Source organism: Peromyscus californicus, unplaced genomic scaffold (genome assembly GCF_007827085.1).
Source record: "Peromyscus californicus insignis strain IS unplaced genomic scaffold, ASM782708v3 Scaffold_18__1_contigs__length_77618521, whole genome shotgun sequence".
NCBI lineage: Eukaryota > Metazoa > Chordata > Mammalia > Rodentia > Cricetidae > Peromyscus > Peromyscus californicus.
Genome location: NW_026294480.1, coordinates 60,573,966 through 60,847,916, shown reverse-complemented (window position 1 = coordinate 60,847,916; position 273,951 = coordinate 60,573,966). Strand labels below are relative to the sequence as shown.

The window sequence follows — 273,951 nt, the reverse complement described above, 5'->3', positions numbered from 1 at the left end:
AAGACTCTAGGGGAACTGTTTCAGGTTGGGGCAATGTTTCTGACTCAGCGTGGCGATGACTTGGAACAGAGTGAGAGATGTGGGCTCAGAGGGATCTGGAGGGAACTTGCGCTCTAGTCCTGTACTGCCCTTTAGTGAATATGGGCCCAAAAGACACAATGAATGTGAAAACGGTTTGGCTGTTTCTCCAAGTCACTCCAAACAGACTGTCTTGCTGTCGTTCATGGGTGACAGGTTTGAGGGTGAAGGAGCTATGGGGACAAGTGAGTGAAGATACAGATGTCAAGACTCCCCAAGATGTGGGGGAGGCTGTGTTTTGGAAAGTGGAGGTTCAGAGAAGGCAGTTAGTCAAAGCAGATCAGACCTATCTAATGAGTAGGGAGAGCATTTAAACCCAGGAGCCGTATTCACATGACTTCTCATCGAGTGTGCAAAGAGCACCTTGGATTGCCAGACTCTGAAATGACCGGTCAGTTCCAGCTCATACTCTTGACTGGGAAAAATGTAGGCAGCTTTGTGGTTTGAAGCAGAATGTCCTAACAAAATCTGTCGATCCACTCAGGATGCTTAGAACCACGGCCCTCAAGATGTCTAAAATGCCGAGGCCAAGTTGGCCAAGGCCCTAGGAAACATTACATGTGGCTGAGAACAATGCGTGTTGGCAGGGGCTCTGTGTTCTGTGTGTACAGCCCAGTTCAGCCTCTGAGAACCACAGACAAGCTGGGGCCTCTGTCTGGGGATGAGGGAAGAACCAGAAGTACCTAGGGACAAATGTGTCATCCTGAATCCCTGAAGTTTCATTCATTCATATCGGACTGAATACCAACATCAAAGAACCCAAAAAGACCTGGGTTCAAGGCCAGACTCACCAAGTCAGCGCATGGCCTTGAGTTGTTTGCTGAACTATGACCTTTTCATCTGTAAGAGGATCTTGGGAACCTTTTTCACTCTGCTTGTTATGACGATTACAGGTATCACTTACCAAAGAGTCCAATCAGACACACAGGCATTCAACCAACGTACAACTATTATTACAATCACTAGTGTTATATTAGCATTATCATTGTTAGCAGACAATGTAAATTGGACTTGGCTTTGACATTTATTCTTTTGTCTTTGCCAGATTATTTAGCCTCTCTGGACCTCATTTTCCTTATATTGAAACTGGAGAAAATATTATTTAATCTGGCATGGTATTATACAAATCAGAGTTAATCTAAGAAAGTGCCTAATTAAGTGCCTGGATCAAAGTGGAACTCACTCAGTAAATATTATCAGGATCAGTTTTCATAGACCAAAGCAAGAATGAAAAAGTATTGATGTTGCTTCCTATAAATCCATAATGTCTAAACATCACAAGTCCTTTGAATTATTTGGTGGGAAATAAATTCTCTTGTAAATCTGCTTGCTTTATTCTGGAGGAGCCTGTGGGCCACAGAAGCTGAGGCTGGCTCCTCTGTGCTCCTCTTCCCCGAGATCCTCCTCCTCTGTGCATGTTCCAGGGAGACATTTCCCAGCCAGCCTCAGGTCCCCTGAGGAGAGCTGGGGCAAAAGGCCACCATTCTTTAAGCTGCTGCTGAATTTTCAGACCATGAGACTCCTGTCTCTCCTCACTCGGGCCTGGCCCATCCCCAAGAAGAAAGCAAGCCAGGAGGTGGAGGAGGTTAGGAAACCATTTTGTATCCCTCCTGTTTTTAATTGATTTCACAGCAGGGGAAGAAAAATCGGAATCTTTCCCTTGTAACCTTTCCATGAGGGAGGCCTTCTCTGGTCAGGAAACCCAGCTGGGGAGAGTTGGGCTCCATCTGCGTGCTCTCCGCTTTCCTCCCTAGTCTGTGAACCCCTCTTTTCCAGTGCCATGCCGCATGCCAGTGGTCTCTAAGGGTCCCCTGGGGAACCCCTTCGCACATTAGCTCCTGGCAGAGGAAGCCCTGCCTGTCTCCAGCGGCCCTGGTCCCCACCTGAGCCTATCTGGTCTCCATCTGACGATTATGCCACAGATCTGCTGGGGCTTCCAGGGCCTTAGATCTGGATCCTGCTCCTTTTGGCTCAATCCCACAATGAGTGCCCTGTCGGAACCCAAAGTCTCTGGAGATATTTGTGGATTTCAGGGTGGGGGCAGGGATCGGTTAACATTGTATAATTACCTTTGGCCTCAAATTTTCTGCATCTTGAGGCAGGAACTTGGCCCTCAAAATGGTGTGTGGAGACTTTTATGTGGAGTAAGTGGTTGGAAAGAGTTGTCACATCACTCACCACAGAGAAAACAATGGAAACACACATGCTTGGTTCTGTTCTTAAAAGATGGTTCAACCATTCAGCTGTGAGGGAGGGAGTGGATGGGTTCTCTGCTAAATATGCATTAATATCAAGATTACCTCTAGAGAAAGAATTGGGTGATTGAGGACCCAGGACACACAGACTCTGTGTATCATCTAACCCTCTTGAATTTTGTTTTGTTTTTATACATATAATTTTGTTACACATATGTCCAACATATTACCATGTCCCATATGTTTTCTCTCCTAATTTATCTAAATTGTCTTCTAGAACCTTCTTTTTACTGAGTCAATCCTTTAAGGGCTGATTTCAAAAAGTCTTAGCTGCTTGGGAGGCTAGGAGACAGGCACCCTTCTCACGTGAGCCCGGTAGATTTAGGCCAGTGTTCCCACCACAGCACAGATTCTGTCTCTAGATATAATAATAAAATAATAATAATAATAATAATAATAATAATAATAATAAACCATTATCATTATTTTGTCTTCTTTTCCTAATTCCTCAAGCCTCTAAGTCCCCCTTTCCCTCTGTGAGCTCTGACAGGATCTCCACTCAGTCTTGCTAAGGTTGGGCCCCCTCACACTAAAGTGTCTCCCTACAGCTGTTTGCTGAATGTAGCAATGGTCACTTCCTCATGGATGAAGACCCACATCCCACGGCCAAACCAGAGGATGAGTGATAAGGGCCTATGAGACAAGTCTAGGGTGAGGCACAGCTGACCCCAAATGTCCTTTTGAACCGAGTCAAGGCCCCCTTCCTTCTCTTTGTTCCCATGACCAATGGGAATCCCAGCTGTCAGTGATCCCATTACTGTGTTGGTTTTTTTTTTTTTTCCTGGAGATGCATTTTGGACCATCAAAATTGGTAAGAACTTAAAAACTTAAATCTCTGTGGACCACTGTGAGCTGGGTGTCTAAGACCAAAACTTGAACAGCTCATTTTCTTCACTTAAAACATGTCGGGGGCGGGGGGGGGGGAAGAAAGAAAGAAAAACAAAGGCAAACAGAACACCAAGTGTACATTCTTGTCCAAACTTTCCTCTGAAGACGTTATCCACTACCCTCCCAACCCCCCCCCCCCCCCCCATACTCACAAAGCCTCATCTGGTGGCACTCTGGAGAGACAATTGGGTCACAAGGTCATTAACTCATCAGCGGACGAGCCCCCTAAAGCTCACAGTTGAATGAGCTATTCGAAGGAGGGTGTGCCATTGAAGGGTCTCTCTTTTCCTTGGATAGACCTTCCTCTCTCTCTGCCTCCCGTCCACCATGGAGTGAGCCACTGCCCTTCACCCCATGTTCCCGGCCATGATGTTCCGTCTCACTTCAGGCCCTGCAGCACCAGAGTCAAATGACCATGGACGACACCCTGAAACCAAGAGACAAAATAAATCTTTCCTCCCTTTGTGTTGTTTCCATGATGTGTTTGCCGCAATGGCCAAAAGCTGACTGCCGTGACCTCCTCCAACCCGTCAGCCCAGAGGGCAGGAAGCACCATGCCTTCTCTTGACCTAATATATGTGTTCAGGCTGCCGCAGCCCACCTGGCTCCGGAACTTCCGTTTCTTCCAGGACTGACCATGAGCGAAGGAGAGCACCTGGCATCGCTCTCTGCAGAGTGGCAGGCAATGGAATCCTGTGTCACTTGTCCCTGGTTTTTGTAACGGGGTCTTGCTATGCAGCCCCAGGCTGGCCTGGAACTCCTGGACCTCCAGCCATCACCTTCCAAGTGCCGGGACTACAGGTGTGAGTGACTGTCCTGAGTTCCTTTTTCCTCTCTTGCTTTGGAGGTTTGAGACAGGGTTTCATTACCCAACTCAAGCAGCTCCACATCTCAACATCATCCCATCTTAGTCCTCAGCTTCCTGTGCGGTGGGATGGGAAGCATGTCACCATGCCCAGAATCTGTAGAAGTAGAGGTCAGAGGCAAAATAAAGGCTCAGCAAAGGGCATGCGACGATGGAAGATGGGTCAGGGAGATGCTACACTGCTAGCTTTGAAGAGGCCACAGGCCAGGGAGTTTGAGTAGCCTTAGAGGTTGGAGGAAAGAGTCTTTAGCATACCTTGACTGTAACCTAGTGAGAACCACATCAGACTTCTGAACAACAGTGCTAAGGGAATAAACTCATGCTTCAATCCAGCAAGTTCATGGTAATTTGTTGCAGCAGCAAACAGGTAACTAATACCCAAGACCAATAGGCCAGTGTAAGTCCTCACTTGGGGAAACGGTCTTCTTGTCTCACCCTGCAGCTACCACATTCAGGTGCGTGACATCATCATTTTGTTCCAAGAACAAGTTTCTTTATTTTGGTGTAATCATATTGTTTATCCTGGTGACTTATGAGCAGACAAGACTGTCTGTCCACAAAGGAAAGTGTCCATCTCCAGAAACCCAAATGACAGTTCTTCTTGCCAACAACCCCAACTGCAGCTTTACCTCCCTTGGCTAAAATAACTCTTACTTGGTGTCTCTCTCAAACACCCTGATAGGCCCGTCAGTCATGGATGCTCCTCTACGTGGTCTGCTCTTTATGCCCACTTGCTCAGCTAATATTCTATTGTATCACCCCATCCCAACCAAGGTCATATGTTGAAATCCTAATACCCAGTCTATGGAGATAGGACCTCCATCAGGAGCGTTCTGAATCATCAGGAGTACACGAGTCCAGTGCAATCATAGGGAGTCTTAAAAGTAGGAGAGAAAGACAGATGTAATTAGTTAGATGATGTCATTCTGGAGAAGGGTAGGCTACTAATCCAATATGACTGACGTCCTTATAAAAGAGAAATCTGGCCACAGGCACGCACACACCAGGAGTATGCCACATGCAGACTGAGTTTATGGCACACAAGCCAAGAACTAGCGGAGCTAGGAGAGGGGCCAGGTGTGCGTGCACGCGCGCGCACACACACACACACACACACACACACACACACACACACACAAACACACCCCATACTCCAGAGGGAGTGTGCAGCAGCAAACCCCAGTCTCAGAACTGCAAGGCAGTATGTTTCTGCTGCACTAAGGTGCTTGATTACTGGCCTGTTGTTATAGCAACATGAGTAAACAAACAGAGGCCTCACTGCTTTCTCACTGACTTCAGTTTCTCCACTTTTCGATACTGGGGGAAGCACAGAGTTCTAGGTGTGTAAATGTATATATCAAAGTGTCGATCTGTGTGAGCATCTGTCCGTAAAAGTTATCGAGTGACAAATGATAGTACCAAAGCTAAGAACTCATTCAGAAGGACACATGTGTGCCCCACGGGCTGGCTCTGTTATCCTCCCCTCAGACATAATGGCAAAAGGCTCAATAACTCAATGTTCTTCAAACTTTAAACTTGCCAATGAGAACAAAGCACAGCTTTAATCTCTTTGCTCCTATATCTTTCTTCCATCATTTACCCAAGCTTCGTGATCTTTTAATTAAAGCCAAAGTGGACTGGACTCCTTGCAACCAGTTAAAGAGGGGTGAAGTCAGCTTGGCACACAATGCTCGTTTGAGGAAAGAGTTTTGTGGGGACTGAAGCCATCGTCACTCACCCCTTCCTAACCACGAGAACAATCTCCGGCTGGGGAGGCAGCAGACTCACCCTCAGTTGAGTTTTCAGGCCTTTCCCTGAGAAGAGAAAGTCCCTGGATTTAGGAGCTCCACTTGGTTGGGCAAGGCTGCAGGACAGAGACCACTCAGGGGCTAGCACCAGGCTTGAGTCCGGAGTCCCAGACCCTGAGGGCAAGCTACAGGCCCAGTGACACTGTGTGTATGTGGGGGGGGCCTTTGTGTGAAGACCCAGAGGAGATGGAGAGGAAGTTGGAGTCAAGAGAACTAAAAGGAACTGGAAGAGACCAGAAAGGAGGGGAATGTGACCAAGGAAGGAAAATATCACCAGCTTCCAGATCCTGTGTCCTCTGCTCAGGCAGGAGGGACCGTCTTTAGGATCCTCAGGGTCGCCCCATGGAAGGACCAAGAAGTACCATATAAGGGATGGGGTGATGGCTAATCCGCTCTTGAATAGCTTAGGCAGGCTCTTCAGAGAGCTACTGTTTTAATCTGTGCAATAGTGTGGAGAAATGCATGCCGTGATATTGTTATCTCTATCTTTCAGAAGGGGAAACTGAGGCACGGAGCCACCAGCTCATCTGTCCACTGTCCTAAAGCTGGTAGATGGGAGAGAAAGAATTTGAACCCAGCCTGGCTGACTCAGAGTCCACAGTTTTCCACTGCACTGCTCCAATTTCTGAAATGAAAACCAGTGCAGGGCGCATTTGCCACCACGGCCGTCTGAGCCATGAGAGGCTCTCTAATTGGGGTTTTTCGGCTGAGAGTTTGTTTTGAAGATAATTAATGAGAAACATTCAGACCCTTGGCCTCTGAGCATCTCCCGACATCCTCCAACTGGGCTTACTAACAATTACTGTTGGCACACTGTGCCTTCCCCCACCCCACACACACCCCTGAGGTGGCATGCAAGTCAATAAGGTAGAGTCTGCAGACCTTGGAATTCAGCCTCATTACTTTGTAAGAGAAGCTGTCGAAGCCGACCCTTAACCGCTTGTGCGGCTCATCAACTACCATGATTTACCTTGGGAAGCTGAACCACAACATTATAGGACAGGAGATCTAGTCTGCTTGTCATTTGAATTTGTGGACCCCTTTCTCTCAGGAAAATACTATCTACGTTTCTAAAAAAAAAAACAGTGAGATTACGTAATGATATTAGTAACAAAAACAAGCACAGCAACTGTTACAAAAGCGCCCAGTCCTCTCTCAGGCCATTGTTATGGATTGGAGTCAGAGACTACCTCTGCAAATTGCCTCCCTCCTGTTATGTTGAGGACATCAGGGCACACGAGGGATAAGGGTCGCACTGCTATTGCAAAGTCAAAATGTCTTTGCCGCTATGGCTGCTAGTATCATCTCATAGCCAAACTCAACAAGCAAGGAAAATTCCCAAATGCCCAGAAGACAATAGGAAATCAAACCTATACCATTGAGCAGATGCTAAAAACAAATGGTTCCTAGGGCTGTGGCACCTAGGTGCAGGGTCTTAAGAGCCACAGGAGCCAAGAGCTGAACCTTGAGCTGCAAGTGACAGGAGACAGAAGTGGTCTTGGTGACTAGAGCTAAAAGCCAGGTGGGGCTGTTTCCTCCATATAAGGACTAGAAAAGTCTGTCCACTGGTGGAAGGCTGTGGCAGGAAGTTGACTGTCTGCCTGACGTTGTGGGTGGTAGAAGAGGAGACCTCCAGAAATCAAGCTTCCAAAACTGTGCCATGTGTGGGTGTTTTTCAGAGTTTCTCCTAACCATAACTGAAGGAAGTTATAGTCAAAAAATAAACATAAAAATTATCTAAGAGCAGAGCCAGCAAAGGGAATGTGAACCAAGTCACGCAGATGCCTGCGCAGACAGGCCCGTGGGACTCCACAGGAAGTGGTTCCTACTGCAGATGCGCTCAAGGCAAAATCCATCTAACCATGTGGAAAAGGAGCTACCTTGAAATACAGTCCAAAGATGACAAATCGGTAACGTGTACACTCCATAAACTATACATAATGCAACAGGATGAAAAGGGTTTAAATGAAGACTAAAGCATCCAGAACCGGAGGGGAAGAAGAAAGGCACTATCAGGACAGTATAAAAAGACATTCAGGTGCTGCAGATGCTGTGAATGTGTTGCTCTTTAGAGGTAGGTTTATTGGCCAGGCGTGGTGGGGCACGCCTTTAATCCCAGCACTCCGGAGGCAGAGGCAGGCGGATCTCTGTGAGTTCGAGGCCAGCCTGGGCTACCAAGTGAGTTCCAGGAAAGGCGCAGAGCTACACAGAGAAACCCTGTCTCGGAAAAAAAAAAAAAAAAAAAAAAAAAAAAGATTTGCTTTATGCAGGCTGATTGGAAGGTGTCGGAAACAGTCTCAAATGCTGCCTGTGAGATGCTTAGCGTTTTCTGGTATTATGCACTTCCACATAAATGTTCCTGCTGTGTGGATAGAGACTTCTCATAGTCTGATCCATCCTGGTAGTTATATGATGTCAGAGGCCTGCATGGGTCAGGCTGGCCTTCTCCAGTGAAGGGTTATGGTGTTTGGAGCTACCGGGATCATTCTGCATGGACACATACATCAGACCTGATGTGCTCTGGTGAGATGGGCCCTTTCCTGTTGGTTCTGGGTACTTGTTTCCTTATTTCTCTGCCTTAGTCACATCTTACAGGGGTATGTATTATCCAGGCTGGTGCTGTAAGTCAGGCTGTAAAGCCCTCTAAGCAAGTCTCCCTCTGCTGGGGATGCCATTAGTGCACCACTCAGCATCCCTGCTGCTCAGGCAGGTCCAGCAGAGATTGCTGCCCCCCATGGGGGCCAGACCCAGTGGAAACTGTTGTTCAAGTTCACTAACTTTTGTATTCATGACTATAGAATTGGTAACAAAAGTATGTATTGTAGACTTCAATGTTTACATAACTCTTTCCCCAAAGCTTTATTTTCTTGGGTCACAGGTCAGAATTTAAGGAAACAAGATATTGTGTGAATGAATTAAATGAAATATCATTATAATTCATAAGGTGGTAAATTTTAATCAAATTGCAATTTGTTTGTAATTAATTGTGAATTTGCTTGTACTTAATGGTTATTAATCTTTTCATTGGATATCTTTTTTGAGTAAAAACAACAAACAATGTATGCATTAAAAAAAGTAGGTTTATTAATCTACCCTTTCATCCTATATATCTATACTATCCCCTTTCCTTCTTTAGAAAGAGATTGTATTTATAATCAACCTGCTTTAAATAAAAATAATGGTTTTTCTCTGTCCCACACCAGAGGGCTCTTCTGATATAAGACAAAAGAATCTCTCAAAAAATTTTTTTATAGCAAATATGCTTGGGTTTAGAGAAGGAGTGAGCCAATTCCATCTCCAAAGCCAGCTTGGTATATTTGGGAATTTGGGTGTAGCTTCTCATACTACTTCCTGCTGGATGAGGGCGCTGTATTCTTATGGGAACAGAAAGAAAATTTTAGGATTATGAGGTAGTCTGTGAGGCTGTATTTTCTGAGCCAGTTGCCTTGAAACCATTCTGGATGTTGGATCATCTGGGCCATGGTGTCACTGGAGACCTTTCAGGGCGTCAAACCTGATGTATCTTAATCTGGAACAAACCCATAGCCTCTTGCTTTCTGTGGAAACAAAAGCAGAGCCTCCTTTCCAAAGCAACATATCCTTACACAATTTTGAAGTCAAGGTACCTTTAAAATATACATATTGGTTTAACTGAGCAGTCTTTACAATCAAATGTCTTTCTGCAGTTAAAAATCACAAAGACAATACAATCCAGATTCTCTGTGTGATATCCATCTTACCTGGCTTTTTTTTTTATATCACTTTTACTTTATCTTTAAAGACTTTATTTTTTTTAAAACTATTTTTTCTGTAACTGCATATATTACTTTTTTCTCTCTTCAAAGCCTATGTACATTTTTACACACATTGTAAACTATTTTATCTGAATCTGTCTTATTGTAACTCTATTGCTTTAAATGCAGCATTTCTGCTCACCTCAGTTTCCCAAGATGGCAGATGTAAGAATGCACAACCATTGCAATGCACACTGGAAAAGTCACCAGCAAATGAATGGGGAATGTGAGTGAGTATGGTGAGATGGTTGGGACAAGACTAGTGGAGAAGAACAGGCTCCCTACACAAAGGCTGCTTAGAGCAAATAACAAGACTTCATCACCTACAGGACCAATCACAAAAATATGAAAGGCCTCCAAACATAGTAAGAAATATTGAAGACCTATTTGAGGAAAATTTCTTGGATGCTATTTAGAAATGCAAATGAACACTTGGAAAAAGGTAAAAAGACAAACTTGTCTCATACACAGGAAGGTATAGGATCAGAAAAGCGTTAATTACTCCCAAGATAACCTACACATGAAATTTTTAAAAGTATCAACAGAAAGTTCTTTTAGTCAGACAAGATGGCTTTAAACTTCCTGTGGGAAAAATAATTAGAGAGAAAAACAAAAGAATTGAGGAGGAACTCACCCTACTAAATATTAATATACAATAAGTCACAATAATAATAGAAGTTATTAAAGGAAAAAAACTAATAATCTAGAATCTGCATCCAGCAAAAATATTTTCAAAAATAAAGGCAGCAAATAAAGCATTTTTAGGCAGCTGAAGCTGGGTAGTTATCGCTAGGAAGATTATCAGGGAAAGAAATTAAAGGAGATAATTTTTAAACAGAAGCAAGCAATACCAGATAGGAATGTGGATCTGTACACAGCAATAAAGGAAGCTGGGCAGTAAATATGTATGAAATACAGAATCTGTAATTTAAGCCTTTAAGAAAAAAAAAAGATGTTTTTACTATGTAAACTTCCTGGTAACAATGCATGCAGGGTTTACATGCATGGAACACGTATGAGAAGGGTAACGCAAGGGGTGGAAGAAAGGAGCAGAAATATAGAGCTATGAAGGGCAACATTCTCTCAGAAGAGAGTTTGTGACAAGTTAAAAATTCATATTGTAGCAATCACTGCAAAAATAGGTTTAAAAAGGAAAAAGTTATAACCAATAAGCTAACAGTGGAGAAACAGTAGAGTATGGTTTTTTCTTTCTAAAGTCAATGAATCCAAAATCAAAGAAAGAACAAAGACCAGTTGAGGCAATTAGAAAGCGAACAGCAAGTTATTGTAGTTTAACCCGATTATGTAATAACCGCATTAACTATAAATGACCAAACTCTGGAAAGGCAGACCCTATCAAATGAGGAAAAACAGCAAGCTCACAAATGTTCCCTACAGAAGACCACATTTCTCACTTTAAATAAAAAAAAACAAAAAACAAAAAAAAAAACTCAGAGAAGTTCAAGGCTGGAGAGAAGAGAGATGTGCCAGCAAAGAAGTAATTGTAAGAAAACTGTATTTATATCATCGTCAGGTGGAAGGGTTTTAAGATGATGCTTGTCCTCAAAGACAAAAGAAACATTTCAAAACGTAGTTGAAGAAGAGAAGATCCTGCCAGGGTACATGGTAGCCTGGGGGTGTCTGTGGGGTTGGCTCCGCATCCCCCCGGGGCCCCTGAGTCTGTGGCTGCTCAAGCCCCCGTATAACATGAACTATGCGTAGGGCCCGTGGGCCTTAGGTCACCTCTAGATTTATTGCAATTGCCAATAATGCCTCAATTAGGATGATTTCCAACAATTACAAGGAAAACAGTCTTGAGTGTTCAGTGCAGATGCAGTGCAGATTTCAGATATTTTTGATTTGCGGTTGGGTAAATCTACAGATGCATAAGCCCTGTATTCGGAGGGCCAACTGTTTACTCAAATTCAGAACTTTACAGAAAGATCAACCGGGAGCTGAGGATCTGACTCAGTGGTAGAGCACTTCTGGCATGTGTGAGGCCCTGTGTGAATCTCCAGGGGAGAGTAAAGCAAAAACTAATAAAGGGAGAGAAGTGCAGGACCATGACATTTGCCTAGCAGTTTACAGAAAAAATAGAAAATTAGAGGCGTATAGAGGTGCTGACCACTAAGTTGACTAAGTTAACTCTTGTAAATCATCATCCCAAAATCATGACTGACTGCTTCGTGAATGTCACAACGATATTCAGTAGGATGACAATTGTATTGGTCATAAAAACAAGCCTAATATGCTTGATATAGTTAACAGAAACAGTTCTTACTGTGTTTCATTAACTCGTCAGGATTAAATTAGAATTCAAGAGTCAAAACACCATATCTGGAGAAGATATTTAGATATCAGGGGGCTAGAGAGACGGCCCTGTGGTTAAGACCACTGGAGGCTCATTCAGAAGATCCAGATTAGACTCCAGCACCTGTGTGCATGGCTCACAACCATCTGTAACTCCAGTACCAGGAAATTCAATGTTCTCTTCTGGCCTCCCTGGGCACCAAGCATGCATATGGTGGATAACATATGTGTAGCCCAAACACTCCTACATATGAATAAAAATAAACCTTTAAACAAATAAATAAATGTTTGGAAATTAAACAGAGCGCTTTAGCTAATCCATGGTTCAAACAAGAACAAGGAAATTAATGAATATTTTGAGCTGAAAAATATTATGAATATACTATATCAAAATGTATGAGACATAACTAAAACAGTACTCAGAGGAAAATTTATAGTTTTAAATGTTTATCTGAGAAAAGAAAAGGGAAAAAAACCTTCAAATCTATAACCCAACTTCTGTAATAAAAAGTTAGGGCAAGGGAGGCAGGGGGTGATTAAACCCAACACAGATGAGACAAACTTGAATCAAAATAGAGTAAGTCAATTACAATCTGTTATATTGATTATAATTAAAATCACTGGACATGAGAAAAAGACAAAAGGTCTAAAAGATCTGCAGAGATGAATCTCTGTGGTGGTCTCCCCATTTTTTAAGGAATATTTCTATTCATTGATAACTTTCATACATCTATGCAGTGTACCTTGATTGTATCCACCCTAATCCTCAGGACACACCCCAACCCACCCACTCCCGACTTCATACACTCTTCTTTTATGTGACTGAGTCCATTTAGTGGTACCTGCACGTGAGTGGGGGTGGGGCCATGCACTGGAGTCTGGTAAATCTACCAGTAGCCACATTCTGGAAGAAAACCATCTTCCACACCTCTAGAAGCCCTCAACTACCAATAGCTCCACAGTCAGGGGTGAGGCCTTCTGAGTGCCTCTCAAATCCATACTAAAATGTTGACCAGCTTGGCTGTATGTTGGCCTTGTGCAGGTGACTAGCCATAGCCCCTGAGAGCTCTTGAGTGCAATGGTCACATCATGTCCAGGAGACAGGTTTCACAGCTCTGCTCCTCACCTTCTGGCTTTTCCACTCTTCACCCTCTTCTGCAATGTTTCCCGAGTCGTCAGGGTTTGATAGAGATGTCCCATTTAGGGCAGAGCTTCAATCTTCATGGATTCGTCGTAGGACTTGACCTGCTGTGGGTCTCTGCATTAACTGTTGTTAACTGTTTTTAAAGCTTCTCTGGGACTGAAGAGATGGCTTAGTGTTTCAGAGCACTTGTTCTTGTAGATTCAATTCCCAGCACACACACGGTGGCTCACACTTGTCTGTAATTCCAGTTCTAGAAGGTCTGGCACCCTCTTCTGACAATCTCAGGTACCAGGCACACACATGTGGTATACATAACATACAAGCAGGCAAAAGACTCATCTGAGTAAAATAAATCTTAAAAAATAAAAATAGGCAAATAAATCTTTTTAAAAAAGATTCTCTGACCAAGCTGACAACAGTACTAATTTATAGGAATTACTACTCACATATATAAAAGGCAGTTAGTTTGACAACATATCCATTTAATAAAATAATAGTAATAGGTTTTCTGTTTAGGTCCTGTGACCCTCCCAGCTATGGGCTATGAACATATTTACAGTGCAGGCATGAATGTTCTGCAGTGGAATAGGCCTAAAATACATTTTTAAAAGGACTGTTGGTTCCCCAATAACAGTCATGCCACTATTGCCTGGTATGTGCATCTTGACCAGAAGGTCAGTATTGTAGTACGCAGAGTCCAGTGCTGGCTGAGACCATTTGTGACCTTTTCCTGGATGGCACTTTTTTTTTTAACCCACTATGAAAGCTAGTCAACAGGAAGGAAGTCTACAGCTTGATTTCCATTTTCTACAACGGAAGTGTACGGTGTCATCAGAAATAGGGTTTTACCATCTAGTTATACTGAGCAATATAGAAAATGACAATAGTCTGTTGCTGTGGGGGTCTCTGGGGCCTCCTTGACCAATAACTCATAAGGAGGTATCCCATGCCTGGCCCTGGGATTTTCATCTAGTAACCTTTGTCTTCTGGGGAAAGGCACATCAATTCAGGGCACCTCCTTTCAAAATCTTCCTTTTAAAAAGTATACTTTAAAATTAATTTGCCAAGTAGGGAATTTATTGGCCTTTTCATTTTTGCTCTTTTGACCCAAAAGGAGGGTCTAACCGTAGTCATTGTGGTGTCCTATGCCATGAAGAAAACAAAGGAATTTATGGCCAACAGACCTACCCAGAAAGAATTGCTGGTGATGATCTTTGGGCTGAAGAGAGATGACATTAGAAGGAGGCTTGGGATGTAAGGAGCAACCTAAGAAAAAAGATGCAGCATATATCTATGTTAGTGAAAACAGCTCTTCTCTCATCAGAGGTTAAAGCATGTTACGGCTATTGAAAGAGAAAAAACCCTAAGCTGTATAGAATATATTTCACTGTCTGTAGACATAAGAAGGAAGGAAAAAGGACGGATAGACTCTGAAAGGGCCTGTATTTCATCTGAAATGATGAAATGGCACCTGTTGGTGGAGTGTGGTGGTTTAGGGGTGCATATTGCAACCCCTGAAGTACCAAAAACCAATAGGTAAATTGAAATGGAACACTAATTATCCAAACACAGTTAATCAACTACAGTACTGGATATTCAAATAATCTAAAATAAAGTAGAAAATAGAGGAATAAAAATTGGAATGAAGAACAGAATTCAAGAGATCTACTTTCAACATAAAGAAATGGCCATGCTGTCATCAAAGTGGAATTCAGAGCAGGGAATATTTCAGAGATAATGAGGAACATTTCATAATAACAGGGGTTCAATTCAACAAGAAGACACAGCATAATAAAAACAGATTGTTAAAATGTGTGAAATTGGAAATGAAGGAACCTAAAGAAGAAATAGACGAGTCTATGACTGTAGTGGAGATTGCAACGACCTTTGTCTGGCTGTTCAAAGAACACGTAGAGGGGCTGGAGAGATGGCCCCATGATTAAGAGCACTGGCTCCTCTTCCACAGGACTCAGGTTCAATTCCCAGCACCTGCTGGTGGCTCACAACCTTCTGTGACTCCAGTAACTCCAGTTTTAGGGGATCTGACACCCTCTTCTGGCCTCAGCAGGCACCAGGCACACACATGGTGCACATGGAGACAAAATACTCATACATAAGAGTAGCAATATGTAACTGTAGATGTAAACAACCTTCTTATTAAATAAGAAACACAGAACCAATGCAAAGAAGAAAGTCAAGAGGTCAGAGCTAAGAGCTAAAACCTTACCCTTCCTCCTGCGGTGGTCCTACCTCTCCGAACCAGAGCTACCCCTGTGTTAAAGTCTTTATATAGAGTTCCTGTCCTGCCTTCTCATTGGTTGTAAACCCAACCACATGACCGCCTCCTCACAGCCTGTCTGTATAGGCCTCCAGGTTTTCCATGATTGGTATTGAGATTAAAGGCATGTGTATCCAATAATGGCTGTATCCCTGAACACACAGAGACTTACCCAGCTCTGCCTACCAAGTGCTGGGATTACAAGTGTACGCCACCACTGCCCTGCTTTCCTATGGCTTGCTAATAGCTCTGACCCCCGGGCAACTTTATTTATTAACATACAAATAACATTTTAATACAAATAAAATATCACCATACGTAACTTAAAAGAAAAAAAAAAAGCAGGCAGAAAATCAGCAAAGACGTGGAAGACCTGAACTCTGCCAGCCACCTTGACTTGAGTGTTTATCTAGAACACATTCCCCAGTAACAGCACAATGGGCATTCTTGGCGAGCAGACACAGAACAGTTACCACGATAGTCCACAGCGAGATGTACTACCACCAAAACCTAGCAATGGTAACATCATTGGAAAGCTTTTCAGGAACCTTTCTAGAAGGCCAAACTCATGCCCTGGGCCTAACAGATCAACCAATACAGACTCCAAGAACAGAAACTGAGCCTTGGCTGGACACAGGAGACCATGTAGCCAGCTCTTAATGAAGCTGTGACCATTGACAGGTTGATTGATGAGGCTGTAATCAATTAAGTTGTTTTCTGTTTCTTACCTTTGTTTTTTTTCTAGTAAATATTGCTTGGTCAGGTTGCTGGCGGGAGTTCTCAGAACTGTTCTGGACGGGGAGAGGGGCTGTTAAGATAGGAGCAAGAGCCGGGCGGTGGTGGCGCACGCCTTTAATCCCAGCACTCGGGAGGCAGAGCCAGGCGGATCTCTGTGAGTTCGAGGCCAGCCTCATCTCCAAAGCGAGTTCCAGGAAAGGCACAAAGCTACACAGAGAAACCCTGTCTCGAAAAACCAAAAAAAAAAAAAAAAAAAAGATAGGCGCAAGAAATTGTGCCTCTCTGTTACACAGAGTGGTGACTGCCGGTAACAGCAAGGTACTGTGTGCTCAAAAAGCTAGAAATGAGGATAATTGAGGACAGGTATGTTTAATATAAAATATTATACAATGTATACATATATGGAAATATCATATGGTACCCTTTAGTATATTTTTATGTGTCGGTTAAAAATAAAGATTTGAAAAGCATCCCCCTAGTCCCCCTACACACACGCACACACACACCAAAACAACCTTCTTTGGTTCTGGGAGCTGCCTAATTAGTAAATCCTTCTTGTTTTGTTTGCTCTGCTCAGAGACATTCCATGGAACTTAATTAGTCTAGAAATGTTCCTTTCAGCAAGCTGATGCATAATCTCCAAACATCATGGGATTCGTTTGGAAATCAATACTATAAGGGCGTTTAGAAAAGGCAACTATTTTAAGTTTGTTGTCAAGTGTCTACCTGTTTCTGTGCCACTTTTCTTTTGGGTAGGAACATTTCACAATGAAAATGAAACTTGAAATATTTTAAACTAACCCCAAAGGAAAGCTTTGTGATCATATAATAATGACAGCCCTTCTCAGTGATAAGGACCCTGATAAAAGTGGGGGCAGGAAAATGGGAAAGCAAATTAGGACCTCCCGAAACCTCCCAGAAGGACAAACCTGTAACAACCAACTCCAGGAATGAAAGAAACTCTCCGTGCGTGTCATCACACTGGGGGACATGGGTCAGGGCTCTGTGTGCTCTGTGGCATTTGATCATAACCAAGGGTTCAATTCCACAGGAGGATGTAGAAATATTAAAAGGAGATGAGAAAAACCTTTAAGAACCTTATTTTCTCTCCAACAGCCTTTACTTCGCATTCGTCTTTGTCATTACCTTATTTCTCAACCCTGCCCACCCCCTCAATTTTAGAATCTCTGATGGAGACCAGATCAAAAGTCTTCAGATACAATGAACAATGTTGACCTGGGCCATGGTGCTGTGGGGACCTGCCTCTCCTCACAGCCCTGCTGTTGGGGAATATTATTCTAAGCTGTGTTACTTTTGTTTGTGTTGCATTTGTTTAACTCTGTGAAGCAGTGTTACTGTGCCTGTCTAAAACACCTGATGGTCTAATAAAGAACTGAACAGCCAATAGCAAGACAGGAGAAAGGATAGTCGGAGCGGGCAGACAGAACATTTAGAAGGAGAAATCTAGGAGGAGAGAGAAGAAGCAGCCAGAGAAGGAGGAGGACATCAGGGGCCAGCCACCCAGCTACACATCAAGCCATGGAGTAAAAAATAATGAAAGGTATGTAGAAATAGAGAAAGGTAAAAGCACAGAGAAAAAAGCTAGTCAGAATAAGTTAAGTAAAGCTGGCAAGAAACAAGCCAAGCTAAGGCCGGACATTTATAATTGAGAATAAGTCTCTGTGTGTGATTTATTTAGGGGCTGGGTGGCAGGTCTCCCCAAAGAGCAAAAACAATACCACCCTGCCTAGTCCTCTCTTTACCTAGCCTCTGGTCAAGTTTCACCTCAGCTTAGCAGCTTCCATTACATGGGCAGAATAAATCACTTGACCCAGCTGTGAGAATATGGGCAAAAAACCTAAGTGTCGGCTTTAGTTTCCTAACTTGTGAAATACAGGCAACAAACTGCTTCACAGGGATCGTGAGGTTTAAATAAGATGGCAGATATAGAAGTCCTTCATCAGCAGGAAAAACATCTCACAGGTGATTTAAGGCTAAAGACCCCTGGGGTAGCTATCAGAGGAGAATGGGGAACCATTTTATACTAGGAGGGATGGTTGAGATAGACAGATGGCCATCAGAATCTCTGCCCTCCTCCACCTTCCAGAGTGTGGAGTTAGTACTTGTACTCTAAGCACTGAGGAGGTGGAAACGGGTGGTCCCCTGGGGCTTCTGGCCAGCCCGCAACTTAATTGTCAGGCTCCAAGCCAGTGAGAGAACCCATCTAAAAAGTATTAAGGCTGCAAGGTGGTGGTGCACACCTTTAATCCCAGCACTCCAGAGGCAGAGGCAGGTGGATCTCTGTGAGTTCCAGGACAGTCTGGTCTACAGAGTGAGTTCCAGGACAGCCAAGGCAGTTACACAGAGAAACCCTGCCTCAGAAAACAATAACAACAAAAAAGTATTAAGAAGGTGGACTGTGCCTAAGGAATAACACATTCTCTCTCTCTCTCTCTCTCTCTCTCTCTCTCTCTCTCTCTCTCTCTCTCTCTCTCTCTCTCTCTCTCTCTCTCTCTCTCTCTCTCTCTCTCTCTCTCATCCACTTGCACACATATATAAAAATTAATGTAGTGTATAAAAGGTACCAATAACTATACATGTTCAATCCATGTTGCTCATTATTGTTAACATTATGGAATTATCAGACATTATTTGGAAATTAGTTAATTCTAGGAAATTATTCTACTTTCATAGCCCATCTCCAAGTGACTATGACCTTTATATGTACATCGAAATGCTAAAAACAAACAAACGCTTTTTCAAGCCCTTAAGGTTTTTCATAGAGCGCTTGTCTTATTAGAACAGTCAACTAGAAAGTTTAAAAACCCAAGCTGCGGAATCAGTTTCTAAGAGCAGGATGTGTGGATTTAATGATGGCATGTTACTCAACTTACAATGATTCAAAAGCCCAAATCACCTGTGCTCTCAATAGTCCGGTCAAGATGGCAGATGCCACTGCCATTCAGCTGCAGATCTAGCTGTGGCCAGCAGAGGGCAGTGCTGCACACAAACTTTGCCACTTAGGCAGCTGCGGGGGGCATCTCTCCATTGTCCATAGTTTGGGGGTCTCCTTCCCCTTATTTTTAATTGCTTGTCTCTGAAAGAAAAGCCACGAAGTTTCAGAAATGACTACTTTTCCCCCACAGTGCTCCCCTTTTATCTGCCTGTGATGCATGCATTTTGTTACCCCGCCTGTTTCTGCAGGCTGCAACAGCCTCAGAGGACGCGTGGAAGCATTGTAGGCTGAGAGGGTGGGGATAGGCCCTGCAAGAGGTGTACCGTGGAAAGTGGGGAGCTTCCAACCCCCCGCCTCTTCCTCGAGTCTGCCGGTGCAGCCACCTACTCTCCTCGTCTTTTCTTGGGTCACTTTTTCACCAGCCTTGTTTCTGCCGCCGACTCCACCCACTTTTCTGGCACACCATAGCAAACCTGGGACTCCAGTGATCTCCGGTAATGTCTAACTGTGAGAGTGCCTATGACCATTCTCTGAAGCCCCTGTCTGAGACTTCGGGACACACTGCTGAGCCCTGTGAGGAATGTGTGGTTCTTTGTCTGTCACTCCTCTCTTCATATCGCTCCAGCTCAGCTCCGGCATCACCCTCCCTGCAAAGCCTCTCTGCCCCCTGGACTGATGCCATCACCCCCTCCGTGATGAATGTGACTTAATGTCAGCTCCTCACTGGAGCCTGGGAGTCGGGGACTGTTTCTTTGGATTTGCCGTTCTTCCTCCACGGCAAGCTTGGAGGACCTCGAGGACAGAAAGTGAGAGTGCTCCGGGGTGAGGTACCCGAACCCACCCAGGGACTAGGGGGCTGAATTGGGGTCCAGAAGTTGTTCCTTCCTTCCCTGAGGACTTCTGTAGACAGCAGCCCCCAGCCTCCGTCTCTGAAACTCCCACTCCCCCTCGCAGGGCCAGCATCTGTCCCCTCCCGGATTTCTGACCTTCCAGAGAAGAGATGACTCAGCCACCTGTCTGGAGTCTGCAGTCGTTCACTTTGTCTTCAGCCTCTCCAGACACACGCACTGGGGACTGCATCTAACCTTCTCTGCAGTCGTTCACTTTGTCTTCAGCCTCTCCAGACACACGCACTGGGGACTGCATCTAACCTTCTCTTTGAACCTCCTGCCTTGCTGTCTCCAGTAATCGCCTCCTGCCTGGGCTTCTGCCCCACTCTCCCCTCGGGGCAGCATGTGGTCCCCCTGCAGGCAGCCCCCCTGTCCCCAGGCCTTCTGCAGCCAGCCCAGACTGTCCTGTTTTCAGCCCTTGTGACTGACGTGTTGCTGTTTTTCTACTTGTGACCCAAGATGAGTGTGGACTTAGCTCTAACCATCAGAGTCCAACGCCGTCTTGGTTGGTCACAGAGGCTGGCTTAGAGGTGGGCAGTAAGAGCGGCTGTACAGCCGTCCGCTGACAGCAGAGATGAGCAGTGGGAAAGAATAGAAGGACAAGAGTGGAAGGCATGAGTCTGGACTTCCTTGGACTTTTTTGTTTTGTTTTGTTTTTTGAGACAGGGTTTCTCTGTGTAGCTTTGGAGCTTGTCTTGGAACTCCCTCTGTAGACCAGGCTGGCCCCGAACTCACAGAGATCCGTCTGGCTCTGCCTCCTGAGTGCTGGGATTAAAGGCATGTACCACCACCACCCAGCTTCATGACTACTTTTTTTTAAAATTTATTTATTTATTATGTATACAGTGCACATATCCCTGCAGGCCAGAAGAGGGCGCCAGATCTCATTACAGATGGTTGTGAGCCACCATATGGTTGCTGGGAATTGAACTCAGGACCTTTGGAAGAGCAAACAGTGCTCTTAACCTCTGAGCCATCGCTCCGGCGCCCCCTTGGACTTTTCAATTATATGAATTTATATATTCTCTTTTTATTGAACCAACTGGAGCCCGCACCCAGACCTGTTCCCTGTTCAGCGCAGGTGTATGAGCCAGATTGTCAGTTTTGTGTCTCTTGTAAGCAAGATCAGTTGTGATCACTGTTGACCCATGGATCTTTGTCACTGTTCTTAACAATGCCAGCTCAATGGAGCCAAGGCAGCTGGTTAAGAATGGTCACAAAACTCTGGTTGGGCTCCCTGACCTCTCCTCTGGAACACACTGTCCCCTTCCCACCTCGGCAAATTCAGAGCATCTCGCCAGAGCCCCTGTGCCAAAGCTTCTCAGGCTGTCTCCCACCGCCACGATTAGAGCGGGACCGCTCTCAGGAAGTGTTCGTTGTGGGGTTTTCATTTTAGCTCAGTCAGTGTCTGTGGGAAGGAGGGGAGGGAGGAGAGCAGAAAACACCAGGACACAGAAGTCAAGAAAACTGCTTTCCTCTGGGTACATGCCTGCCGATACGAGCATTCAGAAGGCTGAGGCAGGAGGATCTGGAGTTTGAGGCCAACTTTGTGAGACCAGTGCGGGCCTTCGCTATACAGTGAGACCCTGTCTCCAGAAAGCTTCAGGCCAGAGAGAGAACGTCAAGGTGGGCACTAGCCTGGTATACACAAGGCTCCGAGTTTGGTCCCTAGCACACAAAAAAAAGCAAACACTCCCTTTTCATTTAATTGTGAGACTCCCCGTGTTCTCTCAAATTCTGAATAACTTCTCTTTTTTGTGCTCTATTTTTAAAACCCAAATGACCTCAGACTATAAAAACATGAACTCTATATGGCCCATAGTGCTGTTAGCAGCAAGGCTCCCACGGGAAGTCTTCATTCTGAACCCGGGTTTCTCCCTCTTCTGACTTGTTTATCTCACTGTTCTTTTGTTCTTTGTGTGTTGTGTTTTGTTTTTGGAGGGGTTGTTTCATTTGTTTCTTTGATAAACATTTTTAAACTGAGTGTTCAGACTACAGGCGCTTGGCTCTCAATGGTATATTGGGGGATAATTGCGGAGGATCCTCCTAGAATATTTAGACAAGTAGTACCATGGTCTACCCTTCCTAGAGAAAAGCAGATGCGAAGTCTCAGTGACTAAGAGAACTGTCCCCAACAAATGACAGGAGCCAATGGCCTGCCTCAGAGAAGGCTTCTGGCTTTATCAGACGATCTACCAAAATACAGAAACCACCACCAAAAATCCCCACCGGACACCTGCCTTCACTGTCTGAGAGGGTTTTTTTTTTTTTTCTGTCTAGACTTGCCTTAAGCAACTAGAAGAGTAATCACAGGTCCAGCTGGCCCAGATTTTTCTTAGAAGCCCTCTGCATTACAACATATTTAAAGTAGTAGTTTCTGCCTCCAGGGGATAGGCGGTCTGAGGAATGATGCTGTTTATCCGTGTATCAAGTACTCATACTTGACAGTTACTCAGACCCCACTTTCTGTTAAACCATAGGAAAAAATGCCAAGGTGTGAAGTGCCATCCCGGGAGTTCACACCCTGTGGAGAGAGATGGGACATGTGCCCACACAAACAACCACTGTCCCAGGAGTTCACACACTATGGAGAGAGGTGAGACACGTGCCCACATATACAATCGTTCTCTCAGCTGGAAGCCTCAGACGGGGGTTCTCACACATGACCACATGTTAACACCCAGAGGGACAGAACCAATATCAATACCCGAGCCTCGCCCCAGGCAACTGAAGGAGAAATGACTGGTTGAGTCCCAGCACTCCTAGTTCTAATCACTGCTTATGCTGCAATTGCAAGGTGTCGTCTGAGCTCAGAAACATTGGCCTAAATCCAACCTTTCCTTCAGAGATCAATTTGCCTTCCTTGATTTCCCCAGCCAGAAGTAACTAATGCTGTTAATTGATCTTCAAGTTCCTCCTGCTTCCATCAAAGAATTGACGGTAAACCTCAGACCAAGCCATATGTCTGAGTGTATGAGGAAGAGGAGAGAATGTATGGGACAGTCAGCCCCCTGCAGCACCCCTCCACACCCAGCAGGCTTCTTCACTCAAATGGAGGACCAGGAGCCTTTGGTGAGGCCCTAGAGATGGGAGAATGTTTTGAAAGCCATGATCAGTCCAACTACAGCTCAACCCCGGGACTAACCATGTAGTTCTTGGCGGTAACTTGAAAGTATCTATCTTCATGAACTCAGAGTTCAGTACTAATCTGCATTCAAATGATAAGTGTTGCCTTTTGTCAGGGAAGTGGAAGAGTCAGGACTGGAGGGCGTGGTTACTGGGAGAGTGCTTGCTTCCCATGTACGGAGCTCTGGGTTCAATTCCCCTCACCTCACAATAAAAAACAGCCTCACAGCTGAAATCTTTGGGAAGCAACAAGAATGATCTAGATTGTCCTCCCTGACCTGAATCATTTGGGCACACTGCTGTCCGGTGCAGGTGCAGGGTCCCCACTCACGAGGCAAGCTGGACCATGGCGGCCCAGAGCAGACATTCTTAGGCATTGACATTGCTGCCTTGGCTGGGAAATGAGGCTTAGTCTTGATTAAAGTTGTCTTTTAATTCCCTTTGTCTGACTGGGTTAGTTCAGCCAACACTAATTCATTGTCCAAAGGATCCTTGCCGGATCGCCAGCACTCTCGGCCAAAGCCTCTAATGTCCTGACCCTCCTCTCTAATTGTCCTGACCAATATATCTGCCTCCTCTTGCTGACAGTTGGGGCTGGCCAGGCTCCAAGCTCCCTCCCCACCTTCTGTCCCCTGCCCTGAATGTGATTCATTGTGAACATCAGGGGAGGTGCCGACTGGAAACTTTTTATACGTTAGCAATAGAAAAGGCACGGCCCTGACGGAAGGAGTTGCAAGCGGCCAAGTCACTGTTCCTAAGTGTCTGGATGGACATTTGTTCAGAGGTGGCAAGCCTTCCAGAATGTCAGATGAGCTCCAAAGGCTTACTCAGGACCTACTGCTTCAGAAAACATGAATTCTCTCATCAGTTAAGAAAAAAATCCAATCTCAGGCCCATTTTGAGAGAGACAGGCCTTCCAGAACAGACCTCAGCATTGCAGATCTTTCCCCTGGACTTCAAGTAAAGTTTTTTGAGCATCAGTGACATGAGGTACTGACTGAGTTTCCCCAGGCTGAGTGGTAAGCTCAGACCATGTGACCATCTCTGTTCTCAGGTCTCCTGTCCTGTATCCCTAAAGGTTTTCATTTCAAATGGCACTTCCAGAACCTTCTGGATTCTGCTACCAATCAAACCCATATTTTCCTTTCTCCACGCAGACCTGATGTGTACTTACCGAAAACACCAGGCCTCTGCGGGCCTGTACACAGGCTGTGGTTGGGTGGGTCACCTTAGGGGACATTTGAGACCAGCATTTCCAAAGGATGATCAGGTCTCTAACCTCCTGCTGTCCCACACCCTAGGCACCTGTCAGGTATTTGTGGTAAGTTCCAGGCTACAGTAGCCAGGGTCTTTGTTGATCTAGTCATGTTGTCTGTTAGCACTAAAGCTGAAGAAGGACAATGTGACCAAGATCTGTGCTGGGTCAATTGTAAGTGTTCCGGGTACCAGAGACTCACATCTTGAGGAAGTGGAGTTTGACCTAGTTTAATACGGCTTAACTTGAAGATATAGTGGCTGGTAATCTCCAACTACATTCCAACCTTTTGTTCTTAAGCCCCCAGATAAGTGTAGCCTTCACCTTTCAACAAGGAAACTTCTCTATGAGATAGAGACCATTACAGAAAGCCATTGCTCCAGTCAAAACGTGGTGTCTTGGAGCCCAGTCCCAGCGGACACATCTACAAAATAACTCCCGCATCTAAGACTCAGGCCGGGAATACTGCAGAAAGACTGCAAGGGTCTGAGATCAGGGAGTTTGCTGTGGGATTGTGTCTGCTGAAAATGTCAGCACCTACAAGCATCAAGACTCACCAACAAGACTACCTAAACATGGGCTGAGCAACAATAGAGATGCCAACATGGACAGGGAAAGACCAGGAGGCCTCAACTATACACCAAGAACTACAGGCAACTAAGGAGTCAGGAGCTGGAGAAATAGTCTTCCTCAGGGAAGAACATACCAGTTGGTTGTCTAACACCAAATGGTCAGCCCTGAAAATATATATACAAGTAACATTACACAAACTGAGCAGATTGTATTTATGTATTTAGGAAAATGTATGCATGAATGTATATTGTTACATATTGAATGAAAAATGAGGCCATGAATTTGAAAGAGAACAAGAGGAGGTATGTGGGAGGGTTTCAAAGAAGGAATGGGAAGTGGGAAATGATGTAATTATATTAATCTTAGGAAGAGGAGGAGAAGAAGAGCAAGAAAAAGGAGGAGGAGGAGGAGAAGAGGAAGAGGAAGAAGAGGAAGAGGAAGAAGAAGAGGAAGAAGAAGAGGAAGAAGAAGAGGAAGAAGAGGAAGAAGAAGAGGAAGAAGAAGAGGAAGAAGAAGAGGAAGAAGAGGAAGAAGAAGAGGAAGAGGAAGAAGAAGAAGAAGAAGAAGAAGAAGAAGAAGAAGAAGAAGAAGAAGAAGAAGAAGAAGAAGAAGAAGGAGAAGAAGGAGAAGAAGAACAAGAAGTTGTTACATTGGCTAAGAGCTCATTCCAGTGGCTATAGGGTCAGATACAGCCCAGGTCATAGCCCTGGACCCAGAGAGAGCCCGGCTCTCCTGTAGGCTTCAACAGTGCTGGCTCGTCCTCACTTATGGTCTCTAATAAATCTTCCTTGCTGTTCATTATGGCTTAATCTGAAATGTTCCTGCACAGGCTCAATTCTTAAACTGTTAGTCTCCAGCTTGAGGAACTGTTTGGGGAGATTCTGAAAACTTTGGGAAGTAAGGCCTGGCCGGCAGAAGTGAGTCACTAGAGGAGAGCCTCTGAATGTCAAAGCCAGCCTCTGGTCCTGATCAACCAGAATGTGAACAGCCTCAGTTATGCGATATGCTCCGTTATCAAGAACTGAGATGTTCTACTGTGTCCTCCACACCCTGATGGACTGAGGTAGAAGCCATGAGCCAGTGGAAACAGCCCCTCCAGTTGTTGCTATGAAATCCTGTGGTCGGGGATTCAAATGTAAATACCTATCACAAGAACTCAGTTGGTCAGTTTTACTCTTCCTTGACTCCATTCTTATTGAGGTTGGGAGGAAAGGAGAGATGCCTCCTTGGAGCCTGTACTTAAGGAGATCATCCACCTACACTGTCATAGCAGGAGGTAGGAAATACTTTTCTAGGGGACATGGAGTTCAGCCTTCCAAGGGACACCAGCTACACTCATTCCACACTCTTAGGTTTCCTCCACACTTTAGGGGAATTTTTTTTTTTTTTTTTTTTTTTTGGTTTTTCGAGACAGGGTTTCTCTGTGTAGCTTTGCGCCTTTCCTGGAACTCACTTGGTAGTCCAGGCTGGCCTCGAACTCACAGAGATCCGCCTGGCTCTGCCTCCCGAGTGCTGGGATTAAAGGCGTGCGCCACCACCGCCCGGCAAGGGGAATTTTTTATGTGTGTATAGACACTTAAATAATTATAATTTTTTGAAATGTATTTTGTATCTATTGACTCGTCTGTTTGATAAGACATTTTTATATCTTCATTTGCTTTCTTAAAATATGTATTAGTCACAAAATAATCTTTGTAGTAAGATTTTCGCACATGTGCCTCACAGCTCAGATGTTACTACAGGAGATGCCTGACTGTACTCTCAGGGAGGCAGAGTTGAATAAGCACAGCTTTACGACCTTCAGTTCAGCTACACTAACAGACTGTGGGAAGGTCAGGATGCCAATGACTCCTGGCCTGGCGTCAAGACCAGATACTGACATCCATCAACATTGATCTAAACAAACACAAAGCTTCATTCAGATCAGTTACAAAAGAAAACAAAATTCCTCCTCTAGATTCAGCCTCAGAATAAGTATGGAAGTGATTTGGTTTTAATTCTCATCACACAATATATCAGAGGGTGGTCCCTCCAGGGCCCCTTGCCACCAACTTTCTTTAGTCTTGGGGCTGTGTTCGCACAGCCACACTACTTTCCATAAGAGAAGGGCAGGATGAGGGGTCCTGCATAAACATGTTCTGTCGTGAGAATCCTTCCCTCCCAGCTGCTCTAGGGTGGGGTGATGTCAAAACTAGACCAAATGGGACTGAATACCCTTCCTCTAGCTTCCCAAATGTTTCATTAGAAAATAAAGTTGGTTAAAGCAAAAGGGCAGAACAGCTAGGGGAGGGGGCTTTGGTGTGGGGATGCTTGTCTAGCATGTACAAGGGCCTGGGTTTGAGTTCCCCAAACAACCACACACACAAAAGAACTCATCCAAAACATTAAATCATACGTTGTGGCACACACCTGAGGGGAAAGAGAAATATCATGAGTTCGAGGCCAGCCTGGACTGTATATGGGAGCCTGTCTCAGGAACAAAAGGAACACAAACAGCAGTACTGTGTTCTTATACTCGTGTTTCCAGTAAAGTCCCTTGACACACACCCCCACACAGAAATGCAACCAGACCAACTTTGACCACCATAGCTGGTCATGCTACAGCCCGGCTTCAGCATTTGTTCAATGCACCTTCTCTTCCTCAGTCTTTTTGGACAAAACTCTTAAAATGAGTCTTTGACCTGGATTGTCCACAACCAAAAAAAACTTCAATTATATAAAAACCAACTGCCGTAATTTTTCATGTTTACTTAATATGATTTTTGACACTCTTGTTCTTCTAAAGGTATGTTTCTTTGAAAGAAAAAGAAAATGTATTGTTACTTAGGTGCCCTGTCTCCAGACAGCAAAGGCAGGGTAAGGTGAGAGGACAGTGACTCAGAGACCTGGGCCTCATAATCACTCGATAATCAGGTGCCTGTGACAAAAATCACTGATGTCCCCCTATAGCAGGCTTTCTATTGGGCCACCAACCAGCTCCCAAATCCTGACATGGAGATTTCTTATTAGTTATGAATTCTCGGCCTTAGCTTATGCTTGTTTCTTGCTAGCTCTTATAACTTATTTTCACCTATTTCTCTTTATCTACCTTTTGCCTCAGTGCTTTTAACCTTTCTTTCTTTCTGTAGGTCCTACTTCCACTGTTTCCTCCAAGTCTGACCGCCTGGCTGGCCCCAGGGATCTCCCTCTCTTTCTCCCTCATTCTCTCTCCCCCTCATCTCTCTCTCTCTCTCTCTCTCTCTCTCTCTCTCTCTCTCTCTCTCTCTCTCTCTTTCTCTCTGTCTGTCTGTCTCTCGTCTTGAACCTAGGTTCCTCCTCCTACTTATTCTCGCTGCCCACCAACCCTGCCTATCTCTCTGCTGCCTAGCTATTGGATGTTCAGCTTTTTGTTAAACCAATCAGGTGTTTTAGGCAGGCAAGGTGAAACAGCAACGCATCTTTATGTAGTTAATCAAATGCAGCATAAACAAATGTAACACACCTTTACATACTTAAAGTAACCTTCCACAACATCCCCCTTTCCATTCTCTCGGTTATGGAATGGAAGATGGCATTTGCAAAGTGTTTCATGTTTGGATCCATGACCTAGATCCAAGGGTTATTGTGAAAATTTAATAACTCAGTGTTTGTGTCTGTAGCCGGGGTTATGTGTTGATTTTTTTTGTTTGTTTTCTTTTGTCTTTTTGTTCTTTGTTTTTTGTTTTTTGAGGCGGGGTTTCTCTGTGTAGCTTTGGAGCCTATCCTGGAACTTGCTCTGTAGACCAGGCTGGCCTTGAACTCACAGAGATCTGCCTACCTCTGCCTCCCGAGTGCTGGGATTAAAGGCGTGTGCCACCACCGCCCGTCTTGTATATGTTTTAATCAGGTGAGTCTCCATGAAAAAGAAAAACATCTCCCTTGTTCTCTCAGCTATCACTTGGATTGCTTTAGAAAGCCTACATGTATTCATGTGGCCGGAGCTCTTGCTGGCCTACTGGAAGTTTTTCTCTTTCTGAGAAGGATGTTGTGCAGTTCTGGGACTGCTTCTGGAAGTTCCATTTCAGGAGGAAACCTGGTGAGCTTCCATCTCAACATCTGCAAATCGCATCCACAGGGAAAAAGTGACTCACCCAAATTACTGTGTCAAGTGTTCATGGATATTATTCAGAGAGTGGGTGTTGTCTCAGCGCCAAATCACTTGAAATCAGAATGACATCAGCCCTGTTGCTAAAAAACTGACTATATGCCCACAGGAAGCAGGGAGGTGGTAGGTGAGGGACTCCCATAAAAAGGCCACTGTCCTGGCCATCTGGAGGACTAGAGTTAATGTCATCAAAGAATGAGGCAAAGTGCTCAGCATGGGGCAAAGAGAGCCACAGAAGGTAGACCAGCAGGCCCGCACAGTGCTTTTATAAATAATCAGACCCAAAATATAAGTTATATGACTCCAGGTGTTTAGAGGGAAGAGATATACAAACAAACTGTAGTTTAAGCTGCATGGATGGGAAGGACATGACATATCTGCTCCCTTCTCCTCAATAGGATGCATCTGACACCACTAACTGATCATTGCATGGTTTGCAGATGACATTAGATGCATCTCAGATTCTTCTTGAAGCTTAAGCAGCTGCTATCAACCAGCCCAAGATACCAATGCTCAAGAAGCTGTCAGACATGCCCAGTCTAAACCAGTAACCCAGCAGGTCCATGCATGGCGCTTGGTCATTCAAACTACACCATTACAGCTAGAGTATTTTCCCTCCTCAGCCTTGTCTTCATAACGAATGTCACTGTATATGTCCTCATCACACAAACTGGAGGTATTTTTACTGAAAGACACTGTAATTTTGATGTAGAACTCTGCCGGGACTGAAGAACCCTTTCATCCTCTACGTTTGGGCTTCGCTTTCAGTGGCTAAGTCTGTTTCCTAATAACTTCAGCATAACCCTTTCCTTTACTGTCCCCTAATTCCACTCAAAATCCAACATGTTTCAACAGAAAGAAAGAAAACAGAGAGAAGAAGGGAGAGAAGCTCTGCCCATTGTCTCTTTTAGTCCAGGGTTCTCTCTCATGATGGCGCTATGATACCGTAAACCTACATTTTAATTTTTTTTTTTTTTTTTTTTTTTTTTTTTGGTTTTTCGAGACAGGGTTTCTCTGTGTAGCTTTGCGCCTTTCCTGGGACTCACTTGGTAGCCCAGGCTGGCCTCGAACTCACAGAGATCCGCCTGGCTCTGCCTCCCGAGTGCTGGGATTAAAGGCGTGCGCCACCACCGCCCGGCTTAATTTTAATGCTTTTGTGAATCCATAAGAATGGGTAAGGCGAAAGTAGACTCTAGGAATACCCAGTAGAAGTTCTGTAATAAATGACAAAGGAACTCAGCCAAAGAGAAGAGTCAAGGGAAGCCTCTTGCAGGGAGGAGAGCATTCCACAGCAAGGCTGAGGATGTTCAACAGTGAAGTTCAACACCATCTGGCTTCTCTTGGGCCTTTTGGTGAAGTTATTTGAAAGAGGCAGCTGCTATGTGTGCAGATGAGTAGCCTGCTAAGGGGCTTCCTGGCCCTTGAGAAAACAGGGACCCCAGCCCTAGTTCCTGTAGCTCTGGGCTCTTCTAAGGCGGCTGAGCAGGTCCAAGGCATGCAACCAACAAGGTTGTAGGACCAGAAACACGGTCACCTGACTTCTGAAAGATGCTTCGTGGAACTTTATCTCCATGGCAGACGAAGACATTCATCTGTTCACAGGAAGCCTTCTCCAGTGTGAAAATCAGATGAGAATATGTTTACATGTAGGTATAAGGTAAGTAAATGTAGGGCCAGGAAAAACTTAAAACTTAATGAATAGAACAAGAATTCTAAGTTGAATAATTCTAAGTCGAATAAATGAAGAGGATATACTTCATGAGATAGATTATGAGTCATCACTTCCTGCTGCCTCTGAACTCAGTGCTACAAAGAAAGAAGGGGCCAGTGAAGGAGAGGAACACAAAGTCCTTGATCCACCAGGCCACGGAGACTACTACCTAGATATGAGCAAGCTTGCCAGAGAGCATTTCATCTAGTTCCCATCACACAGCCATGCTGATGTGGAACTCAGCCACGAGGAGTACACGTGCTATTGATGTGTGTGTGTGTGTGTGTGTGTGTGTGTGTGTGTGTGTGTGTGTGTGTCCACGGCAGGCAACTTAGTCCAACCTAAATCTGAAGGAGCATCACAAGACACAAACAGCAACAACAACAACAAAGACAAACAAACAAAAAAACCACAAAGGCCAGGGTTTTTCCCAATTCCCAACTTCAAGAGTATCGTGGGGGGAAAAAAAAAAACACCCAAAGAACAAACTATGGGCAGGACCCCAGCTCTCAAGACTTGCCTGAATGGTAGCAAGGAGCTCAGAGCTGGAAATTCCAAGTCCAAGAAAATCACTGCCTCCCAACCCCAGCTTCTACAGGCCCGGTGTTCTTGAACTGGGGAAATCAGAACTTGAAGGAAAAGTGAAAGTGGGCAACTGATGTGATCTGTCATGTGACCTGGCCAAGATCCTTACTTCCATTTATATGTTGGACGCAGCGGACAGGGCCACATCGACGACAAGGGTGAAAACGCAATGGTGGCTTCCTTCCATCTGAGTAGAGGCAGTTTGGGTCTGCATTGGCCTTGCTTCCTGGGGCTAGCCCAGTCAACGCATCCTGCCAGAGAATGTTCTCTCCCCAGCACTGACACTGCAGTATGTCACCTTCCACAAACCTCTGACTCCTGGAGAATGCTAGAGCACTCCAGGTAAGGAGATCCCTAAGGTCTCCCCATACCTTACGAAAGCATTTGTCTTAGTTTCCTGGAACAGGTCTGGGTGGGTTAGGTGAAACTGGACAGATCTTCTGATTCTAAAGATCTTAGAATGTCACTTCCAGAAGGAAGACTTCTAACTGGACTTCTCTTCCCTTCCCTCCCCTTCCCCTCTCCTCCCCTCCCCTCCCCTCCCCTCTCCTCCCTTCCCTCCCCTTCCCCCTCCTCTCCTCTCTTCTCTTCCCTTCTTCCCTCCCATTCCTCCTCCCTCTCCCCTCCCTCTCTCCCTCCCTCCCTCCCTCTCTCCCTCCCTCCCTCCCTCCCTCCCTCCCTCCCTCCCTCCCTCCCTCCCTCCCTCTCTCTCTCCCTCCCTCTCATCTTCCAGTTGAGATGTGTGCCTTTCAGGCTACTCCACAATAGCTTCTCCACTGCAAAGTCATCGTTCGAGGTGAGATTGCTAAGTTGAAGCTTGCTCCTGAGATCTTCCCAAGGTCTAGTTCAGTGCAAAGCTCATGCCATGGTTCATCAAATGTTTCTGGATAGGAAAGAGGTGTGGAGCGGGAAGTTCATTCATATTTGCTCAGGATTTCTCTGGTGTGTCCTGGGATTGAAGAAACCAAGACAATCAACCATCTTAACAAGGAGGGAGAGCGAAGGAGGAAAGAAGGGAGATGGATTGGGAAGACAGAGGAGGAAGTGAATTAAATGAAATTCAGATGGGTCTGGAGCGGAAGCCCCTATGCTCTGACATGGTACCATGAGGAGTCCTTTTCTTATTAAAAAGATGGAAGCTGAGTGACAGGTGAGTTCCTGGGACCACGGGGAAATGTGATGAGCTCATCCCTATGAAGGAGCAAAGGGGCATTGGGCAGACTGTATCCAGTCATCATTGAAGCGTGAAAACAGATGTATGCTATTCATCTGGAAAGCATCTTTGGAGAAGGAACCTTTGTCAGGTTCTATGCTAGATACTGGGAGTGTAGAAGAAATAAGAACAGACCCTGCCTCCTAGGAGACCAGAGGAAGCACGCCAAGGAAATGTGCCACATGCTGCCTGTGGTGTACCTGTGGCTGAAAGCCTGCACCCAGTAGGTACACATTGCAGGCAGTTGGTCCCTGGGATTGACACACTCACTACCCTGGGAATCCTGAAGAACAGTGTTTTGCCGTTCATGACAAGCTGTCTGCAGGCGTCCCTGCGTGTGAGTAAGAGACCCATTGCCTTGTGTGTTTCAAAGGAGCACATAGGCTTTGGCTTAAATTAGACCTGATGTCATGGACAGGTGGACACGCAGACACTGGTGGGAGGCCCAGGGAAGAGGAGGCCGTGAGAAGTTTCTACTAAGCTCAGGGCAGATGGAGCAGATATCCCCCAGATGACAACCTGTCTGCCCTTTCCTGGGCCTCCCATTTTCTAATGCTCCCTGGGCCAGTGGCCAGGCAGCTGTCCCCTAGCCCACAGACATGGCCCAACAGGCCTGAGAAGCAGGTCACAGCCCAGTAAAAATGGATTTGATAACTTTCTGTCATAGGCCACCAATTAGAGACCCGGCAAATGGAGTGGACTAGCCCACAGATTTCTTGGTTGGTTTTGAATTCCCTTAAAGTCCGACTTGCATAAGTCTGACACCACATTTATTGAGTTTTATTCACTATTGACAAGTTTTCTTTCCTAAAGCTTGATGGCTTCCCGTCCTCTAGAGTATTTGTAGGGAATGTGTTACCTTATGGAATCAAATATGTTTATGAGTGGTTTCTGAACAACAAAAACATTGTAGGAAGCTCTTTCCTCCAGGGTCAGAGGGAAGCAGATAGGAACTGTCTTCTCAATTAAATCAGCAAGCCTGAATTAAGCATCCTTTTTATCTACGTCTCTTTTCCTTCCCGACCTTGTTTCTGGTTGGGGGCGGGTATGACAGTGAAGCAGGACTTGTTTTCTTGCTTTCAAGAATCCTCAAGTAATTGGGGTTGATTCTTGTCACGGGGAAGAGCTTTGGAGCTCAGCTTAACAAGCACACTCATGAACGCAGCCTTCCCGAGACCATCTGCCTGCTGTATGCCATGATAACAAATTACTTAAACATAGCAGCCTAAGTAGGGAGGGAAACGGGTATGAGGAGGGAGGAGTCAGGGAGGCTTCACAGAGAGGGGGCTTCAAGTTGAGACTTGAAGGATGTATACGAGTGTGCTGCACACTTAACACTAGCATCCATGAGTCGGATGAGACAGCCTATGAAAAAACAAACAAACCAATAAAACCCCAAGTTTGTACGGGGATTGCCCTTTGAGGACAAGCAGACTGTCCTAAGAGGAGACTGGGAGTCTATTTCAGCCAGGTGAGATTTCCTTCCAGAGTGTAATTAGGATTCATGTTCCAGTCACTGCCCTTGAAGGTGCCAAGAAGTCCCATGTTCACCATTAGTAATAGAGGTTTTTTTTTTTTTTTTTTTAAGGTGAGCTAAAGGCTTGCGGAAAGCTTTTTATAAACTTGAGGTTAAAAACAAAGAGGCTGCGGCTCTGTTCACAGTTAACTAGAAATTTCTTCACCAGTGTTCACTCCCCAGGCTGGCTTGAGTTTGGGGTTCCCTACACCTGGTTTTCTTTCTTGTTTTGTCCATCCTCCTGTCTGCTCCAAAGCCCCTCTTCCCCTCTGGGCTGCTGGGCTCCTGCCTCTGCAGCAGCAGGCATTTTCTTGCCCACTTCTCTCCCTCGCCGCCGCCTTCTCAGCTGTCAGAACCTGACTCAGCCGGAGCTGTGTGGGAACCGGCATGCGGTGAATCACCGAGAGGAGTTTCTGGAGGGGACCGACCGGCCGGTCACCTGGCTACCCCCTCGTCCATCAAGCACATCTTGTTCCTGCCTCGCTGTCCGTTTTCACAGAAGCTATTTTTGTGAGTGAGGCCATACCCCTGGACTCCAGGCAGAGTCTGAAAAGCAGAGAGGACACGGTGTGGTCGGTCAGAATCATGTTTCCCGGGGCACTGACTGGGATTTTGACAAGACACAGCTGGCTGAGGGAGTATGCTGGAAAGCTCAGCCCTGGGGTGAGGAAGAGGAGGAGGAGGGGCCCTTTAAATAGCAGGCGGCCTCACTGTTTCTATAAATGAAAACGGTACGTTTCCACTGAGCGCCGATTACAAAGACGGGCTTTTATTAGACAGCTGGACCAACCCATAGGCCAGCCCTTGAGGCTCTATCAGGGAAAATTTCCCTGCGGCTCATAAACATGGTTGGCTGCACCTCTCTGTTTAGTGCCAAGGCTGTTTGTTACTGATTTCTGCCTGTGGATTCTGCGCACGCCATAAATGAGTGGCCTTTCAGGGATACATGTAGTGTCATGGGCCAGAGCCTCGTTCAAACGCTGCCAGACTTAATCATCCCTTCCATTTGTGTGTTTACCTGAGCGCTGTTCACCCTCCTCTTGCAGAGACTGAAAAGAAACACAGGTGCTCCGGCCTGAGGGGTAGGAGGAGAAGAGAGATGGAGAGGGTGGGAAAGACCTCCAAAGCCCTGCACCTCTCTCCATGGAGGAATGTTGACTGTACCTTTAATCAGCTCAGAAATCCCTCTTGAAAATGCAGGATGAGGTGGGTGGGAATGTGAGACAAGCTGCAACTCTTCCTAAACCACCTGCCTCGCAGCCACCTCGCTCTTAAGAAGCCGAGCTTCATGGCTCATGGTAGCTTAAAGTGACCCAACTCATTGGACAATGTCCCTGAAAATATGGTGGCCCACGTGGTTGAGAAGTCAAGCTGGGTAAGTCAAAACCTCGCTGGCCAGGTCTCCACCCCACTCCACTGTTGTCTCTTAATTAGGCATAAATATTAACAGCTAATATTTACCAAGAGTCTAAGCTATATCAGGCAACCCACTGAGTGTTTCATATTGTCCAACTCCATACATTTTAAAGCTTTATTTTACATCTTCCAAATGTAGGATGAAACAGAGTATGCGTACAGTCCTAAGTTCAACCCCCATGGATGCAAAAATAAAAATAAAATAAACTTTGTTTAATTCACAATTAGTATCGTTATCATGGGGGAGGCATATGCATGCCATAGTGCGAGTGTAGAAATCAGAGGCTAAATTTGTGGAGTTGGTTTTCTCCTTCTGTCTTTACACGTGTTCAGGGATTGAACTCAGGTTATCAGTCTCGAGAAGCAAGCACCTTTAACCAATAAAACATCTTGCTGGCCCTAATCCTAACAACTCCATGAAATACTTTGTATTTTCAGATCAAGCCACCAAAAAAACACTCACAGCATCACTACTGGAAAGTGGTATGGCCAGGAATTAAAAAATAAAAAAAGTGGGTTGAGGTCCACAGTCATGACCACCATCTCCTGGTACCTCTGTCCCCTCTATGCTAGTTCCTTCTATATATGCCTATTCCTCATGCTTCATTTCACCTACCCATCTGTCTTCCAAGACTTTGCCACAAAAGTGTGGGGTTGTTGTATTATTATTCTTGCAAATGGCAGATTTTGTTGGTTTGGATGGTTAGTGTGAGATTTTCTGCTAAAATATCTAGAGACGTAGGAACCATGAAAATGCATAGAGAAGGTCTCCCCAGTCTGTCTGCCATGAAGGGAGAAGGGGCTCTCTGGAGGGACTGCCTTCTTTGGAAACCCAAGAGGACCCAGAGGCCCTCAAAGTATCCACACCTCCCTTCTTTATTCTAAGCCCCTCTATGAGAGAACAGTGCGGTGGCCACCACTCAAGCAGTACCCACGAAATAAAGGACTCTCCCAAACACACTAAGCCAATCCAGTTCTTAGCTCTCAAGTAGCCCTGGGGGGAAAAATACTGGGTCTAGAACACTCAAGCAAATAAATCAGCTAGATTCTCCAAGTAGAATCCTCAATTATAAAACGTCCCTCCTCCTCGGAGGACAGTAGGTTGGCAGAAACCCACATGTTCCAAAAGCAGGAGTCCCAGGCATCTTGTGGGATGTCCACCCCCCAGTGGGAACAGAAGGCAAGCACATCCACTTCCCAGATGGCTAGTGTTGGAAGACAGGGGACTGGCTGGACCCCAAGCCCTTTCCTGACCTGCTCTTGGATTGGGGTACTGGGGTGGAGGCTGCTCCTCTGAGAAATGCATTTGCCCTCTGCTTGCAAAACATCTTTGAGTGATTGATGAACTTGTCCCAGGGCAGAAAGGCATGGCACCGGCATCTGAAATATAGCCGCTTTAAAAGAAAATATTTCACTGTTTCAGGAAGCCTCAGCTACCTGGACATATAACAGGATCAAAAGGGATCAGATTCCAATGGCTGTGGTAGGGACGCCACAGCCCTGTGAGATGAGTCATTGCCGTGGCCGGTCATTTGTAACAAGATGAGAAATGCATTTACTAAAAGCTGTAACCTCTGCTTTCTTCATTGGCTAAGTGTCCCTGGAAGCGGGTCCAGCTCCCAGTAGGAGCCATAACTCTTTCTCAATAGATTATGTCTGCCTTGGGAAATGGGTTGGAGGCCTCCAGTCTGCAGGTGGGAAGGTCACAGACCACATTGACCCAGGGCACATGGTGGCTCAGGACAGTGCCCACCTCAGAATCATCAAGAAGCTGATGTTAACCTCTATCCTTTGACCTGGTGTCCACAATTATTTCATCCACAATTAGCTGGGCCTTTAATTCTTCTTATATAAAAGGTAGATATGAGTAAGACTTTTATTGGCAGTGGTATTGTGTAGACTAAATCCTGTAAGCACCCAATAACAGCACACATAAAGCGGAGCTTCCTCAAGGTTGAATAACACCATAATAAGGGATTTTTATGAGTTATGTTCCTGCTCTGCCACTTATAAGTTGTGTGACCTTGGAGAAGAATCATAGTGATACCTACTTCATAGAGTTATTGTAAAGATCGATGAGATCATTCATGGAGAGTGTTTCATATAAAAGGGTTCAGTAGCATTTGCTACCACCCATTTAGCTATTATATACCCATATTCCATCTCTTTGTCTCAGTTAGGGGCAGGGTGTGCCTCCAAATGACCCCTGTGGTCTCAAAGTTGCCTGGAACAGACAGGCAGCAACAAGACCCGTGCCCCACCTCTTAGGGGCCTGCCTAGCCAGTTGGGACTCCTCAGACTCACCCTCTGCTGACCTCCCAGACTTACCCTCTGTCTTCTCAGCTGCTGGGATCTCAGGATCCCAGAAGTGAGATCTCTGCTTCACCCTCCTCCCCATCCCTTGGCCTGTCTGTTCTATTACTGCCGGTATCCTGGTGGGACAATTTCACGGGGAGGTGGAATCAGGCATTAGAGTAAGAAATCTAAAGAGATACCATTTTCTGCCTAATCTGTTTTCTCCCCAAGGGTCAATTTGACTGCACTTTTACTTTGAAATAAAAAGAACCTAGAAACCAATGAGCAAACACCTTATTATTGAGAACCATCTGCAGGAAATTCCATGCAGTGTCTCCAAGGTCAAAGCTTTCTGTTCTGCCTCATGCACAGAACAGCAGACAGGCAGTCCGGATAGGAACTCACAGGATCACGAGGAGGCTGGGCAGGAGCAAGCAACATCTTTCCAACTGAATCTAACAGTTCCCTCGGCAACCCAGCTCTTCAAGTTCACATGTGCCTTTAACAGAAACATCTATGATCTCTTGAAGGAAGCTGAGGGGACAGGAAAAAATTGACAGCAACCTTGAGCCTGTTCTTGGCTCTTCCCTTCTCTCTGATCCCAGATTCTCATTTTTTAAAGAGTGCCATCTGTTCTTCTTGTAACTTTCTTGTGGAAGGAAATAATTTTGATTTTTGAAACTGATGGGTTCTCTCTTCCACGCTCCTAGTCCAGTTCTTCTGACTGCATGGGTGGGGAAGGGAGTTTAGAGGCCAGTTTCTGCTGTTCCATCAAAGAGACTGACTCCCACCAGGTAAGGCTGAGCCCTAGGTTGCTGGGCTATTGTACAGAATTAGAGGATGGCAGTGGAGTTTTCTTTTGAGGGCTGGGAGACCTAGCCAAGGTGACGGAAGTGTTCTGTCTATGGTGTGAACACAACAGTCAGATGTGGTTACTGAAGTGGAGAAATACACTTTAAATTTTAATTCATTTCAATTAGCCTACCTCCTACTCTAAATGTAAATACACAGACATTTAAATAGGTGGTACTCTTAGGGGTCTATGTATGGGCGGGGCTTCCGGGAGTTGAGAAGAGCTGAGTTCCAACTGCAGCAGGCTCAGGCCCACTCCCCCCTTTTTCTGGCCCTTTCCTGGTAGATGATCTTTCTATAAACCACTACCAACTAACCGAACATTTCATTAAGCAGTTTCCTCTAGCATATGGCCACATCAACTTTAAAAAAATGATTATAGCTTCAAACTATTATTGCTGTATGGGCTTTGCTGATCTAACTACACTCTTCAAATATTCTAGAACAATAAGGATAACAGAATAATAATAAAAATAGTTAAATCTGACTGTTTCATTTAAATGTTAATGCCAATGCAAACCTTAAAGCATTTTATTGAGAAGGAATGTGAGTCCAGCCTCAGGTCAGAGAGAAAAGGTGCTGCAATCCATTAGCAATGTCTGCTGAGGTTGGAGCCATGGGTGAAATGCTAATATTGGTTCTCATATTGGCCAATATGGTCATCATTGGTCTTTGTAGCTTTGCTTCAAGAACTATTGAACTAGATTATGCCACTTATCCAATCTGTCAAATACAGGTGCCTATACAAAGTCTATGCTTACAAATTTCTTTTACAGCAGCTGCCTCGTGTTTTCTTTCTCTTTCCCCAATATCTTTAATGTACTAAGTCTCTTGACAAGATAAAACTAAAATATATATATATATATATATATATATATATATGTATATATTACATATATAGTTTACAGATACTTTTATGTTTTGTTGGATGAAGGCTAAGATCGGCCAGTGAGATTTTATTAAGAAAAGAGAATCCAGCCTTCCCACAAATTTACCGCTGGGTTGATAGACAACAAAAGCAATCGGCTCCCATTTTTCTCCAGCTCTGTTGTGGGAGAGGCTTTTACACTCTTAAAGAGAGGTTGGTCATCATTTGCTCACTTGAGTGTTGTAAGTTGACATGAAAAGGGCAGGTCACATGATGAAGAGAAAGGCGCTCAGAATGGACAGATGCCTTACAGATGGTCACAGGGCTCGTTTTCTGCTTCGTGCAGGATTGATTCCAAGGTTGGAACTAAGATCAGATCCAGCAATGAGATTACATCTGACCTGTGGTTTTACCTTTCGGCACAGTGGCTGCACCCTAATCGACTGCTATTTTAGCCAGCAATTGCAACTTCCCAGTTCTCTAGCGGCAGCCTGGCCACTCAGGCCGCTGTTCCCACAGGCACTGGCTCTGTCGCTGCCACTGAAGGTAGCTTTAACTAAATCTCCCTCATTCTATTTATAAATAAGACTCAAAATTCAAGGACTGGGGTGAAAACCTGCGAGCTCAGGGAGGCTGAGTTGCAAATCGCTAACTGTCTCCCCTTGCTGGTGTCTCTGAAAGACCTGTGCTTCCACTCTGCCAAACCAGAAAAGGCTTGGCCACTCCAAACCCCTTCCTCCTACTTCCTGTGTCTCTCCGTCTCTCCCGGATGCCCTCTGAGGCTCTATGATTACTTTCTGTCAACTAATTGCTAACTCAGCCTCCTGACTCAAGGTCAATTTTATTTAATCAACACAAATGCAAACTTGGGACTCACAATGTGATCGAATATCCCCCAACACTGACCAGCAGAGAGGGGGTGTATGGCAGGATGACTGGGATACCTCCTCTACCAGTCTGTTGAAGGCTCAGGGATGAGGTGTAGACTGCTCCCATGCTCCCCAGCTCCCCAGCTCCCACTTGTCACTGACATGGGGCCCCTAAGTGACGTGGCACTCAGGTCTTACAAGCAGGGAGATGGGGCACAGAGGGGACCACAGGACTTCAATGACATGGTCTGAGATGCCACAGACAGTGCCCCAAATCACAGAAAGTGCTTGGCCGTCTGTTGGGGTGGGAGACAGGTGGTGATGCTTGGGCTGTTTTTGTTCCTGCAGCTTTTCTGTTACCAATAAGCTAATGAGACTTGTGGAAGCTGAGTCACTCGGAGCTACGGTCTGAATGTTGTGTTCCATCGGTGTTTCTGTGTTGAAATGTTGAAGCCTAACCTTCAGATAGTAATGGTATTAGCAAATAAAATCTCTGGGGGATGATTAGGTCATGAGAACCCACCCTCACCAGGAATCAGGACATTTCTGAGAACTTGGCTTCTTTGCCCTACGAGGACTAAGCCAGAAAGCACAAGAGAGCAAGCCCTTATCGGGTGTAGAACTTCCTGACCTCTTGATCTTGCATTCCCCAGCCTCCAAAGCTTTACATCATCAATTCCTGTTGTTTATACAGTGCCCAGACTAAGATATTTTGTTATAGCAGCAGGAACAGACAAGATACAAGGCAATAAGCAGAAAAACCCAGGTCTGCATGAATGTCAAATGTCATCCTGGCTCTTGGCAGTGTGGTCTACCTGCTGTTGCTTAGACTGTACAGTCAGGTCTGCCATGCTGTCTGAAGCAGAGATGGATGGTGAGTGAAGGAGGGAGAGAGATAGCCCAACACTCCTGTAAAATGCCCACTGGGAAAATAAGCAACCATGGACCTAAGAGAGCCCCAAAGGAACAAATGCCCCCCAAACACATTGTCAGAATGACAACCAACAGGCCCCTGTAATGAGTATTGGCCTTGATTCAGCTTCATGGCTGTCTAGTGGCAACCCAGGCCAGGATGTCTGTTCTAGTTGCTTCCAGGGAAGCTTGCCAGGCCCCCAACATGGGATACTCAGCAAATACTTGTTCGCTGATTATCTAATTTTAAATTCTCACGCATTTACTTTTTTTTTTCCCAAGGAAATTTGGCAAAGGAAACCAAAGAACTATTCCTGGCTTCTCTTTGGGTTACACTTTCTTCTGTTCAATTTTGAGCCAATACAGTAAGAATGTAAAATTCCATATGGGGTAGCTTTAGCGACTCCGTGTGGGATGAACTTCCTTGCCTCTGGCATTTGAGTTCTGTGGCAGACACGGGAGAAGGGGATGCTACTGGAAGGTTCCATTTCTAGACCCCTTACCCTCGAGCCCTATTGGCTCATTGCTTCACCCTCCATGTCTTCTCTTCCTTCTCTGGGGTCTGACCATCTGGAACTGGAGTTACAGACAGTTATGAGCCACCGTGGGGGTGCTAACAGTTGAAGCCAGGTCCTCTGGAAAAGCAGCCAGTGCTCTTAACCACTGAGCCATCTCTCTAGTACCCCCGCAACACACACACACACACACACACACACACACACACACACACACACACACTTTTATTTAGTTGCTAGAGTTTGGATCTCAAATGCCCCCCAAAGACTCACTTGTCAGCTTGCTCCTTAGCTGTTCGGGAAGGAATGGGAACTTTAAACAGTGAGGCATCATGAGAGGTCTTTAGGTCACTGGGAGTGTGCCCTGGACGGCAGGGGATAGATCATGGGATGGCAGACACTTCCTCTCTCTCTCTCACTTCCTGGTTAGTGGTTTGCTCACTCCTGTTGTGCCTTGCTCCCTCCACAAAGCAATGGGACCTTAATCACGGATTTGAACCTCTGAACGGTGAACCAAAATGAACTGTTTCTCTGCGCAAGTGCATTATCTCAGGACACACTCACATGTGTGAGTCCCCTGCTGTTGTTAGCACGACTGACACTTTTTAGGACCTACCTCACAGATCTTGGCTTTTATTTCAATCATGTGTAGCATAAATTTTTAGGTTTCAGTCTCTGCTGGAGTTCTTCCATTTATGTTATTTTAAATCTCTTCTAGTCGTATCTTGTTTTTTTTTTTTTTAAAGTATACTCTGAGCACTCTTTAATTAGAATTCTAACTTTTCTGTTAACTTCCTATGCACAAAATGTCTGATGTTTCAGTTTTTCAATTTGAAGTCTTTAATTTCTCCCATTTTTCAGCCTCGTGTATTTGAATTATTTTACCTTTATACTGAAATGTTAAATGAAGTTTTTGGTGGTTTGTTTGCTTTGCCCATCTTAACCTTTGCAGCTTCTTTCAGTGTTGGACTAAAATTCTCTGAATTACCATCCAGTTCACCTTAGATCTCTTTGTCTTTCCAATGGGGGTGGAGAGAATGATTCCGGAAGCCCCAATATGAGAAGGCTCAACCCCAGCCGGACTAGAGGTCCCCTTCTCTCCAGCTGCCCCTGCGGACACCTTTGGTCCTCTCCTGGAGAAGCCATCTCAGGTAAGGGTTGTCTGGAGAAGGCTTCCCCCACCCCCTTACCCCCCAACCCCCCTCCCTCAGCCTGAGAGAGCTGGAGAGAGCCTGGGACTGTTCCAAAGCAGTAGATCTCACCCTGCAGAGAATTCAAGAAAACAACCTCCAGGCCTTCTTTCCATGTCTCTGAAGCACAGAGGGTCTTTAAGGCCTGGGATTGTGTCTGAATCTCCTTTTCTGAAATGTGCTTGTTCTTCTTGGGGAGAATGCCATGACCCCCAGGGGAGAAAGGGGTTTGGAGGACACCTGAACCAACTCTCAGAACCTTACTGGGTGGATGAGGTGCCATTTCTAGACAATTCAACTCTAAAATTCCTTTGGAAGAAGCCCCAGGGCAGGCTGTCTTTCTCCAGGGGCATACATCCCACTAATACATAGCTCAGCACTCTGAAGCCCCACCCTATTTGGAAAAAAAAAAGATGTCTTCTTGGACCTTTCCTTGCCAAGAGACTGTATGTTCAGACTACCCTAGTCTCACCCCAAACCCATTATCCATGGTGGTGAGCCTGGAGAATTCTTTGGCTCTCTCACATAGAGCTTTCTCCTAGTGCAGCCTGGTTCAGAAATCTTATGTGCCCCTCAATTTTAGAAATATTTAAACATAAGCTGGTATAGCTTGAAAGAGCTTACCCCAAGAAGTCTTTTGACCATCTTACTGGGAAAAGATGAACCAAAATCCAATCTAAAACCTTTGCCTAAATCCCCCAGATATCTGAGTCTCCAGATAATCTGTACTCCAGCAAAGAACCAAAGCTTTGAACATATTTAGCCTCTGGAATCTTCTTGTTATCCTAGGCAGGAACCACCCTGATAAGCAATGTCCACAAGACTAATTTTACTAGGGCATGTTATTCTTTGGTAGAGCCAAGAGCTGAGAACATTCTCTTTTTCCCTGGTAAATATAATAGGTTTGCATGTGTCACAATCCAAGCCTGCATCTGCCTGTGGTTCTGAGGAGCAGGTCATGGGGCTCCTCGAGGAAGTCTTCATCCTCTAATAAGAGGCCAGAAAATGGGTTGGAAGGAGGTGGGATCCAGAGAACTGGGGCCATACACATCTCTCAACAGCTAGGAAATTTCATCTTTCATACAACACTGACTTACCCGTTCCTCCCACAACAGATGTGTCTTACAGTGTCTAATGCCTCACGTTTTTAGAGCCCTGAGGCATCTGCTCTCCAGATCCTTGGGGGGTTAACTTCAGTGGAGCAAGTTGGTCATGTGAACCCAAGAGCTTTGGAAAAGTAAGTGTTCTAAATTAAAAGATCAATTTTTTACTTTATTTTTAATTTCTAAAATTATTATTATTATTATTAGTAGTAGCAGTAGTAGTGTGTGTGTGTGTGTGTGTGTGTGTGTGTGTGTGTGTGTGTGTGTGTGTGAGATGTGTGAGTGTAAGCACCTGCACCATGGTGTGAGTGTGGAGATCAGAGGACAGCTTTGTGGAGTGGCTCTCTCGGGGGAGTAAGCACCTTTACCCCCCCTGAGCCATCTCATTGGCTCAAAGACTAAGTTTTAAAGGGAAAAACTATTGGGGGCAAATGAGGGACAAGGAAGTTCATCACAACATTATCTGTAATATAGGCTAAAACAGCAGAAAAGGCCAAAGGAAGTACCAGGAGGCAGGGTTTATTGAGTTCACTCTTGTACCCGCAGAAGATGGACTGTCCCATAGTCACCCAGCATCGGGTTTTCTCTATCAACACAGAAAGATGCTCTAATACAACAGATAAATTAAAAATCTAAACCAATCATGCTTCTCAGTTTCTGAGCTACAAAATTGAAAGAACCAGAGGCTTAACATCAAAATGTTTATGAAGAAATAATAGCGCGTTAATTATAAAATGAAATGTAAAATTCCATCTCAAGAAACACTGAAAGGTAAGAAATGGCTGTCTTAGAAGAGAAGTAACAGCTCTCGGATTCCTTGTCACTTTTCCATTGTTCTTTGGCTCTTTCGCGTTTTCCAGATCTTCATTAGAAGATCTGACTGGGCTGGGGAGTGCCTGGATCCTGATCGTACCGAGGTTCCTCATGGTCCCCACCTCACTCTACCCAGGGTTGCTGAAAGAGTTTCTAGACTGGTTTAAAAGAACCTGGAAGTTTCTAGCCCCTGTTCTTCCCCGTTCTCTACCGACTCACCCTACCAGCCAGAAGCTACTCCTTCAAAGTACCCGAGCTCACTCCAGCTCCGAAGATTGGAAGCAGGAAGGATGTGAGACCCACAGACCAGAGGTTAAGTTCGGCTCTGGAGCTCAGAGTTTGGGAGCCAACTTGCAGTCCTAAGTGCGGTTCTATGGTATCAGTCTTACCGGGAACAGTAAATAAACCACAGAAGACAAGTGCTATTTATTGGACCCCTTCAAAACTTCAACAAATTGGTTGACTTTCATAGTTGAACATAACGGTTACACAAAGAAGAAATGTAATAAAACACAATCAGTGTCAGTGAGGGGATACGCTCCTTGTATGGCAAGCTCTTCGTGGGCTCTGGGGATGGGAAATGACCCGGGCATGCAGGATTGGACTTTTGGGGAACTGATGAACAAGCAGTAACCCAAGCAGGACTGCCCCTCTTGCAGCCCTGCTCCTCAGCAGCTCAGTCCCGAGATGCTGCTGGGAGAAGCATCTGCTTCGTCTCCTCCTTGCAGCGACTCTTGGTTGCTAAGCAGATCCCTTGGGTAACTATGTGGGCATAAAACCTTTGCAGAACTGCCAGATATCTGCTTCACCCAATTGTCAGAGTGAAAAAATGAAATCATTCCTCTCACCTGTCACTACTTGGCACAAAGCTTCCATTATTGAATGGTGATGGCCCAGAATGTATTCTCACCTACTTGCGGGAATATAAATGAGTTTTGCATATTCTACCTCCAAGAGAGTGGGAAGGGAGAGAGGAGGTGTTGGGATCTCTGGAGTTGATACGCTGGGGAGTCAGTGGTTGAGGAGAAGTGGGTAGAACCGACCAGCTCGCTCTCCACCGTTGGCAAATGGGTGCCTGGAACAAGCGAAGACTTCCCTGCTTTCGGATAAGCGCTCCTTAAGCTCAGCGGAGCCTGGGGACCCCTCTGACACGCGGCTATTGAATTGGTGTCTTTGGGGGTGAGGCCAAGGCACTCTGCTTTCTGAAGAGATTTCTTAGATGAATCTTGTAAGCACTGTTGAGGTTTGAAAACCACTAACACATGTGTACACGGATCGATGCAACAAGACATTACAGGTATTCAAATAAATGTCATGAAGGAGTGAGATGCTATCGGCGGAGTGTTAATTTTGACAGAGTATGGCTCCTCTGAGCCTTGGACGAATCTCTTTAGAAAGCAGAGTGATTTGGCCTCACCCTGGAGATACTGATTCAGTAGCTCAGCATCAGAGGAGTCCCTAGGCACCACTGAACCTAAGGAAGACTTATCTGAAAACAGTGAAGTCTTCACTTGTTCCATCAGATGGGACAGATTCATCTCTGGGTAGGGAAGGAGGGAAGGAGGGACAGAAGCACTCACAGCTCAGAGGGATAGTAAACTGGCCCGATAGGCCAGGAATAAAAGATGAGGAGCAGAACTTAAGTGGAGAGTGAGAGCACAGGAGAGGATCTGGGTGGAAAGTAGTGTCGGACGTGGACTGTGGTTAGGAAGAGAGAGCTATGACCAGATAGGCATTCAAGAAAGGTAGCTGTGGTCTGTGTGGTGGTGCATGCCTGTAATCCCAGCACTTGGGAGGTAGAGGCAGGAGGATCAGGAGTTTAAGGCTAGCCTCGGCTACATAGTGAGTTCTGGACCTGCCTGGGCTTGAGAGATGCCACCTCAAAGAAAAACCAAACAAACAAAAACAAGAACAAACAACAACAACAAAAAAAAACCCAGAAACTAACAGGAAAAACAAAAGAGAGAAAGATGATGAAGGGTAATGCAGAAGGTGGGCTGGAAGAAGACAGGAAGAGTCCACTCTTCTTCCAGCTCCAGAGAGGCCCAGGCTGGGGAGGGGGTCAGAAGCCACGAGCTCTTTCTTGGTCTTATCCTCGCTGCCTCTGGTACACAATATTGAACTTGTATGCCACGACATTGTTCAAATAGTGTGCCTGTTCATTTTCTTTTTTTTTTTAATCAAGGTATATGGAACTTTCGATGTAGCACCAAATATGTGGATGATATTTATTTTAAAGAATTTTAAAACAGCATTTAAATTAATCTCACAAAATAAACTTCAGTTCTCAGGGAAGTTAACGAACTTGCTGCTTTTCAAAGAGGGATGTGAAGGAACTGAGAGTTACATGCAACTAAGACATTTTAAAAGGTAGCGTGGGGGGCTGGAGAGATGGCTCAGAGGTTAAGAGCACTGTTTGTTCTTCTAAAGGTCCTGAGTTCAATTCCCAGCAACCACATGGTGGCTGAAAACCATCTGTAATGAGATCTGGTGCCCTCTTCTGGCCTGCAGGAATATGTGCAGGCAGAATACTGTACACATAATAGATAAATAAATCTTAAAAAAAAAAAAGTAAAAACACAAAACAAAAACAAATTGCATAAAAAAAGAAAGTAAAAACACAAAACAAAAACAACTTGCATTAAAAAAAAAAAAGGTAGCGTGGACTGGGGATGTACCTCAGTTGGGATAGTGTTTGCCTGCCAGGCACAAAGCCCCCGCTGTTGTGGAATATTATTTTAAAATGTGTTACCTTTTTTTATGCTCTGGGATATTTGTTTAATAATGTAAAGGTGTGTTGTATTCCTTTATGTTGCATTTTTTTAACTCTGTAAAGCTGTGTTACTTTGCCTGTCTAAAACATCTGATTGGTCTAATAAAGAGCTGAACAGCCAATAGCAAGGCAGGAGAAAGGGTAGGCAGGGCTGGCAAGCAGAGGAGAAAGGAGCAAGAGAGATCAAGAAGCAAGAAAAAAAGAGGTCAGCCACCTAGCCACACAGTCAGACATGGAATAAGAAGGAAAGAAAAGCATACAGAAATAGAGAAAGGTAAAAGCCAGGAGGCAAAAGGTAGGCACGATCATTTAAGTTACGAAAAGCTGGCTAGAAACAAGCCAAGCTAAGGCCAGGCATTCTGGCTGATTTATTTGGGAACTGGGTGGTGGGCCCCCAAAAGAGTAAAAGAGCAAAGAGTGAAAAAACAACCAACTACACCCAGCATTACCTAAACCAAGTGTGGTAGCAAACAACCGCTGGCCCAAAACTGGGGATATGGAGGCAGGAAGATCAGAAATTCAAGGTCATCCTTCGTTACACACCAAGTTTGAGGCCAGCATGGGCTACATGAGACTATATTAAAAAAAAAAAAAAGAAAGAAAGAAAGAAAAGAAAAGAAAAAAGAAAAAACAGCAGCAACAACAAAAACAGTAACAAAACTCTGAGTCTTCTACAAGTCTGCAGTTGCTCTAAAGATTAGGAAAATTGTTTCTCTTTTAAAACATGCAAGCATATTATACCGTGTGGACCGGCTTGGGCAGATGGCTCATTCCTTCTGGCTGTTGGCCCAGCAGGAAAATGCAAGGGTTGGATGCTGTGTGATCTCTCAGGAACTCTTAGAACCCCAACCTGCGATGCCTTTGATTCCTAGCTAGTTAATAGCCTCATCTTTTCTCTCTAGATTTTACAGAAAGGCCATGACTTTCTATTTCTGTAAGGTCACCCTCGTTAATTCATATTTCCACTCTTGGCAGTTTTTCACTCTGCTCTCAGATCCTCGTCCGCCCAGGGTGGGGCCCCTCAGCCTCTGGCCTGCACTTCTTGCTCAGCCAGCAGTTTCTCCTGATTTCCCCATCTATCTTCTCAAGGGCTCATCATTCTCCTCACCCTGATTTAGCCCTTCGCTCCTGAGACGGAAGCTATCCACCCTTCAGTTGACTTTTCCCTCAGTTACTGCTGGTTTGACATCTTTCCCCCTCCGTACTGAGCAGTCCCCCCCCCACCCTGAACTCTCTCACTCAGAATTTGAATTATTTTGCATTCAATGACTTTTCAGCTTTTGATTTAACATTTAACAGTGTTGCCTGTCAGCCTCCCCTCCCCTCCTTCCCTTCCAAATGCTGTAAGAGAACTCTCGGGTGCTTTCCCCCACTGAAAGTCATTAACACTGCTCAGAGTGGAGTTTTGCTGAATCTGAACACAAAATTGACTGGTTTCATCAAGCAAGGGGGTAGAGACAGAACCCTGGTGGTTAAAGCTCATTATTTGTCCTTTCCCAAGTCTTTGACATGAACACACACACACACACACACACACACACACACACACACACACACATACACACACACACACGCACATGCACACCATTTCTTAAAACTTTACTTTTGGGAACTGTGTGTCAGAGATTGTCAAGCTTTGTCCTGCACAGAATACTGATATACGGCAGAACCCCAATGATGGGAACATATTAATCTCTCAGTGGAGAAGAAACCACAGCAGGGTCTCTCTCAGGATTGTTGCAGGACAACTCTTATTTAAACTGTGGAGGAGGAGGAGGAGGAGGAGGAGAAGGAGGAGGAGGAAGAGGAGGAGGAGGAGGAGGAAGAGAAGAAGGAGAAAATTAAATCCAGGGGAGAAAGCACTCCATGAAATCTTGCTTTCAGAAATCTATTTGGGTAATAACATGCTAATTTGATCAGGAAAAAACACAGAATGGTCTCATGGATAGGTGACTGCAAGATCCTTGAAAAAGGATCAGTGTGAGAAGGTTCTGTTATGAATCTAGGAAGAAAGCATTTAAATTGTACTCAGATGGCAATAACAGCAGAGTTTTCTATCAAGTCTCAGGAAGCACACAGTGCTCTTCCGATCAACACCATGAATCAACAGGGAAATGCAAATTCAAACCACAAGGAGCCGCTTCAGTGTGTCTACTGCAATTCCCAATCTGGAACCCAGGCATCATCACAAACTGATGGAGGGAGTTCAGCTGGGTCAGTAAGTGGGGCAAAGCTAGAGGGAATGGTGTGCATATGTTGGGTGCACAATGGAAGCAAAGTGTGTTTGCCTTCATGATGAGAACAATGATAAGGAGGACTCTCTACCCCACCTACTCTATGGTACCTATTTTGTGTCAAGCACTGGGCATTTATATTTGCATATGTAAATGATTTTTATCTATTAGATAGATAGATAGATAGATAGATAGAGTGTGTGTGTGTGTGTGTGTGTGTGTGTGTGTGTGTGTAAAATCAACACCCAAGGAAATCAATCACAGGAATAGAAGCAGTGGGATGAAGAGCCACTGTAATAGGTTTTATCACATTTCAGGACACAGACAAAGAACACACAAAGACTTTTTTATCTGTAGAGACACAGCTATGCTAGAAGGATTTTTACTATGTTTGCAAAAATTCTTAAGAGTTTGGTCATTATCATATCAAAGGTAATTAGACCAACTGATTTGAAAATATTAAAAGGTAATGATGTAAAAACATATATGAAGTAAAAAGTAACTATGGGACTGGAGAGATGGCTCAGTGGTTAAGAGCACTGGCTGCTCTTCCAGAGGTCCTAAGTTCAATTCCCGGCAACCACATGATGGCTCACAACCATCTGTAACAAGATCTGGCGCCCTCTTCTGGCCTGCAGGCATACATGCAGACAGAACACTGTATACATAATAAATAAATAAATCTTTAAAAAAAAAAAAGTAACTATGATAATGAGGTACTGGTGTAATGGTAGATATCGATTGGTAGAACAGAATGGGGAATACACACTCTTGGTCAACTGACTTTTGATAAAGATGCTAAGGCGCTCCAGCACAGGCAGGTGATTTCTCAGTGAACAATGCCAAAACAACTAGACAGTTCTGTGCAAACAAACAAAAACAAAAGCAAGCAAGCAAACAAATCAGGTCAACCCAAGTTAGAGTTACTATTGCTAAGACGAGACACCATGACCAAGGCAACTTTTAAAAGAAAGCGCTTAATTGCTGGCTTGCTTATGGTTTCAGAGGGTGAGTAGCACCATTACAACAGGGAGCCTCACAGCAGGCAGGCAGGCATGGTGCTGGGGCAGCAGCTGAGGGCTTCCATCCTGATCTGCAGACAGTGGGCAGAGAGAGAGACTGGGCCTGGCAATCTTTTTTGAACTTTTTGAAAGTTCAAAAGCCCACCTTCAGTGACACACCTCCTCAAACAGTTCCATCATCTGGGGACCAAGCACTCCAACATCTGAGCCTATAGGGACCATTCTCATTCAAACCACCACATTCCATTCTCTGGCCCCCATCGGCTTGTAGCCATATGGTAATGTAAAATGCATTCAGCCCAATTTCAAACATCCCATAGTCTTTCACCTTCTGAAGACTACTTCAAAGTCCAAACTTTCTTCTGAGACTCAGCAATCTCTTGGCTGTAACCCCATGTAAAAGCAAAATCAAAAAACAGATCACATACTCCCAACATAGAATGGCACAGAATTTACTTTATCATTCCAAAAGGGGGGGAAAAAAAAAGTAGTGTAGTGGGCCAAGGCAAGAATGAAACCCAGCAGGGCAAACTCCAAATTCTGCGTGTGCATGTCTGATAGTAGAGGGTTTATTAGATGAATTCTCATATCTCCTGCTCTTTCCAGCTTTCCTGACTGCAACACACTTCTCTCTCTTGGGCAGTTTCCACTCCCTGTCTGCAGCTCCCTTTGGCTGGTATCCCAAGACTCTCGCACCTTCAACATCTTGTGGTCTCCAAAGTAATCCAGGCTTCAGCTTCACAGCTTCAGGCAACGGCCTCTCTGGGCCTCCATACAGGGATTCCCAGTCACAAAAGTTTCCACAACCCTTTTACTTCTGCATCCTTCTCGATAAAACCAGAACCACATGGCTGAAGCTGCCAAGCTTTGCTGCCTGCTCAGGCTGAAACCTGGCCCACTCTGTGACTTACATTTGCATAAGCTTTGACTTGATGCTTTTTAAGCAGAGAAAATCGCTCAGGCTTATTCCCTTCATGGGGTTGCAAGATTAGCTGGGTGGGGTCTTGCCTGAGGATACCACTCCCTTTATTCCATTCAGGACCAGGCCTTTCTTTAAACTTCTCATCTCCTTAAGCACCAGTGTTGGCTCCCACATTAAACTTGTTGGTGCTCTTTTTCTCCTCAAACTGTACATTTTGTATTTCTCTTTGCCCCACTTGCTCTATAACCAGGTGACATAGTCAATACCAGGTTGTCTTGAAATTTCTCTGCTAACAAATTAGTCCAAAACTTCAGCCTCTGGCAGATCTTTTAGGGCAAGGGCAGAAAGAAGTCAAAATATCTCAAGAATGGTCTCTAGTGTTATTACCCTCTAAAATCTCTTAGGCTGGATCTCCACATTGCTCTCAGAACTACTGTCTTCCAGTCTCCTACTAAGATGGCCCATTAATCCTGCTTGAAGTGATCAACTACTTTTTTAATCCAAAGTAACAGTCTTCCATGTTTCTTCAACAAACAGCATGGTCAGGCCTGTCACAGCTATACCCCAGGCCTTGGTACCAACTTCTGTCTTGATTACTGTTCTGTTGCTGTGAAGAGATATCATGACCAACGCAACTTATAAAAGAAAGCATTTTAGTTCGGAGCTTGCTTGTGATTTCAGAGGATGAGCCCATGACTATCATGGTAGGAAGCAGACAGCAAGCAGACAGGCTTGGTGCTGGAGCAGTAGATGAGGGCTGCATCCTGATCTGCAGGCAGCAGGCAGAAAGAGAGAGACTGGGACTGGCATGGGCTTTTAAACTTTCAAAATCCCACTTCCAGTGGCACACCTCCTCCAACAGGTCACATCTCCTAATTCTTCCCAAACAGTTCCACTAACTAGAAACAAAACTTTCGAATATATGAACCTATGAGGGCCATTTTCATCCATACTACTGTATTAATAAGGCTTCTCTAGAGTAACAGAACTTATAGAATGAACCTCTCTCTTTCTTTCTGTCCTCTGTCTCTGTCTCTCTGATTCTCTCCCCACTGCCCTCACGTTATGAGGGGGCTATGAGAATGATTTGCGGGCTGTGGTCCAGCTGTTCTAACAGTGGCTGCCTATTAACAGAAGTATTAAGAATCCAGTAGTTGTTGAATCCACAAGGCTGGACGTCTCAACGGGTCTTCAGTATACACTGGAATCCTGAGGAAGTTGACTCTGATGCCAGTGAAGGAATGGACTTGCTGTGGAGGGAAGAGCAAGCAGGCAAAGGGTGAAGCTTCCTTCCTCCTTGTCCTTATATAGGCGTCCAACAGAAGGTGTGCCCCAGATTAGAGGTAGATCGTCCCACTTCAAATCAGGCAAAATTCCATCATAGTTGTGCCCCTCCATTTGGGAGTTTTTAGTTAATTCCAGAGGTAGACAAGTTCACAACCAAGAATAGCCATCACAACCACCACATAAAGTTGTACAGCTCTGGGAGAAAAATCTTGGTAATTTTGAATTATTAAGTGGGGACTGTGAAAGACAAAGTTGGTAAACTAGTTTCATTAAAATAAAATAAAAACTTTCGTTCATTAAACGACAACACTGTGAAGATCCAGGGAGCAGGGCCCAGGTTGGGCGGCCAATATTAAGGGAGGAAAAGGGAACTTCACACAAATACAACTAGGGAAAGCATGTGGGGGGAAAAGGTCATCTTTGTCTGGGAGCTGTGAACTGAAACTACAGAGAGATGCTACCACGAGTCCATCAGAGCGACCCGGATGAAAGAGCTGGAAAGACAGATTGTCGCCAGGTCATGAAGCTCCAATGGTTGAACTTCTCTGACAAGCCAGCACTTCTCTTAAAAGTGTAGATACAGGGCTGGAGAGATGGCTCAGAGGTTAAGAACACTGCTTGCACTTCCAAAGGTCCTGAGTTCAATTCCCAGCAACCACATGGTGGCTCACAACCATCTGTAATGAGATCTGGTGCCCTCTTCTGGCCTGCAGGGATATGTGCAGACAGAACACTGTATACATAATAAATAAATAAAATCTTTAAAAAAAAAAAAAAAAAAAAGTGTAGATACAAATGACCTCACGATCCAGACATTCTAATCCTAGGAATTTACCCAGGGGAAATAAAAGCATTTATTGTACACAGACCTCTACATGACTGTTTGTAGCAACTGTATTTTTTTTTCTTTTTTTTAATTAAGAAAAATTTTTTATTCATTTTATATACCAAAGATCTCCCTCTTCCCTCCTCCTGCCCCTCCAGCCTCCCTCTCCCAACCCACCCCCCATTCCCTCCTACAAAAAGGTAAAGCCTCGAGCCGGGCGGTGGTGGCGCACGCCTTTAATCCCAGCACTCGGGAGGCAGAGCCAGGCGGATCTCTGTGAGTTCGAGGCCAGCCTGGGCTACCAAGTGAGTTCCAGGAAAGGCACAAAGCTACACAGAGAAACCCTGTCTCGAAAAACCAAAAAAAATAAAAAGTTTTAGTTTTATTTTATTTTATTCTTTTTAGTTTTTATTTTTTTTTAAGAAAAACACTTTACTGTCTAGGTTCTTTATTTCTTTTCATACAGTAAGCCACGCATTCATAGGGAGTAGGCACCAGCAGCTCAGACTTTCTTCCATTGGTCCTTACAAAGTGTACTTTGTGGGTAGAGAAACCTGGCACTTAGTTGAACTCAGGGGACTTTCTCTTTGGGGTCCTTTCTTTTTTTCTTTTTCTCTTTCTTTTCTTTTTTTTTTTTTTTACTGTTTTTCTTCACCTTTTTCAGGAAGCCATCTCAGCTCTTAAACAGTGCTCAATCCGCTCAATCCACACATGAATTCTCTTGGTAAGAATCTTGCCCGTGACTTGCTTGTTTACAGTGATGCCCACAGCATGAGTGATGTAGACACTTCCAGTTTTGCCATGGTAACACTTACTGGGCATCCCTTTTTGAACAGTGTCCGTTCCCTTGGTGTCTACAATAGCACCCTTGCTGTAGCTGTACACGGCCAAAGGAACAACTCCATGTTTCCTACAAGGCCCAGGGAACAGACCATGTGCGCCCCTGCTCTCTCCCTTTGTGTTTATCATTTTGATGAGTGACTGGATGATGGCCGCCACAGCTGAAAGGAATAAGTGCAGTTTGCTATGTAACAATTATATCTCTTAACATTAACAAGTAAAAAACAGGGGACGTTTGAAGTTTGTACTAAGTTTTTGCACAAACGAATCTATTTTACACATTACATGGCTGACGGTAAACTATGAGAATTCTTTACACCTATGCTAAAGCTATGAATGCTTCCCAGACCTGCACTAGTACATGGTAGCCTCTTAGCTATTGGGTGCCTGGGGCCTTTGGTCTCCCATCTGTACCCTCATCCCCACTGAGGCCATGAAGGACAAGAATGCTCATTTTAACTGTGGCTGGGGAGGACATCGGTGAGATGGACAGAGCTGTACACAGAAACATGGTGGTCATTCTGTGGACTTCTTAGCTCATCATGACAGATGAAATCTCTTGCATAAGGCATGGCACTCTGTAAATCATAACCCAGTGTATAACGGATCAGGAGCGACACCTGACTTGTATTGAATCGCTGCTCAGAGCCCTGCAATCTGCTGTGTGCTCGCAAAAGGGCAGCTCCCTGAATCTTGTTCTACATGTAAGACTCAACAGTGTCAATGCAGTCAGCATTTTCCAGGCTCTCTCTTAACGTTCACTGAAGACAGAGGTGACAGAGAAAGCAGATGCCCTGGGAGAAAGTGGGCAGGCTCAGAGTCCAGCCTCGGCTTCTCGGACCCATGAGTACAGGACAGAACTCAGCCATCAATTCAGGGATGGTCTCTCATCACTCAGAATGTGGGAGGGAGGTGAGTTCTCAGAGACCGAACTCTAGAGAATAAAGGTCAGACCCAAGTCAACAGAACTTGGTATCATTATTCTCCACAAAAGAACATTTAATTTTTGTTTTGAGTTTTAGAGAATTTACTACAGGATTCATAGGTAGGGGCTTAAGAGGCGGGAGAAAGGGCTGTGTCGTCTAGTTAGACGTGGAAGTCAGCCAGATGGTGGACAACTCTATCGTGGGAAGGGGAGCTTTGAGAACGAGTGAAAAAACAAACAAACAAACAAAAAACCCAAGCATCCGGAGCATGGGGAGACAGACGACAAGAAAAATGCCAAGTTATGCCTTCCTGAGTCCTCAAGGAGGCTTGTGGGGATGTGCTGGGTGCAGGAATTCTGGGAAAGTACAGTATGTCATTAAAGAGCTAAGCATTCCTCCTATCTCTTTAGTGCGGCTTAAGGTAAAGCTGCCTGCCCAAAGAGAAGTGGTCCTTTTGCCAGGTGACTGGCTGGCCCAACTGGATTAACTCAATTATGGGATGGCAGAATGGCATGCCTCCACCCATATAGAGTCCATTCTTTTGGCCAGGAGGCAGCATCTTCTCTCCAGTGCTCCTGTAACATTCCCCTCCTCTGAAGAGGTGACTCTAAAATCGTTTAGGAACCAGGGTCAGAGTTCCTGAACACTTCTGGCATTTCAGCCTCCAGTCAGGGCAGAACCAGGACATTTTCAGCTTATAGACGAGGACATAAATTGCGGTCCCTGCCCCTAATCTGTGTGCCTCATTTCTGTCTCCTGTCCTCTGGAAAAGCAACACCAACTGCTGTGTAGGGAATTGGGGTGATGGCTGAATCTGGCTTCCTCTTGCTGGGAGAAGTCACCGGTGTGGCAATTGGGGTACCCCTTCCAATAGGCCTACCTAAGGAACCTTGAAATTGGTCTCATGTAGGCCAGGCTGGCCTCAAGCTCGCTCTGTATCCAAGAATGACCTTGAACCTCTTATCCTCCTGCCTCCACCTCCCAAGCTCTGGGATGATGGGCATGTACCACCATCTTCCGTTTTTATGGTTCTGGGGTGAAACCTGGGGCTTCAGGTCTGTCAGGCAAGCACTGTACCAAATGAGCTACATCCCCAGGCCCAGTAGAATGTGTCTGAAGCCTCTTACTAGTCTGCAGCTTGAGAGGTGACTCAATTGGTGTAGTGCTTGCCTCAAAAGGCACCAAGAATTGAGTTCAGTCTCTAGAGCCCATATCACAAACCTGGGTGTGGTGTGGCATAGTGGCACCCACTTGCAGTCTGAGGAAGCAGAGGCAGGAGGATCCTTGGGGTTCGCTGACCAGCCTAGCCTAATTGACAAGGTCCAGGCCAATAGAAGATGAATTGACGAGGTCCGGGGCAATGAAAGATCCTGCCTCAAATAAGCATGAGTGGCTCTGGCTTCTGAGTAACATTGTCCAGGATGTCCTCTAGCCTCTAGGTGTGTGTGTGTGTGTGTGTGTGTGTGTGTGTGTGTGTGTGTGTGTGTGTGTGTGTGTGTACGTACACACACATGCACAACCCAGCACCACACACACACACACACACACACACACACACACACACACACAAGTACAAGGCTGAAGCAACAGATAGGCCCAAAGACTGCAAGGAGCCAATCAAAGCAAATGTTTAGTCTAAACTCACCGAAAATGCTGTGTCTGGCCTGGGCAGTGGGCACGAGAATCTGAAGCATCATTGAAAGTTTCCTTCTGGTTTCCAGAGGCTAAAGACCGGAAGAAACTTCCCTGTGCCTGCTTTTGTCAGCAGAACAAGGTAGTGAAATAGCACTCCAAACAAGAGCAGCTTTATGGATTATGTAGAAGACATGAAGGAAACAGCTAGAGGCCTCATGACCCCCCCTCCTAATCACACCCCCATCCCCACAGAGCCCTCTGTGGCCAGTTCCCTCCATCCTGCCCAGAGCACATGCCCCTCTGCTTCAGACACATGCATATCTCTAAAATACATGGTCTTGCGTTTGCTTTTTATGGGGTTGGGGTTCAAAACCAGGCCTTGCCCCTGTTAAGTACTCTGCTACTGAGTTGCAGCCCTCGACCTTGTACACTTGTTTAAGCATCACAAAAACCGAATAATTTAGTGTGTGTTCTTTGATTTTCTTTTTTTGCCTGACACTTTTTTTTCTCTTCTGAGGGCCAGCCACTCTGATCAACTATCAGCTTGCCATCTCCTTTTTCGTGCTGTATAATAGTCCACTCTGTTCCAGCCCATAATTTTATCACATTATCTTATTGATACTGGTTGTTTCCTGTGATTATTCTTATACATGTATTCTTTGTATTCATACACTGGTTTCTCTAGAGCTATACAGAGGTGAGGAATTACTGGTTAAAATGTGAACATTTTCAAACTTTCTCGAGATTTCCCAAATTGCTCTCTAAAATTAGTCTAACTCATATCTCATCAACAGTCTAAAATAGTTCCTGTTACTCTGATCCAAGGTTACCTCTACACCCTCCCCCGCCCGGGACTAAGTGCATTTTGTTATTTTTCACAAATACTCCAGAATGGTCCCCTCCCCCATGGCTTCCTTTCTGATTCATCAGGCACATGACTTAGACCAACTGAATCTTAGCAGAAAAGTCCTGTGTCGCCTCCAAGCAGAAGGTATAAGAACCACAAGGGATTCTCTGTCTCGCCCCACCCTACCTCACCCTCACATGCAGGATGCAGCAGTGTTCTATTACTGCTCTGTCAGTCAGATCTTAGAACAAAGATGGCATGCAATACAGCACTACCAACCCACCGTGGACACAGCTAAAGCTATCTTCAAGCGATTGAGTCTCCGGGGGCTCTGTGGTTAAAGTGTTATCTGAGAGATAAAACTCCTCCCCTCAGTCTCCTTGAAATGGAACCACTCAACCCTTGTGTGCCTTACCAGAGTCAGATGCAGGCAAGCCTGACCCAACAGAGCACATACGTCCTGTGTAGCAAGGTACTTGGCCTAAGACTGCCTTTAGGCCTCTGTGAAAGTGTGGGGCCCCACTCCATCATGGTCCCAGGATTATCAGTAATCTCTATGTCACAAATATGGCCACATCCAGAAGGCAAACCCCAAAGGACAGAGTAGTAATGTGTTTCACCTGTGAGATCTTCTCCTACAGGCTTCTGCCTTAACTTCTTGTGCACTAGGGTTGTCTGTGTGGGGTAACCACACCCTCACTCTGCCCTGTATTTTCTATATCAGCCTATCCCAGGTTGCCCATAACAACACTAGACCAATGCCTGAAGGAACAGTTCCTCTAGGAATCCTGTCTGCATCCACCGTGAATGTTCCTCATTCTGGAAAGCATCAAAGACGGAGTGAGAGCCATTGACTTCCCTACCCCACTGTCCACCCTGCCCCCAGCACCTATCACAACAGCAAGAACAGCCTGCAGCTTCTCTATGTTTCCATCCTAGCACTGACTGACCAAAGCCAATGTGGCATAAAATTTCAAATGAAGCATAGCATTAGCATCAAGATTTGCTGCTAAGTGATGCCAGTGTGACTCCCAAACCCAAATGTTCTTGTTAACTTCCTTTCACTAAATTCAGACTTTACCATGATGATGGAGAGCCACTTGCCAAGACACAGAATTCTCAGGAGGGAGTGAAGGGGAAGATTAAGTGCACCATCTTCTGGTCCCCACATCACAAAGAGCCCACAGCAAAACTGATCTGTTCAGCACCTCCAAATTGTGTGGGAGGCCGACTCCCACTTTTTCCCAGGGTACTCTTAAGGAGAGAGGGAGAAGAAATATTAGATAGAAAGTTAGTGTGGAGAAGACAGACAAAAACACAGGATAGCTTTGGGAGGACCTGGATCAATATCCACCAACCCCTTCTGTCTCCTCAAAGGAACTTTTATAGGAATGCCAAGGGGCAGGGCAAAAGACCTCCCACTAGCACAGCCAAGTGCAGACTCTTCCAAACACCTGGTAACCGTGCACATGGTCAAGCCATCCCCTAATGCAGCCCTGCTGGGTAAAGCAAGCTCAGATCTCAGTAGGAAACCTCTGTGGGCCCCACAGCTCCCCATCCTTTACATAATAAAGGACCCCTCAGGCCCTTAAGATAGATTGTGCCTGTCTTAGGTCTTTCATCTTTACTAATCTTTCTTACCTATTGTGGAGATACACTTTCCATCAAGCATACTCTGGTTTAGGTTGGAAGCTAGCAAGAAGAAAGTTGCCCATCTTTGACTACCAGCCTCTGACAAGAGGGGGGACAGAGTCTAATTCAGCTCTGACTCAGGTCCCTACTAAGAGCTTGCAAGTAGTTGTAACATCCACAGTGATATCTGAGCTGCTACACCCCCCAGTAAAGGAGTAGAGGATAATAAAGATGGAACGTTCTTTTTGAATGGGTCTGTCTATAACAGCCTTAGCTGTGCCAAGCCCTTTTCCAAATCAAAACTCTCGATGCAAATGCATCAAATAAACTGCATCAAACTTAAAGATTCCCTTAGTTTCACCAAACCATGGTTCATTAATAAATTAACCTAATTCTAGTATGAACATTACTATACATATTTACAACTAGCATGAATATCATTATACATATTTACACTTTTTACAAACTCATTTAAAAGCAAACTCTATAGAACTACCTTACAAACCTTAGCAAACATCTAGAAAAGATCTCTTAACAGAACTATTTGCATTATCACTATACATATTTATGCTTTTTACAAACTTACATTCAAAAGCAAACTCTATAGGACTACTTTACAAACCTTAGCAAACATCTAGAAAAGATCTCCTAACAGAACTATTTACATTTTCTTTCAACAAGACAGAGAGTATGCAAATCATGAGTTACCACAGTTAAAATTGTAAGTGAACTCATTCCTGTAGTTCAGAGTTCACAGTCAGCTTTAATATCATTCTGAAAGTTTTCCTGACAGTTTGAAGTCAGACCCTAATTCATCAATGGCTCTAGAGTCTTTGTATCCAGATCCCTAGACCCTGGAATTCAGTGAGTGTCATTACTAGGAGGCTGTAACACTTGCTGCTGGGGGGCTGTAACACTTAGGATGACACCATTCCCCAAAGCCACCTTTCCCACCAGACCCTCACAGTCATTCTAGAACTGGCAAAAGTGCACCCAGCACCAGAGAGTCACTAGTCAGGGGGGCTGTCCCTTTACTTATTGCAGCTCCCCTGAGTGCCACAATTCAAACAAACGTTGCTGACACTTCACTCAGTTACAGTAACACTTTCGGTTAGCTTTGCCAAGAAGCCTGCCTCAGGGCAAGAATAGTTGCCATAGTAACTGAGCCACTTTTCTGTTCAGCTGGTAAGACTCAAACTGTTTCTTAAAGGAGCCATGCATTAATTTGCTGCTAAAAGTGGTGTGGCTCCAGGTTCCATCTCATTCCAGTTTTTTCTAAATAGTGACAAAACCTTTTGCCCCAAACTTCTTAGCAATCTGGGAACCCCTTATTCTCCTACTTTCCCCAGACTACAGAAAAGGTGCAGTCCTTATGAAACAGTGTAGATTCAGGTGCAGTCATTACAGAAACAGCAGTGGATTCAGGTGCAGTCCTTAGGAAACAGCTGTGGATTCATGTGCAGTCACCATGCTGACAATAAAACCACAGATTCCCCAGAAGCAGGCTTTGCTTTTCCTGCTGAGTGGCCGCTTGCAGGTCCAGGTTACTGAGCAGGGCAAGGGACCAAAAGCCGTATGTAGCTTCTCATATAGCTGTTCTCCAAGGTCTCAGCTGGCTAGGAACCCTATGCCAAAATTTGTTGGTGTAAATCCCTCACTCTCCTGCAGACTCTGGCTACATCCGGTTTTCTGACGTTCTCCACATGACCCTCAAGGAACGAAAATGCAGACTTCAGGCAAGTTTGGGGCAAAGTACCCCAAAGGACCATTTTCCTCAATAGGAAAATCAGTTAAATTTTCAGAGTCAATTTATGACTTGCTTTGTACATTGGTTCCACTACTCTTATTCCAGCTCTTCTGAAGGAACATCATTGGAGCTGACATTCCTCTGTTCCACACACCTCACCAAATGCTCAGGCAGCCATTGAGCTCCATTTTCATCTTACATCAAACATACCCTCGTCCCCATATTAAAACAGGGTGGAGACCTTTCCATAATCCTGAGCAAGGATCTTTCCATTTTACCTAAGCAAAAGTCACTTTGAAAGCCATCATGCCAAAAATATATCCACAGCAGATTGCTCAGAGACATCCACATTCAAAAAAATTCAGAATGAAAAGAGCATGATTCAATGCATTATGTGCTGACTGAGGGTAAAACTCCCCCCTCTTAATTTTCTTGAAGCTGCATTTTAAGACTACCATGGGCTCTTTCCACTATGCCTTGTCCTTGAGGATTATAAGGAATGCCTGTTTTATGCTCAATTTGCCACTGGGAACAAAATTTCTAAAATGCTTTGCTACTGTATCCAGAACTATTATTGGTTTTAATAATTTTTGGTATTCCCATATAGGAAACACATTTCAAGCAATGAGCAATTGCATGTTTTGTAGCTTCTCCAGATTGTGCACCAGCCATTAAAAATCCTGAATAGCCGGGCGGTGGTGGCGCACGCCTTTAATCCCAGCACTCGGGAGGCAGAGCCAGGCGGATCTCTGTGAGTTCGAGGCCAGCCTGGGCTACCAAGTGAGTTCCAGGAGAGGCGCAAAGCTACACAGAGAAACCCTGTCTCGAAAAACCAAAAAAAAAAAAAAAAAAAAAAAAAAAAAAAAAAATCCTGAATAAGTGTCAATAGTTACATGTACATATTTTAATTTGCCAAATTCCACAATATGAATGACATCCATTTGCCATAGGTAATTAGGAAGAAGATCTCAAGGGTTTATCCCCAAGTGAAAGACAGGGAAATATTTTGGACATACTCCACATTTTTTAACTATTTGTCAAGCAGCTTCCTTGGTAAGATGGTTTCCTTAGACTTTTGCTATTTTGATAATGAAAAGTATGTGATCACTGAGCCAGTTCTACTTGGGATAAGGCAGTCATCCATGTTAACTTGTCAACTGTTGCATTACCATCAGCTAGAGGACCAGGAAGATTGGAATGAGCTCTAATATGACCCACAAAGCATGGTAGCTTTCTTTGGTGAATAGCATATTGAATTTGTTGAAACAACATTCTAATTTCACTGTTGCTAGTCCCAATGCATGGAACAGTTTCTATAACTTGAAGAACTCTATAAATATATTGACTATCTGTATATAAATTAAATTAAATGTCTATGAGAAACTGAAAAACCATATTCATTGCCTGTAATTCCACTATCTGTGCTGAAGCTGGGGTTGTTTGCACTACATAACTTCTTCCATTGATAACATAAGCAGCCCTTCCATTACAAGAACCATCAGTAAAAACTAGCATAGCATATCTTATGAGCTCTTTCATCACAATCTTAGGAAATACAAATGAATATATTTGAGCGAATTGTAACAATTGATCAGCTAGAAACTGATTATCAATTTGACCCAAAAACTGAGAAAAGGCAATTGCCCAAGAATCATTTAGAAAAAGCCAATCAATTTGCTGTTTTGTAAAAGGAACACTGATCACACTTGGTTCTTTGCCAAAAAGAACGTCTAGATTCAATCCTGCTTTTCTGTACCAGACAAGATATAGCTTCATAATATGGATTTAATGCCTTAGCTGGTGAAACAGGAAGATGTAACCATAAAAGAGGATTGTTTTGCCATCATACTGCTGCAGGAGTATGTCTATGGGTAGAACATATGCATGTCAAGGTAGATCATAATTAATATAATGTACTTGCTAATATTGAATAGCATTCTCCACTTGTACAAGAACCTGTTTTCCCTTTTCAGTTAATTGTCTTGGCAAATTAGGATCACTATCTCCTTTTAAAATATCACTTAAAAGTTCCAAATCACCGGTAGATAATTTTAAATGAGGTCATAACCATTGAATGTCCCCCCCAATAACTTTTGAAAATCATTTAAAGTTTTTAACCCATCTTTTCTTATTTCCAATATTTGAGGCTTTAGTTCCTTAGGGTATAATATATGCCCTAGATACTGAAAAGGTGGCTGTCTTTGTACTTTCTCTGGGGTGATGATTAACTCTGGGCAAGTAAGACAGTGCTGAAGCTGTCCAAAAGTGGTAAGCAAAATTTCCTCGTCTTTATGGGCAAGCAAAATATCACCTATATAATGAATGATATAAGCCTGCTGAAATTGCTCTCTAACTTTTTGGATAGCTTGAGCTACAAATTTCTGACACAGTGTTGGGCTATTGACCATTCCCTGGGGCAAAATCTTCTCATGGAATCTTTTCATGGGGCTCTTTAAAGTTAACTGAGGGAACACTAAATGCAAATCTTTGACAGTCTTGGGGAGCCAAAAGAATGGTATTAAAACAATCCTTTAAATTTAAAATAATTTTATAAGTATTTTCTGGTATGGTGGTAGGAATAGGTAATCCAAACTGTGAAGCTCCCATTGGCTGTATGATTTCATTAATTTTCCGTAAATCCTGCAATAATCTCCATTTCCCTGACTTCTTTTTTATTGGGAAAGTAGGAGAATTAGAAGGTTCGATATGGCCACCATCCAACTGTTCCTGTTGGACAGCTCGTATTTTTCTGCTGTTAGCAGCCATTGATCTATCCACACAGGATGGTCAGATTCCCAAGTTATAGGATCTTCCTGGAGTACAGGCTGCTCAATGACCCTTGCTAAAAATACTCTAGTCCATCCCTATTAGCTCTTTCTTTAGGGGGTGAAGATGATATTTCTACTAACTCCTGGTCAGGAACTTCTTGCTTAGTGATGATTGTGTTGGGGCTATATAAATATACTCCCATACAGCTCGTAACATCTCAACCCCACAAATTTACAGGTAAATGAGGGACAATGTATGGCCAAAAAGACCTTCTTCATCTTTCCAAAGAGTTCATTGCTGCTCTGCTCAGGATACTGAGTTTGACCAATTCCTTTCAACTGTGTAATAGTTCCATTTTTGGCCACATAGAAGGCCATTGACTAGCAGTTATAACAAATAAATCTGCACCTTTATCTAAAAGACCCAAGAAACTTTTTCCATTATAGCCAAAGTGAGTTCTGGGTACTGTGGACCTATCTATGGCTTGCAGCCAATTGGTATCTGATGAACCAAATCCTGCTTCTCCTCTTTTATCTCTTTTGACTGAATTTTTTTGTTTGTATCTGAGGAAATAAAATTAACTGTGCAAGTCTCTGGCCAGGCTTTATTACAGAAATTTCTTTGGGTGAATGAGTCATCACCTTAATTTTCCCCACATACTCAGTGTCAATTAGTCCAGGAGCAACAAAGACCCCCTGCATGGTGGCACTACTTCTTCCCAGCAGTAACCCTACAATACCTTTTTGTAAAAGTCCATAAACACCCATAGGGAGGGCCTGCACCTCCATTTCAAGAGTCACATAGATGGAAGAGCTGAGATCTAATCCAGCACTACCTGGGGTTGCTCTATAGAGGTCATGAATATATTTATTTGCTGGGAGGTCAACAGCAGAGGCACCCCCAAAGATCTATTTTGTTGGAGCCTGGGGCTGGCCCTTCCATTCACTTCCCTGAAACAGATTCCCCTGGGTATCCATCCTTGATAGACATTTATTAGTCCAATGTTTCCCTCTCTTGCATATCAGGCATAACCCAGGTTCTCTATTTGCCCGTAAACAATTTATCCTTTCAGGACACCTCTTAAGATGGTGTCCCATCTGGCCACACCCGAAGCAACTTTCCGGGAATCTGACCCCTCTCCCTTGTCTCCAGCCAGGATGTCTTTATTGGTACAGAACATCCTTGACTGTTTTTCCCTGTAATGCTGCAGCCGTGACTATCCCATGATTGTATGATATCCCTACATCTGAGCAGAGCTGGATATAGTCAGAGATGTTTCCTTTCTTTCTAGAAGGGCAAATTGCAGCCTGGCATGCTGCATTGGCATTCTCATAGGTGAGCTGTTTAACAAGCAGAAGTCCAGCTTCTGAATGTCCAATTAACCTGCTGCTGTTTGCATTAGCCTGGAAATGAAATCCTGAAACAATTCATCAGGCCCTTGCCTTATCTTGGATAAATCCTCAGTCTGTCTTCCAGATGATGGAAGTTTATTCCAGGCCTTTTTGGCAGTTGCATTTACCTGAGCACACACTGGCACATCAAAACTTAACTGTTGACCTGTCTCCCGATAAGGGCCTTCTCTAGCAAGCATATCAAAAGTGATGGGAATCTGCTGGGTCCAGTTTATTTCAGCTGTGGCCTGACATTGCTCTACAAACTTGCTTTTCCCATAGCAAATAATCCCCACCTGACAGGCAGGCTTTGGCTATTTTTTTCCAGTCCCCTGGAGGCAGGGCCTCTAAAGAAAGGCTTTGTAACAATGTTGCTGTGAAAGAAGTGGTCGGGCCATATTGATTACACGCTGTTTTTAGCTCCTTAAGTTGTTTAAAAGGGATTGGAACATGCATTTGCATGATATTTCCCTGGGTGTCTTGCTGCTCTATTATGGGGAACATTTGAAAGCCTTGCATTTCTTCTCCCCTGCTAGCTGCTTCCCGAATGCTGGCTTGAAGAGGAGATGCAGCACTAACAGCAAGGGTTTGCAATACTGTAGGGGGTTTTTGAGCTAAGGCAGTTGTGGGCGACCTTCCCATTCTAACAGACACCCCCCCCCCCACCATGAGTCTAATCCTGTCCCTACAGAAGAAAGATGAGCACCCTTCTGAGAGGGAGAGACCTGAAGAGTTTCCAGTTTCTGAATAAGAGAAATTACTAAACGTTTTTTTTTTTTTTTTTTTTCCGAGACAGGGTTTCTCTTTGTACCTTTAGAACCTGTCCTGGATCTTGCTCTATAGACCAGGCTGGCCTTGAACTCACAGAGATCTGCCTGGCTCTGCCTCCTGAGTATTGGGATTAAAGGCATGTGCCACCACCACCTGGCAAGAAATTACTAAACTTTTTAAGCTCTTCAGCTCCTCTCTTGTCTCATCCCAAGATTCTCTGTTCCCTTAAATCGGCTGCATGGCGAAGCGGGAACTGACTCTGACTATAAGATGTTGTAAAAGCACTTTCAGGCACTGCCCGCAGAGGGTTTTGTTTCATTTGTATCCGCCTCTGGGAAAATTCCCCTCTGCATCTCAGGTCTTGGATCTAAGCTGTCTTGAGTTAATGTCCACAAACTGAAAGCTTCCGCAGGAATCTTTTCTGGCCCATTTCTTCATAGTATTTTTTCATTTCTGCTCTGATTCTCCTCCAGGAGTCTGTGTTCAGATTCCCATAGTCAGAGAACCAAGGACACAGTTCCTCCATGAACTTCAAAAATCTCCATACTTGCGATTCTGCCTTAACCCCTCTAGTTTCTTAAGCTTTCTACAAGTGAATCTTTGAAGATCTGCTCACTATTTTCCTGCCCCATTTCAGCACTAGGGAAATTCTACTCTTATCCTAAGTTTCTTCTTACCCAATATTTCTATACCTAATCCTATATTTTTACTTAATTTTAATAGATAGAAATTAAGAGAGAGAAACCTAGACCTAGACAGAGAGAGATACTCGCTGCAGCCTAATTTCTCACATCAGGTTTTCCTTCAGCTGCTTTACTTTATCTATATACAATTTTACTCCTGAAAATAGAATACCATCACCTTTACTTTTAATTCATTACTGAGCATGCTCCCCCCCCCCCCACTCCCATGATGCCCCCTACTCTTCTTTTGCCAAGTCCCTAGTTATATCCCTCTTTGGGCACCATCTGTGGGAGGCCTGCTCCCACTTTTCCCCAGGGTACTCTTGAGAAGAGAGGGATAAGAAATATTTAGATAGAAAAATAGTGTGGAGAAGACAGACAGAAATACAGGATAGCTTTGGGAGGACCTGGATCAATATTCACCAGCCCTTTCTGTATCTTCAAAAGGGCTTTTTTTTTTTTTTTTTTTTTTGGTTTTTCGAGACAGGGTTTCTCTGTGTAGCTTTGCGCCTTTCCTGGAAATCGCTTTGGAGACCAGGCTGGCCTCGAACTCACAGAGATCCGCCTGGCTCTGCCTCCCGAGTGCTGGGATTAAAGGCGTGCGCCACCACCGCCCGGCTCAAAAGGGCTTTTTATAGGAATGCCCAGGGGCAGGGCAAAAGACTTCCCCCAGCACAGCCAAGTGCAGACCCTTCTAAACACCTGGTAACCATGCATACGGTCAAGCCATCCCCTAAAGCAGTCCTGCTGGGTAAAGAAAGCTCAGACCTCAGTAGGAAACCTCTGTGGCCCCCACAAAACTGCATATTTAAATGTACAGGAACATGACTTAGATGGTGAGACTGACTTTCCCTGATTTGTTTTTAACCACAATTTTAAAAACAGTCACGTCCAACTAGAGCCATAGCGTGCTTTGTCAGGTGACTCGGGTCTGTTGTGCTGGCGGAGGTGGAGGGAGCTGGGATTCAACGGGCAAAGGCCTGTTTAGTGGATAGCCATTCCAGCTTTGACCTGGAAGAAGTTCCAACCCACTACAGGCCTGCTGTCTTTGCTACATGCATACACTTCCTTTGGGCCCCCACCTGGGACCCCATGGAGAGTTTTGGGGCCCATAACCCATGCTTTGATTTCCTGGAGTTACTAGAACATATAACCGTCTGCTGAATGATTTACACAACAGGCAAGTGTCCTTTTCCAGCTCTGGAGGTCAGAAGTCTACAATATAGATGCATGCAGAACTGAGTGCCCTCCAGACACTCTAAGGGAGCCCCCCCACACCTCTCTTTAGCTTCTTGGGTTGGCAATTCTTGTCATCTCTTGGCAGCAGATGCACCAACTTTTGCTTCTGTCTTCAAATGAAATTCTCTGCTGTGTTGCCTGTGTCCCCAAATCTCTGCCTCCTTAGACCAATCCTGTGACAGCAAGGACCCTTCTCAATCTCTTGATAACAACTACAAAGACTCTAATCCCAAATAAGATGGTGTTTGTGGGTATGGGGGTGGGGTGGGGTGAGATGGGGTGCTTGGGTATGGTGACATATTGTGCCCCCCAAAATATTGTGAACCCTAGTAAAGCTTCTACCACAGGAATTTTAATGCAGAGGGAAGATATTATATTGGAATGGATATTTTTACCAAAATAAATGGAGTAAAAAATTAAAAGCATATGTGGAAAAGATCTCTGACTTGATTTTTAAAAGAAAAATTGAGACTTCATCAATTAGCAGGAATAGACCCAGCAGAAATTGTAGAACCTTTAACTAAGAATGATATTGACAAATTATGGGCAGAAAGTGAACCTTGGCAAAGAGCTTGCAGTAATTTTTTCGGAGAGATTAACAGCAAATATCCCAAAAGCGATAGAATTCAACTTATAAAGAGAGCTGAATGGATCCTGCCTCACATTGTACAGGAAACACAAATATCTGGAGCCCCTACATTTTATACAGATGAAAACAAACAAGGAAAGGCAGGTTACAAATCAGAAAATTTAAGTAAAGTGGTTCAAAGTCCTTATAATTTGGTTCAAAAGTCAGAATTATATGCTACTCTGATAGTATTAATGGATTTTTTGGAAATTCTTAACATAGTTACTAACTCTTAGTATGCTGAAAGAGTCTTACATATTGAGACTGCAGAATTTATCCCTGATGAGTCAGAATTAACTTTGTTATTTATTCAGTTACAGATATAATCAGGAATAGGAATCATCCCTTACATATAATTCACATCCGGTCCCATATGGGTTTGCCAGGACCTCTAGCACAAGGTAATGATGAGATCAATAAACTATTGATAGGAAATGTGCTGAAGGCCTCAGAATTTCATAAAAAACATCATGTCAATAGTAAGGGTTTAAAAAAGGATTTTTCCATAACCTGGCAACAAGCCAAGGAAATTATAAGGAAATGTCCTACTTGTTCTTTTTACAATCAGACTCCACTACCAGCAGGATGTAACCCAAAGGGTACTCAGAGGAATGAAATCTGGCAGATGGATGTGTTTCACTTTGCAGAATTTGGAAAATTAAACTATGTACACCACACCATTGATACCTATTCAGGATTTCAATGGACAATGGCTTTGAGTTCAGAAAAAGCTGAGTCTTTAATCATGCATTTGCTAGAAGTTATGGCCATCAGGATTATACCTGCACAAATTAAAACTGACAATGCTCCAGTGTATGTCTCTGGTAAAATGAAACAGTTTTTTGTTTATTAAAATATAAAGCATATTACAGGCATACCACACAATCCTACAGGCCAAGCAGTCATAGAAAGATCAAATCAAACTCTAAAGGATATGCTAAATAAACAGAAAGGGGTAACAAAAACCCCCAGAAATAGATTACATAATGTTCTATTAACTTTGAATTTTCTCAATGCTAATGAGAAAGGAACAATAGCTGCTGAGAGACATTGGATAATAGAAAAAACTACAGAATTAAATCAGCCTATATACTTTAAAGATGTGCTGACCTCAGAATGGAAACCAGGATATGTGTTGCATTGGGGACAAGGTTTTGCTTTTGTTTCTACAGAAGAAGAAAAGTTATGGATACCATCAAAATTGATAAAGGTTCAATTTGAACAAGAGAGACCTCTTAATTAGAAGAGGTGATGATAGTTCATCAACCAGCATGACCATCCAATTTAAATTAACTTATACCACTAGTAAATGCTTTTCATTTGGTCAGATATAACTTTTCAAAAGGGAATCTTCCCAAAGGTAGAGTTGGGACAGAAGAAAAACCAAAATTAAGGGACTATTATATTGACACTAATCTCACAATTCTTTGGTTCTATTTTGATTCTTTAAAAATTTTCTTAAGGTATGAATTTTATATTAAAATTAATAAGATTTACATATATATTTTAAACTTTTGTTATGATATTAATGGTCACATAGAGAACTAACTAATTCTAGAAAACAGGCTTCATCTAGCTGCCTGTACATGTTTTTGTGTTGGAGTCTCTATCAGTTTTCTGTAGTGAACCATGACCAGGCCTAACAGCAACTTTGAAGTCTCCAAAAAGATGATGGGGCCCCCGCAACAATGATTCTACATGGACAATAATAATACCACTAAGCTGACAAACACCACCCAAAGATCAACTTTGGACTACAAACTGCTCAGGACAATTTTGAGATGGCTAGCTGAGATGATCCAGCCTCACAGACTACTCGAGCAGGGACTTGAGAGAAGCCCTGCACTTTTGCATTATGCAGAGACTGGACAACAAATGATATAGCTACCTCTCCCAGGACTTGACAATTAACTCAAAATTTTCAGGATCCCCTAAAGATGCCTTTGCCCCCAGACAGCAGGAAGTAATTTTAAGAACACAACGCTCATATTCCCAAGAGGTGGGGTGGGTGAATTTTGGTCTTTCAATGGGTTTTAGATAATTGTCATTGTTTAGAATGGTTGGTTACAAATTGTTATTGTTAATGGTCAGGAAAAAGGCTAAACAAAGGAGATTAGACTTAAGGTTCTTGTTTGAAAAAAAAAAGAGGATATAGATAAGAGGTAGATTATTGAATCTATTCTGAAAAAAAAAGATAGAAATGATAGAATAAAGGGTAGATTATTGAATCTACTCTGAAAAGAAAAAAAGAGAGGATATAGATATGATATAGATAAAAGGTAGATTATTGAATCTACTTTTAAAAAGCAACTACTAGTTATAAATATTTGACATTGGATTAGATTTTTGTATATCGGATACAATTATGTATATTGCTATAAATTTGAGATTGATTTATATAGATATGATAAGATAAAAAGGTAGATTATTGAATAGCAACTACTAGTTTTAAATATTTTACATTGAATTGGATTTTTGTATATTGTATGACAAATTATGTATATTGATACAAAAAAAAACAAATGAGATTGATTTTGTTAGAAAATCCTGTACATATATTTCTAATCTTGTTCAAGGTATTGTACCTATACACTTCATTTAACAATGTAATGCAATTTGCTAATCCTTGAAAGTTATTATTGTCAACTATTAGGATATAGAGAAATGAGAATTAGTAGTTAGTCATTACAATCGAACTTGTAGTCACAGTAGGTGTTTTCAAGGTTAAGCAGAGATATATTTTAGATAGACAGGTCGTCTTCAAATACTTTAGAGATCTGCAGAATATGGCATTTAAGATGTTTTAATAATATAGATTTTTTTTTCTCTTTTTATGACAATGAGACATGTCTGCTCCTGGCAGCCCCAATCTACTTCAGAGAAAATGATGGGCATCGAAGAAACTCTACATGGAGTTTACTTTCACTGTGGCAAAAGTTAGCCACTGGGCAACAAAGTGCCCTCACATTGACCGCTGACAGTATGCTGTCCAAAATGGACAAGCAGGACACAAAACAAAGGACTGCTGATCCTTGCCAAGACAAGGTAGGAAGGCTCTTTAGAAAATCCTGCTTCACAAAGGAGTCTGTCAGACTGAAGGCTGAAGATGATGCTAAGCCTATAGGCTGAAGATGATGCCCCAATGTTGCAGAGAAACCTCGGGTGACTGTCTAGGCAGCCAGCTGTTTCTGTCATAACTCACATTTTTGGGAAGTCACTTGTTTGCACTTCCTGTTTACTAGGTAATATTATTTCCTTCTTGGGTCTCTGAGGGAGTTGAAGATTAGATAGTTATAGTTTTCCTTGTTAACCAATTCAGAAAAGAAACTCACTAAAGAGATGCTAAGTATATAGGTTTGAAAGACATCAAAAGATAGTTTTGGTTATACAAATTAGGATAGAAGATAAATTAGGTACAATCCTTTGGATTCACAAAAATAGGATAATGGAATATTTTATCTGAATTTGTCAAATGCAAATGGACTAGACATTGTTGATGTATTTATTGCTTGTATATATTATATATGGTTATTGTACTTATTGTATACAGTTTTTCTTATATTGGTTATAATTTTTTATTTTAGACAGAAAAGGGGAAATGTGGTGATATAGTGTGTCCCCCAAAATATTGTGTACCCTAATAAAGCTTATCTGAAGATCAGAGGACAGAGCCAGCCACTATATTAAACATAGAAGTCAGGCAATGGTAGCACACGCCTTTAACTCTAGCGTTCAGGAGGCAGAGATCCATCCAGATCTCTGTGAGTTAAGGTCACACTGGGAACAGAGCCAGGCATGGTGCCACATTCCAACACTAGTTAACCATAACCATAACCAACACTAGTCTGGAGGTCTGTACAGACAGACAGGAAGTGACAGAGCTGGGTAGGAAGAGGAAGTGATGTAGCTGGGCAGAGAGAGGAAGTGAGATTTCAGGGACAGACAGGCACATAGGCGTGGGTATACAGGAAGTAGGTCTCTTTGGAGACTGAGGTGTTGGTAAGGTGAGGTTGGCTGTGGCTTGTCCTATTCCTCTGATCTCTCAGTTTTAACCCCAATATCTGGCTCCGGGTTTTTATTAATAAGACAGTTTAGTAACTTGACTTACACTTGGGCTTAGTCTGAGCTACAGTCCAACCTGTCACAGGGGTTAGGCTGGAGGGGTGGACTAACCTCAAGGAGGTGGGGTGGGGGAGGTAGCAGAAGATTTAAAGGAATTTTATGAATATTCACAAGATAATTCACATATTCATGAAGTGAAGTGAACCTTTCTCCCCTCCCAGATTGTAGTGGGCTGGGGTATTTCTTCCCACCATCTTGAAAAGTTCACAAGGTGTGTAGGGCAGGGGGAGGTGGGGGAGCAAGGGACAAAATAATGCAAGTGGTTATGACATTAAATGAAACCAGGGTCTTCTGAGTACAAACGGGATGCTTCATTAGTGCTTCTGTGAGGCAAATAGGGAAATCCCAGCAATTCTCATTCTGATACCGCAAGAAGAACTTGACTGCAGCTTTGAGGATGTTCAGCCACCAAAGGGGCATTGTGACCATCGGGAGATGGTGTCCTTGGCTCCCCACGTCTACATGGAGACCCAGCTGGCAATGCTCAACTGCAGCCTTCCTCAGGTCCCTCCTGTCTGACTCCTTGACTACCTGGTCTCACCCCTGCAGTAGTCACAGACTTTTTTCTTTTCTTTTGTGAGTGTGTAGATGTTTCAATGTGTATGCATGTGCACCTGTGTATGTAGATGCAGGATCCGGAGGTCACCCTCAGGTGTTGTTCCTTTGGAGACATCCATCTTGTCTTTTGAGGTTCAGTCTGTCACTGGACCTGCGACTCACTGATTAGAGCGGGCTGGCTGGCCCCCAGGGATCCACTCATCTCCCCTTCCCTGGGCTGGGGTGGCAAGCACACAGAATCACTTCATTGGCTGATCTTTCCCCAGCCCCTCAGACATTTTCTCTTGCAAATTTGTTTGACCAAGACAAAAATGGGAAGCTTTTCAAAGTGATGTTACAAGAAAAGTAAAAGCTAATAAGGAACAAGGGCAGCACACTCAAATATACATACACATACAACCAGACACACATAAACACATACAACACAAATACACATACATACACACCTATGAATACACATGCATATACACACATGCATATACACATGCATGCACATACAAACACAAATACACTCACATATACACATATACACAACCTACATGCATGCATACATACACATATACACACATACATATAGACACATACACACATGCATATACATATATGCATGCACACAATATACATACACATGCATACACACGTACACTCACCTACACACAAACACATACATACCCCCCCACACACATGCCTATACACATATTCACACATATTTATGCACACACATGCATGTATACACATACACACATACTCACACATGTACACAGATATAACATATACATACACACACACAATAAAACAAAACCATAAGAACAGAGATGTTCATTTAATGATGGCCTTCATCCATCTTGCTTGCTCAGGAAGGCTCCCATTAGAGCTGTAGTGTCAGACAGGCGTCCCAGAGGGATGTACACCTGTATGCTTGTGCACGGGGTCACTGGCTGCTCCATCGCCTTCCACACTGAGAAAGGAAGGTGCATGCCCCTAAACCATGTGCTTGTGTTTCAGACCCTCACCAGCCCAGGCGGCAGGGCAGACCAGCAAGCCGAGGGAGGCAGGTGCAATGCTGTCACTGTGACCCTGGAAAGCGTGTCAAAACACAAAGGCTCCCTCCCCTGAATCCTGAGGGATGTAATCCTGACTTTGCTCTGAAGAATAAATCTTTGTAAAGATAAGTGGGCACCTTCCCATGAAGCCCTCCGTCACCATGGCAACCAAGAGAGTCCCATTCTCTGACTCAGAAGGAACGGCCGGCATGGGTCCTCTGCCTCGGAGTCCAGCCTGGCAAGGTGACCACAGTGATTCACAGTCTTCCCTATAAGACAGGGGCCCTTGAGAGACGGTTCCCGTCCTCACACCCTGCCTCTCCTCTTTCCTCTCCTCTTTCTTTTTAATTAAGCTAAAGTGTGGAGCAGCAAGCTCTGTGGAGTGTTAACCGGCCCTCTCCGTTCTCTACACCCCAGGAGACCCCGAGAGGCCTTCCTCCTCAAGAACTCATCCCTCGCAAGCCCTGCGGTGTTTCCATTTCACTCTCGGCCCCTGCATGAGCCTGGAAATCAAGGAAGATGGTGACAGGCGACAGGAAGGGGAGGAGCCCATGAACCGGAAGAACATCGAGCGCGCACTGAGTGCGGGCGCTGCCTTCCTCGCTGTTACCTGAATTTTGAGGCCGCAAATACAAGACAGTCTTGTATGCTGCATTACTTTGTATTTGTTTTTTAATACTTTATATTTTGATCATGTTTTCCCCTCCTCCAATTGCTCCCAGATGCTCCCCACCTCCCTACCTACCCAACTTGGTGTTCTCTCTCTTTCAAAAACAAAACAAGAAACACAAAAACAAAAACACAAACAAGCAAGAGACCAGTAAGATTAAAATGCCAGAACAAAGCAAAACACAAAAAGTCCACAAAAATGTTGGGTTTCTTGTTTAGATTTATTTTATGTGTGTGAGTGTTTTGCCTGCATGTATGTATGTATGTGTACCGCATGCATGCCTGGTGCCTCCAAAGGCCAGAAGAGGGTGTCATAACCTCTGGAACCAGAGTTACAGATGGTTATAAGCCATCATGTGGGTGCTGGGAACCGAACCTGGGTCCTCCATAAAAGCAACAAGTACTCTTAACTGCTGAACCGTCTCTCCAGCTCCTGGAAGTTTTTAATTGTCTCTCAGAACAGCTAACCTCACATTTAGATTGAGTAATTTCAAATCTGTGGAATGCCTGTGTAAATATTAGAAAAATCCAGTAGTTTGTTGGAAGAAAAGTTAAATAAATATATTTGTGTTTGAAAAGTGAGCATGTTGACTTCTCAGCTGCAGAATAAGAGATTTCAAACATGTGTTTACCACATGTACCTTCGGTTGGGGTTTAACTCTGTTCTAGTTTATTACTTAAAATATTATCAAAATTTTTAAAAATTCTCTGTGTGTGTGTGTGTGTGTGTGTGTGTGTGTGTGTTATGTGTGGTATATGTGTGATATATGCACATGTGTGTGTGGGTACATGCACAGAGGTGGGGGGCGGGGCATTGGGTGCCTGGCTCTGTCTTTCTTTGCTTTATTCCATTGAGACAGGGTTTCTCACTGAACGTGGAGCTATGCTGGTGGCCCAGCAACCCTAGCCATCTGCCTGTCTCCACCTCCCTCTCTTCAAACTCCGCCTTACTGGGGTTCTGGGCACGTATGTGGCCAAGCCTACCTTTTGACACAGATGCTGTGTTCTGAACCAGACTGGTTGTATGCTTACACAGCAAGCATTCTTACCAGTTGAGCCAGCTCCCCATCCCAGATTCTGTGCGTTTCTAGGAGCTCACTTACAGGAAGTAATGGAATGTGCATGCAAATATTTATTAAAAGGGATAGCACCTTTGAATCATCTATTATGAATAGAAGTTAGAGGACACATATCTCTATCCAGGGAATGATTGCATAGATTGGTGGTAGACTATTAGACACATATTTAAAACTGTATTCTTGGGACTACTTAAAGCTATGGAGGAAAATATAAAGATATATAAACTCATACTCTATACCAATGTTAGTCTCTGGCTTCTACCAGCAGGAAATAACTCGTGATGGATGTATATAGTTCAGTGGTTGAGCACTTGCCTAGCACACAGGAAGCCCTGGACTCAGCCCCAGAACTGCCTATAAATAAAGTTAGAACAGATCAAGTGTCTTACGTACTTGAGATAAAAGTAACACACAGTGCATTCAGAAAGCAGCAGTTATGGCTGGAGAGATGGCTTAGTGGTTAAAAGCACTGGCTGCTCTTCTAGAGGGCCTGAACTTGATTCTCAGCACCCACACGGTGACTCACAACCATCTGTTACTCCAATTCCAGAAGATCCATAGCCCTCTTCTGACCTCTGTGGGTATCAGGCACACACATGGTGCACAGACATTCATGCAGGTAAAACATTCATACACATTAAATAAATAAATATAAACAAGGGCTGGGTCTTTCCTACCCATAATTAAAAAGTCCATTTTGACCTTTGCCTCACACCATATGCAAAAATATAACATGAGCCTAATATACATGAGAAAAATAAATACACACACACACACACATACACACACACACACACATATCCTAAATGTGAAAACTAAAACAACTTTAAAAAGGAAATACATGTTAATATCCCCATGGTCATACAATAGGCAGAACTTTCTTAAATATAAGAACATCTAATCATAAAGGAAAAAAAAGATAAATTAAATTTTGCCAAGATACAAAAACATCCGTTTATTATAAAACATCATTAGGAAGCTGGAAATTGAAATGAGGAAAATGCTCACAAGCACATATGAAGGAGAAGACTCACACTGAGAATATAAACTGAAATTCCACTAAAAAGAGGAGTGACAGAAAATGAGCAAACAGGTTGGGCAAGAACGCTTCTTAAAAGGCAAATGCTGAATACATCCGTGTGGAGGTGCTCAGTTTACAGAACTATAAGGAAGATGTAAATCTGAGCGATGACAGTGTGGTCCCCTCCATATCCATCCATTTAAGATAAGATCGACCAAGTGACAGTGAGAATGTGAGGTGTGAAGCAACTGGAACGCCCACACTCCTCTGCTTGGGACAGAGTCCGGTGCGACTTTGGAGGCTCCTTGGCAGGATCCCCTGAGGCTGAACGGAGACTCGGCACAGCCCCCAGTCCCGCCCCCAGTGACTGCCCGAGAGAAAGTGTGTGCATCTCACAAAACGTTCATGTGCAAAAGTGCTCGTAACAGTAATCCTTGCAGAGTCAAGAGCTGATGTACTTTCCTGACCATAGAATTTTAAAAGGAAGCTATTGTGATGACCTCAAATTCATTTAACTTGTGGGAAAATAAAAATCAAATCATTAGAAGATTGGGGGATCCCAGAATGCTAGTCCAAAAGGACACCGGAGACTGGACTTCAGTCATGACTCCCCACATACATGAGTTTGTACCACACACGGCTTCTTGCAGTTCTGCTGTGGGGGATGGTTTCCGGTAAAGCAGAACATCGTATTCTTGAATAATTGTATGTTCAGAGAAGCGCATCACAACTTAGAGCATAACAAAGTCGTCATAGCTAATATGTGGGTAAACACTTTTCAAAACAAGGGGAAACCATCAGCGTTACCAATCAGAGGCTCCAGTCGCCCTCCGAGACTACTTAGAGTCCAAAGTAACCATAGATTCGCTTCATCTGTTCTTGAACTGTATCTGAAGAGAATCACACAGTATGGTTTTTGCTTTTCAATTTTTTTTTTCTCAGTGACACCAGGGTCCCCCACCTACTCCTGTTCCTTTCCCCTCAATGTCTTTGTTCTTGCCCCTTTCCCTCCATCTCTGAATACTGCATCATCTGTATCCTGTCCAATCCCTCTTCACACAATGCCTAGCTGATCACCTCTGCACCAGTCTGAATTGATACAACCACCTCCCCACTTGTGGTTTTTCCCTTTAAAATTTGGTAGAACCTGTAAGGCACAGCTCAATTCCCCAATCTCAATCTCTCTCTCTCTCTCTCTCTCTCTCTCTCTCTCTCTCTCTCTCTCTCTCTCGCTCTCGCTCTCTCACTCTCTCGCTCGCTCGCTCGCTCTCTCTCAGTCCCTCTTTCTCTCTCTCCTGAGTGGCAGCTCACATCAGCCTGCACCAGTCAATTTTTCCCAACCCTAAGTCAAGATACAACTTAAGGGAAGATCTACCTATCTACCTATCATCTATCTATCATCTGTCTATCATCTATCTATCTATCATCTATCTATCTATCTATCTATCTATCTATCTATCTATCTATCTATCTATCTACCATCTATCTATTGACTCATGCTTTCAGGATCTATCTATCATCTATCTATCTGTCTATTTACCTATCTGTTTGTCTATCTATATATCATCTATCTACCTGTCTGTCTGTCTATCTATCATCTACCTATCTATCATCTATCTATGTATCTGTCTATCATCTGTCTATCTATCATCTATATTTATTATCTATATATGTATCTATGTATCATCTGTCTGTCTATCATCTACCTATCTCTATCATCTATCTATTTATTATCTATCTATCTATCTATCTATCTATCTATCTATCTATCTATCTATTGACTCATGCTTTCAGGATCTACTATCATCTATCTGTCTATCTATCTGTTTGTCTATCATCTATTTGTCTATCTATCTATCATCATCTATCTATCTATCTATCTATTTATCTATCTATGGGCTCATGCTTTCAGGGTATTTCAACCCATCAGGGCTGGGAAGGAATGATGGCTGGAGCGCTTCATTTTAAGGCAGCTGGTCACATCATGGCAGTCAACCACAAAGCAGATTATGGGCAGAAGCAAGGCTGGACTGTAACCCCCAAAGGCAGTTTTTCAGTTGACCCTCCACCTGTCAGGCCCCATCTCCCAGAACAGCATATCCTAGCTGAAACTGTGTCCAGTCACATGACCCCATGGAGGATATTTCAATTCAAATCATAACAGCACAAATAAATTCCATCATAATTTGTTCCTCTGTTTCTCTCAGACAACAGGAAGTTTAGACACATGCAGTGGACAACCAGAGTTGTCTCCATAATATCATTTAGAAGCCTTCGTGCTCCCTCACAGTCAGTGTGTGAACTTTATCTTCAGGGTGCCAAGATGTCTGTGACAATGGGAGGCCTTGCATCTGTATTGTGGGAAGGGACAGGCAAAAAACCAAACACCTTCAAAGAATATGCCACTAGTCTATGTCTGTGGCATAGAGGTCACTTGTCACGTTGGTCATTGAAATTCTTTGCTGTTTCCTAGGGTCCCACAGTGATATGTACTAATGCTATTATAAAAGAAATTTTTGCTAATTAGATGATAAGGAAGCAAACTCCTCCAAGCTTGAAGTCCTGTGGAAATGATGCGTTGGGTTTCCTGTTGGGATGAATAATCAGAGAATCCTTCGGATTCCTCTAGGGCCAGAAAAATAGTCCTGGTCCTGCTCTTGAGGGGATGCAGAACCATGGACTGCTCCGTGACTCTCCTGAAATGCATAGAGAGGCCTGGGGAGTGGGGGGGTCTCTAAATGGCACTCTCTGGGAGCAGAGGTGTTTCTGACCTGAGATGACTTGCGAGAGAGGCAGCAACCCACACAGCCAGGTTTGCCGTGGGGGTGTCTGTCACTGCGCCACACTCAAACGCATGTTTTATCCATTTTCTGGAGCTCTGCGGGGGAGAGCTTAGCTCAGAATAATTAAGGAAAAAATGCAAACCAAGAAATAAGCTTGGTTAGAGTTTAATTCACTAAAAGAAGACGAAGTAATAGACGCTGTAAATTGTATTTCAAGACAGAATTGATTTCCAGAAAGGTAGCATTGATCAACACTTCTGAAGAAAGCCACTCGGGAAATAGCAGGTGTTTTGAGCAGACTTAAGGCTATCCCCCTCGCTGAATGAGAATGCTTGACCCCAGGCCTTCGATCCTTCCCCATTAATCATTCCATCTGAGAAGACATGGTTTTCAGCAAGCAAATTCCAGTGGAGTTTCCGCTCTCAGAGCAAAAGGACACATTTACCTCCCCCTGACCTGTAACCCAAGAACTGTTTTAAGGGAACCCTAGAATTTTCCAGAGGCTAAAAGCAGGAAGTTGGTATGCGGTAGCTTTAAGTTATGAGAGACAGAGAAATGGTGTTCAAAAAGAAACAGTAATCTTTTCAGAATTCACTGTCAATGGTATGTTTTTCCTGCTCACTTGGTGGGAGGGGCCACTTCCAAAACCTGACCTGTGCAGAGAAACTATCACTCACTACAGGGACCTTCACAGCTACCCCACACAGCTGTTCCCTTCACAGTCCCTTCCCAGATATCTCCACAGACATCCCAAAGGTCACTGGATTCGTCAGACGCTTGATTGCTGTGAGAAAATATCAACAACAACAAAAAGCAATGTGAGGGGCAAAGGTTTATGTGGGCTCACAATCTCAGAGATTTCCATTCGTCAGGGTGGGAAGAGGCCTGGTGGAACTGAGCAGCCCACATCTTGAAGCCAGGAAACAGGGAAGGGAGAGTCTGCACTCACTGCCTCCTTCCTCCCTTTAATTACAACTGGGTCCTCAGGAAAAGAAAAGGAGCCACCCACACCCCTTAGTTAATCCTGTCAGGAAAGTCCTCCCAGGCACACCCAGAAGTGTGCTCCACTAGTCCCTAGGCATTTCCCAATCCAGTCAAGTGGCTAATCAAAGCTAACTATCACAGTTACCTCCCACCGGGACCTCCACAGACGGCCCCCACCCAGACATGCTGCCACTTACTGTCAGGGACAGTTTTGTCCACTCTGACTGGTCAGCCTCTAGTCAGCCATTGGGCCTCTGTTTAGACATTTCTTCTAGAAAGATCACAGAAATTCTCTGAGCTCTGCTGCCTATATTCTCACTTAGAACTTCTCCCCTGAATAAATTTTAAAAGAACACAAAGAGACAGAAAATAATTTGTCTCTTATGATGATTTTGTAGGAATCTTGTCACTCAGCATGCTGACAGAAGCTAAGATTTCCTGAGTACTTGTTATGTACCAGACACTGTTCTAAGTGCATAGTGCATATTAAGTGCTGCCCCTCACCACAGCTCAAGGAGTAGGATGAGTAGATCTATTAGTGTCACCGTTTTGCAGAAGAAGCTCAAGGATGAAAAGGTTGAATTACATCATGCCAACTGCACAGTGCTGGATGAGGTATTTAGTACAGATCCAGAATATGTTCTGGCCTTGAGCTTGCCCATGAGCCTGGCTTTGACAGACAAGTGGATTGTACTCATCCCAAACTCAGTATGTCTCCAGCTGAACCAATCTCTCTCCCCACAATGCAGTCCTTTGCTCTCAGTTCAGGAGACTTCTGAGAATCCAAATTCAAAGGCTGTGTGGTCTGGGCCTCTGCTCTTGCCTCCCCCTGGCAACCTATAGATCCCATATCACAATGGTCTGAAGTCTGTTCACTGGCTTCCCTTCTCCTCACTGGTATTCTACTTTAGAATGTCATCACTGCATGTCTGTGAGGCTTCCTAGCAGCCTACATCCGTAATGACTCATTCTGCATCCACTCCATTCACACACCAGAGGTCTTTCTTTAACCCTGCTGGAATCCTGAACCAAGCACAAACACATTTGGGCTCAAAGTACCCTTTAGGGCTGTTGTCCTATGTCCTTATGTGTTCCCTGTGCAGAGGAGGATAGTTCCCCCAAACATCAGTCACACTTGTTTCTCTCACATGATTGTCCTATTGAGACCTTCTTGACTCTTGACTGGGAGGTAGGTCAGTGGTAGGGTCCTAGTCTAGCACACATGAGACACCAATGCCACAAATAGACTTTTTTCATGTCTTGTTCTCCTCACCACTGGTCTTAATCACACATAGGACACCCCAAATGCTCTACCCCATGCCCATCTTTCAACAGCTGTGCCAACAGGGTCTTACCATTCTGAATCTCCCTATTCTAATCTACATCCTGTGTTGCAGATACTTGTGTGCCTACCGTGAACTCCTTGAGGGCAAGGACCACGTCTTACTCTTCTTCATTCTTGTCCTGACTAGTTTATGTCAACTTGACACAAGTTAGAGTCTTTTTGGAAGAGGGAATCTCAGTTGAGAAAATGTTCCCACCCACCAGATTACCCTGCGGGAAAGCCTGTGGTGCGTTTTCTTGATTGATGACTCGTGTGGGGACACCCAACTCATTGTGTGCTACCCCTGGGTTGGTGGTCCTCAGTTTTATAGGAAAGCAGGCAATTTATGAGGAGCCAGCCCAGTGCCCTCTGCATCAGCTCTTACCTCCAGGTTCCTGCCCTGTCTTCCCTCAGTGATGGACCATGATATGAAAGTGTAAGCCAAAGAAACCCATTCCTCCCCAGGTCACTTTTGGTCATGCTGTTTCATCACAGCAATAGAAACCCTAATTAAGACGACCTAACAGAAACCAATGTGGTATCCTGACATGATAGATGTAAAATACATCATTTAAGTTGAAAGTTGAATTCAATCACATTGAATAGACTGTAAATAAAAGTTGCCATGGAACTATCCCATGAGAGCATTTTACTCATTCTTCCCAGATGTGCCTATAAAAAGCAATTAAAATTCATGTAAATATAGAAACAATATATACTTTCCCATGACAAATCCAATGCATACTCAGGCCAAACAATGGGGTAGGCGCCTTTAACAGAAAAGAATTCTCTAGAAATGAAACTTGGGATGGAAATGATGTGTAGCATGAAGAACTAATTGAGTAATTTGAGATGGAATCTTCTCAATGGACTGCATCTAAGCGATGAAACAGACCTGTGAACCCATGGCTGCCGTGAGAGGTTCATGACAGAGGGAAAAGTGATATACATGAATTTATTAGCCTTTTCAAAAGTGTGTCCAAAAGAAGAGAAGAGCCCAGGATAATACTTGCCAAATACAAACACTGGTTGTCTCTGAGTGATGAAATTAAGGATAATTTATATTCTGTTCAAAATAGTTTCCTAGATTCCTGTAACTAGTAGAACCAGGAAAATACTACATTTTCTTTGGGATTACAGTGATCATGAATAGTATGATTAATTACATGCCACAGTGTGAAGACATTGTGGTATTCTGAGGGGTCCACTATACTCTGTAATTGCAGCTATATCAAGAACAGCTGTATTTTTTTTATGCCAGACACTCTAGTAAGTGTACATATGCATGTATATAAAATGTGTATATCCATTTTCCATTTGTCATAACAATACTTCTATCTTTTATTTTTCATTATAGCATATATCACTTTCTGATATTATATGGATTATTTACTTATCTCCTTTACTGTCTGTATTAGTTATTTTCTGTTGCTGTGTCAAACACCACAACCGAGGCAATTTATAGGGTTTATTCGAGCTTACAGTTCCAGAAGGAGAGTCCATAACGGTGGGAGAGGCATAGTGCCTGTGGCTGAAGTAGAAGCTGAGAGATCACATCCTCAACCGAGAACAGGATGCAGAGAGAGGGGTGAAAGTGGAGTGAGCTATGACCTCCCAAAGTCCACCCCCAGTGATATACTTCCTTAATCAAGGATTCACTTGGTCCCCAAGCAGTGCCACCAACTGGGGACCATGTGCCTAAATACCCGAGTCTATAGGGACTGTTTCTTATTCAAACCACCACACTGTCTATCCCTCCTCTCTGGAACATGGGCTAGACTCCTAGGAATAAGAATATCTATCTATTTGATCACTTCTATGGCCCTAGGTGCCTGGCTCCTTGCACTTGGTAAATGTTTGTTATATGCATGCATGAACAACTTTATGACATGATACCTATGATTAATCCTGTATTTTTACAGTGAGGTCTGTGAGAGGCTAAAGTTTGCCCAAAGCCACAGAGTTAAGAAGCAAAGCCATAACCCCAGATCTCTGGAGACGACAGGAGCTGAGCTCTGAGCTGCTCTCGCATCCATTACAACCCACCTGTAGTCAATCTAAGTGAGAGACAGTGAGATGGGACATGACATCTCGCAGGGACGGCTCCCTCTGACTAATAAGCTAGGAAGATCTGCACATAATACACTGTGTTCTCTCTTCTGCAATAGTCACGGAGACAGACATGAGGTTGTTCACATCAAAAGCAGGAGGCAGGGAGTCCAAAACTCATCTCAAGCATTCACTGAGTGAAGAAGAAATAGCAGTCTTAGACATGGTCTCATTTCATCTTCTTTTTTTAGTGCAGGCTATTGGACCGGGGGGGGGGGGGGGGGGGGCTTTGCATGAGAGGCAAATGCTCAGCCACCAAGTTTCATACACAACCTGGGGTCTCCATTTTTTAAGAAACAGATCACTGTGGATGCGAGAATTTGGGCAGAAGAGATAGGGATGCCCCCAAACATGAGTTTTTCAGGGGATCCCAGCACCAATACAGGAAGAACAAACAGAGACAAGGAAACCCAAATGTACCTGGGCCTGTGGCCACGTGGCTCTCAGTAACACTGGCTGTGAAGATCATCCAGTTAACATGCCTGGACCACCAAACAACCATCAGGCATGGGGCTTCCAGTGTGAGCATAAGCCAGTTGTCCAGGGTCCGTGGAAGTCGAGAGGAAGGCAATCTGAGGCAGTGTGCAGCCCAGCACCAAACCAGGTTGGGAGACTACAGGCAATGGAGCCCGGGTGGGGGGGGGGGGCCCTCAAGAGTCAATCCTTTGACCAGCAGGTACATGTTCTGCAGCCACCTTGGACATTTGATTTTATACAAGTCACACAATTGACATTCTGATTTATTAAGCTTTCATGGGTTGGTTAATGTGGGTGAGACTCATGGACCATGACAATTTGGGGAACACTAACAAATCCAGCTTCTGGATCTTCAGTGGGAAAACCTACCTGCACTATAGTGATAATTCTGACCCTGTACTCTCCTAACCCCAGTGAGCACACACACTTCATACATGCACATACATTGAACAGTCAGACATATTTACACATGAGAAATGGACACACATTTGCATACATGTGTGAAGACCTCTGAGGTCCAGCGTGGCCAGCCACCTCCCTGGATGACAATGTCATCTTGCTTTCCCTGGAACTACAATATGGTGCAGTTGAAATGATGGGGACCCTTTGTGCCTATGTTTCTCCGTCTTTGGTGTTCCTGCCTTGTCAGGGAGGGCGAGCAGGCTGTTCAGCACAAAATCAGCCTGGATACAATGGTGTGGCTTCCCCAGGAGTTCTAAAGCAGCCAGGCGAGTGGGGAGGCTGCTCCTTTTGAAGCAGGAAGTGAACAGGGCCACAGGGTTCCTGGACAGAGCTGAGAGGGAGACAATATGTGCCTTTTCATCTCTCAGCTTACAGGAGGCCTTTCTGGACCTTTCTTTGCAGGGGCTGAGACCTGGCAAAGGCCAGCCCAGGGGGCCTTTAGGAAACTCCTGTTTCATGTTGAGAAGCACAGCACACAAACACCTGAAAAGCTACATCTCTGATGTAACAATTCCCATTCCCCCGCCCCCACACCACCACAATAAGCACCAATAAATGTTCTGAATGAACTGACTATGGCTTTCCTTTCCCATTTCCTCCCTCCTTCCCCCACCCCTTTTGTAGTTATTTCACATACTTCCCCGAAAGTTTTTAAATAACATGTTGGCTCTTGTGGGGTGTGAGGGAAGCCTTGAGTGAACGTGTAAGGAACAAATGAAATTCTGCGTGAATGTGTTTTGTTGACATGAACACGGCTATGTCAAGGACCCCATGGCTTCAGATTGTAGGAGTGGAAAAGCCTTTCCTGTGTGCATATGGAAACTAGCAGCCTGTCTCCTCCAGGGGACTGTTCCCCCTGCAGAGACTTCCTACAGAAATCAGCTAAACCTGCGTCGTCAGTCAACCATATACAATAAACCCGCCTCCTCAATGCTGGTGTATTAAATAAATGGGCCAAGGTTCCAGGTTGATGTTGTAGTTGGTGCCCTCCACCAGAACAAGCACAGTCCTCCAGACACAAGCTTGGTTGTGTGTGTCAGTGTGTCTGTCCCTTCTCCATTGCCTCACCTCCTCCTCACCCAGTGATGGCAATCCCTGAATCCACACAGAGCAACGCAGGCTGTCACTTCTCTTTGACGTCTTCCAAGGAGTGAAGTCCTTCACGGTATCGGGGCAACTCAATGCAACCTAGGAGGTCCACTTGGGCTGAGAACAGATTTTTTTCAGTCAATCACTGGCTCAGTGAAAACCACCAAAGCAGGGTGTGAAGGGGATTCTAAACCATCCGAAGAGCTAACGGCCAAATCCATCTTGGGGAGAGGAGTGTCCTTGAGTATGAGGAATAGCTCTAATTCACCTCTTAGTTCTGAGAGGCCCCGGACTTGGGCAAGATGAAAGAGGCAGAGAGAAGGAAGGCATATTTTGCTCTCAGGCTCTTATAAAAGATGTCTATTCTAGTGAGAGGTGTGTACATTTTGATGTTTCCTAGTTCCACTGTCTGCCCTAAAAAGGAAACCCAAGTGAGCAGAAGCTAGAAGTGTAAAGACCCAAAGGGAACCGGAGGGGGCTGAGTCTGCTTGCTGCAGCAGGAAGGCTGGGCTGGAGAGAAGATCAGAAGGGACCTGGAACAAAGATGTTGCTACACAGTCAGCCGGTTGTTTTGTGTTCTTTGAAAATGTCCCCTACTGGTCCCAAGTCCCCCCCACCCCCGGGTCTCTCTGGCTGTCCCGGAACTCACTATGTAGATCACATTGGCCTTGGATTATGGAATTCCACCTGCCTCTGGCTCCTGAGTACTGGGATTAAAGGTGTGAGGCAGGATGCCCAGCTATACCCCCTAAATCTTAACCTAAGCTATGTCAATCACAGCTTTGTGATAGTGTCCTGTGAGATACCCAAAGGCACCATGTCCATGTTTAGGAACAATGCTGACCTAAGGGGCCTGGGAAAAATGAAGTAGTGATGAAATGGCCAGAGGCGAGGAAGGAGAAATCTGGAAGCAGAGGAAGAATCGGAAGAATGTGAATCATGAGCAGGAAATCTAGAAATCTGGGCTAGGAGGCACAACATCCTATGGATAGTGTTCTATGCTAATTTGGATAGAAAGGGATGGATTCTCTAAAGAATGGGAGAATAAAGCCTCCTGGGTCACCCTGGGTCACAGCATTCAGAGCATTCCATTTTAGACTTCATTTAACCATAGAATTCCTCTTATCAAATGCATTAACCCAATGTATTCAAATATAACAAGTGAGCTGAGAAATGAGAGGGGGCTTGAATTTATGCCCCCTTGGCTTTCCCACTGGATGCTATGCTGGGCTCCAAGCATCTGTGTGGAATGACATCCCACACTCAGGAGCAGTTTCCATCATGGATCTAGAACCCAAAGCAAGAGTCTGTTGAGTTTGTTGTTGTTCGGTTGGCTTTTGTTTTTTTCTAGTACGTGCACACGCATGTGCACTAGAGGGTGTATAGGGGAGGGATGTGTCTGTGTGAGTACAGGCACATCACACCTGCCACACGTTTGGAGACCAGAGGACAACTTGTTTAAGTTGGTTTTTATTGGTCCTCTCCTCTCACCATGTGGATTCTGGGGAACAAACTCAAGACATCCGACTCAGCAGTGAGCACACTAACCGCTGTGCCCTCATGTTGGTCTTACTTATGGCATTTATTAAAGAACTCCAGCAGCCGGACTCAGGACTACAGCACCATATATTACCAGCCAAAGTTCAGCCACTCTTAATTAAACACATACATCTCTGCAGAGCTACTGACATTTGGGCAATGCCATGGACCCTACCTAACATCTGAAAACAAGTGACATTCTACAATCTTGTAACCATGGGTCATTTCAGAGCGCAGTGTGACTGAGTCATAATCACTGGATATATAAATTTCACTTGGTTTTGGTAGAGCATGGGAGGGTCAGGGAGCTGAGGTTCAAAGGTTAGGGCTAGGTGCATAGCTAGAATCTCACCACAAACCGTCATCGCTACCACAAACAAGATTTGAGCTTCCTGGTCCCAAGGTCTCAAGCACATAGTGGTGATGAGTTAAGCCTGGAGACAATGTGAAAACCACATGACCCAACAGTGGGGGGGATAAATATGCTTATACCTAAGCTGTCAGGACCGCTGTATGCCCAGCTTTCCTCTCTATGGTCGTAATATATACACCTCTACCAGGAACAAAGCTGTCCCATGAGCAAGAACAGTTGGGGCCTCAAGGGTTCTTTCAGAAACTGGACACGTGTTGGTTCATGGGTAGTAAATGCAGTGGGCTGAGAAGGGATTTCAGAAGCCTGTGAGCGCTAAAGAATGCTGCCCATTTAAAAGTGATGGTGTCTGGTCTTTAAAGCATTGTATTGGTTTGTGGACTTAGGGCTGTCAACCCTAGGTTTGTCAACCTAGGGCTGACACTATGTCGGCTCTGCTGGGTTTTAGGAAAGTGACCCCAGAAAAACAAATAGGAACATGTTCTATTTTTCTCTAGTTTTGATGAAGAGTATGCCCCCTCAATGTTGCTAAGTGTACACACACACACACACACACACACACACACACACACACACAGAGAGAGAGAGAGAGAGAGAGAGAGAGAGAGAGAGAGAGAGAGAGAGAATAACTACAGCATTATTCCTTCCTTCCCTTTTCGCACAAACTCCTTTACTAATTATATTTTTGCTATAATGAACTGTCATGCATGCCAGGAGCAGCATGTGTTTTCATGGACGAAGTGCCCTTCAGGAAACTCCCACCCACCGAAGTTTGTTACATGCCCACTGCCATGTTCCATGTGGCTTCTAGAGGGACTTCCAACTCAAGTGACCCTGATCACTGCCCATCAGAGCTTCCATCTCCCTCTCCCCAACTCCTTGACTGCCCTTCCTGGAATCACCTGCTATGTGGACAGGTAATGCTAAGTATTAGGTCTACATCTGGAGAAATACAAACAGACAAATTCTGAAGTCCATGTGATTGCTTATACTGGTATTGTCTCGGAGCTACTTTATGTCCTCATTGAAAAAAAAGTAAAAAATAGCATGGTGGCTCATCAGTCAGAACCCAAGGCAAACACTTTTGAGCCTTGAAAAGGTGAGGATGACGTTCACCACAGGCAGCAGGCTATTCCTCCAATTTCACCAGGGACCATCTTGCCAACAGTTGCTCTAATTTGAAAATGAGGTGACGAAGGCTTTTGAGGGGATCTACAGTGCAGGTCCAGGTCCAGACTAGACTCTCTAGCTATTAAGAACATAGTTTAGGATGTATCAGGAAAACAAGGTAAAATGTTATTTCTCAAATCAAGAAAATAACTGAACTGCCAAGCATGGAGGCACACGCTTCTAATCCCAGCACTCATGAGGCAGAGGCAGGCAGAGCTCTGAAGCTAGCCTGGTCTCCATAGTGAGTTCCAAGCTAGCCAGGACTAGATCCTATTTTTTAAAAAAAGGAAGAAGGAAGCATGGAAGGAAGACAGGGGGAGGAGAAGGAAGGAAGGGAGAGAGAAAGGAAGGGAGAGAGGGAGGGAAGGAGCGAGGGAGGGAGGAAGGGAGGGAGGAAGGAAGGGAGGAAGGAAGGGAGGAAGGGAGGGAGACAGGAATGAAGGGAGGGAGGGAGCAAAATAACTGAGTATATAATATTAAAAGAAAACCTTAAATATAATTAAAACATTCCCATCATGGAAAGCAAGACCAATCAGCTCTGTGTGCCTCCCAGGTCCAGCCATTCTACACACAGACTTTAGGAAGATTTTGAGGACTTTCAGTATATTATCTAAAAAATAAATAAGCATATATTTTTCATGAAAAGAGACACACGACTCCTGATGGCTGACTCTGTGAACAACTGTTCAGGCTCTATGGACTGAGAGCATTTTTATTTTAAAAAAAGTCTCTGTGCAAAACTGTCTAATGAGAATCAATATTAGCGCTACCCCCTTGCTTGCTTGTGACGGGCATCTTCTCTCCACTGCGTCCTGGTCCAGAAAGGCTGGGCTAAGTTACGTGCAATAAGTTCATGCAATAGGTTTTATTTTATAAGATTCTAGACATTTATTTAACAAAATGGAAAGCTCTAATATCTAGTATTTTTCTACATTTGAATTTTCAGAGAAGTTGGGCTTATATTCTACAGCATACATGATCATAAAAGAATTAATTGTAAATTTAGATCAGCTAAAACATTTTCTCTAATGACTAGGATTCATTATCCTTTAGTGAAGTGAGGTGACATCTTCTTGTGGGAGAAATCTACGTCTCTTTGTCAGAGGAGACGTGCCGTGCCACTAACAAAACCTTCCCTCCTCTCTGATCTGGCTGAGGGGGATTTGTTTGACCGATAAAGCAGGCAGGAATCCATTTCTCTGGGTTTGGTTCCTGGGTCGAGTATGACTCCTTTGAATTTAGGAAACAACTCCAACTCTGAACGGAAGGGCGGAGGCTGCGTTTGCAGCCTATCACTCACAGATGGTGTCCCTGGCTTTCCTCACATGCCGACCGAACCACCCTCAGCTATTGTGAGTGCAAGTGTGTGGGAGACTATCTGGGAGAGAGAGAACAACAGCTCTCCACCCCAAACTTGAATTCTTACTCTCATAAACTCTGAACGCTCAGGATCACTTATGCCTGACAGAATCTGGGGGCTCTACGCCCAGATGCAGGGTACATTTCCCAGGCTTCTCCAGGGCGAAGGCAGGATGGACGCCTTCGCTGAATCGATGCCTCACGGTGAAGAGCAGCTGTCCGCTCTCAGCGTTTATAAATAGAAGTCTCTGGTTGGTGTAGTCCAGCAGAATGCCCACTCTGGCGGGACGCTCAGTCGCGTGTACCTCGCTTACAATGCCACTATAGAAAAACGTGTACCTGAAATGAAACAAAATGAGAAATTCAATTTTTAAAACCTTTGGAAATCCTTAAGATTTGATAGGAAAAAATCACTTGAGAATAATCAAGGTCCTTCATCAATTCAGTTCACAGTGATGAGTTGAAATAGTGTTGTCCTAAGTACATTTGCTGGAGCCCTTCTAGATGCTGAAATGCATAGCTCATGCAGCAGAAGTGTGTTCAAACCATTCTGCTCCTTCCATATTAGGGGGCAGTCCCAGAATAACCAGCGTGAGCCTCCCTGTGATTTTTCTCCACATTCTAATTCTTTCCCAGCTGCCCACATGTTTTAACTGCTGCATTCATGGTGTGTCATTCTTTTGAATAAACTCCTTTGAGACTGCCATGTATTTAAACAGTACTGTGGGCTTGCCTTCCATACAACGTATTAATTTTACATTTTTAAAGATTTATAGGTAACTTACATAAGGGCCTTTATGAAGCTCAAGAGTAATGCCATTAGTTCTTGCCAACTTTTAGCTTTGAATAAGCCCCGCTCTGCCCAGACCGAGTTCCCTCTTTTATCTCTAAGTTTTCAGCAGCCAGGGGGAGCTTTGATGTCACGCTCCAGAACAAATACATTCACACGTGTTGTGCAGGCATGTCTCTATACCACATTCCTCTCTCAATCCTCTGGGAGTGTGGGGACAGACAAGTTCACACTAGGCCATCAGGAATGGGCAGGACAGGAGTGGGTGGGAAGAGGAAAGAGAAAGCTCAGTGAATAGAGCAGCAGGAGCAGAATGGGCATGGATGAGGGAAGGAGCAGTCGCCATCTGCCCAGCAGGTTGGAGAGGACGTGGGACACTGACCATACATCTGGGTAGTGTATTCAAGATGGCAGAGACGCCAGGCCAGGCACTAAGGAATTAAGAATTGGAGTTCTGGGTGATTCTTGTTTGAATAGAGACCAGCAGTCCCAAATAGGGATCGTAGCTACTAACTACATCTGGCCACTTAAAATGAACATTTTAACAATGTATAAAATTCAGATTTTCAGCCTTACCAGTCACAGTTCAAGAATAGCTGTGACACCATTTTTTTTTAAATTATTCTAGAAGGTACTATTGTACAACACAGGCCTAGAGCAGTGGTTCTCAATATTCCTAATGCTGTACCCCTTTAATACAGTTCCTCACATTGTGCTGACCCCCAATCAAAAAGTTATTTTCATTGCTACTTCAAAAGTGTAATTTTGCTACTATTATGAATCATAAAGTTATCTGTTTTCCGATGGTCTTAGGTTGCCCAGCAAAAGGGTCATTTGAACTCGCCCTTCCCCTGCCAGGGGTTGGGACTCACATGTTGAGAACCACTGGTCTAGAAGATTCTGAATGACCCAGTGAACTGATGCCCTTCACCTGTGGCTTGGAAAGTCCATATTCCCAGAAGGCCAATCACCAATCAGTCTCAAGGCAATCCCCATTATGGAGGCAAGAGAAAAATACATCCCTTAAAATCTTGACTCCATCAGTCCCACGTATCAAATACCCCTCAGGTGTCTGCCCTGGGGAGATTTCTCTCAGAGTCCTGGGGAAGAAGCTAGAAGCAGCTGGGATACTAATCTGAGGGATATCGATTGAATCTAAGTACACAGAGCTCTTTAGTTCATACACTTTATTCTTCTGAGTCAACATCTCTCTACACAGCTTCTTTTCTGTTCTCATACTTAGCTCCTTTCTTGCCTGATTCTCTCTACATTTTTCTTTTGTTCTCTCTAAATTCCATCTTAATTCTTTCATCTATTTTTCCCCATCTAGTTCTCCTCCATCTCGTTCCTTTAATCCCCTCTAGTTCCTCTACCCACCTCAAGTCTCTGAGGCTTTCAGTTATATACCCATACAAAGCAGCAATTCTTTGGCCAAAGCAAGGTTGCCCAGGCTTGAATTCTTACAGGGTCATAAAGGCAGATAAGAGTTTACCTCAGGCAGTGACTGTCAGGCTTTCTTTTATAACCCAAAAGGGGAGTGATTAAAGGAGGTGGGGTCAACTAAGAGCTTAAATCGGTTAATATATCAGAAAAAGGGAATTTATGTGCTCAAACTACATTCCTAGAAGTGGTTAGGAGTCCTCAATGTTAGTATAAATCATGAGTAAAATAAAACTGCCTCTATTTCTTTAGGAGTCGTAGCTGTCTCTGTAAAACTCAGCTGCATCGTTTTTTGGGCAGGGTGGGGGTAGCTAAGCAGCCTGTGTCACAGCTTGATGTACCTGATATCCAAACGGACCTTTTGTTCTAACTTAAAAGTCAAAAGGGAAGTCTAGAGATGCCACTAAGGCTATATATATATATAAGAAAGGAGGGTCTGAGCTTAATTTGCACAAGAAGCAAAGCTATGTACCTAACATCTGCCTGGCCTAGGCTGTGTCTCCGTATGGATATTTACCTTAATTCGGGAGACTAGCAGGTGGTCTGGAATGCTTATTCTGTCTGCCCTTTGTCCTTGGATGTTTAAGAGGTATCTCAGATAAAATGCTTTTGTCTGGAGCTGGCCCTGGCCTTGGATGCTAGCTAAAGGAGAGAGTTACAGAAGGCAGTCATATGATTCTAATGCTAAAAAGGAGAAACAAAAGGTCTGGAAGAAGGAAGCCTTTTCTGGGTGACTGTTATCCAAATTCCTTAATTGTATATGGAAAAACTATATCCAAAGAACAATCAATCCACACTGTTCTAGGAATGGAAAAGCTACAATAGCATGCAAGAAATTCATCGCAGGAAAACAGCTTAATATTTAAGAGCCAATGTCACCAAGACTCCTTGAACCTTGGCTTTATCCTCTGGAAGGCCCTTGGCTTCTTCCAGGTATTAGCTCTTGCCATAGTCAGCTGAATTCCTACTTCATACTTCTGTGTCCCACAGCACCCACAGGACCTGGAGTACATTCTCATTTCTACTGTTTCTTTCTTAGCACAATTCCTCATGGTACTCTTAAGTGAGGGTACATGTGATTATCACAGGCTTTTGACTCCCCGGGCCTATGTGCTACAGTCCTGGTCAACAGCCTGTGCAATGGAAGATGGTAGGTTCTTCAGGAAGTGGGACTTCATGGAAGGAAGGACCCTGGGAAGTCCTTTGAAGGGGGTAGTGAGACCATGACTTCTTCCTCTTTCTTTTTGCACACCAGCCTTGATGAGGCCAACAGTCTTCCTTTGCCATGTGTTATTACCACCAAGGTCTAACATGCTGTCACAGGCCCAGAGCAACCAGGCCAAGTGACTGGGAAAAGAAATTGTGGGCTAAAAGGAAGCATTCCTCTGCTAGAGTTGGTTTTCTTTAGTCTTGCTTGGGCATGAGCCCCATTTCCCCCTCCCCACCATTTGCCTGTTCCTATTTGGGACTACTGATCTCTATTCAAATAAGAATCATCCAGAAGCCTGACTATGACTGATTCTCGGATTGCCTGCCCTGGGGCTTCCATCACCCTGATCACAAGCTGATCCAGGCTCAGCCAGACCCCTTTTTACACAGGAGACAACTTCCCTCCTCCCTTAGCCTGGTCACTGCTCCCTGGTTTCCCTTCTTCTCTGTGTCCTGTAAATGTCCTTCCACCCCGAGCTCTGATACCACCAGAGATACCTGTGGACTGATTTTAGAAGAGGGAGGGATATGATGAAATAATGTTTAAAAACTCTCTCTAGCTGTGGCAGGTAGGGCAGTGTGGGCATGGTTAGGGTAAGACTGGTAAAGAACACGAGTGGCCTTGAACCAATACAGCAAAGTTAAGAAGGACCTGGAATGGAACCACTGGTGTCTCCTAAGACCATCTTCACATTAGGTTCAACCAAGAGTCATAGAGCTGGTTTAAAGTCACTGAACTAGAAAACTGAGAATCACAGGTGGGCTTGTTGCGCTGCTCTCCCAGAATCCTAAAGGTCGTGGGTGCCTCATATGGCACCATCAAAGCATGAAATAAAGGCACCTGAGAGTGGCCTCTGTGCTGCAACCACAAAGGCAGGTGTATTTGCCTCCCAGAAGCCCACACTGGGCCTGAAAGAACCAAGACCAAAGTTATAGGAAGAACTTGTCGCAAAATATACAACTCTGTTTTCTATAAAGTAAGTCCTAGGAATTTGTGATTGGAGGGTTGGAAGCTACCCTTTGGTTTGTGTTCTAAAGTATGTAAAAGATCATCATCATCATCATCCATCATTATTATTACCTCTACTGTGGGGGGCACTTGTGCACCACGATGCCTGCCTGCTACGGTCCACACACAGAGGTCAGAGCAGAGCTTTTGGCAATTGGCTCTCTCCTTTTGCCATGAACTCAGGTTGTCTGGCTTACACAGCAAGGACTTTCACCCACTGAACCATCTTACTAGCCTGAAGATTTGTGTTGAATGAAATCAATACCTATGTTGGGCTCCTATAACTTGCTAACTGTAAACTCTAGGCTTAAATGATTTTAAACTCTGGGCAAGGGCTGAGCCCTTCAGCATGGCACAGCACTGAATATCAGTTAATCATAATTGCTCTGACTCGATGAAATGTGACTTTAAATAGCACTTGGAGATGGCATCCTTGTGAACCATCTCAGAGAATCAAACTGTCAAGTAGAATGTGTGTGGGGTGGGCTGGTATGTGCAACTGAAGATATGCAAGATCCCAGGCTGGGGGCCTGTTCTGAGAGCTTATAAGCAAGAGTGTCGAAGGACAGCTTCCTTTTTAAAGTCTTGCATTTGAATAATGCTTGCCGCTTGGATGACATATTACAGTGCCAAGCTCTTCCTCGTCTCTGACTTAATGTGATCCTACGATCCTAAAAGGTAGCAGACCAGGCCTCAACCTTACTAAGCCTTAGTGCATGTCAAGGACTGGTAAACCAAGGCCTTCTGAGATAGACTAAATGCATAAAGAATTGATCAAAGGGTTAACGAACTTAGGGAGAGTAATCAATAGAAGGCAGAGTCAAGGGTAAGGCCAGGACAAGAATCAGATCATCCTGTAAGCACACTGAGATCACAGCATGTCACCTCAGCCCTCGAGTCTAACACAGGCTAATGGCTTTGACTATGCACCCACCAAACAGTATGAGTAATAGAGACCAGGCATTGTTCGGTAGATTTATCTACAAAGAGACAGGAAAAAAAAAATCTTGGTATGTGACAGCTATTCAGTCTCTCTCCAATCTGCCACATTAGTGCAAAAGTAGCCATAGACAATATATAAACAAATGAACATGACTGTTTTCTAATAAAACTTTATTTACAAAAATTGAGCATGGGTCAATGTACTATAATTTGTCAGTTTCTGTTCTAAGTCGATGCTGGGCAGAGAGCTGGGGAAACACCTCTTTCTCACCCCTGCCAATTCCTTCTCTGTAGAGGGAGCCCTTTGAGCATCATAGTGGTACTTCTCTCCACCCTGGGATGAGTTGAGAAGGGAAACTGCCAGATTCTTCTTTTCCTTTGTCTTGGCTGGTGAGAGGACATAACACCCTTCTCTGCCTCTCCAGAGCCAAGCTGAGGCCCCACAGAGCGGGAAGGCTGCTGGCTCTGGGTGGCTGGGTCTGTATGGTAATGAGGTTGAATATAAGATGCCCTCTTGTCTAGATTCTGTGATAATCAGAATGATGCTTTAACTGCCACACCCTTTATGTTTGCTGTCTTACCTAGTTTGGAAGTTGAACAAGGACATGACAAGCTCCTCATTAGATGCCTGCCTAGACACTGTAAGTGACCTTTGGGTTAAGTTAAGGAAGGCAGGGCCCCAGCTTACCTCTGTGGCTCAGAGCAATGCATGTACCACGAGGTCTCCCCTTGTCCCAGGGCACCAGCCCTCACAGCTGAGCTGGAGCAGATGCCGAGTCGATAAGCCGGACAGTCTGTGACTGTGGTTTCCCAGTAATGCTGGCCACAGGCAGGCAGCTCCTCCCCCAGCACGGAGGGGATCCTGTAAGCAATGATGATCAGCTGAAGGTTATCACAGAAATCACCAGCCTTTACCCTAGGAGCATCAACCTTACCTGCCCTTTAGGCAGGGGTCTATCTCAGAAACTGCTGGCAATTGACTAAGATACCATCTGCTCCTTATGCTCCTAATCCTGACCAGATTGCCCCAGGATTCACCGACCTCCAGCATGCATTTGACATATACCTGCTGACTTATGCATGAACATATGGTACATTGTGTCTCTTAAAGGGTCTGGGAATCAGGTGATGAGTGGTATAATGACAAGGAGGAAGAGAAATGCCATGACTTCTGCCCTCAGGGAAATGGAAGGGGTACAATGGAGGCAGGTGGGAGGACATGGCTTACAAAGTTTTCTTCTTCCAAAACCTGCAAAAATAAAAATGGAATCTCCAAGGCGGATGGTGGTGGCACACGCCTTTAATCCCAGCACTCTGGGAGGCAGAGGCAGGCGGATCCCTGTGAGTTCAAGGCCAGCTTCATCTACAAAGTGAGTTCCAGGAAAGGCACAAAGGTACACAGAGAAACCCTGTCTCGAAAAACCAAAAAAAATTAAAAAAAAAAATGGAATCTCCAGAAAGTTTCACATTTTGGATTTTTGGCACATGGACTCACTATGTAGCTCACCTTGGCCTCAAACTCTGTGATGCACCTGTCTTGGCTTCCTGAAGGTCGGGATTATAGGTGTGTACAACCAAGTTTAGCCTTTCAAACCTTCTAGAACTGAATTCCAGTATGAGCTGACCTTGCGGGTGACAGTGACCCCACAGGGCACAGCTTTTAAATGTCAGGACAGCTGGCAAAGCCAGAGCAGAGTACAGAACTGAGCAGCGTGACCAGTGGCTTTGGGGAGGTGCTCCAGTCTCCCTGGCTGCAGGTGCCTCTGGGAGGTGAGTTCAAGGCCTCTTTCTGCCTGACTGTAGTTATTTTGATCAAGAGCGCAGCGAAATTGCAACCATGGACAAGTGACCTTGTTTGCATGGGTTGCTCAGTTTTGCTGGAAAATGGCTGAGACAGCAAGGAGGCATTTTTAACTTCATAGTGTTACTATTCAGTCAGCACTCCCTCCCTCTCCCCTTGAACAGATGAGAAAATGATTAATACAAGCCAGTGTATTTCACTTGCTCTATGTCTTTACCCAATAACTTCATTTCAGAGAGATGCCAACTGACAAGCCCTCACTCCCTGGAGGAAAGCCAGGCTTCCTGGTACTTATGAGCTAATTTTCATGCTAATAATTAGTAAACAAACTGGAAACATCCCCGTTTCCATCAGATAGCATCTACGAACTCTTACAACTCCAGTGTACTTCTTTTTAAAAAGAAACATTATTTTTTAAAATAAACGCCATATATTTCTTTTTTCAAGATTGATTTTTTAAATTATGTGTATGTGTTGTTATGTGTGTGGATATGTGAACATGAGGGCAGGTGCCCACAAAGACCAGCAGAGGGCATCAGATCCCTAGGAGCGTGAGTTGCAGGTTGTTGTGAGCTGCCCACCTTGAGTGCTGAGAACCTAATTCAGATCCTCTGTAAGGGCAGAAGGTCCTCTTAACCACTGAGCCTCTCTCCAGCCCCACCACATCTATTCTTCAATCATTTTTTGAACTGGTTTTCTCAATCCATGAGTAGGTATAATTCTTAGCACCTACAATGTTCCAATCCTTATGCTAGATTCCAGGGATTCAAAGAAGCCTAAAACAGGACTGCTGTTCAGCAATTATTTGTGATTAAATGATGAGTAAACAGCCTTATAAATAAAGATCAGAGGTTCTGGGGCCTGGGGAAGACTTGGTCATCTCCAGAAACAAGTAATATGTAAATCTGGCAGTGGACAGTTGAGCATCAAGATGGGACCAGAGTACATGCAAGTTACCAGGGACTGGAGCGATGTTGTTACTGCTACCAGCCTATACCTGGGCATATCGGTGTCTTTTGCAGCTCGTGTTTCAAAAGCTTTGCTGCTATGGAACAATCTTTGCATGCTGTAAATATATATTATTCTCATTAGTTAATAAAGAGCTGACTGGCCTATAGCCAGGTAGGAAGAGATTGGGCAGGAGAGTCAGATGAGAAGGACACTGGGAAGAAAAAGGGAGGAGTCTCAGGGTCCTGAGGAGACACCATGAGATGCAGAGCAAGCAGGATGGGAAGTACATAGATGAGGTAAATGAGCCTCAGGGTAGCACATAGATGGGTTAATTTAAGTTATAGGAGCTAGCTAAAAACAAGCCTAAGCTATCGGCCACGCATTTATAATTAATAAGTCTCAGTGTGGTTATTTGGGAGCAGCTGCTGGGACACAGAGAAATTCCATCTATACTTTGCCCATACTTTGTCCCAGTTGGCATTTCAACCCTCAAGATAGCTGAGGGAGAAAGAGAGAGACAGAAGGAGAGACAGAGATGAGAGGCAGAGACAGAGAGCAGGCAAATTGCCAGGCAGTCTCCCACCCATCCTAAGATTCTGATCCCTGTTTTCTTTAATGTCACTGCCTTGTTTTGTTGTTGTTGTTGTTGGTGGTGGTGGTTTTTTGAGACAGGGTTTCTCTGTGTAGTTTTGGAGCCTTTCCTAGAACTCACTCTGTAGCCCAGGCTGGCCTCGAACTCACAGAGATCTGCTTGCCTCTGCCTCCCGAGTGCTGGAATCAAAGGCATGCGCCACCCTCCCACCCCCGGCTGATGTCACTGCCTTTTGTGGGAGATACTGGAGGGCAAGATTCTGTGGCCAGACTTAAGAACTCAATAAACCATTCTGTTCCTATCCAAGTGGTCAATACCTGGGTTCCTACTGAAAATAACAGAATTATCACTGGATTCTGTTTTTCACTGAACCAGAGATAATACCTGAAAGCAGCCAGTATTTTGGTTTTGGTTGAAATACTGACTGCTTTAAGGTAAAAACCATCTGCACTTATGGTCCCAATAAAAATATTGACACTTGCTCCAAGTTGTGAGCTTATACGTGCCGCTGCACACCTCATAGTGAACACTGCCTGCTGCACGTGTGTTATATCCGTCACATAATTGAGCAATCTCATTAAACTGAGAATGCGCTCAGTTGATACAGAACTGGGGAAACCGATCCTCTACAGCTGAGCATCAGCCCAGCTATGGTGGCTTCTACTTACTCTGTCAGCCGTCTCCTCTCAGAGAAGCTGATCACCGTCCCATTTGAGGAGATCTGGAGAGCTGGGTGGGCTGTTTCTCTCAACAAGAGAAATCTAGTTCCTGTGGAAGAATATAAGAAGATAGCACTATCACAAGGCCAATCACCAGGCCAATCCATACACAGTAAACCGTAGGCTCCCATTCTCCTGAAGTCAAAAGTCCTGACTCTAGACTTTCAATCCACAGCTGAAACGCCATCTGTGAGCAAGGCATTAGTGGACGCCCTGGGCTGGTCACTCCTACCTGCTGCGGAGGGTGAGGGTGGGGGTAGAGGGGGTCTATGCTAGGCAATGTGTGCTCCCTGTAGCAGCCACATCACCTGGAAATGAAGACCTCACCCTGGACCTATTGAATTTGAATGTCTACTTGTACAAAATGCTCAAAGATCTGCGTGTGCTTTAAAATTGGGGGCATATTAGGATATTAGCATATTAGGATAGCCTGCAGAGGATCCGATAATGGAAGATGCAGGCAGTGTACTGAGATGGTGGGAAACATCCCTAGATAGGCAGCTCTCCCATCCTTTCCTACAACTCAGGCAGGCCCTACCAACATCCCAAACAGGGCATACATAGCACAGTGACTTAATGTGGCCCCTCAACCTTGTGCCATCTGTAGACCTAGGATGAGGCAGCATGATTTCCGCCTTCCAATTCCTCATTCCTCATAACTGAAAACAGCCAAATGTTTTTATTCTCTGGGGATGTCCCCCCAGATGTTACTGAACTGTTTTATCACCTATTTGAACTATTCATTTGTTCGTTCATTTGTTTGTTCATTTGACAAACATTAATTAGCACGAACTAGGATAAGTCGAACAAAACTGGAAACCTGACACAGAGTTCAAAGGATAACAGAATGAGAAAACCGTTCTGCACATCCCACACCTACAAATTATAGAGCATTCTGAGTGAATCACAAAGCACCTGGGAAGACTTCCGAGCCCACAAATGCTCCAACCCGTCTCCAGATCAAACCCGTCCATTTCTCTGGGGTGAGACCAGGGGAATCAGTATTTTAAGTACCCTGGCCGGTTGTCAAACACAGCAAAGCTTGGGAACCTCTGAAGAATGCAAATCAAAGAACCATCTTGCTGCTAGATCCATCTTGGGAGCTCCTGACAAATCCTCTCACTGACAGCAGGCTGGAACTTTGGGGAGTTGCCTTGGGTGTCTCCTCTGGCTGGCAGGAGGGGAGGAAATGCAAACAGCCAGACATACCGGCTCTGCGCTAAGTAGAAAGTACCTCTGGTGGAGATGAGGGCGGCTTCGCTCTGCTCGCTTGTCCCGAACGCGTTGATGGCTCTCACATAGAAGAAGTAATTGTCGTTGGGTTGGAGGTTAACTTTCAGCTGGAGTCCTTTAATTCCAGAGAAAGATCTAAATACAAAGGGAAGACAATTCTGGATTAACGTCATGTGATTGATACTTTACTTCTTCTGTAGGGATTGGACATCTTTCATCACCAACAAATAACTTATTTTCTTCCCTTTCTATTCAATGGATTTAGCAAGACTTCAAAAAAAGAAAGAAAGAAAAGAAAAAGAAAAAAGAAAAACCACCATTGTTCACTAAGATTACTTCACTGATTTATTTCTATTTTCAATCACCTTTTGTTCATTATATATCTTCTAGAATATTCATCAGGACAAAACCAGACACCATTTTGGGAAAAAAAAAAGTCAGAAAAAAGAAAAGAAAAAAAATACTAGTGATCCTGTGGTTAATGAGCCCCAAGAACATGTTGTTTTCTTAATTGATTTTGGATGAGATGACAGTTTTGGAGTAAGATGATATGGAGTCTGTTTACAATACAAAGGACCCCAATTAGCTCATCTACAGATTCAAATTATGAAAACCTCAGGGTGCTTGATGATTTTGTACCTGGTGGTGCCAGGGCCAACAAGGTTAGCAAGACTGCAGCTCTTCAGAGAAGACAGTATCTTTTTAAAGAAGCATAATCTTGGCAAGAAAAGAGAATACTAATTGCCGCCTCCCCAAAGTCCTCAAAGCTGCTATTATTCCAAAATGCCCACTTAAATTAAAGTGAAAGTGTACCTAAGTGCCATTGGCCTGCAAGTGAACTGTGATAGCCCAACTGTTTAAACAGAGGAGAACTTGCTGGTTTAGAAGGTGGGGCTCTCTGGACTTGCCAGTGAGCTGGAATGATTTTGGGCTTCTCTTCTAGTCCCTACTCTGTGGGATAACCTGGCCGCAAGCATGGATATAAGCCCACGACCCTCTCTTCTTCAGAATGCATTTGGAGTGGCCTGGAGACTTGCAGGCTGCTGATGGAATGGCTGTTAGCCTGGCTGCTGGAGTGAAGTCCTTTTCCTCATGGACATTCTCTGTGGTCAGGGAAAAGAAAGGCACCCTGTTCTAACTCACTCTCAGGGTCGTGGAATTTGTTGCTGTTGTTATTAATGAAATGTGCTACAAAAGCATTAAACTAAGATTTGCCCCCTGCCAAGGGGATTTCTCCATATTTCTCTCCTCAATACCCGTTGTAGAGAATAACAAGAAAAAGAGAAAATGCATTGTAGATTCAGAAAACAACCTACTTTAGATCACTGTCAGCATTGGGGGTCGAACCTAGGGCCCATGCCTGTGCTCTCCCACTAAGCTAAGCTGCATCCTCAGACCTAGCTCGGTAGAGCAGAGTGCCACCACACAGCCCAGGCTGGCCTCAAACCAATTCACAATCTCCTGGCTGCTGCCTCCTGACTGCTAAGATTAAGGGTGCTAAGATTCTAGGCTAAGACATCTGAAGCCTAGAATGACTTCAAGAAAAACCAACGTCTGTATGGAATGCAATCCTGTCCCTACCCCATGATTGTAAGCACAAAACTCCTAGTATGGTCCTCAGGAAGGTGGGGGTAGGGAGCAGGCTGGTTCTGTAATTCTGCTGGTCAGTGCCTGGAAAAGGTCAGCACACACTCCTCAAATGATACTGGCTGTTATTTCTGGACCTACCACCTCTCCAGGCCTCCAGAGAGCAGTATATTTAGCTACGCTGAGGAAGGAGGGGTGAAATTGAGCCATTTGACCATTAATGACTAGCTGTGCTGCAGTTAATTAGTAGAAACACATGTCCTACAGTGGCGAGTGTAATTCCCAACTAATATTCTAGAATATTAGTCTAGGGCAGATGCATTGCTTGTCTTATTTAAGTTGACAGCCAAAGGAATGTTTTAAATAAACACTGATAACAATCAGTAATAAAATTATTGTTTTAATACACACACTCAGCATGAACTGAATTTTACACATCATTCGCTCATTAAATAACTATGGATGGATCACTTATCATTTCTGCAGGCCCCGTCACCCTGGAGGCTGAGGGGGAAGGGGCAGGGGAAGGAGAGGAAACTTTAGCTCTAGAGACTACACATAATACAGCAGCCTTGTTTTGTAATGGCACTGTTGTTATATATCAGGAACATTTTCTGCAGTCTGTCGAGGAGAGCAAACGCCACGTATATCGTTAACTTCACACCATGTGCTGTTACGTGGGTAAAGTACAAAGATTATATGGCGCTGAAATCAAACCCCAGCATCCCATCCTGCCTTCAGCAAATGAGATGGCCACACAGCTGTGTACAGGGTCCTCACCCTGTCTGTAAAATAAAAGCACCAAGCATAGAAACAGAAGATGGAATGTGAAATGTGGTGGCCTTTACTGACACAAGTCACTGTCTCCCGCTCAAGCACCAGGACAAGGGTCAGATACATGTGCTTTGCCCCGTCTCCTTACTTACCAAGACATCACCCAAGTTTTCATGTCAGCCATGACTGTTCTTCAGCCGAATGAAAACAAAGTCTGCGATCTGAAGAGCTACTCCCTTGAGTAGTTTATAACTCTATTGCCTCAAAACCAAAAACTGATCAGGATTGCAACCGAATCCCCATGGGGCTTGACCTAGATTACAGTACAATTTAGGTTCACAGAACGTGCAGACTGAAGTAAGTGTCAGAAAGCAAATGGAACCACAGTAAATAGTTGTTCTTTAGTTAGCACAGAGGCACACATCTAAAATCTCAGTATTCAGAAGGCTAAGATAAGAGAACCCTGAGTTCGAGTCCCAGCATGTGCTATAGTTAGACACTGTCTCAGTGGAGGTGGAGGTGAGGTTATACCAGTATGAAAAGTGATTATGATTAAAAGTCTAGAACCAATAACAGAATTCGAAGGACAATAAAGCAATGGCTCAGATGGTCTCACTTTGGGTCCTTGAGTGTGGGATTTCTTCACATAGGAATCACAGAGCTCTAGAAAGCAATGACTGTGTGAGCAGATGACGAGGTGATGTGAGCATCCTGACCTGGTGGTGAATTGACAATTGAAGGTAACCTGGAGGTAGACTGAGCAAGCTGCTCCCAGCAGGTGCCCCAAGGACTCTCAGCTGCTCATCTCCCCAGCAGCAGGACAGTTATTTGTTGGGTTCCTGAGCCATAGCCCAGAGACTGAAAAGACCTGCTCAGCAGGCCGCAAGGCCGCTTCCTGAATGAAGGACACTGTCTCCTTCTCTGTAGTGTTGGAGAGATACCGAGTGAGAGTCCGTGGAAAATGGTGTTAAAAGTAAGGAAGACCTACCTAACTCGAATCCTATAATTCTTTGCTCTTTCCAAGAAAAGACTAGGAATTCTGACACAGTTACCCCCTGCCTGATAATAGAGCAAAGATCATTTTTACAAAGGACTTGAAAATGAATTTTCAGGAAGAAATCTTTAGGGACCTTGTGTTTATGAGGGAAATTACTGAAAGCATTCTCACTAAGTTAGAAAGAGGGATAAGGTTAAAAACTAAATTGGGAGGTAGGAGGTAAAAAACTACTGCCATCTGCAGACAACATGCCTATTTATCTAGAAATCAGCTGAAAACCCTTCCATAATAGAATTCCGTAGGATGGCTAGATATGAAACTAACGTAGGAGACTGGGGTCCACTTGTCTCGCATGCTGGAAGCCCTAGGCTCCAACCCCAGTAGCATCAGAACAGAAGTTAAAAACCCTTCATGAAAAACTACAACCAAACAGCAGCTAGAACTAAAGATAGGAGAATAGTATCAAATAGAAAAGTGCAGAGGAAAATAAATGAGACCCGTATTAGGGACACCCGTCGATGCCACTGAAAGAGACACACCATTTATTTCTTCTGCAGCAAAGTGAGCTGCCGCAGAACCTTCAATTCCCCCAAAGATAATCTATCAATTCAGCATGCTCTCTAAAAATAACAAATCGTCTAGAGTCGGTTGATGGAGGAAGCTACACAAACTAACTCTGACAATAAAATACAAACTAGAAGTAGAAAAAAAAATAGCATGAATAGGCCACCTAACGCCAAGGAGCGTGGACAGGAAAGCTCTGCTACTAAAAGCAGCGTGGTGCTTAGGCATCAGCACACCGTGGGCAATGGGACCGAGCTCTAGGTCAGGAATGGAGCCAGGCGCAGAGACTCTCAGGTAAGCATTTCAGATCACAAGAGGAAATAAGAACTTCTTTTTGAGACAACTAGATTACCATATGAAGGAGGGAGGGAAGGAGGAGGGAGGGAAGAAGGGAGGGAGGGAAAGAGAGGGAACTGAGTTTAGTGGTATATACCTGTAGCCTGCAATCCAGCACTTGAGGGGCAGAAACAAGGACTGCAGGAAATTCATGGACAGTCTGGTCTATATAGCAAATTCCAGGCCAGACAGGGCTATATAGTGAGATCCTGTCTCGAAACCAGTCAACCAATCAAATAATGTTGGAATCTCTACTTCATACCTCCTACCAAAGTAATTCCAAATGATAAAACATGTTTTAAACAAAATTAAGAAAATGGGAGGACATGTATAATATATACATGCATATATTCAGAGAGAAGGCATTTTAAAATTTAAAAAAAAAAGCTGAAAGCTTTTTTCAAAAGAAAGTGATAAATTCAACTAAATTAACATTTTAAAATATTCATGACAAAATATGTTTAAAAGATTCCAAACTCATACATGAAAGCTAACTTCCTTTAAAAAAAAAAAAGAAAAGAAGAGGAACTATGAATACAAAAGAAAATGTCATACGCTAACAGGGGAGAAACGGTAAAAGAAGTGAGCAGCCACAGAAAAGGAAGTGTGAGGCTCAAACCATATGAAAAGGCAACAACCCAGCAACGGACTTGAACACTTACACTGTGGTTGCTTTTCAGCTGTCGAACTGTCCAAAGTCGGTCAAGGTTGTGAAGAACCAGGTACTCTTACGCACTGCTGGCCTGAGACTAAGCCCCGGCAGTCCCTATGGATTTGGCCATATCTATCAATATTCAAAAGATACAGCCTTTCTATTTTGAGAAATTCGTTCTACAAATATACTGTAGATCAGTGAACTTGTATACGCGTGGGGTTGTTTTCTACAGCATGGGTGGGGACAGCAGGAGACTAGGAAGCTGTCTCCTCAACTGGTCAAATAAGTTGGAATAACATCCTGAAAACAGAATACAATGGAATTGTTTTTAAAAATTGAGGCAGTCCCCTGGGTAGGAATGCTCACAAAGGTATATGTTTGAGCAAGGAGAGCAAATTGGCAGAAAGGCATGTAGGATTGCCAGCATTTGCTAGGAAATTATAGATGCTTTTATCTGAAAGGTTAAAAATGAATCAAGTGACAGTCATTGCCCTTGGGGATGGGAATTGAGAGATGAAGAATAGATACAAAGAAAATTAAGGTTCTCTGTCTTCCTTTTTTGTCTCTTGAATTGTTGTACCATAAATACATGTCATGGGCCCCAAATTAAAAATATTAACTTTTAACAGCAAAGAGTCCAAGAGCAGACTGAACATGTTTACAAATCTCGAAGCATACATGCCTTTGAGCTCTTCGAAGGAGCTTCTCACACATTTGATAATCCGAGGACGTTTTAAAATATAAAAAAAGCTGAAAGGGAAGGTACACATGTTCAAGGTGACTAGAGAGGCCGGCAAGTGTGGGGAATAGCTATTCTCGGTACTGTCTTGTCCTGGGGAGGGGGTGGCCTGTGTACAAACAGTATGGAGGAATCCAGTGCCATCACTCCTGGAAGCAGCCTAGCGAGGGTGCCATCATCACAGTGCACAGCAGATGGCTAAGGATGAATTGTTGTTTAAAAACACAGTTGGCTCTCACTGGCTTTCATGTTGGCAGCACCAACATCCAACCAGCCAGTCAATACCACTTCCTGTGAACCGTGAACAGAACACATGCTGGGTCTGTGGGAGAGATCAGGGGGTGAAGCAGCATTTCCCAACCTGCCCGGGGCATCCACACCGGCAAGTTTGAAAAATTCAGTTTTTAATTAATCATTTTTTAGACAAGGTCTTGCTCTGTAGTTAGAGCTGGCCTTGCATTCACTGTGTAACCTATGTTGGCCTCCATCTCCTGGAACTCTGGCCTCAGCCTCCAGGGTGCTGGGATTCCAGGCGTGGACCACCACACCCAGCTTCCGAACTGGGTTCCTGAAGGGGGCCCCCGGCATCTGAATATTTGCAAGTATCTCAACTGACTTTTATGATCAGTGAGGTTTGGGAAGCACAGTTCTAACTGTGGGAGATGGAGAGGGAAAAGGAGGAAAGGAGGAATTACATAACATAAGCAACATTAAATATAAAACCAAGCTGGCACGGTAGCTCGTGGCTGTAACCTCAGTACCTGGAAGGCTGAGGCAGTAGGATTGCTACCGTAAGCTTCAGCCAGCTTGAGCTACAATGGTGAGATCCTCTTTCAAAACAATAACAACAACAAAACCAAAAACAAACACAAAAGACAAACTAGTCAATGGTGCTTCAAGCTGTTTACAAACCCTTAACTAACCATAAATATAGAAATTTTTAAGATGGAAAAAAATCAGTTAAATCGGGGTTAAGAAGAAAATTCTTTGTATACTAATTTTCCATGATTAAAAAGACTTGGTAAACAAAGTCTTAATAGAACCATTTTTCTTTTGATAAATAAGAATATTATGAGACTCTGTATTACTAAATAGCATCATTATTTCATAACAGTGCAGAAAAACAACGGCACTACATGCTGACAACCACAAAGTGTGGGATTTCCTGTGGCTCAGATCTGTCAGAAAAGCAATGTGAGCCAAAGGGTCCGGAAGAAGGGTCCTGGATTTCTGGTTTCTCCATCTTTACTCTCCAAAGCCTGAACAACACTGTTTACACTTCAGACAGAGGTTCCCAGGAGTCTTGTAATGTTTATCTCTCCAGAACCTCCAAGCCCTCCTTTACTGCCCCTGGTCATCTATGTGGACAGTTACTTGAGGTCCCCAGTCCAGTGTGCTGAGAACAGTGACCTAACACTGTGCTTTCCGACACTGTGTGGAAATGATTAATAGGTGTGTGTATGCATCTTTTGTGATACTGCTCTTAAAGACGACCACTATTATCTTAAGAGCCCTTATATAAAGATCTCCATGAAAAATTCATCTCAAAGCTGAATGTCATGGAATATAATTGTCTCACTTAGTGAAATGTTGTGCTTCCTTTTTAGAGAGAAATTAGTTATATAATCTCTTTCTTCCTCTCTCTCCATCTCTCCCCCTCTCTCCAGTTTTCATTTAAGCTGCCAGGAAGTTCAGATTTGAATTTCATCTTCCACGGAGATTCCATTCTCCGCCTGATCTTTCTAACAGTCCTCTCTCCCCTTACATCATCTGGTTCTTGTACTCCCGGAACTGTCCTGGGGGCCTTGTCATGTCAGGGTCCTTCACGAGGAATGCTTTTTGGGGAAGTGACACAGCACATGTGAAGAAGAGGACAGGTTGCCATTCCCATTGTCCGACCAGGAGGGACATGAGGTGCCAAGTGGCCAGTGAAGTTAGAGCCTTTTAGTAGAAAGGCTTCACCTAGAAAATGCTGAACGCCAAGAACACTAGGGGGAACCATCACATCACGCCCCTCCCAGAGGCTTCTGCAAAGGGATCAGGAAAACAATTCCACATAAATAGAGCCCATTACCTCTTAACCACTCAGTGAATGTGGGCTCAGCCATACGTATCTGTGATTCTCCTGTGGCCCAGTGAAACAAGCCTGGAGCTCTTTTCCCCACAGGCTACAGAGAAGGTCAAAGGACTGGCCGTTGACTGATGGTCAGTCACCCATCATCTATCTACCTGGAAGCTTTCTAACGAAGTTTTTAAAGAGAGAGAAACTGAGATTCCTCCTGGCTGCCTCTAAGCACAGACAGCAGGCAGGAGGAGTCCTCAGCCAGAGCACCTGCCTCTGAGTGGCAGGTCTGTTCTTGCTCTGTGGTTGGCCCCACAGTTGGATGCAGGATAGTGAACTCACAGGCCCAGTACCCATGCAGACCTTCCTGAGGATGCTCACCCTCAAGGATATGGCCCAGGGAGGATCTCTGGGTGCCAGAGCCTACGGCGGGGGCAGGGACAGGAAGCTCACCCCCAACTAATTGGTGGAGTATTGCGTCTCACAGATTTGTCATTCAGTGCACAACTTCTCTGCACAGCCCACACAGCTAATCCCTGTACTATATTTCTCTCAGTTTTCCTCCTCCACCCACACTTCTGCTGACTTCTCTCTGCACAGGAGAGACAGAGCAGCTGAGGAAACAGAATGGTGGGGGGAAATTTGAAAGTGTTTTGAGCCCACCCAACCTCAGAAGAACATCCAAAGCAAAACAGGAAGAGTAGGAGACCCTCCATCTCACACCCAAGCCAAGGATCGCCACTCCCTCCTGCCCACCTCCAATCCCAACAGGGGCTGACTGCTGGGACCAAGCTTTGGTGCCCACATGCAAAAAAAAAAAAAAAAAAATGCAAATTTTTAGAAGAATTATGAAAGAGACTCCATTGCTCAGCTATTTCAGATACTGTGTCTTAGGGTGTAGGGGCACAGTAAGCTCGCTCATTCCATCCATGCCCACCCCTACCCCCGCCTGAGAATTCTACAAGCACCATGGGTCTTAAGTTAGAGTGTGTAAGAGGTCATCACACTGGGAGAAGGGATACAGGTCCTCGGATGGATGACTTCATCCTGGCAACCGAAATGAGAGTGCCCAGCTAGAGCACAATCAATGAATCAGTGCCCGCCCTCCATGAGTGCAAGTGTGTGTGGGCATGTGTGGGCATGGGTGTGGGCGGGATTCGATATTACTCATTTTCTTTCCCTTTTTTATTTCAACTCTTTCCTACAGCACTCCAGAGTTTTTGAGGCTCCTTCCCCCCACTAAGGATCTAGGGTGGGAAAACCATAGAAATGAATATAGTTCTTGCTCCCTCTCTTTCGCAAGAGATTTCAGCTAGTTAGATGACTTGAAGTGGGCAAAGACCAAAGGAGATTGACTCATTCATCAACAGACCTTTGACGATGTCGCTACAGATGAATTTTCAATCCTCACCCACTTTATGATCTAGGCTCTGCTAAACAGAGCCACATGAGAAATATGTCACCTCTGGTCTACTTTATTCTTTTTCAGGCACCTCTAAATTAATGTTTCTACAAACTCGGAACATATGTAGGGCTTATATAACCAATGGTTAAATGGAATTTTACATGCTTTTCTCTATCAGTGATACACAGAAGGTTTCCTGCTAACAAACTAGATTCATCTTTCCTCCTATTACATATCTGAACACTGGAGTGAACTCACTTATCATTCTCCTTTACTTTGTTGGCAGTTTATTATTTTGAGATTATCCTTAAAGCTGATCTAACTATTCTTATGGTCAGCATTATGTATTTGATGCTAAGTGATATTTATCCATCAAGGAACACACATATATTCATTGTGCAGCTACAAAGCCAGGGCTACAGTTGTACATGCTAATCCCTTTAAGGAGTCAACAAACGGAGGGAACCAGACAACACTCAGCACAGCTCCTTCCAAGAGACAACACCATCTTAATTATTAGCTGCTATGCATGGAGCCACATGAGGTTCTAAATCGATAGAAAGTAGAAATTATTAGGTAGAGGGGATAAAAACAATTGTTGTTCTTTATGTATTGATTGCACCATCTGACTAGTTCTCCATAGCTAGTGCCATAAAGATTAAGCTATATATAATATAGATAAAGAGTATTTTACAGTTTCAAAACAACAGGCTATGAAGTGATGTTCTGTCAGAAGATCTAAGACACATGGCCACTTCCAAAGAGCAGAATTTCCCTCGCCTCTTGGATTCTTAGAGCAGAGAACCAAAAGATGCATGCTATCCCAGGTCTCCAAGATTAAGGATAAGTTATTTCAGAGTCTAGTGAAGCCAATTCTATGAATAGGAGATGGCCCTGTTGTGGTAGCTTGGCAACAGACTTGGCAGATGGGCATGGCAGTAATCTATAGCCAAGGAAATCTCCTTGCTCCAGATTATCTACTGTCAGACTCAGCAGGAATCCAGACATGGAAAGTCAGCTCTGAACTGAGGGCTGGACATTGCGCTTCCTGCCAGCCATGGCCTTTGTGTACCTACAGAGTTCAAGCCTCTCCACAGGGCTCAGCATGTGGAACTCCTCCTGATTTATGACCTTAGCAGACTTGATCCACCCCGGGACAAAGGGTCTCCATACAGTTCTAACACGGCTGTAAACTTCTGCTTATCAGCTCCTCACATATTTACTTGCGACAGAATAAAACACACACCGGCAAAGCCTCAGCTAAAACAAACCAATGACTAGCCTCATGCCTCATTACATTCTACTTTGGGTTCGGCAAAATTGGTGAACGACCATTGTCTTCTCTAAACACGGGACTGCCATTGGTCCCTATGGCTTTGACAGGAGGGTTTGTTTGGAAACATTCATTATTGACAGTAATGATATAGTGATAATAATAATATAGGCCCCTCTTGGGTAGTTTTGAGGGCCCCAGGATGATGAGGCAAAGGAAAAACATCAATCAAAGGAGATCTGGATGGTGGTTCCACTATCTTTTCCTATCTGTTTTTTCACAGGACCGAGGAAACTAAAGATACACAGTAACTCCCAATTGCCAGGCTGACGGCTCTGATAGCTCAGGATCTGCAAATAACAAGCGTTTGAAAACCAGTAGAATGAATAAAACAGACCTGGGTTTGAATTCTAACCCCAAACTTACAGTGCCTAGTTTAATAGATTGCCAACCCATCTAAGATTTGGCTCTGATACAATGGAAATCACAGGATCACTGAGAGTTCAGTAAGAGCAAACACAACTTCTGGCACCATAAAGGCCCTCTATGGACACCATCCTCTCTTCCCTTTCCCTTCTCTCTATAACTACACTTATCAGGTGACAAGGCCATTCTCTAGATGAGATGTCTACTGGGTCTCAAGGTTTTCAGATTTTTGCTGATTAAAGTATCCAACCGTGCTGAAATGATTTATGTAAATGCCAGCTGAGGATGAACGCCACAACAGATGAGTCACTTCAAAGCACTGAATGGGCTGATCTTTCCTGAGAACCAGGTCTCCTCACGAATGGTGGGAGAGACCACCTAGGTCTCAGGAGTTCCTGAAGTAGCATCCTCAGAGCACCGACTCTTTTATAGAGAGGGTCACAGACTCCCTAAATAATCTTACCCAGGGGTCAAGGGTTTGAATCTTTAAATATGACAGATCTGTGGTTGAATTCTGATTGCCACCCAGTAGCCAAGGAACTTCTTAAAGTCCTTGTGAGGACTGCCTGAAGCACCTGGGCCAGTGCCGTCATGGAGGAAGTACTCAAGTCCCTCACTCTCTCTGCTGGCCAGAGTTCACCTCTCAGATGTTGGTTGACACCTGGCAACCTCTTCTGGGAATTTGGTAGCACAAGTGCCAAAGGAAGGCTTCCTTCTTAAAGCCTTACATTGGGGTAGCATATTACAATGCCAAATCTCTTCCCTGACTCTGATTTCATGTGATTGTCATAACCCCAAAAGGCAGCAGGCCAGGCATCTCCCCTAGCTGGCATTTGATCTATATCAGGGATTGGCAAACCAACGTCCGCTGAGATAGACGAAGTGTGTAAGGATTGCACAAGGGTTAACCAACTTAGGGTGAGCAGCCAATAGGAAGCAGAATCTAGGGTAAAGCCAGGACTAAACTAAGGCTCTGGCTCTTGGCACAGTGCCCTCTCAGACTGTTCTGAAAGCATCCTGAGATCACAACATGCTTGTCTGAGCTCTCAGACTGACACAAATTAGTGGCTTTACATAGCAATCAACCAACCGACATGAAAAATGTAGTGTATAATAACGTAATGACTCCCGAAGCTCGCCTTCCAGCAGTCAGAACACAAGCAGACAGACTGCTGCCTGTATATTTACCACATTTCACTTTCACAGGAGCGCCTGCGTCCCACCCCTTCCCATGTATCCAACCCCAATATACATGCTGATCATTATTTAGCGACGCCTGTCTTCAACCTGAAAGAAACTATAATTATTGTTCAGTCATATGAAACCTTATATCATAACTAAATAAACAGCTGCTTGATCATGGTGCTAATGAAGAGCTTGAATATACTTTATTTAAAGATTGTTTAACTTCATACCATTACTCCCAACTTTCTGCCAAAATAGTTTATCTCAATAAATGTGGCTAAAAAGAAAAACAGAAATGTCACCTATCAAAATATAAATATCAGTTAGAGTAATCTGAATATTCATCATGGTATGTGAAGACGCTTTCTATATCCAGGACTTCAGAGATTAAGAAAATACCACCTCATAGATGGGTTAATATTTACTAACACCTAACAGATGTGTGGTCCTCTCTTGATACATTTTAGCTTCATCATTTCAGTGAGAGAGCCTCACATTTCTTTTATCCTGGAAGAATCTCTATATTCTTCATGTTCTTGGAGAGGCAGGCCCGTCTCTGTGATAATATATGTGTAATTAGCTCCTTTATGTTGCCAGTATATCGTGAAGACATTCTGATTTACATTATACATAAGCTCACTATTAGTTCCCTGAGATAGGTGGAACCTATTCTGATAGAGCTAGTAAAAGTGGCACAAAATGTGCATAAATCCTGACTAACGACTCAAGTTAAATATACCTCAAAGAGTGTTCTATCTTATTAAAATTCGCATACATTTTTCTTACAAGGGAGTTATTATTCTGCACTGTAGCATGTGTTTTATTATAAACGCAGAGTTCATTGATGAATAGTGATGGCGCTGCAAATCAAGTCAACAGCTTAATTGGCTCAGCAGGGTTCAAGGATGCTTTTCTTGCTGGCTAAGCATATGCTCCCATAGCCGGGAGCCTGGAACATGGTTCCTGGGCTCCTGGCAGTCTCAGTGTGGAGAGGGACCCTTACCTCAGACCCTCGCCCTCAGGAGAGTGTTGTCTGCAATACTCCAGAGTGTAGGTCTCTGTGGCCTCGGGGTTAGCAGGCCGCCATCTGACAGTGGCCGTATTCCAGCACACAGTGCAGTCTTCTGCATGAATCACGGGTGTGGAAGGTGCTGCAGAGAGAAACAGTATACCCTCTGATCATGATTTATCAGTGGTGGTGGAGCAATACCAACTCTGGGGGGAATACTTAGGTATGGTTTTGTTTTTAATTTTTGCATCCAAAAAATTATCCTGAGCTAAAAACTCAAAAGAGATAAAAAATAAATAAATAAACAAAAAAAAAACACTTACATAGCTAAAAGTCTCTCTCCCACCTCTGCATTACATATTGTCAGACTCTATCCCATTCCCAAACAGTCCCTAACAGTTGTTTTCTATAAAGCCTACCCTGTTTTCTTTATATAGCTACTACATAAACAAATACAAATGCTCTTTCTCTCCTCCTTTTACCCAAGAGGTAGACACGATCTTGTCCTCAGCAGGTGGTCAGTACGGTTTGTGTGGGAGGACTGTTCAATTCTGGGTTTTAGGTTATTGAGACAGGGTCTCATGTAGCCCAGGTTGGCCTGGAACTTGCTATGTATCTTGAAGTCCTGTCTCCACCTACCAAATGCTGGGAGTACATGTAAGAGCCACCATACTGAGCCAAATATTTGTTTTTTTAAAGGCAAGAAAAAAGGATATAGGACTAACAGGTGGGAATAAGCTAATTCCTCCCTGAGACAGCTATAATGATCTCAAAGGCAGGACAGCCTTGGTCAACACTACATATTGTGTTGCAGTTCCTTGTGAAAAGATTTCACCATGAGAAAATAGTCACAGTTGAACACCATGGCTTAAACCATTCTGTTTCCCTGCATCTGTATAACAAAGCCCAGTCCTATTATTAGCTTGCAATTATAAGCTCTATAAGCTAACCCTTTTCAAAGTGATGTCTTTCCTTGTTTTCAAGCTTACGGAATAACAGAGACCTTATCGTGCCCCACACCCCGATGTATACTTCACGTCTGCTCATTGTTTCTTCAAGAGGAACCTGCTCCAGTTAACACATTATGTCTCACTGATCATTTAAAGCATTCTGTGGGTATCACCAGGAGAGCCATTCCTGATCCTGCCCTTACCCTGTCTTGGTACTTTCTTGAGTGCTCTCACGATGATCTAGACCCTTACCAAACATTCCCAATGATCTGCTTTCTTTTTTTAACTGCTCAGCTTAACTCTGACCATCTTGCAAACAGGAGCTCAATCATGTTGCTGTTGTTATTAGACTTGAGGGATGATGCTGGGGCTTCATGCTGCTGGATCCACGCTGTACCACTGAGCTCCATCCTAGGCCCCACCTTGGTCTTATTTTATACCCATCATTTTGCCCATCATCTAATACATAGCTAGTGCTTCCTAAATATTTATTGGTTGATCTCAAAAGTCTGTGAAGAATTGAGTATTACCTCATAATAATGTCTTAGCATCTGCTTACCTGTTCTAAAAATTGCTCTTTCACTGGGCAGGCTACATCCAGTGAAGTTGATGGCCATCACCCACACTTGATAGCATCGGTCAGGTTCTAAGTCTTCAAAAATGCAGCAACTTTCTTTCACAGTCAGTCTGTATTCTTCTACCAATTCTAGCACAAGACACAACTATGAGTTCAAAGGTGACTTCTAAAGGAAACTAAAAACTAGTTATTGGAAAAAGTAGTTTGATTTTTGCAGAGGACTCAAACTGATAACTTTACAAACTTTACATTATTCTGTGATAATTATCTCTTTAGGATATATAAAAAGCAATAGCAGTCTAAAAACTGATACTTAGAATGACATAGTATTACTAGTGAACATTTATCACAAAATAATAGCATGTTAGTACATGTCTGAGATTCATAATCCACAATTAAATTAACTTATTTAAAAGCAAATATAAAACTTGCATAGAGTTTATGTCACTTTAAATCTCAGTAATATAGTCTCAAGAAAAGCCTCAAGAACCAATGCCAATATTCCACAGGAGTCCGTCATGGAAAGGACAGCTCTGTGCTTTTATTTAAGATTCCATAGAGCATCTTTCCAGACTAGTAAACAAGTTTGCTACTCAATATGACTTTCCAGGTTTCAGATCCTGACAGTTTTTCCAGAACTTCAGTGACCTAACTAGGGCGACAAGAAAAACAAAATGACTGACATATGGCCACACCTGTAGAAAAGCTGGGATTTGGTGGAGATGCACCACCATGAGTATCAACTGGAAACTTAGCATGTTTATTCTGCACAGCTGAACATGGAGGCGGGGTTATAGCATAGAACAGAACATGGAGGCGGGGTTACAGCATACAGCTGAACGTGGAGGCAGGGTTACAGCATACAGCTGAACATGGAGGCGGGGTTACAGCATACAGCTGAACATGGAGGCGGGGTTACAGCATACAGCTGAGCATGGAGGCGGGGTTATAGCATAGAGCTGAGCATGGAGGCAGGGTTATAGCACACTGATGAACATGGAGGCGAGGTTACAGCACACAGCTGAACAAGGAGGCAGAGTTATAGCATACAGCTGAGCATAGAGGCGGGGTTATAGCACACAGCTGAGCATGGAGGCGTAGTTATAGCATACAGCTGAACATGGAGGCGGGTTTATAGCATAGAGCTGAATATGGAGGTGGGGTTATAGCATACAGCTGAACATGGAGGTAGGTTTAGCGAATCTTGGTAGGTCTTTATAGGGGAGCAGTCTCAGGCTGTAAACATTGGAAGGAGAAGGCTAGGATTGAGAATTTGTATGTACACTGGTCAATCATTCCTAAACACTCATACTTGGATCAGAGGAAGGCTTTGCCGCCCTTCTGAGCCTGGTCTGGGGACGGCTTTGCCATTCCCATAGGTCTGAGGCATTGGGGTCCTTGGTATGGTTGTGCTTACGTCAAGAACACACACTCACTCAGGACTTTATTCTTTCCTTATATATTCACCCAGGTCTTCTTCTACACCCCACATTTCAGAATCCTTTTAACCATATATCTCTACTTATAAGGGGAAATATTTAAATTTGATAGGATAATGAGCTATTATGAGATGTTGAAGTTGGTTCAATCAAGACTTTTTTTCAATTTAAAGTTTCTTAAATGGTTTTACTTTAAATATTTTATAGCAAGTATTATTAAATACTATTATGAATGCCTACCCATTTGGCTTTTTATTTGTTTGGGGTTCGGGGCTTTTTCATGCAGGGGTCTCTCCTGGAGCCTAGACTGGCATGGAATACTTCATTCTCCTGCCTCCACCTCTGGAGCCTAGAGTTACAGGTACAAGCTACCTACCACATCTAGTGACACCTTACACTTTAGACCAATTTGATTATTTTTACGGAAATGCTCTCTTCCTTTAAAGAATCGTTTTCTCCCTGAAGTTAGCATATGATAACGTTATCAGTTACATATAACAATACAGTTATCCTCCTGCATTGCCCCAGAATGTCACCATCTCAAAATACCTCTAGTTAACAACCCGGATTGTCCCCCAAAAGAAACTTAAGACTCTGGCTGCCTCTTTTCCAAGCTCCAGGTCATCCTCACCTACAGCCAACTCTAGGACAGTCTGGGATATGTGAAACCCTGTCTTTAAGAAAAAATAATTAACTTTTAAAAGTGATTTTGAGCCGGGCAGTGGTGGCTCACGCCTTTAATCCCAGCACTCGGGAGGCAGAGGCAGGTGGATCTCTGTGAGTTCGAGGCCAGCCTGGTCTACAGAGCGAGATCCAGGACAGGCACCAAAACTCTATGAGAAACCTTGTCTCAAACAAACAAACAAAAAAGTGATTTTGAAGTCTCCACCAGAGTGAAATAGTCTACACTCATTATACTCATTATAAACTCCTGAGTTTGTCATGGGATGTTGATGCTGCCACATGCTCATCTAATTTCCCAAGCATGTGGGTCTGTCTTCAACAGTCGACACAGAATGCCAGCATTGCCCGCACTGATTCGTCAGGAAGTGCGGCCTCAAACTGCCTGGCTCTTCGGTCTCATCAGAAGTTCTGGGCAGAGAGGTCTTCACAAAAGCTCCGTTTGTAAGGCCCGCCCTCTGCTTCCCACACCAAGGGATGTCACGTCTATCTACTCATCAGAAGTTCTGGGCAGAGAGGTCGTCACAAAAGCTCCGTTTGTAAGGTCTGCCCTCTGCTTCCCACACCAAGTGATGTCACGTCTATCTACTCATCAGAAGTTCTGGGCAGAGAGGTCTTCACAAAAGCTCCGTTTGTAAGGCCTGCCCTCTGCTTCCCACACCAAGCGATGTCACGTCTATCTACTCACGACTTTGGGCCTCTGGATGACTGAACCATACCTAGATGCATGCCTTGAGGACTGTGAACACGAATTAACCCTACAGGCTTCTTCGAACTGCAAACCTGACATCTAGTGCTGTGTTTGCGTTAAACTTATTGTGGAGGACACTGGCCTGTGTGTGGACAGCTCATTTCCCCTCTACGGAGCAGGACACATCATGCTACCTGTCAGACTTCAGCACTGGTTAAACCTCCATTCTCTCTGAAACTTTGGATCCTGTCATTTTGAGAGCTCAAAGTCTGACCTGAATCTGAATCTTAACTATAATGTTCATATTACCATTATGATGATATTAATATGCTTCTCCTTGATATCATTTTTTAAATTGTTCTTTCTGCTAATATTTTATTATGTGGTTGTTGAGGTATTTTGTTATCATTCTTGTTTTGTAAGTGGCTATAAATGCTTTGTGGAAATACACACATTTCAATATGTATATTGCATAATTATATGCATATCTAATGTGTATTGCTCAAGTACTTCACACTGAGATGCAGAAACCTAGGCCTGCCCCTGTCGATGTGTAGCAATCTTACCATTTACTTCCTGGTCATCTTGGGGCTCTTCCACACAGTACACCTGGAATGAGTCCACAACGTCCTCCTTGTTCATGCTCCAGTACACCGCAATCGTTGTGCCGGTGGCAGAATTGGGTTCCTGGGGTTCTAGTCTGGGAGGCTGTGGAACTGGAATAGAAGCCCTATGATTAATGTCATTTTATTGATCAATTGTTTTGTTCAAAATATGTTTAACACATTGTTTTGTTTTGTTTTGTTTTGTTTTAAGCTGAGGACCGAACCCAGGGCCTTGCACTTGCTAGGCAAGCGCTCTACCACTGAGCTAAATCCCCAACCCTGTTTAACACATTGTTAAAAGTCCAACAATATAGAAATCTATGTGATAAAAGTAGAGGAGTCCCTGTTTCCAACATACAGCCCTCATTCCTCGGATACAATCACTGTTAGGACTGAGCATGTGGCCCTCCAGAATGCTTCCCAGGCTTTCCTGTAAGCACACAAGCCACACAATAGAAGTTAACAAACGTGAGCCCCTAACTACATAACACTATTCTGTAGTCTTATACTTAGTGAAATAAACTACAGTGACTAATGGATTATCCAATAACTCAGTTTTACTTCTTAAAATCCCCCCTAAATATGCCCTTTTTTAAAGATAAGAAATGCTATACTGTTCTATATTGACACAGTTTATAACAATAAAAAGCAGTGAGTCCTTTTCAGACATTGCTATAGTATCTTTGAGGTGAAGGGGAACTTGCCTTAAATTTTAGACTAGAATTTTTAAAGCTACAATCCATCTTCTCTTTCTAACATGGTATCTCTACCTATTCTTAAAATTAAAATTTAAAAATTGACAGGGGGCAGTAGTAATCTCTTGATGGAATTACACATAAATTTTTAAATGCCTAATGTAATTACATGGCTCTGAATTTTAAAGACAACAATATTCTCTAGTGTTTTACTGGAGATTTTTGAAACTTATAATTATGTGTATTGAACATTAATGCCGTATAAACCAATCTCTGTGCAATTATCTTTCTGAGCTTATTACACATGATCATTGAACATATTTTATACATCAAAGAAAAAGGTTATTCTCATAGTTGAAAAGATGCCATACTTTTAAAATTTGTGCATGTGTCTTTCTGGCCAACAATTTCCTAAGAGATGAGGTTATTGGAATAATGTAGGCCAAATTCATAAGTTGACACTCAGGAAAAAGGAAACAAAGGTTAGTTCAGCAATAAGGTCAAAATGCGAAACAAAATAAATGGATTTGAAGAACAGAATAAAAAGACAAATTGGAATGATTCAATAAAGATAAAGAGGTAGAGAAATAATGCAATTATAAAAAATATGAGGAGCGGACTAGGAGAATGGTCAAGTTCATGGGCTTCAGAACAAAGGCTGGCTTCAGGCTAAATGCAAGACCCCTAGCTATCTGCATTATATTAGCCTCAGTTTCTCCACTTTTTAAAAAACGAATGTCTAATACCATTACATCCTAAGGTTGTTGCATGAAGCAAGACAATGTATATCAAGTGTTTAATAAATGTGCCTGTTGGGAGGCAGCATCCAGACAGCAAGACAACCTTGGCAGGAACTCAGAAAATGGAGAAGGGAGCAGGGAACTCATGACTGTGAAGGTTGAACTGAAGTCCCAGGACCTGGTAGGCCATTGGGGCCACAGAGACAGGACACGCTGAGTAGGCTGCATGGGGAGGCAGATATCTGCCTGCCCTGGCCTTTCCCCAAAGACTGATGGCTGTATCTTCCAACAGAGAGTCAGAGCTACATCTGAAGGTACCCATCCAGAGAGAGGTGATCCAGTATGTTTTCATGTTGCCCAGGTTTATGGAAGAGCCAAACAAAACACTTCAACTATTATTAGTTTTCTTTGGAGCAGCGTGGAGAGCTTGGAGCATGAACAATGTGAATGATCTTCTTCCCACTATAAATTATACATGGCTGGAGCTAATCTTGGAAAAATGACAACATCTTTCTACATCCTTTTCTCTCTAGCACAGCTTAGCAAACCTCAAAGCTGATAGTCAACCCTGCCCCATCACCTAATTTCAAGGTAGAGCCATTGTAGAGAATTAAGCAAAGCACATAGGCTAGAAGTAATTTTGTTTCCACATATGACCCTCCACTCAAAGAATTAAAGTTAAAATATCCTTTTCTCCAAACAGGAAATGCATTTTCTCTTGAAAATGCTCCAAAGGGGAAGAAGAATATCCCAGAGACACAATCTAATAATCATGACTACATTTATAATTCATATTTAGCAGAACACTGGAACCCAGATTTTATATGTTAGAAATTCTGTTTAAACTTTTCAGGGGTAAACTTGAATAAGTGTGATGTCAAAAAATACAAAGGGAATCTTGGGGCTTCTTCTCCAGGAGCTCAGGTGCAGGAAGAGGAAGTACCCCTGTAGAGCCCCTCTGACTGACTGAATGTGCCTGTAGAGAGTTTTCACACTCAGGGAGCTAAACATTAATCTGCTTGGATTTCAGTGCCTGAGGCCAAATGTAGATTCCACTCAACCTGACTTTAAAAATTTCCACAGGAGATACAGTCATAGTGCCATCATGCACTCAGAAAGCTGATGCAGAAGGAACATGAGTCTGATGCCAACTTGGGTTATATAGTGAAATACTTTCTCTAAAAAATGAACACAAGTCTCCAGGAAAGCAGCATCAGTCACAATAGCTAAGAGGTGAAACAACCCAAATGTCCATCCATGGATGAATGATGGATAGATGATGGATGGATGGATGGATGGATGGATGATAGATATATGGATAGATAGATGGATGATGGATGGATGGATGGAGTAGATGGATGGATGGATAGATGGGTGGATGGATGGGTGGATAGATGGAGTGGATGGATGGATGGATGATTGATGGATGGATGATGGATGAATGGTTGGATGATTGATGGATGGATATATGGATGGAGTAGATGGATGAATGGATAGATGGGTGGATGGATGGGTGGATGGATGGAGTGGATGGATGATGGATGAATAGATGGATGATGGATGGATGATGGATGGATGGATGGATGATGGATGGATAGATGATGGATGGATAGGTGGATGATGGATGTATGGATAGATGGATGTATGATAGATGGATGGATGGATAGATGGATGGATGGATAAAACCCATGGCATAAGCATATAGTAAGTCTTAAGCACCAAAGTTATGAAAGGTGTTGCAAACATGAGTGAACATAGAGAAAAATATGTTAAGTGGAATAAGCCAGTTACAAAAAGATATAATCTTTTATTCAGGGCACTGCAGTCATCAAACTCAGAGAAAAAGAGTAGCAATTTCTGGGGTCTAGAGGAAGAGGGAGTTGGTGTTTAATGGACACAGAGATTCAGTGTTGCAAGATGAAATTCTGGGGATCTATGGTAGTAATAGTTGTCAAGACTATGAACATACTTCATGCTACGGTTGTATACAACTAAAGATAGTTAAGATGCCAGGTGTGGTGGTACACACCTTTAATCCTAGCTGCAGGTAGGTAGAGATAGGCAGATCTCTGAGTTCTAGGCTAACCTGGTTGAGTGCCAGGCCAGCCAGGGCTTAATAATGAGACCAAAATAAATAATAAAATTAAAAGTAAAATAAAAATGAGTAAAAATATGGTAAATTATTTTTTAAAGATTTATTTTCTTTTTAATTATGGCATACATGTTTCCATATGGGCACATGTATATATGAGAGCTGGTGCCCCTGGAGTTTAAAAGAGAGCCTCAGATTCCCTGAAGCTGGAGTTATATGCAGTGATAAGCTACCTACTATAGAAGCTGAGAACGGAACTCAGGTCCTCTGCAAGAGGAGTGTGAAATCTTTACTGCTGAGCCATCTCTCCGGGCCCTAATATGGCAGATTATACATGTATCTTAATACAATTAAATTTAAAATTTAAAACAAATCTAAGATCCAGAGTCACAGAGACCTAGCTATCACTCCATGGGTGGTTTTCTTCTCTTTCCTTGCCTTGGGGGCAGTGGATAAGATGCAAAGACTCTGAGGCCAGATCCCCCGCACCTCTCACCAGCTGTGTGGTCCTTAGCAACATGATGTTTTGCTGTGCTATCTCCACACCTGTCAATGTGGATAATAACTAACCCTTCCTCCTGGGGTTGATGTGGCAGTCAGGATGGCTCTGTAGGTTTCACTAGGGCCCAGCCTCTATGGGGTCTGAATAAAAGGCAGGTGCCACTGCTTCTCATAGCGGGAGCTGCATTCTGTGGAAGTCAGCAGGAGCCAGATCCTCATGGGCCTTGTCTCTGAGTGATTTCATTGGTCACAGAACAAAATATATTGGCCCTGGGCTGCATACTCCACAAAGCAGACACAGAGCGGCTTGGGTCCTTTGTAGGGGTCTTTCCCACAGTGCTTCACACCTCTAAGCCTATACACACTTCCTGGGGTGATGGCTAACAGTCTCTGACTGTGTCTTTCTGTGGCCTCTAAATTATAAAAGAAGCCCTCCTATTGAGCATCAGGCACTCAGAACTCTATTCCTGTAAACAGGCAGCTGTGTACAGCGAAGCCTTAATATGATGGCTGCTCTATTCATCAGCATCTTAGTTTGTGGCTGCTGCTCTGGCTTAATGCGCCTAAAAGACACATGCAAACCCTCTTCCGTATGGGACAGCTCTGAAGAAAATTCATTAGGGTAGATGACTGAATTGTCTACTTCATTAAAGGTGTTGGGGCTTGAGTATTTTGCAGGGGGTGTTTCTGGGGGGAGGCTGTCTTTTTAAAAGACACACCAGCTTCTGGCTGGTTCCTAAACTAGAACCGTGTCTACAGGAACGCGGGTTTTAAACACAACGGCTGTCTGTGAGGTAAATTTGACAAGGGTACCTCTTGATGAGGACATCTGAGCACCCTGTACAGTAAGCAGAACTCAGTAACCAGGAAAACGGCAGCTTTGAGCGTTTAAATGCTGCATTGCCTTGTTTGCTAAAATAGAACATTAAAAAATAATTTGAAAAGCTGGCAGAATGCTCTGACAGCTGAGTGGGAAGCTCCTGGCTACAGACCATGATGCTGAGCTGTGAGTTCTCCAAGCTAATCTGTTTGGTTTGGGGGGTGGGGGAGAGTAAATAAAGAAGAGGAGGAAGGAACTGAGTTGAAGAGGGGAAAACTACTTATAAGGTAAAATTCGTTCACCGCGTGTGAAAGTAATTTATTCCTTTTTACTTATCTGCTGGGCCGCTAGTGTGAACAATTCTCTTACATGGAGGGAGAGAAGTTCTAGTTTAAAAAAAAAAAAACAGAATAAAAGAAGAGGGGACCTTTCAGTTCCATTCATTTCATGTCTCCTCTTCGGAGCATCACGGAGCTTCCAAGGGAAAAGCACAGCATCACAGAGATGAGCGGCTGGCCCCTGCATCATCTCAGAGTCTCGCTGTAAACCTTACAGCCCACACGCATCTTCACCCAGTGAGAGAAACTTGACAAACAGGCAAGCAGGACCTGCCAAGCTCCATCGAGGTGAATGATATATTAAAACACTCACCAGCCACTTGTTTCAACATCTGGTCACTTCGCGCCGAGCTATCGTCATAGTGCTCAAAAAGCGAGAAGGCGGCCGGCATGTTCTCTAAGGAGGCTGTGCTATCCATGGCGGAAAGCAGCCTGAAAGGGAACAGAACTCCACTAAGTCGGGAAAGCACGAACAACACCAAACCAAAGCAGGTCTTCCTGTTCGGCTCGAAGCTGGTGGGAGCAACTGTGGTTTGTATGAGGCAAGGTCCCCCCACTCCCACCCCCACCCCAGATATCCCAAAGCATCGGGAAATGCACATCTAAAATCCATTTATTCTTGGACTCCTTACACACCTGGTAAGATACCAGAAGTCTCATCCCCAGGCTCTCACATTTGAAAACTTCCAAATCATCTAGCCTTGGATTCATTTCTTATAAATGAGTCCTGAACATTGCTTCACATCCATGATTATTTGATTTCCTAAAGGACAGATCCTGAGCCAGTCTGGAAATTTCCATGCTATAGGGATGGCCCTGGTGTTCTCAACCCTCAACACCAAACTTCCAGTCATACTAAAAATAATACTCACCTACTATGTGCCAGGCTCTGTTCTAGGGCCTGGGAGTCTAGCTGTGAAAGCAAGGCCAAGCTGTCTTGGAAGACAAGCTCTGTTCTAGGGCCTGGGAGTCTAGCTGTGAAAGCAAGGCCAAGCTGTCTTAGAAAGCTCAGCTTCCAAAGGGACGGGTTCTGTCTACCCAAGCCCTTCTCAAGGAGGGTGCCCACGTGCACTAACACTGAGCGTTTGGAACCAGGCCTGGCATAGAAGCATGGATACAGGAAGAACAGAAACGGGTTCGCTCTGAAGGGGAAAGACGGGAGGGGGGTTTACAAAATGACCTGTCCTTAGCCAGAGGGGCCTCAGAGCCGGCCAGGGCTCCTTGTTTGGCACTCTCACAGGCCTGGAATGTTCTTCTAGCAAGGAAGTCAACTTTGAGGAACTGCACGGGCTTCCTTCTCTGGACTCTTGGTTTTCCATGACCAGACCCACCCTGAGGCCTTTGTACTGGCTCTTGGTACTCTCTTCTCCCAAATTCACGGGCACAGTGCCTTCCTTCGCTTAGCTCAGCCCTGTTCAAATGTCAACGCTGTGGAGAGAGGTTGTGAACTGGGCAAGGCCAACCTTACTGCAGCCCGTTTCCTGGTAGTTATCAAGGCCTAGTGTGTTCTTTAACTGCCAACTTCACCAAAATATAATTTTGCAAGGAAGAAAAGACTGTCTTATTCATTATTTCATTCAATGCCTTATTTGATGCATAGTAGGCAATTAGTAAATATATCTTGATTTAATAAGAGGCCCGTGGTTTAATCTGTGTAGAAATCAGGATCTCAGGCATAGTAAATCTGGAATTACAATAAGGGGGAGAGATCATGAAATATTTAGAGTCCCTTCTACACTTGCTATTGTTAAACATGATGAAATTCACTGCTATTTGATTTGGGGGAAAATGCTTCAGTGAGGACTTTGGGGTATTAAAAAAATGAGCAGGAATTTCTGAGGCAACAGGGAGAGTAAAGGTATTGCAGATGGTGAAAATGTCATGGGCACCGGCCAGAGATGCCAAGGAATGTGGCTCAGCAGAGAGCAGAGCACACCATGGAAACAGGGACAGACAGGAAAGGGGACAGTGTTTTGTGACTCGATGAAGGGCCTTTCACACACACTGAAAATTTCTATTTTATCTCTGAAGATAAAGACAGTCACAGGATTGTTTACGTAAGGGAGATGTAGACAACCCTGATTAGCTACAGAGGAAAGATCAGAGCCAGTACACAGGGTAGGCAGTGGAGTGAGTCAGGAGGCCCCCACACTGATCTGGATAGGGGGAGATTAAAAGCCTACATTAAAGCTTTGGGGGTGCGGAATATGGAAATAAACTAGGAATGGTTATTTTTTTTAAAGTGGCGATCAGGGTTGGAGAGGTGGCTTGGCAGTTAAGAGCACTTGTTGCTCTTGCAGAGGACCCAGGTTCAATTCCCAGCACTCACATGGTGGCTCACAACCCAGTTCCAGGGGATTCCAGTGTCTTCTTCTGAGCTTGGGGTTCAGACATGCATGTTATGCACAAACACACATGCAGGCAAAACACCCATACCAAAAAAATAAAAAATAAGAGTAAAAATGTGACCAATATGCACACTTAGCCTTCTCAGTGCATTTCACTGACTAACTCTACAGAGGCTATCTGCAGATACCACAGTACATCTGAGTTTTCTCTTGTACACAGACCTATTCAATTTTAACAGCAAGCTGATATCCTTTTACAAGTCAGTCCTACAATGGTTGAGACTTTCCTGTTCATTATTATAAGCCAGAAGAACAAAGCATAGAGGGACTGCATCCCCTTAACAGAACAGCATTTATAAAAGCAAAAAATGTGTTGTTCAAGATATGCAAATGTTGGGTCTAAATATGCTTGACAGCATTCCTTAATTTAATTTTAGTGCTGAGAAAAATCAATTAATGTAAAAGCACTGTCTTCAGAGATATAATGAAGTCAGGAAAAAAGCAGGAAGAAAACAGCTAAGAGAAAATAAGCTAGACTTAGCACTTCCTGTAGAAAGGAAGGAGAAGTTGTCTTGAGGACAGAAAGGTGTGTGTGTGTGTGTGTGTGTGTGTGTGTGTGTGTGTGTGTGTGTGTGTGTTCCTATTTATAGAGCTTTCTTTAGTTGCTCATATATTCTCACCAAATCCAAGAGTTGTGTTGTCCTTTATTTCACTACATAAAAATATTGGCTACCCCAACACCTACACAACTCATTGACCATGGAGGTGCCAAACTGATGCCTACATAGACTCTCCACCCCTACATTCTAGTGTCTTTGGTACAGGAGTGTACTTTGCATACTACCAAAAGAGAAGCATAAACACCAACCAGTCCAAAAACGCTTAGATCCATCATGGTGTCCAGCCTACAAGGTATGCCAGGGCAATGGTGGCACAAAGCTTGTGGGAGTCACCAACCAATATCTGATTTGACTTAATGTCCACTCCATGAGATGGAACTCATACCCAACACTGCTTGGGTGACCAAGAACCAATGACTAGATAGCCCAGGGACCTAGGATAAAACCAAATAATATTAGTCTAAAAAACAGGAAAAAACAAAACCAAAACTGCAGTGATAAAATGACTCCTAATGGTATTCTGCTGTACCAATATAGATCAATGCCTTGTTCAGCCATCATCAGAGAAGCTTCCTCCTACAGCAGATGGAAACAAAATCCAGAGACCCACAGCCAGACATTATGCAGAGACTGAGAGACCTTGGAACACTCAGCCCTAAATGGAATGTCTCTACCAAACCCTGCCCCCAGAGCTCAGGGAACCCCAAGGAAGAGAAGGCAAGAGTTAAGAGCAGAAGGAATGGAGGACACCAAGCAAACAAGGCCCTCTGAATCAGCATATAAGCAAAAACTCATACGAACTCACAGAGACTGAGGCAGCATGCACAGGGCCTGCATGGGTCTGCACCAGGTCCTCTGGGCATGTTTCATGACTTCCAGTCTAGTGTGTTTGCAGGTTCCCTGACTGTGCGAACGAGTGGGTCTCTGACTCTCGTGCCTTCTCGTGGGCTCGTTTCCTTCTGTTGTTGGCTTGCCCTGCCCAACTTCGATGTGACAGCTTCTGTTTTATCTTATTATACTTTACTTTGTTATTTTTTTAAATGAACGAATGAAAGAATGAATGAAAACCTAGCCACTAGGGTGAAGGTTAACATCTGAACTGTCACTTAGACCTTCTGGGAGAGGGAAAATCAGTTTTTCCCTGGGTATATCAACCACTCCAGGACAGGCCTCATGTTGAAGAGTAGTTGACCAACATATAATGGACTCCACTGTTCTTTTGTGTGTGCTTTTATTTGGTTGCAGTTTGGTGTTTATGTTTGACTGTTGTTGTTTCTGTTTGGGTGCTGTTTTATTTTGTTTTCTTGTTTTGGGGGGTGGTTGTATTGGATTTTTGTTTGTTTGGGTTTTTTTTTTTTGAGAAGGAACTTAAAATTAGGTGGGTAGGGCAGGGATGGGGAGAGGATCTGGAACGACTTGAGGGAGAGCAAGAATATGATTGACATTATATTTAAATTTAATTTAAAAGTTATTTTAAATAATAAAAAATATAATAAAAGAAAAAATATTGGTTATCCCAAGTGTATTCCCCTGTGATATGCAGCAGTAGTAAAGATGAATTCATTGTCAATTGGGAGTGAAAAAGAAATTAATTAAAATGACATGTAAATTACCAAGTTAAAGAATAAAACCAAAGGAATGGTGTTTAGAATGCAATGGCCATCTATTCATATTAGCAGTAATCAAGTATTTAGAAAAGTAAAACCATCCTTCAGCATCTTTAAAGTAAAAGCATTTATAAATTTTCATCCACCAAATTTTCTTCCTGATCATTATCTTACACATGTAGATGGGATAAAAATAATTAAATATGCATCTCTATTGTCCAGTGTATATGAAATGGCACTATAAATCCACATATTTTTAAACTTAAAAACCAATAATTACATTACTGATCTTTAAGTTAAAAAAAAAATGTGGATCACTGCTTGGGTATGAGTTTCTAAAACTCATCCATGGGAGCTGGTAAGGGGCCTCACACTAGCCTACAAATCCTCAAGGGGTGGGGGTGGGCTCCAGGGTCTGGGACATACGTGTCATCCAGAGGATTCAAGCAATGTCAGGCCCCTCCGCTGGGCCTGAGGACAGACTGAGACTTTCACCCAGAGGTTCTCAAGCCTGCCTGTCCATCACAATCACCCAGGAAGCTTTGAAAATGCCCAGACCACACTTCAAACCAACGAAGCCCCAATGTGAGGGCATATGAATCAGACAGCACCAGCAGGTTTGGTTTGGTTTTGTTTTGTTATTTTTGTTCTTGTTTTTCAAGTCAGGGTTTCTCTGTGTAACTCTAGCTGTCCTGGAACTCACTTTGTAGACTCAGCCAGCCTTGAACTCAGAGATCTGCCTGCTTCTACCTCTGGATCGCTGGGATTAAAGGCATGCTCTATCACCACCGGTTTTAACGCTCCTCAAGTAACTATTCACAGTACAGCCACTGTTATAAAACACTGGCCAACTAGTACCAACACTAATGCATAAATAGGTCTTATAAAGTATATTGGTACTATATTATAAGCAAATAAGAGTCATTCCTGTGGCTTCAGGTATCTGAAAAAGGTCAAGTTTTCTATTCAAACTCCTTTTAATATACATCCCAGATAAACATTTCTGATTTCAGTCTCAGCTATTTACTCTCTGCCATTAAACTTCAGTAGAAATAAGCCCAAGATAATATTTATAACTTAGAAAAGGACATTTAAGATGCCACTAACATGATAAGACCTTGGGCTCAACTAGCAGGAAAGATCTCAAGTTCTTGCTGTGAGGCAAAAGGAAAAGGGGTGAGATCAGTGTTTGGATGGCAGCAGTAGATGACCTGGAAGACAGAAATCTGATGTCTGTGTCTTCATGGACAACGCTTTCCAATCATGTTGATGTTTTGCCTCTCAGAAGAATGAAAAAAAATCTCTTAGACTGAGTGTTAAAAGCATATTCAAAACAAAACCCGATCAATAGCGTAAGATTCATTCGATTAGCTGAGCCGAAAGAGAAGGTTAAGTGCAGAACTACCTTCTGAAAAGAAAATGAGTGAACATGCCGTCAGGGCAACATAGGTCCTAAAATTGTCCACAGCAGCAAAGAATGATTGCTTCAAATGCTCATATTTAACCAATAAGTCTAATCATTTATAACACTTTTTTTTTTTTAATTCCATAGCAGGAAAGATAGTTGAGATTAGCTTGAAAACACAGGCTACATCTCAGGAAAGCAGTTAAAAATCTACACTACGATAATTGTTATTTAACCAAAGCACATGCAATTTTCTTCTGAAGCTGTCATTTAACATTTAAAAGCACTACATCTAATTGTGAAAACCCAGCAGCTCCCTTGATGTGTTTTTAATTGGCAGCTCAGCCTCCCCACCCCCAAGCATCCCACCATGCTCTCCTCAGCCTTGCTATGTTGCACCATGTCGCGTATACCTTTCATTGATTTCCTCAAATGACTTGGGTTGGGAGAGGAGGAAAGAGAGAGAGAGAGAGAGAGAGAGAGAGAGAGAGAGAGAGAGAGAGACTAATTAACAACAGAAAGTAAAAGCAACCAGGAGCATTAAGATCAAGCATGCTAAACAATCTTTACCCCTAAGCATCCCTGAGGCCATTTGTCTTTGGGACTTCAGGTTGAATAGCAGGGAAAGTGGTACTCAGAGCAGGTGAGGGTTGTGTGGAGGAGGAAGGGGCCTTCATTTGCAGTTTGCCTTGCTCTCTTTGATGGGCAAGGCAGACAGTGAGCTGTTGTAGTCTAAACAAATAGTTTAGAATTCTGTGAAGCAAGGGAAAAAATAAAATATTTGTTCCATGTAGGCTTTACATATCATGGGATCAGCAGTTATCTTTGAGGGATATCCTCTCTCTATTTCCAATGTTCTCCAACTTTTCTAGAACGGATAAATATCACCACCAAACGCAGAAACAAATGTTTCCCCCTTCCTAATCTGTTCTCCTAGACAGAAAGAAATATTCTCATCAAACAAAGGTTATTTGTGAAGCACAGAGTGCCTTATTGATGTTATACTTCATAAGAGGGTCCTAAGTTAAAAATATTAAAGCTTTGCTTTAATTAAACATAAAGCCACGTGACGGTTTTAAATTCTCCTTTGAGGATGGCCATATTCACTTGATCTAAATTTTCCCTGGCTAGAGGTGTCTCCAGAGGTCAATCATGAACTTTCATAATGCCTATTTTTGCCTCAATCTATCTTCCAACTTCACTGGGAGTTCTAGGAAGATAGGGAACTTTGAAGTGGGAGGGGAATTCACTCTCAGTACAGACAGAGGTTTCCTATTTGACAATTAGGCTTGTATCTGTCCTCTGGGAAAACATCTGTATTACTCCTAGTTAATCATGAGTGTATGGAGAACCAGCATCTTCTGGATCATTCTAGGGATTTATGAGGAGCAAACTAAGGTTCATCCAAGGGAGAATTGCTCTCCACAAGTCCCTTGTTTGAATTAAGGAATCATATCATGAGAAAGCTGCTTCTAACAATATCCCTGGCCCTATTTGAGGAAGGTGCCCCAATTAAATCTCCCTTATACATCAAAAAGGGAACCAAAATGTTACTGTCAGCTACTTGGTAAGGGCAGAGGGAATGGTTCATATGAGAGGTCACCTCAGATGAAAAAGTTCATAGGACAGACACAGGGATCAGCATGAGGATGCTAGGCAAAAGGAGACTGGGCTGACCCTCAGAGGAACAGCATGGCATAAATAAGGCTGTGAGGGGGCTCTCCAGTCTCAGAAAGTGATCAATCAACCTTCTGTAACATGATGATAGGATAGCCTCCTTCCATGGATCTCTCACAGAGATCTGCCTGCCTCTGCCTCCTGAGGTGCTGGGATTAAAGTGTGCACCATCACCACCCACTGCTCTGTTTGTTGTTTGAAACAGAGTCTTTAGGTATAGAACAAACAGGACTTGTACCTCTGATACAAGTGCTGTGTTACAGGGTAGTGCCTCTGTACCCAGTTTATAAACAAATTTAGGAATAGTTTTGAAAGTGGACGTGTGCCAACATGGGCACCAGGCATCGGGCCTGCTTCCTGTGGTACTCACAGCCAGGAACACGGTCTCGTCCAGCTCCTCAGCTTCTCTCACTATGGTCTCCAAGGTGTCCTTGGCTGTGTCCATGCTCTGCAGAAAGTGGACCATCTGGTCGTGCAGGAACTCCATCTTCTTCTTCTTCACTTCCTCGAAGCTCTGGGCTTTCTCATCGTACTGCGCCAAAACCTTCCTCATCATCTCCTCATTCTGCTCTTCCAGCCGCTTCTCATTTTTGCTGCAGTTCTCCTAGAGGGGCGGGGCCAGAGCGCTTCTTAATGAACAGAGACGTGACGCCTTTGTTTGCCCCTCATCTTTTTTGCCTTTGAAAGAACTGGCCTGTGTGCAGTTGGTTGTTTTTACTCTTTACTCTTTGGGGGCCTGCCACCCAGCTCCCAAAGAGTCACATGGAGTCTAATTCTTTCTTATGAATGCTTGGCTTATTTCTAGGCAGCTTTTCCTAGCTTAAATTATCCTGTTTACCTTTTGCCTCTTGCCTTTTATCTTTCTCTATTCTATATACCTTTCTTTACTTCTTACTCCATGGCTGGCTGTGTGGCAGGGTGGCTGACCCTTGGAGTTCTGTCTCCTTCTCCTTTTCTTGCTCCTCCATTTTACATTCTTCTTCTTCTGTTTATTCTCTCTGCCTGCCAGCCCCACCTATCCTTTCTCCTGCCTTGCTATTGGCCATTCAGCTCTTAATTAGACCAATCCAGTGTTTTAGGCAGACACAATAACACAGCTTCACAGAGTTAAATGCAACACACAAGAATGCAACATATCTTTGCATCATTAAACAAATGTTTCACAGCACAAACACATCTTCAACTAATATTCCACAACACCTCTGACATTCCAGCCAAAGAGTCAAAATTCAGAACATGGTCTAAACTTCTAGCTTATATATCTGCTTTGCTTTAGTTAGCTTTGCAATGGAATTCACTATATGAGTACCATCAAGAAAGAAAAGAAATATCAAAATTTAAAAAGAAAGAAAGGAAAATCACATCTGGGGAGGATCCTGGCCTGTGTGGTTTTCACCTCTCTGTGCCAGTATTCTCCTGGGAGGGGCAGTTTTACCACAGTGGAAGGAACTTTACTGTCCATTTGGACACAACTGCCAATTAGCTATCCTCACTAGACTGACTGGGGAACAGGACAATAAAGCAGCTGTTCACTGATCTACAATGCACCAATGGGATTGGTTAGTCAGTTTCTGCAGTGACCTGGAGGCCTCTTCACTTCTGATTGACAGCCACAGGTATCTGGGCCACCTCTGGGTAAGGACAGAACATTCCTACCCACTCTCTTCACAGTGGAGGAGCAGAAACTAAATTCCAGAAGTGTGCACATTCAGTGGTGCCCTGAGACACCATGGGCCCAAAGAGAAGACTCAAGTCAGTGGCCAGAACACTTCTGGAGGCCAAGCAGTGAGAGGCAGGAAAGCAGAGCAGAAGAATCAGTCTCAGTCTCTCACCCATGAAATGGAAGCAGTAACACCTCTTAGTAACTGTCTGAGGCTTCACTCTCAGAGAGCATCTGCCTTAGCGTGCCAGGGCCCTAAGAAGTGAGCGTCTTTAGGGGAAAAGCCTTCATCCTTAAACAGAAAGTGACCTCAGTGCTCACAGTGAGGGGAGACCATAAGAACCCTCACTTTGAATTAAGATAACCAACAATGTAAACCAAACACACACACACACACACACTATACATCACACACATAGAAATACACTATATACTACGCAACACACACTCTACACCACACACACATACATACACACTATACATATTATACCACACACACACAAACACTATATGCCACGCACACATACATGTAGTTAGTCTTTCTTGTTGGACATTATTTGGGCCACCAGCCCCCAAATAATAACACAGAGACTTATTATTAATTATGAAAGCTTGGCCTTAGCTTAGGCTTGTCCCACTAACTCTTATAACTTAAATCAACCCACGTCTATTAATCTACGTTCTGCCACATGGCTCTTTACCTCTGCCCATGCTGCACATTCATGCTCCATGTCTCACTGGCTAATTACCCCATGCCTAAATTCATCCCCTGAGTTCCTCTCTCTGCCTAGAAATCCCACCTAACCTCTCCTGTCTAGCTGTTGGCTGTTGAGCCAATTAAACTAATCACAATGACACATCTTCATACAGTGTAAACAAATATCCTGCAACACATACACACACACACACACACATACACACTACATACTATACCCGCACACATACACTATACACCACATATACCACATATCACATACATGCACACACACTATACACCACACACTACATATTACACCACACACACACACACACACACACACACACACACACACACACGCTACACATATACTACACACTACATACACATTATAATACACATACCAAATCAGTTCCAAATAGTCTACTGTCGATACAATGAATAGGGCAGGACAGAGGAGAAAGAAGTATGCTAACTTACCTCGATGGTATTAAAAAAGGATTCAATCTCACTAACAAAAGCTTCAATCCTCAAGGATTTTTCTTGTAGGTTTTCAAGAAATTCCCCTAATTGAACCTGAAGGGAAGAATTAAAGTGTCTTTACTGTAGAACATCAGAGGGACACATTTCAATCAGCGGTTTCTGGTTTCCTTAATATATTTGTAGAGTTTTACTATACCATACTCACCAACAAATCAAATTTTAGGTATTTTCACTGCTTCTCCTAAATGGATTGGACACAGTTATGTCTGAGAAACAGTCGAGTTCTGTGGGGCTGGAGAAGTAGCTCAGTTGGCAAATACCTGCTTTGCAAGCCCAAGGACAGGAGTTTGAGCCCCAGAACCAACATAAAACCAACTGAGCATGGCGGTGCCTGCTTGTAATCCAGAAATGGGGAGATAGAGACAGGCAGGTGCCTGGCCAGCCTAGCCTATTAATGAGTTCCAGGAAAGTGAGAGACCCTGTTAAAGTTAAAAAAAAAAAAGTGGATAGTGCCTGAAGAAAATACTTGAGGTTTTTCTCTGACCTCTACGTGAATGTGAGCACACGTATGCATGGGTATTCTTGTTTAATAAACTCTGGATTTGAATGATTACCTTCATAGTGCCTGGCATTTTATAGTCTGAAGTAGAACTCTACGGTGTTGATTATCAGTTTGATAAGCTCTAGAATTGCCTGTAGATAGACTGTAGATACAATGTGACCCACTGCTTCTAGCCCCTGCTACCGTGACTTCTCCATGGTAGACTGTACCCTTGAATTTGAAACCAAAATAGCACCCCTTCCTTCCTTCCTTAAGTCACTTCTATCAGGCATTTTTACAGCACCAAGAAAAGCAAGGAACACACAGCCTTCTAGCTAAAGTGGCCTGCCATGCCTCAGTGGTTTCTTGACATAACCATACACAACCTCAGTGTGCCTGGCAGAGCTGAGAGGGTGAGCAGGGTACTCCCAGCTCGGCACTCGGCACACCAAAAAAGGGTTAAAAGGTTTGCAGTAAGCGGCAACCAAGTAGAAAATTTATGGAGTGGTGGTTGAGGGCGGTCCCTACTTCAGCCATCGTTCTAAGCCTAGCGGCACTCTGGCCTGATAAACATAAAAAACAAAACTGAAGAACAGAGCTTCAGCGGTCCACAGAATGACGATGATATCACATGACAAAGCCTCTTCAAGAGGCCGCTAATTCCCTGTAGGTCTCAATCCCTAACGCCCCGCCCCCTACCCCCTAGGCTCCTGTGACACAAGCTGCATCTTTGTGTAGCTTCTCCTCACATATGTTTTCCCTACAGTGTCCATTTCTAGAACGTCCTCTCTGCCATTGACTAACACGATCTGTACCTCATCAAGGCTCAGCCAAGCTTTAGCTTTTAGACACCTTCCCTGGCCCTCCCTCTTCCACCCAACTACTGACCGCCCCAAAGCTTAGTCTCTCAGCATCCTGTACTCCCGAAAGCCAGTACTGAGCTGAGAAACTGCTAAGTCCATCTCTTCATTGTCTTTCCTTTCCTTCTCACTCCCAATGACTGGCATCCTTCCTGACATAGAACAGGGGATCAATAAAACCCATGACAAGGGAAAGAAGTGAATCAAGGATGTGGATAAATAAATAAAGACAATCACCATGATGGGGGATGGGCAAAGCAGGAAGAGCTGGGGCTTCAGGAAACTGCAGCCAGCAGTCTCAAAGGGGCAAGCAAGTCCATCTACCAGTTAGAGCTTTTGTGAGATCCCTGTTTCTTAAATTTTTTAAGAGTTCCTTGCTTATGCATATGAATGTTTTGCCTCCATGTATGTATGTGCACACATGTCTGCCTGATCAGAAGAGGGTATTGTGTTCCCTGGAACTGGAGTTATGGATGGCTGTGAGCCACCATGTGGGTGCAGGAAACTGAACACAGGTCCTCTCCAAGAGCAGCAAGTGCTCTTAACTGCTGAGTCATCTTTCTAGCCCCCAACTTTTCTTTCTTTTTTTTTTTTTTTTTTTTTTTTTGTAAGTTGCCTCCAACTCTTAATTTTCATGGGTAACTTAATGAAAAAAAAAAAAAAAAGCAAGCCTTCCTGGCTTTAGTCATGGGTTCTCACCTTTCTCCTTCCCACATTCCTTACAGAACATCAAATGAACAAAATAAAAAAACTTTAAAATGTTGTTTTAAAGATGACACCATGATCCTACTTTTGAATTATTTTTTTAAATGAAAGATTTATACGATCTGAAGAGATCAGAGTATTGCTTTTGGACTTTTAAAATTGTCCACGTTTTGGCAAAACTCAGATAGGAACAAAACACAATTAATAAAAAGGTATGGAAAACTGAGCAGACAGGGACCAGTAGCTGTCAGTCTTCAAAGAAAATGTAATCCTAATGGGGCACATCTCAGTGGAGTTAATGCACCTGATATGTAAGATTTCACAACAGAGGTTGCCTGGCCCCTTTCTCCAAACTTTAACCAGAAAAATGTCAAGGAAATTTCACCCTAGAGGACTAGAAAGGAATTAATTTGATAGGAAAAAAATACCCAGATTCTAAAATGTAATCCTGTTTAATCAAAATGATCCTGACAACTATTTAACAGCAACATCATTGAAGGGTCGTGTGAGAACCACTGACGGGAAGGCACTGGGCCTAAGGGTGTGGACCCACAGCCAAGAACAGAAGCTCTAATGTCGGGCCAACCTGGGTACCGGTCCCAGGGTCGTCCCTCGTGACCTCAGCAAACCACTAATGCCCGGAGCCCATCCCGGTTTCTGCAAACTGTGATGGGGAGCTATGAGAATTAAAATGTCCTTTGTAGACCAAGAACTCAACCCAGGCCAGGCACACAGAGAAAGTGCTCAAGTTTTGTTATTATTTGTTAACTTTAAGATCATTCTGGATGCTATATGTAGGATGGAGATGTGAAAATAGAAGGTGATTGGCAGGTAGGTGGGTGCTCCAAGACTCCATGCTTCTCAACAGCACCCCTGGGGAGGTGGGATATGATGAGAATCAAAATTAAAATCTTACTGTTTCAAGAATTTTTTAACACTTAGAATTGGACAGTGCGATAGATGCATATTTAAAGGACAATATTATTGATGACAGGAAGTAACTTATTTTGTGTGTCAATGCATAATTATTGAGATTAAAAACATTTTACTTTTTTTTTTATAACATTAAGGGTCTTTGCTATGAGATAGTAAACTCCTCAGTGGCAATGACCCCATATTATTTCCTGATATCCCAAGATCCTAGAAAAATGCTCTGACATATGATATACCTATAAGAATAATAGATAAGATAGTCTTAACTAAAGTCTTATGGAAATATTCACACTTTTTTTTCAGAACATTTTGCTTAAAATGAACATCCAATATTTGTTGTTTTTAAGAAAATACGAAAGCAACCCAACATACATGTATAATTGTGTGCGTTCAGCTGGTTTACCTTCACAGCACTGATAGCTGTGTCAAGTGCCGAAACCTCATGGTCTTTGTGAACGTCCAACACCTTGTCCATTTCAGAGACTGGGCTTTTGCAGGTGTAGCAGTAAGAGTCAACCTGGGCCTTTCTCCGTTCCCTCTGTGTCTTCTCTGTAACCGGCTCCGGGGCAGTCCAGTCGTCTTCTGTCCTCCTTCCGTCCAGCTCCTTCTGTTCGGCAGACATACTTGGCTCCTCCTCATTCATGAGTTCATGTTCCTTGATGTGCTCGGAGGATTCTGTTCCTTGAGATAACACATCTTCGGGTGTGGATTCTGAATGTGGTTCTTCTGGGAAGATGCCTCGACTGGCCAGAGAGTCAACAAACTCATACTCATCCTGTACAGGGATATTGTGGAACCTCTCTTCATGTGGCTCAGATAGGACGAGCTCCTCTTGTGGCATTTCTGGAGCGTAAGTGGCACCAGCTGCAAATTCTTCCTCTGGGAAAGACACTTGTACTGGGACATTCAGATGGACCTCTGGACTGGCATTTCCTGCTTCGCTACCCTGGCTGTTTGGTTCATCTCCACTCTCCAGAACACGGCTGGTGTCTTCAAACGGAACTGCGTAGCTCATCTTCTGGGTGACCACTCTGACTTCCTCTGGAACCGGAGCTTTCTGCTGCACCGCTACCCCATCACAGAGCTCCATGTGGCCTACAGAGTCTCCTTCCCTGTCAACAGCCTTGTGCTGCTCTTCCAGATTCTTCTCCCAAAAACTAGTTTCAGGCTTTCTCCCAATTTCCCTTTCTGCAACTCTCGGTTGATGCGAATCATCCTCACCAACTGGCTTTTCTTCCGGGCCTTGGCCTTGATCCTCTTGAGTTACAGATGTGTCGTGAAGAATGTCATCTTTGAGTATATACTTCTCAAAATACATACCTGTTCCATCCTCAGTGTCAGAATGTCGCCTTGGAAATGACGCCTCAGAATCCACACTGTCACCTTCAGAAGCTGTCTCCCCTTTCTCTTTCTCCCCAAACGCCTCTTCATACAGATCCTTATATAAAAACGCAAGTGCAGGCGGTTCCTCAAGAAGCTCAGGGTTAACAGCCTTGGCGGTGGTGGGAAAGATCTGACTCCTTGATAGAACTCCTTCCTCCACATCAAACAAAGGCATCCCAGGTGATCTGGAATCCACCCCTCGACTGATACCCTTTGACACATTTTCATCATCTGGTTTTTGGATGACCGAAGACTTTTGCATCTCTGTGTGAGATAATTCGCTGTAGTCTTTTGCTGGACCGTAAAAGCTCTCATCTAACTTTACCAAGTCATATTCGGGTTCCAGGACGCCTTCATCTGAACTTTCTGGGAAAGAAGTCGTTGCTTCCATGGCTTCCTTTGGGAATCCCTCAAGAGTTAATTTCTGTTTTTCTGAGTCTGGGGAAAGGTTATAATCAATCAAAGTGTATTTTTCAAAATAATCCTCCTCTTCACTAGAAACTGTGGGTTGAATAAAAGTGAAGTTCCCTGTTTCTGACTCGGTGGCTATCTCCTCTTTTGTCTTCTGAGTTTCCTTTGGCTCGCTTCCTGTGAGTGATGTGCCTTTCCTACCAGGATCTTCTAACTTGTCCTTCCGTGCTTTTTGGGAGGCAACTCCCTCACTCTCATCATGCAGGGCTATAGTTTTAAATGAGGCTTTCTCCTCCAAATACTGTAACTTATCTTGCATTTGTTCACTTTCTTCCTGGTCCACAGAAGGGATGAAGGCAGGGGCATGGATATTCAGTATCTCACACCCTTCAGAAATGATGCTGAAGGCACTCTTCTGGTCCTCTGAAAGTCCAGCTGGCTTGCTGGTTATTGCAAATTCTTCATCTTTCACGGAGGTGCGTCCGAGCTCCTGAGATGTGCCTCTCATAGCAGCCGTTCCATCAGCACTGATTGCTGACGCATTAAGCATAAACTGAGTATAGTTGCTTGCTGCTGAAGAGAGTGGTTCATTTCTGTGCATCTCCTCCACAGTTTCCGAGTGACTCTTTGAAACAAGAGTAGACTGTTTCGGCATCCTGGTCAAGTGATCTTTAGACGTCTGGATAGTGTGGACTGTAGGCCTCTCCAACCATGTTTCAGGTTTCTTCACTGTATGTTCTAGAGAAGTTCCTGAAACAAGAGTTTGTGGTTCTACAGATGACAGCTGAGTGGGCGGTCTTCCCAAATGCTCTGTTTCATCAGGAGTGTGCTGTGATGTCCTTTCAGCATCCTTAGATAGAGATCTTGACTGCATACTCTCATCCGCAGCAGCCACTAAAGCACCAAAGGACAACTCTGGCATTACGAACTGCCCCCTTTCCTCGTTGAGACTCACTCTATTCTCACTTGATTTCTCCAACTCCAGATTTCCTCCCTGAGTCAAAGAAGGGCCAACCATTTTCTCCCCATGGGGAGGCTCCACACGGGAAGACTTGTTTTTTTCTACTGAAGTTTTACTCTCTTCCAGGGCATGTAGTTGGGTTTCTGCTGCCTTTCTCTCCCTAATTTCTGGGTATACCTCTGTGAATATGTGTTCTGGTTGTTCAACAATGGGTGGTGGTTTAACCAATGAAGGTGGTTGGGCTCCACTCAAAGAGCCAGCCGATGCTCCAGGCGCAGCCATGGCTGCAGTTGGAGAGTAGGGTCCACGTCCCTGCTTCTTTCCTTCTGAAGACGCCCATGCCTGTTCTTCCTTTTCTTTCCTCTCCTCCAAAGCAAGAGTCACCCTGGGTTTTTCCATGAGCTCTTCACTTGGAGAGATGCGCTGTTCCAGCTTCTCAGCGGCTTTTGATTCTTCCAACTTGAAAGGTCGAGATTCCGGCGTCATTTGCAACTTTCCTGCCGCCTTATTTTCCCTAAGCTCCGAGGGAGCCATGATTTCTTGTTTCTCTGCCAGCTCCCTCTTCTCTGCCAGGGAAAACGATCTAATTTCCCAGCTATCCTTCTCTGTTGGGAGTTTGACTTCCTCTTCACGGTGTTCCAAAGAAGTGGGTTTTGGCATTTCTTTTCTTAGTCTGTCTCCACCAAGATCAATTAAACCGCCTTTTGATTCTACTGGCAAAATCACTGGTGCTGGCTTCTCGGGTTCCTCCGTCCTTGTGAAGTCGGATGGAGCTGACTTGGGCTGTTGTGGCATTTTGTCTACTACGTCCGGTGACAAGATCAATGTTTCTTTGTGATCACCGCTCGGTTCTTCCTGAAGAGCAGAAATCCTCCACGAAGATGGAGGAGAGATTTGTGGTTTCTGGTGTCTTTGGCTCTGGGTAACATGGGAAGGAACACTGTTTGGGGTTTCTTCCATGGCCAGTTTCTCACCCATGGGAGAACGAGGTTGAATTCCAAGATGTTTGCCACCGGCTGGCGTAGCTGAGCTTACCCCTGTTCCCTCCAAATAGCCTTGAGATTCTTTCTCCCCATAATTTTCAGAGTTGGATTCAGGCTGGTTTAAAACTTCCACATTTGATAAAAATGTGAGTTTTTCTTTAAGGTCTGGACTTTCTCTGGATTTAACTGACACACCCTTGAGTTCTTCAGCCAGTTTAACTGCATTAACCTCAGCAGGAACTGCACCTTTAGGCTCTACGGCTGTGGCTGCTTTCTCTACAGAGGGACTTGGCTGGGTTTCTAAGTCTTCTTCCTTGTCACTGACTTTATTATCTGGAGTGCTTGATCCAAACAATAAGTTAGACATCCATGATTTGAAGGATGAAATTCCTCTCTTCCCCTTCTCTGCAGGAAGGCCTTGCTCAGCCACTGATGACTTCTCAGATGGCCCTTGTGCCAACTCCGGTGTCTCTGGGGCTTGAGGTGTGACATCAGCTTTGACTGCAGGGACAGATTTACTTTGGATGGACACTTTCACGTTGGAGGCTGGTTTTCTCCGTTCATGGGCATCATCTACAGCCTTTGACGGAACCCGTTCTGGTTCTTGAGGTGGCTTTTCACCAGACACCGGCACTGTGCTTGCTTCCTGGTCATTGTCCAGTGTGGGTTCTGCAACTTCGGCCAGGAGACGTGCTGCTCTGGCAGGAATGGGGGCAGCTTCTGCCTTTACCTGTTCCGCCGATGGGCCAGGCTCTGATTTCTGGAGAGTTCTTTCAAGAGGTAGTTTGATTTCCTCCTGGGTTTCTTCTTCGCAAGGCCTGGGAAATTCTGTATTCGTTTTCTCTGGTATCGAATTTTCACTCTCTGTGAAAGAATTGATCTGCCTCTCCTCTGCTCTGCCTCGCTCCACCTTTCCAGCTGGAACCACGGGCTGTGGTTCCTGAGGCATCTTTATTTCTTCAGAAAGGGAAGTCTTAGCGGGTGAGGTTTCTATCCTGCCACTAGGTACATGAAGGGTAGATACTTGTTCTTGCAATGGCAAATGGGGTTCTTCCACAGCTTGTGGTAGAACCTGCTTTCTGATTCCAGATATGTGGTCTGTATCCAATGGAGCAGCCTTGAGTTTCTCTGGCATCAGCTCATTGCTGTCAGGGGACTCCAGCTGCTGAGATCCTGGTTTTCTATCTTCATGCTGATTGGCCAAGTCCTCTGGCTTTTCCAGAATCCAGGTGTTATCCTTTGGAGAAAAGAGAGTCTCCTTCTCTTTTGTTCCTGTAACATCGGCAGACTCAGTTGTCATAAACGATTTGGATTGCTCCAAATTCTCTTTCCTATCTGAGACATGTTGACTAGCCAGATCTGGTTTATCTGCGAAAGAGCTGCTCACATCAGGCACCTTAACAGCTTGCCCCTCGTGAAGGGTTTTTTCGAGCTCCCTTTGCCCTACAGGGAGGTCAGAAGAAGCAGTCTCTAATGGAGATGTGGCTGGCACAGGAAATTCCCTCTTTTCCTCTTGTTCTTTTCCTCTGCTCCTAAGCTTGGTGGGGCCCATTTCCAAGACAGAAGATGCTGGCTCAGTTACAAATGGTTTTAATGGGTCTATACCTAAGAATTCACTTCTACCTCTACCACCAATGAGTTCTGACCCAGCAGCTGGTGCTTCTGATAATTGTTTGTGTGTCTCCTCAGGCTCCAGGGGGAGCTTCACGAGATCTTGCTTTCCTGACAGGAAAGCCCCCGGCTCCGAAGAAGATGTCTCCTCTGCTTCTCTGTTTATCTCCTCCCTGAGAGCCAGTAACGTTGGGGCTAAGTTGTCTGACACTAAATTTTCAGACTCAAGAGACCTTATTATCTCCTCAGGTTTGTCATTTGGAACTGTGTGTTTGGGTGCAGGTGACACTTGTGGGGGAGGAAGCTCACTGTCTTCTTTCTTTACCTCACCACCTAAGTCGACGGGAGGTTTGGGTTGAGGCCTTGACATCTCTGAGACAGACACCAAGTTCTTTTTCTGTGATGAAACTGAGCGTTCAGAATCGAGAACTGCAGGGAATGAAAGGCCTTGTTTGTCTTCTGCCCTGGCTCCCCCAGACACATCTGCCTGCACTTTGGAAATGGACAAACCAGGTTTAACGCCTTCAGTTTCTACTTTTGACCCAGTAGAACGCTGCGATGGAGATGACAGACTCGGAGATGAATCTAACTTCGTTTCTTTCTCTGCTCCCGGCCAAGCTGAACCTCCAGACGAAGAGCTGTCGGCGAGCCCTCTAATTGGTTCTTTCTCTTCCCCTATGAGGACTGAGTGCTCGCCTCTGGAGGTGATGAGTGGTGGCGAGCTTCTTCGTAATTCGCTCTTCCCTACCCGCTTTAAGCCGGGGTGTCCCTCGGGGCTGGTGAGAGATGAATCTGTCAGGCTTTCGTCTCTGCCTAACTCAGTTAAGTTCGAATCAAGCTTAGTTACTGGCACCGTGGTGGCAGAAAAGCTGGCTTCGGTTTCTTTCTGCATTTCTTCTGACAAAGGTGTACATGCTGGCGGTGCGGGTGGACCATGTTCAGCCTCCCTTTCCATCCCCGCCGAAGCTGCAGGAAGTCCCCTGGCTATTTTGGAGTCCCGCTTCCCTTCCGTTTTCACTCCAGATAAAACCTCACATCCAGAAATAGATGTTTCCTCTGGAGGTGAACGCGGTTTTGCCACTTCAGGCTCATTCTTTGACAACATTCTATGTTCTAGTTCAGAAGTCACAGTTGGAGCTAAATCGGGTTTGACATCCGCCTTTGGTTCCTGTGCCGAGTCAGACAAAACTGAGTATTTCATCCCAGACCCTGGAACATTCGGGGGCTGAGGCTCTGGTGTCTGATCCTGTGATGCGCGTGCTGCCGCTCCTTGAGAATCCGGCACAGTTTCTTCCCTTCTGACTTTTGGCAAAGCCATCTGCTCGTGGGCAGATTTTAGAGAGAGTGATGCTCTGGGTTCCTGGTCTGTCTTAAGGACGCAGGCTGACTCAGATGGAAGTGAGGACCGAGATGTGGGCAAAATGGGTTCGGCTTCTTCCTTTCCCGCTGGGGACAGGGCAGATGAAGAAGCAACTGTCGAAGCTGCTGCTGAGCGGCCCTTAGCATCTCCCTCCTCCTGGTCACTGGTTAAAGGTGGTGGTACCAAACCTCCAGCCTCGGGCTCCAGTGATGTTTGAGTTTTCTGCTGCTGGGCCAGGATGAGATATTCGGATACAGATGTTGAGATTGTTGGAGCATCTGGCATAATTTCTGCTTGGCCTGTTTGATTTGCTGAAGGTGGCAGACTCAGGTCTTCGGATACAGGCATGAAAGGGAAGGGCCTGGCCTTTTGCTCCTGTGCTGGGTCAAAATGCTCGGGAACAGGTGTGAGCACTGATGATTCTGACTCTTCTCCATCTGCTTCTGAGAAGTAGGGGTATTCTGGAGCAGACCTCGTAGTTAGTGACGAGTCTGGCTGGGCCTCGTTGTGCTCTGTTTCTGGAATTCTGTATGGTGGGATTGATACTTGTGATGCTGAATCCGGAGAAAAAAGCTCCGCCTCTTCCGTGTCTTCATCTGACAAAACAGTATGTTCAGATGGTGATGTCAAGCACAGTGGAGAATCACGACCCAGCTCTCTTTTCTCTATTTCCTGAGTTGGATAAGGTGAGAACGAGAATTCTGACACAAAGGCAGAATCAGGGGAGAAGGGCCCGATGTCTCCCTCTTCCTGCTCTTGCTCTGATAGATTTGTGGGTGAGGCGGCACCTTTTAGAAGCAGAGGGGATGATGTGTGGACAATCTCTTCCTCCTGGGACTCTGGTGTTACTGATGGTGTTGGTACTGAGAGTTCAGAAGCAGATGTGGAGGGAAGTGAGTACCGCTGGCCTGCTACGGTCCCTCCGTCTGGTAGGACCACATGCTCAGATGAGGCGGCTGAAGGAAGTGGGACCTGACATTCAGAAAGCATCTCGGCTGCGTGTGGTGGGACAGCGTGTTGAGATGCAGACACCACATCCGGTGAAGACGGCCGCACATCTCCCTTTTCTTCTTCTAACAGGGTCACGGGCTGAGGAATGCCTTTTGGTTTGAATTGGGGCATGTCATCAATTGTTTTTTGGGGGGATTCCTGTGTTACATTTTGTGGAGTTGAGGATTTAGGTGTCAGTTTTGAATCTGACGTGAAATGTTCACTTTCTAGATGCTCATCTTCTGATACAACTGCATGTCTCAGTGTGGCAGCCAGGGGTGGTGGTAAGTGGCGCTCAGAAGCCTTCTCAGTTAACCATGGTGAATGAGAGTATTCAGAGGTAGCATCCACAACTGGGGGGTGAGGCCCCACGTCTTCTTTCTTTTCTTCTGTCGTAATCATGGGCTCAGAAACATCTCGGGACTTTAATGGGGGCTTATGGTCACCCGTTCTTGCCAACAACTCTTGCGCAGCATGCTCTGGGCCTGAATACTCAGTAGCAGGCGCAGACTCTGGTGTGTGACGCCTACTGTCTGAGGCCTGATCTCCAGACAGGACCAGATGGTCTGGTGTGACTGGTGAAAAGAGTGGGGACTGGGATGCAGATGTCTTCTCAACGGTGGATGGAGAGAGAGAGTGCTCAGATTCAGATGCCACGGCTGGGATATAAGCCTCACGCCCATCATCCTCCTCCTCCGAAAATACAGCAGGTTCAGAGGTGGATTTCACATCAGAGAGAGAAACTGCCCCAGCGTCTTGCTTCTCGGGTCCACGATTCAAATCCCGTGGGACAGAATACTCAGATGCAAACGCAGAATCAGTAGAAACAGACTCACTTTCCTCTCTTTCCTCCTCAGACAAAGAGACATGTTCAGGTGTGAATGTCTTCTGAGACGGTAGAATGGACTCTTCTCCGTGCTGCACTTCAGGGGACAAAGGTGATGGGAAAGGCTCCTCAGAAACTAACGGACTTTCTGGGTAATCAAGTTCTATGATCTCTTCTTCTAGACTAGAATCTTCGGGCTCAGTGGTATCCATGATCTCTAATCCCTTCTCTAGTTCTTGTGAGGCTCGGGAGACAGGTGGCTCAGGCGCATGCTCCTCCTCTCTATGAACTATGGGCTCAGGCGCATGCTCCTCCTCTCTGTGAACTATGGGCTCAGGCGCATGCTCCTCCTCTCTATGAACTGCAGGCTCAGGCGCATGCTCCTCCTCTCTATGAACTGCAGGCTCAGGCGCATGCTCCTCCTCTCTATGGACTATGGGCTCAGGCGCATGCTCCTCCTCTCTATGGACTATGGGCTCAGGCGCATGCTCCTCCTCTCTGTGGACTATGGGCTCAGGCAAGGTCAGGTGTTCAAAGGCTGGTTCTGTCCTTTCTATTGAAGTCGGCTCTAGCTCTTCCTTGGCTGACTCAAACTTTTCTAGGATGGATGGTGCCAGTCTTAGTGGTCCTGTCTGCAAAGACTCCTCTGCCTCCTGTGACATGGAATGGTCGACAGAAACCATGTCTTCCTGTTTGACATCAGCAGCTGAGCCTGAGAACACCGAAGCCTCGTTCTCTGAACTTTCCATTCCTGGTGAGTCTGGTTCAAATTCTTCCTCTGCTTTTTCGAGGACCGTTGTTGCTGGTGTGCTGGGTGGCTCTGTTCTGTGGGTCTTTGATTCGTCAGCTGGCTGCTGTGGCACCGTCTGTGGAGGTCTTAGATGTTCTTGGTCTGCTGTATCTTTTCTGGAATAAGAGGACGATGTGTGCTCGGTTGCAGACATGGCATTGAAGGGGGAATCAACATACACTTCCTTTTGCTCTTCATGACTAAATAATGAGGTCATGGACTTTGGCCCTTTGGAGAGGGCACCTCTCCAGGGTGGAGCAAGCTCTCTCACCCTGTCATCTTCTGGGCTTTGGGCGACTACTTTACTTCTTTGGGAAACTATGTTAGAACCACTATTGCTCAAATCCGGCTCTAGACTAATGGATGCATCTTTTCCTTTCCTGTAATGTATTTCCTTAATTACATAACCTTTGGGCAATGTCCCATAAAATTGTAGAGGAATTAATTCTTCCTTAACTGAATTGAACATCTTAATTTTGTATTGTACCGTTCCTATGTAGACTGGCCTCAACACCAGTGGTTTGTGCTCTTTGTATATTGCCCCGGTGATGGGAGGCGTGTTTGACGTTGTTTTCTTCCTTCTTGTTTTATCGTAAGTGCCCATAGGTGACTTCTCTTTCTCAGCATTGAGTACTGGGCTTTCTGAAATTAAAGGGCCATCTTCCTTGTTTGCCAGAACATCTTGCGATTCCAGAGAATTTCGTTTTTTGCTGCCTTTCCGACGTAACGATGGTGAGCCACGCTTGGACTTATGCGTTCTTTTCCGCGTCTTTTTGACTTCATCCACAATAAAGGAAACATTCCCTGGAGGGGAATTCAGAGCTGACCCTTCCAAACTACATACGCCAGAAGTCTGACTTTCTTCGGAAGCCCAAGGAGTAGAAGCTCCGCTGGAATTGGTCTCCCAGGTTATTCCGCTGTCTTCCCGTTGGACCGCCACCATGGAGAAGGAGGGATCAGAGATGATGCACTCCTGCCTGGTCTTGCCCTCGTCATCCTCCTCTGACAACCTGCAGTTCATGACATCGATAATTATATGTCACAGTAATAAGATAATGTTCATATTCATTATTAGAATGAGTAAAGGTAAAAATAGAGAACTCAATATTCCCATCTACCTCAAATGTAGGGGTCAATATAAAATAAAGTTAAAAAATTAATGTCAGGAGAGCCAGTGCAGTCACATAGCCCAGGACAGAATGACTCAGCAGCTGAAGTTCATTTTTGCATCTTCCCTCTGCTGGGTTTCCCTCCTGGTCCTCCCACGTTCCCCAGTCCCCGAGGCTCCCTTGACTCACCAGGACCCTCATGTGACTCTGCATCAGCGCTCTTTGTTCCCACAGTTGCCGCCAAGCCCAGCTTTGGACCGCCCTCTTCTGTCTGCTTCCTAAAAGGCCGGCTGTGGATGCTTGCCTCTTCTATGTGCCCATCCTCGCCCCCCCACCCCCATTGTCCGTCCAGGCTGGCCTTATCAAGCATTTCATTAGCACACTCCTCATTAAAACAAGTCTCAATAATCTCTTTATACTTACAAAACAGGAAGATCAAACTCTGAGGCTCCCCAGTCCCTATCTGATTTTATTTCTAAGTACCTGTCGCCGCCTCCTCTTACATGAAACTTCTTTTTTTTATTAAGAAATTTTTTATTCATTTTACATACCAATTACAGATCCCCCTCTTCCCTTCCCTAGCCCCTCCAACCTCCCCCTCCCAACCCACCCCCATTCCCTCCTACAAGAAGGTACATGATTAACTTTTCTTTTCTTTTCTTTTTTTCTTTTTCTTTCTTTTTTTTTTTTTTTTTTTTTTTTTTTGGTTTTTTGAGACAGGGTTTCTCTGTGTAGCTTTGCGCCTTTCCTGGAACTCACTTGGTAGCCCAGGCTGGCCTCGAACTCACAGCGATCCGCCTGGCTCTGCCTCCCGAGTGCTGGGATTAAAGGCGTGCGCCACCACCGCCCGGCTTCTTTTTTTATTTTTCAAGACAGAGTTTCTCTGTGTAGCCCTGGCTATCCGGAAACTCACTCTCTAGCCCAGGCTGGTCTTGAACTCAGAGATCTCCCCGCCTCTGCCTCCCGAGTGCTGGAATTAAAGGCGTGCGCCACCACCGCCCGACATGATTAACTTCTATTGTAAATACAATCATGTACCACAGAATAGCACTTGGTTAACTGTGGACCGCATTAACAACCATGGGCCTAGGAGACTCGAGTGGCGCTGGGGACTTCCTCTTGCCTAGCGTCACTGAAGCCATCATCACATCATAGCTCAATGAATTACTTACATGTTTGTGATGATATTGGGGGAAAAAAAAAACCCTAATACACTTCCAGTTGCATAAAAGCATAACACATGCAGTTGCATAAAGTATAAAATGCTTTGTAATGAATAAGCCATGTTACTAGTTTATGCTCTCGTTCTTTATTTTGGAGTATATTTCTATAAGAACAACAAAAACAAAAACCTCAGCATTTGTCTCGCATGTGAAGTACTGTGGGTTTGATTTCCAGAACCATAAAGAAAAGTTTATGGAAGACTGTATGGCATGGCGTGGCATGCCAGCAGCTGCCTGTCCCATATCTACTGTGCCTCTTAGTTGCATCTGGAGGCTGTACCTCAGGCATGATTTCTTAGCACTCTGTTTATGTATTAACTCATCCTTACACCTCCATAATGTATTCTATTACTATCCTTATTCTACAGATGACGAAAGTGAAGCATGGTGAGAAGGCTTCTGACTTTCTTTCTCATAACTGAGTTCCCACGAAATATTTACTAGATAGTGAATGAGGTACACTAACTACAGGAACATGCTCCAAGAAATGCACTGGGTAGTGATTGAATTGTTCTGTAAGCATCATAGCATGTACTAGCACTAGATGACAGAGGTATAGCTGGTGCTCAATAAATGCTATTTGCAGTCAGGTTTTCCATATAATCCTTGACCTAGAAACTAAAGAGAGCTGGACACAGCTGTTTTCGGTGGTACAGATGTTTGGAAGGGCTGTGTGCGTGGCCTGCTCCCGTGGGCCCTCTTAGACGACAGCTGGGATGGTCCCTGCAGCGGCCGTCACACCCAGCATCAGGCTCTGTGGCCATCTTCCGCTCCTTTGCTTTGCTGTTCCTCCTTTGGAATGTTTCTCGTCCTCCATACCCAACCTCTTGTGCACGTCTAAATTCTGTCTACCCAGCAAGGCTTAGTTTTAAGACTTCTGCTGTGACTGTTCCTGACTGATTTAAGCAGCTTTGTTGGATATTGGCCATTGCTTCGTAAACACTAAGCTGGAGATTAAGACTCCAGGAGTCGCTTCTCCTAGGAATGTAGCTATAATTTGAGATAATTCCAAAATGCTAATTGGCCTGTTGTACTCGTCTACATCCAAAGAAACAAAACTATACAACCGTTAAGTGTAAATGTTAAAGGTAAGCACTTTTTAAACAAAAGACATACATAACAAGTTTAGGCCCCTTATTGACTTTTTAAAAAAAATCATTATAGTCTCTGCTTCTGTGACTGGCTCTAGACTCAGGAGTACTTCAGAAACACCTGTAGGGAGCCTTAAGAAAATACCACCACCACCCACGCCTCTGCACAGACCCTGGTTTTCCTGTTAGGACAACATCTGGCCATTGCTATACTTTTGCTATACAACTCTGGGCAGCTCCAGTTTGCACACAGAGTTGTGAAGTACTTGCCTGAACTGACCTATCGCTGAGACTCACGCAGAGTCTTGCTGGCTCTGGCCCTCTCCGGATGTGCTGGACTCTGCTGAGGAACAGGACTGAAAATGCCCACGGGTGTGTTCAACCCCCCTTGCTAAACTTCAGCACCCCCAGGTGTCTGTTGCAGAGGGCCCGGATGTGCTGAGCTCTTACCACCTCAGTGCCTAGCACATTGGGACATTAGCCTCCTCCCATGCGCCAGCCTGCTTTAAATAACAGTAAGTTTTGCAGATTCCTTTGGAGGAAAAGCCTGGAAAGAAGTGGGAAGAATTCATTTTCCCATTTTCCTGGCATCTCTGCTCCCCTTTACTTGTTTTGGTATCAAACCATTAAACTTCATTGGGAATTAATTTTGGTCCTAGACTGAATCTTATTTTCTTTCCAGGCTCTTTTCCATATTTAATTGAGGTTATTCTTCAAAATGCTCAACTCATGCTGTTCTTTCTCTAACATGTCACTCCACAGAAATAGGATGGAATTCGAAATGAAAGTTATGCCACAGGTTTGGGAGTCAGTGTTGGGATTGCCTGTGAGTGTAGTCGCATTATAAAAGCAATTAGAAATTCAATTTAGAGTCCATTATCGATTGTAAATTCAGTGTACTCAAGCAGAGGCGGTTTCATTACCAGCTAGAATGAGTTCAGGAGTGCTGAACAGAGCACCCGAAAGGTAGCAATAAGAAAACAGAACCCTGCCGAGATAGAGTCACCTAATCAACCATGCGTGTATTCATTTACTAATTATTTCTACACTTAATAAACTTTTATTAAGTTTAGATAGTAAGAAATATAAATATAAAGACATAGGTCCTTCCCTCACTAATTGTAGAGGTCAAACCCAGGGCTCTGTGCATGCTAGACAAGGAAGCTACCACAGACCAACATTTCCAGCCTGAGACCATCCTCAAGAAATTGAAATCTACTACAGTGTGATAAATAGTATTAGGAGAGAAAGGAAAGGTCCAATGAGGACAAAAGGGGAGGTTTCACAAAAGAAAGATGCTTGTGTCTATAGCCAGTTTACAGAAGACATGGGAATTTGGAAATGGATGAGAAAATGAGGTGTTATGAATATGGTAGAGCTTACTCCAGGAAAGGGCCACAGGATGTGGAGACTGCGTATATGAATAAGTAACAGCTCACTGAGAGACTACGTTGAATTACCAGCAATGTCTTAGTCACTGTTCTATTGCTGTGAAGAGACACCATGACTATGGCAACTCTTATAAAAGAAAGCATCTCATTGGGGCTGGCTTACAGGTTCAGAGTTTTAGTGCGTTATCATCATGGCAGGAAGCATGGTGGCAGGCAGAATGGCAGGCAGGCAGACATGATGCTGGAGAAGGAGCTGAGAGTTCTACATCCAGATCCACAGGCAGCAGGAAGGGTGAGACACTGGGCCTGACTTGGGCTCTCAAAACCTCAAAGCCTACCCCCAGTGACCCACTTCCTCCAACAAGGCCACACCTCCTAATATTTTCAAATAGTGCCACTCCCTAGTGACCAAGCCTTCAAATCTGTGAGCCTATAGGGGCCTCATTCAAACCACCACAAGCAGCAACGGAGAATGACTATCTTACCATGTATTAAGCCATAACCCCAAAATTAATATTATACTCCATCTAAAGGAACAGCGAACTGACTTAACAGGAGATAAATTGTCCCCAGAGAGCTCAGGAATGTTCCTAGGGTTGTTTCTCACTGGTAACCCAAGTCTTTGCATTCAGGTATCATCTGCTTGTGGAATTAAAGATACTGGCTATGAAGATCGTCTCCTCTGTTCCTCTCCCACTGCATTCTGGCAAAGCAACTTTCTGATCATTTCTCAGCTTCCCATGTAGACATAGGTGAGGGTGTGAGGTAGACGCGCCTTCAGAGTTGACCAAGAAAGAGATTCAGCAGGTGTGAGTCAGGTCAAGAAAACAATAGACCAATATCAGAGATGAGTCCTGAAGGCTCCTTTTGAGAACTGCCTTTATCTGACTAAGGAGGTTTTTTTTTTATTGTATTTGCTAAGACTGTTCTTTAAACATTATGAATCAACGTCAGTTTTATTAAAATAGTTTTTATGTTGATGATAGACATGATCATATTTTCTCTTTTATCTTGCTCATGTGAATTACAGCGACCAATACACAGAAACTAACTTTGATCTCCTGAATTTCACTCAATATGGATATGATGTTATACCTTTTATATAATGCTGGATTTGGTTCTACCACATGTTTAGGAATGATGCATTTTTCATGAGTAATACTGGACTGCAATATCCTTGCTTATAACATGTTTTCTCAAATTTCGTATCAAGATCAGGTTGCTTCATAAAACAAAATTGGAAATGATCCCTTCCTGTATTATTCGCTGGAGCGGTTTGTTCTTCAACTATTCTTCTTCGACAATTTCTTGAAGTCTTTCAGATCTGGAGGTTTGGTTTTTGGTTTTTTTTTTTTTCATGGTAAGGTGTTTATTTGATTATTTACTTGTTTTGGTTTTTGGAAACAGTCTCTTTGTATAACTCAGACTCACTTCCAACTTGTTATCCTCCTGTCTCTGCCTTGGATAACTGGCATGTACACTGCGCACATAGTAATGTTTTTTATAAGTAATTTATTCAGTAAATGAATATTCAGACCACTGTGGGAGTTTATTTTGCTTAAAATGTATCCACTTTAACTTTAAGTTTGGGGGGAAGGGTTAGAATTGTTCGTTCTTTCAATATCTTTTAAGTATTTATAAGGCACAAATTTCATCCACTCTTTTCATCCTCTGCATTTATCTTCTGAGGGTTTTTCTTTCTTCATAAATATATAAGCCAAACATTAGAAGTACAAAGTTTGAAAGAACCCTGTATAATTATAGTAGAGACTATATCCTATCTCTCTAGTATTAGAGCAAGTGGACAAAAATATCCCTGTGGATAAAAACAAATGAGGACACAACTAACCCAGCAGGTTTAGTGGGCACATGTGGTGCATTGCTGTAGGAAGAATTTTATTAATATTTTGAAATAAATTGTGGCTTTGTTGATGTTTTCTATCTCATGACTGTCTTCTCTTTTTTCTTTCTTCAATTATCCTTGGATTCAATTGGCAATATTTTTTTCTAACTTAAGATAAGTTCTTATATCATAAATTTCCAAACCTTCTTATTTTCTAACATGTAAAGTCAAAGTTATACACATCACTTTATAGCTTCAGATATTTCATGCAGAAGTTTTTATGCAGCATTTATTGTTAATCATAAAATGTTTTAAAATATTCTTTGTGATTTATTTGCTCCATATGTTGCATAAAAATGTTTCTCAGTTTCAAAATATATGAGGATTTCCTTGTCATCTTTTCATTAGTACTTCCTAGTTTGATTGCATTACGGTTGAATGATTCATTTTGTATTATGGTATACTTTTAACTTTGTTGAAACTTTCTGTATGGTCATATTAAAATGTCTTTGTGCTTATGAAAAGAGCTTATGTTCTACAGCTTTTCAGCAATGCATTTCATGTGTCAACAAAATCAGTCTGTTTATTGTGTTACCAAGTTGTTTTTTGCCCTTAGTGATATTTTTGTCTGCTTATTCTAACTCTAAAGAGATGTCAATGTCCTCTACTACAATTGCATGGATTTTTTTAAAGCTTTGCAATTCTATTAAGTTTTGATTTATGTGTTCTGAAACTGTATTGATAGATAAAAATTTAATTTAGAACACTCATATCATCCTAGAAATTTAAATTTAATCTTAATAAAATGTCCCTTTTGAGTGTGTAGTGATTTTTTCCTAATCTGTCAAAAATTGATACTAATAAACCCTGCTTTGATTATTAATAAGTCTACATCAGATGTATTTTGGCTGTTTACATAATTATCTTGTTGTGTTTTTAAAATTTTTAATTGTCCTACATCCTTATTGTGGTGGTTTGAATGAGAATGGCCCCAGTAGGCTCATATGTTTGAATACTTGGTCCCCAGTTGGTGGAACTGTTTGGGAAGGATTAGGAGGTGTGGTCTTGTTGGAGGAGGTGTGTCACTAGGGGTGAGCTTTGAGGTTTCAAAAGCCCATGCCATTCCCAGTGAGCTCTCTCTGCCGGGTGCTTGTGTTTCAAGATGTGAGCTCTCAGCTGCTGCTCCAGCACCATGCCTGCCTACCTGCTGCCATGCTACCTGACAAGATGGTCATAGACTCACCCTCTGGAACTATGAGCCCCAAATAAACTCTTTATTAAGTTGTGTTGGTCACAGTGTCTTATCACGGCAATAGAAAAATAACTACGACAGTTGTGTTTTTGATGTGTCTCTTATAAGAAATGTATAAATATTTTTAAAATCTATTCTGATAACTCACATAGAACACTGATTCATTTAAACATACTTGAGGCTAAATTCACTGTCATACTGTTTACTATTCAAATTACCTATGATTCTTTTTCTCTTCTTTCTTGATTTATTTTGGATTGAATTTTTTTGTTATTAAATTCCCCCTCTATTAGTCTATAAGTTATATTCTATTTTACTATTCTTATGGTGCTGACCCTAGAAATGTCAACATGTCCCTTGACTAATTAATGTCTAGTATAAATTGGTACTTTCACTTTTTCTTAAACAATGGGAGTATCATCAATCACTTTAATTTCAACTTGCAGGCCACTGTAATTATGTATTTTAAGTCTATATGTATTTTTTAAGTTTCACAAGACATAATTACTTTTGCTTTTTAAAACTATCAATATTTACTTAGATTTACCTACACACTGAACCTTTGATCCTGCTTCCTTTGTTCCTGTGTGTCCAATACTCTGTCTGAAATCATTTCTGTGTAAAGGTCTTTTATACCCTTCTTCTTAAAGAATTTTTCTAGATTATTAGGTATTTTCTCCAAGCACTTTAAACCATTATTCCAGTATCTTCTGCCTTCCACTGTTTCTGTGAGTAAACTAGCAGCCAGTTTGTTACTAATTTTGTAAGCAATGAGGGTCCCCCAACCAACCCTCTTTGGAAAATTTGATACTGTCTTTCATTTTTAGAAGTTATTTTCATATGTTTAGCTATATTATATTGCTCAGACTTTGTATGAGTCCTCAAATCTGTACAATAATGTTTTTCATCATTGCTGACACATGCTTAGCTCCATTCTCTTTTCAAATACTTCTTTTGCTGTATTATCGCTCATCTCTACCAATATTCCAAATTTTCATAAATGATATCCTCATTATTCTCATTATATCCTATTTCTGCTGTTTGGTTACTTTCCCACCCAGTGTGCTAATTCTGTGTCTGATCACATCTGAACTGCTTACTAAATCATCAAACATATTATTGTATGCTGTGATACTTTTCAGCTCTAGAATTTCTGTTTCTGTTTCTAATTCTCTGACAGAGTCCTGTCTTGTTTATTTCTGTTCACTCAACTCCATAAATAACCTAAGCATTGCATAGCATCATTTACTACAGAAAGCCCTTCCTTCCTATAGCAGTCTAGCTGTGACCTGAATAAATATTGCTCTTTGTGGAACGATAGCTTAAAGTACTGAGCATGCCCAAGTTGTCCCCAATGAACTAATCTGTATGGGGAATTGAACCGCTCCCCATAGGGAAAACTCTGGTGTTTTCTGCTGCTATTTTTTCACTTTTTTATTGTTTGACAGTTTTATAGATGTATATAATTACTTGTATCCATTTTCACCTCCATTACCCACCCTTACCTCTCGCATTGGCACTCATCTTCTGGGTAAGCCCCTCCTACTTTTCTGTCTTTTCGTATGTGGGCTCACGTACCCCAGCATGAAGCAAGGGCAGTGTAGCTGTGAATACACCAGGGAAGAAAGTGACATCTCTCCTCCAACTAGCATTCATTGCTAACAGTCTGTTTGGAAGGGCTGGTCTAATGGGTCCTTCCCTCATCCATGATGAAATATTGATGGGTCCATTCTTGAGCAAGTCTTTAGTGAGTTCATGAACGCAAGGCTATGTCATGTTCAGAAGACATCTTTCATGTTGTCTATCTTCCCATCCTCGGCTCCTACATTCTTTCTGTGCCCTCTTCCACAATGTTGTCTGAACTTTGTGGGGATATCATAGCTGTCTCAGTGGGGCAGAGTACCCCACCTGTCACTTACTATTGGCATTTGCCCATTTGTGTGTTTCTATATCAATCACTACATGCTACAGTAAGAAGCTTCTTGGGTGACATCTGGTCACAGCATTAATCTATGGGTATAAATTCGAGTATTTAAGAATCAGTTTAGCTACATGACTGTTAAGCAGCACAGTAGCAGTAGGTTCCTCTCTAGGTCCTATGACCACCCAAATCAAAGACTCTTGACCATGCTTACAGAAACAGGTAGAGATTCCCTCCCTGGAGCTGGCTTCAAATCCTATTGGAAAGCAGTTGGTTACCTCGGTAACAGCCATTCCACTATTGCACTCAAGAGCACGTCTTTCTTGGTAGGTCATTATTGTGGCTCACAGGGTACAGAGCTAAGTAAAACTGTTGATGGCTTTCCTCCTTCAGTAGCATGCATAGCAACTTCTGGGACCATGCAGCCTAGCTATTATGGAAGAAACTTCTAGCTGAGTACCAGCTTGATTTCTCTATGACATGCAGCCAAAGTGTGTGATGTTTTTAGCAATGGGGGTCTGACCATCAAGATCTAGTGGTCAACCAAGAGAAATAGTAATATCCTGTATTCTTTGGTGGGGGCTTAGGGAGTCTCTCTTCCTCAACAACTCATAGGGAGCTATCCCACACCTGATGCTGGGATTTTGTTTAATAGCCCAAGGCTTCAGGGAGGAGCATTATCCAACTTGGAGGGTATGCCCATTCAAATCCCTCCCTTTGGGGATTATATTTTTTAACATAGTTTTTTTCTTGATTCTTTGGGAATTTTACAACATGCACCCCAATCTCACTCATTTCCCAGTCTTAAAAGTATAAGAGACAGAGTGATACAGGAAGATACTGGGCATCCTATTCTGGCTTGCACATGTATACACATCAGTACATGCACCAGCACACACATGTGCACACACACACACACACACACACACACACACACACACACACACACATAACACTCAAACAGAAAAGAAAAAAAAAGAATTGTGAATGGAAATGGTCTTATGGTCTTATAATATTTGGTCCAGGGGCCAGAGAGATTTGTAGCTAGAGTTTTCCTGCCTGGCCCACAGTCAGGACAAATCTCTCTCACCCGCCAGTCCCAAGCCGCTCAAACCCGATCAAGTAAACACAGAGACTTATATTGGTTACAAACTGTATGGCCGTGGCAGGCTTCTTGCTAACTGTTCTTACAGCTTAAATTAATCCATTTCTATTAATCTATACCTTGCCACGTGGCTTGTGGCTTACCGGTACTTTACATCTTCCTTATCCTGATGGCGGCTCGCAGTGTCTCTCTCTCTCAGCCTTCCACTTCCCAGCTCTATTCTCCTCCTTGTCCCGCCTATACTTCCTGCCTGGCCACTCACCAATCAGTGATTTATTCATTGACCAATCAGTAACACATTTGACATACAGACCATCCCACAGCAGAGATAGCTTAGTGGTAAAGAGTACTAGCTGTTTTTCCAGAGGACCCAGGTTCAATTCCCAGCACCCACATGGCTATTCACAACCCTCTGTAACTCCAGCTCTAGAGTATCTGACACTCTCTTCCGGCTTCTGTGAGCATCAGTCATGAACAGGCAAAACACTCATACACATAAAAGATATTTATTTTGTACCATAAGCAACAAAAGAGAGGGAATACTTAATGTCCAAACAGGAAGTCTTAAAGAGGGGATGTATCAAAGTAGAGCTGCCCAAATAATGATCTTTCCTTCATGATCACTATTTTTGTTTTGAATTGGTACTCTCCATTCATTGCTTAAAATGCCACAGTTGGAAACAACTGGAAAAGGTCCTCAAAGACTTTGTTTCTATTTGTCATCCAGACTACCGTTTAGGAACTTGCAGTTCCTTTCTCTGATAAGCAGTTAAGGCTGAGTTAAAGTTCTCTGTAGGAATTATGAATAATCCATTGTGTTTTCACGCCTGTTTCACTTGCAAGCAATCACCAGGTGCTAACAGGAAATGCACTGAGTAAGAGAATGCAATGGGCCATTTTCCCCAACTTAATCTTTTAAATATATTAAATATCTATTTTAATAGCATAACAATGGGAAAGACACATCTGATCCTTATGCTGCAAACTTTGAAAATTGTATTTTGAAGCATAAAATGCCAAGCAGGCTTGCAATCTTATAATAAAAATTATTAGTATTGTATGCCATCTCCTTTTTTAAAAAATCAGGAATTCTTAAAACAATCAGTGATTCCATAGTTTTCATTTCATCAAGAATGAAATCCCCTGCCAGGTGTGATGGGACACTCCTTTAATCCCAACACTAACTAAGGAGGCAGAGGCAGGAGGATCTCTGAGTTTGAGGCCATCCTTATCTACATAGTGAGTTCCAGGACAGCCAGGGCTATGAAGAGAGACCCTGTCTTGAAACAACAGCAAAAAAAAGAATTTAACATCCATGTCCTTAGAAGAAAAAAAAATAACATTCCTTAAACAAAAAAATTAAGTTTAAAATCAGCTTATTAGCTATTAAGGAGACAGGAAAAAGTATGAAAAAGGGGACACAAAAACAGACACAATAAAAAATTATGAATCAATGAGTGAAGAAATTATGCCACAAGAAAAAGCTCTTACAGGTATCCCAAAGGCCATTCAGGTTCATCGTGGGTGGAACGAGCACGTCCCTTGTCTTCATGATGAGCAGATGTTTCTGAAGCCTGTGACCCAGGGCCTTCTGCCCTTTGAACCCCAGTTACTGTGCCCTTCGTGAACTATGATGCGGCCACGTGGGGTCTTCCCCTTCAGTCCTCTGCTTTTTCTCTTCACTTGGAATGACTCATCTCTGTACAGATTACTGATGCTCTCTTTGGAGACTAGCTCCTACGGCAGCTTCTCTGTGGAAATGACAGAGTCTGCAAGCCAATGCAGGTCGCTCCTCTCAGCTTCTAGAGTCTGGCTGCTGTTGTCTCAGATGAGTCTGTCATGCTCCATCCGAGTTCTTTCTACACATTCCCGAGCTCCTCTCCAGCACTCTAAACTTGCTAGGAGTTGGGCATCATGTCATGTAGCAATTGTTGTCTATAGTTTTCATTCATTTATTTTGTGTATGTGTGTATGTGTGTGTACGCATGCACATGCCCGTGTTTGTGAGTGTACTCTGTGTGTGTGTGTGTGTGTGTGTGTGTTACAATGTACATGTAGACGGCAGAGGACAACTGGGAAGAGTTGGTTCTCTTCTTCCACCATGTGGGGTCTAGGGATCTAACTCAAGTCAGGCCACCGTGTTTGGTAACAAATGCCTTTTATATTGTATCATCTGGCTGACCCCCAGTGATAGTTCTTCAATAGTCTTCTTTCTATAAATCTTCCTAACCATTCAACTTTATTTTCAGAGCAACAGATCTTTTACTCTTAGGCTTACATTTCACCTTAAGTAAGATTTAATTAATTGTATTGTAACAACACAAATACAACCAGTAAAAGAAAGGTTCAGAAGCAACCTAAAATGACCCTACTTAAAAACATAACTTAGGGCCGGGAGAGGTGGCTCAGAGGTTGAGATGCAAAATGCTCCTGCGAAGGACCTGAGTGTGATGCTCAGCACTCACATCAGCAGGCTTACAACCACCCATAACTCCAGCTCCAAGGGGATCTGACATCCTCTTCTGGCCTCTTCAGTTACTGCACTCACATGCACAAACCTATACACATACACATAATTAAAAGATAGAAATTAGAAATAAAAAAATACATCTTAAAATAATGGGTGTTATTGAAGAGAAATCTGCTAAGTAGCGTGGTTAGCTGGCCTTGAGCATCAGCCTTTTCTGTAGGGAAAATGGAAAGCTCTGGTAATTCATTCGGTTTAGTGACCGTGGCTTAGCCGTGCCTTTCTTTTCATTGCTAGTTCCCATCCACTGGTGTTTACCCCTGCGCAGTGGCTGCTACCAGTGAAACTGGGAAACTTCTGCAGTCTGCAGTGGCTTCCAGCTGACTTCAGAAAGGGGGAGAGTCACTCATGCAACGAGCCTTTATTCCAGCTGACTTCGGAAACGGGGAGAGTCACTCACGCAACAAGCCTTTATTCAATCAAATTCTGCACCAATGCTATTGTAAGCGTGGTTATATAGCAAGATTACTGTTCAATGAAAAATTCCTAAAAGTTCTTAAGAGTTCACCTAGAATTAACCAATTTTGGCTGAGCTACAGACTTGTAGAATAAATATAAATTATTTTTGTCATGTTTCCATCTTCTGAAACTTAGGGCGTGTCTGCATGAAGCTACTAGAGGTGGTTCCATAGTAAAGCAAACTGGGATTTGCCTAAGCCTTCCTCTGTACAAGAATGTCACTAGACACTAGATTCTCCTAGCTGAGTTTGAGAACACTGTTTCCTGCTCCATCTGTACAATACTATAGGAATAACATGTGTGATGTAAAGATTTACATCTTCTTAGTGCTTTTAAAGGAGCATTTTATCTGTAAAATACCTTAAAATACATGATAGCAAGTTACTTAATTTCTTATTCCAAATGTTTCTCTTCGCGTAGAGTGACATTTGTTAGCATGACTCGCCCAGCCTAACTTCCTTTTCCCACTCTTCCCTGGTTCACCGTATTCCTCGTGCTATGACTTAGATGAGAAAAGGCTTGTGGCACTCTGCGGTGGATGCAAACATCTGTCTAGTTCTAAAGCTCGGTTATAAAATGCACATTATTGCCCTAGATGCCTATGCCGTACTCTCTGATATCAGCTTTGTCGTTCACAAAGGTGACATATTTACCTTTATCTACCCTTCCGTTGATTTGCCTGTCAATTGTTGGAGAACTTAGAGAAGGAAAGAGGGTCTTGTGCTGTATTCCCCTTGCCAGGTCCCAATGCAAAGGACAGCAGCTGGCAGGGCCTGAGGATATTCCTTGATAGCAAGAACAGCTGTGATACCTAAGCCAGATGGTTGTGAGTGTGCACCACAAACTGATGTGTTAAGCTGTCAGACCAAGAAATACCCACCAGTCAGAGATCAGCAATACCCGATCTACAGGTTCCCCCGGATACCCACACAGCCACGTCATGCACAAGCTTTAAAAACGTCAGAACTGTGCTGGCCGTCATAATACTTCAGAGGCAAGACAGATTAATTTTAAAGGTGTATTACCTGTGTTCAATGATGCATAGTCTATACTGAAGAAATAGCTATTAACCTGGAAAGTCTAGGTTTGATGATGGGGGAATTAAATTTGGCATTTTTTTTTTGTTGTTGTTGTTGTTTTTGAGACAGAGTTTCTCTGTGTTTCTCTGGCTGTCCTGGAACTCACTTTGTAGACCAGGCTGGCCTGAGACTCACATCTGCTTGCCTCTGCCTGCCAAGTGCTGGAATTAAAGGCATGTACCATCACCGCCCAGCAAAGTTGGTATTTTTAAAGGAAATGCCTTAGGTCACTTTATCCTCAGAACTATATGACCATGGTAACATGAGCAGAAATCTGGAATCTGGTTCTCTGGGCACTCACCAGGTGTTTGGTGTTCAGTAACAATAATAAGTTACACTTGTAAATTACTTATTGATTTTCCAAATACTTTTACATATATAGTTTCCTTTTATCTATAAATTCACTGTCCTGGCTAGTCTTGTGTCAACCTGACAGAAGCTAAAGTCATCTGAGAGGAGGGAATCTCAATTGAGAAAATGTCTCCATGAGATTGGGCTGTGGGGCCTGGCGGGTGGCACATGCCTTTAATCCCAACACTTGGGAGACAGAGGCAGGCCAATCTCAGTGAGTTCAAGGCCAGCCTGGTCTACAAAGCGAGGTCCAGGACAGCTAGGACTGTTACACAGAGAAACCCTCTCTCTCAAAAAAAAAAAAAGAAAAAAAAAAAAAAAAAAAAAAAGATTGGGCTGTAGGAAAGCAAACCTATAGGACATTTTCTTAACCAGCGATTGATGTGGGAGAGCCCAACCCTTTGTGGGTGGGATAACTCTGGGCTGGTGGTCCTGGGCACTATGAGAAAGCAGGCTGGGCAAGCTCTGAGAAACAAGGCAGTAAGCAGCACTCCTCCATGGCCTCTGTCTGCATTAGCACCTTCCTCCTGGTTCCCACCCTGTTTGACTGTCTTGATGGTGAACTGTGATGTGAAAGTGTAGGAAAAATGAACCCTGTCTTCTCTAAACTGTTTTTGGTTTTTGGTCATGGCATTTCATTACAGCGATAGAAACCCTAAGACATTCACCACTCAGTTTCCTCAACAAAACTTAACACCTGTCACCTTTCAGACTCAGTCCATGAAAGTACAGCAGAAAATGAAGGGCCAGCTCTCCTGTTGCCTAACTTTAAGAAGTGCTAAGAAGAAAATGGGAGGTGACGAATGGGATAAAGAAAGTGGGTATGAGTTGGAGGACCGTGTTGTGTATGTGATCAAGGAAGCCCTCTCGACTAAACAGATATCTGAACAGAGCCGTGAAAGAAGAGAGGGATTAAACGTGGAGAACAGAACAAAGACAACCAGGGCACAGAAATGGGACTGGGCTCACCATGGGTAATAAAGGCAGCGTGGGGGGATGAGTTGGAGCAGAACAGAATATCTAAGGTGAGGTCAGAGCTATAGATGGGGGCCAACCCACCAGGGCCTGTGGGAGGCTTGAATTTTACTGTGTGTAAGAAGTAAGCCGCTGAACCACCAGCCCGGCCATCTTCTAGTGAGTCAGAGACAGTCAGCTACTCGGGCTCGGACAGCTAGGGACTCAGTCAGCCATTAAGTATCTTACCCCAGCACTGAGCATCTGTGCTCTCGACACTCCCTACACTTTTTATGCCCATGTACATACACATACTTGTAATTGCACATGTAAACAAAGACACTCTTATTATAAATATGTGATTTAACATCTAGACAGACTTTTCTTAATTGCCACCACTTTAACCTCTGCCCTGTACCACAGATAACTCAGTTAATAAATGACATTTTCCTAAATTTAAAAAAGCAAACATAAAAACTGAGCCTGGAAAAATATCACAGAAATTTTCCTCTTGAGTTCTAATAAAAGCTTCCAAAGTGCTAAGTCATGGCAACAGAAAGAGGAGTCCCATAGTTCCTTCCTTCCTGGGATGTGGAGACTAACATAGAGTTGTGACTGCAAACCCACCCTTGCAGTACAGTGTGACACCAACCGCAACCTGAAGAGGGCAATTTCCTCTGAGATGAAACCTTTCCTCTTGGAAGGAAGCTCATTAAGACACAGGATGTTCACAAGGGGGTAGAACAAACCTTCCACCAACCAAGAGAGACTCTCCTTAAGCTCAGGAAGTAAACAACTCAAAGGATTCAGGAAGTCCCTGAAGCTGAGCAGATTCACTAGGTTCTTCCTTCCTAAGTATATATAAGCAGTGCGGACTGCTGAGAGACGCTCTTCAGATAAGTCCAGCTGTCTGGAAGAGACAGAGATCAGCCAAACTGCCTGGAAAGGATAGGTCTACCTGCTGAGCTGCCAGCAGGCTGTGCAGCGTACACCAGCTTTCGTGAGCTGTCACCCATGCTGGTGTGGACCTTTGGTGATGAAGCTGTCTTTGAACCATTTCTGCTCCTGTAAGTAACCGTTTAACCCACATTCCTGGAACCACCTCAATAAAACGCACTGCACTGGCTCACCAAGTTGGACTTGGTGTCACCCTTGCTCTGGCCTGTTGTCAGTTGATGTTTGTTCATGTGTCCCCAGGAAGCGTGAGACACAGCAACCAAGGCCACCAGGTGTGGTACACAAGCGGCAGTTTTGTTGTTGTTTTTTTAACCTTGGAAATCAAATGGGACAATCTGTAAGTGCGAGAAGAGAGGTACTTAATTTAAGCCCAGAGTGTAAACACTGACGTAAGATTTTACGGGGTAGAAATGCGTGTTTCAGGAGGACCAGGTTGCTGGCAATTAGAAGCGGTTCAGGTAAAAGGAGCCACGTGTGCCGGAGAGGAGAAGGTGTGAAGGTGCAAAAATGGAGCCTGGTGTGCTTGGGGCACGTCTGTACATAGTCTGGGATCATCTTGAAAGTTATAGCTCCGGGACAGAAATGTTAATGTTCTGCAGGCACTTTCAGGTGCTATTCCAAGGAGCAAGCAGACGGAAAGTCCCTGTCACCCTGGCTCTCCCAAGACTTTATGGGGGGCTGCTTCTTAACAGCCTAAATAACCTGATTCGTCAGACGTCTAAGACATATGTGTATCTTGCCATAGAAAACACTTTTGGGGTGCTACGAAGGTGCCTCAGTTGGTAAAGTGCTTGCCGTACACACATGAGGACCTGCGTTTGACCTCCCCAAATGGCAATGTGCTCCTGTATCCCAGTGCTGGGGGACAGGGCAGAGAGAGCAGAATTGCTAGGACTTGATAGCCCACCGTTCAGATAGAATCAGTGAGCTCCCGGCTCATCAAGGGGCCTTGTTTCAAACGATAAGGTGGAGAATGCACCGAGGTGTCCTGAGGAACACACCCACATCCACACACAAAACCACTTTTTAACTGATGTAAATACATACATTTACTTTTAACTTTGTAAGTAAATTAAAAAAAAAATCTTAATATAAAAAGTATCATTTATAGAGCTGAGGTTGTAGGTCAGCACTGGAGTGTGTGCTTAACATGCCCAAGGCCCTGGGTTCAATCCCTAGTGCAGGCATGTATACACACACACACACACACACACACACACACACACACGCGCACGCACACACACACACACACACACACACACACACACACACACACACAGAGTGGGGTGGGGGAGGAGAAAGAATCTAACACAGACAAAGTCTCTTTCAATAGCCACCACCCATCTCTGTTCTATTACTAAAGAAGGACTTCTTCCCAGCAGTTCAATCAAGTTTAAAAAAAAAAAAAACATAAAAAAGCTATATAACTCTCTAAAAGCATGAATTATGATGTTTAGTTCATCCAAAAGACAGAAGACCAGATTAGTAAGTGATCCTTTAGAAACTATGGTTCAAAATAGTGGCTAGATTATTTTTTCCCCAACCCAGATCCTGTAAGTAAAGCTCAGGCTAGCCTCTAACTCATATTTCTGAGTGATAAAAGTACAGGTGTGGACACTCTACCAGACTGTATTCCTCATTTAATACAAATACGATATATCTGGTTTCCAGTGGTAGTGACCCATGCAGAACTTTTAAACTGTGTGAATCACTTACACATCCAGAGTTGGAAAGAGTGAAGTTTCACATTAGCAATCAACGTATAAATACTCAAGGGCAGCTACTCAAAGGCTGGTCATAGGCTATATATGACTCAATTACATGCACGTCAGGGAAATGCCTGAGTTTGCTGGTGAAAAGGAAAAATCTTGCCCATCCCCGGGCACAGTGGAGCACCCTGCAATCTCAGGTCTCAGGAGGAGTCGGAGTTTGTGGCCAGCCTGAACTATGTCTACAGTGGGCACATGGAGACTCTGTCTCAAAAGCCAAGGACAGGGGATATAGCTCAGTGGTCGAGAATATTTTAACATGCACAAGGGCCTGGATTTGCTCTCTAGCACTACCAAACAACAACAACGAAACCTTCATCCATCAATTTTTCCACTATTATTAAAAAGTAGAGGATTAAAAAGATGCCAGCTGCAGAGCAGGGCGTGGTAGTAATCCTAGTTTCTCTGGAAGCCACAGTCAGAGGAGTGCAAATTCAAGGCCAGCGTGGACAACTTAGTGAGACCTATCTCACAAGGAAATAAGAACAGGAGGGGTTGGGTGGCAGGGGACGGAGACAATGATCTAAATACAGCACTCCTATACAAAATTCTTTCTTTAAAAAAATTAAGGCTGAGGCCGGGCGGTGGTGGCGCACGCCTTTAATCCCAGCACTCGGGAGGCAGAGGCAGGCGGATCTCTGTGAGTTCGAGGCCAGCCTGGGCTACCAAGTGAGTTCCAGGAAAGGCACAAAGCTGCACAGAGAAACCCTGTCTCGAAAAACCAAAAAAAAAAAAAAAAAAAAAAAATTAATGCTGAACGTAGCTTGCTGGTAGAGCGTTTGCCTAACATGCACCGAGGCTTAGGTTCGATCCCCGAAATGGAGAAATTCACATTCAAACAATGTCAGAAAGCACCAGGGCTGGTTCACGGCTTAGTGACCGCTTCAGCGTTTATGTGGGCAAGTCAGTTATTTGTGATCTTGGGAGCTGGGGACGCCTCAACAGGGACACTCCGGCACTGGGACTGGACAGCTCTGCTGTGGGAAACTGCCCTGTGTGCTCAGATGCTCTCCTATCCTTCCTGGTCTACTCGATGCCAGTAGGACCCCAAGTCCAGCTGGGACATCAGAAATGTCTGCAGGTCTACACTAGCTGAGAACCTCTGGTATAGACCTAAGAATGAAAAGAAGTGGGTAAGGATGGAAAGACAAAACAATGGAAAATAAGAACATCCGAAGAGTTAAACACAGGCTTAACTGTTTAGCCCTGGGATTCTTCAACAACTGCTGAGTATTAGCTCTGAGCAGAAGCTCCCCCAACCCCTGCTGGGAGATTCCTGTGAATGCCTTGTGGTGGTTGCTAAGAGACCGAATGCTTCATCTGAGCTTGTCAGGTTGGGAGCTTTTAAATCAGTCATCAGGATAGACTTCTTGGCTGCTCCACTTTTTTAAACCTACAATTTGTGACTAAAGTATGAGAGAGAATTTATCCAAAGAGCAGGAGAAATCTGGTAAGCTTTCCATGGTTGCCCTCCAGTAATTTTTCTTGCTAAATTTACAACAAAGAACCCCCACATAGTAGGTCTTGAAAACGCTGCTGTTGGGCTTGGGGATTTAGCTCAGTAGTAGATCACTTGTCTAGCAAGCGCAAGGCCCTGGGTTCAGTCCTCAGCTCCAGAAAAAAAAAAAGAAAAAAGAAAAAAGAAAACCACCACTACTAATAATACCCTGAAAAAGTAAAACCCGGTTCGGCTATTGGGTGGTTCTCCAGTTAAACTCAGTTGTCCGCTGGATTGGATCTGAGGTTACCAAAGAGACATTCCTTTGGGGAAGTCTGTGGGGTATTTTCTGGGAGGACCCTCCCCCAGAGTGGGCAACAGTAGCCCAGATACAGAGGTCTGGGGGGACCAGAGCTCCTTTTGTTGACCCTCTCTCCTGCTGCTATGTTGGCCTTCAGAACCCACTTCCTCCAGTGGACTAAAGACCAGGACTCCTCCAGCATAGCCCAGGCCTCCGGCACCAGAATAAGACAGCCAAGGCATTCAGCCTCATGGCCCGAAGCAATTCTCTTCCTCTCTAGCATGTAGCTAGTCGTTGTTTGACTACCCAGCATGCATCATGTAAGCCATGCTAACAAATCCCCTCTGTAACATGTATTCTTTCTATCAGCTCTGTTCCTCTGGAGAACCGTGACTGGTACATGGGATCAGTAATTGTCTGTATATGTAGTTAGGTGTGGTGGGTTAGAGCTCCCGGGTCTGTTTGGATAAACCGTAGAGAGGGGAGTCTCGCTGGAGCCCCAGGAACTACCCTCCTACAGTGGAGAGAAACGCCCTGAACGTACACTGAAAATCGTGACAGAGCACAACCATACACCTTCTCTTTAATTTTCCAAGTGTTCCTGCGCTGAGTTCTTCTGTAGTTCTGTAACTGTGCTGCCAGCAATCCTTTCAGGGAAATTAATCATCGTGCTACAGTTACTGACAACCCTTTGGATATTTTCTGTAGGTCAGCTCCAGATGGTAACTCACTGACGTCATTAGTTTTGTATTTTCTGCAAGTACAGTAGGAGAAAATATGTCCAGTCGTGTATAGCAGATAGCTCAGTCAGTGCAGCGTTTGCTGTGCTGGAGGACCTGCGTTCAGTCCCCAACATCCATGCAAAAAGCCAGACATGGTAGCACACACTTAGAATCCCAGCACTGGGAAGGTGGAGATATTCCTGGCGCTTTCTAGCCAAGCAGCCTATCCCAGTTAGCAAGTCCCAAGAAGAGACCCTGTCTCTATTTAAAAAGTGGACAGCGTTCTTGAGGAAGAACACCCTAGGTTGACCTCTGGCCTATGACCTCTTCATGTTCGAACACACACACACACACACACACACACACACACACACACACCTATGACCTCTTCATGTCTGAACACACACATACACACACATGACAGAGAGAGCGCGAGAATTCCTCATTCTTGAAGTAACGTTCTACAGTGTATGTGTGCCAAAGCTCCCCGTTTTTGAAAGCAGTTGGTTTTCCTCTCCAATGTGGAAACGGAACCTGGAGGATCTCTCTGAAGAACACAACTGAGAGAGGATCTTGGCCACTAAACTCGGCATCGCTCTCTTCAATATTCCCAGCCGTTGCCCAGGCATCTTACACTCTTACTCTCTACTGTTATTTAGAGGATGACCATAGGTCAAATTCTGCCATTAGGCCGGTTGCAGGACCTGGTTACCATGGACACCCATCAGCGGAGTTGCCCAATGAGAATGCCCCAGCAGGCCTAGAAGACTGTCCCACCAGCCGGCTGAAGGCCACCACTGGAGAAAAAGAACACAGAGCCCTCTTGCTTAAAACCCAGCAGGCAGCAAGGCCAGGCACCAGGGAGACTCTGAAATCCCAGAGGGGACAAGAAACAGCCGGAATGCAGCCCTGGAACGCTGTTGGTACACTAGGAAACACTTGTTAGCGGTTGTCATCTCAAACTTGAAAGTCTGTAGGACAGGTCCAACAGTTGAACCTGTTCTGATGAAGAGGGCTGCTGGGCTAGATGGGATGACGGTAAAACTCTACATCCCCCAGGGCAGCCTTCTGAGACATGAAGCTGCCTAGATAGCTCTGAAGTAGTTCTAAAAATTAAGTTGAATTTCCCATAACATCTCTTCTTAAACACCTACAAAAGAAATTTATAAAACTCCAGGAAAAAAAAAAATCTGCGTTTCACCCAGTGAAATGTTTTTTAAAAGGATAACACGGACCCTTGGAATTACTTTTCCCCTGATGTCCAGATGATTGTGGGCATTTTCTTTATCCTACACAAAACTTGAAACTAGCAGCCCAACCAGCTGCTACATGGAACACAAGAAATTATCAATGAGTTTTTCCTATGCGCTACATTCACATGAGAGTATGTGACTACGGCCTAGAACACTGTGAAAACGGTTTTGACCTTGTGAGTGGTAGAAAGAACGCTCTTGGAGAAATTTACAGTTTATTATCGTACACTGTGACATTTGATTTGCCCAGTACCCTTCTGAACCTTTAGACTGTTTCCATGTTATAAGAAAGATTGTGGTGAGCTGGGCATGTTGGCACCTGCCCGGACTCCCAGCACTAGGGAGCCTGTGACAGGAGGATCATAAGTTCAGGGCTAGCCTGGGCTACACAGTGAGCTCTTGTTTTTTAAAAACGCAAGTGCTCTAGCAAAAATCTTTAAAGACACAACTTTGTACACATTTGTTTCCATAGAATAGTGCTTTAGGAAATAGAATTTAAAGATCAAAAGCAAAATTATTTTTCAGGCTTTTTTGACATATTTTCCAGGTTTTCCCTCTGGATAGCATTTCTATCAGTAGTGCGAGGAGGAGCCTCACATTCTTCCTACTCCCTTGTCAACACTTCCTACCCTGAGTCCTGTCTTAATAGCTGGCTTTAGAAAGTCAGCGTATGACCAAGTTGGCTCCTAGTGAGCTCATTGCCTTAATGGTGAACTACAGTACTTGAGGGTTCCGAGAACCCGCTGGCTAGTGAGTGTTGCCTTGGTAACTCTGTCCCAGTGTTTATTGAGGCTACTTTGTATCATTATAGTTAATGTTTATCTTGTGTCTTTATCTGACAGGAAGTCTTGAGTGGGAAACTTGTCTCTTCAGCATCATATGTACCACACCACGGGCTAGAAATAACATGGGATGGTGTAAATAGCATCTTTACTTCCAAAAGGCTCAGGCTTGAGCCCCAGCTTACCACTTACAGCTGTGTGCAGTCTGAATGTGTCCCCAAAATTCAAGAAAATAAATCAGCAATTGACCATATTGAAAGGGTTAAGGTAATTAGGTCCTGAGGATGGAGTCCTCATAAACAGGGGCCAGAGCCCTTGAGAGAGTGTGAAGGGCTTTCTTGCTCCTTCCAGCATGTGTGGAAGGACTCAGCAAGAAGGTCCAGTCACCAGTCACATCTGTGGCATTTTGCTCATTGGCTTCCCAGGTTCCAGAACTGTGGACAGTGAGGTTCTGCTGAGTATATATTACCCAGTCTCAGGCATTTTGCTATAGCAAGGCAAGCAGACTGACTTTGTGCAAATGAAGGTTAATATTTCTCCTCCCTTTCCTGGGCTTGAAGGTTAAACAGGAGTCTAACACTGTTTGTCAATAAGTATAAAATGCCCCAGTCTCAGATTGTCAATGGTTTGACTTACAATTTTTCAAATATATGGCAGTGTGTAAGCAGTAAGCATTCATTAGAAGCCATACTTCATGTTTCGAATTTTGATCTTTTCCTGATCCAATATTCTGTCTCGATGCTGGGCAGTACCAGCAAGTTGCCGCTCCCAGTCAGCCAGGCCATGTGCCATGAGGGTAAATGACTGACACCCTGCACACTCCGCTGCTAAGCAGCGATGGCCACTACATGAGTTGCAGTAAATGCACTTTGACTTGTAATGTTTTTAGCGCACCATGGGGTTATCAAGAGGTTAAACCCAACATAAGCTGAGGGACATCTGAATGTTCTGTTCTAACGAACGTTCTGGATGTTTGTTCTCTCACTTTTTCCTTTCCCCTGTTGGGTTCAAACTGTGCAGTCCCTACTCTGAAGATCTGAAGTTCCACTCTAATTAATTAATAAGGCTATAATCAAGGCAGACATCTCTTTCATAATGATTGGCCTCTGGAAAGTATAACTAAGCAAAACTGATACATGTTGATATTAGTCTTCTATACAGCACTCATTCATCATTCATTCTTTGTTTGAGAAGAGAGATTTCTAATAGAATCCCAAATGCCAAGAGTATATTCAGGCCTCAAGGCAGGGGGTGGGGGGTGGGATGGGGGAAGCAGGAAACCCAAAGGAGTTAAGAAAAGTGTACTCTCTGCCTCTCTCTACATGTCTTCCTTCCTTCCTTACCCCTTCCCTCTTCCTTTTCGCTTCCTCTTCCTCACCCATTCCCACCCCCCAGTCCACACTCGACACAACTACCCCCAGATGAGAGCCCCAGTCCCAGAGTCTACAGCATTGTGTTGTAGTCCTTGCTTTAGGTAGGGGCTCTTTGTTTGTTGTTGTTGGGCATAGAAAATTAGTTCCACGGAGTGTAAGAATTAAACTCGGAACAAAGGAAGAGGCACTTTTCCAAGGAAAGATTATTTTCTTGCTTTTCCTCCTTCTAATCTCTGTCTCCCAGAGAAGGAGAAGAAACGGAGGGAGAAGAATTCAACCTCGGGCCGTGTGCTGGATCTCCTGGTGTTTATGAGGTGTGGAGCCTGGATGGGAGGATAGGCTGGAGCAGGGCTCAGGCGCTGAGACCGGAGGGTTCGCCTGCAGACTTCTGAGCAAGGGGTGAGGCCTTGAGGGTAGCCGGTATGAGGAAGACTGCTCTACAGCTTTATAAACAGACTTGGGTATAAGCCCTCATTCAGACCCCGTCTGACATTATCTCTTCCCCCTTAAACACACACACACACACACACACACACACACACACACACACACACACACACACCCCTACCTTGTGTGCTTTGGGATTCCCATCCTAAGAAACAATTTTTATTTAACATTATATCCCTTCTCTTTTTCTGGACACCATCTCATATGCCAAATTAATCTCAGAAATTTTAGCTAATGTGATTCTTTTAAAAACTCACTTTGACGGGCAATGGTGGCACATGCCTTTAATCCCAGCACTCAGGAGGCAGAGGCAGGTAGATCTTTGTAAGTTCAAGGCCAGCTGGGCCTACAGAGTGAGATCCAGGAAAAGCTACACAGAGAAATCCTGTCTCAGAAAACAAAAAACAAAACAAACAACAAAAACTCATTTTGAATAGTTTATAGAATCTATTTAGTATCTTTTAAAGATGTATTTGTGTGTGTATATACGTATGTATGTGTGTATGTACATATGTATGTGTCTGTGTGAGTATATGCTACATGTGTATGGGTGCCCATGGAAGCCAGAAGAGGGCATCATATCCTCTGGAGCTGGAGTTACAGGCAGTTATGAGCCACCTAACATGGTTTCTGGGAACCAAAGTTGTCCTCTGGAAGAGCAGAAGGGACTCTTAACCACTGAGCCATTTTCCCAGCCATATATTTACCACTTTTTTTTTACTAGTAAAATTAACCAATAACTTTCAAAGATAAAAACAAATGCCATATAATACACTAGTAACCCCCAAAAAGCAAAACAAAGTTGAGTAGGTCTCTCAAATGTTGGTACCTGTCCCATGTCCCCCTCTTCAAACACCGAACAAATGGGCCCTGACTCTCTATGTCCATGTTAACAGAGAAGAGAATTGACACCTCTTGAATCCTATTTCTACCCACTACAGATCTTATATAAACCATGGAGTTACCCACACTGTGAGCTGAGGTACCATTCTCCAGAAAGGGACTGGCCTGGTTTCTACAATAAGGAGTAGAAGGGATTCACTTTCTGACAATACCAGATAGCTGAGGGACTTCCTTAGAGCTCTGAAACCCCAAAGCAGACACCATCATGTATAAGAGAGTGTGTTGGGCACCCCTCCTGGTTGCTTTTACTATGAAATGGAAAGTCCAGGCTAGAACGCACAGTATAACCAGTCAGAACCTGCTAGAACTTACTGGGGAAGATACTTCATATGGCTGTATTTGTTTGCTGCTGACTTTATCAGAGTAACTTTGAGACATATTAATAGTTTGTTCCATTGTTTCAATAAAATGTAAAATATCTATAGAAAGAGCGAACTCTACTAGGTCACATGTCAAATGAGCTGAGAACCAAGGAATGAGCCTGAAGGAAGTTGACCCAGTGCCCCTCAAGTCCTCCCTGGCAGGCTAGCAACTGATCTCTCCTCCCAGTCAGAGAGTCCCTCACTTGGGGGGTTCTGGGAAGACAGACTGGCAGTGCTGGATGCTGCCCCAGGGGTGGCCCACACACCATTCACCCCTCAGGAGGCGGCTGGTGGCTCTCTGTGTTCTCCAGGGTAACAATAGAAGTTACAGTTCCTCCATCTAGTGACCAGTAATAACTGAGAGTTTCTTTATCAGACTTCTAACAGTGTGTGCACACTCCTCTGTGTGCGCACGCGCACGTGTGTGTGCGTGTGTGTGTGTGTGTGTGTGTGTAGGCCAAAGGTTGATTTTGAATGTCTTCTTCAATTACTTCTCCACGAATGTGGTAACAAACACCACATTTCTCTCTCAGTGCTAGGCAACCACTAATATCCTTTCTGTCTCTATGGTTTTGCTATTCTGGGTATTTTGTATAAATGGAATCACAAAATACATGATCCTCCATCTCTGGCTTCTTTTCCCTTAGCCTGCTGTTTCAAAAGTTCATCCATACTGTAGCATGTCAAAATTCTTAGTTCCCTTTGATGACGAAATAACAGTCTCCTGTATGGGCCATATTCTCATTAATGTTCATTAGTTGGTGTACATTTGAGTTGTCACCCTTACCAATGCTCATTCCCTTGTGGTTTTAATTTGCATTTTTTCCCAATGGTTCACAACAGTGAGCATGTTTTCTTATGCTCAGTGGACTTTGTATATTCTCTTTGGATCCTTTTCTCAATTTTAAACTGGCTTGTCTTTTTATATTTGAGTTACAGTAAATCATGAGACCTGTTCTGAGGTGTGCTTTGAGGAGCTCTGTTTTCTACCCTTCCCAGGAGCCTCTGGTCGACCAGATCATCCTCTGCTTACGCTGGTCAGTTAGCTTCTGTTACAACTCACAGCTCCCTCCCCTGACTAAAGTTCAGCACACTCATCTGGAGACCACAGCCTAGGTGAGGCTCCATTAGCAATATGGAATCTGTTCAGTAGCTATTCTCTGCCCAAAGCCCAGGCTTCTGAGCTGGGATTCTAAGCAGTTAAATGGCAGAAGTCTGTCTAAGGAAGCCTAGGGGTTGACAAATGGGAGCGGGCAGGCTGAGCAAGCATTGTGAACTGGAGCGGAAGGGAACAGAGAAGTCTAAGAAGCGGTTGCCCTTTCTTGCCATTTTCTTCTAAGATAAGCTAGGCCACTCAACCTGACAAGTTTTTAAATAAGAGCCTTTTTCCCTCAGCTGTGACCTCATCCCTCTGCTAACTTAAGGTGGTGTCCAAAGACTCCACTCGTATTTTTTCCCCAAAAAGTCAGGTATATAAATAAAGTGGGGATCCTAATTCTATCAGCCAATCAGTTTAACCACACATTTGGTTGCCAGGCAGGTTTAATTTACATCTCAACATAACTAACTCTGTACATGTTATTTCTCCTGCATTTAATCTTAGATTTTATTTTAAGGAGTCTAGGAAGTAAGAATGTCACTTTCATAAAATCTGTCTTTTAAAGAATGTATCAGAATTTCATGGATATTATCGTAATTTCCCACTAAATGTGTATCATGTGGTCCTATATAGCATGTAGAAGAGTGTTTTGGTGTTGCCAGCTTTGACCTTATGAAACCCAAGTACACTGGGTTGCCTAATGTCTATTTTTAAATGTAAGATTGACTCTATGACACATTAAGAAACCTGATATAGCAAAAGTGCTGGTCAGGGTTAGCAGCTACTCCCAGGCCTTTTATGCTTGTGCTTTAAAAAAAAAGTAAATTGAAATAATCATTTTAAAGTAGTGAAATTGGGGCTGGAGAGAGGGCCCACAGTTGAGAGCACGTGTTGTTCTTGCAGAGGACATGAGTTTGGTTCCTAGCGCCCAGATCGGGTGGCTCACAACCACCTGTAACTCCAGCTCCAGGGGTTCCAACACCCTTTCTGGCCTCTGCAGGTGCCCACATACATGTGTGCATAGCCACAAACTGACAAATACATATACACATAATTTTTAAAAATAATAAAAAATAAATATTAAAATTATGCTCAAATAAAAAGAAGTTGGCTAATGAAGAACAGGCATCTGTTTAATAAGCACTATGTGGAGTACATGTCTTTCATACATTGCCTATTCTGTGTTGTATATATTTACACATGATCTGAAGACAAACAGGAGAGTTCCAGTACTTATTCTTCCAAAGAGCACACTAGCATCCTTGTTTATATCCTGCAAGCTGCTGAAATTATGTAAATTATTCAGGTTTTTTTTTCCCTCCAGTTTCTCTCTCACAAAATAAGGGTGAAAGCAAAGCCAGTAGGTACCGTTGAACTGTTGTTTTAAAACAACACACAAGATAACAGTGACAGGGCCCAGAATGAGTGAGGTGTTCCTTGAGCCAGTGTTTACTCCCCTTCCCTTCTGTGGGCCTCTGTCACTGGTCCTGAACATAAGAGGGTCAGGGAGATGACATCAAAGTGTCCTCCAGGGCGAGCGTCATCAGCAGCCAGACTCTCCTGCCAAGTCCATGGCAGAACAGTGACCAGCTTTTGCTGTGGGTGGAGGGTGGATTGGCAGCAGGGACCAGAGACTTAGAGAAAACCACGAAGGGTGTGAACAGACCCATCCCTCAGCTCCTGGGACCGACCCACTTCACCGTTCAGTGACTTCGGTGACAAACAGCTATCTGCCCACTCCAGGGTCTGGAGTAGATACAGTAGAAACTTCGCCTCTTGTTCACTCCGTGTTTACACACCCGGCCCTGAGTACACCCCTGGTGTACACCTGTTGAAGGATAAGGCTCTTCACTTACTAGGGGTGCTCTTCTGGAAGAGGAGGGATTATTTTTACCTACAAATCAGTATAATTCTAAGTATCCTAGTGAGATCAGTCACTAAGAGGGAATTTGTGGTGAATGTACATGACTTGTTTTTAAATTTACAAATAAAAATTAGAAATGCTTATAGTACAGAATGATGAGTGACGGTAAACACGTGGGGTTTCTTAAAAGAAAACACAAACAAAGCATAGGAGTCTGTGGGTCAGGGGGTTTTGAGGTTTCACTTGGTAGGTAGGGCCGTGTTGATTAATCTTCCCACATGTATTGGACTTTACCAGATCAATGGGTAGAATTTTTGAACTGAAGACATTCCAGTAGGCTTAATAGAGAATTCTTCTTTGAGCAAAAAGCAAAAGCTGTTCTTATCCCTCGTCTATGATCTGGCTAAAGGGTCAGTCTAGGGCAGTGGTTCTTAATCTTCCTGTACAGACTCACAGAGGTTTCCTATGAGAGCTTACTCAGGGTCTGAGAATCTGAGCTTGCTTTACCACAACAGCAGGGCTGCAGAGGGGAATGATTGGACCATGGGCGTGGTTACCAGGTGTTTGGAAGGGTCTGCACTTGGCTGTGAGGTATGCTTTGATCTAGCAAGGGGGAGGTCCTTTGCCCTACCTCTTGGCATTATTATAAAAAGACCCTTTGAGAGACAGAAGGGGCCGGTGGATTTTGATCCAGGTCCTCCCGAAGCTGTCCTGTGTTTCTCTCTTTCTCCTCTCCGCTATCTGTCTATCTGAAAGTTTCTTATCCCTCTCTCCTCCTCATAGGAACCCTTTAAAAGGTGGGAACTGGCCTCTCCCACCTTCCCAATTCTTCGACCCTTTAGTACAGTTCCTCATGTTGTGGTGACCTCCAACCATAAAACTATCTTGTTGCTACTTCATAACTGTAACGTTACTACCGTTATGAATCATAATGTAAATATCTGACACGCAAGATATCTGATAGGTGACCCCCAAAGGGGTCACAACCCACAAGTGGAGAACCACTGTCTAGGGGCAGCTTTGGGACAAGTCACAGGAGACCGGGATGTTCCTGCAGACAACATAACTCAACCATCCTTTAGTACGTATCACTGTCCCCTCCCGGCTACTGTATCTAGAGTCACTCACTGAGCATTGTCAATCCCTGGTTAAACAAGTGGTGAGCAACCAGCAATATTCTACCTGATCCAAGTTCAGTATCCCGATTACATCTACTCACACCTCATTCACCTGTGCATTCACTTCGTCAGCAAATATTCTCAACCCTGGGCCATTCTGAGTGATCCTGGATGGTACAACGTTTACAGCAGCATTAGCAGCACAAGAGGTGTGAGTAGGAACCTGAGGTGTATTGAGCTACACATCATGCTTGGTTGACCTTTCTCATCAGCTAGTGTTGCTCTACCAAACCTTTCTAACTCTCACTTAGGAAAAGAGTCTTTTTACCTATTCTTTGATAAATAATTACCTTTGTGTAATGAATCTAACATCATGTTGAAAGTCACTGCTTCCCCTCCCCAGACTGAACTCCTTGACACTATCATTTTAATGTCCTGATATCTGACACAGACTCTGGCATATATACTCTGAGCTCATGGTCAAATCTAATGACTATATTTTATAAATATGCATTACAAGTAGGACCTTGACTATTGGATTAAATAAAATACATTATTAAAATTGCTGTCGTATGTTTCTTTGTATAAACTTCAGTGGCTACTTAAATGTTAAATTACTGCTGGGTGATGGTGGTGCACACCTTTAATCCCAGCACTCGGGAGGCAGAGGCAGGTGGATCTTTGTGAGTTTGAAGCCAGCCTGGTCTACAGAGTGAGTTCTAGGACAGCCACGATTGCTACACAGAGAAACCCTGTCTCAGGGGGTGGAGGGTGGGGGAGGAGTAAGAAAGAAAGGAAGGAAGGAAGGAAGAAAGAAGAAAGGGAGAGAGAGAAAGAAAAAGAAAGAAAGAAAGAAAGAGAGAGAGAGAGAGAGAGAGAGGGAGAGGAAGGAAGGAAGGAAGGAAGGATGGAAGGAAGGAAGGAAGAAAGAAAGAAAGAAGGAAAGAAAGAAAGAAAGAAAGAAAGAAAGAAAGAAAGAAAGAAAGAAAGAAAGAAAGAAAGAAAGAAAGGTGGTGACATTTTATTTGTGCTCTAACAAACAAAGCTTGCCTGAAAATCAGGAGGAGCTAGCCACTAGTTAACTGTAGAAGTCTGGAGGTCTGTACAGACAGACAGGAAGTGATAGAGCTGGCCAGGAAGAGGAAGTGATAAGGCAGGTGGAGAGAGGAGCTCATTTCATAGAGGTGAGAACTAGTGGCTGGCTGCTCTGCCTCTCTGGTCTTTCAGCTTTGACCCCAACATCTGGCTTCAGGTTTTGTTTTATTAATAAGACTTTTTAAGATTTGTGTTACAGAGAGAGAGAGAGAGAGAGAGAGAGAGAGAGAGAGAGAGAGAGAGAGAGAGAGAGAGCGAGCGAGCAGGGAAGTTAAATTATCTATGTGGTTGATAGTGTGTTTCTTTCTATTAACACTGGACTACACAAAAGATTCTTTTCATGTACAAATCACAGCTGGTCTCTTACATCTGACTCTAAGCTTTCTGACATGGAAGAAGGATTTTGTTCTAATGTCTGAGGTACCATGCTTTCCCTAAGCGCACGCTCAGAACAGCCAGGCAGCACAACAATTTTGCTGTTGCTGCTTTCTCAGTATGCCCTACGCTTTAGTAGGTTTGCTGTGTTCAAGGAAAACAATTTAATTCCAGTTCTTGCATTTTTTCCCTCACTGTTCAGTCAAAGTCTCACCAAGGACATACGACAGCCAACACTTCAGCAGCTCCTAGCATTCTGGCCTCTCTCCTCCCTCAGCCTCTGGCATCCCAGGCAGCCAGGCACCCCTACCCCCAGCGCTTTCCACTGACCTCAGAAGAGGGCTAGCTCGAATAACACACTTGTCAGAACACCTTGGTAAGCAAGCCAGTGAAAGACACCACACAGATAGACATGTGACACAGATTGCTGTGTACCGATAACCTTCATCTCCCAAGAGCTTGCTTCCCTGTGACGAGTTACATCAGAATGCTGTTAGGAAGTGTAATGCTGTCAGCCCACATCGGCACGTTTTACACGGGCCTGCTAACGCTGCAATGGAAGATGATTTTTAGGTACTGCTATAAACACCCCTGTGCTTCCATACAGAAAATAACCTTGACCCACAGAAGCTGTTGTAAAACAGAACCAACCAAAGGTTCCCGAGTAGTCATGGGGAAGTAAGGAATTCTCCCCAGGTGCCTGCCCTGAGGAGATTTCTACCAGGGTCCAGAACAGAAGCTACAAGCGACTAAGGATACTAATCTGAGAGATATAAAATGAATCTAAGCACACTGAGTTCTTTAGTCCATTCACTTTATTCTTTTAAGTCAATTCTATCTACACAGCTTTCCTGCTCTCTTACTTAGCTCCTCTCAGTCCCTCCTGCTCTCAGTCCCTTCTGCTGCTCTCTCATCTCTATCCAGTTCTTTCCATCTCTGTCCTCATCTTTGTTCTAAATAATTCTCCCAGTGCTGTGAGGGAACCAGTGTATATACACAAGCAGTAATTCCTTGGTAAAGCAATGCGAGGCTTAAAGTTTTCAGGGTGCAGAGAGAGGTGATAAGGACCCACACATAAAGCAATAATTGTCAGCTTCCAATTACAACCCCAAAAGGGGAGTGACTAAAGGGGAGTTCTCTGGTAGGGTTAGCTAAAGGCTAAGACCAATTAGGGGATTCTAGGAATAGCACCTGGCTGAGGAGGAATTAAAACTTAATTTTCACAAGGAAGAAGCTTGGCACCTATCACCTGCCTGGCCTTGACAATCTCTTTGGGTCAGTGGGCAGTAACTACCTTAACTCAGTAACTAGGAAGTAGCTAAACCATCATCCCAGGAATGTGAGCAGTAAATCTCTCAAATTAGGGTCATGTGTAAATAAACCAGGACGAAGGTAAAGCATTGAGGATTTAATTGTTAGTGGTTATTTTCTCTATCTGTAAGTGAGGTGAGCTAATTCTTATCTATGTGCAGCTTGTCCTTGGATAATAAGTTATCTTTGTAGAAATACTTTTGTCCGGAGAATGGCCCTGGCCAGATGTAAGCTAATGAAGAATAAACACAGCTGGGGACAGTTGTCCAATTACCCCAAATGTATAGGGAAAGTTGTGCCCAAGATTGAGATGCAGTTGTGAGATTACATGTACACATGACATGGAGATGCACGGTAAATGGGGAGAATCATAGCTGTTATTGCACAAGAAGTTTACAACAAGAAACAGCCAGTTCATTCAAAAGGCAGTAATTCCATAACGCCTTGTGTGATGGTTTCCTCTAACAGAACCCTTAGTTCTGATAGGTTGACCTTCTGAGCACTAGTTGTCGCCTGCTGTATACTCTCATGGACTACCAGCAGCTCTCAATAGGGAAGACGGAAAGAAATGGGCTCAGTCAGAAACCAACTAAAACAAAAGAAAACTGAGTGTCTGTTGACACATCTCTCTGCACACAGGGGACTGTGGGTCTGAAACATTCAGACAGTGTTTGCACCTGGTGAGCTCTAAAAATTTAGATGAACAACAGTGTGGACCCACTGGTGTTTAGTCTTTAAGGAAATGCCACAACCACCACTAAAAATGCTTTGTTTTGACTCCCGGATGGCATGATAGAGAGAACAGAGCTTCTTAGTTTTACTGAGAATAAAACCTAAGTCCCGACCACAGCCTGTGATGTGTGTGGTGTAAGGATGTGGTAGAGGTTGTGTGGTGTGTGTATGTGGGGGTGGGTAGTTGCACATGTGTGTTTGGGAAGAAGCCAAAAGTCAGTATTGGGTGACTTCCTTAATCATTCCTTTTATATTAAAGCAGAATATTCCACTTGAGCCCAGAGCTCAAAGATTTGGCTAGTCTAACTAACCAGCTTGCCCCAGGGATTCCCTGTCTCATCTGCTGAGCACTGGGATACAGGCAGGCCATTGGTGTGTGCTGGAGATCCCAATTCACTCCTCCCACTTCATGACAAGGGCTTGACCCACTGAGCCACCTCCCCAGCCCCAGATCTGCAGCCCGGGCTTCTGGCACTCACCCTTGATGACCCTTTACTTTGCTCACTCCATTCCCGCAGGCTCGTCTCCTTGTGCTCCTAACATTCCCACCCCAGTGCCATGGCTCCTGCTCTTCACTGGCCAGAGACACCTTCCTTCAGGCCCTGCTCAGATGTGGCCTGGCAGAGGGGCTTCCTTCACCATCCTCTCCTTTGCCATGCTGTATTTATCTCCATAGAACCGACATCCACCTGGGACATTATATTTTATCTGTTAACTCGTTTTGGAAAGCCAGTTTCAGGAGGTGTGTGTTTTGTTCTCTCTACTCCCTGCTTGTCTTTTGGGCCTAGGCAGTACCCGGCTCACTGTGGGAGTCCGATGAATATCTGCAGATGGACCAAACTGGTGAGCACTAGGCTGGGGTCCAGACACCTGGGGTCTGCTCTGAGTTCTACCAATGAGAAGCGGTTCCACTTCAAAAAACTGTCCCTTGACACTGGGTTTCTGAATCTGTAAAATGCTTGGCTGGGAACAGATGTCCCTCTGGCCTCTCCTGGCTCTAAGATCTGTAGGTTTTACAAATTTGCTTTGGCAGATGGTCTTGGATAAAATTCTAGCAACACCATTTTCTTTTCATAGGCATGAAATACAAGCCTTCTGGGACACTGCATTATGTGTCCAGGGGTGCAGCTTCTCCTGCAGCTAGGATGGAGCCTAGGATTCCCGCTGCACTTCGAGGTGCTTCCAACAGAACCTTCCCTTCAATCCTGTTGATGGCTAATGACATAATTGTGTTTTTCTGCTACTTTCCCTGGATGTGACTTCCTTGAGGACAGTAGTAAGTTCTCAATTACTTTGTCTGCAGCAGGTGTCACAGTCCCTGGCTCTCTGCAAATATCTACTGCATGAGCCAAGATAAGCTCCACCCGGACAAACCTCTGGTCAGCCAAAAGCTGCTACCATCTCTTTCCCCTCACTAATGAATGGCAGGCCAAAGTAGGGCTTTGCTTCTGATACTGACCTATCTGAGGGCCGTTAAGAAACTAAAAATTGCTGAGAGCTACTGAGAGTCAGGTATACCCTCACACTTTCTCAGTTTATTTAATCCTCATGACCACCTAATAATTAGAAATTAGTACTGCCCTGGGGCCAGCAGCATAGCCCACTGGTAGAGCACTTGTCTAGCATGAGAGACAGCAAGCAGCAACCAGGAATTGGTTCCTTAAATGATGAGAATGAGCTTTCTGAACTCCAAAGGCATTTTTGTCATTAGAAGGGATATTGTGGAATATTCCTTTACACTGACTGTGTGAATATATGTCACTGTGATTGGTTTAATAAAGAAGCTGACTGGCCAATAGCTGGACAAGTAGAGGTTAGGCAGGAGAGCCCTATAAGTGTTAACTAGTAACAAGCCTGAGCTATTGGCCAAACATTTATAATCAATAGTAAGCCTCTGTGTGGTTATTTGGGAACTGACTGGTAGGACAGAAAACTCCACCTACAGGATATTTTTATTGACCATAAAGATAGCTAATTCTACATAATATACCTGGAAGGGTAAAAAAGCATTTCAATTAGGTGGTTTGAATTTTAACAGTAAAGGTGTGTTTTTGATAATACCATGTACCATGCATTCACTGAAAAAAAATTAGGAATTCAAATAAATTGCTACTCAATTATTATGGCATACTTGGAAACAATCACTATCAACCTTGTTAAGCCTTAATCTCCTAGGCTTTCTCTAGTATATTCATTTTATGGATGATGTCTGTCCTCCCTTGTTTTCTCTTGCTGTGATAAACAGCAGCTTATTGATCACACTCTGTCCTTGAGGGAGGTCAGAGCAGGAACTAAGCAGAGGCCATAAAGGAATGCTGCTTACTGGCTTCCTTCCTACAATTTAGGACTGCCTGCCATCCCTCAGGAATCATCAGTCAAGAAAATGTCCAGTCTGAGGGAGGGATTTTCTGAACTGAGTTTTCCCTCTTTCCACACAACCCTACCTTGCATCAAGGTGATAAAAATTTACCGGTTACGTCATTTTATATTATGAACGTATTGTATTACAAAACTATTGTATTGTGGCTTAGTAAGATTATATCAAGTAGAGGCACCATCCATCCACCATTCTGTTAACACTGCTCAGACTGTTTCCACTTTTAAACTCCATTGTAAACGTTAGTTTCTAATGCGAGGGGGGTGGCCCAGCTGCTAAAGTGCCAGCTACACAGGCATGAGCACCTCGCTTCAGATCCCACTCTACCTGTCAAGAGTACTATTCTCCGAGTGCCGTCTGTTCTCTCAGATCCTGTTCAGAAGTTTGCTCATCATCTAGGTCAAAAATTGGTGGTTTTCCAGGTCTCCATCACCACCTACCTTAGTCCTCTCTGCCTATTCTGACTTGTTTTCTTGCAGAGTCTACATTACCACCTACAGTCAGGACAGGCTGAAGTTTACCTCAGATGCATTACATCCTTACCTGAAGGTCCTAGCTCTTGGCAGAGGGCAACCCAGCAGTGGTGCCTGAAACTGTCCGATGACCACATTGTAATGTAAATGATTTGGAAAACATTGGCTGGGCAAGAATGTGAGTACCCCACATGTCACTATGAGAGTCTCTCCTTTACATGCCTGGGAGCTGCAGATCCCCTACTCCTGAAGCCATTTCCCATCAGCACCTTCTCTGCACTCTCTTGATGCATCCCCTGCCCATCTTCTGAAATCCAGCCTGTGGCCAGTACTCCATGATTCTAGAAGCTCTACCCTCCCTTCTGGCCTTCCACAGTACCCATGTTTACTGACTGGTTTTGTGTATCAACTTGACTCAAGCTAGAGTCATCAGAGAGGAAGGAGTCTCAGTTGAGGAAATGGCCTCCATGAGATCCAGCTGTGAGGCATTTTCTCATTCAGTGATCAATGAGAGAGGGTCCAGCCCCTGGTGGATGGGTATACCCATGGGCTGGTGGTCCTGGGTTCTCTAAGAAAACAGGCTGAGCAAGCCATGGGAAGCAAGCCAGTAAGCAGCACTCCTCTATGGCCTCTGCATCAGCTCCTGCCTCAAGAATCCTACCCTGTTTGAGTTCCTGACCTGACTTCCTTCAGCGATGAACAGCAATGCTGAAGTGTAAGCCAAATGAAACCTTTCTGTCCCAACTTGTTTGTGGTCATGGTGTTCATCACAGCAATAGAAACCCTAAATAAGACATCATGCTTTATTCTCTGCTTGGATTCTAACTTCTTTAGCATATAGTCAGATATTCCTCATCATTTCTCTCTTTGCCCTCAAAGCTCTTGAGAGCAGAAGCTGGTTCCTTCTTGGTAGTTGGCTTGGTAAGCATGTAACCTATGGTTCGAGACTTTTAACTATTTTCCCTTATCAGTGTCACGCTATGTGTATACATGGGACTACATGTATATGCATGTGGAGAACTATTCCTCACATCCAATGTAATAAGCATAGTTTAAAAAAAAAGCCTTTTAGACATGTAAAAATAGCTTAGTCAGGACCCACTACACCCAAGGCTGCACCTGATAACCAGAACCCAGTGACATCACTCACCATAACAAGACACAGTCCTAGACCCCATCATGCCCACTGGACAGTATATAAGCAGAGACCAAGAGCAATGCTCTGCTCTGCACATCTGGAGAGACCGGGATCCCGACCCTCAAATCAGATACTTCTGTTAGAGACTGGACCTGACCTTGGGGAGATAGGCTTAGGACCACAGTTAGGAATGTAGTGTGTGAACCTTGTGTGATGACCCTCAGCATAATGAAATATAACTCTTATTATACTGACTATGTGTATCTACCTTCTTGCTTGCAGCATACACTTTACCTTTCTTTTTTAAAGACAGTCATACTGCTATCACTGCCCTGGAACTCACTGAATAGGTGGGGTTGACTGGACAGTGAGCCCCAGGGATTCTGTTTCCATCTCCCTAACATGGAGATTACAAGCCCAAGCCACCATGTTGCGCTTTTTATCAGTGTTCCGGTACTGAACGTAGGTATTGGGGATGGAACTTGGGACACCCATACTACTATTCTCATTTTAGACCTGCATGAAAAGGGACAAAGTGGAGAGAGTCCCACTTCTTTAATATATAGTATTACTTAATCTCATTCACCTTATTGATAAGTAGGTATTTAGGACCAGAACGAATCTTAGGACAGAAGTTGCTGAAATATCTCTCAATATAGCCCAGCTGGCCTTGAAATCACGGTTTTCCTGCTTCTGCCTTTCTATTATTGGAATCATAGGGGTGGGCCATTACACCTGGCCTTCATGATTCCTTCCTCTAAGAAATGTATGCGGTGTTTGCACCAAAATTAAGTTTCCATACAGCAAACTAGCCTAGCGCTAGAACTCCAGGAGGCCGCCGCCATACCTTTGAAGGTAATGGACATAGCTTTCTCTGCCTCCAGATCCTTCCCCACGCTCAGGCAGGCAAGATTGATCGGCGCGGGGAGCCAGAGGCAAGCATTCCAGCACAGTTTTGCGGTTAGGCAGAACCCCAAGTAAGTCTCCAAGAATAAACGAGCAAGTCACAAGGAGCTAGGAGGCGGGGGTGGGGGTGGGGTGGGGGCCGACTGTGAACTCTGCTGCAGGCGGACCTGTCACTCCAGCTGACAGCGGGAACCCTCCACCCTCAAGTTTTTAAGGAAGGCGGTGCGCCCCAGACGGAGAGCTTGGCTCTAGGGAAATGAACTCCTGAGGTTGTAAAGAGAAAGGAAAAGGCCGGGGCGGCCAGCGGCCCAGTGAGACACCTGTGGAGTGGGCAGCACAACAGGCTCAGGCTACCTGGCGTCGGGCTCCTCCTCCGACTCGGCCTCCTCCTCCTCCTCCTCGCCCTCCGACGACTCCTCCGTCTCCAGCTCCTGGGCCGCCTCCTCGTCCGCACCCCAGCCGAGGAAGCCCTCCGCGGCGTGTCTGCTGTCAGCGCTCGCCATCGCGCCTGTCCCGGCCGGAGTCGGAGCTGCCCGCGCCTCGCCCGGTGTTCTCCGTCTGACTGCACTTCGCCCGGGCCGCGGGGCTGCTCGGGTTCCCGGCGCGCGGGGCGGGGGAGCCCCAAGCCTTTAAATAGAAGGCGTCGAGTTTCGCCACTGAGCTTCTGGGGCCCGGGCTCAGCTCTCCCCGGTCTGGGTCGCCTGCCAAGGGCCCCGCCCGCCTTGGCAGATCTTGGGTGGCCTCTGGGACCGGGGCAGACTGCAGTGCTGAGGGCTGCACCTGGGCGTCGAGCGACCAGGCTGCCCAGCCTTCCATCCAGTGATTTGGCGGGTTTTACACTCCAGCTGAGCTGCTGGATGGTTCCTTGAGGCCAGGGACTTGCTTCCCTTATTCCTGAAGTTATGGTGCCAGTTTGTAGATAGTTTAAGGTCTCACTGCTAGCACGGTGACAATGGGAAACTTGCTAGACGCGCCCGATACAAAGGCTCACTTTCCAACCATCAGGCCCCACTGTTCCAGAGAACCTCTTAAACCCACACTACCCAAAGGTGCGTCGTCCATGGGACCGAGATCTCATTGGATCATGTAAAGCCGGTGCTTAAACTCTCAACCGCAGCTCTAGGACTAAAGCCCAAGGTTCTCCGAGAGATCAAATCCTGACTAATCCCCTTTCAGAAATCAGGAATTTACACCGTATCAAATAGAACGCCTTCGGCCTATTTATTTATTTATTCAGGATCACCACCTTTCTCTGAAATCTCCAGGTTTGAACTCGCTGCTCCTCTCCAGCAGCCTACTGAGTATGTTGATACCTAGCAGACGATGGATGTTCATCTCTGTCCCACCACCCGGTTCTTAGAAGCTCCTAAGCTGGCCAAATACCCAGGGCAAACCACAGTATGTAACGGATGCTTCTAAAAAGGCCAGACCTGTGTAGTAGTGAACAGGCAGGAATGTATCCTTTCCTGAGAAGGGCTCTGGGGCTACAACTCCAAACCTTTATTTTTAATCACAGCGGATTCTACTTACAGTTTAGTTTGTAAAGGAGACTGGAAGGTAGGTATTACTCTCTAGCTACAACAGCTTGCATGCTGTGCACCAGGCATATGAACAAAGGTGTAGATCAGCAGGCTCTTTTACCACTGATTTTGCCCAAGATCCTATTTCAAATAATCCAAAACAGAATTGTTTACAGAGTCCACACTTTTAACACTAACAATACTTTAACAACACATACAAACATATAGAAATGGAGCAATCAACACACACACACACACACAATAAAATGTAACATTCACACAAAATTGAAATTGAAAATAATGTGTCTCCTGCTGCAGATATTAGCTCAATGGGTAGTGCACTTGCCTATCAGGCACAGGCTGAGTTCAATCCCCAGCACTGAAAATAAATGAAAAAACCTGCCTCATATATTAACAGCCCACTTACCTGATACAGCTAGACTGCTACAAGTACATGATCTTAGGTGCTGGCCCATTAGTTCCAGGATGTAAATTTATGAGCTTTTTGGCCTACTTGTTACAACAAATCAGCTCAAAAGTAGTAGGGTGGGGCCACTGAAAACCGAGAACAGGGTGGCAGTGCACGAGTCCACATTGTGGTTAATTCTGAGGCTTTATTAAACGTCATACTGCTGCAAAGCAGAACACCCGTCCCAAAGTGCCCACTATTTACAAACATTCCCTGGGGTCACCACTAAACTATCACACTCAATACATTCTGAGAAGGAAGAGCTGCACAGCATGGAGCAGCTCTCAGGAACACTGCCAAGAAAAAGAAGTCATATATAAAACGCTTAGCTGCATCCAAAGTACTACAGATCAGTGATCTAAAAAACTGACCCACGTGGAAAGCTTTATTCCTAATAAAGCCAGAGAAATATAGTGGTTAAGGGGCTTAACCACAGAATTAGATTCAGACCAGTTCAGATCCATCTCATTACAAAACCAGTGACTGTCACAGAAAAATTACACCTCAATAACTTCCAGGTATAAACTTTATTCCACTTGACAGCATACAAAAACTTGAACTTAAAGGAAAAAGGAAATATGCACCCTTTATAAGTCAAAGAAAGTGAACATTTTAGTTTTTTAATTGGTCTGCAAAAAATAGTTCAGTGGTACAAACTGTACCACCATAGGCCTACAAGAAGTCTGCAATCTTTGAAAAAGTTAAAACTGCCTTCAAGATTACTTTTTATATTTAAATTTACAGGTACTAACCAATTTACAAATATTTACATAAACTAAAAACAGTCTTAATAAACAGAATAGCTTGTATCTGAAGCTACTACTTTCATGTGGAAAAGAAATACTAAAAAAGACTTTTGTATAAACATTCAACTTTTATTGATAATTTTATTGTCTTATCTAGAACACTTGGTAGTGGCTGACTGCCTAAAATCCAGTTTAGATCGATTACAATCCGCAGAAATCCGATTCTACAAGTAGGATAGAGTCTTGACTTGGGTGTTTCAGTTTTCTGCTGTTTTTATCATGAGGAAAATAAACCAGAAAACCGGAGGTAAAGCAACAGTGTACACTGCACTATGCTCTCAGAAAGCATAGGAAACTTCACTTCTCCAAAGTGTCTGAGTCAGAGACTCAGTCCATTAGCAAGTCACTACCTGCTGTTCGTGCTCCTGTTACAACAGTGCAAAATGTATTGTTTCGTCACAAAACCTAAAGCAACCTCCAGTCTCTCTGAGCAAGGTGTGAAGAGCTCATGGGGACACTGGTACAGACACAGTCACAGACAGGCTGCCCCAGGGAGTCAAGAGAAGACTTAAGGCAATGGTCCAGAATTTCAGGACTCCACAGTGAGTTCACAGAGTCCAAGATTTCATTTGCTTCAAGTAACTCAATAACTGACTTGAATCTTCCCTTGACTAGAACTGAGTTGAACAACTGTCTACTGCCAGTTACACTGCAAATATGTATTACTTAGATCCTTTGCAAAATTCCACATGCTTCTTCAGTATTAACATGTGGTACAAGTACTTAAAATTATATCAAAACCTTAATAGTTCAGGTAATTTCTCAAAATATATTTTATGCTGAAAAGTCATGCCATAATACTACTAATCATCAATGTAAACATTTTCAAAAATACATTTTTAAATCAAAGAGTTTATTAGGAAATGTCATAATAAAATATGTAATCTTTATATAAGTATGTCCTTTAAAAAATAAAACAAAAACAAGAACAACATTAAAAATAAACCATGATGGAGGTAAACAAATGCACTGGGATGTAACTATTGTTCTTTATTTCTTGGAAGAGGTTAAGAACTGGAGGCCAGCTATCTCTTCAGGGTAGCAGCTCTCGAAGGCAGAACACTGTTCAGATCTCTCTTGTTTTTCAATCTCTGCCAGGACTAGGAAAGGGAAAAAAATTAAAAATTAATCTTAAAATACAAACTAGACACAGAACAAAAGACTGATTTTGAAAAGTTTAAAAGAATATTAGCAGTGGTTCTATCTACAAAGAAGTTTAGATTGTTTTTCTTAATTTTATTTCCCAAGGTATTTTATTACAACCAGAAAAGAAACAATTATTTAATATTCTATGGATTGATTTAAAAAAAGTGGGCACAGTGGTGGCAAAAAAACTACAAGTGACAATAATAATGTAACTTACAGATTAAATTATTTCATCTAAAATAGCCAAGTACTCAATTTGAATTTAAGAAGGGGAAAAAGACTAGCTTCTTTTTTTTTTCTTTAATGGAAAAAACAATATTTTTATGAAGGCAAGAGTAAATATAAAACTTGGTGCATGCCCCTGGAAACAGTGAAAGAGTTCACAAGAAAAGATACTGCAATTCTTGTTCATGTGCTAAAAATCCAGGTCACGATTTTATGAAGACATTAGGTGTTCAAGTAACTAATAGGCAGCTTTACTACTAACTAATCCTAAAAGAAGTTTACCCACTACCAAGAATAAGTGAGCAATAAGAAAAACTATGTTCCACTTTGCTTGTTATGAGGCAAGGCCTACTTTGAAGAGAACTTACAGCACACTACTTGCATTTCAATTACATGAAAGTCTGTCTGTCTGTCCAAATAGTGAAAAGGGTATCACTAATGCATCTTCAGTTCTCTGACCTTTCCCTCCTAGGAAGCCTTCCCTCCTAGTTCTTACATATTTCTATCAATGCATTTTCACACTGCCATTCATTGCTGACAAGTACCTCATCTAGCAAAACTACTGATAAATAAATCAATACTGTGGACACAAACCTATAAATACCTTTTGAATTTTCAAAACGTATCAAAGATAAAATGTCATGGTGGGAGTAGCAGAAAAAGGACAAAAAGCACAATTCACATATCAAATCCTTCTCTCTAATAAATGCCCCAATACTTTAAAAAAGGAGTCCACTGAGTTTTATTTAGTCATTTGTGAGTTTAATAAGCTTCCTATTAAAAATGTAAAACTTATAATACCTTTCTCTGGAGGAAAAGTACATCTTTTTTCTTTTCTTTTGTCACATTAGTGGCTTTACTCTTCTAACTTTATTTTTTTCAAGCACTCTAGTCCACTAACATCTCTAGAGTCAACAGGATACACTGTTTACCTTTAAAAACTGATCCTTGATCATATCAAACTTCTGCTTTTCATGCACAGCTCTGGCGGTATTAGTTCCATCAAAAGGTTCTGCATCAGGAAATGCACAGGTAAAAAAATTAGTACAGTGGGGTTTTATTTTTTCCCAGCACTGGGGATCAAACCTAGGGCCTCATATATGCCTGGTAAGTGTTCTACCACTGAGCTCTGTCCTCAGTCCGAGAACACTTTTAGATTAGGTTCAATTATATGAAACTGGCAGTATGTTACAGCCTCTGACTTATAAAAACAGCAAATTCATATGGTTTAACCTAGTATTTTTACTAGCTGTGTATGTACACACACACACACACACACACACACACACACACAGACACGCACGCACGCATGCACACACACACACGATTGATCTAGCTATGAGCTGTCTGGTAAGGTAGGTAGAATTCAAGTCAGAGGAATGACAGAAATGATTGGAGGTGCAACTGAGTGGATAAGATCTCTAAGGGTTTAGCGATGGTAAGGACCTATCCTGAGGAGAATTGAAAGTTACATAAAGAATGAAGCACCGTATTTAAGAGAGGGAGGGGCACAATGCCAGCTGTTACAGAAGGGTAAGCTTAAACTCAGTTGTAATTTAAAAACTGATTTTTTTCCAGGAGGGAAAAGGTCAGGAACTTTTAAGTAGAGCAGTGGTTCTCAACCTTCCTAAATCTGCCACCCTTTCATACAGTTCCTCATGTTGTGGTGACCCCCAACCATAAAATTGTTTTTGTTGCAACTTTATAACTGTCATTTTGCTACTGTTATGACTAGTAATGCAAATGTCTGTGTTTCTCAACGGTCTTAGGTGACCCCTGTGAGACAGTCTTTGGATGCCGCCCTCCCCCAGGGGCCATGATCCCCAGGTTGAGAACTGTTGGAGAAGATGTCACTGCTGAAGAGAATGGAGGGCTGGCTGTGCAGTGTGTTATGATGTGAACGATGTTTAGAAAGAGATCCAGGAAGAACCACTTCCATGAGGAATCTGGCAAGGAGGAGAAAAAGAATCCCAAGCAGAGAAGACAGGAGGAAACAAAGCTCTTGTGTGTGCCCACTATATGCTACCTTCTGTGTCTATGCCCTCACCCACAGGACACAGCACAAGAGGCCATATGTGACAGAGAGAGACAAGGCGGGGTGGACAGGACACACAGACCAAGTGACGCTTTTGTTTTGTTTTTAAACAAAAGGCTTACACAGCCCTTAAAGCTGAAAGGGAAGAACGAGAGCCAAAAGTCAAGGAAGTTTCTGAAAAGGAGCTAAGAGGAAACACCTAGAGAACCCGAGGAAAGCAAAGAGCTACAATGGAGAGGTCACTTTATTCTGAAAACTCCTGGGCGGTGGTGGCACACGCCTTTAATCCCAGCACTCGGGAGGCAGAGCCAGGCGGATCTCTGTGAGTTCGAGGCTAGCCTGGGCTACCAAGTGAGTCCCAGGACAGGAGCAAAGCTACACAGGGAAAGCCTGTCTGGAAAAACCAAACAGAAAACTCCTTAGTTTGTGGTTGTGGCGGTCGATTTTATCTCGTGTATATATGTGTGTGTGGGTGCAGTGAGGTCTGGGGTGTGCCGTCATAGGACAGACAGCGTGAGAAAGCTGGTTCTCTCCTTCTGCCATGTGGGTCCTCTGGCTCAGGCTGCCAGGCTTGGCCGCAAGGACCCTTACCGTCTGACCCCTCACAGGTCCTCTAGTTAGTCTGTACTTCTTACAGAGGCTGTTTAAAAGGACGTCATCCACTGTCAGAGCACAGTGGAGCTTTTCTACTGTGTTTTTAGGTTTTAGTAGAGGAAGGCTCTATGCCACACTGAATCGGGCCACATCATATACAGCACTTTATTAAAATGTTCAATTTTCAAAAGAACACAAGTAACTAAAATAATATACACTTATTGTCCAACATCAGCAAACCAAACACCAAGAAGATTTAAATTCATAGTCATGTACCCTTTTACAATGTTGCAAAAAACAAGTTAAAATAGTCTCATATAATATTTACTATAAATGTTGGCTTTTTTAAATTCTTTTTCACCTCAAGATTTACAAAAATCTTCAATTTGCATTTAAGAAAGCATTTTAGTTTTGTTTGTCGGGGCACGAGTAGTACTGGAAAGCCAATTCAGGGCCCAGCATGTTAGGTGGGACTTTGGAGATTAATGTCCCACTAAGTCAAAGAACGTGTCTCAAGAATGTAACTACATGTTAACTTATTTGAGAAAACAGAACTGTTTTCAGACCATTTTTAAAGTTAATTTGACTTCATAAATAGGTATCACAAATTACATAGTTTTAATCAACTATAGTATGAAGAATGCAAGAGCTGCTCAAATCTTACCAACTAAAATGTTCAAATTCACATTTAGTATTTCTCACAACTGAAGAACTTTAAATGCTTTTCCAAATTGAACATGTAAAGGTAACAATATAAATCACTACATTATTTTAGCAAAAATAAAGTTGGAGTTAGTCAGAAGCAATATGCTAACTAGATTGCAGACACTGGTCAGGGGAACCTACCTTCAACACAGATGTATTTATTTCTCCATTCAATGTCTTCAGGCCTCGGGATGGCTTTGGCTTCACGAACTGAAATCATCTGAGTGTTCCAGCTAAAGGGAGAAACAACAACAACAACAACAAAAATGGCCGCTTTCCTAATTTCTCTTTGATTCCATCAGTTGGCAAGCTGACCCTGACTGCCTGACAGAACACTGAATCTTGGCTCCACCCCTCAGCACCAGTTCTCCATGTCCTTGTTTATTTATGTTTATTACATGTGATTCTGCATACCTCTCCCAAGTAGTTTAAGTTCCAGGACACTGAGATACTTCTTTAGCTGTTCAGCTAGTTCCTCAGTATACACTAGATACTGAATACACATTTACTAATAAAGGAAATAGTACAAAAACGCTTCTTTAAAGTTCAAATAAGTAAAACACATAAACACTGTCTACTGCTAATACCTCAATAAGAATTTTTCATTAGTTGTAAGGTAATCTTGTGGCATTTTCTTTTTCTGATAACACTGCATAATTTTCTTCAGGTACATCTTATAGGATTTGTGATAAATCTTTGAAAGTAGCTAGCAGAAGCAAGGAAGAAAACAAAATTAATGTTTTCTGTTTTATTATATAAGCAGCAGCAGTAGTTAACAGCACTAATACAAGATCTCATGTAGCTCAGGCTACCTGAATTTGCTATGTACCTGAGAGGACCCTGATCTCCTGATCCTCTCTGCTCTCCACTTCACAATGCCAATTTATGCATGCTGGGAACAGAACCGAGAGCTTTGTGCACCCTAGGCAAGCAGTTTACCAACTGAACTATATATACCCCACACCTACTCGTAAAATATTTTGAGTGAAATAATTTTGTCTACATATTTGAATATAAACATTAACTGTTCTACAGTATCTACTAATTTTACATGGTTTTTAAAAGACTATAAACATTTTATTTGTATTTCTGAGTTACTATAAATAAAAGCACTTTTCTTTTTTCCAAGAAACACTCCGAAGTATACAACCACCTAGCTAATATACAAGAGAAAAATAAATCTGATGAGATGAAATCTTTTTGTCAACAATATTTGGCTTTCTCTATCAGCAAGCCAAGAAAGAATATTACTTGAGGCCCACCAACACTCAAGCAACTCTTGCTCTATGTATCAGAAAATCCCTAAGAACATAATCATGGGTCCTATATGGGAGGTTTCTGGAAACAGGATTAATTTTTAATTTTAAATATGTAAGAAATAATTTGCTGTTTGTGGAGTTTGATCATTGCAAAGTATCCTGCAAGCATAGTTTTATAGTCTTGCTTTGATCAAGAGCTGTACAGAGCATAGGATGGTAGCATGCACCTGTAATCCCAACACTCAGAGGCAGAAGCAGGCAGACTGCAAGTTCAAAGCTAGCCTGAGATAGAGACCCTGTCTCCAAAGATCAAGGACCGAGGATGTATGTCAGTAGTAGAGCATTGGTCTGGCATGAACAAGGCCTTGGGTTTGAACCGGGGCCATGGAGGGGGGTGGGGAAAGACAACTAGTATGGACATACATCATTAACAGAGTTTTCGTTCTTTAAACATACACGTGTATCTATACATCAAAACATATACATCATGTAAGTGGGTGGGGGTTGTCAGTGGAGACATTCTAACACTGGTTGTTGCTTACAGTAAAATGTAATAGATGCTTCAAGTACTGCAGTTCTGTGAGTTCCAAACAGAAAAGGAGGACTTTGCTCGATTACTACAAAATGCTTCCAAGATTTTCTTTAAAAATAGTGAGAAAATAATGAGAAAAATTATATGACTACATACTGAACCAAACATGGTTACAATATTATACTTGTATCACTTTAATTTTCACCACTCAAGATCTTTTGTTTGTTTGGTTTTGTGTCAAGGTCTTACAGAGTCCAGTCTAGCCATGTCGTCAGGGACACCCTTGAAATTTTGACCCTCCTCCCTCCATCCTGTGTGTACTTGGAAAGAAAGCATGCCTATCCCACCATGCCTGATGCTAAATCCTGTGGCCCAGGCTGTCCTCAAACTGGTGATCCTCCTGCCTCATCCTTTTCAGCATATTAGCTTGTGGTGCTACAACTAGCAGTAACTTTTACTAATTTATCTTTATTAGATTTTTTTATTTTGTTTTAAGAGAGTGTAGCTATATTGCATAGACTGACCCTTAACTTCTAGACTTAAACAATTTTTGCTTCTGAGAGCAAGACTTGGCGAAAAAAAAATCAGCAATTTTTAAATGGTCATATAAAACTACTGCAAAATGTACTGTATATACTCAAACATCCCTTAGCAGACAGTTAATTCTTTGGCTTCCAAGTAAGGATGCTTTTAATTGAATAAAATTCAGAAGCAATCCTTACAAACATTTTAGCAGTGCCAGCAATCTTTTAAACGGTACCTCATTCATTGCTTTGATCGCATTCTTGGCTGAGCTCCCTACAGTCAACTACGTGATATTATCTTGTATAAAGTGCTGGGCAGAAGTACTGTAAGAGGAAGTCTTAACATCTCTTTCCAAACATTAGCATCCCAGCTTGTATCATCTGACCCATCCAGCCATTTTCTATTCATGTTAAACTAACACAAAGCCTTTCCATCTACCTTCTGGGTCAGTCCCACAAAGCACCTACAGAAGAAATCCCTTTTTCTTCTGTGACTCTTCTCCCTTAACATTACACTATATGTCTAATTTATAAAACAACAACAGATACTGTCAATAGAGAATGTGGGTGAGAGCTGGGCGGTGGTGGCGAACGTCTTTAATCCCAGCACTCGGGAGGCAGAGCCAGGCGGATCTCTGTGAGTTTTAGGCCAGCCTGGGCTACAGAGTGAGATCTAGGTCAGGCACCAAAACTACACAGAGAAATCCTGTCTCAAAAAACAAAAAACAAAAACAAAACAAAAAAAAAAAAAAAAAAAAAGAATGTGGGTGTGGGGGCTAGTGAGATAGCTCATCATATAAAGACACCTGCCACCAAGCCTGAGGACCTGAGTTTTATCCCTGGGACCCATATGGTGGAAAAGAGAAAAGTAATTCATGTTTTGTAGTTTTACATCTTTTGTCAATGAAGGCTCCTTCTTTCTCATCATTGCTGCCTGAAATTTTTAACCTGGATTATTATTTTTTGTTTATTTGCTTTATTTTTTTGAGACAGGGTTTCTCTGTGTAGTCCTAGAACTGGCCCTATACATCAGGCTGGCCTTGAACTCAGAAACCTGCCTGCCTATCTCACAAGGGCAGTGATTAAAGGCATACATATACCACTACACCTAGCTAGTCTGGATTATTTTAATTTTGTTCTTACTCCGCTTTCCTCTAGCACATTTCTGACCCCTTTCTAACTTCCTTCAGTCATTTTAAGCTAATTTAAGGATCTATGATCCACTGAAAACCTCACCATCTCACCCTCTGCATCTAAACTGTAACACACATCTCTCCATTCAGCACTGGGCTAGGTGTTGAGGTCATCACTACAAATGAAAGATGCACAGAAACTCTACTTGTAAGATTCTGAATTGTAGTTCTTCTTTCATGTCCTGTGTTTCAAATACAAGTCAGATTTCTTTAGAGTTACCTACGTGATATCAAAAAAAGGCAGTTCCAATGCTGCTGTAATCATTACAGTTAAATGAATTTTGGAGTCAAATTATCAAAATCATTATCCTTACTAGCTATCAATTCTTTGGGTATTTGCTTCATCTCTTACTGAATCCTTCTGTGACTCACTAGTAAAATATAAGGTCACAACACAACCTCATACAGTTTATAGAAATTGATGAGGTACCATCTCCTCTGCTTATAAGCTCTTTCCTATCTACTAATAGCCATTTATTAGTGCTATTACTCCCCTCTCCAAACCCTTCAACATGTAATACTAAAGTCACTATGGCTCTTTGTATACAAAGGACTCTACTCCTTCACACTTTCCAGATTGATCAGATTACTACAAATCACCAGCTTTACTCTACCTAGACTTAGAACTCCCCCAAAAAAGCTCCGCTGTCTGGTTGTTTATATATTGCCTTCAAATCAAAGAAAATAAAAGATGTATTTTTTGGTTTGCATTTCATCCTAATACAGCTATTTATTCAGATATTGATCATTTAAAAAAATCCCAAGTCTGCCTTGGCAGTATTTTTTTTACTTTAAATTTTAAATTCCTAGGAAACAGATGTTCCAACTACAACCTATACAGAACTAAAACACAAGACCCACCTAGGCCCTACTAGAGGAAGTCCTTAACATAAAATAGAATCACAAATGAAATAAAACAAAACACGAGCATTATCAGGGCCAGAGAAATGGCTCAGAGGTTAAGACCATGTACTGTTCTTGGAGAGGACTCAAGTTCAGTACTCAGAACCCACACCAGGCAGCTCACAACTGTAACTCCAGCTCCAGGGGATCCAGCTCCCTCTTCTGGACTCCATGAGTACTGCACCCAACACGTACAAAACCTACACTAGACATACACACGTATTTAAAAAACCCTAAGTCTTAAAACTAGGCTTATTAAACTATGAATGTTTTATTATCAAAGAATAAAAACTGAAATCTTAGTTGCTATTAATTAACTGTTAGGTGTTCTATCTCAGGAACCTGCTTACAGCACTGAAATGAACAAATGCAGCTTCTCTAAATCTACAGCAATTACTTATATATAAAAAAACAAAAACAATTTCAAGTTTGACTTACTCAAATTCTGTAGCATAATATTTAAGAAAGCCCAGTAAGAGGTCCCCAAGACTTGATTCATTCTTTGAGAGGTAAGGAGGAACATTACATGGAGCATGATGTACAAGGTGCAGCTGTACAGAAGTACTAAAAGACTCCTGTGGGAAGAAAAAGGGAGAAGACACAATGCCACTGAAAATATATACTAACAACTTTTATCAATCCTGATCTAGGTTCTTTGAAGTCAGAAACTTTTTTTTTTTTTTTTTTGTGCTGGCAATTTAGAAATTTGAAGACGTTCTTTCACTTAAAGTCTCACCAGTAAGGCATAAAGTATATGAAAAACCTTAGTTCTAGTTTTTGGCTTGTGTGTATCATTATGGTAGCAAAATTCAAGCATGAGTCAAACTTTATTATAAATACCATGATTCTTCCCAAAGATACATATTTATAAATTACTTGCCTAATTATTTCTACAGTGAAGTTGTACTTTATGTATAGAGATATCAAACACGAGCAATGGCTTTTTCCAACTGCCACTTAACATAATATTCCTCTCAAAGGCCACAGAAGCTTCAATATATGAATAGTACAGTTTTCTTTTTTTTTGAGACTTTCAAAATTGTTTGATTTTGCTGTTGTAGTTTTAGTGGAAATAGAAAGACAGCTATTCCATGTGAGCTGAACTTCAAAAGATGATGGGAGGGAAAAGAAGATAGAATACATACAAACAAACATTTATCATAGCTATTTACAAAGGAATTATTAGCTGTGTGTGATCTAGGTCTAAATAAGGCATCTATTATAAAGAATATGAATGAGTACTTTCTGTACTAAAGCTGATAGTATTCACTTTCTTATCTGACCTTTCCTCTATTAGCAGCAAGTTCTGGATCTGAACAGGGTGATTTTCAAGTAATACATAGTCATAAAGATTCCCCCCTCCTTTTTTAAATGGAGACTCTCTACCCTAGGCTAGTCTCAAACTCAGTATGTAGCTGAGGATGACCTTGAATTTCCAATCTTCCTAGCTCTATGTCCCAAGCAGTAAGATTATAGGCATGCACCCACACCCACTTTTTATGTGGTGTTGGGGTCCAAACCAGGGCCTTATGCATACCTGGAAGGCACTCACATCACTAAACTCCATTACTTTAATTGTCTAGCTGAAGAGACAGATGTGGAGACAGAACAGCAGCTCTATTTAACAACAGAGATTCCAGGAGAAGGAGCAAATGCATCATCTCTACCTCACTTTGTCTTTCACTTTACAGGTAAAAAGATGGACTTAGGACGATAGTATTTACAACTGTAAAACATATTGTCTGACAAAGCAAATGTAAAAGTCAAATGTAAGAGAGATGGTAGGTATAGTTATTTTTTGCCAACTAAAAAGAAAAGCAAGTCCCTGTTGAACAACTCCTGCTCTGAAAGCTTTTTACTAATTTTGACTCCTACCACATTTTATCATAAACACTTGATTCAAAACAGAACACCCATTTCTTTAGTTTAAAATGTCTGACTTTCCATTCTTTTTAAATTTTTTTCAGTAATCTAAAGAAAAAGATCAGCAACTATAAGGTTAAACAAAAGAGACATGAGACCTCCTCTACTACAATACTGAATGACCTGAACAACAACAGTCTTACTTCTTCTATTGTCCCGTTTGGTATGACTTTATACAAGAGTCATGTAATGCTGACAGAGAAAACTGAAGGAGAAAATGAAACTAAAAAAGGACACACCACACCTAACAGAAGCCACAAGTAAACAGGAATTAAACCTATCTGCAGAAATCCTCAGCTTGGGGTAATAATACATACTATGGAAAGATTGTCTGGCTTAATAAAAATACGCATTACTGATTGCTAAGCAGGTGAGGAACTTAGGTTAATACGTTAGAAAGCATAAAGAGCACTACAAAATCAAAGGGAAAAGCGGCCTTAAAATGACAGGCGACAATCAATGGAAAGCAATTCAACCAATTACAGTTACTGTGAGTACATTTTCCAGATTTACATTTTCTGCTGCTTAATCTTTTCTTAATTTAAGGAAGGTTTCCTCGTTACACTTTTAGGATACTCTTACTTTGAGCTTCAGATACAAAATGTGTAATGATCCTCTAATTCCTGAGAGTATTTTCCAAATAATAAATAAATGTTAACTTTTTTGGATGAATATTATCTCCCATTTCTCTTTCATCAATACCAACTTAAAATAAATTTAAAGGCAAACCATGAGAAATATCTGACAGCCTTCTGTAACTGCCTGCCAAGAACAGCAAAAACACCTTAAGCCACACTCCATCATCTCAACTTTATCACTTAGACTGTTCTTCCTTTAGTTGAAGTAGTAACAACCCTCTTATAATACAGCTTTTGGGGATAGTGATATGTTTATAGTTTCTCATCCTTTTTCTGTCACATTCAGTTCCAAAAGTGAACTGAAATATATTAATTTTCAAAATTGCTTTACCCCAGGGACTGAGGCAATAGCTTTGAGGACATGAATTCAACCCTCAGAACCCAAGTGAAAAGGCTGCCCTTGGTGGCACATGGCCACAGAGCAAAGTCAAAGCCAACCTGGGCTACATAAGAGGTACTGTGTAAGGCAAAAACAAAACAAAAAGGGGGGTGGTGGTGCATACTTTATTGTAATTCTTGAAGTGGAAAAAATGTCCCCATTGCAAAATAACAATTTTGTCAATGTAAACTTTTGAGTATTTGTAAGTTAAGAATCTGCCATGCTTTTCTTTTTAAAAGTTCATATAGGAATAGGAGCCATATACTAATAAAATAAAATGCAACACATGACTACAGTTATATTAGTGAATGCTAGAGTAATCTTCCCCTAGGAAACACAATATTGGGCAAAATGCCAGCTTCTGAACCATCCATTTGCAACTATGTGGCTTGATTACTTATGAAAGCCCTGTCTATCACCGACATAGGCATCCATCATGCATGTCTGTTTGGGACTAAATAAACTTTGTACACTCAGCAAGTGATAGTTATTATTAGTAAGAAACAAAGTGATCTGCTTGTTCTATCAGACAGACCAATATGCTGAAAAGTATATGGATTTCATATAAAACAAACCCTACATGAGAGGGGCAGAAAGTTCTTAGGAACACACACATAAATCCTACAGCAAATATAACAGTGTAATTTAAATAGTTAAGACGGCAACCTAACCACACCTGAATGCAAATTAGGCCATTCCTAATCTAGGGGATTTTACAATCAGTTTTTTGTCTTTTATTTCAGTCTGGCCCAACTTGCTTCCTCTTGTCTCTGTCTCCCACATACTGGATGGATTACCTATGTGTTCTTTCCCTACCAAGTACTTAGTATCATTTAAGGCGGTGGGACTAAGTATTAAGTTTATTAACCAACACAGTCACAGAAATAGAACTATTAGCAAAAGAATAATGGAGTACAGAGTCACAAAAAGTGAATGTGACCAGAAATCAGGACTCCAGTATGAGGGAAAAGTCAAACAATTAGAAAAATGAAACACAGAAGTCAAAACCAGGGTGTTTACTGACTCTTGCACCGCCAAGCACAGTACACTGACCTGATGTTTCTCTCTTATTAGTACAAAGGACTTTACATAGCATAGGATTGCAAGTGAGATTTCCACAGGTGTACGTTCAATATATAATAAAAGATAGTTTTTGTCTTTTGAGACAGGATCTTGCAATATATATAAACCTTGGGCTAACCTCAAACTCATAATCCTCCTGGCTTAGTCTCCCAAATACTGGATCACAGGTGTGTGCCACCATAACTAAGAGATTTTAATTTTTGATTTTAAGTAGTGGATTCTTTGTATGCTGAAACATGTCACTCTTTTTACATCAAAAACTGGGCCTTATAAAAAAAGAAGCTGAAACAATAAAATAACACATAAACATTATTTCAGACCATTCAGTGTGAGCTAAAGTATAGAGTATTGTGGAAGGAGGAAAATATTCAACAATCATGAAGGAGTCACTTCCCAAGCAGTGTCACTTGTTAAGCCAGTTTACCTGTCTTGCTATTATGACATTTCATTCTGAAGGATGCTTGTGCTGTGGCTAACTGTTCAAGTCTGGTGCTGACTGCTGTTCTTAGCCATCACAAAACATTAAATTCATGTAATTGGAGCTTCCTGCTGTTCCCCAGAAATGGTGGGAATGCTCAGATTTGTATATTCCCTAAAGTATATTAAAATAAAAAGAAACTATTGCTACTATTTAAAAAAGAATGACAAAAGGTTAAATAAGCTACTTTTGTTCTATACTTGATATTTTCATTTTTCATATTTAAGAGCATAAAGACTGATTCCTAACTACATTAAAAGTCCATGAGAATAATTCTTCACAACAGCAGAAATTTGTTTGAAAAAAGAAAATGGCCAGAGGCCAGAGGTTCTTATCATAGTCTGTTCTAGCAGATGACCCACAGGATCCTGGGAGACCCTACTACACTATTTGTGAAACCTTTATTAGGGAGCACCCCACAACGTATGCATAACAACAACTAATATTGAAATACAAGAATACCAGTTTAGCTCAATTATCATAGGTTCAATTAAACTGATGTTGCATGTCAAGCATATTTGTTGTAGTTTGTGTACAACAAATAACTTCTTTGAAAACCCAACATACAAGCTGCACAGTATATTCCCCTTTGTAATATGCCCATTAATCTTTGCACTATGTGTGTATGTGCACGTGTGCGTGTGTGTGTGTGTGTGTGTGTGTGTGTGTGTGTGTGTGTGTGTATGCATGTCTGTATGTATGCATAAAACTAACATGTATGAAACAGGCCAACATTATGTTTCATTTATATTTTTGTATACTTTGTAAATAGTTTCAGAAGGTTGGCCAAAAATATTAAGGAAGCAGCTGAACTATTATATTAAAGCAAATTATGAACAATGACGACAACAGGGTAAAGAAACATTGTGGAGGAAGACTATGAGAACGGTGAAAAGCATCAGAATGCTTATACATTATGACTATGCACATTGCTTCATCTGGGTTTCTCTCACATACTAAGTCTCTGCTAGGCGGCATACTTCATTGCCATCAATTTCATGAGAATTCTTAACATTATACAAACAAGACAGTGGACTACTGTTACCTTTTGGTTAACTGCTTAACAAAATGATGCAAAATGTGAAAAGATTATCCAACTGTTCAGCTTAATTTTCCCCTCTTTTCAGAATACAAATACACTAAGATGAAATTTTTCTGAAGTATTAACTAAACACAAATGCTGTAAAATTATAAAAAATAGTTTGAAGAAAACTAGAGTAAAGTCAAATGGGCCTTGACCAACTGAGTATATGTGATACATATTAGTGATAATCATGCATATCATGCAAGAGAAATTCAAACATCAACATAACTGATCAGATTATATATCAATAATCAAAAAGTACCAGAACTTTCTGAAAAAGTGAACAAAATATTTAAATGTTCTAGAGGCCAATGCTTCAGTCTATATAGAAAATGTTATAATGTATTTAGCTTTATAACTTCTATATTCACGTTAATACTGCATATAATAATTCTATATATAATTGACATAATATGTATTATAATAATTTATAAGAAACACTTACTGGGTAAATTTTTTGGAGGGATGGAAGGATGGGTTCAGGTAGGGCTATAAAAAGAAAAAGTTCAAAGCTTCTGTGATTCACATGATTCATATTACAATGCAAAGTTTTGTCAGCTACACCTCAGGTACGAGACCACAAGGGTTGAGACTAAAATTCAAATTTTCATGTAGTTCATGAAATATAGTTCCTAAATTTTTTAATTCATTTAAATTGACAATCTAAGGTTTTGTGAAAGAACTATGTATCTTCCTATGTAAATCAATGTTTCCTACAAGGTTTTAGAGTAGGAAGTCTACCAATAATGGTACACAAGTCATTCAATTAAACATCAAACACAAACAAAATAGGCAAAACAGAATTCTCAGACAAATTTGGAATGGACATTAAGATGAACTACCACAACATCTAATTTTGAGAGTGAGTTCAGCGTTCCTATACCATCAGTCCAATGTTCCTCTATCACAGAGAACACTGCCATCATTACTTACTGTCCCTTCATTATTTAATTCCTATTAACAAGCAATACTAAAATTATGATAAGAAAATTGAGCTATTTAAAAATCAAAACCAAAGTCACTTTCAACTTCATAACATTGCTTTAAGAATACCTCAATAAAGATTAGAAATCTAAATCAGGAGATTTGCACAGCCATCCTAGAAATATAAATAAAATACATCACAGAGGAATCATTATCCTGTTACTCTCATTTGAAATTAAATTTCTTTTCTTTCTTTTAAGGAAGGTCTCACATAAACCAGGCTGGTCTCAAACTCACTATTTAGCTGAGGATGACCTTGAATTTTGGGTCTTCAGGCCTCTAACTCCCAAGTTTCAGAATCACAAAAGTACACCAACACGCCCCTGTTCTGGCGTACTAGGAATAAAACCTATGGCTTCATGCATGCTAGGAAAACCCTCTACCAACAGAGCAACATCCTCAGGAAATTCACAATGCAATGAATTTTTAAGCACACCTAATCTCAATAAATGCATAAACAATCTCACATCATTACGAATGTAATGTAAAAGACAAGATACCTGTTATTCCCAGCATAACTCTAAATTATGTGGAGTATGATAAAATACCAGTGCTTTAATTCCAAGATGTCTTTCATATTAATGACCAAATACAGCAGTATACGATAAAGTTTGTACTTAAGAATAGGGTTTATATATAATTTAAGCTCAGTAACAAAGAATACCTAATACTTCCCTATCTAGAAAAAAAGTTTAAATGACCTCTGTACTACACTTACAAATATGTAATTAAGCATTACAACTAATTTATATGGCCTCCAACTCTTATTTCTAAAATGTAGTATAGAGTAGGATGATATATTTAAATCTTCCTTTTGTATGTTTCATTCCTAACTTGAAAATTGCAGTAAAACAAAATTTTGCAATATGAACATGTGCAGAGTATGAATGGGACTATAAAGAGAAATATTTAATTACTACTTACCAAAAATCACCCTTATGCGTAATGATATATACACACAGTCACACATACTTTCCCCAGAGGCATTCAGACATTTATCATTCTACAAGACCCTCCATGTAAATTCAAGCCCAGACACTTTAATTATAAATATCTCTATATTTTTACAACACTTTTAATGCTTTCTAATAAGTCTCATTATAATTCAGAAGTAAAATAGTGACTCTCTTACCAGGAATTAGTTTACTTAAAATTCCTTCCATTAAATTCTTCATAAGTTAAAAGTATTAGAAAACAAGAGATGAAGACAACAAATTCACAGAGAATTTTATCACATTCTATAATCATTATTTGGAATGACAGGGGAGAAAAATACCAACCACTGGTATTTAGAGTCATTCAACGAATAAAAGAACTTTAAAAGTTAAGGAATTGAGAAGGTTTGGAAGCAAATACATTGTGGTGGTTGGAGTGAGAATGGTCTCCAAAGACTTGTATGTTGGACTAGGTCCCCACTTGGGAAGGATTTGGAAATTCGCTCTTGCTGGAGGAGGTGTGTCACAGGGGTGGGCTCTGTGCACTCCTGCTGCCATGCCTTTGCTCCACTATCATGGGCTCTAACCCTCTGAAGCCATAAGCCCAGTTAGCTGCTTTCTTTTCTAAGTTACCTTGGCTATGGTCTTTTGTCATAGCAACAGAAAAGTAACTAAGACACAGGTTGGTACCAGGGAGTGGGCTATTGATGTGACAGACCTGACCATACTTTTTTTGAGGAATGTGGATTTGGGACTTAGATCCAGGAAAGTGGTTTAACGCTCTAAGTAGATTTTAATGGACCATCCTAACAGGATCTCAGGACAATAGTACTGAGAGCTATGCTGACTGTGAAGGCCCAGGAGGTTTCAGGGCTGAACAGTATTAGCAACTAGGCTAGAAACCATTGTGATATTTTGGCAGAGAATGTAGCTGCTGTTTCTTATCATATGGATTTCTCTTGAGGCTAAATAGAAAAGTAACAGACTAATTCCTTTGGCAGAGATTTCAAAACAGCCTAATATTGATTCTGTGGTATGGTTATTAATTATCACTCTTACGCAGTTCTATAATGAAAAAGAACACTTGGAGCAAAAAGAAATATAAAATACACAGCTGGAGGGGAAAATGAGCACCAGAAAAGTTAATGTTGGAGCTAAGGCTATGCTGAAAGAGATGAAAAGATCAAAGAGAAGCTTGATACGGAATGGAATAAAGGGAAGCATGCCCTCAGGGCAAGACCCCAACCAGCTAAGCGTACAACTAATAAAAAGGAAAGACCTAAGAAATTTTCTGCTCCTAAAAAGTAACAACAAAGGAAAACTGCAAATGTGATTCAAGGGAGCCTGGCTCCATCTCAAGCAGGCAGTCAAACTTGGCAGCGTTGTCCACATGGTTCTGGCTTTAGAATCAGGAAGGATGCATGAGTAAAGAGCAGTTAAGTTGAGCCACTCAGCCCAAGCATGTCCCAGGGAGTCTCTGCATGGAAACCTGGAGAGGCCACTCACAAAGCTATCAAAGGGAAGACAGGAGTGCACTGGAGACCCCAAGATGTTGGAAATACCAGAATCAAGAGACATGGCCAAGAAGAGCTGCACATAAAGAATATAATGAGCCCAAGAGAGAGATGTATGCGTCAGGCAGCAAAGAAAGAAGGACAGAAGCATCTAATCCCTTTGACAGCAGACACAGCAACAGCGTTTGGAGTTTGCCCTGCTGGGTTTCAATCTTGCTTTGGTCCAGTATTTCCTCACTATGCCCCCATTCCTCCCTTTTGGAATGGTAATGTATATATTCTCTGTCACTGTATGTTGGAAGTCATGTAATTTGCTTTCTGAAAATGCGGAACAATTTAAAAATGGATGTAGAGAAGTTCTGCCCCAGGAACATGCTAGCTGATCATAAATATTCTTATTTCTACTCAACTGATAATTTTACCTCAGTAACTCTTCCTCTTAGACTGTCTTTGGAATCTCTTCTCAGTATTTTTCCTCTTACACTTTGATCAATCATGTATTGAAACAACTGTTACTGACTACTAACATATATCATAAGAAATGCTATGGTCTTTTTAATCTTTCAATATTCAGAACTACTGTTTCCTTCATGGCAAAAAATATGTATTAGAACACTTAGAAAGTTAAATAATAATCATTTATCCAACAACTTATGTTACAGATAAGAATATGAAGGCCAAAGAGATGAAATAATATCATCAATATCATAAAAACTGGTCCTCGGTGCCAAAGGCTGAACCACGTCAGTCTCTTGCAGGCCATTTTCCCTCCCAATAAAGTGATAACAACAAGGAAAACAACTACCTATCTCAACAGTAATTTGAGGGGGGGAGTAGTGGATTAGCTTAAGTTACATATCATATAAGTGGTTTTTACCTACAAAGAGCTGATAATAGTGTCAGTACACACAAACCACTTCAGTAAGAAACCAAATCTTAAAATAATTTCATTATTTTGATAAAATATTAATTCTTGATGAATTTTCAATTTGTTTTACAAATCACCCTAAAGTTCCTCCACTTAAAGTACATTTTCTAATAAAGCAGTCAACCAATTAAAATCTTAATGTGACCAGTAAGGATAGGAACAGGGCATGTATCAGAGATACATTTACATATATCAGAGAAACAGACATGAAATATAACAGAGATGCACGTTAGACAGTAAATATAATTTTTGAATTACTACCAAAATTAAAATGATTCAACTCTGGAGGATATTGTAATTTCTGTATTACTCTTTATAGAATACATAAGAAATCCTTTGAATTCTTAATAAAAATGAACTGTGATACAAAAGATGATAGCAGTCCTGAAAAGCTTATCTAAGAGCTGATACAACTGGAAAACTGGGAAAAATTATTAGTGACAATGATATATAGAATAGGTTAAAACAAGACAAATCACATTCCATATCATTTTAAAAGGGCAAACCAATCATCAAATCAACATATAACCAGGACAGATCAGCAAGAAACACAATTATGATTAGCTTAAGACACTGGCTTTAACAAGGGAGAGGGCAGTATCAAGTCTTTCTGACGACTCATCTAGAAATGTTTGGTGTACTTAAACAATTTTAAGTCTTTTTATAACTTGAAAAAAATTCTTTAGAATTCTATGTTCAAATGAAGAGGACTGACTATCTTGCTTAATATAGAAAACACCTAATATTGTTGTATAATAAATATTAGATAAAAGTTTTAATTTTCTATTAAAAATTGGCAAAATTTTGACTCATACCTTCTCAGTATTTCCACACATATGAATATATAAACAAATGTAGTTATTCTTTAAACAAAATTATTGATATTATGTTGTATAAGACAATATTCAAGAGTATATATGTATCTTTAAAAAATATAAAAAACCTGCTGGTGTCTATATAGTTTTCATATTATGATATACCATACTTAATTTAACTATTCCATTCTTGAAAGCTCAGATTCCTTCTTTTATTATTTCAATAAACACTATGAAAACATTTTTATATATAAATCTGTTGATCATTGTCTTAGGATAAATCTCTGGGAAAAAAACTAGAGTCAAAATATATGAACTCTGTTATGTCTTTCAGAATCTACATGCAGAAAGCACCAAACGACACACTAAAGCTTTTTCTAAATCACTACACTGGCCTTGTTGGTTAAGACCACATGATAGTATGCCGACAGTACTGCACACCTTTAATCCCAGGACTCAGGAGGCAGAGACAGGCGAATCTCTGTGAGTTCGAGGCCAGCCTGGTCTACAGAGAGAGATCCAGGATAGGCATCAAAGCTACACAGAGAAACCCTGTCTCGAAAAAACCAAAAAAACAAAAAGACCACATGATAGTGACAGTGATCTAACAGTACCTCCCCTCACACAGGCAACTTACAGTATGGGGGTAAAAGGTAGCATTCTGTTAGTAACCCACCAGCCATAACAGTCATTAATAATGCTTATGGTGCTATTCATTTGTTTTTGTTTTTCAGACAGGACCTGGCTATAAAGCCCAGGCTTACAACTTTCTTATCTAAACCACCAAAGTGTTAGAATTACAGGAATGTATCACCACACATAGTTAATGAAGTTATTTATAATTAAGTGTGCTACTCAGCAATTAAATATCTCAGACTCTTAGTTGGGATAACTATAAATCTTCAGTTTTCTCTTCTCTAGCATCTAGCTGAGTAAAATATGTAGAATAAGTTATTTATTGGACGGCCTATACAAAACATTAAATACAAAAGTAAAGGTTCCATCCAGAGTTCATCAGTCTGCACTGTATTTCTGGGGAAATTCACTACTGTAAGTTCTCAGAGCCACATTATGAAAGGGCAAAAATTACAAGTGGTCACATTATAATTTGCCACTAAGCATAGAACAAATATATGGCTTTATCAAAATGACCTCATAAACAATGGTAATTGTTTGAATTAAACTGAATTAAAATCTAGAGACCAATTTGGAATTTGAGAGCTGATTTAGAGGTTCATCGGGGGACCAGAGTTTTTTGTATATCCTTGAGCCAAGAATGGTCCTCCTCTTTCTGAGAAAGTCATCTTCTCAGACTGTGCAGTTCTAAATGGGTACACACGAAGGAGCATGGGAAGAGAGGGTAGCCAGCCACATTATCCAAAGGAACCAGCAACAACAGGGCGACAGATGTCTCAGCCAGGCTACCCTCACGTCCTAGAGGCCAAGCTGACAGAATAACCCAGCAAACATAAAACCTAATTGAGGAGAAGGGGCCAAAGGGGATTGATTATAAACTTCTTGCCCAACAAGAATATCATTTAATTTCTGTCTTGTAAGCCACTCAAGGTCCCACCTCTGAGGACTTCCAACCACCAGGCCCTAAGCTCTGCCCTACAGAGCAAAAGCCCAAGATCAGGCCATAAAATCTCACCAATCCCTGAGCTCTCCCCAAGATCAGGCCACAAAATCCCACCAATCCCAGACCACCCTGGAAAACTCCACCCCCCAAAAGCCCTATATAAAATCTACCCCTTGCTCCCCAAGCAGAGGCAGCCACTCTCCTGTGTTTTTCCCAATAAATCTCTTGTGTTGTGACTTTGTGGTGTTTCTTAGCTCCCAACTGCCAGGATACCTTTCCCTTCAGTGCTGGTGACACATTGGGGATACCTTTCCCTCTCATGTCTCAAACAAAAAAACAGTCTTTCTGAGCACTCATCTGTTGCAAAACAATGGATCAACAATACAATGGTGAAAGTTCTTTAAATATAAAAGTGCATAACAAAACTATCAAAAGATAAAAGCACATTAAAATTTCTTCACAATGTTTTTCAGAGAATAAAACTTCTACAATATTAGTTAAAGGCAACAGAACAGGATTAAAAAGTTGTATAGGCCTTAGAAAGAGAACTTTTTAAAACAACACAAACTGGAGATGAGCAAAAAAGATACTGCAGTGAGGTTTATCTGAATTTCGGTTTTAGAAAGTGAAAAACTCTCATAATACTTACTTTGTAAGTAGTGCAAAACCATCAGTACAAGACTGTAGCTGCTTAAAGTACCACGACTGGCATCGTTTATATCATGGTGACTTGCCCACTTCTTAATCACCAGCACTAACGGACGAACTCGATTTTCCACTGCAAGTAAAATAAACACTTAAAAAGGACATCACAGTTTCTCTGAAAATGTATAATTTCCTAATTCTATGCCAGTAAGAGGCACTGCTTCTCTCCATACTAAAGGTAGAGCTCACTCTCAATGTGTTACTTATAAGCTTACCTTAGTTATTTTTAAATCATCATTCACTTAAAAACACTGAATCATCTATAACTACAGTAGCATATGATTTTACTATAGTAACATTATCAAAAAAATAAGATACTGTATACTAAACACAAGTAATGGGGTATTGCTATTTACTGTAAACACAGTTCAAAGGCCATAGAGAATACAGGAAAAACAGAAGCTGATGGTTATTTAGAAACAAACAAAAACTTACGGTAGGCATAAGTTCTGAGAAGGAATGTGTTTCTAATTCCAACGGTATTGTTTACATTTAAGTCAAATTCCACACAACTATTTAAAAGAACAAAGGAAAGCACACTTTAGCACAAGTACAAAAATCCACTCTTTCTATTAACTAAAGTGATTCCAATCCATCCACTGATGCAACATGGACTGAAAGCCATAGACTGTGTTTTTAAAATGAGTCACTAAAGAAGGAAGAATATATATACAGTATATCACTTAAACTTATTTGGTATGTTTTAAAAATATAAACTAAGATTACTATTTGAAAGATCCATAATATACTGATGTTTCTAATTACTCCAAACGAAGTTTTAAACGTTGTAATGTTTTCTAAATAAATAAAATCACATGACCAAAGTGTAGAAGATGTAGACCATCCCACTAAGATATATCTTCTCAAAGCACAGGCTTACCTACTTTCAAACAATACAAACAAAATGCAAGTTAAAAAAACAAATGCAGGTGCTGATGATCTGGGAAATGATGCAATATTCAAAACATCACCAATGGGATGCTTCTTTGAAGCAAAGATACCCAACTCACAACTTAGAAAACAGGGCAATTATTGTTAGAATCTACAAACAAGGAAGAATTACTTTATAGAAATTAGTTCCACTCATATTCTACTGGGTCTAATTTCTTTGAGTACTATAGTTTTCTATGAAAAGACTACCAAAAGAGTAACAAGATGATTCAGCGAATAAAGGTGTTTACCGCCATAGCCTAAGTTCAATCCCCTAAGACCCAAAGATGGAAGAAGAAAACTAAGAAGTGACCTCTGCATATATACCACAGTGTGCTATACATGCATGTGTGGACACACATATACTAAATAAATGCCCCCCAAAAAACATTATTGTAGTGGTATTTGCTCCACCCATGACCTTGGACTATATGCCTGAAGGAGGTGGTGCTACTTGCTGTTATATATGACCTCTTAAAAGGAAAAGGAGAGGGTCATGAACCCCTTCTCCCCGCTGCCTGCTTCCTGGTCTGACTGAACCCCCAGGTGGATTCCCTCCCAGTCAGAACAGGGGACGACTTCAACTGTTTACTCGGTTCTGTATTCAAGAGGGTATTTCTTCAATTTATATCTTAATAAATCCCTATTATCCATTAAATAGACTCACGTGGATTGATATTAACAAGTGGTAGATTAAAAAAAAGAGAGGTGGCTCAGTAGTTAAGACCACTGACTGATGTTCTAGAAAAACCAGGTTCGATTCCCAGGCTGTCGGGTGTCTGATCAAGCCAGGATTTTAAAAAAGGACCCACATGACCCCTCTCCCTTTCCTTTTAAGAGGTCACGTATAACATCAAGAAGCACCGCCTCCTTCGGGCCCTATAGCCCAAGGTCATGGGCAGAGCAAATACAACTACAAATTATCAAAAACAAAATGCCAGGCTTACGATGATAATGCATGCTCTAACCCAGCACTTGGGAAGCCAAGGCAGAATTGGGAATCTGAGGTCAGTCTGAGCCATGTGAGAGATCTTATCTCAAAAAAGTTAAAAATTTCAAAAAAGTCCATCAATTAATTAATCAATTCCTTTCTATATGTTATTACAAAATCTGAACTTTTTCTTATGTTTTTCCTTCTTGAGGAGCCAAAAAGAATTTCACAAGCATCCCTTCATTTCTATTCAGAGTCAATGGATAGTGGTGCACGTGCTGCCAAGATATAAGCAGCCAGCTTTGGGAAATGTAGGCTGACAACAATTACAATCTTGATGTTTGTGTAAGAAACACCAAAGTCAAATTATATACCCTCTGCATAACTCAACACAGCCATGAAGGTAGAAACCTGTAGAATTTAATCTTTTGAAAAGGCGCTGAAGAAAAACGTCAGCAGTAGATTACTCACTTCCTTGCATACTTAACGCCCTATGCAAACATTCTCCAGCACTAGCAGAAAAATAATTTTCCACCAGGCAGTGGTGGCACACGCCTTTAATCCCAGCACTCAGGAGGCAGAGGCAGGTGAATCTCTTTGAGTTTGAGGCCAGCCTGGTCTACAAAGCAAGTTCCAAGATAGGCTCCAAAGCTACACAGAAAAACCTAGTCTTGAAAAAACAAACAACAAAAACAACAACAAAATTTAAAAATATGAACTGAATACCCATTTATCATGTTTCCTCCACAGGACATATCACAGGTTTCTCACACTTATGAACTACTACAAAATTAAGTTTAAGACCATTCTAAGCAGTGAAAAAGTGCTAGCTAGACTGTGACAAAGGGCATTTGTCTCCACATGAGAAAGCTAAAACAAGAAGACAGAATGTCACCTTATTCAATCTCACTTGGGACCACAGGTATTAAACTAGCCCCAAATTTTTGACACACCTTGAACAATACAGAAAGAGAAAATTTTAGAAAGAAAACAATTCTTAAATGTAAAATTTATAAATAAGAAAGCTCAGTTCTGTATAAGCACATGCATATAACTTCAGTGTTACCACTATAAACAGCTAGAAAAATAAACCTGCTTTATCACAATCCTGTTTAGAAAACATTTATAAATCTTTTCAACAAATCAAATCTCAGTGTACACTTAACTTTTCTTATTTCTACTTCTCTGCTCATTTGTTCTGAGACAGACACTCACTAGTAGCCCACACTGTACTTGAACTCATCATCCTGCGGCCTACAACTCCTAGTGCCATGATTACAACACTTGATTGTACCATTTGCATTCTTGTAGTCAAATGTTATATAAAAGCTTCTAACACAATATTCTTAAGAAATCAGAACTCATGCCGGGCTGTGGTGGCACACGCCTTCAATCCCAGAACTTGGGAGGCAGAGCCAGGAGGATCTTTGTGAGTTCGAGGTCAGCCTCGTCTACAGAAAGAAATCTAAGACAGGCACCAAAACTACACAGAGAAACCCTGTCTCAAAAAGCACCGCCCCCGCCCCCCAAAAAAAAGAAAGAAAAGAAATCAGAACCCAGGCTAGGAGAATATAAAGAAAAATTAAAATTTTGAAACTGAATAATTGTTATCACTTTTGTCTGTATTATTCCCTGTACTCTTTATATCTTTTTCTAAGTGAAATACAATTTGTTTAATAATACTTAGAGTTAGAACAAACCCTTTGAATATAAATACACACTGAATTTTATTTTTTTTTATTATTTTTTTTTTTTTTGGTTTTTCGAGACAGGGTTTCTCTGTGTAGCTTTGCGCCTTTCCTGGGACTCACTTGGTAGCCCAGGCTGGCCTCGAACTCACAGAGATCCGCCTGCCTCTGCCTCCCGAGTGCTGGGATTAAAGGTGTGCGCCACCACCGCCCGGCCCACACTGAATTTTATCAAAGAAGGTATGTTTTGGGGAAAGAATTACTTATCCTAAAGACATAAGATCTCTTAAACAAGGTCCTCACTATTTTAAACAAGGCCTGGATCTCATTGTAAAGACCAGAGATTCTCAACCTATAAGTCGAGACCCCTTTGTGGTCACCTAAGACCATCTGCATATCAGATAATTACAATATGATTCATAACAGTAGCGAAATTACAGTTACGAAGTAGCAACAAAAATAATGTTATGGTTGGGGGTCACCACAACATAAGGAACTGTATTAAAGGGTTGCAGCATTAGGAAGACTAAGAACCACTGATATAGACCAAGCTGGGCTCGAACTCAGAGAAATCAACATGCAAGTATGTGCCATCATGGTAGGCGACAAGAAAATCATTTTAAAACCCAAATACTTTTTATACTGGATAGTCCCAAATTCTCAAAATTGAAGCAGAGTAAATCAATTCAGTTAAGCATGAAGACTGCTCAGATTATTAAAAAATAATAATAATAATTTAAAAGACGGTAGGTGTAGTGGCACCCAAGTACAATCCCAGCACTCAAGAAGTGGAAGCAAAAGATTCTAAAATTCAAAGCTGTCCCCAGCTATATGACAAAGTCACAGCCAGCCTGATTCATGAGACTGTCTCAAAAAAATAAAAATAAAAATAGGAAAAAGAAAATTATTTCTAAAACCTTGAAGATAAGCTGCTGAGCTATAACCTGATTTCTTGGCTATCCACATTAGATGACTATCCAAGATTAATCTAAAGCACCTGAAAAAAGAGGGATTGGTAATTATTTACCTGACTTTATCCCTGAACTTCACAATTGGCACTTTTGCACGAATCAGCTGAGGTCTCTCAATGTAGCCAGCTGAAGGAGAAAAGATCATGTGAGTATCTACCAATGTTTCCCCACTCACAATATTCTAATGCAGTTTAAAAGTAGTATATTGTTAAAACCAACTTAAGAACATGCTGTCCTTGAAAAAGAAGGACACAAAGAGAGTTCTAGGAAGCCAGGGCTACACATTGAGACCCTATCTGAGAGAGAGAGAGGGGAGGGAAAAAGTGGGGGAGAGAGAGAAGGCGGGGGAGGAGAGAGAGAGACAGAGACAGAGAGAGACAGAGAGAGAGACAGACACACACACAGGGCGGAGGTGGGGTGGGGATGGGAGTGAAAGGAAGGAAAAGAAGGAAAGACAGACAGACATCAAGTCCTTCTAAGGGTCAAGTCTATACTATTTAAAATGCTTTAAAGTTTTTTGATTTTGAAATAAAATTTTAGTATATAGTATATAGTAGTATCTATAAAGAGCAATTTTAGTATATAGTAGTATAAAGACATTCATTGGAACATCTAAGTAAAAAAATTAGCTAAAAGTAAGGAAATAGCTAAATTCTGGTATGACTCACAGTAAAAACAGTAGTCATTGAAATCTGCTGTAATATGCAAATGTTTGCAACTTGGTAAGGCAAGAATACATTCAATTATGCATGATCTCAAAGAGGATAAAATACATAAACACACATTTTTAATTTCATCAAAGGTATAAAAATGCATTGTAGAAAACAATACATGTAAATTGCAGAAAATTAGGAACTTATAGAATTAAAACTGAAAAGACAGCTCAGTGGTTAAGAGCACATACTGCTCTTCCTGAGGACTTGAGTTCAGACCCCAGCACCCACATAGGGCAGCTCCTAACCAGCCTGCAACTCCAGCACCAGAGGATCCAACACCCTCTTCTGGTCTCCACAGCACCTGCACTGTTCACATACCCACACATAGACACATAATTAAAAACAAAAGAGAAGTAGTTTTTAAAAAAATCTACAAACATTTATCACTGGAGCAATATTCTAAAGTGTTAACTATAGAAAAGGAAAATACCGGATTTTCTTTTTTAAAAGCTAAAAATTTTGTTGTTAGCATTTTTGGTAGGGAGGGTCAAGTCTGATGTTCTCCTCCATGTACATATGCAAGTACACATGCATTTGTGAGTTCATGTGTGTGGAGTCCAGAGGTCAAAATCTAGTATCTTTTTCTTTCTCCCACTTGTTTTTTGAGATAAAATCTCAATGAATCTGATGCTCAATAACTGGACAGACTGGATGGTCAGAGCCAGGATCCCTGTCTCTGCCCCACGCCTGACCCTTAGTGCTGGGGTTATACACATAAGCTAACCACACCCAGAATTTTCACATGGGTGCTAGAGATCTGACCTCAGGTCCTCATGTTTATCCAGCAGACACTTGACCTATGAACTTACCCCTCTCCTCTAGACCCAAGCATGCTTGTTTAAAGGTTTCCTCTAAAATCTTTATCCCGCATCAGGCAAACCACCTGACTAAGTAACAGAGAAAGGAGAGCAGAACAAAATAAAGGGACAGACTATTCCCAAGGGGGACTACTGCTACTCATTTCACACTCTTGGTTAGGGTTTAACTTTCTAAAACTTTAAGATATAACTCTTATCTCAAGATTTGTAAGACTATTGTGTTAATTTTCTGTACCTCAAGATTTGCAAGCATACTGGGTATGATTTAAAATCTGTGAAATCTGTAACAAAAAGGTTAACTTGAAACTTGGTAGTTAAAGATCTATAGACAGGTAATCTTAAAGTAAGCCTGTGGCTTGCCCTCATCTTAGCTGCTGTCCCCACATAGGGATGGAGGCAACCACATGGCTGACAGCCATCTTTGCTAGGGTTGGAAAGGATAGATTTTGCCGTGTGACTTCACTCCCATCTTGATCAAAACTGACCACATGGTATAAGGCAACCAAGGAAAAAACAACTCCTAGCTACGAAGCCCAAACTAGATGATTCCTCCGTTATTTTCGATTGCGCTAACCCCTTCCAGTCTCAAGCCAGTCACTTCTCTCCCTCTCCAACCTCTTCAGTCTCCCTTTCTCCCTCCTTAGCGGCAGGTCATCTGAGTCAATTCTCCCTGGCACCTACCTAGTTTTAGTCCACCAGCAGCCTCTAGTCCTCCCGCTACTCCCTCCTGCTCCACTTTGGGACCCCCTTCACCTCCTCCTACCTGGACTAAACTGGCCACGTTTCTCCCTTTGCAGGAGTTGCCTAGGTGGATCACTTGTTCAGGGTACCTGTTCCTTCTCATTAATTACCTCTCTCAAACAGAAAAGAGATTAGGGTCCTACACTGCTAACTCTTCCACCTTTATTAAAAATTCCAATATATTACCCAATCTACAACCTCACCTTCCATGTTTATATGATTCTCACCAACAATCTTCCTGAAGAGCATAGGCTAGAGGTCAGGCTAGAGCACATGCAGATTGAGTCCAGACAACTTGCCCCCTGGTCTGTCTCTATAAGCCTGCCCTTAAAGTTCTACTTCTTCTCCCAGTTTCCCTGACATGAGGGCCAAACTGTAGCATCTAGAGAGGGAGCCCCTGACTCCCCAGGCAGAAGTCTTAGTGATGGCTTTCAAAGTGTACCATGGGAGAGATGAAAAAGTCTGAAAACAAAATACTTGATGCTAGCTAAGGCCTTTTGGCTAGTCACAGCAACTGCCCAGGCTCGCTATACCTCAGATGTGGTCAGGAGGGTCACTAAGCCTGGATTTGCCTGAGCCCTCATAAACCACCTCAACCATGTCCAAAGTGCCATCAAGAGGAACACTGGGTCATTAAATGCTCCCATGTCCCTCTCAGCAAGATGATATCAAGCCCAGATTGCCGTCCAGCCAACCTCCTAGGTCTGGCCATGGATGACTGAGGGGGCCTGGTCTCCCTTGGCCCAACCACAGCCATCTCTGACAGGGAGTCTCCAGTAGTCACCACAATATCAGGGCGATCCATCTCCTTCCTTCTGGACACTGCGGTTACCTACTCAGTCCTGATGGAGTTTTGAGGACCTACCTCTCCTTTTAATTCCCGTATTGTTGGGGTAGGGGGACAGCCTTAACAATCTCACAAAACCCTACCACTTAGTTATATTTTTAGCAGAATTCCCCTTGCTCACTCCTTCCTAGTGGTACCAACCTGTCCCATCCCCTTGCTGGGAAGGGACCTCTTAGCCAAAGTGGAAGTCTCTATTTCCTTCACTCCCCAATCCACTTGACTCCAGGTTCACTGGCTGTTATCCTCCTCCTTCTCCTCCAAACCACACAATCCGACACATGGTTTGTTCCCTTTACCAGCCTCCCAGGTGGACCCCTGAGTACGGGACACCCCAAATCCCTCTATAGCCAAACATCATTCCCCTCCTGTCACCCAACTGCAAAACCCTATCAATGACATCACACGGGCTCAATGCCCACTCTCTCCAAATCTCAGGGGACTTAAGGCTCTTATCTCTGGACCTCTTAAAGAACCTTCTGCACTCCACTTCTTCCCCATTTACTACTCGCATACCCGTGGTTTAAAAACCCAATGCACCCTATTGCTTGGCTCAGGATCCCTGACTTATCTACTCAGCAGTGGTTCCCCTTCACCCCATACTCCCCAACCCCTATACTCTCCTCCTCGGGGACCTCTCATTTCTCCATCCTAGACCTCAAGGATGCTTTCCTTTCTATTCCTCTGGACCCCAAGTCACAAAATATCTTTCCCTTTACTTGGACTGACATGGACACTCACCTTTTTACTCACTTGGACCATCCTACCCCAGAGGTTCCACATCCCACATCTACGAGGCAGGCTCTAGCTTCTGACTTACTCTCTTTCTCTCTCCCTAAATCCAAGCTTATACAATACATAGATGATCTTCTCCTTTGTAGTCCATCCCTGCAAATTAGCCAGGCAGATACCTCTACCTTATTAACCTTTCTGTCCAGCCAGGGATATAGGGTCCCATCCTCTAAGGTCCAGCTGTCGACTCCTCAGGTTACTTATCTGGGATTAGCTATTACTACAACTCACAAAGCCATTACCCTAGATAGGAAACAGCTAATTCAATCGATTTTGGTCCCTACCACAAAGAACAAAATTCTATCCTTCCTAGGGATGGCTGACTTTTTACACTCTTCTGCTGTGGGATGGTCTGTATGTCAAATGTGTTGCTGATTGGTCAATGAATAAATCACTGATTGGCAGTGGCCAGGCAGGAAGTATAGGCGGGACTAACAGAGAGGAAAATTGAGAGAACAGGAAGCTGGGGAGGGAGACACTGCCAGCCGCCATCAGGACAAGGAAGATGTAAAGTACCGGTAAGCCACAAGCCACGTGGCAAGGTATAGATTAATAGAAATGGATTAATTTAAGCTGTAAGAACAGTTAACAAGAAGCCTGCCACGGCCATACAGTTTGTAACCAATATAAGTCTCTGTGTTTACTTGGTCGGGTCTGAATGGCTGTGGGACTGGCGGGTGTCAGAGATTTGTCCTGACTGTGGGCCAGGCAGGAAAACTCTAGCTACACTCTTCAATCCTTTTTTCTCTCTTCTCTCCTGCCCTTTACATGAGGCAGCTCTTGGCCCCTCACACAAGCCCCTTCTTGTGTCCATTACCAAACCCTTTCACAAGCTTCAACAGGTCCTCCTCCAGGCCCAAGCCCTACATCTTCTGGACTTAACTCACCCCTTCTCTCTCTCTCTCTTACAAAAAAGGAGGGATATGTCCTCAGCGTCCTGGGTCACTAACTGGGGTCTTCCTTTGTGCCCACTGCATACTTATTTTGACAAGTACTAGACCATGCTATCCAAGGATGGGCACCTTGTCTACACACTCTGGCCACAGCGGAACTTCTTACACATGAATCAAAGAAGTTAGCACTCAGGTCACCAATTACTATCTTCTTGCCTCACCACTGTCCCACCTTCTAACTTCAAACACTAGCCCTTTCCCAGGTGCTCTCTAGCATAAGTAGAGGACATCACACTTACCTTTCAGCCATGCCCACCTCCACTACCATTTCAAAATCTCCCCCCAAGCAATCCCAGAATACTCCCTCCCCATTTCACTCTTCAACTGATACCCTAAAGAGTCATTACCCAGTCCCTTGAGACCCAGGCAGCCAAGCTTCACCCTATAGAATAAAAAGCCCAAGATCAGGCCATAAAAATCCCACCAACCCCAGGCCACCCTGGAAAGCTCTGCCCCCAAGAAACCCTATATAAAGCCTGCCTCCCACTCAGATCTCTGCTGTTTCTCTCCCAAGCAGAGGCAGCTACCCTCCTGTGTCTTTCCCAATATCTCTCTGTGAGTTTTGTTGTGCAATGGACTTTGTGGTATTCCTTGGCTCCCAACTGCCAGGATCCCTTTCCCCTCAGGGCTGTAACACTTTCACCTAGTAGACCATGTCTATCACATTTCTGGCTACTCAGATGTTTGCCTTACAGCTAGCTGTTCATTCCTAACGGTCTATAACCTTTGGAGAGAAAGAAGGGAAGCTTATGTACCTTCAAATCTCAAGATGCAGTCCACAGAATATTTTTCAAGTAAGTTCAATAATGATTTGTTAAATCATGCTTTTTAACCAAAAGTTAAAAGTAGTCAAAACTTAAGAGAAGAGGGGCATGATATACACACCTGTCACCCCAGAACTCAGAAGGCTGAGGCAGGAGGATCTCAAGTTCAAGGCCAGCCTGGGCTATATATATTTATATACTGCAAGATCCTATTTTAAAAAGAAAAAGTTTAAAAGAATTTAATTAGAAGAAAACAATCCACATTATATCTAGTCTCATCAGAAAAATTCTTACCAGAAAAATTAAGTGACCAACATTTTAAATAATCGTTATGTCAGAAGGCATGCGAGACTTACAAAGTCTAGTACAGAAGTGTTTATGGACTAAGGTGAGTATATGGCGTGCTTCAGTCTTCTGATTTACCTGAAAAAAACACTGAAAAGTTAAAGTGTTTTTTCATTATTTTTTCTTAGCTTAGTGTTTGATTTTTTTTTCAAGTAACACAACAGCAAAACACAAAACATATTTTTCTTTCAAATTATTTTTCAAAATAACTACAGAAAGTCAACTCTCAATAGTTATCTTCCAGATCTACATTTCAGAATCGACATTTTTTTTATTTGAAAACAACCCTGTCATTTTTCTCTTTTATATAAATGGTGTTAAAAAAAAATCTCTTCCAGCAAAATTTAACAAAACCTTAACTTTGCAGCATGTTTTATTTCCTTACCAAGACTGTGAAGTGCTTATGGATTAAATACAATGTAGAGTCCTTCTGTGTGTAAGCTGGGGCAATATGACTTCAGCATGTGGTGAAAACCACAGAGCTAGTAAGACATGCCTGAGTGAAGTCTAGCTGCATGGCTTGCAATCTCCATTACAGTGACATTTAAGGGTTCTTTAGCTTGCTTCTTTTTCCCCCTTTTCTTTTCCTTTACATTGTCTCAAAGCACAGAAAAACAGCAGATTCTTTCCTGGAATAAACCTGTTGTTCTTTTACAACAACCAGAAGAATAAAATTACCCATTATAATTCAAAAGATTTTGTTTTGTTTTGGTTTGGTTTTTAGGAGGAGGTGGAGAGTTGAGACAGGGTTTCTGTCTTGGACCTCTTTTTATAGGCCAGGCTGGCCTTGAACTCACAAAGATCCACCTGCCTCTGCCTCCCAAGTGCAGGGATCAAAGGCGTGCGCCACCACGCCCGGCTTGTTTGCATTTTAAGGCTATACATCATAGCATGAAATATTAAAATTATACTCAATTTAATCAAAAAGTATGGTAGTTTAAAAGAGACCTCAACAACTACAAGAGGCTACACTGAGTAAGTTTACTGAATATCTATTATGAAAATACTAAGATATATTCAAAAGATCAATTAACAGGAAATCCAAATAAATATAATTCTAAATAACACAATTTGGTTGTTAAATAAAAATAAAACCAGAAATAAAGTATCTTAGAAAAAACTGTTAAATATAATAAATCACAATAGTCTTACTTTAAATTTCATTGAAGTCTTGTTTTCAAGAAAACAAACAAACTCAAAGTGGGGGCGGGTTTAAAAAGGGATCACTGAGAATTTAAATGGAAAGAAACTATTATCAAGAAGATAATACTGCCATATGCTTTGCTTTACTGCATCCTGTAAACACTCAACCCACCCAGTGACATTTCATAGTAAGAGGCAACACTTCCAAAACCACACACTTCAAAGCTAGCTCACTTCAACCCCTCAGAACTGGAGCTGCTCTTAAGCACACCATGCTGTGCCTTATGAGTGTGGGGCAGGGGAAGAGGTCCTTCTACAGCTAAACAGAAAATTCAAATAATTATTAAAATAATTCAAGTTCTATTCCTTAACTGACGTAACATGAGAAATGGATTTGGAATGTCTCATCACTTACTGGTTCTTCTTTAACAACTAAGCATAAATCGCCATCACTGCTCCGGGCACCAAATCCGTTTAAAGATGATCCAACCAAAAAAAGTCTGCTTTCTAGAGAAGCAGAAGAAAACAGTAAGGAAGTCTGCAGTTTGTAACTAGGAACGTATGGACAGGAAGGGCATGCAGAGTCTGCTTTCTAGAGAAGCAGAAGAAACCAGTAAGGAAGCCTGCAGTTTGTAACTAGGAACGCACGGACAGGAAGGGCATGCAGAGTCTGCTTTCTAAAGAAGCAGAAGAAACCAGTAAGGAAGCCTGCAGTTTGTAACTAGGAACGCACGGACAGGAAGGGCATGCAGAGTCTGCTTTCTAGAGAAGCAGAAGAAACCAGTAAGGAAGCCTGCAGTTTGTAACTAGGAACGCACGGACAGGAAGGGCACACAAAGTAGGCGCACGTACGTGGGAACAGTAGCTGGATCTCCCTCTGCAGCTGTGCTCTACAGAGTTCTTTCTTCTTCAAGTCACTTGCTTGCTGCTGACAAGTTTCAAATAACTCTAGTATCTGCTGACTCAACTTGAATACATCACAAAAGAAAACGACAACAAAATATTTGTTCAGAAATTTATAACTACTGTACTAAGCAGTGTAAATGAATACTGACAGCATTTAAAAAATAAATCCATATTATCTTAACACTTTCTGATTCAAAGCTATTGTTATTCAAGAAAAAAGAATGGCTTGAGAAACTATACGCAAATTTAAAAAAATAAAATAAAATATTTTAGTGACAGAAAAGTAGTCAGATAATTCATGAGTATAACTCCAGCTCAGCAAACTAAACCCTTTCATATTGTCTGCTTTTATGTGGACCATGAATAATTTTTATACTTTTAAGAGTCACAATCACAAGTAATAAGAATATGCAACAGAAACCATCTGTACATGACATTGTCTAAAATATTTATTTTACTGTAAAATAATTTACAGGTCTCTTCTGCCACACACAGCAGCTTTAGAAAGTCCCATCTTCTTCTATATTCACACAAACCACCTTCCACTCCATTTTGTGTAACTTTCTCTGAACCCTGACTTCTTCAGAAGAGGCTGCCATCTGCGGCTCTCCCGTGTTTAGGTAGCTACATGGTGAATATTTCCCTCCGCCCCAACTCTTGCTGCTACCACAGGATGATGAGGTTATCTCCAGTGAGTCACACTTACCACAATACACTCCACTTCTGAAACTCTTTCACTGTACTATTTCCCACTGGTGTACTGTCACAGCTATGTGCTCCAGTGCTGACATCTTCAATTCCAACACACCACTTCAGCTTCAGTTTCCTGTTCAACTCACTGTCTTATCACCCCCACCCCCTCTAATGTAGCTGCTCTAGACCTGGCCAGGAGTCCCTTGAGATCTCCCTTTTCTTCTATCTCACCAGCACCCAAATGGTCCTAATGCCCTTCTCTATGCAGCCACTAATCCAGAATGCATCTCCCAAACCATTCTCCTTTATCACACTTTAGAAACTTTATCCCCTACGGTCTAATGGCTGTGCTACAAAATCCTCAACGGAAGACAACGAAGACACCACTTTCTTTCTAAAATTAAACCTAAAAGACAAAACTGAAAAGCTTTATGGAAAGTCAAGTTCTTCAAATGTTTGGTGTAAGGGTTAGCCTAGCTTAGCGTCCTTAATATCACTCAGCCTTGACTCCCCTGCCTCTGCTTAGATACTGTTCCCATTTTTCACTATTTCATTCCAAAATGTGTACTGCCTTCTTCAAGGCCCCTAAACTTACTTTCTCTTGCAGATAATCTCATATTAAAATTTTTCTAAGAAAAGCCAAGCGTAGTGGTGCACATCTGCAAATCCCAGCAATCAAGAGGACTGAGGTAGGAGGATCAGGAGTTCAAGGCCATCCTTGGCTTCATAGGGAGTTCCAGGACAGCCTAGGCTACATGAGACCCTGTCTCAAAAAAGAAAAAGAAGAAGGGGGGGGGGCTAAGAAAATTAAAAATAACAGATACAATTCCTCTTTGTGCTAAAGCATATAAATTAACAGTCCTGAAGGAAATCTCACCTCTTTCCTTCTGTTAAGATAAGTGTCCTCTTGCTAAATATTTTTTTTATCCAAGCCTGCTGTGCACCTCAGGAGCACAGACACCTTCATCAGTTCTTCAATCTCTTTTGTATTTTCAGCCTCTCCTTAAGCCTCCCCACACTCTATCTATAACCAGACAAAAGTCTCATTCATCATTTAAGATGTTATTTTTTTAAATGATATTCAGAATATTTAAAGAAGGCTCAAGAGTTGTTGACAACTTGACCATGAAACAGATGCAATTTTTTTTAAACATCTGTATATGCCTAGCCCACAAAAAAAGAAAGAGCAACTAGGAAAATAAACAGATCAAACCAAACTGTGGTGATGTGTTGTGTCCCCAATATATTGTGCACCCTAATAAAGTTTATCTGAGGATCAGAGGAAAAAGCCAACCACTATAATAAACAGAGTTCAAGCAATGGTAGCACACGCCTTTAATCCTATCAGCTTTAATCCTATCACGTGGAAGGTAGAGATCCGTCTGGATCTCTGCGAGTTCAAGGCCACACTGGGAACAGAGCCAGGCATGGTGGTACATACCTTTAATCCCAGCAGTAACCATAAAGGTCTGGAGGTCTGTACAGACAGACAGGAAGTGACAGAACTGGGCAGGAAGAGGAAGTGATGTAGCTGGGCGGAGAGAGGAAATGAGATGGCAGAACAGAAAGGCACATAGGCATGAGTATACAGGAAGTAGCTCTCTTTGGCTGAGGATCTCCAAGTGGTGAGAACGTAGCTGGCTTCTTTCTGCTTTTCTGATCTCTTGGTTTTAACCCCAATATCGGGCTCCGGGTTTTTTATTAGTAAGACTGTTTAGCACTTCGTCTTACACCAAACCAAAACCACACAGCCAACAAATACAATGTAACTGACTCTATAGTTTTCATGAACCCCAGATCTGACAGTGAAGGCGAAACACTAATACCAGAATGGTACAGTACCAAAGAAAGCAGTAAGCAGAAAGAGAAAGAACATTAGTGTAGCCCTACAATCAGAGACCCAGAAAACAAATGGTCTCCAGCTACTACCTTTTGCTTCTTCCCCTCCAAACTGATGGTTCCCTCTTGATGTAGAATAGCATACAAGCCTAAGTATACTTAACAAGCTATAATTTATAAGCAAATACAAGAAGGCCACTAAAAGTTCAGGGACCTCAAACATAAATGAAAATCCCTTTTAAAACAAAGAAAAACACCAACAAAAAACTGTTAGGCCCTGAAATCTAAACAAGGTAGGGCTGTGAAAGGCAAAGGAAAGGTCTAGAATGACTCTGACTACTGGAAATACTTGATAATGTTTGCAAACTATTTTGGTTACCATAACAGGTAGAGTATGTAACTGTCATCGAAAAACCAGGGATACAACTAATCAACTTACAAGACAAAGGTAACTGCCCCTGGAAATAGCTGGTCTAAAAGCATCAATAATGCAAAAGTAAAAATTCCTTGTCTAGACAAAAGTAGGGAAGAAGTAAAGCAGAGGAGGAGGTCTCGAGCCATGAAGACATCCTGCCTAGCCTTCCCTATCTAAAAGGAGCACAGAAAAAGTAGCCATCTCACTCAAACACAAATAACAGAAAAAAAAAAAATAGAATAACTAAAATCTCAAAAAGAATAAATTTAAAAAAGGAATAAAACAAAAACCAAACTAAAATTAAACAAAAAAGGCTTAGGAATACTACCTGACAAAGATGTGAAATAACTTCCATAAAGTTTTTGAAATTAGACTGACTAGAGAAATTGTGCTAAGATGAAGCACATTTCCATGGAGACATGAGGACATGTTAACAGATTTTACAAGGCCTTTTCTCACTTTAACTTGCTGAGAAGATAAAGAACAATTTAAATCACACATACTAACAAGAGAAATTTATTCTGAAAAAACTTATGACAGCAGCAAACTGCATGAAACTATCGACAAGTCTATTTTCCAAAAGCTCTGCAGGACGTACAGGCTGAAATTCACAAAAATATTGACTTAAGAGACATCTAAATATATGAAGAGGTAAGCCTGGTATGACCATGCCTGTAATCCTAGCACTTGGGAGGTAGAGGCAGGATTGGTATGAGTTTAAGGTCAGTATGTGTTGTTGGATCCTAACGGCTCCCTTGGGGGAGGGGTGAGAAGGTAGGGCATCAACAGCACAGACATCTGGAGTCAGATGAAAAAAAAATAATGAGCTAGTTTATTCAATAACAGGGAAGGCCTTATATACTCTCCTCCCAGCACCCAGTCTGCGTGGTCACCCCTCATTGGCTGGGCACGATGAGGAACTCTTAACAGTGACTGTTGCTAGGCCCTCAGACAGACTCTCCACACTATCAGGACCTCTGACAGCAGCCAGGAACTCTGACAGCATCTGTTGCTAGGCCTTCAGGCAGACTCTAGGTTGGCTGATAAGGAAGTACATTATGTGTATGCCTTGACAACTGGTCTAAGCCAATTTCCTCAACCCTAAGGGCCTGTCCTACTACAAGTATGGACTATAGAGCAAGACTCTATCTCAAAACAAAAATAAATAGATATACCATGTTAACAGATCAGAAAACTGTTAGTAAACAAATCAATTCTCCTGAAACAGGTATGTAGAGTCAAGATAATGAGAACAAGCAAACAAAAACAGAATCCTTCTTTCTAAAAATTAAGAAAATGGGTTTTATTTGGAAAAGTGAAAGATCAAGAATAGTCAGGAGGAGGAGGAGAAAAAGAAGCTGCATTAACAGAGATACAGTTGCATTGCCAAAAAAAAAAAAAAAACAAAAAGCACCACCAGACATATGCACATATTCATGAGGAATGCTTAACAACTGGAAGCTGACCCAAACTAAAAACATTAATATTCATCATATGAATGGTCATGTGTTGGTTCAGTATGGTCATATAATGTTGGAATGGTTAAATTAAAGCTGAGAGGTTTAATAACACTATTGTTTACATTTTATGTACACAGTTCGCTATTTGCCATAACAAGAAGATATAGGCACCCAAGTTTGTAATAAATTCAGTAAAAATGGTTAATGTAAATTTTTTTTTTTTTTTTTGGTTTTTCGAGACAAGGTTTCTCTGTGTAGCTTTGCGCCTTTCCTGGAACTCACTTGGTAGTCCAGGCTGGCCCCAAACTCACAGAGATCCGCCTGGCTCTGCCTCCCGAGTGCTGGGATTAAAGGCGTGCGCCACCACCGCCCGGCCTAATGCAAAATTTAACATGTCATATAAGGGTGAGATTTTATTTTATTCAGTCAGAAGGATTGGCAAACTAGGGCCAAAAGGCGAAATACAGCCTCTAGTCTGTTGTGTACAAACAAATTAAATTTTCACATTTTATTAAGTGGAGTCAATAACTCAAATAGTTTGAACATCTAGAATATTTGTTATCTGTTCTTTTAGAGAAAACATTTGTTGTTGTGAAATATGCCTTTACACTGTGTAAAGGTATGTCACTGTGATTGGTTTAATAAAAAACTAATGGCCCATAGCCAGGCAGGACTTTCGGGGCAGAGAGAATGCTGGGAAGAAGGGCAGAGAGACCAGACAGCCACAGAATGAGTCAGATACACAAAATGGGATAGAGGTAAAAGCCATGTGGTAGAATGTAGATTAATAAAAATATGGGTTAATTTAAGTTATAAGAGCTAGTTAGAAACAAGACTAAGCTATCGGCCAAGCTTTCATAATTAATAATAGGTCTCCGTGTTGTGATTTGGGAGCTGGTTGGCAGGACAAAGAAAGACTCGCAACAGTTTGTCAACTGAAGTAGAACAACATAATCCCAGACATCACAGTAGGTACTCAGTATCTGTTGCATAACAAAATAAGGAAATTGTAACAACACTTAAATGAAACCCATTGTAGTCACATGTGGGCCAAAATGTAATCCCAGCATTTGGGAAACTGAGGCGGGAGGACTGTGAATATGAGGCCAACCTGAGCCACAAAGCAAAACCCTATCTATCCATCTTCCTTTTATACTATCTCACATATCATTTCCACTACCATTTGTCACAACTTAATTCGGCAGTACCTCTTATCCAGATACATTAACAACCTTTAAGATGACTGTCCACCTTCAAGGCCATCTCATTCCAAACCAAACAACTCTGTTCTGCAAAAACCTATCCTCCTCCCCAAAATACAAGTCATTATGTTATTTCATCTATTCAAAAACTTCTAATGCCATAGGACTATGCATTCAAGGGTCTAAATCACTGCCTATTTATCTCACATTAGATACTGTATTCAATATACATTCTATAGGGGGTAACATGTAATTGCTTATCACATTTCTGGCAGCAATAGACACTCAGTAGAATAGTTAGTTATTACCATCACAGATCACGTGATGTTACAGCCAGGTCTTATAATGTGGTCTCTCTATTCTAGACTTTAGCACATTAAATTCCTCCTCTTTGTATTTTTAGAGACAGGTGTCAAATCTTGGTCTTACCACTTACTAGATAGACTTTGAGCAAATCACTTAACTTTCTGAATGTCAATAAAATTTAGGATCATAGCTATATGCCACTAGGTTGTTGAAAGAATAAATAACATAACATGTTTAGAATGTCTAAAGAGCAAAGATATCAATGAACATCAGTTTTCTCAAAAAGAGAGCACTTAAGCCAGGCTCAGTAGCACACCTGTAATCTGAGCTTTCAGAAAGTGGAACCAAGAAGATCATGAGTTCAAAGTCAGCCTGAGCTACACAGTGAGCTCCTGTCTCCAGAAATAAAGTACTCACTTAAAAGAACAAACAGGCCGGGCGGTGGTGGCGCACGCCTTTAATCCCAGCACTCGGGAGGCAGAGCCAGGCGGATCTCTGTGAGTTCGAGGCCAGCCTGGTCTACGGAGCAAGATCCAGGAAAGGCGCAAAGCTACACAGAGAAACCCTGTCTCAAAAAACCAAAAAAAAAGAAAAAAAAAAGAACAAACAGAAGCACTTTCCTTCTTTCTCTTACAATAAGGCAGAAATAAAGTATCATTCGAAAAAATTGGTTCAACTACAAAATCTATCTTTACTTTTCTGGGGGAAATGCCTTAATTCCAAAGATAGTACATTTAGGAGAAATTTTTCTATATGACTAAGCAAACAAAAATATGGAATCACATCTTACCAGATGTTTATTACTGACTAATATTAATTACACATTATTAAATTTACAGATTCAACATATGCCTAAGCTATATGTAAAAGTAAGTTCTTTGGTTAGCTCTAACAGTTAACTACAAACATAAGTACATACAAAAATCTATTTAAATATCTATGAGTAATAAACCCACTTTAAATGTCCTACTAGCACGCATACATTAAAAACCCATATATACAGTAACTACTTATATATCCCTTCAGAGGATTCAGTTCACCTCACTGGCCTTATACTACAGGCCTTCACATTAGGACACAGGAGTTAAACTTAGAAAGCAAAGAAGGAACAGAGGAATGAAGAAGAAAGAGTGCCAAAACATCCCATGTTGTTTTTTTAATTTTGCTTTGCTTTCTCCTCTTTCCCACCGGTTTTGTCTAATTATTCCTACTTCATGGTAAGGAAAATGTTGGCACAGAAGGAATAAAATCTTTTTAATAAATGATTCTGGGACAAATGAACCAATAGTAAGAGAATACAGCTGGAGCTTAATTAAAAATGGATCCAAGTCCTAAATGTAAGAACTAAAAGTAAAAATTCTTAGAATACATTCTAGCACTCTGGAGGTATATATGAGTTCAAGGACAGCTTGGTCTACATATTAAGTTTCAGGCTAGCCAGAGCTACATAATGAGGCCCTGTCTCAAAATAAATAAATAGACAAATCTTATAACACATCTGCATCAATACTTAAGACACTGCATTGAGAAGTGGTTTTTGAGATTCAACACTAATAGCACAAGCAACCAAAGAAAAACTAATAAATTGGAATACATAAAAATGAAAAGATTTTGTGCTATAGAGGGCATCAACAAGAAATCTAAAAATATAAATCACAGAAAGGATAAAACATTTGCAATCATGTACCTATAAGGGCTAATACTCAGAATACACAAAAATAACTCTTACAATTCAGCAGCCAGAAGACAAATAACCTACTAAAATCGGGACAAAGAATCTGAATGGACATCTCTCTAAGGAACACACAAATGTCCAACAAGCCAATTCTCCATTAGAGAATGGAGACTGAAACCGTTCTCATACCAGAACGGCTCCACTAAAGAGAGCCCGGATAAGGATACAGCTCAAGAGCAATGCAGTGTTTGCCTAGCATGTTGAAAGCCCTGGGTTCTATCTCTAGTACTGCAAGGAATTAAAAAAGAGAGACAATCACAAGTAAATGTCACAAGTGTTGACAGGGATGTAAATAGAGTGGAACATCTGTATACATATAAAATCCACTTTCCAGAACATTTGGCAGTTCCTAAAAGGTTAAACATAGTTTACCACATTACCCAAGAATTTCACTCCTATGTATGCATCAAGAAAGTGAAAACATATCCATGCAAAATTTTGTACACAGGACAATTACAGCACCATTATTCATAACAGTCAGAGTTAGAAACCTAAAAGTCCATCAGACGGATATGGTATATATCTATACAACAAAATATTATTCTACTGAAAAGAAATGCAGTTCCAACACTCAGTGAGCTGAGGCAGTAGGAAAGTGTGTTCAAGGCCCACCTAAACTACATGGCAAGTAGTCTCAAAAATACAAACAAGCATGGATAAACCCTAAAAACATTATGCCAGAAACGAGGCACAAATGGCCATAGATCGAAGGATTCTACTTACAGGAGGTAGGAAGGAAAATGAACACCATTGAGGTACAAACTTTCTTGGGAGTGTTGAACATGTTTTGGAAACAGATAACTGCACAACTTTGTGAACTTAGTAAAATCTACTGATTTGTACATCTGAAGGGGTAAGTTTCAATCTAAGGCCAGCTTGAACTACACAGCAAGACTCTGTGAAGAAAGGGAAGGAGTAGAGGAAAGGGAAAGTTGACAATATCACTCAAAGAACAAAAGGATGACAGACATTATACACCCTTCCCAATTACCTACAAGTTCTTCTTAACTTTCCACTAAGTATAGCTGAGGAGAGCGACAGTCTTCTAGACTGTTTACTACTACTTGATATTAAAGAACTCTTTGTCCCCAATGCTAACATCATTTTCCAAAGCAAATACTTTGATTTAGCTGAAAGAATTTTTACTGATCTTTTTGATAAATCTTTCTTGATCACACTATTTGTCTATAAATTCGAAAGACAATGCTTTTTAACATTTTATTACAATTACTATATGAATATTCATACATATTTTTCTACAGTAAAAACAAGTTGCACTGGGTGTGGTGATACACACTTTTAATCTGAGCATTTGGAGGCAGATGCAGCCAGATCTCTGTGAGTTCTGGGCCAGCCTGGTCTACAGAGTTCCAGGACAGCCAGAGCTATATAAAAAGAACCTGTCTCAAAACACAAAACAAAACAAAAAAACACCACCAGTAAAAATTCATTCATTCATTTGAGAAAGAATAAGTTGTAAGAGAATTCTCTAACAACTAAGAATCAAATGTTTTGGCTGTTATTCCAAATTTGTAAGTCAGAAAAAAATCTGATTCTGACAAATGTCCTTATGACTGACTGACACACACACAGACACAGACACAGAAACACATACACACACACACACACACACACACACACACACACACACACACAATCTAATTGATATTTAGGAAGAAAATAAAACTTTAAACATTCAAAAAAAAGTGAAATATTCTAAATGTAGAAAATTAGGTTTTCCTGATCCTTTTAATACATTCTTTATATGAACCTTCCAAAAGGCAAAATGAACATCTGCATTATAATTACCTTATCTTTGGCCTCAGGCAGTGTGATTTCTCTAGGTTCTAACAGTGGAATTTCTCGAAAAGGTGGAACACATCGTACTATATCTGGTACATAGTGTGTGTGAAACAATGGTGGCATGGAATATCTTCGGTCACCTGATAAAGGCACTATCTGGTTAATTATAGTTGGCTCTTGGTGGGGTGAATGGAAACGCTGCCGTTTACCATCAAGAGGAAAGTTTTTTTCATCGTTTATTCTCCTGAAAACAAGCAAATATACCTTAGTGACTAGAGACACAACGTTCTGACAACAGAAGCATACAAATATAGAAACAGAAAATAACAGCACTGTGACTTTTGGGTAGGGTTATATTAGCAACTCCCTAGTGGACTTTTAATATTCATTTTCAGCACAAGAGATGCCTTCCAATGCCTTACAAAAACAAAGATAATTAATGGTATGCTTTTGAACTACTAAAATGAGTCATCACCACATTGAAAACAATACAGAAAAATGCCTACAGATAGGATTATACAAACACTAAGAATTAAAGATAAATTCTAACAAAAGGGTAAGTAAATTAAGTGGTATATATATACATACACACACATATTTTTAAAGGTTCTGGTTCATCAGTAGGAAAAACTAAACTGACATTTTTATAAAAGCTATAAAGGGTACCAGACAACAGGAGACACTTGAAAACAAGCTGCATTTCCGATAATATGCATTAACATAAATGTCTTTTGGATGATTAAAGTGTTCTGGTTATATAAGAGAATGTCTTTATTTTTACAAAGAATAGACTGAGATGTTTTTGGATAAAGTAAATAAAGAATGTCAACAATTTCCTTTATATAATTCGGGAGAAAGTGTGAGAATGAGAAGAGAGATAAAAACAAACATAGCTAAACTTTGCAACTAATGAATCAAGGAGAAAGCACACATTATACTATCTTTTACATTTTTCAGAAATTTTGAAAATTTTCAAAATAACAAGAAAATAATTAGGTCAGCACAGAGTGTCTACCAAGCACCCGTGAAGCCCCAGGTACAGACCGCAGTACTAGAAAGGGAAGAGACCAGTAATTTGACAGGGAAAATTATATTTATTTCATTGATAAACTAAGTTGTTCACATAAAATACTTTATGTCACAGAAAATGGTCCAATTCCTTTCCAGCTCTAAAATCCTATGGGTCAATGCCATCTAAAGGTTTTTATTATTACACTGCTCCTCGGACATTATTCTGACTCTTCTCTCTTTGCAGATCCACAAAATAAGTGGAACTCCTACTCGTAAGTAAACATATATAGGACCAGACACATAAAAGTACATTTGTTTTTTTTAAACCTGGAAGTAATTATAGCACATACACTGAGTATCTTCAATTAAAAATACCAATTTTAATTTTTAACAATAACTGTTACTATGAACTAATGGAACTCATCTTCACTCATGAGTTCCCAATTGGCTACTATAGCTATTTAAAAAAAATACACGAATAAAACTAACGAAGTCAATATTCTTAGAATCGTTATATAACTTTCCCAATGATAATGCAGAAAAACTTGTAATGTTTATCAAAAGCTTTGGTTCTAGAAGCAGAAAGTTAGATTTCAAATAGCAGCTATACCATCTCTGTTTGAATAACTATAACTTCTATATCCTACAGCATTTGTATAAACAGAAGACAACAATGAGACTTAATGACATCATTTTAAAGTTTTTACAACATTACTATATTTTAAATTACTATTAATTATTTGTAACATAGAAATTAGATAGGTTTTAAAAGGTATATTGTTGTACAAATATTATCAAATGTTATTTTAGCAAATTCCTCTGAAATTCTATTATAATTATTTTGTAATAGATGTATTTCTTTTAAAATTGACTGGTTTCTGAAATGACTATAAAAAGCCTTATATCAGCCAGGTGTGGTGGCGCATGCCTTTAATTCCAGTACTTGGGAGGCAGAAGCAGGTTGTGGTAATATTTTGTTTGTGCTCTATCAAACAAAGCTTGCCTGGAGATCAGAATGCAGAGCTAGCCACTAAAGGCCAAGCAGTGGTGGCACACACCTTTAAACCCAGCACTTGGGATCTCATGCTTTTGATCCCAGTACTTGGGAGGCACGAGCCTTTAATTCCAGCACTTAGGAGGAGGAAACAGGAAATGATTTGTCTAGGTGAAGAGAGGAATGATAAGGCAGGATGGAGAAAGGAGCTAAGCCCTTCCGGTCTGAGGATTCCGTGGAGGTAAGAAGTCTGATCTTTCAGCATGTACCCTGATATCTGGCACCAGGTTTTTATTAATAAGACCAATTAGAATTCCTGGTACAGCAGGTGGATCTCTGTGAGTTCCAGTCCAGCCTGGTCTACAGAGTAGCCATGAAGACCAAGGCTACTCAAAGGAACCCTGACTCAAAAGCAAACAAATACAAGAATCTTCTGAGCTAAAACTTTTCAAAAGATAATTAAGTGTAACTGGGTTCTTAAGGGAAGGACCCTAATCTATTATAATGGGTATCCTGTAGAGTCAGATCACCACAAGGGCAAAGGAAAGAATACAGAGAGTACAAGAACAAGAATCTACATGGCGAAGAAGGACTTCAAAGTACGCCAGCCGTGCTGAGTATGATCTGGATTTTTAGCCTCTTGATGGCATCAAGTATCAGTTTACAGTACTTTGCTATTGCAACCCTAGTAAATTCATAAGAAGGCATCTGATGTGGCTACGATTCTCAAAACACAGATTTCTGTAGAAACATAACTTTATTCCAACTAAAACCTGCAGTGGCAGGAATAAAACATTGCAAGGTTCATTAAAATGTTTGAACTCAAAGAAGTTTTAAAACTCTGTGACTCATCTAATTGCATAGGTTTCAGAAAACAAAACGTAGGCCACACTATCCATATAGTTTTATATAACTGATACATAGTTCTTAGGACTATAACATTTCTTTTAAAAAGTTGAAAATACTTACTTCCTTCCTCGAAATAATGGGGATGTCGAGGTCTGTATTGGACTGACAGTTCCATATGTCAGAGGCTGTAAGGTCACAGCTCTAGACAAGCTACAAAAAACACAGAATAAGAACATAAATATTTTTCCTTAGAACAAAAAATTCCACACAAACTAAATACTTAACTAGTCAAAAGAAAACAGTTTAATAATATTTTCTCTGCTTTCAAATACTGAATACAAAACCATTACACCAAAGAAAAAACAGAACGTAATGACATGGTCGAATATAACACCATACTTACTCTATATTTTGAAAGTTGTATTGTGCATCAATAAGCTGCTGGTGTGAATAAAGAGTTGGTGAGAGAGCAAAGAAGTTATTATGCTGTTGGTGGTTTGGAGTGAAGGGTGGACGACCCAAAATTGAGTTTGGGAACATGCTCTTGTTCACTGAAGGTGAACATGTATTCTTCTACCTATAATTTAAGAAGATAATACTAAATTATTATAACTTAAAGACACAGAACTCTTTGATAAGTATTATCTACTACTTAAAACAATCAGCTATTAAATTAGTCATTTCATTTGCAAAGCTATTTCCAAAGGTTTAAATAGGTCTTAAATTCTACTATGGGCAAATCACAAATAACTAACAGTTCATTTAAAATCTAAACCACGCCGGGCGGTGGTGGCGCACGCCTTTAATCCCAGCACTCGGGAGGCAGAGCCAGGCGGATCTCTGTGAGTTCGAGGCCAGCCTGGTCTCCAAAGCGAGTTCCAGGAAAGGCGCAAAGCTACACAGAGAAACCCTGTCTCGAAAAACCAAAAAAAAAAAAAAAAAAAAAAAAAATCTAAACCACGTTCAAACGCTTTCAATAATATGCATGTTTCAAATTTTCTGATGAAAATGCTCTAAGTTTACCTTCATAGCAACACAATTTTTACCACCATGATTCTAACAACAAAAGAATCATTCAAGAGATTTAATTAAGTTGCTCAGATCCTTACATTTATTCACAACCTAATTCATAAAAAGGTACATGCTATCAGGTAAGGATATGGTACTTTACATCATCTGAAAAAATAAGGAATGTATGTCACCTACCAATTCATAAAATTCCAAGATTCTTCTCAATGGCTATACACAAAAGACTTGCAATAAAACAGTTTTGTTCCATAGAGGAAGGAAAATTATCATAGAGGACAATTAGAACATGTCATTAACCTAGGAAGACACTAGATGCTCCTTTTTAAATTTTTTTCAATGACTAATGCAGCAAAGCTACAGTCTTCAAAAGGGTGGGTAAGGTAGCATACAAAAACCAAGAAAACAAATTAAAAACGACACTCCCTGATCTCCTTCTTAAAACAGGTAGAAGCCGGGCATGGTGGCACACACCTTTAATCCCAGCACTCGGGAGGCAGAGGCAGGCAGATCTCTGAGTTCGAGGCCAGCCTGGTCTACAGAGTGAGTTCCAGGACAGAGAAACCCTGTCTCAAAAAAACAAAAAAACAAAAAAAAGGTAGAAAACTCTTAACTGAAAAACAGTACACACCATAACAATAATCAATGATATAACAATATAACACAGTAAAAGGGTCTACCATCAAGTCAACAGAATTACATGCTCAGCCTACCTACAAGAAATGCTAACAGCTGCCAGGTACAACTCATATATAAGAAGCTTTCATTTAAACTTAAAATAAGGCATCCATAGATCACCAAAGAGGGAGGAAAAAATGGAAAATAAGCAGAAAATATATCAAATAAACATTCAAAGAAAAAGTCCCAGAGAACCCAACTATGTGATCCAACATTATAATAGAAAAGTCCATGAAAAACAGAAAAACACACAAAGAAGAGAATCCCTAAACAAATCAAAGAAAAATATGTCCTGGACTAAAAATCTCAATCAATCTCTCTCTCTCTCTCTCTCTCTCTCTCTCTCTCTCTCTCTCTCTCTCTCTCTCTCTCTCTCACACACACACACACACACACACACACACACACACACACACACACACACACAGATGGAATTTTAAAATATTCAGAGAAAACTAGTTTATCAATATTCCAGAGGAGGAAATATTAAAAAGCTGGGGATCAACATGTCTTTGGCCTTTCTAATAACAATAGTAGAAGCCACAAGACACAAATTAATGCCCTTAAAGCTTTAAAGCTTAAGTAAAATGTTAAGCCACAAGGCTATCCCTGTCTATAGTATCAACATAAGGGAAAATGAAAATACTTGTAGATATGAAGGGTAAAGAGAGAAAGATGAGGCAAGGTGGTACACACTAGCAGTCCCAGCACTAAGGAGATAGAGTTGGAAAGTACAAAATTTTCAGCCAGTAGTGGTAACACACAAGAGGCAAGTGGATTGCCATGAGTTCAAGGCCATCCTGTTATACAGAGAGAGTCTCAAGCCAGCTCGGGTAACATAGTGAGACCCTGTCTCAAAAGAAAGAAAACCCAGATTAGGGCAAATTCCCAGAATGATAAGGAAGGGAAGTTCAATAGCTGCTCAAAATCAAAGAGAAAGATGGTCTCAAGATGATACTTAAGAAATGCAAATCAAAACAACTTTGAGATATCATCTTACTCCAATCCAATGGCAAAGATCAACAAAAAGACCAATAACAAATGCTGGAGGGGTTGTGGGGTAAAGAGAATCCTCATTCATTCACTGTTGCTGGGACTGCAAACTGCTCTATCCACTCTGAAAATCAATGTGGGTAAAACCTCAAAAAGCTAAAAATAAATCTACCATATGACCCAGCTCCACTCCTTGGCATATGCCCAAAAGACTCGACATGCTGCTCTACAGATACCTGCTCAGTCATGTTCATTGCTCTATTCACAATAGCTAGGAAATGGAAACAGCATAAATGTCCTTCAACTGAGAAATGGACAATTACAACGTGGTGTATATATACACTATGGAATAGCATTCAGCTGTATAGAAAAATGAAATCATGAACTTTGCAGATAAATGGGTGGAACTAGAAAAGATCATATTGAGTGAGGCAATCCAGACCCAAAAAGGAAAAATGTGGCATGTTCTCTCTCATCAGAGGCTCCTAGCTCCAGATCTTCAGATGTGAGTCCATATCCTAGAGTTCCTGTAGAAACCAGTAAAAAGGAACCATGACTGGGCACAGGGGTGGTGAGCAATAGAGAGGGGACTAGCAGGGAACAAGTGATCTGATCCAGGGAAGGCTCTAACTAGGGAGTAGGAGGGAATGAAATATAGAAGGGAGTGGAGGTTAAATAACAGTAAGGATGCTTGAAAAAGTCATAAGGAATCATGCTATTAACTATCTAAAACAAAAACCTCTAACACAGACACACACACACACACACACACACACACACACACACACACACACACACACACACAGTTTAAATGAACTTTTCTCATCTGGGCTGACAATGTTCCTTCCAAGAACCAACGACTAACAAAATCCCCAACGCCAGGTATTTAGAAGTCCCTTTGAATTGTTGGTCAAGGTTGTCAAACAGCATTACAGGCTATTGCTACTGTCCTTGGTTTTCCCCACAGAGGTGAAAGGTTCAGCCCCTATTCCTGAAGACACCAGGCACTTAAAGACACAGAGTCCAGAGGCCTGAGCTGGAACTGACCTGAATGCCCCTTCCCTGAAGCTTTCATGAAAGCTTCCCAAAGGAGAGAAGCAACCAACAGTCAGTCCTACAGAGCTATGAGCCTGTGAACCACAACAATGACCAGCACTGCATGATAACTAAGGGTGCAGCAGTGGCATGCACACCTTGGCAGTAACCAACAGCTCTCTAATTGGACTTAGGACCCACTTAAAAGAGGGTCATGCCTGATACTGGAAACCAACCTAGCCAACTACCCACAGCTAGTGAAGTCACAGATCTTGGAGGAAAACCGACAACCATCACTTTACTAAACCAACACAATCCCTCACCACATTCTAAATATTTGTCCTTATTATACCCACAGATTAATGCAGTTCTCACCTCTCATTAAGGAAAATTCTCTTTGCAATAAACAGAGACCATTAAAAACCACAACCAATCAAAATGCAGAGTCATATAGCCCAGTCCCAAAGGATATATCTACAACACAATTTCCACACCTAAGGCATGGGGAACACATGGGAAGAGGGGGTCAAAAGATCTAAGATCAGTGAGTTTGCTGTGAGACTGTGTCTCCTAGTAATGTCAGAGGCTACATCCATAAGTCTCACTCTAATGACTTCTTAAACACGAGCTCAACAAAGACAACAGACGTGGTAAAGTGAACTGGGGAAAGACTACAAAGCCTCAATCCTACACGAAGAACTACAGTCAACTAAGGAGTGCTCAGAGTGGGAGAAACAGTCTTCCCCAGGGAAGAGTACGTCAACTGGCTATCCAATACTGAATGGTCAGCCCTAAAATAATACATACAAGCAACATTACACAAACTGAGCAGGTTATATTTAGGAGTGTGTGTGTGTGTGTGTGTGTGTGTGTGTGTCTGTGTGTGTGTCTGTGTGTGTATGTATGCATGCAACAACAATTTTTTTTTAAAAAGCTGTGAATTCAAAAGAAATCAAGAAGGGGCAAATGAAAGGGTTTGAAGAAAATAAAGAGAAGGGAAATGATGTAATTATAATCTCAAAAATAGAAAAAATATGTCGGACAGTGGTGGCTCACACCTATAATCCTAGCACTCGGGTGGCAGAGCCAGGAGGATCTCTATGAGTTCGAGACCAGCCTGGTCTACAGAGTAAGATCCAGGACAGGCACCAAAACTACACAGAGAAACCCTGTCTTGAAAAAACAAAAACAAGAAAAAGAAAAAATAATAGAAAAGAAAATAATACTATTAGTACTGATAAAAGTCACTATACAGAAGAGCACTTTAAAAATAACAAAAACAAAACAAATTTGTAGATTATCCAATGAATTTGCCCAGAGTGTTTTTCTAAGACATCTGTTTTTTGTTTGATTTGGTTTTTGGTTTTTTGAGACAAGGTTTCTCTATGTAGCCTTGGCTGTCCTTGAACTCACTTTGTAGACCAGGATGACCTCGAATTCAGAGATCCACCTTCCTCTGCCTCCCAAGTGCTGAGATTAAAGGCATAAGCCACCACACACAGCCTGGAGATATTTGGTTCTTATAGTAATATAACCATTTTAAACAAAAGTTATGTTTGTTATATATCATTTACTATATATTTGTAAATATATTTACAATTATATATTGTAAATAATATTTGTATTTGCATATTTATGTTCTGAATTTATATACTGATATGGCAAGTTTTATGTGTATATACTATGTGTGCAAAGGATTATTCAAGTTATAAAAAGTGCTAAATTTTCTTTTCTGATAAGCAAATCAAAGAATGAACCACAAAAGCTTTTTTTTTTTTTTTTTTTAAAGTAAAAGGCCAGGTTTATTTAGGCAAAGCACTCCAGGTAGGGGGACAGGAGAAAAAATCACATGGCCTGTCTAAAGGAGGGGGCTTAAAAACCCTGGAGGCCCGGGATGAGGAGGCATCCTCCACAAGCTGGGTTATACCCAATTATACTGCTTTGGGTGGGGACTTAGGGAACTGGAAGCCTCAGGGATGAGGAAGTGTACTTTTGGTGGTCTTTCTGAGAGGGTGGGGTTTGGAGATGGAGGAATGAGCCAAGCTGGAGATATTAGCTGGAGATTCCAGCCAAACATCCCAAACTTCTTGGATATATATTACAGTTCAAATCCGGCTACTTCATGCTGACATGGGACGATGTGGGGAGTGGGAGTCAGGAGTTGGTGGGCTCGCACTCAGCAGGAGGTATGGGTAAAGCATTGGGTTAACTGTGCTTTTTCTTTCAGTTTTTTGTTTTGTTTTGTTTTACAGAAGAAAACAAATGTGTAGCAGATAAGTGTTATTAGAGAATGAAACTGAAAGGGTTGGAAAAACTGGAAGAGTCAACAGAATGGGAGGAAGGGGCCTGAAAAGAAACTAAAACTCAATACAAATTTTGTTCCTTGGTTTTCCCATTCTGTGAAGTTAAAATTTCCTAGGTTGACCACATATAATCAGATTCATTAGTCCAAGGTTCATCATAGGTAGTGGACAGGCAACTTATAACCATTCTCAGACATCACTCCAAATACCTGACTCTAATTTGTACAAGAGACAAAGTGCTGTCTATAGGAAATAAATCTGTCAAATTCCTCCAGGAAGTCTGTACTTCCTCTTATAGGTTTTTGTTTTGTTTTGTTTTTGTTATTTTTTTAAATCAGTATCTGCTGACCTGTACTCTCTGAATTTCACTGCTCAGAGGGAAATGGTAGTTAAGATTTGGTTCCCTTTACTTCACTTCCCTGAACTAACTTCCCATTTAAAAACAATCTTTTTCATGGAGGTTATAAAAAAAAATGTCATTAAGTGGTTGTTAGCTAAAATGAATTTTGCTTGACATTTTATTTTGCTGGAGTACAGAAACTATGGACCTAAATAAAAGAAGCCGTCTATCCACAGAAAAAACAGAACTAAAAAGTTCTATTTCAAGTCATACCTAGTGGCACATACCTGAAATGCCAGCATTTGGGAGGATAAGGGAGGATGATCAGCAGTGTAAGACTAGCTGGGAAGACACAGCAAGTTCAAACTCAACCTGGGCATAAGTAGATTGTCTCAAAAAAAAACACAACACGAAAGTTCTATTTCAAAGCTAGAAGAAGTGGTGCATGCCTGAAATTTCAGAATTCAGAAGACTCAGGCAGGTGGATCTTAAGTTTAAGTACATCCTGGGTTGCATAGGAGTGAAAACTCGTCTCTAAAAGCAAACAAGGGGGCTGGAGTGCTCAGAGGTCAAGAGCACCGACTGCTCACTCTTACAGAGGACCCAGGTATGGTTCTCAGCACCCACATGGTGACTCACAACTATGTGTAACTCCAGTTCCAGGAAATTCAATGCCTTCTTCTGACCTTCTAGAGCACCAGGCATGCACATAATGTGTGTGATACACACACATAAAATAATAGACACAGCTGAAAAAATAAAAAACAACAACAAATACTATTTCAGGTTCATTTACAGAGGTACACTGTTCAACACCTAGACAATTTATATCTATAAACTGTCATAAGACCGTATATGTCTGTATTCAGACTTAAAGATGCAAAAATGCTAATAATACACCTTTCACTTTTATTTCTATCCCATTACACAATCAAATCCGAACTAAGTAGAAATTAAAAGATAGTATGGTACCCAGAACTACTCTACAACATTAAAACCAAATGATTCTACAATTAAAAGCTTAGAAGCCTAGGATGATTTCATAGCCAAAAATTTACTCTAGGGTATATATCTAATTCAGCGTATTCAAACGCAAAGTGAAAATTTCTATTTTACTATTTTATTGAGAAAGGGTCTCACTGTGTTGTGCTGGCTGGCCTTCAACTCTCTATGCAGACCAGGCTGGCCTTCAACTCTCTATGCAGACCAGGCTGGCCTTCAACTCTGTGACTGGCCTGACTCTGAGAAGCATTCATTCTTCTGGAGTTGTCTAAGACAAAATACTAGTCAGGCTCTCTCAGGAACCTTGACCCTTAAGTCAAACTTTAACTGGGCAGCCTTCAAAACAGAACCATTCCTAAGAAATTTAACAGAGCAATCAATGTTCACCCCATAAGTAGCCTATATGACCATCTAGAGACATGAAATCCTTTTTCTAACAGACTTCAATAATGATTGTAATGCAAATGATGTAATGCAAAAATACAAGGGAACCAGGTGTGGTGACACACACCTTTGATGCCAGCACTCAAATGGCAGAGGAGGCAGGCAGATCTCTGTGAGGTCAAGGCTTACCTGGTCCATAAAGCAAGTTCTAGGCTAGTCAAGGCTATATATATGAGACCCCGACTCAATAGCAAAGCAAAACACAAGGAATCTTTATAAAATATAGTTTAATGAAATAGGTCAAGTGAAACTATCACTATACCAGAACTTTATAAAAGTTTAACTATTTTCTTTATAGTCTTAATGAAGCTTCCCCACTAAAGATTATCTGTAACAAGTTATTCCATGTTATCTGTAGTAGTATGATAAATTTTATAGTAACATCCACAAATTGATAGTATCCTACTTTTCTTACCTTAAAAGTTACTGGTTTTTTAATCTGTACTCAACAGTGAAACAGAATAATCTAGGTAAAATTTGTACTGTTTTTAAAAACCATTATACTAGTTCTTGCCTTGAGAAAAGACCCTTAAAAGATGGTTTTGTCTAATATGCTTAAACCAATACAAAATTAGTAAGATTTATGTGAAAATGAGCATACATGAGACAAGATAGTAAGAGTTTAGAAAGTATTTCTAGTGAGAACAGTTTTGGGTCTCTTAATTTGCTACTGGAATTACTGTCCTCAAATTGATCTCTCCTACAAGTTATAGAACACTCAAGTTTACATAATGGTCTCTTTATCAAGATTCCTTGGAAAGCAGCATCTACCTAATACAAACAAGAACTGGACAGCTGAATCAAGTTCTCTGTTCACTTTATCTAAGTGTCTTTGATCCCCTAAAATCTTCAGTTCTTTTCTCCACAACAGAAAAGGTCTAACTCCTAAATCCTGCTCACCCACTGCCAAAACCACCTTCAGGGTTTTTGGTTTTTTCTTTTTCTTTTCTTTTTTTTTTTTTTTTTTTTTGGTCTTGGTTTTTTTTCGAGACAGGGTTTCTCTGTGTAGTTTTGGTGCCTGTCCTGGATCTCGATCTGTAGACCAGGCCTCAAACTCACAGAGATACGCCTGGCTCTACCTCCCAAGTGCTGGGATTAAAGGTGTGCGCCACCACCGCCCGGCTCACCTTCAGGTTTTAACAGAGCATTCCTTTTTTATTAAAAACTAAATTCCATCCTAGAGTTAAAAGAAAAATCTAGCAACATGGTTCCAAATGGACATTTCTCAAATGACTGAAAACTGGCCTCTTTCACAGGGACTCTATGTATTATGGGACATTTCTAGATCACATACAATTGGAACTATTCACACCTACCAACTAATGTTTCTATTACCAGTTGTTAGTGCAAATTAAGAGTGTTATAGTGGTTAGCACACCAAAGCATGGTAGTACTGAACTATATACTATAATGGTAGTGTATCTGTATACAAAAACAAGCCACAAAAAACCATATACTTAATTTTCCAACCGGACTTGCACAATTTCTTTCTCTTCCTTTTATCAGCAATCTTATTTTAAACAAAGCTGAAAGAGGCAAAACAAGAAAGAAAACTTGAAAATCTTTTTCTTTCCTTTTATCCACAATCTAATTATTTTAAACAAAGCTCAAAGAGGCAAAAACAGGGGAGGGAACTTTCAAGTCTGGGGAACACATAAGCGCCCCTTGTGTTCTTAACCAGATAAAAGGATGGAAAGTCTAGCCACCAAATCTGACCGGGAAAAGTGCATCCAACCATCCAGCCAGTCCCAGCCTGTGTTTTTACCGAAGTGACTTCACGCTACTTAATTAAATGTCTTAAAGATAAACGCCTTCCACAATAGTTAACTTAGACATTTATCTTAGTTCTCCACTGCCTTTTGGAACACCAGGAGGGAGTATCTAGACATTCCTACTCTTTCGGTCTAGAGAGGGAGGACAGGAGAGAAGGAAGTCCGAGAAGATTCAGAAGCCAGCGGCACCAACATTCTTCCCCAAGTCCAGCACCCGGGGAACGCCCCTGTCCCGGGGAGCCCCAGGACAGGGCCAGGCTCTCCCGCGCAAAACACAACGTCAGTCTCGGCAAAGTTTCGCGCGCCCGCCCGGGGCCCAGAGCCTGCTCCCGCGCATCCCCTCCGAAGCCCCTCCACTCACCGGCGTCCACGCCGAGGGGCCGAGCAGGGCCCAGCGGCACTGCCCGCCAACGCGCTCCCAGGCCCGAGCTGCCGCCCGAGCTGGCCGAGGTCGGAGCAGCCCGCGGCACGGCGAGGCCCAGCTCGGGCGGGTGACCCAGGTCCCGGCAGGGCGGCGGAGAGGCGAGAACCGAGACGGCCGGGCCCGCGCGGTCGTGGAAGGCTGGGGGCGGCGACAACAAAAAGAAAGGAAGGGGAAAAAAAAAAAAAAAAAGAAGCGGAAGACCCAAAAGTCGCCGAAAAGGCGGCGTCGACAGCCCTGTCAGAGATTCCCGGAAGATCGGCGTGACCCCGGATGGGAATAAGCAGCGGGAGGGAAAGGTCAGACTTCCGGCAGCCGCCGCCGGTGAGCGCCTTGGCCGAACTGCGCAGGCGCGAAGCCTGCCCGCCTGGGTCCACGCGGTGGCGAGGGCCGGGGCAGACCCCGGCCGGCCGCCCGTGCTGCCGGAGCGCCGCCGTCCCGTGCAGCCGCTCTCCCGCTAGCCGTTTCCCGCGGGGCCCTTTCTGTCCGTGGGGAGCCTTCCAGGAGATTATCGAAAACCAACCTCACCTCGCCCGTGCTGGAAAGATCAGTATCAAGTTTTAGTTGGTTTTCTCCTCCAAAAAAGCAGGTTTTTTGAAGACAAAAAAAAAAAAAAAAAAAATGCCTATAATGCCCAAAGCCCACTCAGCACCCTGCCCGGAACAGCTAGCACTCACTGGTCCAACAAACACCGCTATTTCTCGTTGACTCACCTTTAGTATCTTATGAAACTATCTGAACTGCTTGATTTATTGATGTCAACCCGTTAACGATAGTTCCCGTTATTGTCCCGGGAGGAAGTGTAAAAATCTGACTGCTCTCATTCTTGAAACTAGTAATTTGTGATTTTGGTCGGTTTGTTCATTGCTTTTTTTTGGTTTTCTAGTTGTTTCGTTGTTTTCCATGCTTTTAGTTATTAAAATTTTAATTTTTCTACTTTCTTAACTCACAAACTGAGGTCATCGTTGTGATACAGTCATTTAATAACTTACTATGTACTATATACTGATTACTATATAGTGTACTATATTACTATATACTGATTACTGATTATATGATTATATATACTGATTACTGATGTTTATTTTATACACTATATTATATACTATATATTATTTTACTATATAGCATGCTATATACTGATTTAGCTGAATCCCCCAGCTTTTTTTTGTTTGTTTGTTTGTTTATTTTGTTTTTTTGAGACAGGGTTTCACTGTGTAGCTTTGGTGCCTATCCTGGATCTTGCTCTGTAGAGCTGGTCTCGAACTCACAGAGATCCTCTGGCTCTGCCTCCAGAATGCTGAGATTAAAGGCGTGCGCCACCAACGCCCGACTTCCCACCTATTTTGATGTAAAGAGTTTTCACTTGACCTGCAAATCCTTTATAATTTCTCTGTTATTTCTTCTTTGGGGCGCTTTATAAGTGTATAGTAATGTCTGACATTACAGCAACATTTCTAAATAGCTTTCTGCTAATTTCTAATGTAATGCCATTATAATCAGAGATTATAATTTAAATCATTTTAAATTTATTGAACTTGTCATGTGGGCCCATGTATTGATGCGTTAAGTGTTTGTTCATTGTGCATTAGAAATAAAGTATGTTCTACAGTTGATGAGTAGCATGTTTTACAAATGTCAGTCAAGTCTGGTCGGTTGATATTATTATTCAGATCTTCAACATCTCTATGGTTTCCTGCCTTGTTTATCCTTTTAGTTATAAGAAAGGCATATTACTGGGTGGTGGTGGTGCATGCCTTTAATCCCAGCACTTGGGAGGCAGAGCCAGACGGATCTCTGTGAGTTCGAGGCCAGCCTGGTCTACAGAGCGAGATCCAGGAAAGGTGCAACGCTACACAGAGAAACCCTGTCTTAGAGAGAGAGAGAGAGAGAGAGAGAGAGAGAAAGAAAGGCATATTGACAGGCTGAGACTGTAGGTCAGTAGTACAGCCTATCATGTGAGGCCCTGTGTTCAATACCCAGTGCTGAAAAAGTACTGAAATATGACTATAATTGTGGCTCATTCTGTATTTCTTGTATGTCTTTCAGTTGTTACTGCCTATATCCATCTCCTCTGAAAGTTTTATTATGGAATGTCCCCCTTGTAAAGTGACCTGTTCTTTGCCGTTACTGTTTTCACTCTAAAGTGTGTTCTGTCTGATCATAATGCAGGCACTCCAGCTTTATGTTGTTTGGAACTAATTTTAAAGGGAAAATGTATTTATCACTTTTCTCCTCGCTGTAACCAAAATATCTGACAGAAAGAAGCAAATAAAGGTTTTTGTTGGCTCGTGGCTTCAGAAGTTTGAATGCATCACATCTAGGAAGGCATGGAGGAGTTGATGGCAGCAACAGCATGCTCACACTTGCCCAGTACCAAAACCTATGCACGAACTTCTTTACATTAGAATGGCCATTCTGAACCATGAAGCTGCTAATGTCCAGAATTTACAGACTGCAGAAATTAAATACCAAGGAATTAAAGCTGTCCATCAAAAGAAGAAACACAAAGACCTACTCTTTACAGCTGTTCACCATCCCTAGTCATGAGAGAAATGTAAAAATTACTTGGAGACGCCGTCTCACTCCAGTCGGACGTATCAAGAAGTCGGAGGACAAATGTTGAAGAGGGTGTGGGGGCAGTCAGCACCATCATACCAAGCCCTGCCCGAAGTTTCTAGGCCCAGGCCCAGGAGAGTGGAAAGCCAACAGCTCTGTGCCATGCCTTGCAGCTGGGCGGGAATGACTCCACCAAGCGCCACCTGACCCAAGCAAGAGCCCTGGCACCTGGCAGTCCGGCACAGTTGTGGTGAGAGAGCACAGGGTGGGGAGGTGGAAGAGAGGGAAGCAGATCTCAAGCGGTCAGGGTGGTGAGGACAGGGCTAGCATGAATGGCCTGCTGGCCGCCCAGGGTGTTGTCTAGGCCTGGGCCATGGCCAAGGGCCAAGTATTGGTCTGGGGGGGAGGGTTGGGGGGAACTGTGGTTTGGGCTGCCTGCCACCTGGGGCCATATTGGTATGTGAGGGTCAAACTGCCACATCAATGCAGACCCTGGCTGTGGTAGGACCCTGGACCCAGACATGGTCCTATGTAACAGCCTGGGCCCAGATGTCACGATGACCCCAGGTGGCAGCACAGGCCACTTGGACTGGCGTGGCCCCTGGGGTAGCATGGCCCCCGTAGTGACAATGAGGGAAAGGAAGCCGCCCGACCAACCCAGCTACCACTCAGGCCCAGAACCAGGGCTGTGAGTTGGCCCACCCCAACACCCACTGAGTCCATGAACTGTTGGAGCATGTGAAGGGGATGAACCTACAGATCCAAAACAACAGGATCTCCACAACACAGGACAACAGGATGTCCAAAAGGGGCCCCAGTTATGAGTGGTGTAGCAGAAGCCAGAGGCCTCGAGCCAAACCAATGACTCGAGGCAATGAACACTTACAAGCGAAGATGAATGGACTAAAGGGTAAACTCTGTGACTCAACAGGCCACAGGACAGCTTCCGTGACAAGATTCTTCTCTTTAAAAAAAAAAAAAGTTTTGTTTTGTTTCTTTGTTTTGTTTTGGTTTTGGTTTTCCTTTTAAATTTGTTTTTGATTTGGGGTGGGGTAGGTTGCAAGGGCAGAGGGCAGATATGAGGGGATGAGGAGACAAGTGGGATCAGAATGGATGATGTGAAGTCCACAAAAAAAAAAATCAATAAAAGTTAAAAGAAAAAAGGGACATCACATCAGCTACCAAGGTAATTCAGAGAATTATAAGAACATACTTTTAAAATCTGTACTCCACAAAACTGAAAATCTAAACAAAATGGATAAATTTCTTTTTCTTTTTCTTTTTTTCTTTTTTCTTTTGTTTTTTTCAAGACAGGGTTTCTCTGTGTAGTTTTGCTGCCTGTCCTGGATCTTGCTCTGTAGACCAGACTGGCCTTGAACTTATAGAGATCTGCCTGGCTCTGCCTCCTGAGTGCTGAGATTTAAGGCATGTGCTGCCACTGCCCAGCTAAATTTCTTAATATATATACAAGCAACCAAAGTTAAATTAAGAGCAAATAAGCAATTTAAATAGACCCATAATGCTTAATGAAATAGAAGCTGTAATTAAAAGTAGCCCAACCAAAATAGCCTAGGGCCAGAAGAATTCAGTGCAGAATTCTACCAGACGTTCCAAGAAGAATTAGCACCAGTCCTCTTCAAATTACTCCACAAAATAGAAACTGAAGGAACAGTTCCTAATTTTTTTTTACAAGATCACTATTACCCTGATACCAAAACTACACAAAGATACAACAACAAAGAAATTATAGACCAATATCCCTTATGAACGTAGATGAAAATATTCTCATAAAATTCTTGCAAACTGAATCCAAGAACATATCAAAATGATTATCCACCATAATCAAGTTGGCTTATCTCAGAGATGTAGGGGTGGTTCAGCATATGTAAATTAATGTAATCCACACATAAACTGACTGAAAGACAAAAAACACATGATCATCTCATTAGAAGAGAACAGGCCTTTGACAAAATCCAACATCCCTTTGTAATGAACATCCTGATGAGGTTAGGGATACAAAGGACATGATATCAATGTAATAAAGGTGGTTTACAGCAAGCCCACAGCCAACATCTATGTAAATGGAGAGAAAAGCAATGAGTGCATTGCTATCAGGAAGAGGACAAGGATGTCCACTCTCCATACCTATCCAATATAGTACTTGAAGTCTCAGCTAGAGAAAAAAGACCACTGGAGCACATCAAGGGGTACAAATAGAAAGGGAAGAAGTCAGAGTATTTCTATTTGCAGGTGGTATGATTTTACAGATAAAAAGACCCTAAAAACTCCACCAGGAAACTTTTACAGCTGATAAACACTTTCAGCAAAGTAGCAGGATACAAAATTAACTCACAAAAAATCAGTAGCTTTCCTATATACAAATGACAAACAGACCGAGAAAGAAATCAGGGGAACGGTACATTTCACAGTGGCCTCAAAAAATATATAAATCTTGGGATAACTCTAACCAAGCAAATTAAAGACTTCTGTAATAAAAACTTCAAGACACTGAAGAAAGAAATTGGAGAAGATACCAGAAGATGGAAAAATCTCCCATGCTCAAAGATCAGTAGAACTAATACAGTGAAAATTGCCTCCTACAGATAAATGCAATCCCTATGAAAATCCCAACACAATTCTTCACGGAAATTGACAAAAACAATCTTTAACTTCATATGGAAACACATAAACCCTGGATAGCTAAAACAATCCTGAATAATAAAAGAACTGTTGGAGGCATCACTGTCCCAGATTTCAAGTATTACAGAGCTAAAGTAATAAAAATAACAGGGTGTTGGCATGAAAACACTTTGACCAATGGAATCAAATTTTTTTTTTTTTTTACTTTTTGTTTTTACTTTTTGTTCTTTTTTAGAAGAGAAAGAACAGAGGTAGGTAGGTTAGAACAGGTGGGTAGGGAGGTTGGGAGGAATTGAGGGGGGAGAAAAACATGGTCAAATTGTTTTATTCTATCAAAAAAGTCCATTAAAAAATGGAAGCAGGGCCGAGAGGTGGTGGTGCATGCCTTTAATCCCAGCACTCGGGAAGCAGGGTCAGGTGGATCTCTGTGAGTTCGAAGCCAGCCTGGTCTACAGAGTGAGTTTCAGGACAAGCTCCAAAACCCTGTCTTAGGAAAGAAAAAGGAAGCAGGACCTGGAGAGAGAGGTCAGCAGTTAAGAACAATTGCTAGTCTTCCAGAAGACCCAAGTTCAGTTCCCAGCATCCACATGAGGCATCTCACAACCACCTGTAACTCCAGCTCCAGGGGAAGGGAAAGTTCTAGCTCCTGGGGGCACCTGAACTCACATGCACAAAACCATATGCAAACTTACACACCTTCACGCAATTAAAAATAAATATTAAAAAAAATGAACATTTTTCTTCATTGGCCACCTAAAGGCAAGATGGTCACCAGCAGCTCTCTGGAGTCCCCTGGGAAGTTAGGACAGGGTTCCTGCTCTCGATGGTCTGCTCAAACCACCATGGTCTGGTCTGGAAGTAAGGGCTGAACAGGTGTACAGTGCTCCTGTCCATATGGAAGGACAGAGGCCTCATGAAGTTGGACTAAGTGATCTTTCTTGAACAGATGATTCAAGACCATCTACCCAATGAAAAAGATCGTGCTAGTCTTTGTACATAAACAAAAAACCTTTAAGACCTTCAAAAGCAGAAAAGAAAAAGAAAGAAATGAGAAGACATGCCTAACATAGATAAACATATTTGCAAATCACCCACTAAAGAACTTTTTGCCTAAAACATGTTTTTAAAACATTGGTAGCTCAATAATAAAATAATAAACAAATGAGCAAAATGTTTGATGGACAATTCACACTAAAGCCAAATAAATGGCAAAGAAACACAAAAAGATAAACATTATTAATGATTAGGAAAACACACCAAAAACCACAGTAAAAGGGCTGGGGAGCCGGGCGGTGGTGGCGCACGCCTTTAATCCCAGCACTCGGGAGGCAGAGCCAGGCGGATCTCTATGAGTTCGAGGCCAGCCTGGGCTACCAAGTGAGTTCCAGGACAGGCGCAAAGCTACACAGAGAAACCCTGTCTCGAAAAACCAAAAAAAAAAAAAAAAAAAAAAAGGGCTGGGGAGATTGGCCGGTGGATTAAAAGCACTTGCCATGAAAGTGTAAGGATCCCCAGAAACCATGTAAAAGTCAGGTTGCTGTGGCAGCCTGCCTGTAACCCCAATGCTTAGGAAGAAGAAACAGAGGATCCCATGTAGCTAGAGTTTTCCTGCCTGGCCCATGGTCAGGCAAATCTCTCTCACCTGCCAGTCCCACAGCCACTCAGACCCGACCAAGTAAACACAGAAACTTATATTGGTTACAAACTGTATGGCCGTGGCAGGCTTCTTGCTAACTATTCTTACAGCTTAAATTAATCCATTTCTATAAATCTATACCTTGCCATGTGGCTCGTGGCTTACCGGCATCTTCACATGCTGTTTCTCACCGTGGCGGCTGGCAGTGTCTCTGACTCAGCCTTCCACTTCCCAGCTTTATTCTCCTCCTTGTCCCGCCTATACTTCCTGCCTGGCCAGTGGCCAATCAGTGATTTATTTATTGACCAATCAGCAACACACTTGACATACAGAACATCCCACAGCAATCCCATGGTAAAGTGGGCCAGCTGGACTAGCCAGAATTGGTAAGCCCACACAAGGTCATGTGCACACACAATGAACACACACTACATACAATAAATAACATGCAAAACCACCTGTTATTTCCTATATAGTTAATGGTAAAATAAAAATGCTAACCAGGCTTGGAGAGATACCCAGTGGTAGAGTAATTGCGTAGGTACACAAGGACTAACCATACCAAGAAGCAGTAGTGAGAATATGGAAGAACTGAAACTTTCCTGTTGAACTATTGGGAATACAAAATGGTATAACTGCCTTGTAAAACATCTTGACAGTTTCTTTAAATGATAAGTGTACAGTTCAAGCCTACTGGTCCATTTGTGTAATCCCAGCACTTGGAAGGCACAGGCAGTAGAAGTTCAAGGCCAGGATAGGCTATATGTCTAAATGATGAGAGCTAGACCAGCCTGCCCTATATTTATTCATTCAGTAGACTACTACTCAGAATAGAGACACACAAACCACTGTTACTTGCAGCAACAGGGATCATGAAAGAAACCAGGCCAAACCCCAAGGCAAACAAACCAACTGTGATTAAAAAAGCATGTCAGTGGTATCCTGGTAGATAAAGTAAGAGCAGAGAAGGGCATTGGGGGAGATGGCAAAGGAATATGAAGAAGTTTTCCAAGAATAAATAATGCTCATCATGTTCATTACCTTGATTATTATAGTTTGTGTATGTTTTGTGTGTTGAGAGTATATGCAACTAATCATGTCTCAAATATACCCCAGAATGCTAGTAAAATTAGAAAGAAGTTCTTGGTCCATGTTTCAATTAGACTAAATCTCTGTGCATGATTTTGTAATATGCTATACTGGTCATTTAGAAGTATGGGTCCACTGAGTTATTTCCAGAGAGGATTAACTGAGGAGAGAATATTCATCCTGATTGTGAGAAGCACCCATCTCATTGTCTGGGAACTTATGCTGAATATAAAGAGTACCACATTCTCTTTCTCTGTGTCCTAGTACATCGGAAATGTAAGAAAACCCTAACCATATGCTACCACTACAAGAAATTCCACCATGATCAATACTGTCGTTTCAAATTGTGAGCCAAAAGAAGCTTTCCTCCATAAATTGCTGGTTGCAATATATTTAGTTATAATGACAACAAAAGTAACTAATATAAGCAGGCTATTTATTTATTTATTTTTGAGCTGAAACAGGGTTTCTCTGTGTAGCTTTGGAGCCTGTCCTGGAACTCACTCTGTAGCCCAGGCTGGCCTCGAACTCACAGAGATCCTCCTGCCTCTGCCTCCCGAGTGCTGGAATTAAAGGTGTGTGCCACCACTGCCCGGTTAAGCAGGCTATTTAGAGAGATGTTAACAATCACTTGTTTAAAAATATTTCTTGTACCTAAAGAGGAAAGGAGTCATAATATACCCATTGAAGAAACCAGAAGGAATTTATCACAGGATCAAGAGCTCTTCCTTTCTTCTTCCTCCTCTTCCTCTCTCCCTCCCTCCCTCCCTCCTCCCCCCTCCAGGGTCATGTGACAGGGTCTCTCTATGTAACCCCAACTGTCCCAGAACTCACTATGTAGATAATGCTAGCCTTGAACTCACCAAGATCTTCCTGCTCTGCCTCCTGAGTGCTGGGATTACAGACATGGACCACCATGCCCAGCTCAAGAGCTCTTTCTCTGTGTATGAGTTACATTAATCCAATCATAAATCTGTCTTCAAAGCTTCTCCACTTTTAATTAAACTTGCTAATACATTAAAAACAAAGATGCTTCAGAGAAAATAGCATTAATATGTAACCTGTAATTTTTTACTGTACTGTAAGACTAATTTGAATGAATGCATTAATGTTTCAAACAACAGAAAGAATGGATACAAATAGTAACTACTATATGCCAGTAATACTAGCAGGCAGAGGCAAGAGAATCAAAAGTTCAAAGCCTGCATGGGCTACATAATGAAGTCAAAACCAGCCCATGATACATACTGAGACTCTGTCTCACAAAAGCAAAACCATCCAAGCAACAACAAACACTGACTGGAAGTTGTGGTTCAGTGATAGAAAACTTGCCAAGCATGCTATGGGGTCCTTGGGTCCAAACCCCAGCCCTGTGAAAAATAATAATCACAATAATAATGGCTATTAGTATATCTTGTACCTATTAGTGCCTCTCATGCAATTGAGGATGTACAGATGAATAAGATTGACCTAGTGACTACCTTTACATAGCTCCCAGTTAAAGAGGGGGGACAGGAGCATTTTAACATTTAGAAGACATTATTTTCATGATAATAACAGAGAAAGGGAAAATATATTTTGCTATAAGAGCAAATAACTAGGGCAACTAATCTGTCCCAGAATGCAAGGTGGCCACACCTATGTGCTACTCAGATCTCTAAATGGAGGGTGCAGTTGATTGACAAGCCCTGCTGCTGTGTCTTTGGATCTACCACCACACTGGTGGCTGAGGCTGTGCTCCTCCTATAGAAACCAGCTAATGACTGAGCATGTGTTGTGTGACACTATTCCTGGGGAGATGGTAATAAATGTCAACTCATCCTAGATAGGGATCTAACGACAGACTGAAATAAGGATACTACCAAAGTCCAACGGTGAACCAGTGAATTGTGTTGGGGTTACTTACAGAAGTATGGGTGAGGGGGATTACTTACAGCAGCAGAAATGACTCAAAAGCCCACCCCGAAATGACTCAAAAGCCCACCCCAGCACCAGTGGCAGCTCACAAAAGCTGGAAACCTGGAGCTCACTGCACAACCTGCAGGCCACACAACAGGTAGCTCAGTTGGTCTTAGCCTCTTCCAAGCAGCTTGGCTGGGCTGAGAGAGTCGCTTAGCAGTTCTTACTACTTATGTATTCAGAGGAGGGAGAAGCCTAGCGAGTATGATCGGTTTCAGGGTCTTCCTGATGATCTAGTTGTTTACTTCCTGAACTTAACCAACTTCCCTGCAGGATGGAATGTTTTAGAATATTGTTGTTTCACCTGTCTTTTAACATTCTGTGTTTTACCAAGCTTCCCTCTGGAAGCTTTTAATTTGGAAGAAATTCCTACACAACAGCATGGCAGGGACACTGGTGTTAGCCCATTTCTACATGATGTGGAATGGGGAAATCTGGCTAAGGAATTTCCCACTGACCTAACAACAGTGCTGTAAGTCTTCTTTTATTCAATCTCCTCCCTTCTTTCTCTCCTTACTAGATCTCTCTCTGTCTCTCTGTCTCTCTGTCTCTCTGTCTCTCTCACACACACACACACACACACAAAATTTAAAGCAAAATAGGAAGTCTTTTTAAAATAAGTCCAAATTTTCTCAATTTTCCTCTCTTTCTTTTTTCTTTTGGCACCAAGGAGTATCTGTAAAACATGTGTGATTCCATATGGACAAACCAACATCATGGCTCTTAGCTGTCATTACTTTGAAAATTATTAAAAAATACAAAATAGCATTGTGAGCAATATTTAGAATGCAAAATAATATTCAAATAAATATAATAGATAAATTTTACAAATGGAAGATCAATTTTCAAGTAAATGGGGATCTACAATAATGTCTCAATGGTAGATTCCAAAGAGCTGGAAAGAATAACTGTAATTAAATGAATTAATTAGACAAAAAAATTTTCACTGAACCAACAGTCATATTTTAAATTAGTAGATTTTTTTTTTAGCCAAGAACTGAAAATATAGATTGTGGATTTTTCAACATTTTTGTACAAGTTAATAAAGGCTAAGGCATGCTGGGCGGTGGTGGCACACACCTTTAATCCCAGCAATCGTGAGGCAAAGCCAGTTGGATCTCTTTGAGTTCGAGGACAGCCTGGACTACAGAGCGAGATCCAGGACAGACACTAAAACTACGCAGAGAAACCCTGTCTTGAAAAAAAAAAATAAGTAAGTAAGTAAATAAATAAATAAAGGCTAAGGCTATGTAAAAATATAATATTATAAAAAAAACTTCTCTTTATTTCATGCCTCTAATTATCATTGTTTTATATATATATATAACAATAATAAAGACAATAAATATATGATATGCACTTACTAATATATAAATTTATAATACAACCAGCTAAGTTCATTCAGCATTGCTCATATGGATACATTTTCGAGCTGACTGCTTGGGATTAGAACACCTCTCAAGAGCTTAGTCTGGAGAAAACTGGTCCTCCCTCTCGGCAGCCATTAATTGCCTATAGCTCTTCATCTATATGTATGGGTAAGAATTACCCATAACCCTCCATACTTCTTTGCTCCCTGATTAGGTCTTCATTCATTCATTCATTCATTCATTCAACTATTCAGACAACAAACATATATTTAATATTCTCTGTTTACCAGATTCTGTTCTGGGTAAATAGTCTCGAAAAGGATGTCACCATTTAAGAGATGGACATGGGAGTAATAAACACTTGAATAGAAGAAACAACTCCACAGAAAATGAGCCCCAAATTCAAGACTAGACAAGCTATAAGTAAGCAAGATTTGAAAATTTATCATGAAAGACGAAGATTTCATTCAAGGAAGCCTCTTCTCAAAAGAAAATGTGAAAAGCAGAATAGCAGAAAAGTAAATTTATCATACAGGAAGATAATATGTCAGCATATAATACTTAGCTTCTAGATTTTTCTATCTGTATTCTGCCTTGCTTTATACCACATTCTTTCCTTACAATTTTTTTCTTAAGAAAGTTCCTCGCAGAGCATTTTTCAGGGTGATGCTAACCAGATGGCTTTTTCTAATCTTCCACAGGAAAAAAATGCAAAGCAGGGTTTGACACTAACATTGCCACCTACAAGTAAGTACTTTGAAAAGAAAAAAAAAAATGAAATACCAGTCATCTGGGTATTTGTCCAAGCTGCCAGAAAACTAAGAATAGGCCTCGGAGTGGGGCTTCTGGTTTATAGAAAACAGAAATGTGTTTGAAATAAAATAAGAAAAGAAAAAGGATTTCAAAGTCTTGGCATTATTCAAAAACATAAAGTCTATTTGCCTCTGTACTTCATCTTGATTTTAGCTTTGTCATTTCACTCAGTGCCCGGGTCCTTGGGTAAGTGACCTTTCTTTCTGGTGTGTATGTGTGTGTGTGTGCACTCAGCTCACTTACATGTGAGAGAAGGAGCATGCATGTACCATAGCACATGCGTTGGAGTCATGGGACAACCTAGGGTGCCAGTCCTCATCTTCCACCTTGTTTGGAACAGGATCTCTCTTGCTAAGTGTTGCATATGCCAGGCTACCTAGCTTGCAAACTCCCAGAGATTCTCCAGTCTCCACTTCCTCTCTCCCGGTAAGGGCAAATTTAAATTTCTCTACGTGAATGGAGATACCAAAATTACCTCTTTATTGGGAATGAGTAAATTCTTAGTATTATTGAAAACTTAATAATTCTAAATATTAATGCTTGGTGTTGTTAGTGCCATTAAAACTTGAATTAGGGTGCTACTATCAAATATTCAAAGAAGTTTATTAAAAATAGTTGGATTTTCGTTCAGCTACCTATCTATTTCATATTTTTTTGGAGTATGACCATGATTAATCTTTACCATTATTAATAACTACCACAGCCTGAGAGACCAGCTCCCAGGACTGCACCCAGGGTTGTAAAAAAAAAATGCTTTTTAGAGTAGCAGGACTTAAGAATATTTCTTATCTATCTGAGGGAAAAAGACTCACATACTGACTAGACCATTCACTTTATTTTATTTCAAGTTCTTCTTCTTCTCCTTCTCTTTGTTCTGCCTCCCCAGATTCATCAACTCGATGAAAAGCAATAAAAAGCTACATTTGAGGGTCATAGTACATTCCTTGAGTAAATGATAAAAAGCAAAGCCATTTACCATGGCAACACACAGGCAAAGACATGGTGTTTGACACTTTCCTGGACAGTGGCATCAAAAGCATCCCAAACCTAAATATATATATATATATATTTTTTATCCAGCTTACAAGCCCAGATTGCAAGGACAGGAACTTTTAACTCTTTATTCAAGGCTGTGAGGCCAGACCATCTTCTGTAGCCCTGGCTAACTGTGAAACTTTTCCCACAGTTAGCGGGACATAAAACTATTTCTCTCTGGACTTGGTTAATTGATTAATTGTTATTCAGGACCTAAACAATTAGTTAGGTGACCCTTGAGTCTTGTATTAAAAATCTGAGATTAGAAGTTTGTGCAGAGAGTTAATTGCTTGAGAAATTTGTGTAGGGTGTTGGGTCTTTATCAGCCAAATTTAGCAATCAGGGAACTAGCACCAGAGCTGCTTTGTGTCTGACCTTGATTCCACAGTTAGACACTTGGGAATTTGTCCTTGTACATTATTTGCAGGGACAACTAGTTTATTTTGGATTTGAAAAAGCTGGCTTTGTAGCTGAGAATACTGTCATTTTCCTATGTCAGTCTGAGTAATGAAATATATCCTAGGATTATTTCTATTCATCAAAGTTGTATAGTTTAAGCAGAAATCATCTTCCTGACCATCCACAGCTATATGTGTGTCCAGTAGATGGAGTATATATTCACGAGATAAACACACAAGCAGTGGGGAAAATACCCATAGCTGTTTTTAGGAAGGAAATGTAGTGGCACATGAGAAAAATCACAGACAGAAGCAACCAGTTTTCAGAATCTGTTATCCCATAAGCCTTACTTGACAGGGTTCCTTGTGGGAGCCCACAGTGACTCAGTTTCCCACAGTGACTCAGCTTGAAGCTGAAGTCTATTCTGACCCAAAAGAATTCAAAGCTTGCTTGCTCTAGTCTCTTCAGAAGCTGTGAGAAAGCTCTGATAAGGCTCCCGGGAAAAGTACAGGGGCTGTAAGAAAGTCCTGATTAGCTTGTGGGAGAACTAATTATTGAGCACATGCCCGATTCAAGGCGGTGGCACATGTTTGAGATAACGAACCTGCCTGCTCCTTGATTCAAGGACAGGCTAGACCGCCTGTGCTGTGCTTTGTTCTCCTTTTGCTTTTCAGTTTTTTTTTTTAACTTTTCATTCGTTGGTTTATTTATTTATTTATTTTTATTTATTTATTTATTTATTTATTTACTTATTTATTTATTTATTTATTTATTTATTTGAGTATACCGTAGAAGAGGGCATGGGTTGTAGGGGAAGAGATGTCTTCCTACATTTCTTCTTTGTATGTGTGATTTGTGACTTGGGGAAAAAGGGCAGTTGCAGTCAATCCAGACCGGCAGGTGGATGGTGGATCCAGCCTTTAATCCGGCACGAGTGAGTGAGTGAGTGAGTTGGAGGCCAGCCTGTTCTTTGCAAGTTATGTTTCCAGGATAGGGCTTCTATATTGTCCTGGAAGATATCTTAGGTGAGGGTACTGCATGACTGCAGGATGGTCCCTGACAGACCTGCACACTCCTTCTGTGAGCCTTCAGTTGATCATGAAGCTCTGTGTAGAACCAACCAGATGCTGCGAGCATGTCTGCTTTTCAGTTTGAACATAAGCTGTCTGGGAAATAAATTCGGGGCTTGGTATTGACCAGAAGCCCTCCTGGCACTGATTTTCTGTCTCTGCCTATTCTTCTGTCTCTGTTTTTTCCTCAGCCTCACGCCCTACTCAGCTACCCTCCCTAGTCAACTCGTAGGCTGGCTCCGACAGTTCCTCCATCAGGAAATTATTCATCTGGTGGGTTGACACCCAAAGGATCAATTGCCGTCTGCTGTATATTCTTGTGGCCTCTGGTAAAGCCACTGCTACTGCGGCTCTCAGCAGATAGCTTTACCACCTACCACTGACATCCACCAAAAAGCCAAACCAGGATTTGTGTAACACGCTCTTTTGCACAGCGTCAATGGGTGAGAAGTATTCTCTGGTTCACTCTGAAATGTGCACCTGCAGAGCTTGATTCCTTCTATAATGAATGAATCCTAACTGGGATTTCAGCATTAACATTAATATGATATATCTAGAAGAAATTTCTGCCAAATTGAACTTTTAAATTTTAGTTTCTGCAATTGCACAATCCATCAGGTGGCTCCAATTCTAAACACAAGGCAGAAGTGTGGATCTTGGTACCTAAGTCACATGATAATCATTAGAGCTCTGCCTTGCTTCAGGTACCACAGCACGGTCACCCAGGAAACAACTCAATGTTGGGGAGGTGGGTGTATGTAACTGAGAGAAGGGGTAGAGGAATTGGGCGAGTGTGTGACTGCGATGGTACCAGGCTGATAAATATTACTGTATTACTTATCAGTCTAAAAACTATCCCACACTTTGCACAGCATCCGAGAAGCAGTTGATTTTAAAACCATAGATGAAAAGCATGGACCGTGAAGGGAAGTAATGAAGAGAGACTTGCAAAGTGTAATCAGAAAAGGGTGGTTTTTTTTAGTGTGTTCTGTCATCTGTAGAATGACATGCCTGAAATATTTAAGTACTTCTAGTGAACTTGTCAAATGTTCAAAACCATTTTTGAAAAAAAGACAGCATTTCAAGTAAAGCTGAGTATATAATCTAGCAACTCCATGCTTAAATATACAGCCTACCGATATTCTCACCCAAGAGATGTTTCCCATCAGGAGATGTTTCAAGAGTAATGCAAACAAATAAATACATACATGCTTAAGGCTGGTCTCAGAAATACTCACAAGAAGCTGAATGAAGGGCTGGGGATATAATTCTATGAAGCTGCACTTGTTTAATGTACATGGGGCCCTGGCTTCACTTCCTAGGACTACCGTGACCAAAAATAAATGAATAAACAATAACAGAGCTTGCTTATAAAAAAATCACAAAATGGAAAATAATACTGAAGTGAAAATTAATTGTGACGACATATATCCATATGGATGAATTTCATAAACATATACTTTGAGATAAGAGGCTAGGCAGGGAAAACAACAGTATCTCAGTCATGGACAAAAGAAGTGGGAAATGAGATAATTTGTACGTTCATTTTGAGATAATGATAAAGAGAAGCAAGAGGAACTACAAAACTCAGGGTAGCGCATCATCACGGAAAAGGGAGAAGAATGAGATCGTGGAGGGACAGAGGCCGGGAGACACAGGCTGGTAATATTGTACATAGTTCCTGACCATTCAATTAATGTGTTTCATGTGTATGTCATACACAATGATAAAATACTGAAATTATAAGTCCAAAGAGATTTTCAGGTAATGAGTTTTACAAATATCCAAAAATCAGTTCATCTAACCATAACGTCTTTTTTTTTCTTAATTTTTCATGATGGAAACAAAATATACCTAAAAGCAAAGCTTCTGGAAAAGCCCTTTGTTCTTCCCTGTCTTGTATCATTCCTCAAACTTGACCCTGGCCTCCGGTCTGGCCTTGCATGGGTCTCTAAAGACATCCTTGTTGACAACAGTTTTGTCCATGGGGGTATCCACAGAGTACCTAGCGGCATGAAGTGATTGTAGTAAACTTTCACAAAGGACTTAATCTTTGACTCCTTGGCGATTTTCTTCTTGCCCACGGCAGCTGTCACTTTTTGGGGATAGTGATCACTTCCAGCCACCAGGGCATGCCTGTGAGGGAGGTCTGAGGTACCATCATCAATGTTCTTCAGGATGACAGCTTTGCATCTGAAGTAGTCTCCAGCCAGGACCAGCAATTTTCTGGATTTCATGAACTTGCCCATTTTGATCAACAACAAGCAGCCAGCACCCAGCAGGAAGGAAAGAAGGACCTGGCCATAAGGTCTTAATGAACTGACCTGTTGTGACTGTATCACAGCTGGTCTGGAAATCATTTTAATCCGATGATTACAGCTTGACTGATACACATAAGAATCCTGGTTCTCTGGATTGCTGGCTACTGGATGAGCCTACCTGAATATCTCAATATGTCTATAAATTCACCTTTATTGTGTTCTCATTTTTATATGGAAGACAGACAGCAGTGAACTAATTTTTGAAAGTTATTTCTTTGCAAAAATGATATCTATTAGAAGTGTACATTGCGGTGCTTTACACACACATGCAATATGATGAAATCTGTAATATGAAAAATGACAAGATAGTATGCTATGACTGTAGATACAATTAGTTATAGAAAGGAGATCATTTACACAACTGTACTAAATAACAATGCATTTCTTGGAACAGCAGCTCAAAATCTCAGGTCTGCAGTAGATCTTTACACCAGAATTGGATGCCTTAGAACATAAGTAAAGAAATTTGTTTTACTGTGATCTATACTGCCTAAGCATTTTTTTTTTACTACAATTTGATTTTATTAATTGCTCCCAACAAAGGGGAGAGGAACAGATCTTCTAGCAGTGTGAGATTTTCCATTGGCCTGCATATCTCTCCTCTGGCGCGTACTACTTTCTGCCTGAAGGATTTGGACTTTCTGGTGGAATCCTTTGCCCACTGGTCTTCCAGAGAAGTTGAACCAAGGTAGAGCCTCCAGAGACCAGAGGGATGGGGGAAAGAGGTTGAATTCTTTATTTATTCTCTGGGTTTTCCCCTGTGGCATTATCATGGGCCAACTGTGTCTGTGACAGAACTTTCCATACACAGCCTCTGTCTTTGGGATACGGGAGTTGGTGCTTCTCATTTCTCCAGGCCATCAGAGCTAGGACCCCCCCCCCCCCACTTCTTCTCTCGGAATGCTTGGAAGTGTAATCATATATTGTCTCTCCCTAGGGGGGAAAAACACTCCTCCAATTTACCAAGAACAAGTACAGTGTCTATGAGATAATAACAACAAAATGACAAAACACTATCTAAAGGTGGCATCAGAGGGTCACCTGAGCCCCCTTGTGCTCTAATCTGCTCTGTCTTTTGTGTTCTTCCTGAAAGGTTTCCGTACCGATACTGGGTTTCTCCACCGATGCGATAAATCAGATCAGGCCGAATTAAAAGTCCAGGTTTAATATGAGCAAAGCACCACCATGTGATTCTCAGGGGGGAAAAATCCGGGAGAGGACTCAAGTGGCAGTCTATGGGCCAGTTCTTAAATACCCTATAGGCATGGTCTTGAGCAACTTAGGGGGAGGAGCTGCCACTTGGCAGGCTTTCTCAGGGGCAGAATCTGGAGAGAGAGAGAGAGAGAGAGAGAGAGAGAGAGAGAGAGAGAGAGAGAGAGAGAGAGAGAGAGAGGAGGGGCGGAGATGGGGCTTCCACCTAAACACTTCCCACTACCCCATGCTCAGGACCATCTCTATCCAATCAGTGCCCACGGTGGTCAAGTCTTCAAGGATTCTCTCCCTCAGCACTAGACCAGGAAGGCAATGGTAAGTCCTCCCTTGGCCTCCAGTTGAGTTGCTTGGGCCCTGCAGTCTCCAGAGGAAAGAACCAACAGAGTAAACACATTTAAAAAAAAAAAAAGCAAAAACTCTGAAATGGTGTTAGCCCCGTAAGAGTTGAATTTGAATATATGATTTTGCTATGACGTCTTTTTCTCACTATGTAGGATAAAAGGAAAGAATAGAACTGGAAGGATGTGGAATGGTAAGGGGGTAAGTACAGTGAGTAAGAATCAGAGCAGTCACTGGAGAAGCAAGTGGTGTCCGGAGAGAACGGGGAAGGGACTACTTTAGGAAAGGCAGAGATTTGTAGGCGGGGTTTGTAGAACCACAACAAGGCCTATGCAACAGGAGATTTCTCGGCTAGAATAAAGGCCGAAATAAGGGGGAGCAGAGTATGTTAGGTCACATTACAGAGCTAAACCTTTCTTCCAGATAAAGAGTGGACCATCAGGGAGTTTAGGGCAGATAAGTGAGTGACAAAATATTTGGTTAAGACTGAGAAATGGGCTGTGTGATCTGTTGTGTGTCAATTCATTTCTCATCCTTGCTGCACTTAAATTTTTTATTGAAAAAATTATCACACAATATATTTGAAGCATGTTTTCCCCCAGTTCCTCCCAGATCCTCTCCTCCTCCCTACCCACACAACTGCATGTTCTCTCGACACCCCTCCCTTTCAAAACACAAGGAACACACATACACAAAACCTCCACAAAAATGGAATCAAATAAACAAGCAAAAACCCAGTAAGACCAAAAAAAAAAACAAAAACAAAAAACATAACAAAAGCAAAACAAAAAACGCCCAAACAAAGCAAAATGAGATATAAAGACTACAAATATACCACTGAGTTTGTTTCGTTTTGGCCAACTACTCCCCATGGTTTGCCCTGAAGTGTGATTAATATACCCAGCGAGATTCTTTCCTTTGCAGTGGGTATCAATTGCAGAACCTTCTTGACTGGAGTGGGAGCCCATATCCACTTCCCCCTCTCAGGGCTCGGACCCCTAATGGCTTGAACCTGTCCAGTCCTCCTGCATGTCGCTACAGTCCCCGTGAGTTCGTATGTGCATCAGTCCTGTTCAGAAGACACCATTCCCTTGGAGTCGTCCATCACCTCTGGCTCTTACCATCTTTTTTTCCTACTATTGTACATAGATCCCTGAGCCTTGAGAGCAGGGGTTGGATGGGGACAACCCATTTAGAACTGAGTGCTCCAAAGTGAGCTCTCTCACTCTCTGTGTATTGCCCAGGTGTGAGTCTCTATATTAGTTCCCATCTACTTTAAGAAGAAGCTTCTCGGATGAGAGTTGAATGAGACAGTAACCGATGGGTATAGTAGTATGTCATTAGGAGTCATCTTATTGCTATGTTCCTATAACAGAATAATAGTATTGGGTTTACTGCTAGGCCCACGATCTATCTACTCTTGAGTTCTTGGCCAATTTAGTAGTGTCAAGTACGGGTTCTATCTCACGGAGTGGACCTTAAATCCAACCAGAAAGTGGTTGGTTACTCTCATATATATTCAAGAGTGGTATAGCTGGTTCTTGAGACAGATCAATTTTTACCTTCTGAGGGACCTCCACACTGATTTTCATAGTGGCTGTACAAGCTTGCCCTCTCAGCAGCAATAAACAAGTGTCCCCTTTCCCAGCATCCTCATCAGCAGGGGCTATAACTGTTTATTGATCTTGACCATTCTGACCATTATAAGTAGGTTTGATGTGCATTTCACTGACGCTAAGTGTGGTGGCTTGAATGAGAGTGGCCACCATAGGCTCCTATGTTTGAATGTTGGTCTCCAGTTAGTGGAACTGTTTGGGAAGGATTAGGAGGTGTGGCCTTGTTGGAAGAGGTGTGGCACAGGGGGTAGGCTTTGAAGTTTCAAAAGCCAAGCCCAGTCCTCTCTCTCTCTCTCTCTCTCTCTCTCTCTCTCTCTCTCTCTCTCTCTCCCTCTCTCCTCTCTCCTCTCTCTGCCTGCCTGCCTGCCTGCCTGCCTGCAGATCAGGGTGTAAGATTTCAGTCCCATGCCTGCCTGCCTGCTGTCATGCTTCCTCCCATGCTGATAATGGACTAATCTCTGAGACTGTGAGCAAGCCTCCGATTCAATGTTTATTGGAGTTTCCTTGGTCAGAGTGTCTCTTCACATCAATAGAACGGTAACTAAGACACTAAAGATGATAAACATTTCTTTAAGTGTTTCTCAGCCAGTTGTGTTTCATCTTTTGAGAATTCTGTTTAGTCCCTATATCCCTTTTTAAAACTGTGTTATTTATTTTTATGCCCAGTTTTTATACTCTTTCGGGTATTTTATATAATAACCCTCTATAAGATAATTGGCAAAGATTTTTTCCCATTCTGCAGACTGCTGCTTTGTACAAATGATACTAGCCTTTGCTGTACAGAAACTTCTAAACTTCATTAGGTCCCATTTATTAATTGTTGATCTTAGTGCCCGTATTATCAGTGTCCTGTTCCAGGAGTCTTTTCTTTGTTGATGAGTTGATACCTATTCCCCACTTCCACTTCTATCAGACTCAAGGTATTTGGTCTTATGTTGAGGTCCTTGATTCATTGGGTATTATTTTGTTTGGGGTGATAAGTATGGATCTATTTACATTCTTCTACATGCAGCCATCTGTTGTTGGTTACTTTTTACTCTTTGGGAGCCTGCCACTCAGCTCCCAAATAAACACACACTCAGAGAATTATTCTTTCTTTTGAATGCCCAGCCTTAGCTTGGCTTGTTTCTTGCCAGTTTTTCTTAAATTATCCTGTCTACCTTTTGCCTCTGGGCTTTTATCTTTCTCTATTCCATATACCTTTCTTTACTTCTTACTTGTGGCTTGCTGTGTAGCTGGGTGGCTGGGTGGCTGGGTGGCTGGGTGGCTGGGTGGCTGGGTGGCTGTGTGGCTGGGTGGCTGGGTGGCTGGGTGGCTGGCCCCTGATGTCCTCCTCCCCTTCTCCCCTCCTCCTTTTCTTATTCCTTCATCTCTCTTTCCAGATTTCTCCTCCTATTTATTCTCTCTGCCTGCCAGTCCCACCTATCCTTTCTCCTGCCTTGCTATTGGCCATTCAGCTCTTTATTAGACCAATCAGGTATTTTAGACAGGCAAAGTAACACAGCTTCACAGAGTTAAACAAATGCAACATAAAAGAATGCAACACATCTTTGCATCATTAAACAAATGTTCCACAACATAAAACAATATAACACATCTTAAAATAATATTCCACAGCAGCCATCCAGCTTGACTAGCACCATACGTCAAAGATGCTATTTGTTCTGCAGTGTTTATTTTTGGCTTTTTAATTAAAAAAAATATCAGGTGTCCATATTTGTGTTGACTTCTGTCTGGGCCTTCAGTTTGTTTTGTGCCAATGCCATGCTCTTTTTATTACTGTAGCTCTGTAGTACGATTTGAAATTTAGGATGGTGAGACCCCCAGAAGTTCTTTTATGACTCAGTATTGTTTTAGCTCTGCTGGGTTCTTTATGTTTTCATAAGAAGTAGAAAATTAAATTATTGATTTCTGTGAAGAATTGTGTTATGCCCTTTATATAATGTTGTATCATATAGTACATATTGTTCCATTAAGAATTTTCTGCTTTGCTTATGACTCTATAACCAGCACCATTTATTCATTATAAAGTATTTATTGAATGTCTAGTATTCTGCCGTAGTTATTGAGTCAAACAGAGTTTGACAAAATGCCTCTGGGAGATGGACCTATCTCCATTTTCACAGAGAAGCATTGATTTAAGAAAAAGGACCTCAGGTAAATAGCTGCAGATAACTCTCTCTCTCTCTCTCTCTCTCTCTCTCTCTCTCTCTCTCTCTCGTCACACACACACACACACACACACACACACACACACACACGCACACGCACACGCACACGCACACACTGCAAGGCTCAGGGAACACCAAAAAGAAGGGACAGAAAGAATGTAAGAGCAAAAGAATGGGAAGGAGTGTTGTCAAATGTCTTCTGAACATGACGTGGCCATTGCACTCATGGGCTTATGGCAGCCACAAGACCAAGTCAGCCAAGAATTTTAGCATGGGCAGGAGAAGGGCTCAGGAGGCTCCACTCCTATCTGAGAAGCTATCAGTGTTTGATGGCCACCAGGGGATGAGAAATCATTTTTTTCCAGAGGCATGGCCACTGGTAAGTTGCCCACATTCTTGAAGCAGCAATAGTTGGACTCAGCAGGAAAAGAAGAAGGAGGGTACTTCTTGAGGATGTCTTGGGGAGGTTGAGATGGACATGATCAAAATATATTGCTTATATATGGGGTACTGGCCCCCCACTTTTATGACCAGGGTACTCTTGAGCAGGGAGAAGTGGGAAATATTTAGATAGAAAGAGGTACCTAGACAATGAGAGAAAAGACAAACACAGGATAGCCTCGGGAGGGCCTGGGTCAAAACCCACCAGCCCAGAACTTCATTCAAAAGGGCTTTTTATAACAATGCCAAGGGGTGAGGCAAAAGACCTCCCCCTGCTAGATACAACCAAGTGTGGACCCTTCCAAACACCTGGTACTCAGGCCTATGGTCCAAACATCCCCTTATGCAGTCCTGCTGGGTAAAGCCACTAGGAAACCTCAGTGGGATCCAACATGTATATCTATGAAACTGGCAAAGAATAAGTATATATGTACATAGGTATGTATATATGTATGTATGTATGTATGTATGTATATAAAAGAAGGGGCCAGTAAGGTTGTTCAGTAATTAAAGACACTTGCTACCAAACCTGGTGACTTGAGTTCAGTTCAGTCCCTGGCACCCACACGGTAAAAAGAGAGAAACAATTCCTGCAGATTGTCTTCTGCCCTCTATGTACATGCCATGGCATGTGACTACACATACACACACACACACACACACACACACACACACACACACACACACACGATGCAAAAAGACAGACAGAAGGAAGGGAGGGGGATACCATGGAGTCAATCAAGAATGTTTCTGGATCCTAGTTTCTCTGTTTGCTAGTTTATAATCATGAGCAAGTAACTTAATTCATTAATTTAATGTGAATGTAGTCAATTTTTGTTTTGTTTTATTTGTTTGTTTTTTCCAGACAGGGTTTCTCTGTGTAGCCCTGGCTATCCTGGAACTTGCTCTGTAGACCAGGCTGGCCTCGAACTCACAGAGATCAACCTACCTCTGCTTCCTGAGCTGAGCGCTGGGATTAAAGGTGTGCACCATCACTGCTTAGCTTGTCAGATGTTTTCTTTTTTTTTTTTTTTTTTTGGTCTTCCAAAAGATGCACCGGAGTCTGCTCCCCAGCACTTCTGAATGTGTCTTTGTCTGGAAGTAGAGCCTTCACAGAAGTAACCGAGTCAGAAGGAGGGCAGAAAGGCAGATTTCAGTGTATCTGGTCTCTTGGTATAAAGCGGAAGCCACACGGGGAGAGCACCATGTGAAGAGGAAAGGCAAAGATCTGGATGATGCTTCTGTGAGCCAAGGATTGCCAAGGATTGCCAGAAGTTAGAGCGGCGTGGGGCAGACACATCTACACAGCTCTTGGATTGGACAGAACAGGTGCACAAACCAGAAATGACCTCCTATGGGTTAAAATGAGAGACAGCAGATGGTTCTGGGGTGGTCTCACCCAGTGTCTGTCTAGTAACCCCTTTCTTGTTGCCGTCAAGTTACATAAGGTAAGCCGGATTCTATCTGTGCAAGGTCCAAGTGCTGAGTAGACAGAGAAGGCAGACCACTCCGGCTTACGTGCCCAACTTACTGTAATGAATGGTTTTTAATGATACTCAGAGTTGCAAGGGTCCTAGGTAGGGGAGCTGGTGATCTCTTTTCACGGGCTTCTGGCTGGTGCACTGCCTGCTCAATTCTCCTAGCTGTTGTTTGGCCCTATTCCCTAAGTTCTGCTTTTCTTTCCAGCCTGACACTGACTTCCTCCAGGGCACTTCCTCTGGAACTCTTTAACCCTGACCAGAGTGCTGAGCACACACATAACAGATTTTTAGTTAGTACTATAGGAGCAGTGTAACATTCTAAAAAATCAATTTAAAACATTTTATTTAAGAAGGTATAAGGTAAGCCATATAAGTCAGGGTCCACAGGCTTCTTCTCTTCCATTCTCAACTATTCTACCCATGGGTTATAATTGTTACTGAGTGGGTGTGCATTTTTCCCAGGCATTTTTAAGTGCATAGGTGCACTGATTTTTAAGTTTATTCCATACACATATTAAAAGGAAAAAATTACAACTAATTTAGGTATGGTGTCAGCAAAAGGTTTTGCTTTTGTTCTTGTATTCTCCAAGGAAAGAATTCAGCCAAGATATAATAACCAGTTTAAGCAGAAGTTTATTTAGTGAAGCATAGTATATACTCCAGAGAGAGACTGGAGTAAGCTGGCCTGAAGGGAGGTGGGTAGCAACCACTTTAAAGAAGTTCTTATGAATGTTTTTAAGGTGGGTGGTATGTTCATGGTGGTAAGGCGACCCTTTTGCCTCCCAAGTTAAGGTGGACTAGATTTTCCTTTTATGGTATTTCTTCCCATGAGCCTCTGGAAAAACTTACAAGGTAACAGGAAGTCTAAGTCACAATGCAAATGAGATTACAATGAAGCCAGAGTCTTTGGAGGATGCAGACCCACCATTAGTGGGCATGTGTGGCAAATGGGAGATACCTCAGTATGTTAGTTCTGGAAGTAAGCAACAACATAATTGTCAAGGATGTTTAACCACCAAGGGATTATTCTGACTATCAGGAAATAGAGCTTCCAAGAAGCAACTGTAGTTTGTTTTTCTTGGTCCCCTCATGTCTAATTCCTTGCTTGACCAGGAGGCATCACTACTACCACACAGCTACAGCTTTTCTTGGGTTACCTCATACCTAACTCCTTGCCTAGTATGCCTAAGATAGCCAACTGTATTTCGTTTGAGATTCATGAACGGGGCAATTTCTAATCTGTAGCTGAAGTTTTCTCTGGTCCTGCCCAGCACCATGAGCCCCACAGCCACTTATAAAATAATCACTCAGAAACTCATATTAATTAAAACTGCTTGGCCATTAGCTTAGGCTAACTACTGACTAGCTCTTACATTTAAACTCGGCCCATTTCTGTTAAACTATGTGTTGCCACGTGTTCCATGGCTTTACCTGTGTGCCATCACATGCTGTTTCCTGGACAGCGGGCTGGTGTCTCCTGACTCAGCCTTCTTCCCAGAATTCTCCTTGTCTGTTTATCCTGCCTATAATTCCTGCCTGTCTACTGGCCAATCAGCATTTTATTTATCAACCAATCAGAGCAATACATATTCACAGCGTACAGAGTGATATCCACAGCACTGATCTACAAAACAAAATGAGAACCAACACTCGGAAGTGCCAGGACAATAGAGTTCATAAGGTGAGACAAGCCTATTAAAAAGAAACGTTGAGCCGGGCGATGGTGGCGCACGCCTTTAATCCCAGCACTCAGGAGGCAGAGCCAGGCGGATCTCTGTGAGTTTGAGGCCAGCCTGGACTACCAAGTGAGTTCCAGGAAAGGCGCAAAGCTACACAGAGAAACCCTGTCTCGAAAAACCAAAAAAAAAAAAAAAAAAAAGAAATGTTGAATGGGGTGGGGTGGTTGTCAGCACACAGCTCAGTCTGTAAAGTTCTTACCTTGCAAACGTGAGGATTTAAGCTCAAATTTCAGAACCCGTGTCACAAGAAGCCAGGTGTGAGCATGTTCCCTAGCAACCTCAGTACTAGGACATGGAGACAGGCAGGTCACAAAGGCTCACCGGTTAGTCAGCCTAGTCTCTTTAACAAGTTTCAAGTTTGACAGTGTCTCAAAAAGAAAACAAAGGTGTACAGTACAGCTAAGAGCAACACCTAAGGCACATGCACACCTGCACACACACACACACACACACACACACACACACACACACACACACACATACATGCATGCTTACACGCATATGTATGTACATACAAACATATACATAAACATTCATGTGCACGCATACACAGACACAGACATATATATGCACACGCAAACATTCGAGCCCTCACACAAACACATACACTCAAGTTAGTCAGTTAATACCAGGTGGCAGGTTACATTTAAGCATTAAAGCAGCGACCACGGACTCAGCCCGCAATCCTCAGCTTTGGGATCTGTTTCCTAAAAGTTTGAATTGAATCAAATTGAATGTAGAATTTGGCTCGAGGGATGCCATATTGGTTTGGTCTGGTCAGTTGAGGCCTAGTGCAAAACTCAGTCCAAACACTAGTCTCAAGGGTCAGCGAGATGGCTCGGGAGCTAGAGGCACTTGCCACTCAACAATGTAAGCCTAAGAGCCTGAGTTCAATCCCGTGTAGTGACCCATATAAAGAGGGAGGGGAGCCGACTCCACAAAGTTGTCCTCTGACCTCCACATGCACACCTTGATATGTGTACCCCCCCAACAAAATAATTTAAAAACTAGTTTCCCATGATTGCTTTCCTCATTAAAATTGAATATATCTAGCTATTGTCCTTGGTACTATATACATACACATGTACATATGTGATTTCATATAGTTGCTTAGTCATAACTTATGACAGATGTCTGCACTGGGATATTGAGGTTGTCTCCAAGCTTTACCATTGTAAATAAAGATACAATGCAC

At 42.6% G+C, this 273,951-nt stretch overlaps 2 protein-coding genes, 2 long non-coding RNA genes and 1 pseudogene across 10 annotated transcripts; 1 reads left to right on the top strand and 4 right to left on the bottom strand.

Moving 5' to 3' along the window:
- Positions 1 to 9,639: 9,639 nt before the first annotated feature.
- Positions 9,640 to 16,346, bottom strand: LOC128113703 (uncharacterized). The gene is made up of 2 exons (XR_008219598.1): positions 14,331 to 16,346; positions 9,640 to 13,496 (listed from the first exon to the last, which is right to left on the bottom strand). It is a non-coding gene; the product is annotated as an uncharacterized LOC128113703 (long non-coding RNA).
- A 23,258-nt stretch (positions 16,347 to 39,604) lies between these two features.
- On the top strand, positions 39,605 to 48,259 carry LOC128113702 (uncharacterized). 2 transcript variants are annotated; one of them, XR_008219597.1, is made up of 4 exons: positions 39,605 to 42,984; positions 44,175 to 44,260; positions 44,987 to 47,309; positions 47,596 to 48,259. It is a non-coding gene; the product is annotated as an uncharacterized LOC128113702 (long non-coding RNA). The 2 variants fall into 2 exon arrangements; XR_008219596.1 differs by having other exon boundaries at positions 44,139 to 44,260.
- A 42,318-nt stretch (positions 48,260 to 90,577) lies between these two features.
- On the bottom strand, positions 90,578 to 189,430 carry Cmya5 (cardiomyopathy associated 5). 2 transcript variants are annotated; one of them, XM_052743565.1, is made up of 13 exons: positions 187,402 to 189,430; positions 139,036 to 148,957; positions 135,591 to 135,686; positions 133,124 to 133,357; positions 131,490 to 131,512; positions 125,410 to 125,528; positions 119,872 to 120,021; positions 116,477 to 116,623; positions 114,962 to 115,109; positions 101,957 to 102,090; positions 100,672 to 100,771; positions 97,348 to 97,521; positions 90,578 to 91,608 (listed from the first exon to the last, which is right to left on the bottom strand). In XM_052743565.1, the coding sequence occupies exons 1-13, from the start codon at positions 187,548 to 187,550 to the stop codon at positions 91,362 to 91,364; spliced, it is 11,643 nt and encodes a 3,880-aa protein (XP_052599525.1). In that variant the 5' UTR covers positions 187,551 to 189,430; the 3' UTR covers positions 90,578 to 91,361. The 2 variants fall into 2 exon arrangements, 1 of the variants encoding a protein (XP_052599525.1); XR_008219595.1 differs by lacking the exons at positions 90,578 to 91,608; positions 97,348 to 97,521; positions 100,672 to 100,771; ... (2 more) ...; positions 116,477 to 116,623; positions 131,490 to 131,512 and having other exon boundaries at positions 119,908 to 120,021.
- A 1,244-nt stretch (positions 189,431 to 190,674) lies between these two features.
- Tent2 (terminal nucleotidyltransferase 2) lies at positions 190,675 to 247,122 on the bottom strand. Of its 5 annotated transcripts, XM_052743567.1 has the most exons (16): positions 246,807 to 247,121; positions 246,131 to 246,199; positions 237,256 to 237,429; positions 236,973 to 237,062; positions 234,005 to 234,242; positions 224,492 to 224,606; positions 224,055 to 224,146; positions 222,508 to 222,586; positions 216,580 to 216,649; positions 212,439 to 212,515; positions 211,948 to 212,076; positions 204,989 to 205,032; positions 199,397 to 199,533; positions 194,689 to 194,780; positions 192,146 to 192,225; positions 190,675 to 190,942 (listed from the first exon to the last, which is right to left on the bottom strand). In XM_052743567.1, exons 3-16 carry the CDS (start codon positions 237,390 to 237,392, stop codon positions 190,868 to 190,870), a joined length of 1,455 nt encoding a protein of 484 aa, XP_052599527.1. In that variant the 5' UTR covers positions 237,393 to 237,429; positions 246,131 to 246,199; positions 246,807 to 247,121; the 3' UTR covers positions 190,675 to 190,867. The 5 variants fall into 5 exon arrangements, with proteins under 5 accessions (XP_052599527.1, XP_052599526.1, XP_052599529.1 ...); XM_052743566.1 differs by lacking the exon at positions 246,131 to 246,199 and having other exon boundaries at positions 246,807 to 247,120; XM_052743569.1 differs by lacking the exon at positions 246,131 to 246,199 and having other exon boundaries at positions 222,508 to 222,574; positions 246,807 to 247,120.
- A 15,363-nt stretch (positions 247,123 to 262,485) lies between these two features.
- On the bottom strand, positions 262,486 to 264,162 carry LOC128113277 (60S ribosomal protein L27-like; annotated as a pseudogene).
- Positions 264,163 to 273,951: the final 9,789 nt, after the last annotated feature.

Coding starts and splice junctions, on each gene's coding strand:
- Tent2 (XM_052743567.1), bottom strand. CDS start 237,392: ATGTTCCCAAACTCAATTTTGGGTCGTCCACCCTTCACTCCAAACCAC. Junction 224,607..234,004: donor TGCCTGAGGCCAAAGATAAG/GTAATTATAATG, acceptor GATGTATTCAAG/TTGAGTCAGCAGATACTAGA. Junction 216,650..222,507: donor ACACTTCTGTACTAGACTTT/GTAAGTCTCGCA, acceptor TTTCTCCTTCAG/CTGGCTACATTGAGAGACCT.
- Cmya5 (XM_052743565.1), bottom strand. CDS start 187,550: ATGGCGAGCGCTGACAGCAGACACGCCGCGGAGGGCTTCCTCGGCTGG. Junction 125,529..131,489: donor TTTGAGGAAATCAATGAAAG/GTATACGCGACA, acceptor GTTCCCTTTCAG/GCTGCTTTCCGCCATGGATA. Junction 102,091..114,961: donor CCTGAGGGCGAGGGTCTGAG/GTAAGGGTCCCT, acceptor CTTTGTATTTAG/ATCTTTCTCTGGAATTAAAG.